General features: G+C 49.5%; 10 protein-coding genes across 16 annotated transcripts; 5 read left to right on the forward strand and 5 right to left on the reverse strand.

Moving 5' to 3' along the window:
- Nucleotides 1-38797: 38797 nt before the first annotated feature.
- USP31 (ubiquitin specific peptidase 31) lies at nucleotides 38798-78363 on the reverse strand. The gene is made up of 16 exons (XM_081170830.1): nucleotides 77441-78363; nucleotides 56795-56929; nucleotides 56266-56354; nucleotides 55500-55592; nucleotides 54631-54766; nucleotides 54081-54225; nucleotides 53562-53748; nucleotides 51134-51245; nucleotides 50583-50677; nucleotides 49904-49981; nucleotides 49127-49256; nucleotides 48346-48465; nucleotides 47780-48005; nucleotides 47225-47383; nucleotides 46593-46745; nucleotides 38798-45471 (listed from the first exon to the last, which is right to left on the reverse strand). The coding sequence occupies exons 1-16, from the start codon at nucleotides 78248-78250 to the stop codon at nucleotides 43892-43894; spliced, it is 4248 nt and encodes a 1415-aa protein (XP_081026956.1). The 5' UTR covers nucleotides 78251-78363; the 3' UTR covers nucleotides 38798-43891.
- Nucleotides 78364-84555: 6192 nt separating this feature from the next.
- SCNN1G (sodium channel epithelial 1 subunit gamma) lies at nucleotides 84556-103883 on the forward strand. The gene is made up of 13 exons (XM_081170866.1): nucleotides 84556-84660; nucleotides 89516-89846; nucleotides 90960-91263; nucleotides 92348-92541; nucleotides 93920-94023; nucleotides 95620-95783; nucleotides 96919-97020; nucleotides 97308-97425; nucleotides 98903-98981; nucleotides 99204-99261; nucleotides 101446-101507; nucleotides 101648-101723; nucleotides 102401-103883. The coding sequence occupies exons 1-13, from the start codon at nucleotides 84618-84620 to the stop codon at nucleotides 102818-102820; spliced, it is 2055 nt and encodes a 684-aa protein (XP_081026992.1). The 5' UTR covers nucleotides 84556-84617; the 3' UTR covers nucleotides 102821-103883.
- Nucleotides 103884-121473: 17590 nt separating this feature from the next.
- On the forward strand, nucleotides 121474-159038 carry SCNN1B (sodium channel epithelial 1 subunit beta). 3 transcript variants are annotated; one of them, XM_081170862.1, is made up of 15 exons: nucleotides 121474-121639; nucleotides 126245-126541; nucleotides 135528-135846; nucleotides 138199-138466; nucleotides 139574-139764; nucleotides 145658-145761; nucleotides 146842-147005; nucleotides 148562-148660; nucleotides 151133-151231; nucleotides 151855-151972; nucleotides 153124-153199; nucleotides 153380-153437; nucleotides 154202-154263; nucleotides 156375-156450; nucleotides 157607-159038. In XM_081170862.1, exons 2-15 carry the CDS (start codon nucleotides 126499-126501, stop codon nucleotides 158012-158014), a joined length of 2085 nt encoding a protein of 694 aa, XP_081026988.1. In that variant the 5' UTR covers nucleotides 121474-121639; nucleotides 126245-126498; the 3' UTR covers nucleotides 158015-159038. The 3 variants fall into 3 exon arrangements, with proteins under 3 accessions (XP_081026988.1, XP_081026990.1, XP_081026989.1); XM_081170864.1 differs by having other exon boundaries at nucleotides 121474-121635; XM_081170863.1 differs by lacking the exon at nucleotides 121474-121639 and adding an exon at nucleotides 123899-123964.
- Nucleotides 159039-162901: 3863 nt separating this feature from the next.
- On the reverse strand, nucleotides 162902-186338 carry COG7 (component of oligomeric golgi complex 7). Of its 2 annotated transcripts, none has more exons than XM_081170854.1 (18): nucleotides 186219-186338; nucleotides 184932-185143; nucleotides 182614-182762; nucleotides 181404-181520; nucleotides 180494-180662; nucleotides 179127-179209; nucleotides 177255-177377; nucleotides 174254-174452; nucleotides 172763-172890; nucleotides 171691-171845; nucleotides 170794-170910; nucleotides 169761-169826; nucleotides 169336-169519; nucleotides 167364-167501; nucleotides 167056-167139; nucleotides 165848-165962; nucleotides 163766-163909; nucleotides 162902-163280 (listed from the first exon to the last, which is right to left on the reverse strand). In XM_081170854.1, the coding sequence occupies exons 2-18, from the start codon at nucleotides 185095-185097 to the stop codon at nucleotides 163114-163116; spliced, it is 2304 nt and encodes a 767-aa protein (XP_081026980.1). In that variant the 5' UTR covers nucleotides 185098-185143; nucleotides 186219-186338; the 3' UTR covers nucleotides 162902-163113. The 2 variants fall into 2 exon arrangements, with proteins under 2 accessions (XP_081026980.1, XP_081026981.1); XM_081170855.1 differs by lacking the exon at nucleotides 186219-186338 and adding an exon at nucleotides 186011-186083.
- Nucleotides 186339-188814: 2476 nt separating this feature from the next.
- Nucleotides 188815-208247, reverse strand: GGA2 (golgi associated, gamma adaptin ear containing, ARF binding protein 2). 2 transcript variants are annotated; one of them, XM_081170894.1, is made up of 15 exons: nucleotides 208137-208247; nucleotides 203412-203496; nucleotides 202098-202173; nucleotides 200900-200998; nucleotides 199979-200102; nucleotides 198997-199100; nucleotides 198476-198556; nucleotides 197269-197415; nucleotides 196512-196593; nucleotides 195620-195724; nucleotides 194032-194202; nucleotides 192831-192971; nucleotides 190761-190930; nucleotides 189899-190009; nucleotides 188815-189293 (listed from the first exon to the last, which is right to left on the reverse strand). In XM_081170894.1, the coding sequence occupies exons 1-15, from the start codon at nucleotides 208177-208179 to the stop codon at nucleotides 189183-189185; spliced, it is 1650 nt and encodes a 549-aa protein (XP_081027020.1). In that variant the 5' UTR covers nucleotides 208180-208247; the 3' UTR covers nucleotides 188815-189182. The 2 variants fall into 2 exon arrangements, with proteins under 2 accessions (XP_081027020.1, XP_081027021.1); XM_081170895.1 differs by lacking the exons at nucleotides 198476-198556; nucleotides 198997-199100; nucleotides 199979-200102.
- A 2237-nt stretch (nucleotides 208248-210484) lies between these two features.
- EARS2 (glutamyl-tRNA synthetase 2, mitochondrial) lies at nucleotides 210485-222758 on the reverse strand. Its single transcript, XM_081170905.1, has 9 exons — nucleotides 222608-222758; nucleotides 220669-220824; nucleotides 218807-218996; nucleotides 216904-217376; nucleotides 215009-215117; nucleotides 214378-214531; nucleotides 212882-213012; nucleotides 212245-212380; nucleotides 210485-211089 (listed from the first exon to the last, which is right to left on the reverse strand). The coding sequence occupies exons 1-9, from the start codon at nucleotides 222696-222698 to the stop codon at nucleotides 211006-211008; spliced, it is 1524 nt and encodes a 507-aa protein (XP_081027031.1). The 5' UTR covers nucleotides 222699-222758; the 3' UTR covers nucleotides 210485-211005.
- A 1420-nt stretch (nucleotides 222759-224178) lies between these two features.
- UBFD1 (ubiquitin family domain containing 1) lies at nucleotides 224179-230028 on the forward strand. Its single transcript, XM_081170305.1, has 7 exons — nucleotides 224179-224333; nucleotides 225032-225307; nucleotides 225420-225628; nucleotides 226345-226410; nucleotides 226588-226693; nucleotides 228379-228461; nucleotides 229656-230028. The coding sequence occupies exons 1-7, from the start codon at nucleotides 224309-224311 to the stop codon at nucleotides 229764-229766; spliced, it is 876 nt and encodes a 291-aa protein (XP_081026431.1). The 5' UTR covers nucleotides 224179-224308; the 3' UTR covers nucleotides 229767-230028.
- Nucleotides 230029-237912: 7884 nt separating this feature from the next.
- ERN2 (endoplasmic reticulum to nucleus signaling 2) lies at nucleotides 237913-255630 on the forward strand. Of its 3 annotated transcripts, XM_081170114.1 has the most exons (22): nucleotides 237916-238174; nucleotides 240218-240335; nucleotides 240480-240513; nucleotides 241522-241594; nucleotides 241739-241811; nucleotides 242965-243087; nucleotides 243322-243423; nucleotides 244885-245146; nucleotides 245313-245391; nucleotides 245491-245641; nucleotides 247341-247462; nucleotides 247672-247845; nucleotides 248901-249144; nucleotides 249317-249410; nucleotides 250296-250485; nucleotides 252083-252182; nucleotides 252453-252652; nucleotides 252874-253021; nucleotides 253424-253551; nucleotides 253683-253806; nucleotides 253960-254027; nucleotides 254240-255630. In XM_081170114.1, the coding sequence occupies exons 1-22, from the start codon at nucleotides 238091-238093 to the stop codon at nucleotides 254414-254416; spliced, it is 2868 nt and encodes a 955-aa protein (XP_081026240.1). In that variant the 5' UTR covers nucleotides 237916-238090; the 3' UTR covers nucleotides 254417-255630. The 3 variants fall into 3 exon arrangements, with proteins under 3 accessions (XP_081026242.1, XP_081026240.1, XP_081026241.1); XM_081170116.1 differs by lacking the exon at nucleotides 253683-253806 and having other exon boundaries at nucleotides 237913-238174; nucleotides 254240-254369; XM_081170115.1 differs by lacking the exon at nucleotides 237916-238174 and having other exon boundaries at nucleotides 240213-240335; nucleotides 241491-241594.
- A 2399-nt stretch (nucleotides 255631-258029) lies between these two features.
- On the forward strand, nucleotides 258030-269559 carry PLK1 (polo like kinase 1). The gene is made up of 10 exons (XM_081170381.1): nucleotides 258030-258684; nucleotides 260477-260645; nucleotides 261793-261937; nucleotides 262604-262697; nucleotides 263663-263882; nucleotides 264786-264944; nucleotides 265046-265123; nucleotides 266189-266343; nucleotides 267144-267326; nucleotides 268795-269559. Exons 1-10 carry the CDS (start codon nucleotides 258283-258285, stop codon nucleotides 268999-269001), a joined length of 1812 nt encoding a protein of 603 aa, XP_081026507.1. The 5' UTR covers nucleotides 258030-258282; the 3' UTR covers nucleotides 269002-269559.
- A 3935-nt stretch (nucleotides 269560-273494) lies between these two features.
- LOC308573337 (ras-related protein Rap-2c-like) lies at nucleotides 273495-274573 on the reverse strand. Its single transcript, XM_081170130.1, has one exon. It carries the CDS (start codon nucleotides 274281-274283, stop codon nucleotides 273636-273638), a length of 648 nt encoding a protein of 215 aa, XP_081026256.1. The 5' UTR covers nucleotides 274284-274573; the 3' UTR covers nucleotides 273495-273635.
- Between the last annotated feature and the right edge of the window lie 5724 nt (nucleotides 274574-280297).

The raw sequence follows: 280297 nt of genomic DNA on the forward strand, positions 1-280297 counted from the left end.
CATTTAGCCCAGTATTGTCTACCCAGACTGGCAGCAGCTTTCTCCAGAAAACTTCAGGCAGGGGACATACCCATACATTCCATGATGCCACAGTTACATCAGGCAGTGGCAGAGCAAGCCGATCAGGTGCCTGGGCTGGTGTGTATGCCCTGCATCCAGGGGTGGGGCCGGCTGCCCATGGGGCGGGGTGAGCCAGGGGAGGATGCTCCTCAGAGCCTCTGAGGAGTCTGCCTGCCTCCTCCCTGAGAGCCAGTGTGGTGTAGTGGTTAAGAGCGGTAGTCTCGTAATCTGGGGAACCGGGTTCGCATCTCCGCTCCTCCACATGCAGCTGCTGGGTGACCTTGGGCCAGTCACACTTCTCTGAAGTCTCTCAGCCCCACTCACCTCACAGAGTGTTTGTTGTGGGGGAGGAAGGGAAAGGAGAATGTTAGCCGCTTTGAGACTCCTTAAAGGGAGTGAAAGGTGGGATATCAAATCCACACTCTTCTTCTTCTTCCCTCTCAGCCATCCTACAGCTGAGGGGGAGGCAGTGGGTGGACCATTTGGGGCACCGTGGAGCCTGCAGGTACCCAAGCCACCGTGTCACTCCCAGGAGAGACACATGGCTCAGGTGCACTGCAGTGAGTGCCCCCTGGCATTTTGTCACCCCCCTCAATGGAGAAACCCAGTGCGGACCACCCCCACTGCACCCCCTTCCTCCGCCCCTGACATCAGGCAAGAAGTTGGTGTTCTGTGTGTGTGTTGGGTAATGTGAAAAATGGTGCAAGGGGGAGAATCCAAACTCAGTAGATGGCAGCTTCCTCAGTTCCCATGAAGTTCCTGCTGCTCTTGACAAAGGGCTGAGTGTTGCACTATAGCCACCTTCCCAATCTGCTTCAAGCCCTGCAAGGGGGACAAGAGGCATTTTAGCTCAACATAACACCAATGGGTTAGATAGCTTCAGCTATGCTTGCAGCTATTAGGGATCCTGTTTGCAATTACCAGAATAATACACTTTGCTGCTGCCTGAGAACTGATCACCTCCAGGTAATGAGCCTGTGCATAGTGCAGACGGCATCATAAACAAGAATAGGGCCCTGCATAAAGGAGGCACCATCTCCACCGGTGGCAAACATAGCAGTGAACAGAAAGCCAATGTGTGTTGGGGAGATCTTGTCCACAAAGAACATTTCTTGCCCTGTAGCAGGCTGTTAAGCACATCCCAATCTCTGAATATTGGGTTCATTGGGTCCATCACATATCATGGGCTGATTTCCTTTGAGTTAAGTCACTGGAGATTTTATTTACTTTCTGCTGTTATTGTTATTTTATATTATTGGATTTATTGCTTGCCCTTCTCCAAAAGGCTCAAGCTAGGTTACAACAATATAAAAATACAATATTAAAGTTAAAACAATTTCCAGTCAGACCCTATAGACGGGTAGATAGGTAGAAAGCTAGACTGACTGAGCATGCAATGGATCGGCTCACAGCATTAACTCTCCAACAGACCGTATCCCCACATGGAGAATCCCCAATGCCACAAGTAGTCCCAATTTTATGAGTTGGGGAGTCAGTCTGGATGGCACCCTGAGTCCCTTCCAGTTTTGGGGGTCCTGTACCAGTGAGGGTTAGACTCTAGCAGAGGATTGTATTAGTCAGACAAGTGTCTTCATCAGCATCCCAAAAGAATGAGCTAGGTTGCAAGACCTCCAAATAACGGATGGTGCCCCCCAGGATAATGGGGAGACCTTTCCTCCACCTCCCTCATCTAGCTGCTAGATAGGTGAACAATAGCCAAAGAGGTGTTTGTGAGCTGAGCTGGAAGCAGACTGGAAGCTGGAGACACAGAAACCTCCTTCCACTGTGCTGAATCCAAAGCTGTGACTAATGGAGAAGCAAGATTTGTTGGGGTGTTAATGTTGCATATATGTGTAAATATATTCCCTATATTCTAAAGACACCACAGTCTCCGCTGACCCTCATTCCAAGGAAACCAAACCTGGGAAAGTCCCTGGAGCCCCTGAAATCTCTCACCACTTGGAGATTGGGGTTGTGACATTTAACATCTGCATGTCTTTGGCTCTCAGTCCCAGCCTGGCTGCATTGCTTTCTTTCACAGAGCTTTGATGACATAATGAGCCGTACTGGCTGGATCTGATGGGAATCGTAGGCCAACACATCTGGAGGGCACCAGGTTGGGGAAAGTTTGTGCAAATATGAAACATCTGAATGTGGCCAACAGGTGCAAGTAGAATGGTCAAGGACTCTTTATTGGCTGCAGCTCCCTGTCAAGGGGACACCCAGGAGTAAACCCAGGATTGCTGCTGCTGTGCATGTGTGGCTCAGTTCGAGATCCTGTGGAAAGAACTTCCTGTTCCACCAGGCCAGACCTTCTCAGGAGCAGCTCCCAGCCCCACTCCCCCATGCCCACCCTAGAGTCATATTTCTGCATTTAATAAATGGCTCTCTCGGAGTACAATACAGACATTAAGCACTAATCCCTGAAACAAAGATAACATTGCAAGATAAAGATCTAATTAAGCTCTAACTACTGAGGGTCCCTTCAGCAATGAATCACTCTGCCAGTGTCATTGCAGGGAAAGCTTTCTGCTCATTTCCCACATGGCTCAACCCACCTTACTCTGGGATCTGCTTTTCCTGCTGGCTGGGGGATGCTAGAACTCTTCATGGGCAAGGATCATGAGGACCTAAGAAGAAGAGACCAGAGGCCCATCCAATGCAATCCCCAATTCCCACAGGACACAACCAGATGCAGATGGGATATGAGATTGAACTGGGGACCTTCTGTGTGCAAAACAGGTGTCCATCACTGCACACAACTAGATACTGATGGGATGATATCACATTGAACCGGGGACCTCCTGCATGCAAAACAGCTGTCCATCACTGCTCTACAGTCCTTCCTCCTTTGCCCTCTAGACTTTCATTTCCCAGCAAGGGTTGTGTGCGTGTGTTTTGTTTTTGTTTTTTTGTTATCTGCTGTACAGACCTGATTTGCTTAATTCTGCTTCCTTGTTGGGCATTTTACTTTCAGGGATTTTACTGCTGCTTTACTTCCGATATTTTTAGTGTTTTCCTGCTGTTTACTGTTGATTTTATACTTTGTTTGTTAGCTTATTTGGGCGCCTCCCTTGGAGGGGAAAAGTAAAATAGAAAACCCTCTATAAATAAATGCTATGCAGACAAATGTTGCATCGCAGAGCTAGAAAGGTGACAGATCCTTTAGCTCAGCTCCCTGACCACCCCTTCCAGGAGTCAGCCAACACAATCTGGACCACAGCCTGCCCTGGGGAAAAAGGGATGCAGAGCAGGCATCTGATCCACATTGTAGAAAGAAAATGGCTCTTCCTTTCTGATGTTTCCAGACACATCAAATTAACAGCAGCAGTCAGTGCTGGAAGTAAGGAGAATAGCTATTTATTAACAGTAGTAAAATAACAACAAAGGAGTGAAATGACAAGGGGCAAAATGTTGGGAGAATAAGCTTTTGAGTTACACAGAGCTCTTCTTCAGTTTTGAGGGAAATGTATTGCACAAAGAAAATACCTTCTTAGAATATATTGAAACAGAGGGAGGGCTGGAAAGGACAAGCAGGAGTTGTCTTGGTAGGACAACACAAATTTATTTCCTGTATGTATTTTTAATCTGCTTTCATTCTTGTCATAAGCTGCCCCGGGAACGTGGTTACAGGGCTGCCTAGAACTGCCTAAAATAAATCCAGCTTTGCTGGTGGAATCAAATGACAGAACTTCCAGCAAAGTGTTTCAACAAGAAACAGCAAAGACTTGAGCCAAGACATATAAATAAGTCAGCCTGCACAGGAAAATGCAGAAACTGAGGGTGGGAGTTTGGCTCTGTTACAAGGATCCAACAATTACTGTTTTGGGCTAACATTTTGGCACGGTTTCACAGGCTATGTGATTCCCTTTGACCCTAGGACACAGGGATGACGAGTTTGAATTTGCTGGTGGGCCAGATTCTTGCCTCCCCTACCTGATGTGGGTCAGCTTTAGCAGGTGGGTGCCACCCACTCAACAATCACCTGTCATCACAAAGGTGTCAGGTGAGCTACTTCCCCTTGCCCACACAATCTGGAAATCAAACTGGCCTGATTCTTTGTAAGCTCTTACAGTCAGCTGATCTATCTGTGTGAGCCAACCCACGAGGGTAATTTGAGCATGCAAAAATGAGGGGTGCTAACTGAGTTAGGAAGTGTGTGGCAGAAAGAATTGAAATGTCAAGGAGACCCCTCCCAAACCAAAGTACGGTAGGTCCTCAGCATCCCTAATGTGGACTGAGCAGCTACAAGCAGAAATGCAGATCTTGACTCTGGCAAACAGGTTACAGCCCCCCGAGTAGTGCTACTACAAGCAGAGTCCTGGGGGCCTGGACCATGTGGTGGAGGACAACAGCCTTGGAAGCATTTGCCTGTCTACTTCAGCACCATGGACAGCGCTTTCTCTATCTAGCTAAGTGGCCTACGCAGATCCATAGGCAGACTCAAAAAACTACCTAGCTGAGTAGGGCACCCTCATAAGAACATCGGAAGAGCCTGCTGGATCAGGCCAATGGCCCATCTAGTCTGCCTCTTCTTTTCACAGTGGTCAACCAGGCGCCCCAATTGAAAGCCCTTGCAAGTAGAACCCAAGCTCAAGAAAAGCACTCTCCCTCTCTGTGGTTTCCAGCAACTGGCATCCAAAACTATTACTGCCTCTGACCATGGAGACAGAACAGAGCCATGATGGCTACTAGACGTTGATGGCCTTTTCCTCCATGAATTGGTCCAATCCTCTTTTCAAGCCATCCAAGTTGGTGATCATCACTGCATCCTGAAGGAACAAGTTTAGCTATGTGCTACATGAAGAAGGACTTTCTTTTATCTCTCCTGAATCTTCCAACACTGAGCTTCATTGCATGTCCATGGGTTCTACTGTTATGAGAGGAGGCACCTAACCCAGACAGAAGAAATCTGCTTAGAAGAAATCTGGAGAGAACTGTGGTTCCAAAGACAGTGAAAAGGGGGCCTGGTTGTTTTCCAGGACAGGGGAGGGCATCTCCCATCAGGTGTGCTTGGAAGAAAAGCGTGTTGAAGGAATCAGTCCTGGGGCAGCCTTAGCTCAGTGTGGCTTTTCCAAGAGAAACATTCGCTGCCTTTGACCAATTTGGGAGGCAAAGGGGAAGTCATGTGCAACTGAGACAGGCAAAGAAGTGTAGCCGGACCATCTACAGGGGTTTTAGAAAGAGCCTGCATATTCCTGACAGGGAAGGAGCAATTTCCCACCTTGCTCTGAGACATTCCCAAAGGCCATCCATACCATGGGGGGGGGGGAATCCTTCTGTGGTTTCTGTAAAGAGGACGCCAGGAACGGTTTTTTGCAGAGGCTTGAAAAATAATTGATGCCCAAGTCCTTGTTAGTGAGAAAATTTGAAAGCAGCTAATGGTTAACACAGTGCCGTGATCTATAATTCATAGCCAGCTAGAGAGCTTTGAAGGGCTCCTGCAGGTTTTGCTAGATTTTGCGTCTATTTTATAAATGGCTTTTGAGGGAAGGAGGGGGATGAGAACGCCCCCCTCCTGCTTTCTTTGGTCTGCAGGAATCTCCAAACAATTGTAAAACATCCCTAGAGAGACAGCAGTGCATCAGGAAAGCTGCTCTGGCCAAGGCAGTGGTGATATGAAATTTCAGCGCCAGGAAGAGCAAGGGAGTCCAGGGTGAGCAGATCCAGACAAATAAATACATTTTCTCAGCAGGAGGATAGCAAAACGGGAATGTCTGTTTCTTTCAGCTGCTTGCATTAGGCAAGGCTCCAGGTCCTAATCACTAAGTAGATATTTTCGCCTTCTGTTGACTTCTGGCTATGCTGACAATGCATAATACTGGGGGCAGGGGGTAGATTCCCCCTCCAATATGCTTCCATTAAAATTAAGGTGATCTATACAAAAATTCTTCTACCTCCCTCACCCCAAATCAGGCTTGTAATTTAGTTCAGGAAGAATGAACCAGCTGGAGTAGAACTTTGTGGAGTGGTGATTAATGCTTTGCAAGGAGAAAAGCATGGTGATCCCACTGAAATTTATTTCTGAGTTTGGGGAGCATTCAGTAACAGCATTACTGCACACACACACACACACACACACACACACACACACACACACCCCTAGACACAATAACCAACTTCAAGGGACAGTTTTCCAAAGGCAAAAGTGATTAAAAATCTAGGAATGTTATGCAAGCCTAATAGATCAGGCCAATGACCCATCTAGTCCAGCATCCTGTTCTCACAGTGTCCAACTGGAGGTTTGTGGGAAATCCACAAACAGGTTTCTAGTACAAGAATGCTCTCCCCTCCTGCATTTTCCAGCAACTCAGAAGCATTGCTGCCTCGAACTGTGGAGGCAGAGCACAGCCATCGTGGCTAGCAGCCATTGATAGCCCTCCATGAATTTGTCTAACCATCTTTTAAAGCCATCTAGGTTAGAGGCCATCACTGTCACCTGTGGGAGTGAGTTCCCCAGACTATTTGCTACATGAAGGACTTCCTTTGGTGTGTCTTGAATCTTCCAACATTCAGCTTCAATGTGCACCAACAGCCCCATGTGGAGAGAGACTGGCAGAGAAGCTGGCACCATGTTTAGAGTGCGGGTGGGTTGGCCTCCCAGAGAAAAATGGAAGCAATCACAGGGAGCGAAGCTTCTCTTTACCATCAACCACAAGAGGATCAGACAATCCCTGTTCCACTTGAAAAAGGGGATGGAGCAATTCCTGTCTCCCAGCTCAGCACATCACATCCTCCCAAACAGCCACAACTCTTTCACACAGCTTACTTCCCCCAAGGAAAGGTTCTGCAAATGCACTTTTTCATCCTTGCACCTCCTGCAATGCAGACTAGAACTTCCCTAGGTTTACAGATAAAAGAGCACATACTTTCTATTGCATTGCCTCCACAAATGCTGCTTTGGGAGCAGGAAAGGGCTGTGATCCAGCCTCCCCCCACCTTGCAGTCCTTTTGTCCAGGGAAGTCAGGGTTTTCAAGATGTTCCAGATTGATTTCAGAGCTAAAAAGATCATGAGGAGGAAGAGGTTTCTGGTCACTTAAGCCACCCACTTTATTCCCAAGAGGCCCTAACGGAACCTGGCCTCTTTTGAAAAAGAGTAAAGGAAACAGAGAGAGGGGGGGGCGGGGAGAAAGAGAGTGTGAATGCTTCAACATGCATGTGAGAAAGCAAAAGCAAACCCACACACAATTACCCACAACAGGCAGCTTGCACTCAGAACCCTCCTGTCTTCACCTTCCTTGCATTCTGCCTCTGCCTGCATGTTCAGCTTTGAGTGCCTTGAAAATGGGCAATGAGCAGATTTTATAAAAAGGTCCCCATCGGAGAGAAAATTGACAGCCATAAAAGTTTCATTGCTTGTACATTTGGAGAGAGAGGAAACAGCTCAGTTCATTTGGGGGAAGGAAAGGCAGCCACCATATTTTATTAATGTCGCTTTAATGGAATTCTTTCAAGATAGAGCAAACACAAGTTTCACTGCTTCACAGTGAGTTTTATAGAGGCAGATGGGGCTGAGCTGGCTCTGCCATTGGGCAGAAGGGGCAACTCTCCTCGTCAGAGGATTTGATGTGCAGCAAGGGTTTGCTTGCTTGCTTGCTTAATTGAAACCTCCAAAGAGATGTGATTGTGGCATTTTCTGTTGCTTCAGGTGTCCAAATAACCTGACTGGCCTTGCACCCTGAGCAGGGCAAAGAGGCACCATTTGCTGTTTCCACTCCCTGATCCAGGCAGCAAAATGTCCTGGGCAGTACTGTATTAAAGCCCATGAAAGATTTACAGTGCGATCCTCCAGATGTCTACTCTGAAGTAAGCTCCCTTGAGCTCACTGCAATTTACTCCCAGGTGAGTGGATGTAGGATTGTGGTCTCAGCAGGGTTGCAAACATCCCGTTAAATGCCCTGCACTTTAAAAGGCAGCGAGAATGGGGTATCTTTGAAATGTTCTCTCCAATGCTGCCACTCCAAGTGTTCTCTTTCAGGTGGGTGAAGAAGGAAGAGAATATTGGCTTCCATGGCAAATTTAGTATTTACCAGGGTACTGCTTTTCCTTTCTGCTGAGTAATCCTGATCTCCATTTGGAGCTCAGTAGGAAAGCAAATAGGGGCAGGGCAGCTGTGCCTGCCACTTTATGTGCCAAGAGCCCGGCCAGTTTCCTTTCCTGTCCAAAAATATGTGGTTAGCTGCCAGGAGCAAGTGGCTTGCCAAAAATAAAAGATGTCCGAAATGCCCTCAAAGCCCTGGAGAAAAGGTTAGGGCAGTTTCCAAAGCTCCTGTACTGTCATCCCAAAGCGAAATGGGGGTCGGAGGACAGCAGACATGGGGGGCTAGCCCTCCTCGGGGGCTAAACTAGACTTTATTTCAGCCGGGTCAAAGATCCAGTTTGCCCCCTCCCCCAAATGACCATTTGTATGTACACACACCCAGGCTGGGAGCCTCAATGGTGCCCCTCTGGAGGCTTTACCTGGAGCAAAGAAACCTGGATAACCACCCCACTCCCCGTAGCTATGGCTCTGCCCTCTTCAATGCTGGAGCCCTCCATCCACTGTGGCTTCTTGTACAAACCTAGGCTACCTGCTTACTCAGAGTAAACCCCATAGTTTCCAGCTGGGTGTATTTTGCAAGTAAGAATTTGTAGCCTTAATAAGCAGGCTATAAATCATGCAAGGACAAGCACTACCGTTGACTGTAAGCAGATGACAGTTGTCAAGCGGTGTGATGGGCACCCGCAGTAGAGTGTAGCAAAGCCCTCTTTGACCAGAGCAGGAGGAGGGCAAGGCTGACAAGAGATGCTCGCTGCCTCCCCTCCCCCTCCCATTGTTATTAAGCATTTATGAAGCACACACAGTGTTCAATACACACACACACACACACACACACACACACACATGCATTGTAATGAACTTGATTGGGAAGTCTGTGCCATCATCTGTCCACACAGGACAGATTCACCACTACAGGCAGGAATGCTAATTAAAGCAAATCACAGAACGCTCATTTATGCGAGATGCACCAAGATCCTTCCAGATATTTTGAGTCCCTGTATTTAGACCTCCCTTTTACGCACAAAATTCACACCTAATGCAGCTGTTACATCTTCCACCGCTCTGGAGGCACCTGAATGAGTAAGCAGCTTGATTCCCACAGAAGCAAAGGCCCTACTTTGGATTCCCCCCTCCCCCTGGGGGGGGTGACTATTTCAAACTGCAAAACAGATGAATGAAACCTGTCCAACGTCAAAGAGACACCATCTCTCTCCTGCAACACTTGCCTGACTCTTCCAGAGAGTGCCCTCCCCCATCCATCTTGCATGAAGAATAATAGAACTGCAGAGTCGGAAGGGACCATGAGGGTCATCTAGTCCAACCCCCTGCAAACTAAGGAATCTTTTGCCTGGTTGAAATGTAAATTTGGCCTAAATTCATTGACTCTTCTTTAGGAAGTTCTTCAGCTTGAGGTGCTTCACATTCAGCTGCGCCAGATTTTAAGAAGAGCTTAAATGAATTTGTGAAGGAGGAGAATTTACCATGAAACTTCCAAATTCAATTTCATTTGGAATTATTTTTTTAGCATGCTTTGTCTCAAGTATGCTACAGTTTCACCAGAACAAAGAAATCAAGTGGCCTGCTCAGCCAAAGGACCTGCAGCCTCTCTTGAAAATATTTATCTACACAGCTGGGATCAATTACTTGCTTTGGGGGTGGAGCTATGCAAAACAAGGAGCCCTCTTCTGTGATTGGACCAAAACGGAGGCAGGAGAAAGTTGGCAGCTTGCAAGGATCCCTGAAAATCAAATGGGGAGGATGTTCACCTTTCTTTCCTCCCAGGTGGCCCAACATGGAATGCAGGTGGGATCTCTATGCATGCTGGCCTCTGAGAAGAGAATGAAATTTTGCATTGAAAAAATCAGTCCTGGAACCCATTTTCAACAGTAGAGCTCAGCCCATGAATCATAGGGTGCTTTGTGTATGTGCACAGTACCATTAGGTGCATTGGAAGCTGCCTTATCCCATGACAGCAGGTCTCCAGGGTTTCACATGGAGAGTCTCTCCAAGCTATCCGTGGAGATGCTGTTGAGAACTGAACCTGCAAGACAAATACTCTAACCCAGCCATCCCCCTACTCAGCCCTCCAGATGTTTTGGGACTACAACTCCCATCATCCCTAGCAAACAGGACCAGTGGTCAGGAATGATGGGAGTTGTAGTCCCAAAACATCTGGAGGGTTGAGTATGGGGGTGCCTGCTCTAACCACTGAGACCTTTTTTCTCAAAGGGGTTGCCGCAACCATTCCTCACATCTCCAGGTGAAAAGATTCCAGGTGTGCCCTTCAAGACAAGCTGAACCCCCACCCCTCTCTCCTTTGAGAAGTTTGGCGTGATGAACCAACTGCCCCCCTCCCAACACCCACACCTTTTCTTTTCTTTTATAGTACAGAGGCTCATTTAATGAGATTTGTCTGTGCCATAAAAATATCAGAGCAATAAGAAGATTGGATAAAATTCCTCCTGCAAAGCCACATATGTCCGGGAGGCCTGCCCAGGAAGCTGCACAAATTTTCTCTGCCATTGGGCTGGATTTAGCCGTGACCACAAAAAGCTTCTTATAGCACACACAAAAAATGCCCATTAGTGGGTTTTGAAATCAATAGGAAGCAGAGCCCCCACGGCTGTAAAACAAGAAAATGATCCACGGAGCCCGCGATAGCACCTATTAAGCGTCAGCCCTCTTCCATCAACTCCTGTGGGAAAGAGCCTCCGGGCCATCAACAAGGGTGTTATAATTCCTCATGCATACGCCACATTAAAGAGAAAAAAAGCCAATCACTACTCAAAAAAGAGTGTTGCTCTTAGCAACAAGCCCCTTCCCCACCTGCCCGCCTTTCTGCCACAGCTCTCACCCTCCCGTTTGACTCTGGGCTCCAAAGGAAGCAACTCACACAAACAGCTTCTGCTTCAGCCCTACAGAGGCGATTAGAATATCATGTCACCTTGAGCTGACAAAATCTGACTGCAATTAGGATTAAGAGCAAAAAGGAAGAGGAAAGGAAGCTGCATTCAAAATGGAATTTCGGTCCAGGAAGCCAATTTGACTCTCCATGGATTTGTGGGCACAGCGATGGAATCTGCTCAAATCCTGGTTTGGCCAAGGAACTTTCTCTTGCTTCCTATTCTGTGCAAGGAAGAAATGTTGCAGCCTGGCCTTATCCCTGACAATGATACCCCTTGTGCCCTGTCTCCAGTGTTGGGAAGCAGCAATGCTTCAGGGTATCAGTTGCTCTTGTGCTCAAGTGCCTTCCAACTCTAAAATTCTAGGATTCTTTGTGTGCATGCACACACACACACACACACACACACACACACACACAGTTCCCCCCAGCTAGTTAAGCAGGGAACAAACTTCCAGGCTGCTGGCCTGGCACAGGAACATGAGCTTGAGCCACAGACACTGCAAGTGACTGTCACCCTGACTTGAAGGCACCTGACCAATTAGCAGGCAAGGCCAAAGGGCTTCCAGAGGTTTGCAAAGGGAGCTTTAATGAGGGCAAGAAAGGGACACCTTGGAATTCACAGTGAGCAACAAGAGCATGGCAAGGGACTCAGCAGCTGCCCATTGTGATGGGTCTGTTTGTGCCTTACACGTACTGTGACCAACAACCCTCAGCTTGTGGGGCAGGCAGGAGAGCAAACCCTCCAAGTGTCGCTATTTTCCTGATTTAGAGAAGCCATCCTGGTTTCTGATTTGCTCCTGGAATGTCCCACTTTTCCTTAGGATGTCCCTATTTTCACTGGAGAAATGTTGGAGGGTATGGAGTTATCCAACCCCCAAGCCATCTGAAAGCAATCCCATATAGGGCAGTTTTTAATGTTTGTTTTTATATACATATATTTTTGGAATACAACCAATTTTGGGAGGAGGCCCCATTGGCAAAAGCGCGCCTTGTGTTACAACCTATTTTGGTTTACAACTGAACCTCTGGAATGGATTGTGGTTGTAAACCAAGATACCACTGTATAGGGAAGTTTTTTTAAAAAATGCTTAATGTTTTTATATTTGTTGGAAGCTGCCGGAGTGGCTGGGGCAACCCAGTAAGATGTGTGGGGTATAAATAGTAAAATTATCATTATGGAATGGGATGTCCCTATTTTCATCGAAGAAATGTTGGAGAGTGTGGAAGAGGCCTCCGAAACCTGTTGCAAGGCCAGGAATCCAGGTCACTTCTTGATCAAGGGGAGCCTCCCAGTTCCTACTCTGCTTCTCTCTTCTTCTCTTCCCTGCCATGCCCTCACCTCTCCCCTTCCCTCTGAAAATTAGGACTTCAGCCTTGGAACACCCTGATGGCCCTTGGATGGAGGGCTCCTCTACCCACGTGGCTCTCTGAGCATCATCCAGTGGCAGGAATCACAGCCAGAAAGATCTCTTTGCTTTCACGGAGAAACGTCATTGTAATGGAAATAGCATGTGCAGCAAGGCTGGTGGCAGATCCACCCTACAGAAAATGCTTTCAGGTCGTAGAATTATGGAAGGGACCCCAAGGGTCATCTAGTCCAACCCCCTGCAATGCATGCATGGAAGCACCCAGAAATGCCCCTGGAGACAAACAGGGCTGTGTAAACAAAGGACTGAGCTTCAAGGCTAGCAGGATCTGAAAGAGGCCATCATAACTCTGTGGCATAGCACTGGCTCTGCCTGAGAAAGGTCCCAGCTTCAACCCACAACAGATATCTCCAGGAAGGGCTGGGAAATACTTGCACCTGAAACCCCAGAGAACTATTTTGCTGCCAGTCAGTGTGGACGATACTAAGCTACTGTAGATGGACCAAAAGCTTGGCTCAGTATAAGGCATCTTCCAATGTTCCTACCAGAGTTTCCCAAACCTGGGTCTTCACCTGTTGCTGGATTACAACTCCCATCGCCAGTGTGGTGTAGTGGTTAAGAGCGGTAGACTCGTAATCTGGGGAACCGGGTTCGCGTCTCCGCTCCTCCACATGCAGCTGCTGGGTGACCTTGGGCCAGTCACACTTCTCTGAAGTCTCTCAGCCCCACTCACCTCACAGAGTGTTTGTTGTGGGGGAGGAAGGGAGAGGAGAATGTTAGCCGCTTTGAGACTCCTTAAAGGGAGTGAAAGGCGGGATATCAAATCCAAACTCTTCTTCTTCTTCTTCTTAACTAGCAGGACCAGTGGTCAGGGATGATGGGGACAGTAGTCCCAAAACAGCTAGAGACCCAAATTTGGGAAACCCTGGTTCCTACTATGGGAAAGGCCCATAGCTCAGTGGTAGGACATCTGCTTTGCATGCAGAACGACCCGGGGTTCAATCTCTGAAAGCAGGGCTGGAAGAGACTCCAGACTGAAAATTCTGCAGGGCTGCTGCAAGCCAGTGTCAATACACAATACTGGGCTAGGTGGACTACTTGATAAAAGGCAGCTTCCTATATTCTGATGCTGAAGCACATCTATCCATCTATCTGTCTATCGAATTAACATTCCACCCTTTCTCCCAGGCCAGCAAGCACACCCATAATTTAGTTATTTTATTTTATTTTTTTAAATGCATTCTAAAACAGTTACAAGATTATTAAAACTGTTCCAGTTCATTTCAGAGGTTGCCAAGAATATCCCACGGATATTGTTGATATCCCACGGAGGGGTCTATAGGGTTCTGCCCTGTCCCCAACTGCTCTCAGGGGTGTTGCAAGCCTCAGCCAAACTGATCTGCAAAGTTAATCGGCTCCCAGCCAGCTCTCCAAATTCCCAGTGCTGCTGTTAATTTATACAGGGGCGATCAGTGTACAGCACTTGTCACTTGACAGAGCAGGAAAAGAAAAGAGAAGAAAGGTCCTTTTTGACATGCCTCAACCAGAATTGGGCAAAGTGTGCCAGCCTGTGATGTAGCCCCTCTCAGAAGGCAGCTCAGGTCTCTGCGGGAGAAGGATATTTTAAAGCTGGGAGACAAGTTCAGGGAAGAGAAAGGAGGAATGATCAGATGGGGGGGCAAGGATTTGTAGCCCTCTAAATCAGTGTTTCCCAACCTTTTTTGGGCAAAGGCACACTTGTTTCATGAAAAAAATCTCGAGGCACACCACCATTACAGCCCCGTGACGTCAGCGCGCAGCGTCACGCCAGGAGGGACATGAATTGCTAGCAAATTACATAATCACTTCCTTGGCTCATCTTCTCCGAAGGCAGAACCCCATTAATTAACAGCACAGACTCACATCATAGCCAAGACAAGGGGGGGAAACCTCAGTCATGCACAGTCATGCACTTGTGGGGGCTAAATGAGGACGAAGACCGGGCAGAGAGCAGGGTTCAAATCACCCCACCTGGCCAGGACAATCCCTGGGTGCTCCCTTGGGCCACTCGCCAGACCCACCTCGCAGGGCTGTTGTTGCGAGGATAACACGGGGAGAACCACGCGCGCCCCCGGGAGCTCCTTGGAGGAGAAAGCGGGCGATGAATGCAATGCACGAAATATATGAGAGGCGACCAGGTTTTGCAGGTGAGGGGCCCCCGCCAGCCTCCGCTTCCAACACCCGGCGCAACGACGCCGAAGTTTCCCCCCGGGCTCGGCTCGGGGAGCAGCGCTGCTCCCCCCCCCGGCTCCCCTTCGCCCTCCTGGCTCTCTCTGCCGCCCACTGGGGACCCCCCTCACCTGCCAAGTCCGGAGCGCCGGTGGAAGTTGCATGCATGCATGCAGGGCGCCGCGTTGCCATTGCATTGCACTGCACTCCATGCAACGCCTGCACGCATGCATTGCCTTGCACGCACGCCAAGGGGTCTCCCCGCGGTCCGATGCGTCCCCTCCGGCGCGGATGCAGCATTGCAAAAATAAAAAACCCCCGACGCAGCCCTACCTGGGGGGCAGCCTCCGCCTCCGCCGCTCCGCCTCCGCGGGGATCCCCGGGCTCCATCCTGCCGCCCAATCTCCGCGGGGGCGCAGGCAGGCTGCGCGGGGTCTGCGCGGAAGAGCCCCTGCCCGCCCGGCCACCGCCACTGCGCTCATTCCATGGCCGGGAGAAGAGCGCTTCAAACAAAACGCCCGGCCCGCCAGGCCACGCTGGGAAACGTAGTTTGCGCACCCCGCGCGGGCGCGGAGCCCAAGGGCGAGGGGACTACGGATCCCAGCAGCCCCCGCCGGGGATGGAGGGGGAGAGGCCGGGTGCAGGGATGGAGGGACGGGTGGGCGAGCGAGTGAGTGAGTGGCAGCCGCCAAGCCTTGGCCGAGAGCCAGGAAGGGCCTCCCCGGAGGAGGAGGAGGAGGGAGGCGCAGAGCGGGAGGGAGGGAGGGAACCCCAGGGGTCATCTAGTGACAGCGCCCCAATCGAAAATTTGACTTAAAAAAAAAATCTTTTGAATTTTTTAATTTTTCCCGCGGCACACCAGGCAACATCTCGCGGCACACTAGTGTGCCACGGAACAGTGGTTGGGAAACACTGCTCTAAATGTTGTTGGATGACAGCTCACACTGCCCCAGGCCCTTTTGATGCTCCAAGAGGCCACCCCAGGGGTTTTTCCTGCCCCATCTGTATCCTTTGCCTTGGACCCTGTGCAAAGGCCACGTTCCTTTAGTTCAAGTGCACTGTCAGTCATTGTTGGTGGACCAGAAACCCTAGATTCCCAGCTTTCATTTAAAAAGAAGTTGTTTCTAGTATGCAGTAGCAGCCATTGCAGCAGTGGGAGAGCTGGGAAGCAGGGTTCCCTCCAATGGCTCTGTTTTTACAGGCCAGCCCCATCAGGCCTCCTCTCCCTGAACTGCCACCTGAGGGCAGCCGTTCCATTAGGCTGCCTCAGTGGGGCAGACAGGAAGGAGCAGGGTCCATTGTATTAGATTCGCTGAACGCCCAGCTCCATCTTCCACCTCCTGCCCCTGACCAGTAACAACTACTTGGAAAGTGGCACCTGAGTTTTGATTTTCCTCTTCACTCCCTGTCCCTTTCCCCTTATGTGTCATGTTGGTGGTTCAAATCCCTGTGACGGGGTGAGCTCCCATTGTTCAGTCCCAGCTTCTGCCCACCTAACAGTTCAAAAGCACATCAAACGCAAGTAGATAAATAGGTACCACTCCAGTGGGAAGGTAAACAGCGTTTCCATGCACTGCTCTGGTTCACCAGAAGCGGCTTAGTCATGCTGGCCACATGACCTGGAAGCTGTCTGCGGACAAACGCTGGCTCCCTCGGCCTATAGAGCAAGATGAGAGCACAACCCCAGAGTCGTCCGTGACTGGACCTAACGGTCAGGGGTACTTTGCCTTTACCTAAGTCACTCTGGGAGACTTTTTGGGTGAAGCTCTGATTCCCATGCTTGGGTTTGTTTCCCCAAAGGGCAAGCCAGCCATGGGATGGGACAGGGGCTGCCAAGGTGGCTGAATAATCTGGGCTGGTGAGGGGCTCTTTAACCCTTTCCCCTCCAAACACTGTCGCCTTGATCAAAGTGCCTCTCCCTCCACCAACTGCTATTAGCTCCTTGGAAAGGGAGGGAAGAGATGGGGGAAACCCTTTGCCCATCACTGGACTGTGTCTCGCCTCCATTGCAGCCTCCTCCTCGCCCTGTCCTGGGGCCATAAACCTCATCGTGGCTGAGCTGCTTTGCCAGCATCACCCCCAGAAGCCCCCAAGGAGGGGGCAAAGCATCTGCATTGCAGGGAGAAGTTCCCAGTACCAGTCGTGAATAGCACCTCCAAGTTGGGGCTTGGAAAGACTCCTTCCTGAAACCCCGGAATGCTGCTGCCAGTCAGTGTAAACGACACTGAGCTGCAAGAGCCCAACAACGGTCTGGCTTAGCATAAGGCAGCTGCCTGTGAGGAGGAGCTGCAAGCTGGAGCTTTGCATGGGAACTGGAAAGGGCAGGTTGCTGCCGCTGCCTCCCCGCTGCCTGACAAGGCAGCCGTGACCTTTTCCCCTTTTGTGGCACTTGCGAAATGGGTGGCGCCTTCCCTGCCATGCTCAGCAGACAAGCTGCTCCCAGCGTTCAGAGCCCTGCTGGTGCCATTTGCTCAAAGAGCCTTTTGTCAGCTTCAAAAGGCCCCAGCAGACACCGCTGGGGAGTGACACAGAATTGCCTGTTGGGGCAGGATAGTGCCAAGCAGTGGGGTGTGTGAGCAGGCTTCCCACACAGCCACCTGGTGGGGCTGGAGCAGCACATCTTGACCCTCCCTTCCCCGGGCAGCGAGCGGGAATTGCCACTGCAAGTGGTGGTGGAGGGTGTGCCCAAGTGCCTCCATTCAAAAAGAGAGCGGACTTCATGGAGCATTTGTGCTCAGGCTCATTGCAGCAGCTAAGGCGGAGGCTGCAGCCCTGCCGCTTCCTGGAACACTCAACAGAATCATGCCAGGCAGCTGCATGGCCAAAAAATAAAAAATAAAAAACAGCATCAGACTTAAGCTGTCAAACGGAGCAGTCCTGGGCAGGCCATTGGCTTGTCTGGAAGGGCAGCCGGTCATCTTCAAGGAGTTGGGGGCTAGCTGGCTGGCTGGCAGCTTCAGTGATTCTGTGTTAAGAGCCCTGGCCCACCCCTGGAGATGGCATTGTGAAGATGGCCTCCCATAGTTAAGCTATGGAACTCCCATAGTTAAGCTATGGAACTCCCATAGTTAAGCTATGGAACTCACTGCCACAGGAGGCAGTGATGACCACCACAGCTTTAAAAGAGGATAAGACAAAACCATGGAGGAGGAGAGGGCTATCACTGGCTACTAGCCACAATGGCTATGCTCTTCCCCAAAGTTGGAGGCAGGAATTATTCTGAATACCAGTTGCTGGAAACAGCAGGAGGAGAGAGAGAGTGCTCTTGTGCTCAGGTCCTGCTTGTGGGTTTCCCACTGGGGCATCTGGTTGCCCACTGTGAGCAGAGAAGGCTGGACTGGGTGGGCCATTGGTGGCAGTAAGCTCATCATGTTTCTCATTGAAGTGCTAGGGCAGTCTGAAGGCAGGTTTTCGTTTATCAAAGGTGGGGAGCATCCGTTGTTTGTCCTGACAGCAAATAGCCTTGGCCCAGCCTGACCAACCTACTGGGATGAAAACAGGCTCCTGAAGTGGTGGTCCTGCATTCAGCCTGGCCGCCATACCTCTTGTGCAGAGACCTTGGATGAAATGAGGGAGGGGGAGAGAGAGAGAGTTTCACAGGATAGAGCTGCAGCGGCAGGTTTAGCACTTCCTCCTGCTCTACTGGGGGAGCTTAATTTCCGGAGAAAGTCAAGTTGCAAATGAGTTTGCAACCAGCCAGGAAAAGCACCTCCTTGTGCATTCCTGTTAATTCAAAGCGGTGCCTGTTTGCCTCTCCACCTCAGCTGCTTCCTGGTCCCCGCACTTGGGTGGGCAGCATGAAGAGCCCCCAGCCCAGGTGCCCTGATGGGGCAGGAAAGGGGACAGACAGGGAGGATGTTTCCAACACTTTGCTAGGAAAAGCACGAAGCCCTGGTTCAGATGGAGACAGTCCGAGCACAAAGCTCTGTAGTGAGTTGCTCTTGTTCAGTGATGCTGCCCTCAGTGCATTATCATTCCTTTTGTGAGCTGTCAGTAGGGAAGTGGGAGGCCTCAAGGATTGTTCTTCTAAGTTGGGGGGGGGAAGCATACAGACCATCTGGGAAGCCATCAGATGTGAAAACTCTCCTCCTTCCCTGTAAGTAAGCAGGCAAAGAACTCAAGATGCAAGGCCATCTCTCATTTGCCCTAGTTCTAAGAGCAGGGCCTTCTTGACTGCAGCTCCAGGGCAAGGGATCTCCTTCCATCAGCTGCAGGCCTGACTTCACCTGTCTGTCAGAATCACTCAAGGTGGTTAACCTGTTCTGAATGCTGGAAGGTGCTCAGAGAGGATGGACACATGTCTCCTCTTGGTCAGTAGTCAGAGGGAAAGAGGGGCTGCGCTTCGTGCTGGGCACAGGTATATCAAAGAAGCTGAACTCCCGACTCAGCCTGATATCCTCCCTTGCATTCAGAAAATCTTTGTAGAATCATAAAATTGCAGAGCTGGAAGGGAGTCCAAAGGCTCATCAAGTCCAACGCCCTGTAATGCAGAGATCACAGCTAAAGAATCCATGACAGATGGCCATCCAACCTCTGTTTAAAATCTTCCAGTGATAGAGAGTCCACCAGCCAGTGGCGTAGCGTGGGGGTGCAGGGGGGGCCGGCCGCACCGGGCGCAACATCTGGGGGTTAGGGTTAGGGGGCGCAAATCCACGGGTTAGGGGGCGCAAATTACTTGCCTTGCCCCGGGTGCTGACAACCCACGCTACACCACTGCCACCAGCTTCTGAGGGAGTCTGTTCCACTGTCAAACAGCTCCTACCATCTGAAAGTTCTTCCTAAGGTTTAGTCAGAATCTTCTTTCCCATCATTTGAATCCATTGGTTTGATCCTACCTTCTGGAACAGCAGAAAACAACCTTGCTCCACCTTCCATGTGGCAGACCTTCAGATATCTAAAGATGGTTCTCATATCACCTCTTACTCTTCTCTTCTCCAGGATAAAAAGCCCCAATCCTCTCAACCTTTCCTCATTAAACTTGGTTTCCAGACCCTTAGACAAGAAATCATACGCAGGTACAGCTCCTGTCCTCTCCCTGGTGCCTTGCTCAGGTGAGCCACTCAGGGGATTGCAAGCTCCTTGTTGCTCTACCTTCACTCAGCTCCTGGAACGGCCCACCCTGCCCAGGTGTCAGAAGGTGCGCCAAGGGCTGCCACATCATGCCCATGTGGCCCTTGTTTCTTTGAAGGTGGCAGCCAGTTCAGCATTTTCTTCTGCTCTAGTGTCCAAAACTGAGAGGCAGCGGGTAACCCCTCTGTACCTACACAGACACACCACACTCTCTTCTGAGTTTCCGGCAGCCTCCCCACCACCAGCTGGTGCCCAGCAGATATCTTGGACTACAATTCCCATCATCCCCAGCTTCCACAAGCCACGGTGGATGGAGATGATGGGAGAGGTACCCCAACAACCTCAGGAAGGTGCCACGTTGAAGGCTCAGGAGAAGACCATGGCTCGAGGGCATCTTCTTCAGACAAGTGCAGCTGTTATCCTCACTCCGGCACCCCAATCCTCCTCCTCTTCTTCCTCCAAGCCCCTCCCCAGCCTCAGCCCAGCTGGTGGGGGGAGGGCACTAATTAGTGGGGCACATCCCCTCCCCCTCCCCTAACCCCTCTGCATGTTGAGGAAAGAATCAATAATAGTGAATTAATGTCTGTTAACAACTAATAACCCTCCTCTCCCTTCCTTATTACTGAATGACCTCAAGCCAGCCATTAGTCTAACAGACGATGGGCATGTGTGTGGCATGGTTAATGATGCTGGACTGAACCCAGCGCCACCTCACTCATCCAGAACGGCCTCTGCTCCAGCCAGGCTGGGCACAGCAGGAGGAGACCAGGAGGGCAGGATAAGCACAGCTGTTGCAAGGAGGGGGGCTGGGTTGCAGGGGGCTGCCCCCATCAGTGCCAGGATCAGTCCTGCCCCCATGCATCCCAACAGCGGAGAGCAGGCCCTGTTGGGCGGGGCTTTAAGGTAGCGCAAGGGAAGCCCCTGTAGGGCCAGAGTAACAAATAGGCAAGGTTGGGGAGTTGCCAAGGCTCGCTCACCTGTGGTGACCCCCTCTAGCAATTTTATTATTATTAAAACTTATTAGTAGCTTCTTGCCTAAAAAAAAAAAGTCTCAACACAACTTACACTTAAAAGTATAAACCTAAATACATTGTACCATGCAGGGCAGGGGAAGAAAATTTCATATGAAAACATTAACCTATTTTCATACAGGTAACTCCCAATTTACGCAGGGGTTACCGTGTGTTTAAGTGAAATCACATATATATGAAACACCATTGAAAAAGCCTGCAAAGACCCCGTTCTGTTCCGTCCCTCCCCATTCCTCCCCTTTTTGTGGCATTTTTGGGTCACTTTTGGGTTTGGCATGGTCGGGGACATATTAAGAGTGTGTGTTAGTAGGGAGTTGCCTGTATTTGGTCATAGCTCAGTCAGTACAGCATGAGACTCTTAATCACAGAGTCATGGGTTTGAGCCCCGCATTGGGCAAAAGATTCCTGCATTGCAGGGGGCTGGACTAGATGACCCTTATGGTCCCTCCCAACTCTACCATGCTATGATATAAGACAACATTCAACACACACACACACACATACACCATGAGAGCCATAGAAAGCTTTGGCAGCACACTAACAATGAAACAGGATCAGCTCAGACCATCAAAGACCTGGGGGGGGGAGCACCCAAAAAATGTCAGTGGAGGTGCCAGGCAGATCATGCCACAATCAGGGAGCCATGGCTGAGAAGGCCCTGCTCTCCTTTTGCATGCTACAGCTGCCTTCCCCTGACCCACCTGCAATCTAAGTCACACGTCCCTTGTTGTCTCTGCCCTGTTCTTCATTTCCCCCTTGCCTTATGCTTTGGCCAGTTCCACGGATTGGTCCTATGAAGGGATTGCAGCAACAGCGGATGGGCCCACCCAGAGAAGGGGGGCCCTCACGACACCTTGTCTAAGCCCATGCCCACACACATGCCCCAAAAACACTCTGCAGCCCATACTGAACCCCACTGCAACTTAGTGGGCCTACATCTGAAACATTACCTGCTACCATAGGAGCTAACTCCTAGGGGTCATGTGGACTTTGGCCCCCCCCAATAAAATATTTGAGGGGGCTGGGCCCCCACAAAGTTGATGGGCATTCCCATTCAATACTGTGTGCGCACTGTATCATGTGATTGATTGTGCGGGGTGGGGCTTACACAATATTTTATTCAAGCTGGCACCCCTGCCTACCACTCCAGTTGCAGCTCTCTCAAAAAAAACATTCTTCCGTGTGAACACATCTTGAAAACCGCTGAGACTGAGGACATTCCATACGGGCAAAGGCACATCCCAGGAGGATGCAGCTCAGGCATAGCTGCTTCTGCCAGGGAGAACCAAGGAGCAAAATATTGATTGATAGATAGATAGATAGATAGATAGATTGATTGATTGATTGATTGATTGATTGATTGATTGGATTGACTGGCTGACACAGACACACACAGACACACACATGCTGTGCTGCACACAGCTCTTGAAGGCTTCTCCAACCGCAACTGCTCCAACACCCCCAACAATTCTTTGAACCTGGAGCCTCCCTCACCACAGACTAGAAACACCCTTCCTTTTTTGAAATAAAATGTATACTAAAATATAAAGCCCATGGGGGCTACTGCTGCCATCTGGTGGAGGATGGAGGACACCCACCGCCGCTTCCTGAGTGCCAATGCCCACTACCACCAGATTCCCAGCCAAAGAGAGGGTTAGGATCGGACGCACCGTTTCCCCCCACGGAGTCTGGCAGGCAGGAGGGAACACCTGAAGCCTCTTACCTGGGGCTGCGGAGAAAGAATGAATGCTCTCCTCGGCTGCAACCTCTTTCAGACTTCATGATGGAGAGATTAATGCAAGTTATCAAGGCGTAGGGGTGGTTTTTGGTTGGGTTTTTTATCACGGCCATGTTTCCAAAACAAAGTGGAGGGTAGCTTTATTACTCAGCAAATAAATACCAGTTGTAGGTTTATTTTGCACACTTGGGAAGAGAGGAGGACGTGAGCAAAAATATTCAAAAAATAAAATAAAATGGATTCAATTCTACTTTAATTGACCTTTGATTCTCAGTGCAATGCCGCCTTCCCCCCCCCCCCATTCCACCACCGGCATGCTGTTGCTTCAGCCTTTAATTTCTTCTGGTAGAGCGGCTGCGTTCAATGATTCATTCTGTCCCGAGGCAAAGCACACACTGTAATTGCTTTTTAAGTTCCTGGAATGTCAGAGCCAGGATTGAAATTTTACGTATCACTCCTCCTCCCCCTCCAACCCACACCCCCCTCCCGCCGCCGCCAACCCCACAACTCCGCCGCCGCTGCCACCGCCACACAAATTCAACAGTGGCTTTAATAATAACATTGCAGAAAGAGAGAGGCAGATTTACAGCCCCAGAAAAATGTAATCAAATTTCCAGCCGGAAAGCAATAAGTCCAAATGCTGGTTTTCATTTGGAAGCTTGTTAGATCAATGCGGTTTCACCTGCGCGGCCCCCAAAATTGTTTCTCCCCTTTCTCTGCAACGCTGACTGGGGTGAAAAGCAACAGTTGGTAGCTGTGGGCAGGATCGGAGATGGGGGTGCTCAGAGAGCTCTCCGTGGGTCACCCGGTACAGCTGCCCCCAGCACTGAGAAACATGGGGAGGCGGGATGTTAGGTGTGTCTCTCCTTTTTACTGGCAGACGAGAGCATCTTTAACAGTTGCATCACAGTGACAAGTCCAACAGGTTGAGCTCACTTATGCCCAGCATCACCGCAGCAGGAAAAGCTGAAGCCCCAGATTGCAACGAGGGCAGTGATCCTTTGGCAGTAGATCAACCTTCCAGGGGGACCCAAAATGTGAAGCAAGCTTTGGATCTCCAGAATAAGCCACCAACCTGTAGGGTTCATTTCTTCTGCCTAACACTAGTACCCATGGACACCCAATGAAACTGTGTAGGAAGATTCAGGACTTCCATCATGCAGTGCTTAGTTAAACTGTGGAACTCCCTCCCACAGGAGGCAGCAACGGATACCCTTCTAGATGGCTTTAAAAGAGGATTCGACAAATTCATGGAAGAGAGAACTATTGATGGTTACTAGCCAGGATATAGTTAAAGCAATGGTTTTCCCAGTAGTGATGTATGGAAGTGAGAGCTGGACCATAAAGAAGGCTGATCGCCGAAGAATTGATGCTTTTGAATTATGGGGCTGGGGCAGACTCTTGAGAGTCCCATGGACTGCAAGGAGATCAAACCTCTCCATTCTGAAGGAAATCAGCCCTGAGTGCTCACTGGAAGGACAGATCGTGAAGCTGAGGTTCCAATACTTTGGCCACCTCATGAGAAGAGAAGACTCCCTGGAAAAGACCCTGATGTTGGGAAAGATTGGGGGCACAAGGAGAAGGGGACGACAGAGGATGAGATGGTTGGACATTGTTCTCGAAGCTACAAACATGAGTCTGACCAAACTGTGGGAGGCAGTGGAAGACAGGAGTGCCTGGCGTGCTCTGGTCCATGGGGTCACGAAGAGTCGGACACCACTAAATAAGCACCATAATTCAAAAGCATTTTTATACCTACCATCAAGAGATGGTACGTATAAAAAGGTTGACTACCCCTGGTATAGACAGTACTTAGCAGTGGCGTAGCGTGGGGGGTGCCAGGGGTGCCGACCGCAGCGGGCGCAACATCTGGGGGGGCGCGAGTCCAGAGGGAAGGGACAAGTTCCTTCCTCTGCCGGGCTCCCCGCAGCCACCGCCAGCCTTGCGCCCTAGCGCGCGCGCCCCCCGCCGTCGCTGTGGCTGCGCTCCGCTCACTGCTCGCAGGAGGAGCAGCCGCTGCAGCAGCGCCGACGCCGCCACCGACGCCTGGCCGGGCACGGGCAGCCTCTGCACCCTGCCGCCGCCGCCATCCCCTCGGCCCAGCCACAGGCGGCGGCTGCTTCTTCCTCCATCCTCCTCCGGGCAAGCAGCGTTGTTTGCGCGGCAGCGCCAGCGGCAACTCGCAGGTTAGGGGTTGGGGGGGCGCAAATTACTTGCCTTGCCCCGGGTTAGGGGGCGCAAATTACTTGTGTTGCCCCGGGTGCTGACAACTCACGCTACGCCGCTGGTACTTAGCTAGACGGACCAAAGGTATGACTCGGAACGGGGTAGTTTCCTGTGCTCTAATTTGAATTTGCCCTTTATTCAGAATACTGAGGACTAGAATCTTTCTTTCCCTTAAGAAAGAAAGGGGAAATTTCAGACTCTGGCATCTCCAGATAGCACTGGGGAAAGTCTCCAGTCTGAAACCACGCAATGGCTGCCAGCCAGGGCAGACAATACTGAGCTAGATGGACCACAAGGGTCCAGTTTCCCTATGGCCACCATTGCTCTGGTGACTGAGCAATGCAAATGCAAGTCCTGACCACAGAAAAACATCCTCTTGGGAAAACTGAGTTGTGACTCTTGGCTGGAGAACCCCACGCCCTGTTGGATTCATTCCCAAGCTAGTGGCCAATCCTGAGCTAAATGTGCCGCCTGGGCTTGACTCTGTCAATAGCAAGCTATTCCTCCCAGCCAGCTGGCTCTTGAACTGCTTTTGGAGGCCACTGAACCTCCCCCATTAAACTCCGTCCTGGCAATAAGTCACTTACAAGCTGCTCCACGCAGTGCCGGCATTAATAGATAATCCATACACTTGAAGGAGAGTCTATCACCAGCTCATTACCAAGGATAAATCATGGAGGAAATATTAAAATGCTTCAAGACTGTCATCCAGGCCCTGAGAGCGGCTGCCCAGAGCAGGCAACTCTTGCAGAGAGGAAGGTTATTTGCCTCCCCCTCCCTTCAAGCGCAGTGCCATTGAGGAGCTGGGGCTCCAACCTACAGAAGCAACAGAGTCTTGTCAGTAGGAACATTGCCAGCAAAAGCTGACAGTCCCCTGCCCCCGCCTGGAAACGCTAGAGTTGCTTAAAAAATGACTCCGATCCCTGGAAAATTGACTTGTCTAGAATTTCAGGACAGAGGAGAGGAAGTCCTTCTTCACGCAGCACATACTTAAACTGTGGAAGTCACTTCCACAGGAGGCAGTGATGGCCACCAACCCACCAAATGGCTTCGAAAGAGGATTAGACATTTTCATGAAGGAGAGGGCTGTCAATGGTGTAGTGGTTAAGAGCGGTAGACTCGTAATCTGGTGAACCGGGTTCGCGTCTCCGCTCCTCCACATACAGCTGTAGGGTGACCTTGGGCTAGTCAAATTTTTTTGAAGTCTCTCAGCCCCACTCACCTCACAGAGTGATTGTTGTGGGGGAGGAAGGGAAAAGAGAATGTTAGCAGCTTTGAGACTCCTTCGGGTAGTGATAAAGCAGGATATCAAATCCAAAACACTTCTGTTCTTCTAGCCAGGATGGCTATGCTCTGCCTCCATGATTGGGAGGCAGCAATGCTTCTGAATATCAATTGCTGGAAACCAGAGAGCCTCAAATCCTGCTCGCAGGTTTCTCTAGGGTCAGCCCATAGGAGCCAACTCCTAGGGGCTGAGATCCCTTCTCACACACCCCAATAAAATGTTTGAGGGGGCCGGTGCCCCCAAAGCTGGTGGGCATTGCCATTTTAATGGTGTACGTGTGTTGGGCCTGTGGTTGATTATGTTGGATGAGGCTTAACCTGGGCCACCCAATATTTTATTCAAGTTGGCACCCCTGAGCAAGCCACTGTGGGAACAGGACGCTGGACTAGATGATCCAGCAAGCTCTTCTTATGTCAACCACACACTTGCAAGCACTAATGTGTTGGGCAAGGGGCAGGGGAGGGCTACCCAGCTGCAGCCTGGAGCAACTGAGTTCTGAAGAGGGCTTTGGCAACCTTAGAACCTGACTTCCAATGTCCAGGAGAAGAAAGGGAAGCCCTTCACCTGTTCCAGTGGTACCTCCTGTGGGTCATGCACTCTATGTGGAGCTCTCCTGGGATGGATGCTGGGATGCTGAAGCTGGTGCAGATTGCCCTGGCCAGGTTGTTGGATGGAGTACCTGGATTTTGGATGGAGTACCTTACACACGGGCTGAGGGATCTGTGCAGGCAGCCCATCAGCTACCTGGTGTCAGGCTTCGGGGAATCAGCTCCCCCCCCCCTTGGCAGTAGATAAGAAGATCAAAGAAAGGAACATCTTACCAGTTAGAAACTTTAATAATCACAGCGAGAGAACAAAGAACACATCTCCTAGAAAAGACGGTGCTCCCAATTAAGGATCACACCCCCTTCCGTCCCTATTTATCTAAATCACTCCTACATTTTGTAATCTGAGCTTGTACCCTCTGTGCTTTCTGTTCTGAGACTTTCTGAGCTCTTTGGACTTTGGAGAGATCAGAGGAATGCTGTCCAGAGACTGTGAATCTGTTAACCCTCTCTCTTCCAGTGTTTCTTCTCCTAGCTGTCCCCCATCCAGTATTTCCCAGCTTCTGCTTTCTGAACTATGTCCCTGTGCAAACCACTGTTCCAAATCTATACTGTCCTCCTGCTCCTGGGAAGATTCAGGAGCAGGAGCCGGGGAAGGGGGTGGCTCCCACCATTCCTCCTCAGTGCAGCCCTCCTCAGCATGGTCCCTGACACCTTGGCCATGTCTAAGGTCTCATTGTTAATGCATAAAGCCCTGAACAGCTTGGGATTAGGTTGCCTTAAAGTCCACCTGCTCCTGTGCAGACCCGGAAGATCGCTTAAGTCATCTGGGGGAATTCTACTCCTGGCACAGCTGCGGACAGTGACCTCAAAAGAGGCATTTCCTGCTATTGCCCCTGTTCTTCAGAATGTCCATCCCCTCCCTGCCACATGTGAAACAGCAACCGCATCAGTTGCTTTGGCTGGCATCTCGGAAATGCTTATCGTTTTATCCAAGTTTTCCCTGACCTACAAGGCTGGACCCTGTTTTATCTGTTTCAGTCCCCTGAATTTTGTTTTCTTTTTTATGGTCTTTTTAAAAATCAATTTTAACTTGTGTTTTACTAAGAGTAGATCCATTGAAATCAATAGAGCTAGGTTAGTCATAGTCATTCATTCTAACTGACCTACTCTGAGTAGGACCAACATTGGCTACCACCCATGGTTTGGTTTGGTTTGGTTTGGTTTGCATATGGTCTAGCTCACAGAGATTTTAGAAATATTAAGCGCGCTTTCGCCAATGGGACCTCTCAAAAAAAATTGATTGTAATCCAAAAAAATAAAATAAAAATGGGCTGTAATCCAAAAAAAGGGACATGCACTTCCGGGTTTGAAGTGGTTGTAATCCAAAGAACTTGTAATCCAAAGCGGTTGCAAACCAAGGTACCACTGTACTGGATTGCCTTCAGACGGCTTGGGAGTTTGATAAATCCATACCCTCCAATATTTCTTCAATGAAAATAGGGACATCCTAAGGAAAAGTGGGACATTCCAGAATCAAATCAGAAACTGGGATGGCTTCTCTAAATCAGGGACATCCCTGAAAAAAAGGCACACTTGGAGGGTCTGTTGCTGCCACTGAACTGGGCATCCTATAAACCACTGCCAGGTGAGAGACGGAGAGGGATTCTTTTCCTTTGACTATCAACCCGATCTCACAGGTGAGTCTTGTGTGCTGCTCTCTTGCCAAAGATACGATGTAAGAAGCCTCTTTCCACCCCACCCCCTGCAGATGAATGGGGGCTTCTGCGTGGCCCTGCCCCCTTGCACAGCAGCGCTCAGCTTGTTTGATAAATAAGAGACGGCACCATCAATATTCTATAAGCCAAAGGACTGCAGTGCATTAAAAAATGATGAGGCCCAGCCTTTGGAGCCAGCCAGCCCCCACCCACCCACCCGCTCTCTCTTTGCACAGGGGAAAGAGGTATTTAAAATCGAGCGTCAGCAGCACTTGACAGCTGCATTTGTCGTGAAGGTGATAAATAGTTTTGAGGAATATTCAATATGTTCAGGATCATTCCATCACCAACAAGAGCATCAGCAGGCAGCCACAAACATTGTGGGAAGGGCATTTTGAAGAGCCAGGAAGGGGGAGGCCACCGGAGACTGGGATTCCCCCTTTGCTACAAACGTCCAGCAAATAGTTTCTAAAGGAATAATCTCCCAGGGATTTAAAGGGTTCTTAAACCAACTGGGTTATGCCCCAGAAAAGTGAGCTGACCCCCCACCCAAAGGCCATGCCCAGCAGGGCAGGATGGAGCGGGTTGAAGCCAAAGTGCCAAGGAGAAGGGATCTTGATTGGCAAGGCATCTGCTGTGCCACTGAGCTGTGGGTTTTGCATCCCCTAAAGCCCCCACATTGAAACCACAGTAAGACTTTGGATTTCGGGAAGCTGCTTTATACTTTATACTTGGTCCATCTAGCTCACCATTGTCTGCACTGACTGGCAGCAGCTCTCCAGCAGAGGCCTCTCCCAGCCCTACCCAGAGATGCCAGAGACTGAACCTGAGACCTTCCTCATGCAAAGCAGATGCTCTTCTACTGAGCTACATCCTGCCAGTTGGATCCTGGGACAATCCCATTCACAATCTGCTAGCAACATGGATCAGCTGAGAGGTGCAGAGCATCAAAAGAGACAGGCAAGGCAATCAGTGACCAGTCTCAAATGAAAACCAAAAATGAGCAAGTAGACCTTTATCAGAAATGGCCTGGCTCCATTTCAAGCTCCAGGTGACCAGCTGCAAAAAGCTTTGTTCAACCAACAGCCCTGCAGATCCACCAAGTGTCCCTATTTTCCAGGGATTTACAGAAGCCATCCCAGTTTCTGATTTGATCCTGGAATATCCTGCTTTTCCTTAGGACATCCCTATTTTCATTGGAGAAATGTTGGAGGGTATGGCAGGATGCCCTTATTTTCATCGGAGAACTGTTGGTGGGTATGGGCCATCTGAAGGCAGCCCTGTATAGTGTTGTTAATGTTCAATGTTTTATTATGTTTTTATATATGTTGGAATCCACCCAGGGAGCTGGGGCAACCCAGTCAGATGGGCAGGGTGTAAACACACTCAAACCTCATGTTACGTCCTGCGCCAACCCGGAAGTACCAGAAAGGGTTATTTCCGGGTTTCGCCACTTGCGCATGCGCAAAATGACATCACACGCATGCGCAGAAGCGGTGAATCACAACCCGCGCGCTGCTGCGGGTTTTGTTCTTTTCATGTTGTGAATGGGCCTCCAGAACGGATCCCATTCGCAACCAGAGGTACCACTGTAGTAAAATACTAATAGTAATTGTAGTAGTACAGTGGTACCTCGGGTTAAGAACTTAATTTGTTCTGGAGGTCCATTCTTAACCTGAAAGTTCTTAACCTGAAGCACCACTTTAGCTAATGGGCCTCTTGTTGCTGCTGCACCACTGGAGCACAATTTCTGTTCTCATCCTGAAGCAAAGTTCTTAACCCGAGGTACTATTTCTGGGTTAGCGGAGTCTGTAACCTGAAGTGTATGTAACCTGAAGCGTATGTAACCCGAGGTACCACTGTAATAGAATAGGATGTCCCTATTTTCATCAGAGAAATGTTGGTGGGTGAGGTGGGGGGAAAAAGTGCAAGGGAGTCAAGGCCTGCTCCACCTGGACTGTCCCCTGCCTCATTTTTACAAATTGTTATCAATCGCATCAGTTCTTTAAAACCTTGGGTATCTTGGCAGAAAGGTAGTAAATAAATTCAGTGAATAAATAATAATTAAAAGATAGACTGTCAGAGCAGCCATCATCCTGTAAATGCACTGGGGAGGAAGGATGTTGTCCTTTGGTCTCTCCAGATGTCAACAATCCAAGATCTTGTCTTGGTCTTGTCTGCACAATGAAAGCAGCAGCCAGTCCCTTTATCAGGATACCTTTCACTTCCTGTGCTTGAAAACAGAGTCGGTCCTTCAAGCAGCCAGGAGGGTTCCGTGGCTCTTGCCCAGTTCTCGGCTGACCTCTGTGGCTTTCAATTAGGTGGCTAGATATTTATGAAACTCTCGGCGGCCGAGGGAAGATTCCTCACCGGCTGGCTTAATGGGCTGCCCGCTCCTTGCTGCCACGCAGCGCAGGGCTAGCAGTCCAATCTATTCTGTAATCACGTTCAGCTGCCAGCGCAGTGGCTGAGGCTGGCAGCGCATTCTATTAAGAGGTGCCACTTTTGCTGAGAGAGAGAGCGGGTTTTATGTTACCATAAATTGTCAACAGTTGGTCCTGTGCCTGTGGAGGAAGGATCGATACCCAGCAGAGGGAGAAAGTGCTGAGAAAGGGGAAGAGAGAGATGCTAATTAGGCCAGGATTTAAGAGTCCAGGGGTGCAAGTGACAGCACTTAAACAGGGGATAAATTATGGGAAGCCTCTGCCCTTCAGGCTGGGTGTACTCAATCACAAACAACACAGAGGCACCACAGGGGGGTTGTAGGAGAGCACACAGAGCGCCACCGAAGCGAACGACAGGGCTAGCATCTCCCTACACTAGAGCATAAAGCACCCCTCTCTCTGGGAAAAGGTGAACTCAGGTAAACAGGTGAGGCTGTTCACAGGAACAGAAGCAGGGACAGGTTGCAGCACCCCCCTGGAAGTCCTCAGGTAGCTTATTCACACATGCATGGCCATCACTAAGTGATTCAAGCAGCACCCAAGGGTGCATGTGCTTCCTGGAGAGGTTTGTTGTGCAGGGAACCCCCAAAGGCCAGTTGGAGCAATAGCTGGGGGCCTCCATCAATCTCTCAGGAAACAGCAGTTATGGGATGAGATGAGGCACTATAAAAGGCTGCTGCAGGGCCAGAGGCAAGGAGTTCTCCCTGGGGGGCTGGTGGTGGTCAGCAGCGTCTCAATATAGCTGCTGCCATGGACTTTGGACCTCCAGCCACCCCCGGGGGGGGAAAGAAGAGAGAAGACTCTCAAGAATTTTGCTCCTAAAGACAGTCTCTGTCAACAGGCTGCCCTCCAGACTCCTCCTGGACCCCTGGGGCTGGCGGCTGACGGGAGTGTTCGACAAGAACCTGGGAGAGACCAAGGTTCGAATCCCCCACTCAGCCACAAAGCTTACTGGGTAGCCTTGGGCCAGTCACTGCCTCTCAGCCAAACCTACCTCACAGGGTTGTTGTGGGAATTAAAGGAGGGCCATGTTTACCACCTGGAGCTCCTTGGAGGGAAAGGTGGGATGTAAATGCAATAAATAAACAGATGAAAGGAATTTGGAGGGCGCCCAGAGGGTGAAAACGGTTCTAATCTAAAGTCCTGGAAGCCACCCCAGAGACAAAGGAAGAGGAGGGTTATACAGTGGTACCTCGGGTTACAGAAGCTTCAGGTTACAGACGCTTCAGGTTACAGACTCCGCTAACCCAGAAATAGTACCTCGGGTTAAGAACTTTGCTTCAGGATGAGAACAGAAATCACGCGGCGGTGGCTTGGCGGCAGTGGGAGACCCCATTAGCTAAAGTGGTACCTCAGGTTAAGAACAGTTTCAGGTTAAGAACGAATTAAGTTCTTAACCCGAGGTACCACTGTGCAGCATTCATACAGCACACAGAGAACCAAAGCTCTCCCGGTGCCAGCAACCCTCTGCTCTAAGTATACATCAGCCCCCCCCCCCGACTTCATGTTATTTGACAGCAATGCTCCCCGTACTGCTGGAGCCTGCAGTAGCTTGCCCACCCAGCTGCCTCCAGGCTCTTAACCTCCTCCAATGACCTAGATTTGATCCTCCCCACCCCACATCTGCCACACAAACACACACTCCCCCCTTCCTCTGAGAACCAATGCCAGTCCAGGAGACAATGCAATCAGGAAGAGAGATCCAGGGTCTCCATTGCTCACATGGGACTCTCTCCCCACACCCTCTGCCGCCCCGCCACCTCTCCTTCCAGCAGCTCCTGATCCAATAAGGAGCTATAAAAAAAAAGACCCTACCAGAATTGGAAAAATATTGGCCAATATAATAAACAATAAAACTATATTAGCTCTAATTTGGCATTGCCCCAGGCTGTATTAATATAGCTATAACCCAATCACTTATAAATAAATGATGGCCTTGCACTTTAATATGACATCTGTCCCGGCAATTTCCATATGTGGCATAAAATAATTATGAGCTTGGAAATGAAATCAAAACAGGAAGAGGTTTGCCCCGCTCTGTGGATGCATCCAAGGTGAAGGGAAGGGGCAAGCGGCAGCAGACGGTGGCCAGCTTGGTCCAAATGCCAACTCTGGAAATGTATATCTGCATGGCAGGAGGTGCCAACCTCTGGGGACTCTTTGGGATTTTTGATTAAGTCCCGTGGGAGTCACCTCCTCTGGTCACTTCTTGTCTCCCCTCCCCACTCCAAGAGATTTGTATCCAGTTCTAGGCATCACAGTTTAAGAAGGATATTGACAAGCTGAACAAGGTGTGCAGAGGAGGGTGACCAAGATGCTCATGGGTCTGGAAACCAAGCATGATGGGCAACGGTTGAAGGAGTTGGGGTGTTTAGACTGGAGAAGAATGAGAGGTGGTATGAGAGCCATCTTCAAATATCTGAAGGGCTGCTGCATGAAGGATGACAACAAAGCTTCTTTTCTGCTGCTCCAGATGGACCCAATCCCATGGATTCAAATGACAGGAAAGAAGATCCCAACTAAGCATCGGGAAGAGGTTTTTAAACAGAGGTTGGATGGCCATCTGCCAGGGATTCATAGCTGTGATTCCTGCACTGCTGGGGTTGGGCGAGTCCTTTCTAGCTCTACAGTTCTGTTTCTAAGACAGAAAGTCTGCACCACTTTGCTTTTCCAAGAGTTCAGATCCAGTAAAAGTAATTTGAGCCTTGAAAAGCCAAAGGGGTTGAAAGAGGAAACGGGAAGGAGGGTCACTCTTCCAACTCTTTAGCTCTATGTACTTTTCAGGAAAAAGGAAGCTGCCCACCCTCACCCACTGCGGTGGCCAATGGGTCAGTGGAAGCGGGGGCTCAGAGTCTGTGCCTCTATATTAATCATATACCTGGAGAAGAGGATGCCATGTTAATTACCTGCACTGGGCACCAGAACACATCAACATCATCCTTAATGTAACATTTGTACCCTGGCCTAGGTAACAGCCGTAAAGAAATAACATGGGACCCTCTTTTTCTCCCCTAATTAATATGCAGCACAGTATCCCTGAATGCTCCTTCTGGTTGAAATCAGAAGATGGGCCAGAGCAATACACCTACATCTTCTGTTCATTCCAAGCAGACAGCATCTCACAGCTTAGATCAGTCTCCCACTTCACTGCCCTAAAGCCACCCCTTCACTTACCTTGCCTTCACTCCTGGCTTGACTCAGAAACCAGCACAGAAATTGTTCATTCATTACCATCACAAGGCTGGGTACAGATTCAGACAATGGTGGGCCCTTGGGACCACCTATGAAACCTGCAAGACGGCCTTCAGCAATCTGGTGCCCTCCAGATGTTTTGGACATGTCCCATTCACCCCATATGCTGGGCTTGCACAGGGTGCCACAAGGAGGAAACTGCTGGAGGTAGATTTTTGGGGTGGGATAATAATAATAATAATAATAATAATAATAATAATAATAATAATAATAATAATAATAATAATAATAATAATAATAATAATGATAATTTATTATTTATACCCCGCCCATCTGGCTGGGTTTCCCCAGCCACTCTGGGCGGCTTCCAACTGAATATTAAAAACAGTACAGCATCAAACATTAAAAACTTCCCTAAAGAGGGCTGCCTTCAGATGACTTTTAAAAGTAAAATAGTTGTTTATTGCTTTGACATCTGCTGGGAGGGCGTTCCACAGGGCGGGCACCACTACCGAGAAGGCCCTCTGCCTGGTTCCCTGTAACCTTACTTCTCGCAATGAGGGAACCGCCAGAAGGCCCTCGGCGCTGGATCTCAGTGTCCGGGCTGAACGATGGGGGTGGAGATGGGGGCTCCTTCAGGTATACTGGACCGAGGCCGTTTAGGGCTTTAAAGGTCAGTACCAACACTGAATTGTGCTCAGAAACGTACTGGGAGCCAATGCAGATCTCTCAGAACCAGTGTTATGTGGTCCCGGCGGCCACTCCCAGTCACCAGTCTAGCTGCCACATTCTGGATTAATTACAGTTTCCGGGTCACCTTCAAAGGTAGCCCCACGTAGAGCATGTTGCAGTAGTCCACGCGGGAGATAACTAGAGCATGCACCACTCTGGCAAGACAGTCCGCGGGCAGGTAGGGTCTTAGCCTGCGCACCAGGTGGAGCTGGTAGACAGCTGCCCTGGACACAGAATTAACCTGTGCCTCCATGGACAGCTGTGAGTCCAAAATGACTCCCAGGCTGCGCACCTGGTCCTTCAGGGGCACAGTTACCCCATTCAGGACCAGGGAATCCCCCACACCCGCCCGCCCCCTGTCCCCCAAAAACAGTACTTCTGTCTTGTCAGGATTCAACCTCAATCTGTTAGCCGCCATCCATCCTCCAACAGCCTCCAGGCACTCACACAGGACCTTCACCACCTTCACTGGTTCTGATTTAAAGGAGAGGTAGAGCTGGGTGTCATCTGCATACTGATGAACACCCAGCCCAAACCCCCTGATCTCTCCCAGCGGCTTCATATAGATATTAGAAAGCATGGGGGAGAGGACGGAACCCTGAGGCACCCCACAAGTGAGAGCCCAGGGGTCTGAACACTCATCCCCCACCACCACTTTCTGGACACGGCCCAGGAGAAAGGAGCGGAACCACCGTATAACAGTGCCCCCAGCTCCCAGCCCCTCTAGACGGTCCAGAAGAATGTTATGGTCGATGGTTTCAAAGGCTGCTGAGAGATCCAGCAGAACTAGGAAACAGCTCTCACCTTTGTCCCTAGCCCGCTGGAGATCATCAACCAGCGCGAACAAGGCAGTTTCAGTCCCATGGTGAGGCCTGAATCCCGACTGGAAGGGATCCAAATGGTCCGTATCCTCCAGGCGTGCTTGGAGTTGTCTGGCAACCACCCGCTCAATCACTTTGCCCAAGAATGGTAAATTTGAGACTGGGCGATAGTTGGCCAAATTGGCTGGGTCTAAAGATGTTTCTTTAAGAAGCGGTTTAATGACCGCCTCTTTCAGCGGGTCTGGGAAGGCTCCCTCACAGAGGGAAGCATTCACCACCCCGCAGAGCCCATCGCCCAGCCCTTCCCGGCTCGCTTTTATCAGCCAGGATGGGCAAGGATCAAGGAGACAGGTGGTCGGTTTCACTTGTCCAAGCAGCCTGTCCACATCCTCGGAGGTAACAGATTGGAATTGATCCCATGTAACAGGACTAGACAGAACTCTAGCACTCTCCCACCCTGGCCCTGCTCCCACGATGGAGTCTACCTCCTTCTGAATCTGAGCGACTTTATCTGCAAAAAACTTTGCAAAAGCATTGCAGGAGATCTTGGGGTCCCTACCAAGCCCTGGTGGTGCAGGTGGTTCCGATAGATTGCGAACCACCTGAAAAAGTCTCCTGCTTCTGTTTTCTGCAGATGCAATGGAGGCGGTGAAGAAGCCCTCTTCGCCGTCGCCATTGCCACTTGGTAGGCTCGACATTGAGCTCTAGCCCGTGTCCGGTCTGATTCAGAATGAGTTTTCCGCCACCGGTGCTCTAGCCGTCTCAACGATTGTTTCATCACCCTCAGCTCCGGGGAAAATCACGGGGCTGTCCGGGCTCCATGCAATCGGAGAGGGCGCTTCAGAGCCAGACAGTCAATAGCCCTGGTTAACTCCGCATTCCAGCGGGCCACCAGGGAATCAGCTGAAAGGCCATCAACTTGGGATAAAACATCCCCTACCACTCTCTGGAACCCAATTGGATCCATTAAGTGGTGGGGCGGGGCGGACCATCCGAATCGGTCCCACCTCCCTGCAAAGGGGAAGGGTCGCGGAGAAGTCCAGTTGCACCAGGAAGTGATCTGACCATGGCACTTATTTGGTTTCGCTTTTAGTTAATGTCAGATCACCAACATCAGTAGAGGTAAACACCAAGTCTAAGGCATGTCCGCGGCTATGAGTTGGGCCAAACTTATTCAGGGACAGCCCCATGGAGGCCATGCTTTCCACGAAGTCCCGAGCGGCCCCTTGTAAGGTCGTGTCGGCATGGATGTTAAAATCCCCCAGGACAACCAAGCTAGGTGTCTCCAGGAGCATATCCGCCACAACCTGAAGCAGCTCGGGCAGGGAATCCTTGGTGCAGCGGGGAGGTCGGTACACCAATAGGAATCCTGTACTGCCCCTATTGCCCAACTTCCAGAACATGCACTCAGAAAATTGGGTCTTCCCAATAGGACGCCTGGTGCAGACTAATGACTTCCTAAAAATCACTGCAACCCCCCCCCTCCCTGCCCACATGACCTGGGTTGCTGTGCGTAAGAGAAACCTGGTGGGCAAGCAGCGGCAAGGACAGGCCCATCTGCCTCATCCAACCAGGTCTCTGTCACACATGCCAGGTCAAGTCCTCCATCCATGATCACGTCATGGATGGCAGTGGTCTTATGAATCATTGACCTGGCATTGCACAGCAACACTTTCAGGTCATGTGGGTTTCCCTTGCTGATTCCAGTATCCTTCCGGTCAGGACCAGACCTGGAGGCAGGGATAGTCCTCAAACAGCGACTAAACCTGCCTCCTCGGTAATGACATGGTCTGGTCTTAGCGTAACTCCTCCTCCGGCCTGTGATCACTGAGATCGGGTGTCCCAATACATTCCCTCCTGTGGAACCTGCCCCAGCCATTCTATTGGCTGAGGCCCACTCCCAGGCAGCCCTGACCCTTCCCCTTAAAAGGCAAAATACAAACTATATAATAACTTAACAGAATAATAAAAATAGAAGCACAGCAAAAAACAATAGTGCTAAAATTAAACTATTCCCCAACCTAACTAAATACTTAACCAACCGCAAACAGAAATAAAATTATAAAAAACATTATAAAAAACAACCACCACCATTTAAGGTGCAGCAAATTAAAAGCAGTTAAAACATTTAAAACCATTTTGTCACTTGCTGCAGGTAGCTGCTCAGGCCTCTAAACTGTAGTGGTGAGTGCAGGCCCCGCCCCCTATGCCAGATGGAATTGGCAGGAGAAGGGGCGGTCCTCCCAACACTCACGCAGGCAGCAACAGCAGCAGTGTCCCAGAGGCCTTGATGGAGGCCCTCAAGCTGTGGGATAAAAGCATTGCAGAGCTCACTGGGCTTAGAAAAGGAAGTGTGTCCCATAACAAGTTTGGCCATAGCTTTGTTCTTGCCCGCTGTGGGTGGGCGCTATGGTTTGCATGGACTCCACTGCATGCCTGTGTGGTGCAGCAGTCAAGGGTGTTGGACGCGGGACCTGGGATACCAGGGTTTGAATCTCCACTTGGCCATGCAGCTCTCTGGGTGACCTTGAAGGCCAGTCACTTCGCAGTCTACCTCACAGGGTTGCTGCAAGAATAAAATGTATGCCACCTTGAGCTCCTTGGAAGAAAAAGGTGTAATATAAATGTAAAATAAAAGATAAATAATATCCAGCCCCATCCCACACTGCATAAGCTTGGCACACCAGGAAAGGTCTCTTCTGGGAAGATGCTTGGAAAGCTACGAGTCAGGGATTTGTTAGCTGTGATTCCTGCATTGAAGGGGGTTCAATTATGTGACCCTTTCAGCTCTACAATTCTATGATTCTATGAATGGATGCACCAGTTGGCAGCTCCTTCTATTGGCAGGCAAGTGGGCCCCACTCAGACCTCTTTTCTTCTTGCATTATTCCCTCAACTCGTCCTAAACTGTGGCTCTCCATTTGTTGTTGGACTTTGATTCCTTTCAGCTACAGCCAGCTCTGACTCAGTGTACAATTCCTGGCCTAGTAGACAGCCAGCTAGCCAGCCAACACTTAGGAGAATCATGTCTCCATCTCTAGTGGTGGCACAAAGGCATGAGCGCCATCTGGCGGCAAGGAAGAGGCTCAGGCTTAAGAGAACCATAGAAATGGTGTGATTGTTAAAAGTGTTTACCAACATGTCTCCCCACCCACCTTGGCCCTCCCCCCCCCAAATATACCACACACAGTGGGGGTTCCCCAGCTAGTGCCTCCCACCACTCCTCTGCATCCATGACATCCCAGCAGTCTCAGTCCCTTGTGTCTCCAGTGATACCCAGCCTGAAAACCTGGAGAGGCACTGTTACCCATCAGTGCAGACCAGATGGGCCAGTAGTCTGATATGGGAGCCTGCTCTGCTCAGAGAGAAGGTGCTACAAAATCTGGTGGAGAAAAAAACACATTCAGGCAATGCCCTGTAATAAATTTATTGTACTTTATTACATTTTCCCACTTTTAAATCATCCAATACCTTGTATCCAAACTCTTCTTCCTGACAGGAAATGATTTTTTAAAACATAAAAATATAAATTCTGCATATTAAAAGTGCATACAAATAAATAAAAGGCATTGACACAGTCTCATGCACTTGCCGTCAAATAAGTTAAAACCCTCTTATGGTACATAGTAATGGTTCCACCCCAAGAAGAGACACAGCCTCCCTCCCAGAGTACTGTACAGTTTTAAAAAAAACTTAGAAATTCTTGATAGGAATAAGGGGGTGAGAGAGAAAGAGAGAAAGAGAGAGGAGGAAGGAAGGAAGCATCCTGTGATGTAACATGCAACTCCAGCTGTCAGACAGGAAAGCGTGTCCAGTGTTTGAGGCTCACAGTTTTTGGAATGGCACTGAAGACTCAGTTTTAGCCAAAGGTGAGACGAGGCACGACTGGTGAGCAGCAGCCGAGGAAATGAATTCTCTGGATACCACTTCCAGTTCTGGGGGCCCAGGATGCAAATGCAGCAAGTGCCACATTTAGTTTAATAATAAGAAGAAGAAGTAGTAGTTAGAAAAGGCAAGAGGGAAGACTTTCCAAATTGCCTCTTGCAACCAGCCCCCACGTGCTGGGTTGCAGAGAATTCATTTTGGGCCCAATCAAACCATTTCAGCACCCAGCATTCAAATCAGGTTGGCTTAATGCTTGTAAAAAGGAAAAAAGTGGGTGTTGGAATTTACATTTCATCCTTCATTCTGTCAAATCCAACCCCCTGCATGCTAATGGATTTTTGGTTTGTTGTGGGTTTTTTTAACTTTTTTTTTAAATAATTAAGGAAAGCCATGTAGTACTTCCATCTCACCGCAGATTAGAACTAAATTTCAGTTGCTTCTGCAGATAATGTTGGACCCCTGACAAATTGCTGCGGATTAACAGGCAAATGACAGCAAAGCCAAAAAGAGGATTGCCCTTAACATGATTTGAACTGGCATTTCAAAACAAAAACGCTTCCTTGACTGCTGATGAGAGCTTCCAGAATGGTGGAAAAACCTCCTCCTCTTTCCCTTGCTCCCCTTCCTCCTCCCGTGCAGGAGCTGCCTGGGAGCTGTGGGTGGTGCCGATTTAAGGAGCAATGCCTCTCTTTGCAACAAAGCTCCGTGGGGCCTCGTTCCCAGAAACCAGAGGAGGTTCCTCTCAGACCTTCCCAGCTCTGCAGCCAGCTCTTCCTTGCACCAACACGAAACTAAGGGGGACTGGAGAGTCCTGCTTTGCCACCGCTCACCCCTCCAAAAAGCTGGCTCCAGAGAAGCTGTGTTATGGTGGGGAAGGAGCCCTTCTGCCATCACAGATATCTGCTCCTTAAAGAGGCTGCCAGCTGCTAGCAGCATCCCTCAAATGGCTGGGAGCCCCTTTGAAAGCAGCAGGTTGCTCACATCTGGAAACAGAAATGCAATGCACCCTCAGAAAGAACAGGGAGAAATCACCTGCGACCTTTTAAATACTCCACAGTAACTTCCGTACCCCCTCCCCAGAAACACCAGTAAACAAAAGAGCTGTACGAAGGAGAGGGTTGTTGGGTGCCAGAAACTGGGACCCTTCGGCCCTCGGTCTGCTCCAGGGGTGGGCTGAGAGCTCCAGTCCAAGCTTAGGTGGGTATCAGTTGGGCAGCAGCAGTGACAGGGGCAGCCTGGTTTAGCTTAGCTTTAGCTGCTTGCATAGTTAACATGGTCATGCGTGAGCGGGGGGGCAAAGGGAAGGGCCATGCATGTTACCTTCATTGTGGGCTTTTTGGGGAGTGGGGGCAAGAGAGATAAGTGGTCAACCATGCTAAAGAAATTCAGCACTGCCAAGCAGAGAAGAGCCTACAAAACTAGGTTAAATGTGTCTGGAACATGGAGGTTCACTCTCTACCTAAAATGATTAGTCCGACTCAGTCGCATTGAGCCATAGATACATCTGAAAAGACAGAAGCGAAAAGTGAGGTGCTTTGCCATGGCTACAAAGAGTGGCTGTTGGCACCATCTCGCCCACCGAGTACAAGCAACATGAAGTCCAAGGTGCCTCTATAATACAATCCCTTGGATATGTGCTTAGAATGTGCATACTAATTATAAACACTCTCCAAAAATCTAGCCCCAAAGGATGGGAAGCCTTCCGAGATGCAGAACTCAACCTTCCCGCAACTAGAAGGGTGACTAGGTGTCATTCATGGAATTAGGAAGAAACAGGCTTTCGGGCCATTTGAATGGAGCTGGGTGTGCAGGGGAGCCAGAGAGGGGGGCTCAATTTCCTCCCTATTCAGGGGAGCCTTGAATTAGTTACTCCGCCAACCCCTACTCCCAAAGAGAACTGCAGAGCTGCATGTCAGGAGAGGCCTAAATTTAATCCCACGGTCCTCCTGGATCTAAACCAACTTGTCTGAAGGGAGATGAAATTGTGTCCTTTCTTTAAAAAGATGAGACAGCGCTAAGGGCCTAGATGTCCGCTGAAGACCAGAGGGTTGCATCTCTTCCTAAATGAGGGGAGATCTGCTGGCCAATGAAAAACTGGCAACCAGCCCAACACAAGGAAGTGGCCCAGGCCAAAGGAACAAAAAGGAAACCCCACCTCCACAAAGCTTAGCAAGGTCCCTTTGACAAAAGAAGGGCAATGAAAGCAATCGCTCACCCCCAAACGTACCACTCAACACACACACTGCCAGTGGGGCAGGAGAAGGGATCAAGGTTCATATCCCAGCAGCAGGGCCAGATTCACCAAGGCTGGCCTAAGGCATCCTGTGCCCATGGATCTCTCATCATGTTTCATGGGACATGCTGACATTTTTCTTCTAACTGTAGTGCCTCAGTACTTGAGAAAGAGGAACATCTAAAAGCAAAGGGGGTGAGCTTGGCAACCTAAGAGCTGAGCACACAAAAGCTCCTGTTTTAACCTACAGGTGGACACAAGGGGTGGGGGGGGGGGAAGGAGATGTGTTGTTGCCCCATAGGAGCCAAACTGCAGGCAGTGTGAGGAGGGGTTTTGCCAGGTGTCAGTTCCCATGGGGCTGCAGCCTACCTGTTCACAGCTCGGCAACTGGAAACACAACCCAGGTATAAGACGAATGCCTCGCCTGTCACCTTTCAAGGCTGCCTGTGGCGCTCAGAAGCAGACCCAAAGACCCAAGATCCCTTGTTCCTAGGTGAGGAGGAGGAGATGATAACCTGGCTGTGCAGTGGGATCTACCACTTAGGGCCGTGGCAGTGTCAGCTCCAGCCGAACAAAGACAGGCCCAAGGCAGTGCAAAGGGAATAATAAACCATGGAAGGAGCTGCTGCATTCAGGGGCTGAAGTCTTGTTAACTAAACCTTCAAACAGGCAGAGGCTTCATGCCTCAGTGAGATGACATGGCCAAGGGAAGGAACCCATCTGCCGCCCAGCATTAAAAAAGACAAAAGGCACAGCTTGTCAGCGACGCCTCTGCAAAGTTCCCTGCTCAAGCCGAAGGCTGCAGGAGGCAAGCAGGCTGCCAACTCAGGGGCTGAAGCAGATGTGGGGAACCTCTGGGCCTTCAGAAACTGCTGAACTACAACTTCCATTACCCCAGCTGTTCAGTCATACTTGCCAGGGGCTGAAGGGAGTTGCAGCTCAGCATAATCTGGAAAGCCAAAGGTTCCCCACACCTGTGCCGAAAGAAATGGCAACAAGCAGGTGGGCACTGTAAGTTCAAAATCCACTGAAAGATCATGGGAACAAGAGCAATGAGCCGAGGAAGGGAAGAGTGCATGGAGGGAGTCATTGTACAGCTTGCCTAACAGTGAGGCACAAGGGTGCCCCCCTCCCAAGGCTTCAGAGTGGCCATTCATTGCCAAAGCCATATGGCAGATGAGGAGCAAGAAGAGTGAGGACCAAAGGATTTGAGGAAGGGCAGCAGGATCCTAGTTCCAGCTAGGACTTACAAGAGCTTAAATGCCTCCTTCCTCCAGCATGGACTGCAGCAACAACTGATCCACAGCTCCGTAAAAAGAATGTGTGTGTGTGCAGTCAAGCATTCTTCCATGTGGACCACAGAATATGCTCATCTCACACACACACAACCTCCTTCCACATAACCTGTGATACGGCGATTGCTGTAGGGCAGGAGGTCAGACTAGAAGACCCTTTGGGTCCATTCCAATTCTACAATTCCATGAAGCATCCCCTTCCACTCTGCAGAAGTTCCAGGCCCAACCTGCTGATTTCCAGGCTGCCAACTGGTCCCTCCCTCTTTCGAGAAGACACCTCTGAACAGATAAGAGAGTCAAGCAGGACAGACTTTTTAAAAAAACGAAAATTCCAAACATACAGAAATCTGCTGGAATGGAAAAAAACAGAAACAGACAGACACACTTAAAAGCAGACTTCTCTGACGTACACACATACACCCCTCTATGAGAGAGAATGCACCTTTCCCTCCAGAATCTTCTGTTCCCTCCAGTACTGGCTGAGCGCTTACCTGAGAAATAACATTAGCGTTGAAATATTGCCCTTTAAGAAGCTTGGAAATGGGGTGCCGGGGGGGGGGGAGGCGGGGGAGGAGACATGGCCTGGGGAGGAGGGACACACAGCAGAACAGGATGATCGTCTTGCTTTTCACGGTTTCCCTTTGCAGCTCACAGAGCAAGGCTACAGCCTGCTCAGTGACACACACACACTGCAAGGGACAGAAGCGGTAGCTTTGCAACATGGACACAGCTGGCCATTGACATAATCCAGAGTCCCTCTTCAGAGAGAAAAGTGGTAAGGCTCCCCAAGAAGGCTTCTGTGCAGACTGCAGTTCTGCTGTGGGGTTGAGGCAGAGGGAAGAGAGAAGAGAGAAGATGATGACAATGTCCTTTGGCGCGCAACCCCCCTCCTCCCCACAAGCCCGCTACAAAATACCAGCGGCAGCCTGTAGTTATTTGGTACGATGGCGGAGTCGAAAGGCGCTTGAACAGTAGTCAAGTTTTCTTCAAACACGTTAGGCACATGAACAAAAAGAAGCAAAGGAGGAAACCAACCCAATTGGATTGAGGGGAGGAGGAGGAGCAGCAGCAGCAGTAGCAGCAGCAGCAGCCAATCACTGAGATTTCGAAGAGGCTGGCGGCGGCCGTGCAGAGGAGGGCATGCTAGGAGGAAGTTTGCGCAAGGCTTTGTCGGCTGCCTGCTTGCCACTGCTGGGCGACTGTGGGGGGTTGGCCTCCAGCTGGGAAGACTTGGATTTGCGGTTCGTGAGCAGCGAATGTTTGGCAGGAGAGGGGTTGTCTTTTGCAGAAGCCGGGGTGGCGTTCGAGGGGAGGGCATTCGGAGGCTGGGAGGGGCTGCCGCTGCCGCTGCCGCCACCACCACCACCACTCTTCTCCAGCTTCTCCTCAAGCAAGTTCTTGCTGGCAGCTTTGGAGGAGCTGCTCGCCATCTTTTTCGACAGCATGGTGGTCTTGCCTAGGTCGGCCGACCTCCGGCTTTCCTTCTGGCGCAGGGCAGACTTGAAGAAAGAAAGCCCCTTTTCTTCCGACTTGCTGTCCCTCCTCAGGCTTGCACGGGGGGCACCTGTGGTGGGCGAACGGAGACTGGCCATGGAGGAGCTGCGCACGTGCTTGCCGTCCGGCCTCCTGCCCTCGCTCCGTGACTGGCTGATCCGCGGGGAGCCCGTCCGCGAACCGGTGGTAACACCAGCCTTGTCTGAGCTGAGGCTGAGCTTGGAGCCCTCCCTGCTGAGGCTGTGCTCCGAAGTCCTGTTTTTGCTTGTGGGGGTGTTGTGCCCCCGCACGGACGATCCCGAGGAGTTTCTTCTTGTTGCGGTGGAGGAAGAGGAGGAAGCAGGTTTTTGCTTCTGATGCTCAGCAAAGGTGTTACTGGCAGCCTCTTGGCCCTTTGAGCCAGCCTCCTTCCTGCCCTGCCCAGAGGGGGCAGGAGAGCCGTGCCGCCCACTAGCCCGGCCAGAGTTCAGCTTGCTCCTGGTCCGGGACCCCTTTGGCAAACTCTTGGAGGGAAGGAGCGGGGCTGCCGGTTGGCAGGACACTGGGGAATCTGTCCTGCCTTTCCTGGAGCTTCTGTCTGACTCCAATGTGTCTCTGGGGTGGGCTGCCTTTTGGGGGCTGCTGTCTGCCTTGGACATTCCACTGAAGCTTCTCCCCTCCTTGACTGGAGAGCTCTCAACAGAATCACTCTGGTCAACAAAAGCGATCTGGTTGTTGTTATCGAAAGGATCCAGGGCGGGGCAGTTCCTGTCTGCCTGCGACAGAGTCTTGTTGTAGGAGTCCGCGCTCGAGCCTGGCTTTCGCCCGGGCGCTTCGTCTCTGAAGACGCCCTCCATGACTGCCAGGGGAGCTCTGCCTGCCGTGGGGTGCTCCTGCCGGCCGCTGCTCTCACTGGACTCAATGTGGCTTCCAGAGAGACTCCTCAGGCTGCTAAAGCATGAGGTGGAGACTTTGTCGTCCGCAGACTCCCCAATCCTCTCAAGGGTAGAAGCCGAGCTGTGAACCGGAGAGTCCCCAGAGAAGCGGGAAGGCGAGCTGGAGCGCATCTGCAGCTTCGCCGACAGCGACCACGAGGGGCGGATCCCGTTCTCGCTCACGGCCAAGGGGCTGGTCACGGAGGACCTGGAAGACAGGCTCTGGCGCTGGACACTCCTCACAAAGGGGCGGGTGGAAAAGCCACCTGTGGAGCACAGAGGAACATGATACCCAAATACACAAACAGAGCATGGACACATGCAGAAGCAAGGAAGCCATCCTAAAACGCATTTCACTGATTCCCTCCCCCCCCCCCCCGGCGTGCTTTTATAATTGCTTTCATACGTTGAGTTTGTGTGGCTCTGTCTATTTCATACAAGAAGCTACAATGCATTTGTTTCGGGGGCACATTTCATTCTCCAATGTTTTAATTTGCACACTGTGCTTTGTCACAAGCTGCTTTGCAACCCAGATGCAGTGAATAGCAGAGTGCACATTTTAAAACAAATGAAACACACACACACACTCCTACCGCTCTGTAAATTGTGCCAACATGGTAACTTCCTTGCCACCCTATCAAAGCTCTTTCATGGGCTGAGAAATCAGGAGACCCTCCCCTGAAGGACACCATGCTGCCAGGGGACAACTGAGGGTGGCAGCAGCAGCCAAAGCAATTCTCAGAAGGCAAAACATCAATCTAGAGTAAATTCCTCCCGTCTGTGTACTGAATACCAAGGGCCCAATGCAGCATCCATAATTCAGAAAAGCAAGAATTCTGTCCACACCTCTTTCATTTCCTGGCAGGAGACTGATGTGCTAGCACAAAGGTCACAGAGAACTTCCCCACTAGCCTCTGAGGAACGGTGCTGGGAAGCTGTTCATTCTGCAGGAGACATTCTCACTGCTCTCCCAGCTTTGAGCAGAACACTGCAAGGCCAAGGATGACCCGGGGCAGAAGCTAGAGAAGGGGAAACTCCTCAGAAGAGGATACCTGCTCCCATCAGACATCAGAGGACAGACATACCTAGTGCATGCCGGCACTGAGATGTGGAGAGGAAGAAGGCAGTGAAGACAAAGGCCTGAAAATACCAGCAACATCCCTTTCTCCCTGGTTTCTGCTCATTTTCTGGAGGAAGGAATCCCGTTGCTGCTGGTTTTTCTGCCTCAGCACCCCTCTTCACAGTCCCTCGGGCAAAGCTGGTGACCCTCAGGGTGGCTGAGCTGCAGAGGAGGAACCCAGTGCTCTGCAAGAGCTCCCCTGCCATCAACATTCAAAGTGAGGTGTGGCAGAGCCACTCACCAACTGCACGCAGCCCTCACACTCACCGTCATCTTCACTCCTTTCTCCCATCAGCTCCACTGACTCCGAGAGGGAGGCTAGGGAAGTGCGCCGGGAGGAGGCCGCAGAGGCAATGCTGGGCTGCTTGCTGCCTGGGAGTCGACTCACCCAGTGCTCACACAAAGAGGAGCTGGTGGAGCCTGTGGAAGCAGGAGGAAGAAGTGGGTAGCAAGAAGCTTTCCTCTCATCATAACACTAGAACCCAAGGGGGTCCTTTAGTCAAGATGAACGTTGGGAGATTCAGTACAAACAAGAGAAACAACTTTTTCTTCACACGGCACATAACTAAATTATGGAATTTTCTACCACTGGAAAAAAAGATGGCCACTAACTTGGATGCCTTTAAAGTGGGGATTGGACACATTCATGGAGGAGAATGAGGCTACCAATACGGCTACTAGTCTCCATAGCTACCTTCAGAACCAGAACCCCAGTTTCCAGCAGCAGGAGAGGACATCTTTCCCTGGTGTCCTCTTGCCTGTGGACCCTTCTCAGGGAAGGCACCTGGTTGGCCACAGTGGGATACAGGTGGGCCCTCTTGGGCCTGGCCCAGTTGCAGCCAGGCTCTTCTGGTGTTTCTGTGGAAGCTACAAAACCAGCAACTGCTCCAGGCCATTACCTGCCACAGAGCTGTTGGCTGACCAGGAGGGAATGGCTGTCCGCCTCTGGTAGAAGAGGATGTAAGCCGTCTGCTTGCACACCTCGTTCTCAGCCAGCTGCTGAACCTCACTGTCGTCGAAGCAGTACCACAGGCCATCGATGGAGTTCTTGCAATAGGCTGCGAGAGAAGGTGACAGAGTTAGTTAGGGGGAAGGTGAGCACGAGGGAGCCCTGCTGGGCCAGCAGCCGGAGCATGCCGGGGTCTCCTAAGACCCCACCACCCCAAAAGATAGGAAAGAATTAAACTGCCAGACTGTGCTGAGGGCTGGAGGGGGGGCAGCATGTTTTGCCCCCTAAGACCACCATGTAAAAAGACCCTTAAGGAAGTGCACCACCACTATGAGAGGGGGGCTGCTGGAGAGGCTCAGCTGAGCAGGCAAAGGCATTCTGAGCCATTGGTCATCTGCCCACTTGTTAACATCCTTGTCAGCAGAGCAAGTCATGGAGGGTGCAAGGCAGAAGCAGCATGGCAGTGAGCAGAGCCCAAACCAGCAGCGCAGCACAGCCCAGTCACCTGTGTAGTGCCCGCCCTGCATGGTGCCATGGTGATTGCACACAGCATACAAGTCGTAGACGAAGTCTTCTGGGTCTCTCCCCAGGCCGTAGGGGCGCCTCCAGGGGGACCAGTGAGACGGCAGGCTCCAGCTGCTCTGGCTTCGCTTGACCACATGTGGCGTCATGTCCAGACCAATCAGAGGGAACCTGACCATGTTCTGAAGCTTCATCCTTCTGTCTCCTTCCTGTTGAAAGGGGAAATGCAGGTTGCAACCAACACAGAGAAGTGTGGTGCTGGAGGCACCACATCAGCACCTCAGAGAAGAGGACACACAACTCCTCTCCAGCCGCAGAGGCTGCTTGGGCAAAGGCAAGAATGAAACCATGCCAAAGAGGAGGAGTTCAGCACCTGCAAGGCTGGCCCTCTTAGTTGATCAGACAGGACTCTCCTCACAGCGGAGGAAGCCACAATGCCCCTGCATGAAAACAGCCCACATACTAAGGAATCACTGGGCCACTGCAGTAATCCAAGCAGAGCCCTGGCTCCTGAGTTCCCTCCAGCCCAGCAAGCAAGCCTCCTTTCACCTGTCGAAAGCGCTTCAGGTGAATGATGAGGACGTCAGGCAAAGTCCAAAGGCTCAGTGTGATGCTTCCTTGCTGCAGCTGCTTACAGTGGGGGCAACGCCATGCATCGTCCGGGGCCAGCTAGCAGCAAAAAGAGGAGGGTGCTATTAGACAGACAGGCGCACGCACACATGGGCGCGCACACACACACACACTCCTGGCATATGCCATGAACATCCACTCTTTATAAAGGAAGGAGTAAGATAAACACAAGAAATGCTTTTTGCCCTGCATCAAAAGACCCCACAGCAACATGTTTAGTTATCGCCTCAATATACTCCATTCTAGTTGTTATCACAAGTATTCCTATGAGACAACTGTATGTTTTATACAACAAACAACAGCAGGCAAAGCAGCTGTGCCATGACCAGCTCCCAGCCTGCCACACTTTTAGGAGACAGAAAGCCAAAGCAGACCAATCACACATGGAAGAGGCAGCCTTTGAAGGCACACAGAACTACGAGGGTCTCCCTGACCACTCATGACGCAGCAAGGGACCTCCTGGCCATATCCAGGAAGGGATATTTGGGGAAGAGCCATAACAGTAGAGCACCTGCTTTGTACACAGATATCCCAGGTTCAATCTCCAGTAATAGCATCTCCAAAGAAGGCTGGGAGAGACTCCTGCCTGAAACCCTGGATAGCTGCTGCTAACCAGCATAGACAATGATGAGCTGAATGGGTCCAACTCGGTATAAGACTGCTTCCTGTGCTGCTACTGACAGGTCACTGAATCTCTCACCTGTTCCTCTTTGGTGTAGAGCTGGAAACACTGTGATAAGGTGCAGGACTGAGGCTGGTGGTGGAGCTCCCTCTGCTGGCGGACACTCTCAGCATCCGGGATATATTCATCCTCTGTGTTGACGAACAAACTGCAACAAGGAAATGCAGCATTTAACAATTCCTGTGCTTGCAGGCCGACTAGCAAAACACACAAGTGGGGTGAGGCTGCCTGCCAACCTTCTTGGGAAGCACTCTTGGGCAGGTGACTGGAAGGCTGTAAATTAATCTACTGAGTGTGCAGAAGATAGATCAGAATCTACTGTGAAATCCCCAGGCAATTAGATCAGAAAAGGTTTCCGACTCCACTGTTTAACAATAGCAGCAGCAAAACGACTCCTTAACCCCTATTAATACTACATACATGATGAGAGCTTGGAGGAACCATGAGTGAATTTGCATGTAGAGAGACTGTGAGTTCTGTTCAGTTCCGCTATGTTGTAAAAACATACAAGCAATAAAAAATTCCTCGCCTCAGTGTTCTATCTTTTGCAGAAGATGCCTTCTGCACTCAGCTCATGTTGGAGAATCTCAGGGTTATGGTAAAAGTGGATCCCACAAGCTTTGAGGAATGCCCAGCCCTGTTCTGGGAAGCAACTAAGCACACACACGAGAACCTGCTTAGGCAAGCCTAGAGCAGCAGGAAGTCCCTAGAGCAGCAGTCATGTGGGAAAGGGAGTTTCAAACCACAACCTGCCAGGAGCCTACCCCAAAGTCCCAAATGGAACATGATGCTTACTAGTCTTTTGTCTCCTTGTCCCACTCCACAACCAGCTTCACGTGAGGAGTTCCGCCTTGCCCACATGACTTCAGGGCCCTGCAGAAAACACACCACAATCACTCAAAGCGTAAGCTAGTCACTAGCACCTTTCTTTCTCTCTCACTCTCAACCCCATAAAGAACCTGCCAAACCCATTAAGATCCCCCACAACAGGAACCAGCTGAGTTCAGGGGCTTCTCCTTCAGACCAAAGGATGCCACCTTTACCAGCCTACTAAAGAAGCAATAGCCACTCCATAGGAACAGTTCAAGAGATGACATCACAGGAAAGTTTCCCTCTAGTTTATTCTGCTCCTTCTTGGTAGAGCATGAGACTATGAATCACGGGGTTGTGGGTTTGAGCCCCACGTTGGGCAAAATATCCCTTGGACTAGATGACCCTCATGGTCCCTTCCATCTCTACAATTCTATGGTTCTCTCTCCAGGACAAGCAGCAATCTAGGCAGAAACAGCTTGAGAGCAGCCAGCTCCTAGGAGAAGCAAGGCCTGCAGGAGAGCCCAGAACCTCCATTGGTGCCTGCCAGACTGAAGCGGCTCCCGGCAGGTGAGATACCGTCCCCTTCCCCACTAGAGTAAAATAAGCAAATCCCCATGCCCTGAGGCCCCACACCCTCCACAAACAAGGAAACCACACTCACCGCTCCACCATTAGGTGGCACAGAGGCCGCTCTTCCTGAGGTAACAGGTAAGTTATGCCCACAGCGCTGACCACTCGCAAGCTGAACGGACAAACCTACATGGCAGGGGAAATGAGAAGAGCAGTTGCGAGGGGGAGATGGTGAGGAGAGGACAGGTGGAGAAAGAGACTCCTAGGTGGGCACACAGCTGGCATGCACTTGTCCCCAACAGGTGTGCCTACCTGCCCTTTGGCACATGCTCCTCCGGTGCAACATGGGCCAGAAGACACATTATCATCAGCCTGGCTCATCCACCCTGAGCGGGGAGTTTTCTCTTCCTCTCTTCGCTCTCCAGCAGATGGAAAGCAAGAGGAGCAGGAACTTCACAAGGCACAACCAACTGCACTCTTGACAATGAGTTTATTGAGCAGCCAGCAATGTAAGCAGCAATATTGCTATTTACTTAGCACCACAATTGGACTGGCTTTTTACAGCAGCAGCTCTCAAATGCACACACATATGTTGAAAGGCAAAGCAAGGTGTAAAGAGGGCCCAGTTCCAGGCAGCCTTACCTGGACACAGGCTGAGGGCCGCAGGTAATACTGCATCTTCTCCAGGATCTCCTTCTGCAGTAGGTCCCAAGGAATCGTCTTCTCCAGATGGAGCACAAAGGGCTGGCCAAATCTGCAGATAAGAGCAAGGCCATGAAGGGACCAGCAGCTCTTTCTCACTACCACCATTTTAAATTTTATTTACTTAAGGCATTTCTATGCCGCTTAATCGTTAGCATTTCTAAGCAGAGCACATAAAAAATAAACAGCAGAGAATAAAGCAATAGAAGTTCACCGAAGATTTGTATGAAGCCAAACAGAAACCTTAATATGCCTGCTGGAATAAGAAAGTATTTGTTCAGCAAAGAGGCTGCCTGTCTAATTTCAGTTGGGAGGGAGGCTATTGCCTTTATATTTATTTGTAAACATATGGCCAAAGGAACTATGTACATTTAGCCCAGAGAAAAGGCTCATCCAGGTTTCTGAAGCTCTCTTCAAATCCCTGAAGGGCTGTTAACACACTGAGGGGGGAAATACTGGGGTTACAGCCAACATTAGGCCTACTCAGAGGAGACACAGAAAAGGCTCCGTCTTTTGTTCCCACCAATTAAGCCTCCTTTGATGAAACAGAGTCTCAAAAGATGAATTCTACCTGTAGGCAGCTTCATACAGGAGGAGGTAAATCTTTCCACTATCTCGGTCTTAAAACAGTTTAGGGCTTGAGTTTACACACATTATTGGTATACAATTCTTGTAAACAACATATCTATTAACCAAATAAAATTAACTTTGTCAAACCTTAACACAAACTGGCTTTATTTTAATCTAATTTATAGCTTTATTATAGAAGTACATGTAAAAACATAAGCTCCAAAGCCCTTAACAGAATTTGGAAATTTATTAAACACAATGGGTAGAGGGGAAAATGGATTAGTTTCTAAATTGTACTCTGTATTGCTTAATATAACTTATGTACCTATGGAACCTCTTTTAAAAATATGGGAACTAGATATTGGCACACACATTCTTCCCAAGAACTGGAATAAAATTTGGAATCACTATCCTTAAAAATCTGTTTCTAGTTTTCTTTGGTAAAACTCCTTAAAATTATTACACAGATAGTATTCCACTCCTCTGTAAATGTCAAAACGTTTTCTTCTATATCGCCTAATTGTTGAAGAGGTTGCAATAAACTTGGCTATGTATTATCATTTATGGTGGGAATGTCAGCTTGCAAAAGATTTTTGGAATTTAATTTGGATGGAAATGGTAAATATTACTGAAGAAACTCTTGTCTGTTGCCTCAGATTAATTTTACGGCGTATTTTGATGATTTGAATATAGATAAATAATTGCAACTCAATGGAAAACAGTCCAAAATCTTACACTGGACACTTGGTACTATTCATTTTGGAGTATAGCTATAATGGAAAAAATTACACATAATTTGAGATTTTAACAAGGCCTTTTTAAATGTTTTGGCATTCCTTTACAACATATGCAGTGGAACCATTATTTTCAAGACAGCCCTCGTCACAAGCCTGGCAAATCTAGAACTGTACTTGATAATCTGATAATACTGGTAGTCTTTATTTGGTTTTTGTTATTTTAACCCAGGGGTCAGCAAATGTTCTCAGCAGGGGGCTGGTCCACTGTCCCTCAGAACTTGTGGGGGGCCAGACTATATTTTTTGGGGGGGATGAACGAATTCCTATGCCCCACAAATAACCCAGAGATGCAGTTTAAATAAAAGCACACATTCTACTCATGTAAAAACACGCTGATTCCCAGACCGTCCGCGGGCCGGATTTAGAAGAAGATTGGGCCAAATCTGGCCCCCGGGCCTTAGTTTGCCTACCCATGTTTTAACCCATGTGCAGTTTTGTTTTTCATCTTTTAATTCTCATCTGTTTAATTGTTCTCTTTGTTTTATATACATTATAAAATGAAATAAATAGATAAGTAAACTTTACACACAAACGCAAAAACAAAAACCGCCAGACAATTTAGGGCTTTACAGGGAGGCACCTCGAACTGAGCCCAGAAAGAAACAAGACTTCAAATACAATTGATGAGAGATCACTGCAATGTGGTCTAAAAAGTCTATGTTGGCGCACAATCAGACCACCAGCAGGGTGCAAGTGACACCCTTTACCCTTCTTGGCTCGCCATGGGAACAAGGAAAATGTTTCTAGACAGACTCATAATTCGGCTGTTGATCTAACAGAGATCACTTTAATCTGATAGCCCAAAGTGAATTACAACATCAAAAGCAAAAGATTCAGCTTTTTAATTATTATGGTACTGTTTAGAAATTGATACTGTAGAAAAGAGTATTTAAAAAGCCAGGTTAAATAAGCAAAAGCCAAAAAGAAAAATTGCAGAGTTCACTGCACACCTCTCAAAACCAGAACTAGAGGGGGCCTCTTGCCTGCGAGGCAACGGTTACCTCTTCCCCTGCTGTCCAGTACAAGCCCGGTTGCAAACCAACACCACCAGCTTATCGCTTGCTGCTGCCGCTGCTGCTGCCGCCACCCTGGTATTGGAGTTCTCCAGCCTCCCTTGGGTATACGGAGCTGCCCGAGGATGGTCAAGGCCATATTTCAAGTGATTCAGATTGCTGTTCACGTGGATTCCTGAAAGAGAGTGAAGAAGACACTTAATGGTCAACACGCCGCAGAGAGGGATACAGGGGCACATCTGGTGAAGCCATCTGATGGTCAAGTCCAGATAACATGGAGGTCACTGGTAAATGTTTCATGCTCTTAGGTGGCCTTTTCTCAACCTATGTGGAACAGAAAAGGAACAGAAGTAACACGGGGGAATTGAGAAAGCACAACTTAACAAAGTTTTTTCTCCCTTCCAAGAGCAGTCATATTAAACATCTCCGGAAACGTTGGGAGGCAAAAGGAAAACTCTTGCAGGAATCAGACACATGCCAGACAGATGGCCTAGCAGCCCAATGTACCTCTCTGGCTTAGGATCCCCTCAGACCGGTAGATCTCTGGGGTCTCAAAGGCAAAGATGCAGTCGCTTTCCTGCACTGTGTCGAGGTCATCCAAGTCAGAGAAGGAGCGGTGGAACCCATCATAGTACATCTCAGTGAGCACGATCTGCAGGAGGCCAGAATGTAATAAGTACCTGTGTTGCAGCATTGCTGAGGCCAAATAGCAAGACTCCTAAATGCTACATACACCCCCTGGATAGATCAAAATAATACAAGGTGCCCAGAGACCCGTCTAGCTAGGGCTCAGGCAGAAGCTTTTCCCAGCTTCTCAAAATCCTTCCACTCAGGGGTGGGAAACTGGATCCAGTCACTTTGAGGGTTTCTACAATCATGCAGAAATAAAAGGGATCACTGAGACAACACCACCCTCAGCCACACATCATAAACACTGCACAGGAAGAGGTATTTGCTACATTTTTAGGTCATTGGATGCTGAACAGTGAGTGTGGTACAGCTGCAAGAATCAGCCCCAATGTCCTCAACCCTGATGTCTGGCAGGACCAACATTCACCTGTTTGGTGGGGATTTTGGTTTCCCTGGACACAGCTTCTCTCAGTCGCGCCACTGTTCCAGACAGAGGCACAGCCACCCCGATGCGCATGCAGTGGGAGCACTTCCCTCGGTACACCACTGTGATGTACAACGGCCTGCAGAGAGGACAACAAGGGCACATCTTTTTGGAGGGCAGACATTTGGGAGTTGGACGAGGAGGCAAATCTGCTGAGGTTCAGCAAGGTGGGTGGGGTGGAACAGGACTAATGCACACATGGACATTCTGGGCCCAGCTGCAGCTCACTCTCCACAGGCTGCAAGAACTTTAGCTCATTCATTCATTCATATGCTGCTTTTCCACACACACCAAAAACGATACTCAAAGCGGCTTCCAACAAAGAAAACAGGAAAGCACTTCAAAACCAAAGAGTGCAAAACTATTTCATAATAACAAAGCAAAACACCACAATAGCAAATTTAATTACATACAAAAAAGAAAAACACTTTTCATTATTATAAATATAACAAGGTTATGTAAACAACATCCAGCATCCAATGGCAAAAATCAAGAGTTTCGCCCTCCCAGGGAACTGTAGGGGAACTGGAAACACCCCTCCCTTGCTTGCTCAGGACCAAGCAGCAGATTTGCAGCATATTGCTATAGCCTGAGCTCTCTCCACATTTAAACAGTGAGGATTCCTTCCCCACCATCACCCCCAAATTTAACTGTGGATCCTCAAGACTCTTAAAGTATCTGTGAGCTATACAAGAAATAATTTGGCCACCTGAGCCAGAGGTTCCACATCCCTGGTGTGCAGGAAAGCGCCAATGAGTGAGCAAGGTACACTCTTCCTCCCCGCTCCTTTTCCCATGGCAAGGGACACATACCGTGTGTGAGGCAGGGGGATTGGCAGAGAGATGCACAGGAACGGGTCGAAGGTATTACTCTGCTTCTGGCAATGAGGGCACGTCAAGGATGACCTGCCAGGTAACAAGGGAACAGAAGCCTCATTTAGGACACAGTACAGCAGCCCCCCTCTCCGCAGAAGGGATAATCAGAGGCCACCCAACTCCCAAATTCCCTTGCAATTAGAGCCTGGAAAAAACACAGCATTCAAGCAAAATGTGACGGTATCACTGGTTTTCCATTCCCCCACCTCCACCTCTTGCAATGAGCAAGATTAAGATTTGGCTCCCATAAGGTGAATATGCTCTTCCACACAATATTAAAAAAGAAAGAAAGATGTCAGGCAGGTTTGTAGTCATGCCTTCTCTCCAACAAGCTATTATTCCGGGTGCAGAGATTTATTCACTTTTCATTGAAGAAGCATTAAATCATATGGCAGCTGAGAAACAGATTCACCTCCTCAGCTGTTGAGAACTGGGCCCAAGAGGCCACACTGGAAAGCTGAGCCCCCCACCTGCTGCCCCAAGACCTTGTTTCTCAGCCTCAAAGAAAAGCACCCAACTCACAAACCCCAGGGCACGCAGGGTGAATCAGGGAATGAAACAATGTTCATCCCTGAAGGTGGCTATGCTCCGTGGAGAACAAAGCGGCTTCCTCCTTGTCCCAGGAGCCCTGCGAGTGTCTCTGCCCCTAGGAAACCAGCCACAGAGCAAAGTGATGCTGACAGCCAGGCAAGTGGTGCCATACCTGTATTGGGCCTGAAAGAGTTCCTGGACAAAAGTGCTATTGATTGGAAATGCAGGTCCTTCAATCAGCACTTCATCTTCCAAAGGCGGCTGGAAGAAAAAAAGCATTTTGTAAGAGAGGTGTTCAGGCATGTGCTGGGGGAATCACACGCTATGGTGGGCAGAGGACAGAGCTAAGCCCAGGAGGAAACAAACTATCTGCTTCTGCAAAATGCTCAGGGTGGCAACTATCTGGTTTGTGTTTGCACACCTCCACAGCCAGAATTCTGTGAGCATGCACACATGCAGAAATTCTGCCCCCAAGTAAGAAACCTATGCACATCTGGAAAGAGCTGCAGAATACTTTCCACTCAGAATGCACCTAGCACAGCCCTGGGACTTCAGTGGCAAGATGGGACTCATCCAAGTATTTCTGGGCCCGTAACTCCTTCGACATCTGACTCCTCTGGAACAGTAGATGCACAGGCATGCAAAGTGTCAGCTGAGGACTCCCTGGGCCACCGCCAGCATGCCCTGAAGACGCGCCTCACCTTCAGAGGTCGGCCATTGTTCTTCACTATGTTGTTAAGGTCCTCGTGAACTCGGTCCAGGAGCCAGAGGAGGAACTCCTGAGCGTCGTGCTGTGAGCTCCCTCGATACTGCATGGCATTCTTGGAAACGATGCTCTGTGGAGAAGCAGCAGAGCAGCTCAGCAGCTGCACCAAACCCCTAGGAAACACCCACCCTCACAGCTCTCCGCAACGGAGCAAAAATGAATATATATGTCACCACCAGATGACACTGTTGTGTTTCAGCTCAAGGAAAACTGCAGTTGGGTGAATTTTTGTTCTTCTCTAAGACCAGCTAGCAGGGAAAGATGTTGCTCTCTGGGTCAGTAAGTTCTTCCAGAGGGAGGTGAGGCATCCCTATTACAGTGGTGCCCCGCAAGACGAATGCCTCGCAAAACAAAAAAACTCGCTAGACGAAAGGGTTTTTCGGTTTTTGCGTTGCTTCGCTAGACGAATTTCCCTATGGGCTTGCTTCGCAAGACGAAAACATCTTGTGAGTTTGTTCGCTTTTTTCTTAAAGCCGCTTGAAGATGCGCAGTTGCGACGGACCGTGCTTCGCAAGACGAAAAACATCGCAAGACGAAAAGACTCGTGGAACGAATTAATTTCGTCTTGCGAGGCACCACTGTAAATCCCCAGTTGTCTTCCATCCAAGACAAGAGAAACTGAGAACCCAAATAGTGTTTGTTTCCTGTGGAAGGGCCAGAGTTCCACCCTCTCCAAGGGAACACAGATGCTGCTCACAGGGAAAGATAAATACATGCATCCCTTTGATCAAAGCAGATAAGAGAAGCCCAGTGTGGGGTGGGGGACTGGATCTAGCAAGGGGGTCAGATGAGACAGGTGGGGGCTTTGCACTTGTCAACTGGCTGGCATCAGGTGGCTTTTTTGGTCCACAGGGATCTGGCAAAGGCAGCACTTTTTTTTTTTTCGATTTAAAAAAAGTTTTTATTATAATCCAACATCTAAAAAGACATATACATTATTAATAGTAAAACAAAAACACAACAAAGATAATAAAATAATTCAAGAATCAGTATACAATATTTCCGTTCTTTGACTTCCCACCACCACCACGAGACCTCTATCTCAGCCGTATTTACAGCAGTGTCTTTTACTAACTATCGTGTTTTACCTCGCAATTTTTAAATTATACCTACTGTGACTTTGGTGCTTCCTAAAGTCGTCTCCATGTATGAAAAAAATTTGTTCCAGTCCTTAATAAATTTAGTGTTTTCCTGATGCCTAATTTTCTGCGTCATTATTGCTAAGTCAATGTATTCAATTAGTTTAGTTCGCCAATCCGTGATTGTTGGAATACTGGGGTTTTTCCATTTCTGCGCTAACAGTACCCTAGCGGCTACTGTTGCATACTGGAATAGAGTTTGGTCGTCCTTGCTGATCTCACTACCCGCCATTCCTAAAAGGAATGCTTCGGGCTTTTTTGGAAAGGTATACTTTAACATCTTTTTTAGTTCATCGTAGATGGAGCCCCAGAACTTCTTTACTACATCACAGGACCACCACATATGAAAGAAGTCTCCCTCTTTCTTTTTACACTTCCAACAGGTCTTATCTCCGGTTTTATACATTTTAACTAATTTTGTTGGGGTGATGTACCAGCGATACATCATCTTCTCCATGTTCTCTCGGAGGCCGACACATGCTGAAAATTTCCAGTCTTTGGTCCATAGTTTTTTCCATTTTTCATATTCTAAAGGATGTCCTATATCTATGGCCCACTTGATCATAACTTCTTTGACTTCCTCATCCATAGTGTCCCAATCTAGTAGTTGGTTATACATTTTAGTTAGGAAGAGCTTCTGAAGAGCCGACAGACAGTTGACCTGACACCTACCGGTCTTGCTCTCATTAATGGATTACCTGAGGAAAGGCTCTTTCCCTTTTTGCAAGGCAGCAGAATACCTGTACATTGTACACAAATAACTATGACAGCTCTTCTGGAGGAAAAAAGCTCCCTTTATTCAAAATAGACCTAAAGCAATTTAAGTATTCCCCCCCCAATAATTGTATGCATTGTTCTCTTTGCTTGCCCCAAGTGAAACTGGACCCATAAATCCTAGCTGGATTAGTAGTCAGCTACATAGCCTCTGTGGAACAAGAGAGGAAACAGTCAACAGGCAAGGCTACAATCTTGTCATTACCCATTATTACCAGAGGTTTGCATGTCTACAGCCATACTATCCTGAACGCGCCTTAACTCATCTGATCTTGGAAGCTAAGCAGGGTCAGGCCTGGTTAGTACTTGGATGGGAAACCAGAGGTTTGCATGGGGGGGGAGAGCACAACAGGGGCAGCAAGTGGGGCAACCCTTCCCTCCAACCCCTGGCAGAGATGCTACATCTTAGCCCGGTGCCACCTAAGAAAAAGCAAACTCTGCTTTCCTGCATTAACAGTGGCTTCTTATTTATTTATTTTTTAAAAGAGAGATTTGTTATTCATGCGACTTATTACTGGAGGCTTTTGCTACCAGTTGCCAGAATCAAATTCCTTGGTCACCTCTGGCACCTATGTTTAGAGACCCCTGGAGATAAACATCGACAGCTGCCAAGATTAAAAACTACACCATAACTCAATGTGCTAATCTACTTTCCAGCCATGCTATCAGGAGATGGACTACTTCACATAAGTTTGAGGTAATCCATCGTTCTCCATCCTCCTCCTGTACTTTCTAAAATACATGGGCTTAAGATGGTTAACACAGATCCCAAGAGATTAGCAACTCTTTGTTAGGCAGACCTGATTCCCACCAAGTCTGGAAAAGCGGCCACTTCCCTCTCCTCCCAAAGCTGATTCTCACTCTGCATTTCTCAGCAGCCTCTCATTCAGCCCTGGCCTCCATTAATGTAGGCACATGCTCCCCTTTCATACTTGGCCAGCAGTTAATTTCTCATGTGGGGGTTCCGTATTCAAGTACCACAAACGCAAGAGCCAGCCCCCACAGAATGGCCTGGCCATTCATAAACACAACTGAAATCCAAAGCTCCAGACTAGGCTGCCTATGTAGTGACACCACAGCAACATCCCAGCAAGTTGCAAGAGACATCCATTCTTCCTACTATCCACTGACCCTCTGGAAAACAGCATTTTAAAGAGTACGTGAAGTAGAAAGTTAGCTACGGGCAGCTTCACAAATTATGTGGCAAATGTATGTTTGATGTATGTAGTCCAGGGTTTTAGGTAACAAATATGTATGGTGGGGGGGCCTCTCTCTCTGACACAGACACACATGTTGCTGCTTATGGAAATGGGGTCGGGGTCCCCAAATACAGGCACACACTGTTTTGCTGACCTGCTTACTGCAGGAAATGCAGGTGACTAACAGGGTTCCTGTTTCAACTTCAACCCACGCAATCAATTTCCAAACCTAGAAGTGCTTCTGGACTCAAGTATGTTTCCTGAAATGTGGACCTTTCAGGCTCTTTTAACACAAAACCAGCCCAATGAAGGCCACTTCAGGTAAATGGATATTCATGCTAATTCAGTCTCCCTCAGCTACCAGATAGGGATAATATGGGGAGTTACCCGACCTCGAACCCACCACACAGAGAGCAGAGTCCAACACAACACAGTAACACAAAGGCATTTCATTGGCTGCTCTGGAATTCACACTTAAGCAGAGATATGATCCTGTTCACAAGACTGAACGCAATACAAACACCGAGGCACACCCAATCAGCTGCTGGAAAACAAGACAGGAGACAAAGGAAAAGTATTACAGTCCTGGATCATCCAGCTCAAGATAATTCCTTCCAGTGGACTAAACTCAATAGGTGGTGGGACCTGTAATCCTTTAAAAAAAACAAGCCTCCCTGCCCACAACTCACAACTACAACCCCCACATAGGTTGAGGATGCTTTTGTATCACATTATTAAAATTAATCTTCCTACATCACAGCCACTGCAAATCAGACACTACAATCTGGTCATGCAAGCAGAACATCTGTAATAGAAGCTGCCTGCTGCCCCACTCCCCCCAATCAGTTGAGGGCTTAGCCCCAAGACAGATAATATCCTCTTTAATGGACATTTTTCACCAGATCTGAGCCCGTTGGTAGCCATTATTCTCAACATCACTCCAAGGCTTCCCAAAACAGCTAAAGAGAAGGGGCGGTGTGCATGTCCCAGTTTATTGAAGGCTGCATGCCTTGCACATGGCCCAGCAAAGTCATAGGAATGCCCCCTCCTGGATGACATTGCAAGAAGTATCTGGAGGTTGGCAAAGGGTAGAAGGAATGGAGTGGGGGGAAAGGTTTTGAAGCCTTCCAAAGCGGAGCACAGAGGAAGAGTAAAAGGGGCACCTCCAGATAACCTATTTATTGGACATTCATCCTGGTTTCCTTGCAGAAGATTTGCATGGAGAATAGATTATATCTAATCTGAACATTCATTCCTCCTTGTTTGCAGGGCAGTTAGTCCACAATGAGCACTCATCCTGAATTTATCCTCCTTTTCCTTGTGGGATGCATATACATCTTTACACTTTACAATGTATTTTCCTGCAAAAAGTCGGCGGTTGTCATCTTTTTTAAAAAAAAGTTAATTTGCTGCGCTTAAAACCACTTCAGTTGCACAAACCTAAATTTCCTAACATTGCCCCCCCCAAAAAAAATTTAACCATATGGAGTCACCCAAAGATTGACCCTTTCCACAGCAGTAAGGAGCATCAGCCTCAAAACATAACCTTTTTTTTTCAGGGGTCAGCTTTACCTGTCCTGTAAGCAATAAGTCAGATACAACTAAGTTGTACAGTACTTTCTAAGCTTTCTTCTGTCACCATGAGCCCTAGAAGCTTGCTATCAAAAAAAAGGAAGCCGATATTCATCAGGCAATTTCTCTGCTTTGCTCATGCTGTAGCACACAGCATCTAATGGGATGATACTGCTGACATCGCAGGTGCCCATAGCGAGGTGGCTGCTCAAGCCTGCCTATCTAGAGAGAGAGAGAAAGAAAGTTGCCAGGTGACAGGGGAAAGGAGAATGTAGTTGGAGGCCAGGGAAACAAGAGGGGCTTGGCCACTAGGATCACTGATCTCCCAATGCCTCCTGCCACTCAACCACAAACCAGGCACCTCCCAAGTGTGACAGTCAGCTCCAAAGGGGGAAAGAATTTGCCGTTGCCTCTCTAACACTAAGCACCAACGTAATGAAAAGTCATCTGCAGGTGTGAATTACGAAAAAGCAGAGGATGGCTGTTCAAGGCTAAATTTAGACTCTGCTTGCAACTTTGCTGAGAACAGACAATTCAATTTGTGTGTTTTTAAAAGGGTTGTTCCACGTTTTTTGTGCTGTTATCTATTCCAGTCCCAGAAACAAGCCAGTGACCAGATTTTAGTCCAGTATCAACTGTGCACAACTGGGAGACTAACTGCTATGCTTTGGCTGCCAAACTACCATGTGGCCAAGATAGGTGACATCAGCTATAGCTCAGAGATCCCCTCAGAGATCACAGCTCTCATTAGCAAAAGCTTTTAGGCCAGTTTGGCACAGCAACATCCAGCCACAGTTGCTGAAACACATCGATTTCTGTTGGCCTCCTATTCTTTGGCAATCTCTGAGTCGTTCCATTTGCTTTTGGAGATACCAGTGTATCTCACAGCAAAGTTTGCTAATACCAACACAACGTTGCTTCCCAACACTTATAACAAGTTCCTGGAGCTGTGCTGCCTAACCCACTATGCTGAAAACGTAAGTTTATCCCCAAAGAAGACCAGATCTAAAAGCAGCTGCCTGGCCTCAAGAAGCAGCCATGACTTGATCCCAGGAGTGACTTCTTTGCAGAGGAAAGGCAGAGCACAAAGAGTACCCAGGCTGTAGTTCATTGGCTACTAGCCACAATGGCTACTTTCTACCTCCACTGTCAGAGGTAATGTACCTCTGAATACCAGCTGCTGGCAACCACAGGAGGGGAGAGCTGCTCCTGGGCTCATGTAGATGGAAGTCTTCCTCCAACATTGCTCCAGCAGTTGTCTCTCCTGTTTCCTTCTTTTATTAAGACAATTAAGCTTATTTGGCTGTAAAAAGCAGGGAAGGATGCTCAGGGACAACTGTGTCAACTGTCTGGGTCATCCCCCACCCCCCATTCCAGAGTTCAACTTAGGACGTCAAGAGGATCACCTGCCTAGGAAAGCCCAGGAGCCCTATGAAAACCAAGCAGTTTGATCAGCCTCTTTTGGCAACCACACAAATTGTTCCTCTATCCCTGCAGAGATTAAGGGCCCAACCTAGACTCATTTAAATCCAGTTTCAGGCTCGCTTTTGGTTCTCAAACTGCCTGTCACACTGATGGAAGAGGACAGAGGTTGAGTAACCCTGTTAGTCCTTCTGGATCTCTCATAAGGTTTTGACCATTGTACTCTTCTGGGTGGGTCTCCACATCAGAATCAGATGCCTGGTGACTGTTCTTGAGCCCCATGACATTTGCACTAAGAGGGCTCTGTGTTGCTTCTACACACACACCCCAGCCCAATCTTCTTCCATGTTTACGTGAAACTGTGGGGTCATCCAGGGATTGCAAAGAAGGGTTTCATCAATACACAGATGACACCAAACTCTACTTCTCATTTTCATCTAAGTCAGGTAAAGCAGTGGAAACGCTGAACTGGTGTCTGACATCAGTGAGAAGCTGGGCAAAGGCAAATAAGCTGAAATTCAATCTGGACAAGATGGAGGCACTATTGGTGGGTGCTTTTTCTGCTCAGGAAGACTGTGTTTAGGCAGTTCCAGATGGGGAAACACTTCCCCTAAAGCAGGTGTGAGGAACCTTGGCTACAAAATAAACAATTTCTTCATGCAACACACAGTTAAACTATGGAAGTCACTTCCACAAGAGGCAGTGATGGTGACCAAATTGGATTACTTTAAAAGAGGGTGAGACAAATTCATGGAGGAGGATAAAGCTACCAAGGGCTACTAGCCACAATGGCTCCCCCCACAGCTGGAGGCAGCCATGCTTTCAAATACAGTTGTACCTTGGTTCTCGAATGCCTTTATACTTGTACATTTTGGCTCCCAAACACCACAAACCCAAATTGAGTGTTCCGGTTTGCAAACATTTTTCAGAAGCCAAACATCCAATGCAACTTCCGCAGCTGACGACTGAGTGCAAGAAGCTCCTGCAGCAAATCAGAAGCCACGCCTTGGTTTCTGAATGGTTCCAGGAGTCAAACAGACTCCTGGAACGGATTATGTTTGACAACCAAGGTACCAGTTTCTGGAAACAAGAGGGGAGAGGTCTCTTGTGCTCAGATCCTGTTTGAGAGTTTACCATTGAGGCATCTGGTCTGCCACTGTGAGAAGGGGATACTAGACTAGTAGCGCATGTTTATTTTTTCAGCTTTCACATTCCAAAAATGAGGGGTGCTAAAAAGTTATAACATCACCTGGGAATTCAAAAGCTATTTTGGTTAAATTAATATAATTTAGTTTTGCGTAGTAAACAACTACAGTACATAAAATATTGACCTTTTTAATAAATTTCCAATAATTTTAGACTTGGTCTTATAAGTGTGAAAAATATATATGTGAAATTGCATAAAAATTGAAACGTCAAAACTTGACAAGCTTTTTGATATCTTCAATTGCAAGTGTAAGATTTTTCTTTGCTCTGAATTTGACTGCCCTACAGATGCTGGTTGCAAAAAAGAAGCTCACGTTAACTGTACATGCCCTATGGAGATGAAGATCCCTGGGAAGGAACTTGCTTTCATTAAAGGTCAGAGAGAGAATACTGGTTTGATTGGGCCACATCAGACTGTCTTGCCAGATCTGCCTGAACATAACAGACAAGTCACAAAGCAGAAGCGTCAAGAAGATGAGAGAAGACGACTTGCTGAATATAAGCAGTGAAGTAAGTAGGATGCCTGAATACCATGAAATGAAATAATTTTCCCTGCTAGTGAAAATGAAGGTGCCCAAGATGGAAATGGTGAAATAAATTATGAATTGACATTAAGAAAAACAAGTATGACTTGCACTTCAAATAAAAAGACAGAGTACAACACATTAGAAATACATAATGTTGCTATGTAGAACATCGGATAGGGTGTTGGCCTTTGTGCCACAGCTGCCCTCACCACTGCCACCTTTCTGGATGCTGGCTTGATCACTGAAGAAGAGAGACTTGATCAAAGTAAAGTCAAGAGGGCCAAGAAAAAGTTATGAAATCCCTGGATCAGGAATCTGATTACTTTTGTCAGAAGGATGAAATTGACAGCATCTTATTTGACAGCCAGGAAGATACAACTAAAGTTACGCTCAAAGCAGACAATTCAGATCAGCAGTTCCCAAGCATCATCTCAGAACAGAATTAATATGCGAGCAGTGAGCCAGGTGGAAGGTATCTCTGCCACTTCACACTGGAAAAAGTCTGGAGTTTTTGCTAATAATTTTGTAGATTTCATTAAGAAGAGCAGCATTGATAAGAGTCTGAAGGCCACTGAAGGGGATTCTACAAATCTTAACACTAGCTCGGAGGGTAGTACCATGCATTGGGTAGAGGTCAAGCTTGGTTGTAAGCTGATCGGGTTGGTTTGGGCCCTCCACACCAACAAGTTACCCCATGACAGTTGATCCAGCACTCAATGGAAAGACCTTGTCTAACAGCAAGTGGTCAGGTAACATTGACAAGATGTTAAGACACTGCTACAGAACTTGACATTGATTCTTCATTAACCAAAGTCACAACTGGAGAGCCTCTTCACTGACTGACAATGTCATAATGGATCTGTCTACTGATCAAGCGTTCAAGTATTGGATCACAAAGACCATAAGGACAGGAAAACTTCCCATGGATCTGGTCCTTCTTGAAACTGGTCCAGTAAGCCACTAAAGGCAAGGCCCCCAACAACTTAAGACTGATGGTGGAATACATTGTTTGCATGTACTACCCCCTGCTGGTTCAAAATCAAAGTAAAATGTGGAAGGCCTACACCAAATCTTGTTTCAGCTACAACAAGTTAGGCTGCAAAAGAAGGCTGTAGTGGGTGCTGTTTTGCCAACCACTAAACATTCAGCATGCTATGCATTCAGCGAAATGATAATCCAGACACTCTTGTGCTCAGATGACAATGAGGAGAGGAGATCGAACTCGCAACCTTGGTGTTATCAGCACCACACCCCAACCAGCTGAGCTATCTTTCCATGGGAGTAACTAACTCAGGGCAATCAGCTTTGAACCCTGCTTCAATTCCCCAACGCCACACTCACAAGGAATTGATACAGGGAGACTCCTCCCTGCACCACCCCCATCCTGGAGCACGGACACAGTGACCGGCATTACTTAAGTACACAGACAAAATGGAATTTGAAGATTTTGTCACTGTATTGATTGAGTTTATGGCTTCCCTGGCAAGAATCCATCCTGAATTTTAGTCTGGCTCAACACCCCAGGAGGCTTACAACTGCAAAACAAGAGGAACCACTATGATATAAATATAAAAGATTATTAAAAAGAAGCCATCTCCCATGTAAAGCACCACCACAACCCGGGTGAAAACGGCTCCCACCCTAGGGACCTCTGCTGAAGGACAGACAGATGGCTTTTGTAAGCATGAAATCAGGCATAATAGTATAGCCATGGGCTCACTCAAGCAGGTAGAATAGCAAGCCATAATGTAGGTCAGCCGAGGAGATTTAAGGCGGCGGGTGCAGAGGGATTTTCAGAACCACCAGGCAACCTAGATATCCCCCTTCTTGTTATTTTGCTGGAAAATCCTCAGGCAGCTCTGAAAAATCCCACCCGGCCCAATTGTGGCACCCGCTGCTTAGCCACAGGGGCAGGCAGCAACTCAAGCTGGAAGGAGACGGCAAAAGGCACCACAGAGCCTCCCCTCCTGAATACACAGTAAGTGCTTGTCACCATCCCACATTTCTCAGTGAGGAAAGAGGACTGATGGGCAGAAAAAAAGCCTTGTGCTGCCACACAACCACAAACAAGAGGGGGAAGGCAGCACTGCTCATGCAGAAAAATGCTGAACAGTCAGAAGAGGCCGGCTGCAAGGAACAGATCTGGTAACACTCAAAGGAGAAGAAGGAAATCACAACGGGGAGCATTCACACAGGCACTTTAACCTTAAGAACCCAACAGAAAAACTGCCTCTGTCTACCCCAACAAGCAGGAAAGTCTGTCTAGTCAAGAGATGCAAATGTTGATGGAAATCACACTGGCTCCTTGGCAATTAATTGGAACTCAGGAATAAGCACAGGCCTTGCCAAGCAGTGTCTGCCAAAAAGTGGGAATGAGCAAAGGAGAGCAGGACTAGGCCCCATTCCTAAACATGTAACATGATCAAGTCCCCTTCAGACCCTTGTACACTCCTCCCCCTTTCTGCTTTGTCAGCAAGGTCGCCGGATGAAGTTAGCTTGCATTCTGCACATAACTCTTGCTCCACACAATGTATCTCAGATAGTTATGGGTTTGTGTTTTTTATTTAGCTTTAAGCAGAAAGAATAACCACTAGCGTTAACTAAAGCAATCCAAGGGATTTTGTATAAATTGCATGGAAAGCAGGAAATAGTGAAATACCCTAGATATCAATATCAAGTTTTTAGGGAGTCTAAGCAAACATGAATCTGGAATCCACCGCTACCACATCCCTGAAGTTGTACATTTGCCGTATCTATTAAAATAGCACCAATTCCTCTTTGTTTTTGCACTGCCTTAAAAACCATAAATACCGTGTACCGTGTGTGAAAGCATAAAATTTTAACTCTCAACATATCCAACTCTAGAGCCCAAGAAGGAGGGAAAGATCTACAGGCACAACTTAACTAAACCAGCCCCATCTAAGTCAGAGCAGCAGTTAGCGGAGCAGAAATGAGGTGTGGGTGGTCAGGAGTCAGCATTTTCTGTCTCTCCACAGAGGAAATACTTCAGCTTATGCCACCTCTTTTGCCAGCCTCATATTCACTCACTGGCAGGGCAGAGACAGGGTCTGAGGCAGCTTAGGATCCTGACTAAGTCCTGACCCTCCCCATGACGACCCTCGGATCCCACCCATTTCCAAGCTAATCTGGCATAAAGTCCCAAACGCTTGTGCCTCCTCAAAGAGACTGTCAGGATCTCAAGCACCTACACCTCTGTCTACCACATTCACTCAGGCAAGGGAGCTGCTGTCACAAGCTGAGCCTCCTTCTCAGCTTTGATGTTACTGCATTATTATTTATATCCCACATTTTCTCCCACTTTGGGATTCAAGGCCGCTTGCAACATTTAAAAACAATGTTACAAAATAGAAGCAATAAAAAAAAAAATCCAGTTAAAAACAGTACAGTGGTACCTCGGGTTAAGTACTTAATTCGTTCCGGAGATCCGTTCTTAACCTGAAACTGTTCTTAACCTGAAGCACCACTTTAGCTAATGGGGTCTCTTGCTGCTGCTGCACCACCGGAGCACGATTTCTGTTCTCATCCTGAAGCAAAGTTCTTAATCTGAAGCACTATTTCTGGGTTAGCAGAGTCTGTAACCTGAAGCGTATGTAACCTGAGGTACCACTGTAATTAAAATACATAAGGACTTCCGGAGGCGGCGCCATCGGCAATGGCGGATTCCCTCTAGTCTTGAGGGAGTAGCTCCGCAGAAATTGGGTCTTGCCGCTACGGCGAAGCGGGGACCCCTTCGAAACTCACAGGCGGGTGAAGCCTGTGATCGTGGGACTCAGCGGGCACCCTTAGCGCCCCCCCCAATTTGCGAGGGAACTCTGTAAAGAGCTCCAGAGCGAAACGGGGAGTCTGGCGCGGTGCTGAGAGCCAACTGCTTCTTCTGTGGAGTGAAGCCACACAGCTGTTGCCGGAGAGCGCCGACCTTTTTCCTGTGACAATTCGGCTAATAAACAACTACCCGTGAGTAAGTTAAATTCGAAGATTGGGATATTTAAGGAAAAAAAGGACAAATTTGGCACTGAAGCGGGAAGGCGTAAACAGGAAGTCCGTCTTCCGCTTTCTGTAAATAGATCAAAGCAAAGACTGTCTAAGCTAAGACCCTGAAAATCGTTTGAATAAAGACTTAAATTTCAACATCAATTAAAGAGAACTCCCTCCCTAAGGTGCGGGAGAGGGGAGGGAGAAGGGGAAGTATCTTCGCCCGCAAAAAAAAGAAGAGAGAAAGGGGATAAAGATCACCACTTAACGCCTGGGAACAGACTGTCAAGGGATAATGGATGCCGCATTGTGAATCGCACTGTTAAAGGATAATGCAACTATTTGACAGCTAACTCTGCAAGAAAGATACTTGTTTTGAAGGGTCTCTCCGGACTTGAAACTGTTGCTGTTTTGGTTAAAGGGGGGATCTTTGAAAGATTACAAGATAAACTTTACATCCTACCATAGAATATTTGCAGGAGTTTACTGAGAACCCCTGAACCCCGGGGTAGAACTGTAGTTTTCCACTCTTACCCTGCGCATTGTTTACAGACCGTTCAAGACAGGAAACTATTAGAGAAAGTTGCTTTCTACTTTTTTTTTTAAAGGTACTTTAAAATGATAAATTACTTGCTTCACCTGCAGTTCCCAATCTCTGCATTAACCAGTATGTTTACTGAAACATCTAAACAATAGTTTGCTAACCTGTTGGTAAGCAAATACAACCCCATCAGTCACAGAATTTGCCAACTGTTAAGCACAGTAACATGCCTGGACAAACAATGTATACAGTTAATCCTATGAAAGCAATCAAAAGTGTACATAAAACAAAGTATGACCCAAATCAGAATCAGACTCGCCTCCTCTCTCAGCATGCGAGGAGACAAAAATTGATGACCGGGGTTTATTTATGATAATGAGCACTTTAAGTTTCATATTTGCCTCTCCATTGGATGTGTGGTTTAAAATCCACAAGGACCTCATCCTGCACTCTGTGACCCACATCCAGGAGGGCCACTTTTTGTCAAGCACAAGCTGACACTTGCAGTGGCTGTTTGGGTCTTTGGTATCCGTTTGCTCCAATCCACAGATCCCCATGCAGCTAGACACATGGATCAAACATTTCTGAACTCTCTATTAAACAAGATCATGAAGGGCATTTTTAGAAAGGGGTTCAACTTCAAAGGGTCTAAAAACAGATGATGGGGTTTATTTCTTTATTTGATTCCATTTCACAGATAGAATGATAGAATTTGCACTGGGGGTGGGGGGAGGGAAATCTGTATGTAGAACTTTTAAAACATAAGCCACCTGCAGCCTATGGAGGAAGACCATTCAAGAGGAAACCAATGTGCTTATTACAAAGAGCTACAGGAATCTCCCTCATTCTGGCATACAAAGAGACACATACCGTATTTTTCGCTCTATAGGAGGCACTTTTTCCCCTTCAAAAATGAAGGGGAAATGTGTGTGCGTCCTATGGAGCGAAGACGCCATAGCCCCGTGTGCGCTCTCCCAGCTGGGGAGGTGACGCGGGGCTATGGCAGGAGCCTGTACAGCCCCGCGTCACCTCCCCAGCTGGGAGAGCGCGCGCGAGGCTAAAGCAGCCCCCCCGCGACCCTCTCCCGGCTGGGGAGGTGACACGGGGCTGTAGAGGCTCCTGCCATCACCTCCCCAGCCGGGAGAGGGTCGCGGGGGGCTGCTTTAGCCTCGCGCGCGCGCTCTCCCAGCTGGGGAGGTGACACGGGGCTGTAGAGGCTCCTGCCATCACCTCCCCAGCCGGGAGAGGGTCGCGGGGGGCTGCTTTAGCCTCGCGCGCACTCTCCCAGCTGGGGAGGTGACGCGGGGCTGTAGAGGCTCCTGCCATAGCCCCACGTCACCTCCCCAGCCGGGAGAGGGTCGCGGGGGGCTGCTTTAGCCTCTTGCACACTCTCCCAGCTGGGGAGGTGACGCGGGGCTGTAGAGGCTCCTGCCATCACCTCCCCAGCCAGGAGAGGGTTGCGGGGGGCTGCTTTAGCCTCGCGCGCGCTCTCCCAGCTGGGGAGGTGATGCGGGGCTGTAGAGGCTCCTGCCATAGCCCCACATCACCTCCCCAGCCGGGAGAGGGTCGCGGGGGGCTGCTTTAGCCTCGCGCGCGCTCTCCCAGCTGGGGAGGTGACGCGGGGCTGTAGAGGCTCCTGCCATCACCTCCCCAGCCAGGAGAGGGTCGCGGGGGGCTGCTTTAGCCCCGCGCGCGCTCTCCCGGCTGGGGAGGCGACCCGCGGCTATGGCAGGAGCCTCTCCGCTGCCCCTTTCCTCTGCTCCCTGACCTGCTCTTTGGGGCTGGTGGTGGGCTTCCCCCGCCAGCCCCAAAGAGCAGGTCGAAAGGAACCTGAAGCCTGGAGAGCGAGAGGGGTCAGTGCACACCCCTCTCGCTCTCCAGGCTTCCAAGGTAGCCGCCTGAACGCACCTTAAACGGCACCTTGTTTTAGAGCGGGAAAACAAGAGGGGGAAAGTTCTCCCCCTCTCTGTGCATCGCCTCCTGCCGCTTCACTGAAGGGGCGCTGGGCAGAGAGGGGGAGAAATTTTTTTTCTTGTTCTCCCCCCTCTAAAACAAAGTGCGTCCTATTGTCCGGTGCGTCCTATGGTGCGAAAAATACGGTATTTAGCTGCTACCGACAAATTCAGGGCAGGAATTGGAGTCTTCTTTGTATCCAACTGAAAAGACCAAGAAAATGTTTAGGTAGGCAGAATACAGCTGACTGAAATAGCTGACAGAGACAGGGAGGTTAAAGCAATCTTGTCTTGCAAAAAGGAGCCTTTTGAAACAGACTTTGACAATGACAATACAGGAAACAAAATTCTTATTCATTCAACAGCCCTACTCACTTATGAGAGGGAAGTCCATTTTACTCCTGACAACCTTGCAAAGCTACCTGGCTACAGAAAAAACCAAGTGCACCCTCTTGGCTTGGCCAACTTCAACAAAGCCAGAGGAGCAGAACCAGAGTAACAATTCTACATCAAGGGTGGGGAACCTTTGGCCCTCCAGGTGTTGCTGAACAGCAACTGCCATCAGCTCCAACAAGCATGGACAATGGCATGCAATGATGGGAGCTGTAGTTCAGCAACATCTGGAGGGCCTGACATTCCACACACCTGATCTCCATTTAGATGGGAAAAGAAAGTAACAGTAATAACAATTACTGTAAAAGAAAGTAACAGTAATAACAATTACTGTAAGCATTTTCCAGGACCATGTACTTAAGTTTTGCATTGTTCATTCAGGGACTCCATTCATTACAAAATGATAACATTCAATTAAATAATGAGCCGTATTTCCAAGTCTGCTTTCTACACAGGGTTCTAGTTAGCACATCACATTAAACCATATTTAAAACAAGCTATGGATTAGTGTGAACAAGCGGTTGCTGGTGCATGGTTATTCAACCGCAGGCACTTCGCTCCTTCCCTGCTCCCGCCACACTGAGAAGGAAACCAGCTCAACAAGAGAGCCTTAATAGCACCTGAAAGACTAACAAATTTAATATGGCAGAGGCTTTCTAGTCCATGACATAATAAATTAGATAGACTTTACATTACTACAAGACTCTCATTTTGCTCCAGCATACGACATACAGAAGCTACCCTCCTAACAGAATAAACTATCCAGCTTTTCCATACTGGGTAGAGGCACCCTGGAAATGGAAAGAGAAGCCATTCTTTAGCAGCATTCTCCTGAACAGTTTAAAAGGGGCTTCCACTCCTTTGAAAGGAGGACAGCACATCCTCTCCTCCCTCCTTCTCTCAAGGGGAACAGCACAAAATGAAAAGGGCATGTAGGAGACACACAGGTCTATGGTAACAAGGCCCAGTACTAAAACCATGCTTCTAGCTCTGTTTCCTGATGTACTTGCAGTTGTGTAACATGTGAAGAAATATAATGTTGGTATGTGGTAAAGCCCGCCAGGCTCACCATGTAATCACTGCCGCCATCTCCTCCTCCTCCTGGTGGGGAACAGTAGCAGGAGGGGGGCAGCAGCCTGAGTGAGGAGGCCGGCAAGCAAGGAAGTGTGGAAAGAATGTGCCTCCCAACCACAGCTACAGCCGCTGTCTCCTGGGAAGGAAAGCACCCCACAACCAACTGCTCAAGGTGGAAGTGGCAAAATTCCACCACTACAGGCAACCAACTTCCTCAAAAAGAGAAGAAAGCAGTGGTCGAGCATCCAGCCACTGACTGGAGAACATAACGGACCTCAATGTGCCAATACTCTGTAGCCACAAAGACCTTAAAGAGTTTTAAAGTTCACAGTGCCATGAACCTCTTCTCATCCATCTTCTCCTCATGCATTTGGTTCAAGCGAAGTAACTATTTCTGTGATGCAGCTTCAGCAAACCAGTGGGGACCCTGCATAAGACCTATCACCATTGATACAGCAAATGCCCAGTTGAGTTTCTGACCTGGTGAACGGTATTTAATAGTTTAAAAGCTCCACTAAATATTCAAAGTTGCTACAATAAACATAAAGCAGACACCATAGAATCTATGGTAACAAAACTGCTCCAAATGAAATAGTCCCTTTGCTGTCCCCCTCCAAAAACTGGGAACCCAGAATTACAGAAAATCACAAAAGATTCACTTCAGTGCCAAGACAGCTAGCACTAGCCCACAGGCTGAGGCTGGCTTTCCTGCTGAGCTTTAATCAAGCCTTAATAAGTGCATGCACAATTGTGCTGCACAATGACCAACAAGGGTATCTATCACCTCCCAGTTCTTTCTTTACAAGCAGATTTGATGAAGTTTCTTAAGTGTCACAAGCTGAGTCTACATTACATTTACATTTGATTTTACATTAGGGTATTCTTAAAAGGGAAATGCTTATCAAGGAAAAAATCTTATCACTTTTTTTGAAATTATTTTTATCCACCCTGACTAGTAGCATGACTGCCATGTTTCAGCTCTTTGGAGAAAAACCAGACAGATTATTTCCCCCGAGATAAAGTAAGATCAGTTTCCTCTTTTTCCCTCTCTATTTATTCATTCATCCACTCATCAATCCTTTATGGTTAGAAACTGCCTTTCAGTTCAGTTTCCAAGAATAAATTGCTCCCTGTCTTCAGCAGGAAGATCCTAAGAAAGTAAAGCATCACATGAAGGTGAAGCCTCTGAACAGCTGTTTCCAGAGTAGCAGCCATGTTGGTCTGCTGCAGCCAACATCCTAAACTCTTGTAGCTCCTTAGAAACCAAGCAGAAAGCCCACTTCACCAGCTTAAGCTACAATAAACATGTTAGCCTTTAGGTTGTCACCAGGCTCTAAGCAGCAACTATCTCTTCCCCAGGCAACAACAGTCACCATTCCTGCTCAAAACACCAAGTCAAATTTGGCGCCATTCTAAAGCTTCAGGAAGGAACAGTTTGGATAGAAATCTGTGGGTTTTGTTTAAATCTGACCGGGATGGTTATTTCCATGCCCACCAGTTTGGAAGAAAAACAAGGTAATTGTTCCTTCATACTCAGGAGGATAACTGCAGCGTATTAGTTTTATAAGAATAAAGCAACAGGGCGCAATGAGCTTCCAGGACCTTTGGAAAGCTGAGGGCAGCTGAGCCACAGAATGTCAATGGTGTCAGCTAAAAGGGAAAGGGTGGAAGAGGGGAGGAACTGGCCATCTTGAGCCCTTAACACAGTTTATTTAACAGCCGGCCCAATAACACAGTAGGTCCCAGAGCATCCTTGCAAGAACCATAAATAATCCCAGTGGTCATTGGCTGATACCTGCAGCCATTCTGTAGGCAGAGTGAGCCATGTTACAATATCCATGCTGCAACGGCTGCACCCATGAACTGCCTAAGAAACACATTATGTCCCATCCCTGGTAGGCAGGTAGGGCACACACTAAGTGGAGGAAATATTCAATGTTCAAACCTATTCAAATAAATCTTCAAGCAAAAAGGTATTGACAAGTACTCTTGCATGTGTACCGAGAAGTAGAGAGTAATTAATCCCTTAATAGCATGATCACTATTTTATGACATTTTGGCTGGTCTTAATAATGGCATTGCCCACAATGAACCAGCATTGTTTCCTCCTCTTTTATTAATTTCACAGTTGTTCTCCTCCCCCATACGGGATCTGTGCAAGTATTTCGACTACTAGTGCCTAGAAAGTGCAAAAACTCTGCTTCTGTGACTTTTAATGCTGGCAACAACAAATAAACATACTTTCTAAGGAAAAATCTGAAATACAACATGATCAAAGTTGTTTTTGAAACAATTAGAACAAATGTTAGAATAATAATTTAAGTAAGTCTCTTCCACCGGTGATCAAAATTGCTGAAACAAGACTGAATTGAAATGGCAAATATCACACAAACAGTTACGCCCTTTTCAAAATCTCAGCAATCCACTGAGAACATTAACAGGCCTTGTTGAGCTTGAACCAGTATAGCTGCACTAGATCCACTGTTTATGGCAATTTGACCTCATAGTTTGCTAGGAACAAACCCGGACTCCCTCTTTTCTTGCACACAACAGTAGACTCTTGGCTCTTGTAAACAGCGGGTGGCCTCTTGAAACCTGGCACCCCACTTGTTTTCCAACATCATGAGATTAAAAGAGAAGCAGCTCTGCTGAAAAGTGTTCCATATTCTCCTGATCCAATCATTAAAAACAAGCAATGAACAATCTCCTCATTGTCCCAAGCACCAAATCATAAACAAACAGTACCCTGGAAGCAAGGTCCATTCTAAGCAGCCCTTGTTGAGCAGCCAGGAAGCCTCATCCATGACCAGAGGGTACAAAGTGGAAGAGCAGCCCCCCACCCTGGGAAAAAAAATCAAGAGAAAATAAATGACTAATCTGTTGACCAAGCCCAACCATTTTCCAACCCAGAACTTTGCTAACTAAGGCTGAACTCCTAACCCCACTTGACTAAGAGTATGCCACATTGAATTAAATAGGGTTTACTTCTGAGTAGGCATGCTTAGGACTGCTTGTCATCTACCAAAAGGGTAAATAGGAAACAAGACTAGATCAATTGTTCCTATACAATTACTTGTCTCCAATTTGAGTTAACAAGGCAGCCACCAGCTTTGCCTCAAAAAAAAACCAAAAACCAATTGACAACAGAACTGTGTGAAGTTGCAGTTTTTCCATCACCCAATATTAAAATGAGGCAGAGTAGGCATCACAGTCATAGGCAGGGTCTTGATATGATCAGTCAACTGTGAAGCATCATTGTTCAGGTGTTATTCATAAGCCAGGAGTACTGACTAGCATGTATGTCTCTTTCTCTCTGATACACACACCACACTTATCTTTCCACACAAGTTTTTGGGGATCTTGGGCATAAACTAACTCACTAGTCACATCTCTCTACACAGCAAGACCAAAGCCTGCAGAGGATGCTGTGCCACTGGGGAAAGGTTGTAGCTAGGTGGTAGAGCATCTGGTTAGCATGCAGAAGGGCCTCTTCAGTTCAACCCCCAGCATCTCCAGGTAGGGCTGAGAACATCTCCTGCCTTAGACCCAGAAGAGCCACTGCCAGTCAGTGTAGACAATACTGAGATGAACCAATAACCTAATTCAGCGTTGGGCTGCTTCCAACGTTCCTATGCAGACAGGGAATCAGGGCTACTATCTATGAACTACCAGAAACATGTGTGTTTAACACATACCAGTGCTAACATTCTGCCATGAAGAAGATGGAGCAAACTCATTCTTTGTTGCTCTATAGAGCGGGATTAGAAATGATGGGTAGAAACTGCAAGGAAGCAAATTTTGACTGATTATTAAAAGAAATATTACAACACAAAAGGCCGTTGGGGAGCAGCACAGGTAGTGCTGGTTGGTTCCCCCGCACTTGAGGCATTTAAGCAGTGGATGGCCACTCATATGCCAGGAATGGTGAAGATTCCTGAACTAAACCAGGTGGGAGTCCAACTCTTATGATCCTAGGAAATAGCCCCTCCTCTGTTCGGTCTGACAGAATTCTCTGTGCAACTCCAAACTTTATACCCTCCTATGGAAGTTGATCCAACAAGTAACATATTTACGGTAAATGATGCAAACGGAACTGTTTCTCTCATCTCACTCAATAAGAATTGCAGAGAACACCTGAAGGAGATTCTAAGCAGGTATTTTCTGCCATTCTTCATTCACTGCCGATCTTAATATGAGACAAGACTCCTCAGAGCTCACCCCTGGAACAGAAGGGAATCTACAGTTATCACAAATGGCACTCTGCATCTGCTCAGAGGTTTCCTTTCAGCCAGCCTATACGTAGAAAGAAAAAAAAATCATCTATGCCAAGTACTGATAGAGGCATCTTTAGTTGCACAAGGCGATGACTTGAACTAGGAATTAAACAAAGGTATCACTTTTCCACCGCCAGATCTCAGCACCTGTACCTGTACCTGTGAAGTTGGAATACACCACCTCTGGAAGCCACCACAAATCATTAACACACTGCCATGATGCCAGTGAGGGAGCTTCCTAAGAACAACCAATGCAACTCCCTGCCCCAAAGAGCTTACAGTCTAAATGTCAGGTCTAACCCAAGGGAATGACACCTTTGCCAAGAGTCACAGCCCAGGTCACAGCCCTCCAAGCAAGCAGGGCATCTGATGATTATTTTTATGTGCTGCAGGTCTTGATGCACCCGCCCTGCTGCTGCTCTTGGTGCCTCTGAACAGCGGACCCTGGCCAGATTAGATGCTTCCCCTGCGGAGTGGCTGCTAGGAGCCGGCAGAGGAGAGGGAGAGCCCCTCACCTTGAACTCCCGGCTGTGCTGCGGCGTATACTCGAGCGTCCAGAGGGCCCGCACTAGGTGCGACAGCTGCTCCGTCACCTCGCCCTTGCAGTTGTCCGGGGCGGGCTCCGGCGGGCGGGCGGGGGCCACGGCTGGCACGTCCCTCTCGCCGCCGCCGCCGCCGCCCTCCTCTTCCTCCTCCTCCTCCTCTCCGCCGGCGCCTCTTCCTCTGTCCCCGGCTTCTGCGGCGTTGGCGGCGCGGTACTGCTCGAGGGCGAGGTACTCGGCGAAGAGCTCGGTGTTGCTGAGGCACTGCAGGATGGCGTTCATGAAGCACGTGTTGCCGTGGTTGCGCAGCCCCGCCACGCCGGGCACGGCCGGCAGCAGCAGCGACCCCGCCGAGGAGCCCGGCGGCGGCGGCGGTGGCGAAATCAACTCCTGGGTGGCGGGAGGCTGCGGAGGCGGCGGCGGTGACGGGGGAGGCGGCGGCTCGGGCTCCGGGCTGGGCTGGAAGCAGCGGCCCAGGCTGCTGCCGCCGGGGGGGTGTCCGTGGCGGGCGGTGGTGGCGGCGGGCCCGTGCTCGGTGCCCAGGTGGGAGAGCGTCGAGAGCGTCTTCAGCACGCGGCTCATGAATCCGCCCAGCGACCTGGAGGAGGAGGAGCCCGAGCCCCCAGTGCCGGACCCGCCGCCGCCGCCCACCCGGCCCCGGAAGAGCAGCCGCTTGCTGAAGGAGCGCTTCTCCTTGGCCGCCGCCGCCACCACCACCGGCGAAGCGGCGGCGGGCAGCACCGGGGCCGCCACCGCCGCAGCGCCACTCGCCCGGCCCGACATGGCGCCCTCTCCCCCCGGGCCTACCACCGCCTCATCCCCGCCGCCGCAGCCCAGCCTCCGCGCCTGGGAGCTTCACCGGCGGCACAGCCGTGCAGGAGCCGGAGCTGCTCCTCCTCCTCTTGCTGCTGCTGCTGCTCAGGCTGAGGCGGCGGCGGGCGGGGCGGAGCCCGCGCGGCGAGACGGGCACGCAGGAAGCCGGCGCCGCCATGCTGGTTGCGGGCAACCGCGGGACCAGCCGGCCTACCCTTCTCGCGGCTGCCGCCATCTTTGGTCCTGGCAAAGGCCTCTTTTCCCCCTCCTCCGTCTCCCTCAGTGAAGAAGAGAGGCAAATAGCGTAAAGGGGCGGCGGCGGCTTCTTCGGCCACTCTTGCCAGCCGGGCAGCTTTCAGTGCGGCCCAGTTCCCCTCGGCGCTGGCTCGCGAAGGCCCAGGCCCGAGCCTGCTTCCTCTTGCTCGGCTCCTCGGGACTTCCCGCCAAAACCTCCGTCACCTCTGGGGGCTCACAGGGAAGCCAGGAGTTGCCTTTTCTCCACAGAGACGGAATTATCGTGGCCGTAAATAAATAAAGTAGCTAACATGCAAACATTCTATCTTTCTTCTCTTTGGTGATCACTCGTAGCCGAATAAGATTGTCTTCCATAAACACGGTTTTAACAATGAGTCCGTAAGTGACTGTGGAGGCCAATTCTGGTTCCACACGTCCTTCTACAGTGGGGACATTGGTTTCCAGTCGGGAGTTGAACAATGTGAGGATTTGCCAAGCGTGCCTTCCTCTTAGCACGTTTCTCCCTTGCATCCTGAGTTTGAGTGTCTTCAAAGCCCATGACACCTTTGGTAAAGGCTGTTCTCCAATTAGAGTGCTTGCAGGCCAGTGTTTCCCAGTTGAAGTGTTTATACTACATTTTTTAAGATTTGCCTCTTTTGTTGACCACCAGCATTAAGCTTTCCATTTTTAAGTTCAGAATAGAGTAGTTGCTTTGGAAGACGATCATCAGGCATCCAAACAACATGACCAGTCCAATGAAGTTGATGTTGAAGAACCATTGCTTCAGCACTTTGCTTCTTCTAGTACACTGATATTAGTTTGCCTGTCTTCCCAAGCGACGTGTAAAATTTTTCGGAGACACCGTTGATGGAATCTTTCGAGGAATTGGAGATGGCGCTTATAAGTGGTCCATGTTTCACAAGCATATAATAAGGTTGGCCGTACAATAGCTTTGTAAACAAAGCTTTGTGAATGTCCCAGTCCTCAAACACTCTGCACTTCAATCGGGAGAAAGTTGCACTCGCAGAGCTCAGGCGATGGTGGATTTCGGCATAAATGTTGGCCCTTGTGGAAAGATAACTGCCTGGGTAATAATAATATAATAATAATAATAATTTATTATTTATACCCCGCCCATCTGGCTGGGCTTCTCCGGCCACTCTGGGCGGCTTCCAAAAGAATATTAAAATACTATGATACATCAAACATTAAAAGCTTCCCTAAAGTAGGTAGGAGAAGTGATTGACGTTTTCCAACGTTACACCATTGAGTTATATTTGTGGCGCTGCAGAGGGGTTATTTTGTACTTGTTGGTGCAGCACTTTGGTTTTTTGGATGTTGAGTGATAGGCGAAGCTTTTTGTAAGCTTCTGCAAAGATATTTAGGATGGTTTGGAGGTCATCCTCTGAGCGTGCACACACTTCGTTGTCATCAGCATACTGAAGCTTTATGACGGAAGTTACAGTAACCTTACTCTTTGCTTTCACCCTGCTCAGACTGAAGAGCTTTCCATCTGTTCAATATATGATTTCTACTGCGGTAGGGAGTTTCCCTTCGACAAAGCGTAGGATCATGGAATGAAAATAATGAATAGAGTTGGGGCAATAACACAACCCTGTTTAACACCTGATCCCACTGAGTGGTTCACTTTAAGAGCCATTGTTCTCTGTGATTGTTGCTGTCATACTAGATTGCTACACCCGCCCTTACCCAGGGAGCTTTCCCTGAGAAAGGCGGGTGCGACCACTGCTTTTGTTGGAGGGCAAAAGCAGGTGTGCTACAGGGCCTGTCCTGCACCCCCCTAAACTAGCCAGCAGCCTTCAGGTATGCTGCTATCCTGTTGCCAGTGTTGAGTTCAAGTCCCTTCTCAATCCAGTTACATTCTGAACTTGGGAGGGAGGTGCCATCTTGCCCTTTGCCTCCGGCAACAAAATGTCTTGGACCAGCCTCTACCAGCGAACACAGCAATCCCCCCCGCACACTCACACACATTTGCAGCATTGCTTACTCCAGCAGCATCAGTGCTCCTAGTTCTTCCCTATGGAGCAACACTTCCTTTACTGCAGAGCTTTGTGTGTCGCTACACGTTAGTGTGTCGGCTGCAGTGTGTAGGTGTGTTGTGCGAATGCTCCCCGCGCTCCTCCCGGGGCTGGAAAGAGGTTCATTTAACCTTCGGTTTGCTAGTAAAACTGAATGGCTGTGTCGCAAAATGATGCACGTCTAAAAAGCGTATCACCAACATGAGAAGTTTGGAAAGCTCTGCTTTACTGCTTGAAGGTTGTCTGATGTGTTCCTGTGATGCGCTGCTGTTTTGGAGATAAGCTTTGGCATCTTCAGCAGAGGCTGCTGCAAGGGTATGAAGACAAGCTGCAGCTTCACCCGACCTCAGTTATGACTTCAGTCTTTACAGATCTTGAATGTGCCCTCCTCCTGCTTTGCAACTGTAAAGGCATCGATGAACCACATGGGATCTATTAAAAACAAGAAGCAGATGATTTAGGAGTGATCAGACTCCCACTGCTTTACAGTGTGTTATGTGGCTGGGTGGCACTGCTGAAGTTATCACATATATTTATGTATCAGTCAGTGGGTGGCTGTTGTTCACAGAGTCTGGTAGAGTTTAAGAAAGGAGGTCAACAGTAGGGGGAGCCAGAGCCAATGAGTGAGTTCAGTGTAGAACTGCTGAGTTCTACAAGGGCAGAACTGGGGCTACAGAGGAGGAACTTGATAGGCATTGCTGCCCTCTGGACTGGTTGTAAGAAGGCAGGGCTGGGCAGGGCAGACCAAGGCTCACCCTAATGAACCACCCTCCAGTGGTATCTGCATATGTTAAACTGAAAGCCTCAAACATAGCAAATGTTAAATTCACATTTCAGAAGAGCAGCTGTGCTAGTCTGTTGCAACAAAAACAATAAAGAGTCTTGTAGGACTTAAAAACTAACAGTCCAAGATAGGTTTTGTGAATGGCACTCTCTCTCTCTCTCTCTCTCTCTCTCTCTCTCACACACACACACACACACACACAAAATTTATTATTCAATCCTATGTTTTTCAAACAATCGCCAGCATTTCGGAGTTTGCAGACATTCCCAGCATTTGCCTGAGGGCTGTTAACCTTCATGTGAATGTCAGCATTCACCATACCTCATACAACCACAGTTATTGTAGGCTGAGAGAAAATATTAATGACACACTGCGCTGAATCATTTATTTGGAATATTTTTACCACCTTCTTCAGCCAAAAGAGGGGGGCCCTTGTTTTTCTTCTATGCCTCATTGTAGAAACGCCTCACCATCAAATATATCTCTAATTATATAGTTCCAAAACTGTAGGATTGAGAACAATCCCTGCTGAGTATTCACATAGGTAAAGAAATCCCATATTCCCCTTTTTATGGACTACTTATGGACTCATTTGGATGGGAAATTCCCACGCTCTCCTCATCTATCTTTCCATTCTATTTTTTTCCCTTAATAATATTTATTGCTTTTACAACAATTTAAACACTACCAAAAAAACCAAAAAACAATACATTACAATACAAAGATACTACCTTACACTAAAACATTAAACTAACAAGACAAAACAAAAACAATTTAAAAAACACATCAACAAAGAAAAGGAAAGGGAAAAAAATTCAATCTTATCTTTCTTTCACATATTTCCACGACCTCCTCACACCTCCCTTTTTGTATTCCACTTCTATTAATTATTTCAGCAATTCCTTTCCATCTTCCCCTGTTTCCTATCCTATAATTATCTTAACACATTTCAACCTTATTTTTCCTTTAATACTCTATTAATCTATTTGTACTTAATTCCTTATAACCTTTCTACTAAAGCCATATCACTTCGTTCCAACATTCTTCTAGCATTCCTTAATTTTACAATATTTCTGTAAATAGTCTTTAAACTTTTTCCAGTCTTCTTCCACCGACTCTTCTCCCTGGTCTCGGATTCTGCCAGTCATTTCCGCCAATTCCATGTAGTCCATCAACTTCATCTGCCATTCTTCCCTGGTGGGTAAATCTTGTGTCTTCCAATACTTCGCGATGAGTATTCTTGCTGCTGTTGTTGCATACATAAAAAAAGTTCTATCCTTCTTTAGCACCAATTGGCCGACCATGCCCAGGAGAAAGGCCTCTGGTTTCTTAAGGAAGGTATATTTAAATACCTTTTTCATTTCATTATAAATCATCTCCCAGAATGTCTTAATCCTTGGGCACGTCCACCAAAGGTGAAAGAATGTACCTTCAGTCTCATTACATTTCCAACATTTATTATCGGGCAAATGGTAAATTTTTTCAAGCTTAACTGGTGTCATGTACCACCTATAAATCATTTTCATTAAATTTTCTCTTAGGGCATTACATGCCATAAATTTCATACCTGTGGTCCATAACTGTTCCCAGTCAGCCATCATTATGTTATGTCTAACATCTTGTGCCCATTTAATCATAGCTGACTATCTTTCCATTCTAAATGTCCAATGGCTATGCTCACTCCTGCTTGTTTGGTGGTATGTTCCACGGAATCAGTGGTTTCCTGTGCTTGGTTGCCTTTAGAAGCAGGTCACAAGAGATTTGTGATGTTTTGTAATATTTGAATTTGTCTACAAGTTGAGCATAGCTGGAGTTTTGAAGTGCCTAAGGTCCTCTGCTCCCACATTGGATTGATGCAGAGAAACAGCCAGCCCACCCAAATACAGTTTGCTTACAAACCCCAAGTCAGTTTTCTATGGGTCTCTCCAGACCAGGGGTCAGCAACCTTTTTCAGCCATGGGCCAGTCCACCGTCCCTCAGACCATGTGGTGGGCCAGACTATTTTTTTTTGGGGGGGGAGATGAACAAATTCCTATGCCCCACAAATAACCCAGAGATGCATTTTAAATAAAAGGACACATTCTACTCATATAAAAACACGCTGATTCCCGGACCATCTGCGGGCCAGATTTAGAAGGCGATTGGGCCTTAGGTTGCCTACCCCTGCTCCAGACTCTTTTGTGGGGGCAGGGGAGTATTTTGCGACACATCATTTATATAATCAATGTAAGCACATTACTGGTGGTTTATACTAGACCCTCCATTCTGCTTTATAATTTGCTTTCCCCAATGTTACCATATTATTGCCATTATTGCCAACTTCTGCACTATCCTGCAACAAAAGCAAGGGACAGGAATAAACCCCAAACCCAGAATATTTATGGGATGAAAAATGTTTGTTTCTTCTTCTGACAATTTTCTTGGTCTACACTGAAGTGATGCTTTTGACCTTTGAAACCTTAAATGGTTTGGACCAAATTATTCAAAGGTCCATCTCACCTCTACCTTGCCTCACTTGCCCATCTCTGAGAGCATATAGGTTAGGCAGGAGGGAGACAGAGGACCATGTTGCTTCAAGGGGCTGATAGGAGTTGTAGTCCAAAACAGCTGGAGGGCACCAGGCTGGCAGGGGTGGTAAAGATTCCCTTCTTTTCACTGGCTTTTCCTGAGTTTGATCTTTTCAGTTGTTGATTGGCTTTGGCTGTAGTTATGTACTGGATTGTCTTTTTCAAGGAGGGTGGATGTTTCCTTGCATTCTTTTGGCTTTTCTTACTGATATATATCTGCAGTTGTATTATATAGTTTCAAACTATGTAACATCCCCTGGAGTGGGGTTCCACCCTTAAGAAAGGGCTAAAAGTATTTTAAATAACTACATAACCATGAAGCAAATCAGTGCAGCATAATATAAAGCTGCTGCTCCACTTTGACGATATGGATCAAGACTTTCTTTCTTTCCTTCTTTCAAACAAACAAACAAACAAACAAACACCATTATCCTTTCTTTCTGTTCCACTGCTGGACCAGGGTTACGCCCGCCTGCTCCTACGCTTGCTGCCGGCAGGGGCCGCTGCAGGGCAGGGAGCGGCGGGCGAGTGGCACGTCAGGGCGGCAAATAACCTGCAGGGGGCGCCTCGAGCTCGCGGGGCGGCGGGCGCGTATTGCAACCCGAGCCTGGCGAAGGCGTGGCGGCCGGCCGGGGGCGGGCTGGGGCGGCCGGGGCAGAGCAGAGCCAGCCGCGGCATCCCGCAGTAGGAGCTGCGCCCTCGCCAGCCTCGCCATGCAGCCCCAGCCGGCTCTCAGCGTCAACCGCGGCCCCGCAGGTGAGACGCGGCGGAGATGAGTTCTTCTCTCTGGGGCGCTTCTGGAAGCTGGGAAGTGCAGCTGCCCGGGTTGGGAGGGAGACTGGAGGCGCGCCGACCTTCGAGGGTCCAAACCGGGGGCGGGGAGCCAGCCTCGACCGGAGGGTTGTGGGGAGATTTAGGACAGGCAGAAGTAAGGACAAACTATGGAACTCGCTGCCGCAGGAGGCAGCGAGTGCCCCTGTTTTGGGTGGCGTGGCATTAAAAGAAGATTGAGCTAATATATGGAGGGGAAGGCTATCGATGGCTTCTATCGAGCCCTCTTTTACAAGCGAAAGCTTGTTTTCTCCTGCTCTGGAGGGTCGGTCTCGAACCATGGCTCCAAGTTACAATAAAGGAGATTCCGACGAAACATACGGAAAAAAACTTTTGACAGTAAGAACTGTTCGACAGTGAAACAGTCTCCCTCGGGAGGTTGTGGACTCTTCTTCCTTGGAGGTTTTGAAGCAGAGGTTGGATGGCCATCTGTCATAGATGCCATAGCTGAGTTTCCTGCATTGCTGGGGGTTGGACTAGATGACCCTTGGGTCCCTTCCAACTCTATGATTCTATAATTTGCTTATATATTTATTCCGAATACCGGTTGCTTAACACCACAGGAGGGGTGCAGTGCTGCTCTTACGCTCAGGTCCTGCTTGAAGGTTTCACAGAAGAGGCACAGAAGAGACCAGGAGGCTGGACCAGATGGGCCCCCTTTGGCCTCATCCAGCACTGCAGGGCTCTTCTGGCGTTCTTACCCCTCTGCAGTGAGGCTCTCCCAGGGCAGAAGTCTGCCCTCTCCAAGGGGTGGATGGAGAGGCGGGGGATGGGGGACAGGAATCCAGAGCCGACCATTTTAACTAGCCCTCCCCAGGGAGAAGAGGGGGTCTCCCCAGTGTTTCATCTGCCACAGTTGGAGCTGCTTGTCTTGCCTCCAGGCCCCCTGACATCTCCAAGCACAGACTAGACTCTTGCCTGAAATCCTGGAGAGCTCCTGCCAGTCAGTGTTGACAGTGCTGAGCTCAAATGACTCAGTCGAAGGGGGCTTTCTGTCTTCCTCCTCCATCGCTCAGAAGACTTCCTTACATCCCAGGTGGCACCATTTCTTCCTGATGGTGTCACAGGAAGATGGGGTTGTATCAGGGATATAACAGCAATGCTCTTTGATTTCCCATGAAATTTCCTTCTTCTCTTTCTTTCTGGAGATTGGAGAGCAGGGAGGAGAGAGGAAGGAAGGTTGTTCCACCTTTTATTCTTATGTATCTGTTTCATTTATATGCCACCTTTTTCTCCCAGGAGCTCAATGCGGCAGCCATGGTTCTCCCCCTCCTCATTTAATCCCCACAACAACCCTGTTAAGTAGGTTAGGCTGAGAGGCAATGACTGGCCCCCAGTGAAGATCTCTCACAGGTCCTAGCTCAGCACTAACCACTGTGCCATGCTGGCTCTCTCTAGGGCTAAAGTGAGATTCCCAGCTGGGGGGCAGGTCCCTTTACGTATGGGGGTTGGCTGGCAGGGGCTGCCCTGAACTGTGTACCATCAGCAGAGAAGCCTCTGGCCTCTAAGGTAATCCCTGGGTGGGAAAAGGTCCCCTGGAACCACTGGAATTCCCAGAGGTGCGTGCATCTTAAAGACTGCTTTTCATCCCAGTCTATAAAAGGTGTTGATGGGAAGCAGGTGTTTGCTACTGAGAGAACCCATTTCAGGAATCAAAACAAAACAGATATCCTCTGGCTGAACAGCCACCCATGGCTATAGGGAGATGCAAGCCTCATAGTTTCACAAAATTCTTCAAACTGTAGCAACTCCTCTATCTAGGCCTGCCACATACCCTTTTATATACTCTTTGTAAGCTGCTTTGAGGATTTCCGAGTGGCATGTAAATTTTATGAAATAAATATATAAATACTCTTGGCCGCCTGTATTTTGGGACCAAGACAGCAACTGGAGGTTCTCCTTGTCTTGTGGCATACACAATCCTCAATTCACTGAAAACAGGGAGTCTTAGCATAAATTGCTAGCTTAAAACACAGTTATGCGGGGGTTTTTCCTCCGTTCAGATGGAAGTTGGTTTCAGGGGAAATGCGTCAGGTTGCAGTATTTTATAAGAAATGGCAGGATTGGTATGGCATATGACTAGTGTTGTGTGTAAACCACTTTCCAAACCCGCAGTAGGTATATGTGGGATGCAGAGTAAACAGGTGCAGTGTGGTGCAATGGTTAGTGTGTTGGACTGGGGACCTGGGAGACCAGGGTTCAAATCCTCACTCTGTCATGAATCTCACTGGGTGAGCTTGGGCCAGTCACTGCCTCTCCATCTAGCCCACCTCACAGGGTTGTTGTGAGGATAAAGCACAGACTCACACAAGAGAGAGAGAGAGAGAGAGAGAGAGAGAGAGAGAGAGAGAGAGAGAGAAAGGGAGAGGCCTGGTTGGTCTCAGCCAGACATTGGGCATTCAATGTGCCACCAGCCCCATCCTGTGCAAACAAACGCTCTGGGGAGATTCAACAGAGGTCCTCCTCCCCTTTCACTTTCAGTCAACTCTTGGAATTTTTTTTTTAATTCAATGTCAACTGACCTACGCAGTTCTGGGAAATGTTCTCAAGTAGCCAGTCATTGTGATGATTGTTCCCTATGGCTTTTAACAGGGGGAGTGGCCTGACTCTTACTTTATTTATTTACCAAGAGTATTTTTATAGACCTCCCTCTGCTAAAATTATCAGGGTGGTATACAGCAATATAAAAGTCGGGCCAGGCCTGAGTCTTACCATGGGAAAAAGGAATATTTGTCTTTATTTCGTCCCCTCCCCATCTCAGAGGTTGGTCTTGGTGTACTGAACACACAGCACAAATGCAAGGCTGTGGTTTTAAGAACAAAACAGCTCCAGGAGTAGGAAGAAGGGGCCAGCAAATGTCAGAAGGGGCAGGGGGGGGGGAGACCCCTTTCAGGGAGGCTACAGCAGTGGAGTGCCAGCATTGGCAAAGGGTTAGCCTAGATGTCCTCTGAGGTCCCTGCTGACACTGTGTTTGTATTATTAAAGGCTCAACGGGTATCTGTGGCTCAGCTGGGGCCTCTGACAGTTTAAACAGGTTTGTGGCTGGTTTTAGATGTGCAGCACAGGTTTTCTGATTAAGCCTGCCATGAGAACGTCAAAAGAGCCTGCTGGGTCAGGCCAAAGGGGGCCTTCTGGTGCAGCATCCTCTTCTTCCTGCGGTCAACCAGAAGCTCGTTACAGGAAAGGTTCAAGCAGGACCTGAGCACAAGAGCCCTCTCCCCTCCTGTGGTTTCCAGCAACTGGTATTCAGAAGTATTACAGCCTTCCAACATGGGGGCAGGATATTGGCATCATGGCCAGTAGCACTGACAGCCCTCTCCTTCACAAATTTGCCTAATCCTCTTTTAAAGCTGCCTAGGTTGGTGGCCATCACTGCCTCCTGTGGAAGTGAGTTCCACAGCTTAGCTATGTGCTGCTGGAAGAATGACTTCCTTTTGTCTGTTCTGTTCTGAGTCTTCCAATGTTCATCTTCACTGGGTGTGCACAAGTTCTAGTGTGATGACTGTCTCAATGCTATGTGGAATTTTATAAACCTCTGGTCTGGATAGCTCAGTTGGTTAGAGCATGGGGCTGATAATGCCAAGGTTGCAGGTTCAATCCTTGTATGGGGCAACTACATATTCCTGGGCTAGATGATCCTTACAACTCTGCAATTCTGTAATTCACCTCTGACTCACCTTTTCTCTGAATGAAAAAGTCCCTAACGCTGCAACCTTCCATCATAGGAAGAGTTGTTCCATCCCCTTGATCATTCTGCTTGCCCTCTTCTGAACCTTTTCCAGCTGTACAATATCCTCTACAACAGGGGTGGCCAACTCTCAAGAGACTGCAATCTACTTTCAGAATTAAAAACTGGCAGTGATCTACCCCTGTTTTGGGGGGGGGGGATTCAGCTCAAAGTTGTTGAGCATTTTTAGGAGTTAAAAATAGCTTTTGGGGGAGGGGAACATCCATGGGGGTGGATTAAAGGCAAGGGACAAAGGGGTAAAGTCACTCACAAAAAAATTGCTATGGATGAAAACAGCAGCACAGAGAAAGCTCCGACTTCCCTTCTAGAGGTCAAATAACAATGGAGGGCAGGGCAGGAGTCAGTTTTAGTGACCCTAAGGAAAGGGAACCAGAGATCAGCCGCAATCTACCAAAACCTCCTGGGGATCTACCAGTAGATTGCGATTGACCTGTTGGACATCCCTGCTCTACAACAGTGTTTTTGCACCTGGCTTTCAACCACTTGCAACCAAGTGAAGATGCCTGAGCGCCAGGATAGCACCTGACATCTCCACCATCTGGAGATCATTGGATCTGGGTTGTTTTCACACACCAATATCCGATCCTGTAGAATTCTATCCGTTATATTTTATCTGCACAATTGGAATGTGTTTCTGGAACCAAAATGCTTCTTCTGTGCAGCCTGAGCCAGAACAGACACCATTAAAGAAAAAGAGGTTGAAATAGGCCAATATACCGTATATGTGGGCTTTCCCGGTTTCAAGTCACTTTTCTTCTTTTAAGTTCTCAAAGCTCTTAACCTAGCTCAAGGTTGCCATCTAAACTTGAAATATGTTTAACTGAGGATCACAGTCAATCCATCATCTGAAAAAGAAGACTTTAGAGCCAACTTGCCCTCAAATGGCAACTAGATGTTCTGTTTTGGCGACTCCAACCTTGGTTTAAGGAGCCACTGGGTGCCTAGCTTATATATCTGAGTTTCTAACACTGCTCTACAATATCCAGTGCCTGCAATATCCTTGCTTTTTGCTTTGTGTTTCCCCCTCCAAAGTGTCGGCCATCAGCATGGCGCCTGCCAAGAAGATCAAGGCCAAGCTCAAGAAGACATTGCCCGTGACAGGCCCCCAGGCGCCTACCTTACGGGAGCTGATGCACTGGTACTGCATGAACACCAACACCCACGGCTGTCGACGCATCGTGGTCTCGCGGGGGCGCCTGCGCCGCTTCCTGTGGATCCTGCTCACGCTGACCGCCGTGGGACTGATCCTGTGGTACTGCACTCAGCTGGTCCTCAACTACTACAAAGCCTCTGTCTCTGTCACGGTCCAGTTCCACGCACTCCCCTTCCCAGCCGTCACCATTTGCAACATCAACCCCTACAAGTAAGTGAGGCTCAGCATCCAGGAAAGCTCCCTCAAGCCTGCCAGTGGACAGGGACAGCGAAGGGTCAGGATCAGGCCAGGCTGCTTTCAGCACAGTCCTGCTCAAGAACTTGGAATGTGGAGTCAGGGAGGTGACACCTTGGGTGGAATAAATAATGGCAACTTATAACAGCAGCATTTAATTATTATTTGGAGCGCTCAGAGAGCTCCAATTCACAGTTCCCTGCCCTGGTCTTTAAGATCCCCTAAAGCAGCCCTGCTGAGTGTGCAGCCCTCACCTGTGGAACTCCCTGCATAGGGAGGCCTCTCCAGCCTCTTTGGGGAAACAAGTAAAATCATCTTTTAGGAGGGATTCTTCCTTCTCTTGAAAATGCCCAAAGTAGGAAATGTTGCCCTGCAAACCTGTGACACGAGTGGACTTGTTTGAGAATTGCCATGGTGGAATGTCATGTATTTTGTGTCTTGTGGTTTGTAAGACGCTCTGAAAGTTTTGAATAATAATAACATTTCCATTGCAATTTGCATTGCATAGGATCATGCCCTGAGGGACTTGTACAATTAAATAGTAACGAATGTTAATCGCCCCAGAAATATTGACAATAACCCTGCAAAGTAGGCCACTGTTAAATGTCCGGCTTGTGAACCTGATCCCTATGGGGCTTGTGTCATCTTGCTGCTGGACTATGGGAGTGGGTGGGGTGATTTTACATTCATCGAAAAGTGGCGTTTTATGTTCTTGTTTGTTGGGTTGTCACAGTAAGTACAATCCATCAATCCAATTTAAACATACCTATTGATATAAGCAGATCTTATGCCCAAATAGATATCCAAGCAAGGTGGGTGATTATAAGACATATTTCCTAGTGTCAAAAGCGCAGGAAGATCTTTGGACTGTTGAGTGATGAGTGGCAGCTGTTTATCCTTCCCACTTTGAAGCACAAGTCTGCTTTAAAATAATCATGTGCCAGTCTTGGTCCTTGAGCCCAGTGCTGGGCTGAGTGGATGCACCCAGATCCTGGCTATCTGATTTTAACAGCCCCCCCTCCCCGTTCTCCTTGTAGCAAAAGATCTTGCCCCCTGTAGCAACAAGATCCCCTGTCTGTCTCCCGGTAGGTACAGTGCCATCAAGAAACACCTGGCCGAGCTGGACAAAGAGACAGAGAACGCGCTGAGGTCCTTGTATGACTTTTCTGGAAGTAATATCAGGGAGCGTCGTGATGCTGGTGATCCTGAGCCAAGTGAGGACAGGAAATTCCACAGATACTTTCCCTTGACGAATTTAGACAACCTCACACACCAGCAGCCTTTTCCAAATCCCTCCTCTGGTTCCAAACGGCGCATGGAGGCCAACATAATTTCGGGGGGCTCCAGCATCGTCAGCGTCAAGAACCCCCAAGATATTGTGGGATTCCAGCTGGTGAGTCGCCTTGCTCTGTGGCCTATGGGAGAACCAGAGGCAGCTCTGTTGAGTCGGTTGACAGCCTTACATTTGGGGCCGGTGGGCTTGGCACAGGCAGGAGGGAACTCTAGGAGATGGGGAGCCCCATGCAGCGCCTTTGGGGCTTTTTCCGAATCATTTTCCATCCCCATGGCCACAGCCTTCCTCAACCCAGTGCCTTCCAGAGGTTGTGGACTACATCTCCCATCAGTCCCAGCATGAAGCGGACATGTGGTGCTAGGGCTGCTGGGAGATGTAGTCCATCTGGAGGGCAGTGGACAGGCTTGTGAGCTCAACAAGTGCCCTTCGCAGGCTCAGACCTGCACCTTGGATCGTGCCCAGAACTTCACCATAGGAAAAGGTGCCACTTGCCTCCTGAAATGTGGCTGGCAGCAGCCTGGAGTGAGTTGGGGGCTTTCCTGTTGTAGCCCCTGCTCAGCGGAAGCCCCTGCCAGGCAACCTTGGTTGTTCTCCACTTTGGGCACCTCCAATTGAGGCAGAAAGCAGGTTATAAATCCTACTGCAAACAAATATAAATACTGTATACACATTAATTAGCTCAACAAACAAACGCGACAAGGTGTCCCTCCTGTCTCACAGTTGAATATGTCTTGCCTGCAGAGTTACGAGTCACCTGCAGTTCCAAGGCTGGATCAGAGAGATTTTCTTTCTGGGTCCAGGCATCTGAGGATTGTGCTCATGCCTTCTCTCTCTTTCTGAATGACTATTGTCATTTTATTTGTTGCATTGCTATCCCACCCTTTTTGTCCAAAGTGTACGTGGTTCTCCCCCTCCTCATTTAATGCCCAGAACAAACCTGCGAGGCAGATTAGGCCGAGAGGCAGTGACTGGCCCATGGTCACACCTAGTGAGCTTCATGGCTTGAGCGTCAGGATTTTGTACCCTGGTCTCCCGGGTCCTAGGCCAACACTTTAACCACTGCACCGCGCTATTCTGTGCTGAGCCACCTACCTATTTCCACACTGCAAGGCAGCGTATGCATCTGTGGGGCAGCCCCTTGGCCCGCCTGCTTGCCTGAGCCCCTGCTTTCTCTTCCTTCCAGTGTGACTCCCACAACAAGAGTGACTGTGCCCTTTACACCTTCAGTTCGGGTGTCAACGCCATCCAGGAGTGGTACAAGCTGCATTACATGAACATCATGGCCCAAATCAGTGCTGAAGAGAAAGTGAACATGAGCTACTCGGCAGAGGAGCTCATCTTGAGCTGCTTCTTTGACGGCCGTTCCTGCGATGCCAGGTCAGGCACTGGGAACAGAGCGGGGGCAGAGCATGCTCCAGCACTGGAGGTGGAACATACCTAATGCAAATTAAAAGTGCTTTAGATATGGGAAGTTTAATAGGGGCTTTTCTCTAGCATCCTTGGCGAGGCCAGACAGAAGTGAGATACGCACCAAATTGGCCTTGTGCAGTTGGACAGGTGTTGACTGCAGAGCTCTCTGGCCTCATGTGTGTCTTTTTAAGGACCACCTTTCAAGCCTTCACGGTTTGTGAAGGTCGGTGGCTGGAGCAGGTTTTAGCTGAGTTCTTCTGCTGGTGAACCTCTGAGGCAGTACAGAACAGAAGCCACGAGGGCAGTGCCCTTTCTGCAGCAGTGTCCAAAATGTGGTCTCACCCATTAGCTTAGGACTGCAGATATAGATGTTTCTGCATGGCAACCCACCTGGTCTGCCTTGTGGTTTCCAGGTGGCAGCCTTACAGCCCACCCTCTGGGATCTGCCTCCCCAAAGCATCTGTTTCCCCATCAATCTGTGGGGAGAACAGGCCTGTTCAGGTTCCCAACTGGGTAGTGGTGAGTCATGCCAAAGATCTTGCCATTGCAAGCGGAAGCCTAGTCGTCACTCAGCTCAACCCACCATTCCTGCTTAGCCACTTGTTGCATTAACCCATCCTTCCCCAATCTGGTGCTCGCCAGATGTTCTCAGTGGGGACCATATACCCTTAAGATGTTGTTGTTACTCATTAAACTTATTAGTTTCTCTTTTTTTAACAGAATAACTCAAAGTGACTTAGAACAGCAACAGAAATAAATAACGCATACCAGTACATTATGTCAGGGATTCCTTTGTTGTGATTCCTCCATTGCAGAGGGTTGGACTAGATGTCCCTTGGGAGATCCTTCCAGCTCTACGATTATATGATTCTAAAATCAGCATAAAATGGAAACCTAAAACTCATTCATATTTTTAAAAGGCAGGACTGAAACATCCCACCCACTGAAGGAGGGCACAGATAATGAAAACCCAAAGGTCTAGCAGAATATAAACGTTTTTTGCCTGGCCCCAGGGTTAAGTTGATGGTGCCAGGCATTCTTCCCTGTAGAGCCATCACTGAGAGGGGCTGTTCTTGTGTCGACACCCTCCACACCTCCCCCAGAAAGATCCCTCTTTGCTGCCTCCCACTCCCCATGACATTTTTTAAGAGTTGGGCATCACCCAAATAATTTCAAAACTCTTTGTCCTTGTCTGTTCGGAAGCTGAACAAAAGTCCCTGCAGAAACGGTTTATTTTTAATGCAGTTCATGTTAATTGGGCAATTTAAGCTCTTTTGTTGAGTTTATCTACAGTAGGTGGGGTGAAGTGCTTTTGAAAAATAAATATGTCTTTGGTCGGCGCCAGGAACTTCACGACATTCCACCATCCGATGCACGGGAACTGCTATACCTTCAACAGTGGGCAGAACGGAAGCATCCTGAACACAACTACCGGAGGCAGTGAATATGGTAAGGGAGCCCTCCAGACAGTTTGCCTGCTTGATCTCAGTTGTGAGTAGGTGTGGGTGGACCTAGATTCTTGTCCTGAGCTCTGTAGCCTCTATGCAGAGTGCTAAGAGAACATGTCCACTCGATCACTTCAACTAGCAGAATTGATCCTGTTACAGATGCAACCTAACACCCACTCCACATTTGCAAGAAATCAGCCTTTCCTTGTGGCAGCACCTACACTCTGGAAACTCCCTGCCTATTGCTATCAGTCAGCCTTCACTGTACTCTCGTTGGCACCTGTTAAAACCAGTTTTGTTTAGGCAAGCCTACCCAGACATGTAGAATGTGGATGTATGTTTTAATCTGTTTTAGTTTATTGCTGTTTTTCTCTTTCAAATGTTGTCAAGAGATGCTTTTAGTGATAACTTTATTGTATTTTCCTCTTTGCAAACTGCTTTGAGGGGAGAGAGAGAGAGAGAGAGAGAGAGAGAGAGAGAGAGAGAGAGAGTGTTTTACAACCAAGCAGTGGATAAATTTTATGGGGGGGGGGAACCTAACTAGCTAACTAAGAGAAGCCTACAAAGTCCCAGCTGCATCCAACTGCTGCTTCTCCCACCCTGCCCCCTTCCTCCCCTCCATGGATGGTCTTACCTGACCTGAATCTTGCATCCTAGCCTCTTTTCCACCATTAAGATTTGACATTTGAAATATTACTTGTCTGGGTAGCTGGTCCCTAGTGGACTGGTGTGAATCTGTATGTGTACCCCTACATTCCTCCCCCCCCCCAGAAAAAAGCACTGCTCTTGAGGGGCTTAAGTTCACAATTTTGCAAGCAAATACACATTAGGGGATTTCCTGTACCAGTCGCTGCCACTTTAGCTGAGACCTTCTGGCTTGTAAAGGACCTCATTTCCCCCTGGTAAATCTGCCCAGACCTGGACATCAACATGTGCCACCTCCGAGGGAGTTTCGGAGGGTGTTGATGAGAGAATGGGGCCTTCTCTGCTGTAGTTCGCTGTCTATGGAATGCTCCTTCAGGGAGGCTCGCCTGGGCCAAACCTGCTATCATTGGTTCCAAATGTGCTTTATTTTTGCGAGGAGTTGGGGCAGCAACACTGATATGATTCTACTGTTAGATCTGTTTTTATTAACATTTGCATGATTTTATTTTTTTATTGTTTAAAGATTTCGATTATGAATTGCTTCGGGACTTTTGTAGTGGAAAGCAACGTAGAAATCTAATATACCCAGGTTTGCGGCTGACCACCGTTTTGCACTGCCAAGTAATTGCCTGGCTCTGCCCAAACTCAGCAGACTGATCTGTCTGCCTGCATGGATTTTTACATTTTGGTTTGGCTAAATTTTTCGCTGCAATTTTTTTTTTTTTAAAAAAAGATGCATTAGCTTATTTTGTTAGCTGCTTCAGGTGCTGCGCAGAGAAGCAAAGGAGAGAACGGGAGACGCAATAGTTTAGCTGGCAAGTCTCATCCCGTGTGCCCTGACTTTTTTTGGCCCCGTCCCCACAGGGCCTTCTCCTCCTCTTCCTCCAGAGCCTCTCTTGGTCCCGTACCTTCCACTAGACTGGCCTAATCCTGTGCTCCTTCCTTTACACAGGGCTGCAGGTGATCCTGTATATAAATGAAGCAGAGTACAACCCTTTCTTGGTGACATCTACGGGAGCGAAGATAGTGATTCACGGCCAGGATGAATATCCCTTCATCGAAGACGTCGGCACTGAGATAGAGACGGCCACAGCCACCTCCATCGGGATGCACTTTGTGAGTGGTGCTGCTGGAGCAGAACCCTGGGCAGATTCTGCTCTCGGGTGTCCAGGAAACCCCCCTCCCAACATACGGCTGTCCAGTGCTCAGAGCTTTCCAAACTTTTCATGTTGGTGGCATGCTTTTTAGACATGCATCATTTTGCGACACAGTAGTGCAGTTTTATTAGCAAACCAGGAGGCTAAACTAACCCCTTATAAGTGATACAGACACATACATAAATTGTAATACAATGGTACCTCAGGTTAAGAACTTAATTTGTTCTGGAGGTCCATTCTTAACCTGAAACCATTCTTAACCTGAGGCACCACTTTAGCTAATGGGGCCTCCTGCTGCCGCTGCACCGTGGGGGCGCAATTTCTGTTCTCATCCTGAAGCAAAGTTCTTAACCCGAGGTACTATTTCTGGGTTAGCGGAGTCTGTAACCTGAAGCGTCTGTAACCTGAAGCGTCTGTAACCCGAGATACCACTGTAGTGTGACACACCTATACACTGAGCTGATGTACTAATGTGTCGCAACACACACTTTGGAAAGCTCTGCCCTGGCTGGAGGCCGTTTTGGAGGAGACTTTCTTTGCCATGTTCTTTGTCTTGTGTGGCTGTGACTAAGGGTCAGGGCTGCATTAAAAGGAAAAAAAGATCTGAACTTGCATGGCCAATGATGGGGGCTGGAGTCCAGCAATACCTGGAGGACCATAGATGTTCACTCCACCCCCGAAAGTGAAACTATGAAGTGTCTACCCAATGAAATATTAGATATACATAAGACATTGTCAGGTCTTATGAGGGAGTTCATCCATACTTCAGAGGTACAACATCTGCTTCAATCCTGGGCATTGCCAAGTATTTTTTTTTATTTATTACCGATCTTTCAGGATGTAAATCCTGCCAAACCTCCTTTGGGATGCCAGGCCTGGCTTTGGCCTCTTGGGATAGAAAATCCTGATAGCACACAATAGAGTGCACCTGAGCATGTGCAAAGTGCCTTTCCAGCACCCACACCTCTGGGGTTAAAGGAAGAAGCACAAGCGCAACCCAGGATGCCTCTTCCCTGCCCCACACACCCCTCTCCCATCACACACCCCACCTTGGCAGGCTCACACCAACAGAGTTCTTCCTTTCTGACCCACAGACAAAGTCCAAAAGACTCGGCTATCCATACAGCAACTGCAAAGAGGACGGGTCTGACGTCAATGTGAAGAAGCTATACAAGAACAAAACCTACTCTTTGCAGGTGAGGCATGTGTGGTGGCCGGCGTGTGGGAGTATGAGAAGTGATCCCATGCTCTTGCATCCCCCCAAGGAATACGGGGGGGGGAGTAAATTGCACCCATGCAGCCTGGAGCCCCAGGACCTCTCTGCCTCATGGTTTCGCGCAGCCTGCACCAGCAACCACAATGGTTCGGGCTGATGGAAATTGTAGTCCAAAATGACCATGCTGGCTGGGGGCTCATGAGAGTTGTAGTCCACAACATCTGGAGGGCACTGACAGACACCTTGCTTGATTTCTCCCCCTCGCAGACCTGCCTCCATTCCTGCTTCCAGAATGAGATGGTGAAAAAGTGTGGCTGTGCCCAGTACGCCCAGCCCCTGCCCGATAATGCCGAGTTCTGCAACTACAAGAAATATCCAGACTGGAGTAAGTCTTCCCATCACTCCACCTGCCCCCCTCCTCCAGAGGGGGCTTAAGTTTCTCTGAGACGTCTCTTTCCAGGAATGCATCCCACTCTGCCTTGAGTCCAATGTGAGCTCTTTGTTGCCATCCATAATTTCAGGAGAAAACACCCTTCCTTGGGAAGCCATAGCTCTGGGCCTAAACCAGACTTTAGGCAAGAAGAGACTCCTGCTTCCCTCTCGCCTTCCGCACACATCTGCGTACATGGCCTGCTGCCAAGCTGCCCTTCATAATCCATCGTCATCATCATGTTATTAGTATAGAATCATAGAATTAAAAGAGTTGGAAGGGGCCCCAAGGGCCACCCAATGCCCATCCAACCACTGCTTTCAAAACTCCAGTGAAGGAGAACCCACCACCTTCCGGTGCAGTGGTGAACTTTGGACTTTCAAATTTCAGTAGCAATGCCAAAATTCAGTGCCCCCCCCCATTGTTGCAGTGTCCTCTCAGCTCAGCGCCCAGTGCAGGTGAACCACTCGTGCTCCGCTAAATCCGCTTCTGTCCAGAGGCGCTAAGAACTGTCCACTGTCAAACAGCTCTTAGCGCCAGAAGGTTCTTCCTGGTGTTTAGCTGGAATCCCTTTCTTTAGTTGGAATCTCCTTTGTTATGCCACCCTTCCATAAAAAGAATCTTGCCCAAAGCAGCTCTTCAAGCGGGAATTGCATCTCAGGAATCAACCATTGCAGGAACAATTTCACAATAGCATCCTGAAACAACAACGTAACAGCAAGTATAGCAACATACAAGAAAAACACTCACACCCACATTTCGGAGCTATAAATAAAGCCAGATTGCATTAACAAGATGACTCTGTTCTAGCCATACCAAAAATAGCAAGGAGGTTGGACCCGTTTCTCTTGGGTCCCAGGAACACCCCCTCTCCTTTGATGTTGCTCACAGTCCCCTTCCTGCAGCAGCTTCTCAGGAAGTTTCCAAAGGCAGGAGCCCCTTGCTCATTCCCAGCAGAAGGCAGAAGTGAAGACCATGCTTGTTGCCTTCTCCAGCATGGTGTAGTGGTTAAGAGCGGTGAACTTGTAATCTGGTGAACCGGGTTTGATTCCCCGCTCCTCCACATGCAGCTGCTTGGGCTAGTCACACTTCTTTGAAGTCTCTCAGCCCCACTCACCTCACAGAGTATTTGTTGTGGGGGAGGAAGGGAAAGGAGAATGTTAGCCGCTTTGAGACTCCTTCGGGTAATGATAAGGTGGGATATCAAATCCATACTCCTCCTCCTCCTCTTCTTCTTCTTCTTCTTCTTCTTCTTCTTCTTCTTCTTCTTCTTCTTCCTTGCCCAAGATGCTTCCTCAACAAAGTGGGAGCTTGCCTCTGTCCTGCGGTTGTCCCAAGACCTTTTTCCCCAGCCATGCTGGGATTTTTGCAGGATTGGTGGAGGCCGCTGGGCTGCTCCTAACAGCCTCCCTTCTCTCTCCCTCTTCTCTAGTGTATTGCTACTACAAACAGCATGAAAAGTTTGTGAAGGAGCAGCTGGATTGCCAGGGGAGCTGCACAGAGGCCTGCAGGTAAGTCATCGTCGTCCCCCCCCACCATCCCTCTACCACCACCCCACAACTAGAATGCTCCAGGCTCCAATTACACCAATGGCAACTTCCTGCATCCTTGATTTGAGTGGTTTTCCAAAGGGTGAAAGGGTCGGGTCTTCTGCCACTGGGGTCCCCGGAGAAGCCATCAGGGTGCTGAATCCTTTCCTCTATGCTTGCTCAATGCCTGCCTTGCCTCCCCAGCTTGAAAGAATGGACCCTCACCACCAGCCTTGCCCAGTGGCCTTCTTCAGCCTCCCAGGTGAGTGTCTCCCTCCCACAAGTCCTGTTTGCCTTGATCTCCCTTTGCCTAGGATGTGGTGCCCTTTCTGCACAAAAGACGGCTGCCCCCTTTCCTCCTTCCTGTTCATTTTATCCCTTGAAAACTTGGCTATAACATACCTGTCGACTGTCCCGGAAAAACACCCCGTTTTTTCTCTCACAAAAAGACAGTGACCAAAATGGCCGCCGCGATCTCACATGATTTCGGGCTGCACTTTTTCAGGCATGGTGCTCGAAAGCAAATGCTTTTGGTCACTGTTTCAAAAACAAAAACAAAAAAAACACTTTTGGGGGTCATGAACAATGCAGGTCAAGTGATTTGTGTGGGAGTGCAGCCTTGGAAGATTGTGTCTTGGTTTTTGGCTGGTTTATATTGTAAGGAATGCTATAAAGGTTTATAACAATACAGTAGATAGATCCAGGGGTTTGCAGTAGGTAACACCTCATCAGCTTAATTGCTGATGACGTTGCCATCATGCTTCAAGATACAAAGAGTTGCCCTTCCACAAGTATGTAAAGAAAACTGGAATAAGTAACATCTAATTCGTTTTTTAAAAAAATTCTTGATGCAATACACAGCCTTATCCTAGGTACTCCTTGTTTCAGACATAGGTTTCAGTCATAGGTTTGTGTTTCTGTATATCTTGCAAGTCAGGTGTGCCCCACCCCTTGTTCTCTCGTTTCTTATGACGGGACGTTTCACTTACCTTTCTGCATCTCATCGCAAGTATTCGGATAACGAGCTTTATAATTTCTTCATGTGAATGTAGCATCCCATGGCCTCCTGGGTTTGGTTTGGTTTGGTTTTTACACATGTGTTTGTCTTGTGAAGTTCTATTCAATAAAAAATACTTTTTTAAAAAAAGTTCTACTTCTGGAGGGAATTAAGACTATAAATTATTTTGGGGTGGTGTCTTGTCTCTAAATTATTATTATTACTAATTATTATTATTATTATCCTATCAGACCGGGTGGCCCAAGCTAATTTGGATCCCTCCCAATATAATATTAAAAAATTCTAAGATTAAAAACTTCCCTATATAAAGTTGCTTTCAGATGTCTTCTAAAAGTCAAATAGTTGTTTATTTCCATGACCTCTGATGAGTGGGTGTTTAATAATAATAATAATAATAATAATAATAATAATAATAATATTTCTATAAACTGTGACAAATCAGTCTCCTTTTTCTGGAATGTGAACACCCCAAGACCCAATTAACTATTAGATGGTCCCCTGGTATTAAGACTTGTTCCACCTCCTCGCAGTATTCTAAAGAATCTGAACAAATTGTTTCATTTATTTTTTAAAAAAAGAATGTGCCCCTTCCATATGTTCACCTGCACAGGCACAAGATCAGATGCAAAGCCCTCTCTTATGTGTAAATCCTGCCCTACCCAGGGAGCTCCTAAACTCCATGGGAGGACCAGGCTAAGGGACGGAGGCAGGAAGTTGGTTTGAAAGGCTGACAAGAAAAAAATGGGGACAGGAAAGGAAAGAGCTGTGAGTGAAGCAGTGGAGGGCAAGAGTCAGACCCAGGGCCAGCTGTCAGCTAAGCTGAGCCCCAGCCTGTGGGGCTTCAAAGGGCCCCTCCCTGCCCCTTCCCCGCCCCACCTGCCCATGATTTTTAGTACCTGGCACTTTTGAATAGGAGTCCAGGGGATGGTTACCTCCATCAAAGGGGCAGCGGTGGTGGCTTCCACATGCAAGTCTGGGCCCTACCCTAGGCACAGGGGCTGGTCCTTGTCAGCACAATTTCGAGGGGCCCCCAAAGCCCCGAGGAGAGGGGGTGGCAAATGGGAAGGACAAGCTCACAGAGGAGACCACACAATTGTCCTGCTTGTGTGTTTCTTCCCTTTGGGGCATCGGGCAAGCCACTGAGAGAACAGGAAGCTGGACTGAACTTCAGGAAGAAGTTTCTGAGGGTCAGAGCTGTTTGACCGTGGAACTGATTCCCTCGGAAGATGGTGGACTCTCCTTCATTGGAGAGGGTTATCTGTGGATGGATTATCTGCCAGAGATTCTTCAGCTGTGATTCCTACACTGCAGAGGGTTGAACTAGATGGAACTTTGAGTACCTTCTAACTCGATGATTTTGTGACCCAGCGGCACGGCTTTTCTGATGTTTGAGCGTGTTCAATTAATTCTGGCTCTCTTCTTTTAAAGGAATGGATGCTCAAACTTCTGTCATGGGATAAATGGAACAACCGTGGTGAGACCTTTAAAAAGTAAGTTCCCCACACACACACATCCCGTAAGAAGCCAGGGCTGCCCCTCCTAGGTGGGATGCTGTTGCTTCCCAACCAGCCCTGCCTCATCCAGTTCCACTTCTCCTTCTCTCCCCCCACCCCACAATTTATTTTCTCAGGGAAGACCTGGCAAACCTTGTGGTGTTCTACAAAGACTTGAACGAGAGGGAAATCAAGGAGAATCCAGCAAATGATGTGAGTGTTGCCTTTGGCCAACTTCTGAGTAGCCCCTTCTGGGAGGACACTTGCGGGCTCCTCCACTCAGGCTCAGGAAGGAGCTAATCCTGGCACCGTTAAGGGGAATCATCTCCCCATGGGCCCCAACCTGTCCTCCCTCTGGGTTGGTGGAGGGAGGCAGGAAGAGGGATCCATTTCCACCATACCTGCAGATTTTGCCCAAGTGTGGTGGAGAGGAGAGCCACAGCTCCATGGTCGTAGAGCACCCTCTTTGGAAGCAGAAGGCTCTAGGTTCAATCCCTGGCAATGTTTACAGGTAGGAAGACACACCGTGAAGCCCTGGAGAGCCACTGCCAGTCATTGCTGAGCAAGACAAGCCACTTATCTGGCTTAGTAGAAAGCAGCATCCAACAATGACCATCATTCAGGGCCCATTTGCTTTGCACGAAGAAGGTCCCATGTTCAGTCCCAAGTGTTTTCTGGTAGGGTTGGGGCAAGGAGACAGTGGAATAGAGAGGGTGTCCTTTCAGTGGCCAGGGGAGTGGGGAGCCTTCAGTGGTCCATGGAGCATCCTGGGATTATCAGAGGCTGGGGTTTCCATACAGGGAAACCCTTCTCCGTGTAGAAATTAAACCCTGCCAGGAAACCCCCCAGGGGAAAACTGGTGACAAAGTGCTCCTTCTGTCCCTTTCCAGCCCGTCATTCTTGTCTCCAACATTGGGGGCCAGCTGGGCCTCTGGATGAGCTGCTCCATGGTCTGTGTCATCGAGATTGTGGAGGTCTTCTTCCTCGACACCATTTGCATCATCCTGCGCCGCCACTGGCAGAAGGCCAAGAAGTGGTGGCGGGGTAAGAACAGGGAGCAAGAGGAGGAGGAGGAGGAAGAAGAGGCAGAGGCAGAAACAACACCCCAAAATGGCCTGCAGGGCCACGACAACCCAACCTGCACTGCAGACGACGATGACCTGCCCACCTTCAACACAGCCATGCGCCTGCCCCTCTCGCTGGAGCACCCACCCCCCAGAACCCCCCCACCCAACTACAGCACCCTGCGGCTGGCCAGCACCTTTCCAGAGCAGCTGGATGACACCCTGGAGGTTCGGACAACCCAGTGATGCCCTTGACCCCAGCAGGAAAGGCCGCTCCTTGGACTCGGCGGCTGGACTTACCCTCTGGCGGGACGGGGGACAGAAGCCGCTTGCCCGAAACAGAACTGCACCTACTCTGTGCTCTGCCATTCTGCTAGCCAGACACTTGATGCCGTTTCTGTATTAATTCCCCCTCTGCCCCTCACTGGGGGCGAGGCAGGCTTTTCACTGGGGCGGCTGCTGTCGCGATGCTCGGGTGTCTGAGGACAGATCCTGTCTGGAGGTGGGAGCTTAGTCCATGGCCCTGGACCCCCCAGACAACAGCTGCTCACTCTGTGGCAGAGAGCTGTGACTTCTTAGGGAAAGGACAAGTCCAGCTGCAGCTTGACCCTCAGGCATGGAAGATGGTTGTGGGTTCAGTAAGATCCAGGTTCCCTTTTGCTGTAGCTGAAAGCAGCTCCCTGGTTTCAGCTGGCCTGGAAGGGAGCTAAGTGCTGCCTTCAAGATTTTGCCTTTGTCCCAAAGCTGTAAAGGTTGGTTCTGAGAGCACACCTTGCAGAAGGAGCAGCCTTGGCTCTTAAGGGGTGCCTTTTAATCCTGCTTCTGAAAAGACCTGCATCCCCATGCCCAGCTACACCCACACATGCACCCCCAGCCCTTCCAGGTGCACTTATCAGGGTACATTTTGCTGCCACCTCCTCCCTTGCAATGTCCATCCACTGGAGAAGCTGGTAATACTGGGGGGCAGGACACCTCTCAGTGCAAGCAGCTGGGAATCACATGTGGGGAGAAGGCTGCTGCTATTGTTGTGCTCAGGTCCTGCTTGCGGGCTCCCCATAGAGGCATCTGCCTGGCTGCTGTGAGAAAAGGGGGCTGGACTCCTGACAGGCCCCCTTTCACCTGATCCAGGGCCCTTTGGATGCAGGGGCCGTGGCAGAGGTGGCAAGCAGGAAGGAGTGGGGAAAAAAGACTTGGCTCATGTGCAATATATGGTGATGGTGTTTTTAAGCTTAATAATTTAACAACCGAGACAAACCCCTGGGAACTGTGGAAGGGGAGAAATGCCTTTAATAAATATTTGTAAGGAACAGCCTGTGTCTGTGCATGTGTGATCTTTTCCCCGGGAAATCGGGTAGGGCTGGAGCTAAGGATCTTGGGACCTCCCTGGAAGCTGAAAGGGACTCCTTCCAGGGTCTTTCCACCAGCCAGACCAATGAAGGGGTGCAAGCATCTGCCTCCACAAAGGTCCCGGACACCCTACTCTCTGCTTTGCCCCAGTCATGAGCCACTCTCTGACGCTTGGCCTTGGCTCATTCCTGCTTTCAAACACATGGTGAGGTTGACTGAAGGCAAATGAGGCAGCAGGGCTGGTGGGTGTAGGATTCTCAGCTCAGGCAGGAACTATTGTTTGCCCCCTGGCACCATCCCAAACTTGGTGGGGGGGGGCCCTCTGGATGCTATTGCCTTGGCAGGCAGCATCATAAATCAAGGGCAGGGAGACTGTTACCATTTCCAAAGAGGTAGCGATGGAGGAGGGGGGGGTCTTACCTGTGTACACATCACATCAGCCATGGTGGAGGGTGGCATGCCCAGTTGCAGCTGAGGGTATGATGAATATTAGTGTCACTCAAGGGTGGGGTAAAGCAAGAGTCCCATCTCCCCCCCCCCAATGGCCCTAGGAAAGCAGCGGGCAAACAGGGTCACCTTGTTTTGTTCCTCAAGGCACTTTCTCTGCCCTCCCTCCAAAAAAATCTGCCCATTTAACTGCCAGGGGCTGTACTGATGCACTACAGGGAAAGGTGACGTGGCAGAGACATGGCACCCTGGACAGCTGCTGCTTCTGGGAGTTTGTTTCAGGGAGTTCACACAGGGTCATGGATGTAAGAAAAAGTCTTAGCCCCAACCTGGTCCCTCCCTGGGCATTTTGCACAACTGGGGCTCTGTCAGAAGCCATAGAAAAGCCATTCTTCTGAACTGGTACCTGTTCTCCTGACTTGAAAGGCAGGGCTGCCCCAGGAGCCTCCCACAGGTCCCGTCACTGGTTCAAAGTCCATCCTGGAACTCTTTGACTCGCTTCAGTAGGGACATCTCTGCCAGAAGGTGTTGGGGTGGAACTCAGCTTGCAACACAGGCTGACAACATCAGGAGAAATCTCCAACTTTCCTAGAATGTCCTTTTTCCACTGACTGCTTGGTCTTCCTTCAGTGCTGGGCTGATGCTTGCAGGGTTGTTCAGCTCATCGTTTCTTCTTCCTTCTTTGTCTTTACCCTGGGGGAGGAGAGAGCTTTTGCATCTCTCCTGCTCAACTGAAAGACCAAGCAGGACTCATTGCATTTCCTCTTAGTTACAGCTAGGATCTTTCCTATCACATATGTACAGTATATCCCCCAATAACTGTACCCCTCTTCTTTTCCAAAACTCAGAACCTCAGTGTAACAACATCCAAGGCAAAGTGTGCTCATCCAGCTCAGCTTCTGTGAGCTTCCAAATACCAGCCATTTCCGGGTCTATGGTCAATCAGGCCCTAAAGCAGAGGTGACTACACTAAAACTCCCTGAACATTGGTGCCATGACTATTTGGATAAACTAAACAATCAAATAACATATTTAATTTGCAGGGCAATCTTATTTTTTACTAGTAGTCACAATATTCATAAACTCTTAAAATGCAAGTTGTTGTTGCTCCTGTAATAATATGTGGGATTCACATATTATACAATGAAAAATTTGAATTTTGTTTAACGTCAACTAGAGTTTGCTTGTCATTAATTGCATTTATATACCACTTTTCTAGATACACAGATACAAACAGATAAGAGTCTCTCCTAATACCCACCCCACCCCTTTGCCCCTCTGGATGAGCCTCTATATTGGCATCTTCCAGACCCACAGAGGTCCAGCGTGCTCAGCTTCTCAAAGAGCTGGGCCTCGCTCTCCCACCCATCCTGAGTGCTGGAGGAGAGGGCTGAGTCTTTTAGACTCCAGACTTCTCTTTAGAAGAAGGGTTGAGGGAGCTGGGAATGTTTAGCCTGGAGAAGGGAAGACTGAGAGGTGATATGAGAGTCATCTTCAAATATGTTAAGGGCTGTCATATAGAAGATGGAGCAAGCTTATTTTTGCTGCTCTAGAGGGTAGGACCCAAACCAATGAATTCAAATGGCAAGAAAGGAGATTTTGACTAAACATCTGGAGGTAAGAGCCATTGGACAGTGGAGTGCACAAACTTGGAAAGTGGTGGGCTCTCCTTCATTGAATGTTTTTAATAGAGGTTAGGTGGTCGTCTCTCGAGGATTCTTTAGCTGTGATACCTGCCTTACAGAGGGTTGGACTAGATGTATGTTGGGGTACCCAAGTCTACAGTCCTGTGATTCTTCACGGGAATAAGCCAGCCCTGCTGCTGCACTGCAGAGTGGGGCCCCTGGACCTCTGACCCAAAGCCCTGCCCTGATAGCACATTTGATACAGAGGTTTCTGGTGGCTGTCAGAGCCAGACCCAGAGGAAGCCACTCTGTTTTCTTCCTGGTGAGGGAAGCTAGAGAAGGTGCTGAGCAAGTTCTACCAGCTGCTGCTGTCAAGGGTGATTTCCTGATAACTTGGTGCTCTCCTCCGCCCTGGCAATTGCATTAACTGGGTCAAACCACCACCGCCACTTGGCCTCCTGCTGATGGTGATGGGTGTGTCTTCCCAGGGCTGACAGGGATCATCATCCTCACTGCGTCATCACCTTCCTGATGACACTGAGGGCCAGGGAGATGATGTCAAGTGGCTCATCTTTGAAGTTGGGCCATCTTGGAGGCATCAACTGGGGGCAGAAGTCACAAGTTTCTCTCTCTCTCTCTCTCTCTCTCTCTCTCTCTCTCTCTCTCTGTGTGTGTGTGTGTGTGTGTAATTGAAATGGGATGTGGGACTTCCCCCAGTTTCATGCAAGGTAGGGCTCTAAGTACACCTGCCCTGTTTGACCAGGAGCCATCAAAAGCAACTGGGAAAAGGGAAGTGATGCTGGGTGAGTAAAAAAAAACGATAGAGAAAAGGGGGCATGGTTTCAGTGAAGCCAAGGAAGGAGCTGTAATAAGACCATAAATAAGAGATTCGTAGAATTACAGTGGTACCTTGGGTTAAGAACTTAATTTGTTCTGGAGGTCCGTTCTTAACCTGTAGCACCACTTTAGCTAATGAGGTCTCCTGCTGCTGTCGTGCCGCCAGAGCACAATTTCTGTTCTCATCCTGAAGCAAAGTTCTTAACCCGAGGTACTATTTCTGGGTTAGCAGAGTGTAACCTGAAGCGTCTATAACCTGAAGCGTCTGTAACCCGCGGTACCACTGTATAGAGCTGATGTACTGTATGATTTCTTGCCTTCATGTGTGTGTAACCTTGCTACGTGAAGAAGCATCTATACACCCTGTCTCTTTTCATTTCATGTACTAAACCAACCTTTCTTCATTCCTTTGGTGTGTGAGAAAGTGGCTAGAGAAGAGTTTTCCTATCTCTCTCCTAACACTAGAACTGGGGGCAACCAAGGAAGCAGAAAGCTGGACGATTCAGGACAGAGGAAAGGAAGTCCTTCTTCACACAGCATGGCATTAAACTATGGAACTCCCTGCTGCAGGAGGCAGTGATGGCCACCAACTTAGATGGCTTTGAAAGAGGATTGGACAGATTCATGGAGGAGAGGGCTAATGGGGGCTAGTAGCCAGGATGGCTATGCTCTGCCTCCACAGTCAGAAGAAGCAGTGTTTCTAAATACCAGTTGCTGGAAACCACAGGAAGGGAGACTTTTCCTCAGATCCTGCTTGTGGGTTTCCCGTCTGGTTGACCACTGTGAGAACAGGATGCTGGACTAGATGGGTCACTGGCCTGATCCAGCAGGCTCTTATGTTCTTATGTGAGCTTATTAATTGGGGATAAGGTTATGGGCAAACAGGTGTTCATAACAGATGCATGCATCCATGAAAAGGATGACAGTCCTCTCTGAGCTGTACTAGCACCTCGTAATAGAAGTCTGTATTTCAAAAAGGCTTGGAACTCAAGGCTCTCAGAATCATCTCCTTCCTTTCCTTTCTTCATTATCATCCTGCAGCAGGGCTTGGGTGCCCCCAACTAATCGCAGCATTGAGGGGGACAGCATTGGGGGGAACATTTCAGCTGGTGTGTGAAGGGTGAACCCCCCCGTTCCAGTGCAATCACCAAAAATCCACGCTACGGTTTCATATCCAATACACAGACAAGAACTGGGATAAAGGTCAGGTGGAATGCTGGATAAGTGACGTCTTCTGGATGAGCCACAAGCCCTACAAAGGAAGACTGAAGGCATTAGGTACGTTTAGTCTGGAGAAGAGGTGATTAAGATGTGAGATAACAACTCATATTGTTCTCTGCATACTGTAAAATTGTATGAATCCTTATATTATCTACCTACTACATTAACAATCAATAGATTTCTGTATATTTATTCAAAACCTGCCAAGGAGTCCATTTTGTTGTCTTTTTAAGTAATATGTGAAAAGTTCCCATTCTTCTTTAAAGTCACAGTTGTCCTTATCTCTCAGTTCGTATGTCAATCTAGCCATTTCTGCATAGTTCATCAATTTCTCTTGCCATTGTTCTTGTCACACAGATGACAGGCCAAATTTATTCTCTCTTGCACCAGACAGAAGGGTCCAAACCAATGGGTTCAATGTACAAGAAGTGGTACTGCATAAACATTAGGAAGGACTTCCAGACAGCGTGAGTTGCTTGAGTCTTCCTCGGGAGGTGGTGGAATCTCCCTTCCTTGGAAGTTTTGACACAGAGGCTGGGTGGCCCGCCTACTAGGAATGTTGTAGCCATGGATTTCCTGCATCAGCAGGGGGGCGCACCTGATGACCTCTGAGTTTCCTTCCAGCTCTATGATCCTATGACACTTGTGAAAGGCAGGGCTGATCTCAGAGCAGAACCTCACAGGGTGACTTAGTTCTCCTGAATGCACCCACCTCCTTCTGGGGTCTGTAATAACAGTTCAGGATCCGCAGTCAATCAACCCCTACAAACACCACTAATTTTGCTGGGATGTAGAAAGGATGAGGGGCGTGCAGCTTCTGTATGAGACTGCAAAGGGTCACGCGAGGACAGAAACTCTTCCACACCCTCAAGAAGGTTGGGCAATCTGATTAAATAATTGTTTTATAACAGAAGAAGCTCTGTTCACAAGGGAGTAATAGTCAGCTAGTAAGCGTCCTGGGTGAGAGATGTGACAAGACATTTGTCCCATCAGATGTAAGGGGTTCAGCAGAGCCAGTCTGGCCATTAGGCAAAGTAAGGACGCTGCGACAGGTGTCAGAAGTCCCTCAGGCAGCACGTTGGCAGGTGCCACACCTTCCCCACCACTTCTGCCATTGGCGGAGAACTGCTGCCACCATCAGCGCCAATTTGGGACAGGATCATGTCTATTTTGGGTGAGATCTCGCCCCAAAGAGGCACAATCTTGCCCCCAAATTGACACAGATGGCAGTGCCACTTCACCAGTGGGAAATGTGGCATAGCAAAGGGGCACTTTTTGTCTGGGTGCTCTTGCTTTGTAAATATAAAACTCATCGGTGGTCCATCAGATGGGGTCCAGTAACCATTTTAAGACTAAGCACCGCACAAGACTGAAGCCAGCAAATCATGGGTCAGAAAACCAGAACTTCTTTCATTCACTGCATTCATCTCCCACCTTTTCCTCCAAGGAGCTCAAGGCAGTGTAGATGGTTCTCCTCCCCCTTTATCACACCAACCCACCAGGGAGCAGCTCAAGTTAACCCGGGAGCTTCATGACTGGGTGGAGATTCGAACCCTGGTCTCCCAGATTATAGCTCAACACACTAGCCATTACACCACACTGGCTGAAGAGCAGAAGGGGATCCCAGAAGCCGGGACAGTTGCTGCCTCCTTCCTCTACTGCAGGAGACCATCCTGACCCTCCATCTCCTTTGCTGGGGTGGTGTGTGTGTGTGTGTGTGTGTGACAATGATCCTGCTGGAAGGTTGTGAACTGGAGGGTGGGGGGAGACACGTCCCTAGTCGATGTTCTGGGCTTGCTCGGTGTTCTGTTCCTTTAGTAATTGCAGAGGGCGGAATAGTACAAAATACCTGAGCCTGACCTGCTTCTGATCTCCACGCAGGGAAAGACAAAACATGCCTGGAGCCAGGACCGAGCAGTTCTTCTCCTGTCAGAAGCAAGAAGCCCCATCAATCCTCCAGGGACACAGGTGGCGTCCTCTCACCTGAGGCAGGAGAGGGCATCACACGTGCTGAGGAGCTGGAGGGATGCCACATCTACACACAAACTCTCTCTCTCTCTCCCTTCTTCTTCTTCACCACCCTGTGCAGGGAATTCCTTCTCACCCAGCATAGAAGACTCTCCACTTTCAAAGGATGAAGGATGGTCTACTGTACACTTCCCTCTAGCAACTCCTGCAGCCAAGCTGGTGCCAAGCGTATTGCTCTGCTTCCTTTGGACCACATCAGTGAGGCTGGTGTGTGGGTGTGGGTAGGTGTCTTGTCTTCTGGGCAGCCCTCCCTACACGCTGCCCAGGCTTGCACCCCAGGGAGGTCATTTCAGTGCTGCCAACACAGTACTTTGACTTCACCCCTGGAGGTGTACTCCATTGTCTCTTGAGACAAGAAAATTCCGACAAAGGATAGTCATCTGTCAGGGATGCTTCAGCTCTTATTCTTGCTCTGTAAGGGGTTGGGCCATGGGCGTAGCCAAGGGAGGGCAGGGGGGAAGATGTGATACCCCTCCAATCAATATAAATAATTAAAAATCAATACAAATTTGAGGTTCGGCCCCCTTTAACAAAAGCCTGCTCCTCCCCCCCCCAAAAAAACCCTGGCTACACCCATGGGTTAGACTAGATGAGCCTCAGGAATCCCTTGCAACTCTGCAATTCTATGATGCCCTGCTTGGACTGCAAACACAGCTGTGGAGTGGGTTGTTTGTCCCCAAACAATTGTGTTCATTGAAGCCCTTAAACTTGTGTTATGGAAACATCCCCTTATCGTTCTTTGTCTTCAAGAAAGCATTTGTTTATCAAATTGACTGATAGCGGTTTTTAAAAGGCCTTTCACCAGCTGAGTTTTTCTCCAGCGGATAACTGTGTTTTGATTCGCATATTGCTTTAGGAGATGCACATTTCGCAAGTTTGCCTTTAAATGCAAATGAAATTGAATTTCTTCCTCCTCCCTACTTCCCAGTTGCATCCCTTGAAAGTCCTGCTCTATCTGCGGGCTCTTGGTCAATGCAGCAAAGGAAAAACACAAAGACCCTGGAGCAAGAAAATGCTTTACTGAGAGCCAGCAAGTACCTTTATAGCACGAACTTATGCCCATTTTACTTTGGTTTCACAGGCATTGAAGAATTCAGTGAATTGGTTTGCTGATAAGGAGATCACTCTCCCATCCTGGGGCAAAAGGCTGAAAATGCATGGTGTTCATTTCAAAGAGCTGCAGTCTGTGGGGCAGGACCAGCAAGCCTCTCAGAACTTCCACCTCACCCACAGGATTCCTTGGGAAAAGGAAGCTATGACTGTTAAAAGTGACAAGGAAATAACTGAATTTGGTCCTTTTCGTGGGAGTTACAGGTTTAGAACAAAACTGAGAAAAATTAGCTGATCCCTCATTATCACAACAGGTCTTTTTAAAATCCAAACAAACAAACAAACTGGGGCTACTATTGTCTCACACTGGAACCCCCAATAGCAGTGCAATGTTAAACAAGCAAATAATCTGTGGGTCTGGGGAGAAAGAAAAGGCATCCTCTTCATTGCATATTTGCTGTGATTTGTACTCAGGGTGGTCAGACACTTTCAATACTACTTGCAGCTGCAAAAGTTTTGAGGTGGTCATACTGCTTCATTTGCAGTTGCTACAGAGCCCATAACTTCCTCCCCACCCCGCATAAGATTTTATTAAAGCTTTTTCGTATTACAATAGGATAAAAGAAACTCATCTAGATAACAAGGAAAACAGAGAAAGAAAGAGAAAAGAAAATGCAGAGTCCTCTGTCAAAGGTAGATCTTAATCCTTGTCTCACACAGAAAGGGGTCGGATTTAGGTTTGAGGAGGCCCTAAGCCAGTGTTTCCCAACCTTTTTTGGGCAAAGGCACACTTGTTTGAAGAAAAAAATCTCGAGGCACACCACCATTACAGCCCCGTGACGTCAGCGCGCAGCGTCATGCCGGGAGGGACGCACGAAAGTGTAAGTTTCAATTTTTTTCCCTCCCCCTTGCCGGGGAACCTCCAAGCTTTGGGGGTGGGGGGGGAGGAGGCAGCAAAGCGAGGCAGGAAGGAGAGCGCGGCTTGGCTGGGTGAGCTTTGGCAGGGGCAGGGAATGAGAGCCGCGAGGCGGGCGCTGCGGACGGAGACGCTGCCCACCGAGCTCGCAGGCAGCCAGGCAGGCAGACGGCGAGAGCCCCGCGCTGGGCGGCCTCTCCTCGCCGCCGCCGCCCCGCCTCTCGCCGCCCGACTCGCCCGCCTCCCTCCAGGCAACATCTCGCGGCACACTAGTGTGCCGCGGAACAGTGGTTGGGAAACACTGCCCTAAGCTACTGAAGGTAATGGGGCCCTTTATATGCTCAGCTGTCCTTTGTCAACAGCAAATTGTCGCTGTTTTTTGTGTTGAATATATACTATATGGTAATTTATGGACCTAATAGGTATCTAAAGCCATTTGCACATAACACAAAACACTGTTGCTGTATGTAGGTTTTATTTTATTTGGTTTTTTAACTTATATTTTGGAAATGTACACCCAGGGTTTTTTCCTTTAATTGTTTTTTTGGGGGCCCCAAGAGAGTGAGGCCCTAAGCTATAGCTTGTTTAGCTTATACGTAAATCCAGCTCTGGGGTGGACGCTCCCAGCTCTCACCTGGGAGCTTTCCTTTCTTCTCCCAGCCTCCCACCCTGAGAGATCTTCCCTTCCCTGTCCATATCCCAAAACGACTTGATGAAATCCCATACCTGTTCATACCACAAATGTTCAGGACCCCCAATTGGTTGCACTATGGCCCCTCTGGACAGCTGTAAAGCATCACTGAGACTTCCTCCAAAAGTGGTGGACTTTCCTTCATCGGAAACTTTTAAAGAGAGGTTGGGTGGTCACCTGCCAGGGATTCTTTAGTTGTGCTTCCTGTTCTGTAGGGGGGTTGGACTAGATGACCCTTGAGGGTACCTTCCAATTCTATGACTCCATAATAAAGCAGGACAAATCCACCGCTCATGCCTTGATATTGTGTCAGTAACATGTTGCAGAATTCACCCACGATAAAACACCAGTCTGGTCGGGGGTGGGTAGTGGGGCAGGAAGCATGGCCCAAGGAAGGGTGTTTGGAGCTGACACCCGGAACAAAGGAAGAAGAACCATGCGGTTTAGGAAGAGACGCCGCAACAGCAATAATTGCTTGAAAAGCAAAAACACCATCTTGGGCAGCCTTTCCCTCTGCAGGTCAAAACTTGCTGATCCTGAGGCACCAGGAGATCTCAGAAAGGGAGGAGTTGCATTTCAGGGAAGGCCCAGGTGGAGACGCCTGCAGAAGGGATGCAGTTTTGCTGTGATGCATCCAGGGCTGCTGAGGTGGCTGCTGCAGAAACGGAGCAGCTCGGAGGAACTGGGAATGCGGGCTGGAAGAGGACAAACAGGTGACTCAGGAGAGTCGCTCCCTGAAGTTGCTCATCCGTTCAGACCTGGGAGCACCCAGCTTGACAGGGACGTGGAGCTGCACCCCACCAGTGCCTGAAACGCAGGGGCCACAGGGAACCCCCACCCCTCTGTAAGACACTCTGAGGTGTGAGGCTCACCAACCAGGATTTGCTGGCTTCTTCTCTGAAACAGAGGGCCAGTTTTGTAGCCAAACTTCAGTTTCTGACTTTGCTCCATTTCTGTGATTTTCTGCAGCTGGAACAAACCCAGCAGGTCACTCCTGGAATAACAGACCAAGGGGGAATCATAGGATTGTCAGGTTGGAAGGGATCCCAAGGATCATCTACTCCAAACCCCTGAAATGCAGGAAGACAGACACTGGCTGTGGCACTAGGAAATGTTCCATCTTTTCCCTCCTCAAGGATGAACCGGATTTCAGAAGCGAAGAATGAAACAATAAACACTTGAATGTTCATATACCTGGTTTTTCTTTAAGACAGACAACGTGCCTGAATCATGGTGGCAGGATTGACAGGTGCTCCAGTCTTCATGTCACTGCTTTGTATGTCTGTCATTTCAATTTGTTCATTTGTTATTGCAAACCTTCATCCAAGGAGCTCGGGGTGATGTGTGTGGTCCTCTCCGCCTCCCTTCTATCTTCACAAAATCACTGTGTGTTTGGCAAGACTGAGAGAGACAGAGAGACTGAAGTCACTCAGCAAACTTCAGGGCTGAGTTTGAACCTGGTCTCCCTGGTCCTACTCTAAGCAGTACACCACATTGCCTCCTCAGTTGGGAAGAATCTGGGCTCACCCCAAGGCTGGGGGTCCAAGCGTGAGGAGCCTTCTCTCTGATGCTTTCCTCATGTGAAGTGTGACTGGAGTATGAGAGTTGATAAATGAAAGTCACATCCACACCATACATTTAAAGCGTGTTTATACCACTTTAAAAACCATGCTTTCCCCCAGTCCTGGAAACTGTATCTATCCAAAAGCTACAATTCCCAGCACCCTTGACAAACTGCAGTTCCCAAGGTTCTTTAGTAAAAAGCCATATGCTTTAAATGTGTGTTAAATGGTTTGGAAGTCACCAAAGACTCAAATTTTTTTCATAGCTCTGGGCAGGTAGTTTACTTTCACGGGCATGAGGCAAAAGCCTGGTGGGTGAATACCGGTATTTAGATTTTATGCTTTATGGAGAGCTTTTGTATACCCTTCAGTTGAAAGCTGCTCTCAAATTTGCAAAGATAATACAGGCAAGAGAGAGAAGGAGTGGTTCAAGTTGGAATGGCAGAGAGAAACTGGGCAGGGGTGAGCTGGAGAGGCTGCCCAAAAATTGTTCCCTGGAGTATTTTCTATGTTTTCCTCTTTGCTTCTGCTTGGGCTCTGCTTGTTATATGAGAAACAGCGGGGGGGGGGGCTCTCTCATCTGAAGGAAACAAAACCCCAAAAGAAAGGGCCATGCAGCTTCACGACAGAGAATCTGCTTTGTACGTAGAAGCTCGCAAGGTTCAATCCTCAGCAGCATCTTCAGGGGAAGGTCTCCTCTCTGAAAAACCCCGGAGAGCCATTGCTGCCAGTCAGTGCCGACAATACTGAGCTTGAGTGATGGACTCAGTCTATGTTCCCTCTAGTCATTTCCCTAGAATGTCTCAGTCAGGGAAGCACATGACTCTCCCTGACCTCAGCCTCCCTCACCATTTCCTAAGAGTGGAACTGTCCTCCTCTCTCTGCTTTGCTGTCCTTCCATGGGGCAGGATTGCAAAAGGGCCAGAAAAGGGACAACCTGGGTCATCAAGGGGATGATGCAGCAACACGCCTCTGAAGAAAGGTTGTTTTCAACATTTGGGACTTTTTAGCTTAGGAAGAAAGGCAAGTAAGAGATGACGTGATAGAGGCGTATAAAATTAAGGTGTGGAGAAAGCGAATAACATTTTTTCCTCCCTCTTTCCTAAAGCCATTTCCGACTATGGGAGGAGAGGGGGTTGCGGTCTAGCCCCTCCTCCCCAAGCGCGGGGGCTAACCTTTGCCCCCGCGAGAGTTGGGGGAATCCCTGGGTGTGCTCGCGACCCCGTCCGCCTATCGGCGGGCCGGGGGGGGCGTGGCTTAAGGTATTTTAAGCCGGGCACGCCCAGGGGTCGCCCTCTTCACTCCCGGCCAGCTGAGAGGTTTTAAGATTCACAAAGTTCTTCGTGAAATTTGTTGGTCAAAGCACGAAGCGCGTTTATTCTCAGCAGCGTTTTCCATAGCTTTCTTCGGCGCCCTACGTGTAGGCGAGGTAATATGTGAAGGGGATGCCGCCCAGTCTCAGAGGGGAATTTTGATGAGCGACCTGACCCTTTCTAGAACCGATCTCATAGTGCGGGTGCGGAGCTCAAAGACAGATCAGCAGGGCAAGGGGGCCCTGCTCCGGCTGCCGGCAGCTCTCGGGAAGGGCCCTTGTCCGGTTCGGGACACGAGGCGTTTTCTTTACCTAAGGCCTAGCGGACCCGGTCCGCTTCTGATACATGCGGACGGATCCCGCCTTACTAGACACCAGTTCACTAGGGTTATGCGGTCGGCATTGTCGGCTTGTGGTTTCCCGGCATCAGAATTTGCTGCTCACTCCTTCCGTATTGGCGCAGCCACCACTGCAGTACATATGGGGCTCCCCACGGAGAGGATTAAAGACTTGGGGAGGTGGAAATCTAACGCGTACAAGGCCTATGTGAGAAGCAATTTGTGACTGCGTGTTACACCCCTGACCTCCGCCCACTTTTCTATTTGCCTTTCAGAACCCACGAGATTGCGCATTTGGCTGGTGGGCCACAGCATCGTGCACTGGGCCAAGTTTCATGCCTTGAGAAGCGGTCTGGGCGGCAACCTGAGTTTACATCCCAGGGTGGAGCTGGTTTGGATAGCGCGTAGAGGGATGCGCTGGAGTGAATTCAAACCAGCCGTGATGGCCAGGGCTGCGGCCGAGGGTCCGCCTGACGCCCTAGTGATTCAATTGGGGGAAAACGATCTCGCTTATCGCAAGGCGATCGATCTGAGGTGGCACATTTTTGATGATCTGACCGAGTTGGTAATTGCATACCCACATATCACAATAATTTGGTCCTCGTTGCTTGAGAGGAGGACATGGAGAGATTGCGTGAGCCCAGTAGGAGTCAACAAGGCGAGAAAGGTTTTAGAACGAGCAGTGGAACGTAGAGTGGCAGCTCTGGGCGGGTTCGTCATCAGACACCCGGGCATCCAGTTCAGCAACGAGGCCCTCTACAGAAGGGATGGCGTGCATCTGTCAGATGCAGGGAACGACATGTGGTTGGGTGATATCATAGCGGGGATTAGGTCCTGGGTTCAGGGGTTTCCATAGCAGGGCGTAGGAGTTGGTTACAGGTTTGAAGGTATTGGCGGCGAGCTTTGCTCGAGTGGCGGTTAGGCATTGGCTGGGGTTCAATTGTTATGCAAATGGATGGGGGGGGAAGGAACGCCATCACCTTCCCCCAGAGAATGGGGTAGTCCGGTACAGGACTCCGAGGGGCGTTGTCTTGTCCGAAACCTACCTAGGTAAGGGCCCCCGGCACGCCCCAAGCGGTGACACCCGTGGGACCCTAGTTGGCGTACTCCAACGGGGGCCTCCCACGGTTAGTGTTAACCCTTCCCGGACATCATGCCGGGTAGCGGATAGGAGCCAATGCCTAGGGCCAATACCTTCAATTCTCTAATCAATAAAGTTGTGGCCATTTCATGCCCATTAAACTTAAACATCGTGTCCTGTGTCTTTCTTTCTGGGGGAGGGGTTTTTGACACGCAAAGCCATTTCCGACTATGGGAGGAGAGGGGGTTGCGGTCTAGCCCCTCCTCCCCAAGCGCGGGGGCTAACCTTTGCCCCCGCGAGAGTTGGGGGAATCCCTGGGCGTGCTCGCGACCCCGTCCGCCTATCGGCGGGCCGGGGGGGCGTGGCTTAAGGTATTTTAAGCCGGGCACGCCCAGGGGTCGCCCTCTTCACTCCCGGCCAGCTGAGAGGTTTTCCCATCCCACCCACCCTTAGACGTTTAGGTAGCCGTAGGTAGTCATGACCTTGCTATGGACTTCGGTTGGTCGCCGCAAGGGGCCTGGTAGGAATTTTTCCAAGTTGGCGATCTTCCGCCATTTGGTTTTTTCGCCTACCTCGTAGCAAACCGTCACAACTTTCTCTGTATTGGCGGTTAGGCATTGGCTGGGGTTCAATTGTTATGCAAATGGATGGGGGGGGAAGGAACGCCATCACCTTCCCCCAGAGAATGGGGTAGTCCGGTACAGGACTCCGAGGGGCGTTGTCTTGTCCGAAACCTACCTAGGTAAGGGCCCCCGGCACGCCCCAAGCGGTGACACCCGTGGGACCCTAGTTGGCGTACTCCAACGGGGGCCTCCCACGGTTAGTGTTAACCCTTCCCGGACATCATGCCGGGTAGCGGATAGGAGCCAATGCCTAGGGCCAATACCTTCAATTCTCTAATCAATAAAGTTGTGGCCATTTCATGCCCATTAAACTTAAACATCGTGTCCTGTGTCTTTCTTTCTGGGGGAGGGGTTTTTGACACGCAATACCAGAACTCATGGACATCCAATGTAGTTGAATGTTGGAGGGTTTGGGACAGATTAAAGGACTTCCTCAAAACAGTGCAGAGTTAAACTGTGGAACTCACTTCCCCAGGAGGCAGTGAGGGTCACCAACCTGAATGGCCTTAAAAGAAGATTATACAAATGCATGGAGGAGGAGGCTATCAGTGTCTCCTAGCCATGGTGAGTAGGTTCTCCCTCCACTGTTGGAGACAGGATGCCTCAACTGCTGGGAAGTACAAGTAGGGAGAGACCTGCTGTTGTGGGCTTCCCATTAGGGCATCTGGCTGGTCATGGAGAGAACAGGATGCTGGGCTAGATGGGCCCCCGTTGACCTGATCCAGCAGCCAGGCTCTTCTGATCTTGCTTCATAAAGCAACTTGCACCCATTTTAGTGGCAAGAGAAGAGAGATTTCTTCTTTTTCTTCTTCCAGTATGGATACCAGGAAAGATAGACGCCTAATTTTTGCACAGTTGGACATCCAGGTGACATCCAAAGTAGATCACTTCAGGAAATTAGCTGTGATTTCTGCATTGAAGGGGGTTGAATGAGATGACCCTCCAGGTCCCTTCCAACTACAGTGGTACCTCAGGTTACAGACGCTTCAGGTTACAGACTCCACTAACCTAGAAATAGTACCTCAGGTTAAGAATTTTGCTTCAGGATGAGAACAGAAATCACGCACTGGCAGCGCAGCAGCAGCGGGAGGCCCCATTAGCTAAAGTGGTACCTCAGGTTAAGAACAGTTTCAGGTTAAGAACGGACCTCCAGAACAAATTAAGTTATTAACCCGAGGTACCACTGTACAGGGAACGGCTGTTTTGTGCGCATTCAAAGCACACATGACCATGCACACATGGGCTGTTTTTGGACCTAGAAAAGGACATAATGGAGGGGGGCAGGGGCATAACAGGGCATAATGGGGACAGGGTGGGCTTATGAGCTTACCAATGCACACAGTGACCCAGAATGCAAACCCCGTGCAAATCACAGGTTGCCTGTATACAATTCTATGATCCTATGAAATGTTGAAGAGAGACATCTGTCGGTGTTCACTCCAGACATTGAAAGCACTTGACTTCCCCCAAAGAATCCTGGGAACTGTAGTTTGCTAAGTACTGGGAATTGTAGCTCTGTGGGGGAAAGCTACAGTTCCCATTATTCTTTTGAGGGTGGGCTGGGGAGGTGTGTTTTAAGGTGTAAGCAGCCACACAGGTGCTTGCCAGCAATTCATGTCTTGAAAGCAAAACCAGCCTGCCTGCTGCTCTGAGAGCCCTCTGGCTTCCCCAGCTGCCAAACTCATCATGAACCCTTTGTTTACACAACGTAGAGCTTCCTTCCCATGCCAAAAAACGGTCCCCTGGGCATTGTCTTATGTGAGCTTTGCTTGCTCGTCGATTGGCCTTTTAGAACGATGCATTCATTCTTCCAGAGTTCCACTGAGAAAAGTGCAATGGCCACAGCCCAGCACTGTAAGTCATACATTGCACATGAGGCCCCATGATGTGAGTTTCGGCAATTGCACAAGCGGTGGAACAAAACAAAGAGGCAGCGTTGGCGGGGGAAATGTCAGGCTCAGAGTCAACAAACTGTCCTGGAAGCTTTTGTGGAGGACAGCAGAGAAGTCTTTAGAATAATGATGCTGATAAGGGTCTGCATATTCCATGTTAGGAATGTTTGAAGTAACTGAGAAGAGGGCCTCTAGGCATGTGCAGAGTGCATTTCTCTTTCTAGGCTTCTCTCCCACCTTGCTTGAGATCAGGGCATTAAAAGGGGAGCACTTGGGCTACACAGACCAAGGGACATGTTGCATGGGGTTGGTCTAGATCAGTGGTGGCCAAATGTGGCCCTCCAGCTGTTTTGGGACTACAATTTCCATCATCCCTGGCCACTGGTCCTGTTAGCTAGGGATGATGGGAGTTGTAGTCCAAAAACAGCTGGAGGGCCAAATTTGGCCACCACTGGTAGATGATCCTTGGGGGTCCCTTCCAACTCTACAATTCTTTAAGATGGCACCTTCAAATGTTTCTAAGCATCCTCCTGCTTCTCCTCCTCCTCCTCCTCCTCCTCCTCCTCCTCCTCCTCCTCCAAGGAAGCCAGCACAGTCAATTCCAGCTGTGTGTCTGCCATCAGCAGGGCTGTAGTGAACTCTGCAAAGACACTTGCTATCTCTGGAGAGGAGAAGGCAAAGAGACCGGCCCTCATGAAGGAACAAAGAGGTTTGTGGCCAATGTGTTTGGTTTCTCTACAGAGAAGCATGGAGTTTATCTTGGAATGTGCCAGGTCAAAAGCAACAAACAGTGGAGAGGGAGGTGGCTCCCTGGTCAACTTTGTGCCCCGCTTGGTAGCCCTGCAGGGGCATTGTTGAGACAAGGACACCGGACATGGGTCTGATCAAGCCCATCCCCATCAACACCTTCCTGTGTTTAAATGGACAGTGTCCCGTGAATCAAGCCAACATCCGGTTCTCAACGTGACCTCCCAGGACCTAGATAGACTACTCCTGGATTTGGAGGTTCCATAAGAAAAATTCTGTGGCCAGATCAGGCCAGAGAGGCTGCATTCAGCCCAGAATCTTTTTCTCGCAGGGGCCAAAGGGATGTCCCAATGGGAAAAGACACCAAGCAGCAACTGAGCGCCACTGGAGGGGAGAAACCACAGGAGGCGAGAGGGCTCTTATGCTTGAATCCCACGGGCAACTACTACTGTGAGAACACAGTGGCGTAGCGTGGGTTGTCAGCACCCGGGGCAAGGCAAGTAATTTGCGCCCCCTAACCTGTGGATTTGCGCCCCCTAACCCGTGGATTTGCGCCCCCTAACCCGTGGATTTGCCCTAACCCCAGATGTTGCGCCCGGTGCGGCCGGCCCCCCCTGCACCCCCCACGCTACGCCACTGTGAGAACAGGATGCTGGACTAGATGGCCCGTTGACCTGATCCAGCACGCTCTTCTTACGCTCTCTCCCCACCTGCGATTCCCAGCTCAGCAACTAATTCAGAGGCATTTTGAGAATTCAGGACGGGATGGAGCTATGAGCTGGAGGAAAACTGTCCTGGGCTGGGTGGTTGCTCTGCAGCAGCCGAGTCAGGCAGGTCCCGATTCCCCTCCCTCTCTGCTCTGCCCCGCACTGAAAGGTCGCCAGAGGGGGTGGGCAGCGGGAGCAGCCTCGCAGCCCTGGTAGTCAGAAGCGCAGCGCCCCCTGTCGGAAAGGTTGGCGTAGAGACGGCTTCTGCGCATGTTCAGAGTGCTTTTTCTTCCCTAAGCCCGGCACGCCTTCCCTTCCCAGCCCGCCGACGGGGAGGAATCCAACTGGAGCCGCATCCTCCCGCCTGGGAAAAGCTTCGCCGGCCGCATTTCCGCCTGCCGGGCTGTTGTACTAACAAGACTGAGGAAGAGGTGGCGACCTGAGGGTGGGGGCGGGCGAGGATTTGGCAAGTGAAAGGGAGGGGGGGTGGGAAGGAACGGAGGGCGCTCCGGGCAACAGAAAGGGGCAGAGGCGACGGAGGAGGCGGGAGCTCCAGGCAGAGACGGAGCCTGAGACGGAGCCGTCGGGGAAGACGCAGGAAGGCGTCCGCGGGACCAGCCGCCAAGCAGGCGGAGAGGCAGGTGAGGGATGGGCAGGTCGCTCCTTCCAAGGACCCCTCCGAGCCGAGTGGGGGGGGGGAATCAAACTGTCCGGGGGCTCCGTCGAACCGGAGGGCTGCCTCTTCCGCCGGCTCCCCTAAGCGATCATCTCCGGGGGGGGGGGCGCCCCTGATCCCACCCAAGGGATCGAGAACAGGAGGAATCCCTAGCAGAGCGGGAGGGGTCACCTTCGATGAAGACAGAAGGGGTCCCCATGGTTCAAGTTCATACGACTCTTGCTTATTGAAGTCCGGAACGGTCCCTCTTCCAAGAGGTCTGAAAGCTACCTCTCTATATCCAACCCCCCCTCCCCTTTACTTGCGCTGATTATAGGATGGAAATCTGTCTCCTCCCCCCCCCCCCAAACCTTGGGAGAACCTTCCTAGGTTAAGAAAGGGGTTAACTTCATTCCCAGGGGGCGAGCAAGTGCCAGAACCCTTCACCCACCTGCTGCTGCTGCTGCTTCCCCCCTCGTCTTCTGAAGCTCTCCAGCCTTCAATTGGCAGGGAGTTCCAGTGGCAGAGCACTACAGGTGTAGACAAATCCATGGCGGTGAATGACGCTATCCGTGGCTACCAGCCGCGGTGTCTGTGCTGCGCTCAGGCTCTGTTTGTGGGCCTCCCAGAAGAGGGTGAGAACAAAATGCTGGGCTAGGTTACCCTACCCCATGTCCTTTGTCCTGATCCAGTGACCGTCGGGCTCCCCCAATGCTCTCTTGACCGTAATTTATTTTAACTGATTTAAATACTCTACAGTGGTACCTCGGATTACATACGCTTCAGGTTACAGACCCTTCAGGTTACAGACTCCACTAACCCAGAAATAGTGCTTCAGGTTAAGTAATTTGCTTCAGGATGAGAACAAAAATCGTGCTCCGGTGGCACAGCAGCAGCAGGAGGCCCCATTAGCTAAAGTGGTGCTTCAGGTTAAGAACAGTTTCAGGTTAAGAACGGACCTCCGGAATGAATTAAGTACTTAACCTGAGGTACCACTGTAATGGCATTTTTAGATTGTTGTAACTCCTCTGGAGACCTCCGTGTTGAAAAGGGGCGGGGGGGATAGTAATCTATTGGCCACACTGAGGCTGTTTTCTGGCTCAGGGTTAGCTAAACTGGGAGAATAATGACACACACAGACCCCAATTGGGAGCAGGGATGCACAGTTTTGCCTAAACCTGCTCCACTCCGCTCTACCAGGGCCAGATTTGGCTGCCCGCTGCCCCTCCCCAAGAATCAGAATTGTGCAAGACTGAAACCACCAGCTTTTCGACAAGTGCAGCTCATGTACATGGTGGAAAACGTGTGTTTGGCATGTGCACAATGTTCTGCTGTTATATGGGAAAGTGTGTAATGTGTGAAGTGACCCTGGGAAGGGGATAAGGGTTTGGAGCAGATCATGTTGGCTGTGGGGAGGAGGGGGCAGCGGCAGCACACAGGAAGGGATAGCTCAGTTGTTAGAGCATGAGACTCTTAATCTCAGGGTTGTGGGTTCAAAACCCATGTTAGGCAAAAAAGTTTCATGCATTGCAAGGGGTTGGACTAGATGACCCTTGTGGTCCCTTCCAAGTCTGCGAATCTATATGGGAGCAGCATTGGAGGCCAGAGTCACCAAAGTGCATTGCCCTTCCCTAGTTTCTGCTAAAGACCAAATCCTTTTTATTTATTTATTATTATTATTTTTGTATATATTTTTACTGAACAATTTAAACAAATAAATTATCAATCAATATACCGGTAACCATTTCCAAATCCTTAAAAAAAAAAAAATTCTCAGGAAAGGTTCCTTTGAAGATTAACCCTAACCCTTCCCCAACCCGGTGCCCTCTAGAAGTTTGAGGCTACAACTCTCACCAGCCTCTGTGCCCTGCAGCAATGCTGCCTGGGGCTGGTGGGAGGTGCCACCCAAAATATCCGGAAGGCATCAAGTTTGGGGAAGGGTGGTTTAAGCCAAGCTGATCGCCAGCAAAGGAAGCACTTCTTTGTGCACTGCATAGTTAATCTTTGGAACTCCCTCCCACAGGAGGCAGGGATGACCACCAACTTGGATGGGTTTAAAAGAGGATTAAGCAAGTTTATATCAAGGACTACTAGCCATGATAGCTACACTCTGCCCCCAAAGTTGGAGGCAGCCGTGCTTCTCAAAACCAGTTGCTGCAAACCACAGGAAGGTAGAGAGTGCTCTGGGGCTGAAGTCCTGTTTGTGGGTGTCTTATAATAGGCATCTGGTTGGCACTTTTAGAACAAGATATTGAACTAGATGAACCATTTGCCTGATCCAGAAGACTCTTCTAACGTTCTTATGAAGCAGGTATCAATCAATAATAATATTAAAAAACCCAGTTATTGCTAGAAATACTCAAATAACTCCTGCCACCTTTTGCTTGAATAAGTCCCTAAGCCAAGAGCTGGAGGCATCCTTAACCGGCCTATCAAAGATCTCTGCTTATTTAAATGGTGGTTATTCCAGTTTCCAAACGAGGAGTCAAAGTTCAAGAAGCTCAGTGAGTGATCTCAGGTGGTTCAAACTATTTGTTCTTCCCAACCTGAAGGCTTTGGGCTCTGAGCCACGGGCAGCCTGAATGATGGAGGGAGGACCTTGCGCTGTCTGGGTGCCAAGAGTCTTGGACTCCCAGAGTCCAGTTTCTGCCTGTTTTAAGTGAGCAACTTTGCTGTGCTCATAAATGTCCTTCTCTTCTGCCTTGTTGCTCAACTTCCCTGTCAAAGACCAGCTCTTGCAATCCCCAGTTTCTGCATGATAGAAACAGCATCCAAAGAGCAACACAGAGCTCTGTTTCCCCAAATGTGTCCTATTTGCCATGCTAGCCAGAAAACATCCTTGGTGTTCTGCCAGGTGAAGTGTGTCCTGCTGAGCTTGATGAGAGGCCAGGTTGTTGTGGGCGGCAGGTTTTTTCCCCAGCGTCAGGGATGCCAATCCAGTGCTCCCAGCTGACGCTCGCAAGCCACACCTTAGTTTCAACAGCTGAGTGAGCAGCACAGGTGGAACAGCTGCTGGAGGGAGGGCTTCAAAAACCCCAGGAGATGTTCACCTGTCTCCCACAGCCTTGTCCTGCATCAGACCATTGGGTCCTTCTAGCTCAGTACTGTCCACACCGACGGACAGCAGTGGTTCTCTAGGGTTTCAGGCAGGTGTCTCACCCAACCTTACCTGGGGACTAAACCTGGGACATTTTGCTTGCATTTCCCTTTAGTTCTCACTCACACCATCAGGCCTGCTGCTGCTGCTTTCGCCTTGGGCCCATCTAGCTTCCTTGCCTACCTGGAGCTTTTCCCGCAGTCTCCTGCTCCTCTGTTGCCCTACATTCCCATTTTACATTTCTACTGGGGGATCTTCATGGACCCTCTGCAGTGTCAAGAAGTCAGAGCAGCAAATACTAGCTCTGATGGCATCTGTGAGAGTAGTTCAGTCCGTAGAGCAAGAGACTCTTAATCTCATGCTTAATTTGCCCCACGTTGGGCAAAATATTCCTGCATTGCAAGGGGGTAGGACTATCAGGGGTCAGCAAACCTTTTCAGCAGGGGGCCAGTCCACTGTCCCTCAGATCTTGCGGGGGGCTGGACTATATTTTTTTGGGGGGGGGAATGAATGAATTCCTATGCCCCACAAATAACCCAGAGATGCATTTAAAATAAAAAGACACATTCTATTCATGTAAAAACACGCTGATTCCCAGACCATCTGCGGGTCGGATTTAGAAGGCGATTGGACCAGATCTGGCCCCAGGCCTTAGTCTGCCTACCCCCTGGACTAGATCAGTGGTGTCCAAACTTTTTTCAAAGATTTGATGAAGTGAAGGGCCATGAGGGCCGACCAAAGTTGTTAACCATTTTTTAGGGTTGAAGTTGTTGAGGTTTTTCAGGACTTTACCCCAGGAAATAAACAGCCATAGGGGCCAGATTAAACTGACCAGTGGGCCAGATTAAGCCCCCAAAACGGACTTTGAACATGCCTGGACTAGATGAAGCTTGTGGTCCCTTCCAACTCTACAGTTCTGTGATTCTATGTAGATTCAAGCATTTGTTTTCATCCCCCTGCCCCATGAGATGCTTCTTACCTGTATTGAGAAAGACTGCAGGGAGGATCCATTTACCCCCCCCCCCTACAATCGCAAAGCTTAACCCAAATTTTAAAATCTGTGTACATCCTTTCAAACTTCGAGATCTTCAGATGTTGAGAGGAGATTCTGAGGGATGAGTTTTAAACCTGCTGCACTTTCAAGGCAATTGTGCCTCCTGCCTCTGCATAGTGTAGGCTAAAAACACAGAACACTGCTAAACAATTTATTTTAAAGACATCTCTCTGCCTTAAAAGCCTGAGAAGAGTCTTGTGGCACCTTAAAGGCTAACAAATTAACAGTGGCAAGAGCTTTTGTGGAGTACATGCCACTGTATCAGGTGTATTAAATCATATATTGAGTTGCAGGTATATAGTCACATAGGTGGGGGGGTTTGGAGGGAAGGGGCATTGTCAAGAGTGAAGTCAGAAGGAAATGAATGCAGAAAGGGACAGGCGGTGATAATGACATTTTTAACAATGGTCATTTATAATCTGCCTCATTCCCTTTTGCAGGAGACAAAGGGGACACCCCCTTTTGCACACGTGTAACCCAAGGCTTGTTCTGCTCCCGAAAACAGCCATTGCTACCAACGCCTGATAAATTCTGCCGCCGGAAGGGGCTGTTGGTTGAAGCTCCCTTAGCTCTGCCTGGGACTTGAGTGGGTCTTGGAAGGCACTCGCCTCCCATTGGCGAATGGAGGACAGCGCCCTCTGCCCATTTCACTCCCCCTGTGGCATCTTTTGAGACAACGCCGTCCTAGATCGCTATGGATCCACCAGCAATTACTGGAGAAGACAGAAGCTCGCCAGGTAAGGCACAGGGAGGCTGCGCCTAGACAGATCAGCTGGGTGGGCATAGCTCAGTTTGCAGACAGGCTCGATGCAGTCGTATCCTGCATGGCGAAATTGGTGGTGGTGACAAACCAGGACAGGTCCTAAGATGACTCTCCCTGCTCCATTTCCCCTCTGGCAGTTATGCCTTCCAGGCTCCCTCCTCGCATGGAGTGATCCTGGATACAAGACTCTCAGCAGTGGCGTGTAGAAGCAAATTAGGAATATAGGAAGCTGCCATACTGTCAGACCATTGTTCTAGCTCAGCATTGTCCACACTGACTGGCAGCTGCACTCCAGAATTTCAGGCAGGAGTCACTCCCAACTCCACCAGGAGATGCTGTCAAGAATTGAACCTGGGACCTTCTACTTGCAAGGCAGATAACTCTGCCACTGAGCTATGTCCCCTTCCCAATTCTGAGGTGCGGGTGTGCTCCAGCACAGGTTCCCTTCTTCCAGCACAGGTTCCCTTCTAAGCCTACACAACAAAAAGGTGCTTTTGGCCTGGGCAGACACAGTGGCTTGAATGCCCAATTCTTTCATCCCTTCCACTTTGATTGACTTCCAGCCTGTGGAAGAGATCTGGTGGACCCAAAGGCTTGCTCAGTTATTCTGCAGCATTTCTGTTGGTTCTAAGAAAGCGGCTTTGGGATTTTCTTAAACTAGAAGGTGCGCTTGAACCCTTGGCCGTGCGTGCTGATGGAATTGATTCCCCCTGTGCCTGCTTAGCTTCCGTGAGTGGGGACCTCTCTCTGAGAACAGCTTCTGACTTAATTGGCATGCAGAGGATTGGCTGTGATCTGGGAGAAGATGTGGTTGTCCCTGCCATGGAATTAATGGTGAGGCTTTGGCTCCGCTCCACTCCACCGCTGGATCTTGCCAGATATCCTCCCCTTCCTTCTTGTCCGTTCGCCCCGCGGTCTCCTGGGGAGGGATGGAGGTGGGCCCTTTGCCACCTGAGGGCCTGCAAGAATGGGGCAGCTTCCTAGTCTGCCAGCCCCCCAAGCTCCTTGGCTGCTGATATCTGCCAAGGACTCAAAAAATGCCAGTCCCAGCTCTGCCAAAGGAGCAAATCAGGGCTGGGATGGTCTTACAGTAGTGCTGTAGACCCAGCTGAATGGGCTTCCTTCCAGCAGCGGAGCATATATCTATTCTGCCCAGGGTAGGTGCGCTCCCAAGGGAGACATGGTGTGGAGGGTGCCCTCCCAGGATAGTCACTTGGGTGTCTGGAGTGACGTGCATGCCCTGCAGCCAGAGGCGGAGTGAGCAGCACACGAGAGCGGAGCGCGCCACCCGTGGTGGACATTCAGCGCGCTGCCCGCCCGTAACTTCCAAGCCTCCCCCAAGCTGTCAAAACTAACTGGGAAGGAGGGAATGCTGCCGACAGAGTGGCACAGCTCCCCCACTAACCCCATGGCTCAGGGTAGGCTTGTCACCCCCCTCAGTGAGGGCACCCAGGGCGGTCTGCCCCCACAGCCCCCTCTTCCTATGCCCCTGCTTCCTCCTGCAATCATCTCTCTTTCCACATCAGGGAGATGGGTGAGGCGGAACGTGTCCTCCATAATTTTTCCACTTCTGGCTTTTGAAAATGTGTGGTGCCTCTATGCAAGTCTTCCTAAACTGGACAAGAGCCGTAGCCACACACACACACACACACACACACACACTGCTGTTTGCACAAAGAAAGAAGCCTAAAGATTCATCCTGCTGGGTCAGAGTTTGCCAAACACATGCAACGGCAGCTGATTTTGCAGGTGCTCCCCACAAAAGCAAAACTGCGGCCAATTGTAGCACAGATTCTGCATGCCCGGCAAATGTTTCCTTTGCCTGGTCACAGAGCATTGCTTCTGGCTTCTGCAACTGGCTCCCTGCCACTCAGCCAGCCTGCCAGGCTGGAGATTGCAAATGCCTCCCGATCGGACTCCGTGCGCCGTCTGCAGACACCCGTTCCGCTCCCTGGGCCTGCAGTGCCCATGACCAAGGTGGAGAGGCCTTTCTTCCCAGCCTCAGGGAGCAGCGGGTCTTAGCCTGGCTTGAGTTTGGTGCAGTCCCTGAGATGACAGCATGATTGGACGCTGCTGCCTTCTACTGAGCTGGACCTTTGGTCCATCTAGTTCAGTAGTCTCTACGCGGAGGGCTCATCCAGACTTCCTTTTGTGCTTCGTTTTTAGGTACGGGCCCATGTTTTAAAGCTCCATCTCCTAGCACTTTATTTATTTTTATTTATTTTTGGCCCTGTTGCTTTCCCTGTGAAAACCTGCTCTTTACAGCTGAAAATAAATCCACATAAATCCCAAATTGCTGTTCAGCGTTAAAGCCTGTTTTCGTGGGGGAAATGTCATGGCAAACCCCGCACCCCCCAAAATGCTCAGACATGGACTGGGAAAGTGTGGAGCAGTACCTAGAAATGAAGTGTGGATTTCATTTCACTTTTAATTTGTATCCCACCTTTCTATATGGCGGTACCTCAGTTCTCAAATGCCTTGGTACTCAAACAACTTGGAACCCAAACACTGCAAACCTGGAAATAAGTGTTCCCTTTGCGAACTTTTTTTCGGAAGCCGAACGTGCTCCATTTTGAGTGTTACGCTGAAGTCTGTCTGTTTTTGCTATTTATTTTGTGTCTTTGTTTTTGCGGCTTTTTTGTTTTGTTTTTGTGACTGTGTGGAACCCAGTTCAGCTACTGACTGATTGATTGATTGTGTGCCTGCAGTACATTGTTTATTGCTTTCATTTTATGGATCAATTCTCTCGATAGATAGTGAAATTCATGTTAAATTGCCGTTTTAGGGTTTGTTTTTAAAAGTCAGGAAAGGATTGATCCATTTTGCATCACTTTCTATGGGAAAGCGTGCCTTGGTTTTGGAACGCTTTGGTTTTGGAACGGACTTCTGGAACGGATTAAGTTTGAGAACCAAAGTACCACTTACTATAAACAAGGTGAAGAAACAACAAAATAGACAGCAAATATCACACACCTAATAACAATTGGACCCAATACAAAAAAGTCGCAGTAACTTTAAAATAAACAACATATATCCAATAAAGCAATATTCAGCAATCCATTGGAATTATTGGGTGAGCCCTGACAATGGCAGCTCTCCAGGGTTTCAGGCAGGGAGACTCTCTCTCCCAGCCCCACCTGGGGATAGAACCTGTGCCCTTCTGCATGCAAGGCAGCTGCTCTGCCACTGAGCTACGGCCCTCCCCCTTTGCCTTGTGCTTTTTCACAAGCCAGCTTGCATTTTCTGCACATGCCGCCGTCAGGTTTTGCAGTGTGTGCGTTCATGGTTGGGAAAATCAAAGGCACCCAGAAAGTGTGCTGGTGCTTTGCCAAAGGTAACGTGGGCTCCTGGCCACCTCTCGTTAGCTACACAGCATCCCCATTTGCCCTCTGGGGAGATGAGTGACTCATCCCGGAACAAACACCCGCGCCCAGAGCGCCTGGCATGGCAGCCTTTGCCTAGCAGAGTCTGAGTGTGTTTGCTTCAACCTGAGTTCATTCTTCTCTAATGGGGTTTGCATACAGAAGAAGAAGAAGATGGCCCCTGGGGGAGGGGAGGAATCTCCATCTGGCTCTATGAAAGAGCAGTTTGGGGCAGGGCAGCGAGAGATGAGGAGCTGCAGGAGACCAAGGCGGGATTCTACTCCTGTTTGTTTAGCAACAAAGATGGTCAGCATTATGGAAAAAAACAAGACCTCTGAGGAACAGGTGAAGAATTGGGTGTGTTTATCTGGGAGTTATCTGGCCTCTTCTGTGGTGATTCCCCATTTGTAGAGTTCTTTCCCCAAAGAGGTTCACCTGGTGCCTTCATTACATATCTTTAGGCGCCAGGCAAAAACATTCCTCATCTCCCAGGCATTTGACTGAGTAAACATGGCTTTTAAACTGGGAGAGGAGGTTCATTTTTGTTTGTTACTATGTATTTTTGTATTTTTATATTATAAACCACCCTGTGATCCTTGGATGAAGGCCGGGATAGATAGATAGATAGATAGATAGATAGATAGATAGATAGATAGATAGATAGATAGATATCTGAGAAGATGAACAGTCCCCACCTGGAATCTTATGTCCAGTTATGGGCACCATAGTTGTAGAAAGATATTGACAAGCTGGAAGGTGTTCAAAGAGAGACCAAGTTAATCAAGGTCTGGAAATCAACATTCGAAATTCACCAGGTATCAGGCACATTTTGTACCTGTGCTATCGGCCACTTGCAACCAAGTGAGGATGCCAGGATGGCACCTGACCTCTCCACAATCTGGAGGTGCATTCCTGGGGATCCGGGGATCTTGTCCCTTTTCACACACTAGCAACACATCCTGTAGAATTCTATCCATTATATTTTATCTGCACAATCGAAATGAATTTCAGGAGCCAAAAAAGTATTATTGAAAATATGACTTTCAAGCCATCTGGCCCCAAAATGGCAACTAGGCATTCCGTTTTGGCAAATGAAACCCTGGTTTAAAGAGCCATTTGGTGCCTAGCTTATATCTCTGAGTTTCTAACACTGCTGGAAACCAAGGCCGTTGAGGAATGGTTGAGAGAGTTTAGCCTGGAGAAGAGACTGGGAGTTGATTTGATAGTCATCTTCCAAAATCCACATGGAAGATGACACAAGCTTCTTTTCTGCTACTGCAGAAGGTAGGATCAAGCCAATGGATTCAAATTGCAGGAAAGGAGATTCCGACTAAACATTGGGAAGAACTTTAAGATCCAAGACCTTGTTGCCTCCTGGGCTAACATATCATAAATGGACAAGAATGGGACCCTGTAAGAGTGAAAGTCCCCACAGCTGCTTCTCTTCACAAGGTCTTCTGTGCCCCATCAAAGAGAACGGAGGAAGCTGACTTGCTTCCATCTAGTGCAGTATTGCGAACACTGACTGGCAGCGACTCTCCAGTGTGTCCGACAGAGGACATTCCCAGCTCCACTTGGAGATATTGGGGATTCAACCTGGAATTTTTTTGTGTGAAAAGCAATACTCTACTTCCACTGAGCTATGGTTCTTTCCTTTAAAAGCAACAAAAGGTTCCAGTTCTCATTGTTCTAAATAAAGGGCTGATTTAAACCAGGACATATAAAACTGAGTGAGACCACTGGTCCATCTAGCTCCATATTATCACTTGGGAAGACAAGCGAACTAATGCCAGTGCAATGGAAGAAGCAAAGATCACCAGTTTCAAAGCAATGATTCTTCAACATCAACTTCGTTAGACTGGTCATGTTGTGCGGGTGCCTGCTTATTGTCTTCCAAAGCAACTACTCTATTCCAAACTTAAAAATGGAAAACGTAATGTTGGTGGTCAACAAACTAGACTCTCTCAAGGCAAATCTTTAAAAATCTAGTGTAAACATCGACAACTGGGAAACACTGGCCTGCGAGTGCTCCAATTGGGGAACAGCCTTTACCAAAGGTGTCATGGGCTTTGAGGATGCTCGAACTCATGACGAAAGGGAGAAACACGCTAAGAGGAGGGAACGCTTGGCAAATCTTCACCATGATCCACTGGCAGAGGAAGGGGGTGCGGTTCACCCCGGGTGTCATCCCTGAGAGGAGTGACATCGCCGCGCCACCCCCATGGGATGCGTCAACCCTGTGCTCGCTACCACATCCCTATGGGACACTCGCCATGCCACCCCCGCGGGCGGCTCGCCCCACCCCCAGGTGTATAGCATGTGCCAGAGCAGCTAGCTCCGCCTCTGCCATGATCAACTCCTGCCCAGAAACCTGTCTCAACTGTGGAAGGACATGAGGATCCAGAACTGGCCTCCACAGTCACTTACGGACTCGCTCTTAAAACCGTGTTCATGGAAGACAATCTTGGCTACGAGTGATCACCAAAGAAGAAGATCTGTGCAGCCTGGCAGTGACTCTCCAGGGTTTCTGACAAGGGACATTCCCATCCCTACCTGGGGATGCCACTGAGGACAGAACCTGGGACCTTCTGCATGCCAAGCAGGTGTCCTGCCACTGAGCCCTGCTGGCCTTGCTCAGATTAGCTCTGGCTTCATCTCTTAGGGCTTATCCACATTTTCCTTTCCTCTCTACTTTCCAGCCACGGTCTGCACTTGAAAGCTCTATGTCTGAGTGTGTGTGTCCCCCCTTTGGTTTCCCTGAGAAAACCCACTCTTTAAATCAGAGCAAATGGCAATCCAATTCAGCTTTAAAGAGTGGGTTTCTGCAGGGAAAGCTCTGGAGCAAAAATGAAAAAGTGTGCTTAAAATTGCAGGCCTGTGCCTGGAAAGAACAGGGCCAAAGGTCAGTGTGGATGAGCCCTTACACCTTACAAACCGTTGTCTAAGCACTCGATGGGTTTCTCTTTTCTCTCTCGTTTTGACATTCCACCTTGGGATCGACCGATTCAGAAATATGCATCCTTGGCATGCTAGAGGAGTACAAGGCGTGTCTTTTAGGACTCGCGAGGCCAATGCAAACTCCGCCGCAGCCCTCCATCGGCAGAACAAAATGTACCGATGGTATCTTAAAGGCGAAAGTATTTGAAAAACATAACCTCTGGTCCTGCCCCTGCCAGGCAGCTCTTTCTTGCCTGGGAGGAATCTTCCTCCTTCAGCCTCCAGGAGAGCAGAGGCTTGCTGGGGGGCGGGGGCAGCTATGTTCCTTGCTTCCACTGGGCAGGAGGGAGGGTCTCTAGAGACCATGAAAGCTGCACCCCTAACAAGTCACAGAGGATTGGAAGGTGCCCCAAAGGGAGCTTGGAATCATTTGTGTCCTCCTGCAGCTTCTGAGACCTGTTGCCAAACACGGGTGAAAGTAGTTGGGAGGGGATAAGTGGAGGGGGTGGGGGACACAGTCCAGCTCTTTTTCCATACCCTCCAACATTTCTCCAATGAAAATAGGGACATCCTAAGGAAAAGCGGGACATTCCAGGATCAAATCAGAGGCTGGGACGGCTTCTCTAAATCAGGGACATCCCTGGAAAATAGGGACATTTGCAGGGTCTGTTCTTCCTTCCTCCCCATAACTCCACCATGTCTGCTTTGTGCCTGAGACCAGTTCCGGGTGACCTGTTTACCGGCCATTCATCTTGTTTCATTGGCACAAAATTGACTGTTTATCGAGCATTCATTTGTAGGGAGGTTGCTTTTGAGTTGCCCATTTGGACTTCTGGTTGGCCACTGTGAGAACAGGATACTGGGCTAGATGGTGGCCTGATCCAGCAGAACTCTTCTTCTGTCCTTTACACAATGTCAAGCAATTGTTAACCTACACTTTCCATTCCCTTTCCCCCTCGCCTCCCTTGCCGCAAAAAGTTTGGGATTTTGGGGATTGCGCGAGAGCACCCAACCCACTACTTTAACTGTGCAACCTGAATTGGCTGGTCTACGATTAGCTCCCCTGGAGAACAGTCTGGAAGCAGCCTCAGGAGTCCCTGGAAGTGTTGCTCTGGCTTATGGCACCCTAACTCCCTGGCTCTTCATCGTGAAGGCTAAAATGGCAGGCTGCGCCACCACTTCACAGGGAATTGGTTTTCTGTGGCAGCCAGGCCTTAGCAGGCCATAGTCTGCTCCCCTGTACAGATGGTGGGAAAAGAGCTTTGCCCATCTGCATGGGATGGAGAAAGGAGTGGCAGGAATATCTCCTGCTTTCCAGAGAGCAAATATGAATCATTCTGGCAAAATCTAAATCCAGGGTTGACCAAAACATTTGGTGCCTTGAGTGGAAGATCCACATGGCACTTGACTTCCTCCTCGACGACTCCAGCAGGGGCCCCAATCCACCAGGCCTGGCACCACTGTCCGGTTCCCGTTCATTTCAATGAGGTTTATGGAGAACAAATTTCTGGTAGATTTTTCATACCCCCCTGCTCCGGTTCTGACCCATCTCCATCCCTGTCAAGGACCATTTATTTATTTAGTTATTTTTTATATACTGGGTTGTACTTCAAAGGAGGCTCTAAGTGGTTTCTACCAATGGGGGTTGCCCAGTTGGTGTTAACCCATGACAGGGGCTTTTCAGCAGTGGCTCCCTGTTTAATAGAATGCTCTCCCACATTGTTGACTTTCAGAAGGAATATGAAAGTATTCCTGTTTACCTAGGCCTCTGATGGTGGAAGGACACTGTCCTTGGCAACCCTGAGATCCCTGAACATTTAAAACTAATTTAAAAATTAGGTGTTTTAAGTGTAACAGCTTTAGAATGCGATTTTTTGAATATTTTTAACTGCTCTTGGAATGCTTTTTTAAAAAATGTTTTGTTATGGGTATGATCCTGCCAGGGTTTGAAATTAGCAGGGCACCGGGCGCATTTTGCACCCAAATATTCTCCATTTGTGAGCACCTCAAAAAGTCTGGGTGCCATTTTTTGCGCCTGGCTGACACTCAAGGATTACTGAAATTATGTGCTGTGAAGACTCAAAGTATATGTTTAGACACTATGTTAAGGAGTTTAATAATAAAGAGTAGAGTGTTTTGAAAAAGTATGGTCCCAATACTTTTACTGTAAACACAAAATTAAACATGTATTAACAATTTCTGTTAACAATGTGATATTAACAATGTGTCACTTATGTGAATTGCATATTAGTTCATGCTTATGAAAATAATAAATTAAAAAGTGTTGCCCCCCCCCCCCCCCGCAATGGCAACTAGACATTCTGTTTTGGCACCCAGGTCCCAAGAGCCATTTGGCTTCTAGCTATTCTATCCCAGTTTATAACACTAGTTCCCACCCTTGTAAAATACATGCATCAATACATAGTAAAATAATACTAATAATACTAATGAAACAAGCATCATAGGGGGAGGGGCCACAATAGCAGCTAGCAGGCCTCTATCCCATGATGGGGACTGGACGATGTCTGCTTCAAACCACAAACCCTGAACCGTTTCCTGTAGTGCCAGGTGGAAGATGCCAACTTTGCATTGCATGGCAACTCTGGGTGTTGTTTTTTCAGACGGTTTTTGTTAACGGGCTCCTGTTTCCTCCAATGACAGAGCCCAAAATGACCCTGAAGAGGTACTTTGTGAAGGCTCTCCATCGCCTCCAGAAGGGTCCCGGCTACACCTACAAAGAGCTGCTGGTCTGGTACTGCGATAACACCAACACCCACGGGCCTAAGCGCATCATCCGCGAGGGACCCAAGAAGAAAGTCATCTGGTTCCTACTGACCTTGCTCTTTGCCTCCCTGGTCTTCTGGAACTGGGGGTCCCTCATCCTAACATACCTGAGCTACGGCGTCTCTGCCTCCCTTGCCATTGGCTTCAAGACCATGACCTTCCCTGCCGTCACCATCTGCAATGCAAGCCCATACAGGTGAGCTGCTTCAGGACAAATGTCCTCGGACTCACCGCAAGGCGGGCATCCAATATTGCAGTCCAGCATGGGGGGTGGAATCTCAGCGGTTCTCAACCTGTGGGTCCCCAGATGTTGTTGGACTACAACTCCCATCATCCCTGACCTCTGGCCTTGCTAGCTAGGGGTGATGGGAGTTGTAGTTCAACAACATCTGGGGACCCATAGGTTGAGAAAAGCTGCTCTAGACAGAAAGGCTGCTCTAGATCAGGAGTACCATTGCTTCTCCAGTTGCCATCACCACCCAGGGATGGGGCTTGATGATGGGAGTTGGAGTCCAACAACCCACAGCTTCTGCACCCTTGATCTGGAGGTTTGCAACTGGTCTGCCGAGTGGTGATAATAATGATTTTATGATTTGTACCCTGCCTATCTGACTGGGTTGCCGCTGCCCATCTGGGCAGCCTTGTCTGAAACAGGTGTTATGTGGGCTTTCTAGTTTGGAAAAAAAGGCAAGTAAGGCTGTGTGTGAGACAGAGGTGCATAGTTGTGGCTCCTGTATTGCAGGGGGTTGGACTAGATGACCCTGAGGGTCCCTCTCAAGTCTACAGTTCTAGGATTCTATAAAGCTTTGTGTGCTGTGGGACAAAGTGGGGAGGGAGAACTTCCTCCCTCGTAATACAGTGGTGCCCCTCAAGACGAATGCCTCGCAAGACGGAAAACTCGCTAGACGAAATAGTTTTCCGTTTTGGAGGTGCTTCACAAAACGAATTTCCTATGGGCTTGCTTCGCAAGACGACAATGTCTTGCGAGTTCCTGCTGGTTTTTCCCCCTCCCCCCCTTTTTCTAAGCCGCTAAGCCGCTTATCAGCTGATCCGATCAGCAGATAAGCCGCTAAAAGCCGCTAATAGCGCTAATCCGCTAATCCTTCAATGGGCTTGCTTCGCAAGATGAAAAAACCGCTAGACGAAGAGAATCACAGAACGGATCCTTTTCATCTTGCAAGGCACCACTGTACTAGAACTCAGCAGGGTCACCCAGTGAAGCTGTATGGTGGTAGATGGAGAAAGGACTTCTTCATACGTAGCAGAGTGAAACTATGGAGCTCCTTGCCACAGGAGGCAGTGATGGGCACCAGCCTAGATGGCTTACACAGATTAATGGCTACTAGCTACAACAAGTAGGTTCTCCCAGTGCTGTAGTGTGGTGTAGTGGTTAAGAGCGGTAGTCACGTAATCTGGGAAACTGGGTTCGCGTCTCCGCTCCTCCACATGCAGCTACTGGGTGACCTTGGGCCAGTCACACTTCTTTGAAGTCTCTCAGCCCCACTCATCTCACAGAGTGTTTGTTGTGGGGGAGGAAGGGAAAGGAGAATGTTAGCCGCTTTGAGACTCCTTAAAGGGAGTGAAAGGCAGGATATCAAATCCAAACTCTTCTTCTTCTTCTCCCTCCATGGTTGGAGGCTGTTATGCCTCCGAATCACACCGATTTCCGGGAATCACAGGTGGGGAGAGGAGTGCTGTCATGCTTATTTCCAGTCTGTGGGCTTCCCATCGGGTCATCTGCCTGGCCACTGAGAGTAGAGGACCCTGGACTAGATGGGCCATTGGCCTGATCCAGCAGGCTCTTCTTATGTTCTTAGGTCAGTGGTCCTGCCTGGGGTGGTTTCCCATTGGGGCAGGATGCTAGACTAGACGATCCCCCTCTGGCCTTATGCAGCTTCCAGGTCGCTCTTTTGTTTTAATGTGCTAAATTAGTTGGGATTAAGAGATGACACTTGAACCCCAAAGGGCGGCAGCTCCTGAAGTCTACCCACATGGCTGCACCTGAGGAGCCATCCTCCCTTGGGCAGCATGGCTGTAGGATCTGCTGCTCTCAATGCTTGCAAGGGTTATCCTCTGGAATGCTGCAGAACAGACTTTTCATTCTGGGGATTCCTGTGCATAAAAACTATCTGCCTTGGACCTTCGAAGGCAAAAGTTCATGGTCAGCGTACACACCACCAGTTGGAAAGCAGTTGGCACCTGTGTGGCAAGAGCAGGGATGCCCAGGGGAAGGTGTAATGTTTTAGGGCAGACTTCCCCCCCCCCAGCCCTCCAGGAGTTTGGGGCTACAGCTTATACCTTCCACATCTTGCTATGACTGTGCTGGTTGGGGCTGATGGGAGGTTTGGGTAAGCCTGTCTCAAGGGTCATAGGATGGAGGATGTTGGTAATTTAGCTGGAATTTACAGCTTTTAGAGAAAGTCAGAAGTGGGAAACAGCATTGCAAAAATGTGCCTATGAGAAGAAATTTGCACCACGATATTGTTGCATTTTCATGACATTCACAGGCGAATGGGGAGAACTAAACTTAGGGATGGTTGCTTTCCAGATATTCCAAAGCAAAGCCCTACTTGCAGGAGTTGGACAACCTCATTAACGCCGCCCTTGGACAAATCCTGCAGCCTCCCAACGAGAACATGACTGTGTCTAGCCCAACAAACTCTAGCCAGGATCTGAACATGCAGCTGTGGAACCAGATCCCCCTAATGCTCATTGATGAAAGCAACAAGACTCATCCAGTCATCTATGACATCCTCGGAAACCACTCCTCTTTTGCAAACCTAGATGGCAAGAACTGCAAGCTGGCCTTAAAGCTGGTAAGGGGAGGGGGGCCCACGGGACCAATGGAGGTGGGGGGGGACCAGTAGGTGGGGAGGGGAGGTGCACCACTGAGTCATCCTGCTCTGCCCCAGGTGAAAGAGGGGGAACACTGGGAACATGTCACCGTGTGACAGAGAAATTCTTCATACAATGCATAGTTGAATAATGGAACTCCCTCCCGCAGGAGGAAGTGATGACTACCAATTTGGATGGCTTTAAAAGAGGGCTACACAAATTCATGGAGGAAGCTAATAGCCATGATGGATAAGCTCTGCCTCTATATTCTATATATGGCAGTGCCTCTGAATACCAGTTGCTAAAAGCCACGGGAACCAAGTGTTGCTTGTGTGCTTAGTTCCTGCTTGCAGGTTTCCCACGAGCCACAGTGGTTGGCCACTGTGAGAACAGGATGCTGGACTTTGGCCTGATCCAGCCAGCTCTTCTTAAGTCCTTATGAACCCTGGATGTCTGAAACCGGAAGCAAAGGAGAAGAAGAAGCTGCTGTCTCTAGCCTTCCCCAAAGCTGTTTTTGGCCCTCTTTGTTGCACCTCCATTCGAAGGGGTGGGTCCGTCATCTCACCTAGTCAGGTGCCTCTGATAAAGCCACAAGCAAGCAGGGGGGAGCTAAAAAAATCAGGCAATCCCTGCAGTGCTGGATCAGGCCAAAGGGGGGTCAACCAGAAGCAGCAACAGGAAGAATCCACAAGCAGGCCCTGAGGGCAACAGGAGATCCTCACCTGCAGTTCCCAGGTGCAGCATGACCTATAGCCATTGCTAGCTGACTCCTCCATTCATTCATTTGAAACCTCATTAGAACCCAGGAAGCTGGACCGCTGGTCCATCTAACTCAGCATCGTCTGCACTAACTGGCAGCAATGGCTCCCCAGAGTTCAAGGCAAGACTCCTAGACCTACCTGGAGATGATGTCAGAGTCTGAAACTAGGACCTTCTGCATGCCAAGCAGGTGCTGTGCCTCTGACATAGGTCCCTTCTCCTGTGACTCCAGCTGTCCCTGAACATAGAGGTTCCATTTAGTGATCTCTTCTGCAAAAACGTGCCTCCTTTTGCTTCTCTCCCTCACCACTCTCTAATTCTGCTCAAAGTGCACCAATAACGGTACCAGTTGCACCTACCGGAACTTCACCAGCGCAGCCCAGGCAGTGACCGAGTGGTACGTCTTGCAGTCCACCAGCATCTTGTCCCAGAAGACAGAGAGAGAGAGGATTGAGATGGGCTACAAGGCAGAGGAAATGATCCTGGCCTGTCTGTTTGGAGCAGAGCCTTGCAATTACAAGTAGGTATCTGGGGGGGACCTTGCCGTGTTTTTGTTTAACTGAAAATCTTTAAATGAAGTGAGGTACCAAACTTTGTACGGATATCAAATGCTGTGGAACAGTGCTCATGTAATAATGTAGTCACAGCATTTGATATTTTCATTTATATACATTCATTCGAAATAAGATGAGTTTATGAAGCAATTCTATATCCTCCCACCATGCTGACGAAGAATTCTACAAAACGGTAGTCTAGATCCGGAATCACTGTTCAGTGTTGGACATCATATTTGCTGAATACACAAAGCTTCACAGCTCATCGTACAAAGTTTGGTACCTCGCTTCATTTAAAGATTTTCAGAGACGAGACTAAAGATTTCATTTTGGACTTGTTATGGTTTGAAGGAATTCTATAAAAGATTGTTTATTGCGTATGTACATGGTCATCGTGTTGCCTGTACATTGCCAACGTTCTCTTTGCAACACAGGGGTTTGTTTGATTCTGAGCTTGAGCAGAATGGTGGGGGCAGCTGCATGAAAAACCCAATGCACAGCAGGAAAGGAGTTACCCTGAGCCCAGCAGAAGAGCCCAGCTGCTGGATCAGACCAGTGAGGCCCAGCCTGGTCCAGCATTCTCCTAGCAAGCAGCACCTGGGAGCAACAGCTCTCCCCACTTGTGATTCTCAACACGTGATACTCAGAGACATATTGCCTCCAACAGTGGAGGCAGAACATACCCATCATGGCTAGTAGCCATTGATAGCTGTGTCTCCTCCGTGAATTTGTATCGCCAGATCTGCAGTACAAGATGACATGTGCAAGCTATGAAATGTGCATAAGATCTGCAGGGAGCTATCAATAATTTCCATTCCTTCCTTGGCTCAAATTGCACCCAAAATCCAAGGATGGTACTGCACAGTGATCTACAGCAGACTCCACCAGTCTAGGGCCTTCCAGCTGATGTGGACTATAGCTCCCATCAGCCCTTGCCAGTGCACCTGGGAGTTGTGGTGCAAAACAGCTGGAGGGTGCCCGGCTGGCAAAGGCTAGAGCTGCTTCCTAGTTCAGAGGAGATGGCTGGGGGTGTGTGCAGAAGATGGATTTAAGGAGCTGTCCCATCCAGCTCCACCCTACTCCCACTGCTGCCTTAGCAGTGGCGTAGCGTGGGGGGTGCCAGGGGGGCAGGCCGCACCGGGCGCAACATCTGGGGGGGCGCGCTCGCTGCCTCCGGAGTTGCCGAAGAGCCTCGGGCGCAGGCTGTAGCAGAGCCGCATGTCTCGCGGAACCGACGAGCTGTGCGCGCGTCCGGGCTGAAGGCGCCCGGCAGGCAGCGGCTCTCAGCGCTCGCCGCGGAGGACGCGCCAGGCAGCCCCTCCTCACAGCCCCGCCTCCGCCGCTGCTGCTGCAGCTGCTGGGCCGTTGCATTTTCCTCGCCTCTCTGCCCCCCTCCTCCTCCGGGCAAGCGGCGTCGTTTGGGCGGCAGCGCCAGCGGCAACTCGCAGGTTAGGGGTTAGGGGGGCGCAAATTACGTGCCTTGCCCCGGGTTAGGGGGCGCAAATTACTTGCGTTGCCCCGGGTGCTGACAACTCACGCTACGCCGCTGCGCCTTAGCGCTTCTTACTGGCACCAATAGCCTGATTTGATTTAATTAAATTTCTAGCCCAGTCTCAAGGTTTTGGGTGGATTACTGTCTGAAAAATGACATCCAGTGTACTGGAATCAGATTTTAATAGACCTAAAATCCTAGACCCTCAGAAGCTTAGAGGCCAGAACAAATAAGACAAGTTTGCAGAATCGCTGAAAGGAATGCAAGTCTTGGTCAGCTTCCAATGGACAATCTGCCGCCACCGCCACCTCTGCCCCCACCTTGAAATGGACACAACTTTTGGCCCAATATTTCAGCTGCTGCATGAGTCCCATCCAGCAGGAGAAGCAAAACTCTCTTTTTGTTGGATTGGCCAAATGCTTGGCGTGTGACCTTTCAGATTACACAGAAGCCTTTTTCAGACGCAGATGATCATTGCCAGAGGAATCATAATAAAATTTAAGAGCGATGTTCCACGTCCAGGCTGATGTCAACCTGGTAATGTTGCATGGTAATGAGAAGGATTTCTGCTTTTGTATACAAGGACTAAGAATTAATCAGCGATCTGGTCTTGCTTGGGACACTGAAGAATGCTTCTGTGTAGCTGCAAAGTTTGCTCGCTGCCTGCATCTGAAAGATGAGGAATGGCTTGGCTTGCTCTGTAGATGGAGGGTTTTCTTTCCCTGTTGCTGAGTCACCCGTGTCCAGTACATTGCGGCTAATTATCAATCAGCAAACACTTGGGGCTATTTAATTAAACCAGGAACAGATTGGTTAACAGATTGGTTATCAGAGCCCCAGGCTAGGCGGGCTGACCTGGGCTTGCTGCAGTCAGGCTCGCCTGGCCACTGGCCAGAGCTCTGGAACTCACAGAAGCACAGGACTCATTTCCTCTCTCCCTTAGCCGAAACAAGAAGGGCCTCCTACTGGCTCCCAGCACATCTGTCGCCCGGCACTGTGCTCTGCCCACATTGGCTATGACTGCAGCTCCTGTCATACAAAAGCAAACGCAGGGAGGATCACGGCCTCCTCAGCCCCTGCCCTTGTTGCACAAGTATCTCCTACAAAGGCGGTTCAAAGAAGCCTCAAAACCACTCTCTCTGACTTCCCCTTCGCCCCACAAGCTTTGGGGCAACAGAGTAGACATTCTCCTGATGTGCAATGGCAGATTTGGCCAATGCCCCGTCTAGTCCAGCCTCCTGTTCTCACAGTGCTCAACTGTGTGCTGTGTGAAGGACTTATCTGTCCAGAATCTTCCAACATTCCACTTCCATGAATTCTGCTGTTAGGAGAGAGGGAGAAAACTTTGTGGGCAGATCCTGTTTTGGAGTCAGACTTCCACAGGGACAATTCTAGAACTGGAGGGGTCTTGGAAGAGGAGGAGGAGGAGGAGGAGGAGTTTGTATTTGATATCCCGCTTTATCACTACCCGAAGGAGTCTCAAAGCGGCTAACATTCTCCTTTCCCTTCCTCCCCCACAACAAACACTCTGTGAGGTGTGTGGGGCTGAGAGACTTCAGAGAAGTGTGACTAGCCCAAGGTCACCCAGCAGCTGCATGTGGAGAGGCGGGGACGCGAACCCAGTTCACCAGATTACGAGTCCACCCCACCCCGCTCAGTTGATGCTGCAAATGCAGAACAAGAACTTCCCTGAACCCTGGCTCTCTGGCCTGGGCTTGTGGAGTTCCAGCAAGGGAGAGTCCACACTCCATCTCAGTTCTTTCTCAGGTCAGGGTCAAATTGCTCTTTTCATCCTCAAGACGACCTCTTGACTTTATTTGCTTGCACACAGCTGGCACAGTGGTTGGACTCAGCCCGGTCTTTATTGAGTGTTCCCTCTAATTTGTTTATGGGGTGGTTACACAACAAAACAAATCCTTAATCCTGGTTTGCAGGCTTCCATCAATCACCCCACACTTTTCAACGTATTTACCCACCATTTAAATAACTGCAAAAGTCCTCTTTTCTCTTTTTTCCAAGTGGACGTTGTGCCAGGGAGGCAGAGCACTCAGATCCGCCTTAACAGCACCAACCTAAAGCTCTTGTCTGCTCTTGAATCCCTCCTGCAAAATAGCGACACAGCCTAGAGGCCCCCAATGCTTCTTCTGCTGCCCTTCTGAGATCTATCCTGTAACTCAAGCCCACTTTATTTTGCCCAAAGGGCACATTTCCCCCCTCTTCCATGGGACAGGTATCCCTACCTTCTCCCCAGCCTCCCACAGTCTCCTTCCTTGGAGGTTTCTAAGCAGAGCTTGGATGGCCACCTGTCAAGGATTCTTTAGCTGCGATTCCTACATCACAGGGGGTTGGACTAGATGACCTTTGGGGGTCCCTTCCAACCATCCTATGATTCTATTAAATATGCTCCAGTTCCTTCAACCTTCCCTCACAGGACTGGTTTTCCATCTTCACTGCGCTTCTCTAAAGCTCTTTGTTGGCGTCCTTCAAGCGTGGTGTCCAGCACTGGACCCAGGAGTCCAAATGAGGCTGCTCTATTGCAGAACAAGAACTGAATTCTCCCCCCTTAACTTGGAAGCCGTCTTTCCATGGAGGCAGCCTAAAGGGGCCTTGGCCTTTCCTCCAGGGCTGACCCCACCCCGCTGCTTCCCATCATTCTGGCTGAGAAGGACGTTCTCTTTGGAGTGACGTCTGGGATTTCGCTGAGAGCCACCCCCTCACCCCCCTTCCAAGTGCCAAAAGCCAAATGTCACCCGACTGGCGCATCTCTGACTTTCCTTCTGCTCTACTTGGCTCTTCGCTCTCTTGTTTGCAATTTGCTTTTTTATCCCAAGGCCTGTCTGTCACCAGACCTCTCAGGTTCTGTTTGTGAGGACCAGAAATCAGGTGAGCAAATAAGTTTTGCCTGACGACATGCACCTGACCTTCAAGGCAGGCCCTGCTCCTTTTGTTGTCAAGAAAGGAGAAAGAAAACCCCTTTGGCCAAAGGCCATCAAGATAGCAGTTGACATATCTTTTTGGCCCTTTAGGATGTTTTGATGGGGCAGGTGTTGCTTGTAGCTCAGGGAGCTTGGTGGGAGAGGGTGGGGTTGCCTTCTGCTGCAGTTTGTGGTTTGGGTCTTTGGCTCGGGCATTTTTGAGAGCTCCCCCACCCTCCTCAACTGGTGCCTTGATAATATGATGCAGAGTGAGGTGGTGGCTGCTGGCTCTGATCATTTACAACCAGCTTTTTTGGCACTGATAAATACAGACAGGGGACAGAGGAATTAGCAGTGATTGATTGATTGATTGATTGATTGATTGATTGATTGATGGATGGATTGCATTTATGCCCCACCTTCTTTCCTCCAAAGAGCTCAAGGCGGCATACATAGTTCCAGTGCTTTTATTCTGGCGGGACGCAGGGGGTATGCATACCCCTAAACATTTTGTGAATCTTTGTACTTTTGTCCATTTACTGTATTTATTTTTCCCAATTCGAACTATAAAATGGTGGTTTTCTTGAGACAAAATGAGAGTATCCCTAAACATATTTTTTTTAGAAAAAAGCACTGCATAGTTCTCTTCCCCCACATTTTATCCTCACAACAACCCTGTGAGGTAGGTCAAGCTGAGAGGCAGTGACTGGCCCAAGGTCACCTGGTGAGCTTCATGGCCGAGTAGGGATTTGAACCCTGGTCTCCCAGGTCCTGGTCCAACATTCTAACCACTACACTACACGGACCCCTCGTGCAGGAGTGGAAGACCCAGGCTCTAATCCTGCTTCTTTACAGGAGGTCATCCTGATCTCTCAGCCTTTATTTGTCTGGACAGACAGGAGAGGGCATTTTGGACACTGAAAGGTTTGACGCAAAAAATAGCAAGTTTTTGTTTCTCTTGGCTGTGGCAGAGTGGTCCCCAAAATGGGTGGAACTGCACTTCACTAAGTGTGAAAAGGGGCAACAGGGGGTTGGGACTGGAGGTTTAAAGGGCTATCGTGCTCTGAAAACCTTGGTATCCCTGCATCAAGTTCATCAGTGTTGTTGAATGAATTAAACTAGTTTTAACTGCATGTTGAATAAACACACATTCCTACTTCACAGGGGGTGTGACTGTTTTAAACTGTATTGGGTTATTATCTCCCTTACTGGGTCATGCAAACCACTGTTCTGAATAATGCTTTATTTGGGGTGGAGGGGACTGGAGAGGAGTTTAGGGAACCAAGGGGGTGAGACCCCCCCCAAAAAAAATGTTTGGAGACCACTGGTGTATTAGAGGGTCCCTCGTCTGAAAGGTTTTGTTTTGTTTTGTTTTTTGCAAGCCGAGTGAACTGCTCCCTTCCCAGATGTGCGCCCCTCTCCCCCCTTTCTCACCTGGGCTTCCTTCTGCAGGAACTTCACCCACCTCTACCACCCGGACCACGGCAACTGCTACATCTTCAACTGGGGCGTGGAGAAGAAGCCACTCATCTCTTCCAATCCTGGCGCAGAGTTTGGTAGGTAGCGCAGAAGAGGTGAAGGAGCAGCCCTGACATCTGGCTTTGCTTTCCCCTTCCAAATCTGAATGTCCTTGCAGGTTCCTCTGAGTAGGAAGGGGGGGCTCTGGAGTCTTAGGGTGCCATCGTGAAAAGGGGCCTGATTCCCAGGCCTCCAGGTGGAGGGAGTGATGGGGAAAGCACCTGCTGTTTAGCTGGGCATTCCTAATCTGTTCTAGGCCCCAAAGGTCAAGCCAGGCCCAGTCTCCTGGCTCTCTAATAATAATAACAATAATAATAATAATAATAATAATAATAATAATAATAATAATAATAATAATAATAATAATAATAATAATAATACTTTATTATTTATACCCCGCCCATCTGGCTGGGCTTCCCCAGCAACTCTGGGTGGCTTCCAACAAAATATTAAAATACAGTGATGCATCAAACATTAAAAGCTTCCCAAAACAGGGCTGCCCTCAGATGTCTTCTAAAAGTCTGGTAGTTGTTGTTCTCTTTGACATCTGGAGGGAGGGCATTCCACAGGGTGGGTGCCACTACCGAGAAGGCCTTCTGCCTGGTTCCCTGTAACTTTCCCAACCCTGTGACCTTTTCACTGGAGATGCCCAGCAGAGGCTTGAACTAATGCTCTGCCCCCAAGCCATGCAGTCCTGCAAGGCCTGTGCATGGCAGGCAACCAGCCACCCCAACAGCAGGGCCGGCTTAGGACATTTTGTCCCTGGAGGCAGAAGAGCCAATGGAGTCTTCCCTCCCAGCATGAAAGCATGTCCATGTTATTTTGGCACCTGAGGCCCTGATGGCTCTCTTTTTTCCTGCCTGAGTCAGCCACCTCCCTCTGCCTAATGGCAGAGCCGGCTTTGCTCCCTAGACTAGAAGAGACCACAGAGTCCTCCCCAGGCCAGACAGAGCCAAGCCCTCTCTTCTCCTCTCCAAAGGTGCCTGTTGCAGCTAGAATGAGGCTCAGGTGGGGACTTTGTGTCTCTCTTTGTGCCCAGCCCCCACTGCCGATTCCAGCCCCCGCGCTGCTTGCTGGGGGACGCAGGCTGATGACTGGTCTTTGCTCCCTTTGCCCAGGGCTGAAGCTGATCCTGGACATCAGCCAAGACGACTACATCCCCTACCTCACCTCGACGGCTGGGGCCTGGCTGATGCTGCATGAGCAGAAGACCTTCCCTTTCCTGAAGGATCAGGGCGTCTATGCCATGTCTGGGACAGAGACCTCCATTGGCGTCTTGGTGGTAGGTGCCTGGCATGTCTCGACTGTTCGCAGAACTTGGGGCGGGGACGGGAGTGGCTGAGACTCCCTTGGGTCCAGCCAACTTGCTTGGTCCAGCCAGTAGGGAGGTGGGACTCTGCTTTGTTGTTGTTTAGTCATTTAGTGGTGTCCGACTCTTCGTGACCCCCTGGACCAGAGCATGCCAGGCACTTCTGTCCTCCACTGCCTCCCGCAGTTTGGTCAAACTCATGTTTGTAGCTTCGAGAACACTGTCCAACCATCTTGTCCTCTGTCATCCCTTTTTCCTTGTGCCCTCCATCTTTCCCAACATCAGGGTCTTTTCCAGGGAGTCTTCTCTTCTCATGAGGTGGCCAAAGTATTGGAGCCTCAGCTTCAGGATCTGTCCTTCCAGGGAGCACTCAGGGCTGATTTCCTTAAGAATGGATAGGTTTGGTCTTCTTGCAGTCTCCTCCAGCACCATAATTCAAAAGCATCAATTCTTCGGCGATCAGCCTTCTTTATGCTCCAGCTTTCACTTCCATACATCACTACTGGGAAAACCATAGCTTTTACTATATGGACCTTTGTTGGCAAGGTGATGTCTCTGCTTTTTAAGATGACAGGACTCTGCTTTAGGAAGACTCAAACGCCAAGCCTTCCTTGGCCGAAACTCCTCCCCACCCTGAAGCCAAACTTTATCCAGCAAGACAGAAAATCAGGGTGCCTGTTTCAGTACACCTAAAATCCAGTTTCACCAAGAGTCGGGGCAAGAGGGAGTGTCCTCCCTTCTTGCTGTCCTGCAATACCAGTTCCTGGGAACCACGGGCAGGTGCAGAAGGTGCTTGTGTTCAGGTCCTGCTTGCAGGTTTCCCATTAAGGCATCTGGTTGGCCAGTGTGAGAACAGGAGGCTGGACTAGGTTGGGCCCCTTTGGTCTAATTCAAAAGCAAGTCTCTCCTCCTGCTCTTATGGCACTGTCCTCTGTCGGAGGCAGTACGCCTCTGAATACCAGTTTCTGGGAATCCCAGGTGAGCTGAATGCTGTTGCTTGCACAGGAGGCTGGATTAGATGGTCCTCTTTGGCCTAGTCCGGCACCCAGGCTTTTCTGATGTACCTACTTTGCTTGCAAGGCTGCGTTCACATGCTCCTGTTTATTCTGCATCCAGTGTGCTCCCACAACTGGTTTGGGAAGAGGCGTACACATGACATTAGCCAATCCATACCTATCCTGCCGTTTCCTATGAAATTCTGCATTATGGTGCACTTCCCCACAAAACCAGCTTTGATCTTAATTGAAAAAAGTACAATCTCGCTCTGTTTTCAGCCCAGGGAAGTGTACACAGCCTAAGACTTCAGGAAAACATACAGATGTTTCTGGTGTTTTCTTAACACATTGGCGCAACAAAACAGAGACTTTTGCATGCAGGGAGCAAAGCCCCCTTCCTCTCTTCATTTCAGGGCAGTATCACTGCCTTTCAGGGATCTGGTGCTTCTTTTATGGGGTGGCAGGAGAACTGAGAGCAAGAAGCAACTGTTCAGGGATCCCACCTGCCCTTAAGATTTCTTTCTTTCTTTCTAGGATGAACTTGTGCGGATGGGAGCTCCTTACAGCGACTGCACGGTGAACGGGTCAGACATCCCTATAAAGAATCTGTATCAAGACTATCCTACTTACCAGGTGATGATTTCTCCACTTCACTCCAATTGTTAATTTAGTCTTAATTTATCATCGTCATCATCAAGTCCTCCACCCGAAGGTCCCAGAGTGGGTTACAACAATTAAAACACAGTTTAAAACAGTGGTTCCCAATGTGTGCTGCCCCCTGCGGGGCTGCAGGATTACCTAAGGGGCTGCTCAGAGGCAAGGGGGCGGGGGGGGGTGCTGGAGGTGTGAATGACTATCAGACTCTGAAAAGCTAGTATCAGGGGATCAAGTCTGTCAAGTTTTGTTAATGAAGCTAAATATTTTAAACTGGATTTTGAATAAACGGGCTATTAATGGTGACTGTTTTGAATTATGTTGGGTTATTGTCTTCCTTACTGGGTCCTGCAAACCGCTATTCTGAATAATGCTTTTTATAGGGTAGAGAACACTGGGGATGAGTTTATGGAACCAAGGGGACAGTAGCCCAAATGATTTGGGAACCACTGGTCTAAAACAACTCAGAGAAGGGAAACACCTTTCAGTGCCTGCTCTCTTGATTTTAAGTCACCCTGAGATTGGATTTCTTTCTCTGGGCAGTTGGGTCCATAATTCCAGACTTAGTCTTAGGTGAGTTTGGAGGCCAGGAATCAGCTTAGGAACCTGCAGATTATAAATATATGTATGTATGTATGTATGTATATGTATATGTATATGTATATGTATATGTATATGTATATGTATATGTATATGTATATCAGCAAAAACAAACAAATAGGATGTCCTTGAGCATGTGCAGAGTGCCTTTCCCTCTTCCCTCTGTCCTTGTATTGGGGGTTGTGGGGCAGTTTTGCCTCCTGGCCAGAGTAGCTCCCAAGCATACAGGGTGGTTGTGTTTGTTTGTTTGGAAGTAACCCCATAGCTGTGATTCCCGCATTGCAGTGGATGGAATAAATGCCCTTCCAACTTTACAATTCTGTGATTCCCCTGATGAGCAGAGGTTACCTCTGCAGAGCAGAGTGGGTGGCTTGAGTGGTGGGGACTCTCCTTTGCTGGAGGCCTCTGCTGCTGCCACGCATATTGCTGCTGCTTTCTGCAAAGCAAGTCGAAGGGCAAGTTTCCCAGCATTCCTCCCCTCTTGCACAAAATCCCAACAACTGTAAATTGAAAAGCCAAAGTTTGTTTCAGCCAAGGGGCAGGAGGCTGGGGAGGGAGCAGCCGGCTGTCTCCTCTTTTCCCAAGTCCCTAAGTACATCTCCACTGCTCTAAATGTGTCTCCGAGAAGGAAAGGCTGGCGGTCGTCTCCTTCCTTCGACTCCTGCTCATGTAAACTGTTTTCATGTAAACAATGGCAGACAAGCCCTCCAAACATGGAAGGTGCAAGGTGTTTGGTTTCTTCCATAGCCAAAGGCAACTTGCCTTACTCTGCCTTGGCCGCTCTGCTTCCTGGGAGGGAAAATCACCACTCATGTTGTAAAGGACGTAAACAGGTTTAAAAGCCCAGTAAAGTCTATAGTGGAAGAACAGCTGGTAAATAATACCTGTCTGATGTGTGCCAAGAGGCAAGAACTTCAGTAGCGCGGATCAACTATTAACTAGGAACATAGGAAGTAAATGCTCTACTACCACTGAGCGATGGTCCTTCCCTTTAAAACAACACAAGGTTCCAGTCCTCTTTGTTTCTGAATCAAGGGCTGATTTAAACCGGGACAAAGGAAGACACCTGGTCCATCTAGCTCAGTATTGTCTACACTGATGGGCAGCAGATCTCCGGTGCTTCAGGCAGGGGGCCATTCCTATTCCTGTCTGGAGATGCCATTTAGGATTGAACTGGATGTTCTGCCATTGAGTTAAGCTGCCCTCTGGATGTTTTGCATTACAACCCTTCTCATCCGCCCCGGCCGCCAGTGGCTATGTTTCCATACAGCCGGCTGTGGCTGATGTCCAAAACATCTGGGCAACAGCAGGCTGCAAAAGGATGGACTAGGGAATGTAGGGACATTATAAAATCCAATATGCACTTTTTTGCCCATTCCAGGCTTAGGATGAGTCAGGTTTTTAGACTGAATGGAGCCTCCTAGTCTGCAGAAGAACGTCTCTTGCCAAGATGAGGGAGTAGGCAGCTGGGTCACAACCACTTCTAAGTCCTGTGATGAGATGTTGGGTGGATTCAGATAAATGGAGCTTCCCCAGTGCCTGGGGGCAAAGTTGTTTGGGCTTTTTCCCTGATCCCTCCACTAGGAATTGAGTGGAATCAGCTTATCTGGTCGTTGGTCAGGGGTTCTTGAGCATTTCAGGGGGTTGGACTAGAAGACCCTTGGAGTCTCTTTCAGCTCTGTAATTCTACAATCCTAGGATCTGGTCTCAGCAGGAGGAGATACGGTGGAAACCTAACTCACCTAGGTTGCCCTCTTCCTCAGGGACAGGTAGCTGGGGCTAGGGGCAAGGAGGATTTCCTGACCCAACAAATCCAGAAAGGTTTTACTTCTCCCCTCCTCCTCCCTGCAGGAGGAAACAGTGCCAACTGAGCCCTGCTCCAACTGCACCATGGAAGACCGCAAGGAGAGCTCCACAGGAGCGGTCTACAGGACAACCTACTCCATCCAGGTAAGTAATACAGACTGTGTTCTGTTCCCCCTCAACCATCCAGTCAAGCAAGTTTGTCCCAAGTTGTGTCTCCTTAGCAACTTTTGATGCAGTTTCAAGAAGGTCCGATAGTGGTGGGTTGCTGAGGCAGTGGCGTAGCGTGGGGGGTGCAGGGGGGGCCGGCCGCACCGGGCGCAACATCTGGGGGTTGAGGTTAGGGTTAGGGGGCGCAAATCCACGGGTTAGGGGGCGTAAATTACTTGCCTTGCCCCGGGTGCTGACAACCCACGCTACGCCACTGTGCTGAGGTCACGGTTGGACCTGACCCAAGGTTTGATTTACCTGTTGCAGCTATAAATACAGGTGATGTCCTTTCTCAGTTGGTCTCCCTCCTCACATGGGGGATGGAGGCTGAGAGAGAGACTTAACGCAAGGTCCCCTCTTGGAGGGATAGCTCAATCGGTAGAGCATAAGGCTCTTAATCTGAGGGTTGTGGGTTCGAGCCCAACATTGGGCAAAGGATTTCTGCATTGCAGGGGGATTGGACCAGATGACCCTCGTGGTCCCTTCCAACTCTACCATTCTATGATTCCAAGTCCTCTTGGGAACCCGCTGGCTCTAAGCAGAGTCCTCTCTTCCTCCAGGCTTGCCTACGTTCCTGCTTCCAAGCTTGGATGGTGAAGGACTGCAACTGCTGCCACTACTCCTTCCCTAGGGTCCAAGGGAAGCCTTACTGCAACAATCAGGAGTTTCCAGACTGGGGTGAGAATGGACACAGAAAGGACGCGGGGGGTGCTCCCCTTCTTGGGGAAAGTGTGTTTGCCCTGCAAACACTGCCCAAGCAGTCCAGCTTCCTTGTTTAGTTACAGCTATTTGGTTTATTTAGTGGGTGTTGGATATTGTGTGTGTTCCACCTGTGTAAATGGGTCATTGACCATGATGGATTAGTCAAGCAATGAAGGGACACTGGGAGCCAGGGCAATGCTTTGAAAGGGCCAGGAATTAAAACTCATGCATCTGTTTTTGTTTTGAATGTCTTTCCATCGTTTGGTGTGTTTTTTAAAAAGCGAAGTGTCAAAGCTTGCAATTTTAGATTCAACTTGTGAAGATAATCTGTTTTGTTTTATTTCATAGAGTCTTTATACACCACTTAATCATAAAAACACAACCCACCTCAAAGTGGTTTACACAAAAAAGCATTAAAAGTGTAAATCAACAACAATAATTTAAATGTTTGAAAAGTTTAAATAACAATATATTGAAGACAGTTTTAAACAATTATGTTTTCAGCAGGTGTGCAGTGAAGGTGCCTGCCTGATATCAATAGGCAGGGAGTTCCAAAGTGTTGCCACACCATAAGGTCAAGTTCTTATGAATGTGGGACGGGTTGCCAGAGCAGTGTGGACCTTCAGTTCCGCTCCGGACAACAGCAGCTTGATTTGGGGTGAGGGCAGTGCCAGATTTACGTATAAGCTAAACAAGCTATAGCTTAGGGGCCCCACTCTCTTGGGGGCCCCCACAAAATTTAAAGGGGGAAAAAACTGGATGTACATTTCCAAAATATAAGATAAACAAATAAAATAAAGCCTACATACAGCAACAGTGTTTCTAAATGGATTTAGATACCTATTAGGTCCATAAATTACCATATAGCATATATTCAACACAAAAAAACAGGGACAATTTGTTGTTGACAAAGGACAGCTGGATACATAAAGGGCCCCATTACCTTCAGTAGCTTAGGGCCTCATCAGACCTAAATCCGGCCCTGAGTGAAGGAAGCGGTATCACAGGAACAACCCTCTCCCCTTTGGCACTTCCATGAGCTTTTAAGCCCCGCAAATTCGACAGGGAGAAAACAACTCCACTCAAGTTCCTGAAAGCAATGACTGTGCTTTGTTTGAACTCTGCAGCATATTGCTTCTCTGAGCTGCGCAACCAACTGGAGATCCGCCAGACCTGCATCGAGTCTTGCAAGGAGACCTGCAAGTAAGTACAGGCGGCGTCCCACAAAGTTCCCGAGGCACAGAAGGCCTGCTCTCCGTCTTGCACTGACCCCTGGGCCTCTCCAGTGGGGCAGCTGGAATAACCCAGCTGGGCTTTGCTGTGCAAAGAGACAGGGAAGCGGGGACTGGGAATGACAGTTCTCTCTCCTTCCTTTTTCGACAGCAACACCCAGTACAAGATGACTATCTCCATGGCTGACTGGCCTTCTGAAGCTTCTGAGGTGGGTCTCCCAGAGATGCTTTTGGGGGAGTCTTTTGGCTTCTGGATGTTCTGAAGATCTACCCACATGGAGTTGGGTGGATGTTTGGGTGTTTGGGGCTTTTAAAGCAGCTCAGTCCCAGACTCGGATGCGTAAGATTAAATTTATTTTAAAAACACAGAGAGAAGTGGCTCTCTTTAAAAGGGATGAAATTCATCCAGTAGGGAATATTAAAAATAAAAAATAAGCTCCTGTTTTAAGAACATAATAGCCTGCTGGATCAGGTCAAAGGGGTCCCATCTAGTTCAGCTCCCTGCTATCACAGGGACCAACCAGATGCCCCATTGGGAAGCCTGCAAGCATTCTCCCCTCGTGTAGGTTTCCAACAACTGGCATTCAGTGGCATTGCTGCCTTCATCCATGGAGGTAGAGCATAGCCATCGTTGCAAATAGCCATTGATAGCCCTCTTCTCCATGAATTTGTTCAATCTTCTTTTAAAGTCATCTTGGTTGGTGAATATCACTGCCTCCTGTGGGAGGGAGTTCCATAGTTTAACTGCATGAAGAAGTACTTTCTTTTATTTGCCCTGAATGGATAAAAGTGCTTTATGCTTCTAAAAATGTACCCACATCAGAAAGGCAACCAATTAATTAATTTACATTCGTTCATTTGCAAGGCACCTGACGTTGCATGTACAAGTAAGCAAAAGGGGCGGGGTCCTGCACACAGATGGCAGTCAGAGCATCCCTCCTTCCAGAAACCTTATTTTGTTTCTTCTTTCTAGAACTGGATATTCCATATTTTATCCTATGAAAGAAATAAGTCACGTGATATCACTGTGGGCAGGTGAGTAAAAGCCAGCTGCTCCCTGAGCCACAAAGAGTGGGTAGGGAGAGACAAGGAGGAGGGCTGGGGGGGGGTGTTAGACAGGGGGATGCAGAAGAAGGGAAGGCAAAGGTAAAGGGACCCCTGACCATTAGGTCCAGTCGTGGCCAACTCTGGGGTTGCGGCGTTCATCTTGCTTTATTGGCCAAGGGAGCCGGCATACAGCTTCCGGGCCATGTGGCCAGCATGACTAAGCCACTTCTGGCGAACCAGAGCAGCACACAGAAACGCCGTTTACCTTCCCGCCGGAGCGGTACCTATTTATCTACTTGCACTTTGATGTGCTTTCGAACTGCTAGGTTGGCAGGAGCTGGGACCGAGCAACGGGAACTCATCCCGTCGCAGGGATTCAAACAGACGACCTTCTGATCGGCAAGTCCTAGGCTCTGTGGTTTAACCCACAGTGCCACCCGCATCAGAAGAAGGGAAGGCAGCTACTTAAGCTGGCAGCCTGGGGCTTGAAAGACAGTGTGGTACAGTGGTTAGAGTGCCAGACAAGGACCCGGGAGACCTGGGTTTGGATCCCACTCAGCCCCGTATGAAGCGATCTTGGGGCAGCTGCTGCCTCTCAGTGGAACCTACCTCACAGGGTTGTTGCAGGGATTCAGTGAGAAGGGGGAAAGAAGCATGTACGCCACCTTGAACCCCTTGGAGGGAAAGGGTGGGCTATGAATGCAGTAAAAATCAATGTGTGGTAGAGGCACGGTTGGCTCCAGGGCTTGGAGGGGCCTGAGGCAATAACTCATCCAGCCCCTGCCCCCCTCCCTGACTGCTCCTCATCCCTGCCATCTAACTGCTTGCCAGGCAGAGAACAAGCAGGGATCCATCAGGCTGTGGCCTCTCCTCACCACCTCCAGGATCAAGCAAGTGGGGAGGAGGGGGAGTGAGCCCTCAGCGGATTCCCAACCACACCAACCCATAGAGCCGAGGTATGTGGGATGAAGGCCCCTTCTCCAGGGAAGTTTTTGTGATGCTCAGCTGCTGAGGGCCAAGCCCAGGGCGCTGTGCTCTCCCTGCTCCCGTCAGGCCTTCTTGGCATAGTTGCTGCTCCTTTTGCATGGCTCCTCTTTTTTGCGTCTGCTCTGGGCACAGAGCACAGGTGAGACCACCAAAGCTCCCTCTGGCTTCTGAGACCCGTCCAGCCTAGCTGCTCTCCCTGCTTTCTGAGGCCCCAGGAGGTGCCAATCCTCCAGCCCCAGAACCCACTTTGGAAAGCTCTTGTGGCAAAGGCAGGCCCAGGAGGAATGCGCTTCAGCCAGCCCCAGCTGTTCCAGGCGGCACATGGTCCCTTGCAGCAGCTGCCGCTGCCGCATTGCAAGCCTTTTACCTCCACTGATTGCGAAATTGCAGCTCTGCAAAGTGTCTCAGCCTTCTCCCACAAACTGCAACCAGTTTGATCTTGGCTGCTCCAGAGCAGCTGGAAATTGGGCAAATGGCCCCAGGTTTATAGGCACACTTTGCAGCTGCAGCGGCTGCCACAGCCTTGTTTGCTGAGCCTTCCTGTATGCCACGTACACCAGAGCCACCAAGTGAGAGTGGGGTGCCTGTGGCGTGGAGAAAATGGACTTTCCCCTCTCTGCTAATGCTCAGAAGTCCAGTGAAGCTGGGAAATTCAGGACAGATGGAGGAAGAAGAAGAAGAAGAAGAGTTTGGATTTGAGTTTTGGCCTTTCACTCCCTTTAAGGAGTCTCAAAGCGGCTAACATTCTCCTTTCCCTTCCTCCCCCACAACAAACACTCTGTGAGGTGAGTGGGGCTGAGAGACTTCAAAGAAGTGTGACTGGCCCAAGGTCACCCAGCGGCTGCATGTGGAGGAGCGGAGGTGCGAACCCGGTTCCCCAGATTACGAGACTACCGCTCTTAACCACTACACCACACTGGCTCTCAAGTATTTCTTTGCACAGCACAGAGAAACTGTGGAACTCCCTGCCACAGGAGGCGGTGATGGCCCCCAACTTCAGGGCAGGAGCCTATAGGAAGGGAAGGGCAGAATCTCAGGCAGCAGCTTATCAGGCCTGGTGAATGAATGTTTGAGGAAGAGGAGCTCATTGTTTCTCCTCTTGCTTCCTGCAGGAGTGGGATCATCAAGCTCAACATCTATTTCCAAGAGTACAACTACCGAACCATTGTGGAGACAGCAGGGACAACTGTAAGTGGGCTGGGTCCAGATCCCCTTGCTCAGCCTATTCTATGAAGCACAGGGTGGGGGGTTGTATAATAGTAATGCGGGATGTGTTTTAAGCCCTGCCCTCTGCACTGGAAATGCATTTCCCTTCTCTCAGGTGCCTCCTGTTTTGGCTTTTGTTTCTGAGTTGTCACAGAAACTGTCTCAGGGATGCTATTATTTCACATGTTGCAAAGGGTGAGTTGTGGCCTCTGGGAAAATACTGATTTGGTGTTAAAGAATGGGAGCCGTCTGTGAGCAGGAGAGCTCTCCAGGACTATGATGAGATGGGAAAGACCTCAGAGCTCATTCCAAATTTGGAATAAAGACAAGCTTAAACTGTTCACTCTTCAGCTTTTGAATCTCTAGCACTCCCCCCGATAGTTTATTTAAAAGCTGAAGTCTTGTTAGTTTCCCCTCAGAAATTGGTTGTGTCCTTGGCTGGGAATACAGTGGTACCTCGGGTTACATACACTTCAGGTTTCATATGCTTCAGGTTACAGACTCCGCTAACCCAGAAATATTACCTTGGGTTAAGAACTTTGCTTCAGGATGTGAACAGAAATTGTGTGGCAGTGGTGCAGCGGCAGCAGGAGGCCCCATTAGCTAAAGTGGTGCTTCAGGTTAAGAACAGTTTCAGGTTAAGAACGGACCTCCAGAATGAATTAAGTACATAACCCGAGGTACCACTGTACTACAATACAGTCGTACCTTGGTTGTCGAACGGAATCCGTTCTGGAAGTCCATTCAACTTCTGAAAATGTCCAACAACCAAGGTGCGACTTCCGATTGGCTGCAGGAACTTTCTGCACACAACTAGAAGGCACAGAAGCCACACTGGACGTTCGGGTTCCAAAGAACGTTCACAAACCAGAACACTCACTTCCGGGTTTGCGGCGTTCGGAAGCCAAAACATTTGACTCACCAGGCATTTGGGATCCAAGGCATGATCGCAAAATAAGGATTTTTGTGATAAAAGTCCAGTGAGGACAACTTGGATACAAAGCCTATTCCATCCTCTGGACTTGTTCCACTGGAAGGCCATCCTCAAAGCAAACAGTTGCCCCCCTGGGGTCAGGACCCCCCTTACCTCCCCTTGCTCCAAGTGCCTTCTCTCAACCTGTGATTCTTCCCGTTGCAGGTTGTCTGGCTTCTCTCAAGCCTGGGTGGCCAGTTTGGCTTCTGGATGGGAGGCTCTGTGCTGTGCATCATTGAGTTTGGAGAGATCCTCATCGACTTTGTCTGGATCACTATCCTGAAGCTGATTGGCTGGTTCAAGGGGCTGAGGAGAAAGCGCAGCCAGCCCCCGAAGCGGGATGTTCTTCCCACCGTGTCCGAGAGGGTGGAGGCTCACACTAACCTGGGCTTCCAAGGGGAGGAGGGGGAGGAGGGAGCCGATGACAATCCTGGGGACGACAACTTGGCCGCAGATGACGAGGCAGGGTCTGAACCAGGAACGCCACCTCCCCAGTATGACTCCCTCCGCGTGTCAGCCATGGATGTCATGGAGATGGATAGCGATGGGGAAGCAGATCCGACTAAAGCTTAATGCCCAGCTGATGTGGAAGGGGAGCCAAGAAACCCCACTCTGTCCTCCAAGGGGGCTTCGTAGAATTGCAGAATGGAAGGGACCTCAAGGGTCTTCTAGTCCATGCAGGAATGCCCACCCAGACAGCCTGCTCCTTCTCCCTCAGCTCCTTGCAGCGTGGGACATTTAGGGATTCAAGAGTGGCTGCTAATGCAAAGCCCTTTCTCCTTGGGCTCTTGGTTCAGCTTTTGTCCCAATTGGATTGCACAGAGGTCAGGGCATGCCCAGTCTGCTTTGAGTGTCTGTTCCGCTTTGTTTACGGCAAATGTGCATTCATTCTGATTCACTTGCATAATCAATAGTTTATCATCGGTACATTTCTCTGTCACTATCCTAACTGCCCAAAGTCTGTCTGTGGTGGTGGTCTCCCCCGCCCCCCCCCCATGAGTTCGTTGTGTTAAAGTGGCAGAGCACTTTTAAGCACACAAACATGTGCTGGACTCCCCCCTGCAAAACACTGGTCAGTTGGAGGTCTCCCATTTTGCTCATCTGCTCAGTTGGAGCATCATACCTGGCTGGAGGAATGTGCATGGCTGCAGCTTCTGTGGAACCCTTTAGGGTTGGGCAGAGCCTGAGTTGTGGAAATGGGGGTTATATTACCGTCCAGATGCCTCAGTTAACCCAGCCAGGGCTGACGTTTCAGTGATGCTGGAACCCTTTTGCTGCCTGCCTGAGCCAGCTGACCATGCACCTGACTCTCCTGTACCAAACTTTGGGGTTTTGAAGATGGTGACACTGCAGGGAGGGGAGGGTGTTTTTGTTTGGAGGGAGAGGGTAAGAGTCCTTTGCAGAATACCAACTCACCTGTGGTGGAAAACATTTTATGAGTTGGACTCTTTGTGGGTGGGGTTTATTTTAGATGAAGAGAAGCAGAAGAGGAGTCCACCATCAACCCGTGCTTGTTAGAGAGCGATACAAGCAACCTCCCATTTCCTACAGCTCAGGCCTTTCTGTGAGCTAACAATAAACGAGACAGACAGAGCAACTGCCTTGCCTGCTTCCTCAAACCTCCTCCTCTTCCCACCCTCTCCTCTACTTGATGTGAATTGGAGCATAGGCTAACATGCTCTAGGAAAAGAGGCACATGACACACCAATAAAGATGCTTCCTTTTCGATCTCTTTGGCAGAATGCGCCCAGTTTTGGTTGGCAACCAGGTGGCCTCTTCCTGCACATGGGAGCCTCTGTGATGCACCAGCCTCCAGCGAGGAAGGTGGCATGATAATCAAGGGCTTACGCCTTGTGCCAGCCATACACACTGACACACATGCACATGTTTAGTATAACATGTATAAAATGGATGAAGGTCTGTGCAACTGGCCTCTTTCTGGCCTCGTGCCAATTAGCAGAAGAGCTGGGACGAGGGGAGAACCACAGAGCTAGAAAAGGTAGACGAGCGTCACATCAAGCAATGCTCCCCTGGGCTGATCGCCTCCTAAAGGGAGCTCAGCAATACAAGGGGGCAAAAGGGGAGTAAATAGCCCCCTGGTGGGGATATATAGATACTGCTCTCTGGCCACCTGCTTTCCTGAACTTCACTCCCCTAAATTTACCTGGGAAATGGAAGAGAAGGAAGTGGTAGGAGGGGTTCAAAGGATCAGGCTATGCGAGAGGCCAATTGCCTGAAATGCTCCACAGCCCTCTGCCTACCACGGACAGCACCTGCCTCTCCTGTCATGGCTATTGACACCTTGCATTAGACAGATTCCAGGCCCCAAAAGTCACCTAAACTGGGAAGGGAAGGGGAGAGCTGCTTTTGGGCAACAAAGTATCTGGGACTGGGCTGTGCAGAGATGATGGGAAGGTGATAGCTTCAGGGTGTTGGGGGGAGAGAGACCTTCCTTCAGCCAAGCAACCAGCCAAGGCGCCAGCTCCTTCCTCCCACCCCCACTGACCATACCGGAGGACAAAAAAGAGCCCCCAAGCTGCAGAGACAGACCTGCCCTTTGCAGTAGGCCTAGAGTTGCCTTGTGCAGGAGGAGCCTTGCTGCAGCCTCCCAGAGGCTGGACCTTCCCAACCCCCCCAGCACTGCTGTTGCAAGTCTCTCCCCCGCCCCGGGTGAATCGAGAGCTGAGCCACGAACAAGCCCATAAAAATGGGCAGGATGGCAGCGAGGGCAAAGTGATCCCAGGAACTAGGAGAGGCCACCTGCTGCAGACAGCTGGATCCGGTCTGTGCAGGCCACTGCTTGGCTCAGGCTGTCCGTCAGAAAGGGGCCAGCCTGACGGACCAGCCCAGGAGGAATGTCCACAGCCAGCCCATCCCACTTGGTCACCAGAGCACATGGCAAGGCTGCCCTCAAGAGAGGATGCTGTGCCAGGCAAGCAAGGACTAAGCCTCACAATCATCGGCTTGCCTAAGCCAGGCTCCTCCCCCTCTTCCCCAGCCTGCTTTGGCAAGTTGCAGAAAACAGCACCCAAACGCCACGTGCACAAAACTGACACCTGCCACCAGGTGGGCTAGGGGGAGGAGAGGGTGCAGTCCAAGCCTCACATTGCTCTCCTGCCTGCTCCACTCAAGATGTGCCCTGAGCCTAGAGAAGAACACCCCTCACCCCCTACGCTGCCAGGTTTTTATTTTTTTGTTACAGAGCCAGAAAAAGGGCCCTTGAAACAGGCAAGCCCCATCAGCTCACCTGCCTGCATAACCCACCTAACCAGGCCAGAGTTTGTTAACCCCAGACTTGGGAGGAGAAGGAACATTTTAGGCGCAAGCTTCACTAAGGTAAAAGGGTAAAGGGGACCCCTGACCTAAATTAGGTCCAATCGTGGCTGGCTCTGGGGTTGCGGCGCTCATCTCACGTCACTTTATTGGCTGAGGGAGCCGGCATACAGCTTCTGGGTCATGTGGCCAGCATGACTAAGACGCTTCTCGTGAACCGGAGCAGCACATGGAAACGCCGTTTACCTTCCTGCCGGAGTGGTACCTATTTATCTTTGACGTGCTTTCAAACTGCTATGTGGGCAGGAGCAGGGACCGAGCAGTGGGAGCTCACCCCGTCACGGATTCGAACCGCCCACCTTATGATTGGCAAGTCCTAGGCTCTGTGGTTTAACCACAGCGTCACCCGCATCCCTTCACTAGGCTGCACCAATTACAAGCAGATGCAAGTTTTGAATTTGACAAGAGCTCTGGCGGCTAAAGAATTATGTGTGAAATGCAAAAGCCTGTCCGGCTCCTAGAAAAGTCACGAAAATAAACTGTTGCTTTCTCTTCTTGCCGGTCCTTGTGAATTCAGAGGTTTTGCTGGTTGGAAGGTCACTTAGCCCTCATTAAGGATTTCCATTAGATCAGGCAAAAAGCTCCCATTGGTGAAGCACCTGCTTCTTGTAGTGATCAGCCAAATGCCCCAACCAGAAGTCCCAAAGCAAGAGATGAAGGCAAAAGCCTTCTCTCAATCTGCTGCCTCTCATGGGGAAGGGAGTATCAAGCCATTGTAACTGGTAGCTTTCGGCCATAGACAAGGATGGCCACCGAGTTGGGTATCTTTCATTGGAATAAAACAAATTCATGGAGTTGAGGGCTATCAGAACACCTACTAGTCGTAATGCCTACATATTGCTTTGTGGGTCGCAGGAATCATTGCCTCTGAATACCAGTGGCTGGAAAGCCCAGGTAGAGAGAGTGTCATGGGCCAGGAGTCAGCTTCACCTGCTGAACAGCAGCCTGAAGGGGGTGAAGGCAAAGTGACTCCACCTGCACCTGGTCAGTCTTCAAGGTCACAGAGCAGAAGGCACCAATGAAAACCAGCTGGCTCTGGGCTTCTTAAACAGAGCTCTCAGCAGCAGTCAGGTGCTGGAAACAACGCCTGTGGTTCCTAGCCCTACCTTGCTACTTCCTGCTCTCCATCTTGACCCTTGGCTCTGTGATCGTCTGGGTTCCCTGACCTTTGAACTGTCTGACTTCACATGTGAATTCTGCTCTCAGGCAAGTGTTCCTCATAGACTCCTAGTCCTTGCTTGCTCAGCAACAAGACTTTGATGGGGCTACGACAGAGAGTCCCTGTTGTGCTCAGGTCCAGCTTGGTGGCTTCTTCCCTTTGGGGCATCTGGCAGAAACAGGACTACGACAGGCCCTCTTTTTTACCTGAACTAGCTGAAGCCAGACTCTCCTGCTGTTCTCAGCCATCCTGGCTGCCCTATGTTCAGTTGAGGCAAGAACAAATTAGGACTTTTTAGAACTGATGACTGGATTTTCCCAGGAAGGAACAAGAGCATCACATCCAAATTCCAAGAAAGGAGCCTGGGCCTCTCACAAGCCAGGCAGCGTTAATCTCATTACAGCAACCCACAGAACTGGTTCCCTGGCCTAGCAGGCGCAGCACAGACAGGTCCCTTCAGGAGGAGCCTCTACCTGCTGCATGAGGACACCCTTGAACAAGAGGTGCTTGATGCCTGGCAAGTATCGTGCCCCATCATGCCAGAGCTGGCACAGATTAGCAGGCCTGTCCCTTCTGCAGCACAAGACAGGAGCAGTGCCCCAGCCATGCCCATTAAGAAATGCGATTATGGAGCAGGCGCTGCTTGAAGGGATTAGAGGGGACAGGCTGGGCATTTAAAGGGTGTTTAGAGGCTGTTCCCCACTTACCTGATTTTCTGGGGTGCCAGAACGTAACCCCTGCATAAGCTGGGAGTGATCTGAAGTTGCAATCAGAACAGCAGCTGGGTGCTGGCTGAGGAGCCTTGCCCCTTCACCCTCCCACCCACTTGGTCTGATTCCAGCAACCATTCTCCCATATCTGATCAGCATGGTGATGGGTGCCTCCACCCCAATTACAGGTGACAGCACTGTTTGCATACGCCCAAGGTCTCCCCAATCTCCAAAGAAGCTTCCTTGGGGAACAGCTGCCTCTTTTAAGAAATTTATTGAGCGACTTACAGATTAACCCTCTCCCTCGCAAGTGCCCACATCTCTTCTGTGCTTCGACAGCGTTCCTCCACCTGGGAAGGAGTCCGTCCGTCCTGCTCCAAGGAGTTCTGAGTCTCCACACACCTCAGATGTTTCCGCATCCAAGTGCCAGCCTAGGATTCTGAACTTTGTGCTAGGAGCAATCAAGGAATTTAGTAGTCCAGGCCCCTCATGGCTGCGATGCTGGTGGCCAAGCGACGGGGAAAGCTTTTGGCCGTCTGCTTGTAGTCCTCAGGCTTGGTCTTCAGGAGAGCCACCATGTTCTGCAGAGCCTTGGAAGGCTGGAGGCCCAAAGCATCCATCACGTTGGCCAGATAATCTGCAAAGCCAAATGCTGGTCAGAGGGAAAAGAAAGCGGATAGGCAGCCCCCTCCCCACCCAACAGACAGGCGTGAGATCTGTCAGGACCAGACCTCAGCCTGATTCAAAACCCTGATTTGTCCAAAGCAGCTGACAGCTGCACCCAGAGAAAGGGATGAGTCCCAACAAGGTAGCGGCCAAAATCCTTATCCTGGTGGAGATTCCCAGGGGATCTTCACTGACAGGCAGTGTTGTATAGTGGTTAGAGTGTTGGGCTAGGAACTGGAAGGCCAGGGTTCAAATCCCTGCTCAGCTATGAAACTGTCTGGGTGACTTTGGGCCAGTCAGTGTCTCTCAGCCTGACCTAAGAGAACCATGTATTCCACCTTGGAAGAATGGGATGGGATGTAAATAATGAAATAGAGGTTGAAAGGACAACCTCCTGGGTCCTAGCCAGAGAGAAAGCACCAGCTCCCTTCTGCGAAGAGAGGCAACCGCCCTTACCGATATCCGTGGCCAGCTGCTTGGTGGAGTGTGGGGTGAGCTCAGGGATCTGGAGAATGACCTCGCAGTATGTCTGCATCGTGGCTCTGGCGAGGGAGCCCAGCCAGTAGTCGGCCATGTTGTCCAACTCAGGGAGGTCATCACCTGGGGGCAACAGGGTGGGGGGAGAAAGAAGCATGTCAATTGGAAGTCACCAGAACTGAGTTCTGGCACCTCTCAGGTAGGCGCCATTGCCATTCTAAGAGAACAAGGGAGGTGTTCATGGTGAGTGAAGTGTTCTATGGCCTAAAGGAGAGTGGCAGCCCTAGTCTCTAAGGAGAACACCAGCTGTCCCCAGCACCAGTTCCGGAGCCCCTGCACTATCCTGCCTAGGAAGATTTGCAGCAGGGCCACCTCGGACTAGGGCTCTGCAGCTGGTCCTGTGAGGGGAAGGGGTCATAGCTCAGGGGAAGAGCACCCATGCTTTGCACAAAGAAAGTCCCAGGTCCCAACCCCAATGGCATCTCCAAGTGGGGCTAAGAATGTCCCCTCTCCGAAGGAAACCCTGGATAACTGCTGCTCATGCAGATGACCTGATCTAGAAAGACCAACAGCATGATGGTTCCTCAGTTCCGGCATTTGCTCAGCTGAAGGCAATGTAAGGAAGAGGTAGAGGAGGAGAGAAACCCACTCCTGGCCTGCTGGGGCACCACCGAGCAGGCTGCCAGCTTTCAATCCACACACCCCATACCACAAGCAACCTGCAGGTTTTTAACTTTTGCCCAACCCTTCTTTCATCTCTCGCTCTTTCCAAAGGTTAGCAGAGTATGGCTCTGGAGAAGACCTCCAGCGGGAGGGAGGAAGACAAATCACTAAGAACAAGTTACAGACAGAGTCCACAAAGGCAATGCTTGGCATCCAGAAGGACCTGGACAGGATTTTGGAATCCAAACAGCAGCCTAAATTATAACCAGAAGTCTAGTGCCAGGGCAGACTGCCTTACACTGAGTCAGAAAATTGGCCCATCTAGCTCAGTATTGTCGACACTGATTGGCAGCAATGGCTCACCGGGGTATCAGGCAAGGGACATTCCCTGGGACCAGGGTGGTTTTGCATGCAAATCTGATGTTCTGCCACTGAGTTACTACAGCCTTCCCCAAAAGGGAAGATCCTGGGGCACCAGCAGCCCATTTGGCTTCAGGGAACATCTCAGGGAATGCTTCCAACCCTTCACACCAATAAGCCAGACCACAGTCCTCCCAGACAGATCTGGTCCACGGCGACTGCATGCCCTGAGACACACAGACAGCTGCCTTTGTACAAGGGGCTGAGCGCCAAGAGGGAATTAGAACATGGTGACCTGGGCCACGGCCAACACTCCCCCCTTCCCAGCCCATGGGTAACAAAGGCAAGATTAGTCATGCTCTGCTAATGTTTCCCCGGCAGAGACTCCTGGGCTGAGCTGTGCGGTGGGTGCCCCACTCCCTTCTCATCATCCCAGCACCCAATGCACAAGAAGAAGTGAGGGGTGAAGAGGGGACCCTTAAGGCAAGGATATCTCCCAAAGGAAGGCAATCCTGATCCTGGCCAGGGTGAGGGTTAGGATGGCCCAGCTCCAGGCACAGCTGTCCAGCTCCATACTAGAATAAGCCTGGAGAAGAGGAGAACTGAGAGGTGATGGGACAGCCACCTTCAAATATCCAAAGGGAATATCTGCAGGGAAGATGAAGCCAGCTTGTTTTCTGCGACGGCTTCAAATGGCAAAGAAGGGTATTCCTACTAAACGTTAGGAAGAACTTGTTACAAAGGAACGGATGACCTCAGAAAGTGGCAGGACCTCCTTTTGTTGGAGGTTTTTTAACAGAGGTTAGGATTCTTGAGCTGCAATTCCTGTCTTGCAGGGGGCTGCCTGGATGGCCTTTGGGTTCCCTTCCAAGAAGTTCTATGTATCTATCCCAGCCTGGCCTGCCTTGGGAGCAACACAGTCGACAACAGGATTCGTGGAGAGGTAATCCTGGACCATTCAAGCAAAGGAAAGAGCAGCACAGGCAGCTGTGGGAAATCCCGAGAGCAGATCCCTTTCAAAACTTCGCCTTCCCCCACCTTGCTCTGGAGGAAAGGGCAGCTTCCCAGCATGCAATGCCAGCTCCAGAGCTGAGTCTTCCTGGGTCACAAACGGTTCCAGGTGGAGAGGCAGAGACATGATGTACTGGCCAATCTAGGAAGAAACAGAGGGCGCTCCATCGTCACACAGTCATTTATTTAAGAAGTTTACATACCGCTCTTTCTCAAAAAGGCTGGTTTATAACATAACAGCATAACAAACAACACAAAGTACATACACACCATAATATCCGTAAAGTACACACAAAAATTAAGAACACCTGCAAAATGCAAGTCTAAGAACCGAAGACTAAGTAATTATCTGCACATTTCAGGTACAACTCTAAAGCACGATACATATTTAACAACAGCTGTAGTTGATTTTTTTAAAAGTATTTCTGAATCAGGCAGGGGGGGGGCATCCAGGACTCAAGTGCAACAGCAGCACTCTGCACGCCCGCAACTCCCAGCAATGGGTTACACAGAGGCATCTTGCCTCTGATGCTAAATGTAGCAATAACAGAAAATGAGCTGCTGGATCAGGCCAATTGCCCATCTAGTCTAGCCTCCTGGGCCAAACAGATGCTTGTGGAAAACCCACATGCAGGATTCAAGCCCAAGAGCACTCTCTCTGCTTCTGTGGTTTCCAGGAAATGGTTTTCAGAAGCACTGCTGCCTCTGACTGTGGAGACAGAGCACAGCCATTGTGTCTAGCAGCCATCAATAGCCTTCTCCTCCTGCATGAATTTGTCTAATCCTCTTTTAAAGTTGGTGGCCATCACTGCCTCCTGTGGGAGGGAGTTCCATAGTTCAACTATGTGCTGTGTGAAAAAGGACTTTCTTTTGTCTGTCCTGAATCTTCCAACATTCACTAGATATCCATAGATCTCTAGTGTTAAGAGAGAGAAAAGCTTTTCTCTATGCCATACATGATTTTATAAACTTCCATCCCGTTGCCTCTTACTCGCCTTTCCTCCAAACTAAATGCCCCAGACGCTGCAGTCTTTCTTCATGGGGGAATGGCCCCATCATCCCCTTGATCATTTTGGTTGTGCTTTCCCTGAGCCTTCTCCAACTCTACAGTATTCTTTCCAAGGTGACACAACCAGCATTAGGGCAGGTCTTGTGTTGTCCTGCCTGCCTGCCTGCCTGTCTCCCATGCGCGCGCGCGCACACACACACACACACACACACACACATGATCTTACGTTGCTGATGTATTCCAGGGGCGTGAGGCTGAAGTTGGGCAGCTCATCTGTCAGCATCTCCCCAGTGCCACTGGTGCTCCAGCTCTGGCGGGCAGCAAAGCAGAGAAAAAGGCAGCTGAAGCCACGCAGGTACCAAGAGCGGCACCGGCACGATGGCTGGAGAGGGAGCCCACTGAGCAGGGAGGTTCTCCCTGAGATGCAGCAACATTCTTGGAAACATTGCCCCACCCCCTCCTCATCGCACGAATCCCCACCCACCCTAAACCTAGAGGAACCCATTGTAGTTTCCCTCGCAAGGTGCTGCTCACCTCCATCTTGGAAACCAACAAGAGCTGCTGCTTGATGCGAAGGAAGACGGAGTCGAAGGCCAGCTGGTGGGCCTGCTGGTTGAGGCGCATGAGGGCCGAGCGCGAGGCTGACAGCAGGTTGTGGCTGGTCCCTTTCTCCTAGGGTGGGGAGTCAGGGAGTCAAGGCCGGAGGACACAGGACACACTCAACCCTACCAACGCCACCATTTATTTATTTTTTGTGAGTCTTGTGCACCCTGAGGACCAGGGACCACTGGCCCATCTAACAGTACTGTCAACACAGCAGCTCTCTGGGGTTTCAGGAAACTCACCCCCCCAAAAAACCCCTACCTGGAGATGCCAGTGACCAGGGTCCTTCTACAAGAAAAGCAGGTCCTTTAGGCACTGAGCTACAGTGGTCCTTCCTTGAGCCAACACTGAACATCTGCTTTGCCTACAGAGCCTGAGCTCTGGAGCCCATCATACAATGAAGCCTCTTCAGGAGGATTCTTGGTTCTCAGGCTTGCAGGGAGGGGTGGAGGGGGCTTGTTTGGGCAAAGGACAAGATGGCGCCCTCCCCTAAGGCACATACTGAAGCCAATTGGACTGACAGTTAAATTGGACTCCAATATGAGAGATAGTGTCTTCCACTGCACCTGAGGGCGGCTGGCTAGCATGGGTGGTACTGGGAAGGTGGCATGGCGCCTGGACACTCACCCCACCTCCACATCTGCCGCTTGAGGTGGCTGCCTCACTCTGTCCCATCACAGGGCCGGCCCTGACCCATCCCCTCCTTCCTGACACTATGGAGAGCTGCTGAGAGCCAAGCAGGAGAAGCTTGGCCAGGTGTGACTTGCTCAAAAGGTCCCACGCTGTGTGGCTTAAGGCAGCCTCTTTTGCAGCTGCACTGAGAAGGGCCCTTTTGGGGGCCACCTGATGCTCCCTCCGTCATCAGTTCATGCAACCATGCTGGCTTCTCTCCATGTCCCGCGGGAAGAGTGCCCTGCCCTTTCCAAAGAAACAACTGAACAGCAAAAGAGAGGTCAACTGGGGCCAGCGAGGGCACGGCAGTCCCAGAAAGCAGAGCCGGCACACGGGGCTCTCGACACCCAGCAGGCACGTGGCGGGGCAAGTGACCTCAGCAGGGGCGTGCCCTGAGCGGCAAGAGATCCCAAACCCCCGTGAGAAAATAAGCAAGGGGGCAGGAGCGCCGCAAAGAGGCCCCCGGAAAAGCAAACAGGCTGCTGCAGGGAAGGAGCTGTAACCAGAGCTGCTTGCATCCCCTCCCCTGGGACAAGTTGGGAATAGGCAGAGACCAAGGGCAGCCTGGGAAAGCACCGGCAGGAAAGGAAGCCTCAAGGGTTCAGGGCTGCAGGCGCACCATGTATTTAAAGCACATCCTCCCCTTCCAAAAACAGAACCCTTGGGAGCTGTAGCTTGCTCCTCACAGAAGAAGAGCCCTGCTAGGTCAGGTCAATGACCCGGCTAGCCCAGCCTCCTGTTCTCATAGCGGCCAGCCAAATGCCTGTGGGAAACCTGCAAGCAGGACCCAAACACAAGAGCACACACTCCTCCTGTGATCTTCGGCAACTAGTATTCAGAAGCATTGCTGCCTCCAACTGTGGAGACAGGGCATAGCCATCCTGGCTAGTAGCCATTGATAGCCCTCTCCTCCATGAATGTGTCCCATCCTCTTTTAAAGCCGCCTGGGTCACTGCCATCACTGCTTCCTGTGGCAGCGAGTTCCACAGTTTAACTCACAGAAGTACGGTTCCCTAAAAAAGCGCCCTGAAAGCTACAGTTCCCAGGATTCTTTTTTGGGGGGTGGGGAATGTGCTTCAAATGGTGTGTGCACACTCCCTGATTTCAGACGGCACATTCTCTCTCTGCATCTCCCCATCCACTTCAAGTGTGGGGGACAGCTCAAAGCCAGGAGGAGCCCAGTCTGCCCCCTAAGTACAGAGCTCTGCCAGCAGCCAGCCGGAAGCCCCACCTTGAGCGTGTAGAGGGTCTCCAGCAGGGCAGCATACTCAGCAGGGCTCTCTTGCTGCAGGTAGTTGTGCTCCTGCCAGGGGTTCTTGAGGGGGCTCTGCTTCTCTGTGCTGGGGTCTTGGAGGCCGCTCAGGCTGCAGGGACTGTAGGAGTCCGAGAGGTACTTCCCTGCGGCGGACAGGATCCTGCAAACGGCAGGAGAGAAATGGAGCTGAAGCCCGTCCATGGGGTAAGATCCTTCCGCCTCCCCAAGCCAAACAGCACCACCCCCAACAGGTCAAGGCCCACCCAGAAGACCTCCAGATCTTACATCCTGCATGGAATCTGCTGCACTCTAAGCATGACAGACAACCAACAGCTGTCACAATGAGACTGGCACCCCTGCTCCCCCTGAAGCCCACCCAAACTTTGCACAGAAGACATCACCTGTTTGCCAGCTGCTGCTCAAAGTCTCCACACTGGCGCAAGAGCTCCCCACAAGTGGCAATGATCCTGGGGGAGAGGAAAAGCACCTATGACATCACAGCATTCGTAAGCCGCCACCAGGCCCAATGGCAGGAGAGAGCAGACATTGTCAGAGCATCGGGTTGGCCACTGTGAGAACAGGATGCTGGGCCAGGTGGGCCAGGCGATTCCCATCATGCAAACATCAGAAGACCCTGCATGGCCCATCTGTATCCTGTTAGCAAAGTGGCCAAAAGAGTGGGCACACTGTTTCCTTCTCATGCTGTATCCGAGAGCAGAGGGAGAACCTAGCCATTGTGGCCGGCAGCAGCTGCTTATATCTGTATCTCCCACTAACCTTTTAAAAGCCATTTCAATTCGGTGGCTGTCATTTGTCTGTACACAACTAGAAGCAGCTTGTTGGGGTATGAGTCGGTGGGGGAGTAGAGTTGCCTCCAAGAATCAATGGATGTATTTTTGATTAAGTTCTGCCCAGCTACGGGGCTTGGACACGTGGCTTGGGCACGATGCAGGCCCTGTGGTAAGTGCCGGCCCCCGCGGTGTGGCGACCAGTACCAGCAGCATTTCGTTACGTTGTTGACTGAATTAAAAAGTTTCGTGAGCCCAATTTATTATTTTTATTATTTTTTTGTCATTTTGCCACCCTACCCCTTCAGTGATGACACCAGGGGCTGCCTGCACCCCCCTTCCTCCACCACTGCACAAATGCCTTCTGCAATGCACCTGGCTCTCTCCATGTGGCGTGTGCTGGGGTGGTCTGAACCATTCAGGTTATTAGGGTGGAACTGGGGTTAGTGGGTTGGTACTACAGAGGAGGGGGGGCTCAGCGTTATGTTTAAATCTGCTCCCAGCTTGCGTGAAACCACAGCTACAGGTACACCATACATTTAAAATATGTTCTCCTCCCGCCCTGCAAGAATCCTGGAAACTGTAGTTTACCCATACCAGAGCTACAGTTCCCAGCACCCTTCATGAACTGCTACCCCACTCTCACCGGATTGCGTTCTGGAAAGCGGTCCAGTCTTCTTGGAAGAGTGAATCAGAAGGGATGTCCTCCAACTGACACTTCTTCCTGATTGACTGGAGGGCGTTGCTGAAGTCAGAGGTGTATCTGCAGAAAGACCCAGAAGGTCATGATGCACTGAATACCGTGCCAGTTTATGATCTTTGATGGCAGGGTCACATTACTGGTACGTTTCTAATTCTTCATGTGTTTTTAATACTTGCATATACGTTGCTTTGAGAAGACAACTAAGAAATCGACATCACCACCACACAGGGTGAGAGCTGAGCACCAACCCTCCAGGCAGGGCAGCCATCACAAGAGAGGGCAGCAAGAAGCCACATCCCCCAACCCAAATAACCAGGCTTGCATCTTCTCTGTGCTAAAACTCTCCCACCCCTCCAAAAAGCAAAACTCTGTGGCTTTCATATATTGCCCAGTGTGACACATTGGATTGCATCCAGCTAAGTTCTGCCCTGAGTGGAGCTCAGTTAGCCACGTCTAACAAGTTCAAAGGGTCTACTCTTAAGCATGAGCAGTGCTGGAATACAACCCACTGTTTAGGAGGCATCTCTTATTCTCCTTGTCACAGGAAGCAGCCAGGAACTATGTTGGGAGGGGATTTGAACAATCAAACCCCCAGCAACCCTGTGGTTTTGGGGAATCTGAATCCTTTGCTCACAACCACATTTGGGAATGCATGGGTGGACTGGCACTCACTTCCAGAGAATGACAAAATCCAGCTGCCTTTGCCAATGGCAGGGAAAGCTTCAAATGTCCATGGAAGGAAGGAAGGAAGGAAGGAAGGAAGGAAGGAAGGAAGGAAGGAAGGAAGGAAGGAAGGAAGGAAATAACAGCTGACTTGGTAACCAGCTCCCTGGGACTCACTTGCTGAAAAGGGCTCGCAGGGCCTTGAGGAGGCCTCCTACCCCCAAGCCGTCCGTCAGCTTGAGGCAATTGTCCACAGCCTCCAAGGCCAACCGGAAGAGCTTGTTCACGGAGTGGCTGAGCTCCTGCACGCAGTCGATGACCTCCCCGTGCTCCTGCACAACCACAGGACATAAGTCATACCAAGAGAAAGAGGGGGGGTACATCCCACTTCGTACAGTGGTGCCTCGCAAGACGAAATTAATTCGTTCTGCGAGTTTGTTCGTCTTGCGAGTTTGTTCGTCTTGCGAAGCACGGTCAAGTCGCAACTGCACCTCTCAAGTGGTTTTAAGAAAAAGGAAACAAACTTGCAAGACGTTTTTGTCTTGCGAAGCAAGCCCATAGGGAAATTCGTCTTGCGAAGCAACTCAAAAAACGAAAAACTCTTTCGTCTTGCGCGTTTTTCGTCTACCAAGGCATTTGTCTTGTGAGGTACCACTGTACTGAAGAGACAGGAAATCAAAGCAAATGTTTCCAGTCAGACCCAGAAGCCTCCATCATTCCTCAACGCATCCAGCAAAAATGAAAAAACCCTCAGCATTTAAAAAGAGCTAGAGGGGAAAAGATTCATCTCTGCCATCACTCACCTGGCAGGATAGGTAGGACTGGACCTAAGTAGCCTGGCAGGTGTTTTCACAAGATAAACACCCTCCAAAGGCAGCAGAGCACCTCAGCAGTGCAAATACCCCCGAGGAAAAGTTCAGGGAGTAAAAAGAGCCAGAGGCTTCAGCCGCCAGTGCAAGGGGTGACTCAGAAGCCCTGGCCTACAGGAATGGTGGTTGAGTTTCAATGACTCTTGGCACTGCACTTTTTGTTGTTGTTAGAAAAGTGGGATACACACACACACACACACACACACACACACACCTCTCACAGACAGGAGGGTCAGCCAATGTGGTGCCCTCCACAGGGTGCTGGACCGCCAGCCATCATCCCTGCCCCCTGGCCATGCTGATTGCTGGGGCTGGGAGCTCAAAGCTCCTGGAGGGTCCCTCGGGGTCAGCAGGCAGGCAGGCAGGCAGGGCTCCCTTACCAAGGGGACAGCGCTCAACTGGATGAGGAGGTTCTCTTCCTCCAGGGCTCCATACTGCAACTGGAAGAGCTTGTAGGGACCATAGACAGCTTCCACCAGCTCTGTCACCTTCACCATGTTGCATTCCCCTAAAAGCTCAAGGAAAGAGCATCACAGCACTTGTCCCCAATGCTTTTCCTCCCAAAAGGTCCCAGGACAGGTCCTTAAAAAACTCCACCCTTTAATCCACTATAGGCATTTTCACACACTCCCTGCCCCCTCCCCCCGTTAGACCCCAGAAGAGGCCCCCTCCCTCCATTCCCCAGCTCTTTCTGGGTCCTACACTGGCTCCCACTGCATGCCTTGCTGAAGCTCCCCACTCTTCCCCCCCCCCCCAGTTTTCATCGACTCCTTTGTCCTGGGGAGGGGTGGGTTAGGTTGCTCTGGCACCTTCCTGGCACAGCCCAGTGTACCCCAATTTTTCCCTCTCCTGAAAAGGCCTACACAAGCAGGACAGGCAGAAGGACACTGTCCTGGCACAGAAGGAAACTGCATTGTTCACAGCACACATTTTATTTTATGATGGCGATGTGATGTCAGCTGCCTTGTGGGGCCCTAAAATGCTGCAAATCAAACAAACTGAACACCCAGCTTGGGAAGGATGCCCCGAGGTGAGAGGGAAATAAAAGGCATCCACATGCTCTTGGCGCTGTGTTTTCAGCCTTCCTTGACTAGAAGTCTTCAGTGAGTTCCTCACAGACACCAAGACAGGCTGCTGCTGCTGCTGCTGCTGCCAGCCAGAGCTGGGATGATGCAGATGCAGCATCTAAGCCTGAGAGGGAGAAAGGCCTGGCCTGCCCACTGCCAGCATGTGGCTCCCAGAAGATTGCCCAGGACAGACTGAGTACCTTGGGCTGAAGGAGGTTCCTCACCCCAGACCCAAGAGCAAGTGAACCCAGGCTGGCAGCTCAAGAGGTGGTTCAAAGGCTGCCTCCCCCCTCCCACAATGCGGCTGGGTGGGAACAAAGCAGCCGCCTGTTCCAGGAGGGTGCTGGGATGCTACGAGAGTTTGTGGAAAGCAACAAGTGCGAAGATGTATTTACTCAAGGTAGTATCAGAACTGTTCGGCTTCAGCAAACACTTTAAGAACTGTGTCAACACCGCTCAAGTTAGTTAAACAAAGTTTGGTACAAATGTTATGTAACCGATAAATGGCATCAATGCAATGCTAACAAATTGCATTCCGGTAAGAATATGTATAAATATATCCCGTGCACAGAAAGGAAAAAAAGGAAGGGGGGACGAGAACAAAGATGTTATAAGAAAGAAAGAAAAACTTTCCACTTCCCCACTCTGTATCACTTTACTTCTTTATAATTTGAATTCTTTCTTTAATATTAAAAAATTTAAACAAAATAAAAAAGGAGGGGGGGAAAGCAATGTACTTAGAGGACTTGACAAGGAATGGATCAGGACAACACGCAAGCAGGCATGGCTCAAGAGAGCACTTACTCAAAACGGGCGACATGGCGACCTCCAGGCCACGAGCGAAGTAGACCGTGGCATCGTACAGCCCCAGGAGGCGGCTCAGCCTGCTTTCAGGGCCAGCGCGCTCCATGGCGGTGCTGAGGCAGACAGGAATGGAGGGGACCAGGGCGCTGAGCACCTGGATCAGCAAGACAACCACGACTTGGTGGGGGTTCTTGAAAACCTGTAGGAGGAAGGGGAGGCAGGGGATGAGACCGGAGGCTGCAGTCAGTGGAGCTGTCTGTGAATGAACACTGGAAGCTTCCTTACGACAGTCAGACCAGTGGTCCATCGGGCTCAGTGTTGTCTGCACAGACTGGCAGCAGCAGCTCGCCAGGATTTCAGGCAGGGGCCTCTCTTTCACAGCTCTACCAGGAGATGCCATTGGGGGTTGAACCTGGCACCTGAACCTGCAAAGAAGAGGCCTTGAATGACACCCCCTATGGCTGGAGGCATCCCGCAGGCTGACCCATGTGGGTGAAAACTTGCCTGTTTCAAAAAGCTAGAAAAGGAAACCCACCCTGGAGGGTCCGTCAACTACAAGGAGATGCCGAACTAGAACTGGTCTCAAAGGCTGGCAGACTCACCAGGCGCTGTTAAAAGATGGGAGGGTGCTAATGGCAGCTGTGACACACAATCAGTTCCCCAACCATCAGCCTCTCTCTGGACAATCATTTTATAGATTCCTGCACTCCATGTGGAGCACACAAGCACAACACTTTCCACAGCCAAAGGGATGAAATATTATCCTACATATTTGCACATCTGGCCAGTTCAGAAGCGACTTGGGATCCATAGCAGCATCTTCTCGCTCACTCTCACTCACAAACACACACACAAGATTTTCTCTTTCTCTCTCCCAGAGCTACAATTCCCAGAGTTCCCTGGGAAGAGGGGTCGACCATTAACCACACTGGGAACTGTAGGTCCGGGAGGGGGAAAGGGGCCTCCTAACAACTTTCGGCTACCTTACCAAACTACAGCTCCCAGAGTTCTTTGGGGAAGCTACAGCTGTTTCAAGTAGTCAAATTGTGCTTCAGCTGTATGATGCCGACACAGCCCATGATTATCACAACCCGGAGAGGGGTGGGGTAGGTTGAGAACTCCCTCTGGGCTCCTTGCTATAAAGAGGCCTCCAACATACAAGAGATATACATCAGCTTTCTCCTTCATGGGTGATAGGTCAGCTCCAGTGGCCTAATCTGATGAAGTTGGCAGCAGCCTTCTGAAACTCCAGCCACAATAAACTAGCTGAGCCTCCAAGATATCGCAAGGACCCTTGGTATTATGCTACAGGTGCTGCTGCTGCAAATGGTTCCCTTCAGGGACTGCACCTGCCTTGTTGCTACAGGCACAAGCCTCCCACAGTATGGGCATTTATTCTCCCCAGAGATAAGAATAGCCCAGTGGCTGGACCAGGCCAATGGCCCATATCTAGTCCTGCATTTATTCATTCAGCCATTCGTTTATTTATTTATTTCGTAAAATGTATATGCCGGGTGATTGTTAAAAAAATAATAATAATCTCAAAGTGGTTTACAAAAAGGATAAAACGATTAAATCATCAATTAAGATAAAAAGCAAAAATAAAAGCAGATGAACTTTCTAAAACACCCAAGTAGACTCGTCTAAACAAGAATGTTTTTAGCAGGCACCAAAAATATTGCAGTGAAAGCTCCTGCCTGATGTCAATAGGCAAGGCGTTCCAAAGTTGTAGGTGCAGTCATACTAAAAGATTGAGTTCTTACAAATGAGGAACAGGTATAATGTGGCATCTGTAACAGGGCCAGTTCCACCAATCAAAGTGGGGCAGAGCTCATGGTTTGTTTAAAAAAGCTATGGTTTAAACAAAGCATCACATGGAAACCAATGTGTGCAACCTGTGAGAAATATGGAGGTACGGGGGCTCCAGAGGAACAATCTGAAGCATGGCGAGAGGTCACTGCAGCCTCCTATTCTCCCTAATTTATACTCTGCTTCTCAGCCAGCTTTAGCTCCCAGGGAAGCTGACAACTACAATTAAGTGCTAGCAGCACTTAAATACAAATGAGAGCCAGAGTGGTGCAGTGGTTAGAGTGTCGGACTGGGACCTAGGAGACCAGGGTTCAAATCCCACCACTTGGCCATGAAGCTCACTGGGCAAACTTGGGCCAGTCACTGCCTCTCAGCCTAACCTACCTCACAGGGTTGTTGTCAGGATAAAATGGGGTGAGGGAGATCTATGTACACCACTTTGAGCTCCTTGGGAGGAAAAGAAGGGATATAAATACCATAAATAAATTAGTGCCCCCTCCCCTGCCCCCACTCAATTTAAGACATATGCAGAACTGCCCACACTGTGTAATTCATCTGGTCCTGTTTGTCATAGAGAAGGATGAGGAGCAAAACGCCAGTCAGAATCCCCTACTGAGCAACCTTCCTCAGAGACTCCTTTTAGCATTGCAAGGCTCCGCAGCCACAAGCGTCAGAAACCTGCATTTTAAAAATATATATCTGAGTGAACATACACACAGAGGATGCCACCAGGATGCCAGCATCCACTTCACATGCCAAAATCCCATACCTGCCCAATGCAATTACAGAAACACAGGAAAAACACCAGCGGAATCTTTTTGTAGAACCGGGCTCAAAACCGATGGCTGCAACAGCCCATTTGCATTCAAGGCCTCCTTCGTTATCAAGATGAAAATGCTAAAAAAATTGCAAGGGAACTCTCCTTTGAACTAAAATCCAGCCAAGCTACACGAGCTGGTTGGGAAAACCCTGGAGGGAATATGCCAGGCCATAAACGAAGTGCGCATTTTGCAACTGCTCAGCTGAGCGACTCGGCTACATTTCAAAGAGATGGAGGAGATAGAGCAGCTTCAGAAGCAGCTGCACTCCAGGACCAGACCTACCCCCAACTCCTGCCACCTTGGTTTGTGGCCAACTCTTCCACCTCCCTGCCTGGCCCAGCCCCCTCTGCCAGTCAGCCCCATGGCCATACCTGCGTGGCCCACTGCAGCTGAGAGTGCCACGTCCCCAGCAACCCATCGTAGAGCTCCGTCAGCTGCCGGTCCAAGGGGAGGGGAGACTGGCACAGATCCTGCCACACGGCCACCAGCTGCACCTGAGGGTGAGGATACACGTCAGGGTCGCATTTGCACAAGAGATTGCTTCTATGGCGCCTCTGCTTGGTGATGTGTAATAAGTGGTACCATGTGGAGTCAATAATTGTGCTTTGTTCTTCCAGAATGACATGGAGAACAAGAGTGGCCCTAGAAAACAGCAGCTTTTTATGATTCTATAACCTGCACCCCCAAGAGCAGCGGACTGACTTCAAGATTGCCTTTGAGCAAAACAGACGTTATGGTTAAGAGTGTAAGGACTGGGAGACCAGGGTTTGAATCCCCAACCGGCTGTGAAGCTCACTGAGTGATCTTGATCTGGTCACTGTTTCTCAGCCTGACCTACTTCACAGGGTTGGTGTGGGGATTAAATGGGGAGGAGGAGAAGTATGTATGCCCCCTTGAACTCCTTGGACGAAAGGCTGGATGGAAATGTAATAAACACAAAGTAAACGAAGCTCATCCTTCCATCTGATGAGCTGTGGGCAGCAGGATGCCAGACATGGATCAGAATTCAAGCCTCGGCTCAATTTACAGGGTGGCCTTGGGTCTAAGCTGCTTAGCAGGGCTGTTGTGTGGACCGAATGAGACAGAGCCACACACCAGCCAGAGGGTGCTTAAGTGGAAATCCAATAAAACAGCAACTGCTTCAGGAACCACCATTCAAATAAAGAAGCTTGAGGCTAGCATTGTGCACATGGCCCCCCAAAAGCTTGGAGACCAAGAAGCATTCCTGGAGCCAGCTGCCACTCTGGGCAAATCACACATATCCAAGCACAAAACGATGTAAGAAGAGGCCCTGGCTCCCTTGTCCATTTAATTAAAACTGGTATGTTACTGGGAACCAGGGTTGAAACCAACACTACTCAGTCCAGCCCCAGCCCGGCTGCTGAACTGGCTGTGTCCCAGGGAAGGGCAGCCCAGAAAGAGGATTATTTGCCACCCTGCCACCCAGAATGTATGCCTTCCCACTGCCAAGAGAGTTGCATAACTCTCACCCAGTGGTTTATGGGAATCTGGCGTCACAAAGGAAGGGGCAGGAAAGGCTCTTGGAAGGCACACAAGCGGGGAGGGGGGCAGAGCGGGGGGAGGGGGAGAGGAGGGCAAATGAGTGCCACCCTTGCCTGCCCCCTGGTGTTTCTCCACACTGTTGCTTGTGCAGTTTTAGCACTAAAAACGGAAGGGCAGGAAAGAGCACCTGGGAAAAAGAGGCGCAAAGAGGCAACGGGAATTTGGGCAAGCCAGGATTGCCACAGGGGACTGGCACCATCCTGATTTTCCCTTACCACAAGGAAACAGGATTTTGTGTGTCATGGGCAGTAGCAGAGCAGAGAACCAGCAGAGCTGACCTATGGGGGTCCAATCCAACAGGACTTGTGGGTGGATGCCATGTGAATTAGCAAGAGGTGCCATGACGCTGTACAAGACATTAGTCAGAGTAGACCCACAAAAATTAGGGTGCATTAACTTCAGGGTGTCTGAGTAGATCTTAGCTGGATACAACCGTCAGCAACCAAAATGCCATAAGTGGGCCTGGGCGCCGATGGTACAGGAGAAACACCCCCAGCCACCACCGTCACCACCCCATTTTGTGATCCGCCATCTCCCCAAGGCTGGCCAAGCAACAGGGCAGGCGGTGCTCAGGTCTGCAAGAGCAAAGGAAGGGCCAACCTTCCTCATTCCACCCAGAGGAAGGCAGTGGGGGTTCGATCCACAGCAACTTGTGTGTTTCAGTGGGGGGAAGGGAGTACCTTGTGGCACTTGTAGTAGTAAGCCAACAGCTGTGGCATCCGGTCGATTTCAGTGAAGACTTTGACGAAAAGGCGGGCCTGATCTAATAAAAGGCAAAAGAGCTTCGGTCAAGCCAGTTTTGGGTGGCAGGTGGGGAGAGAGAGAGAGAGATGTCAGCCTCTTGCCCAAGCAGAGCTCAGATCAAGCGGGAAGCACAGAATCCTTTGCCTAATCCTCTTTTAAAGTCCAAGTTGTTGGCAGCAGCAGCAGCAGCAACTCTTTTCATTTCCTAAAGTCCCCCCAAAACTTGCAGGTGCAAATTAGAGCAGATCCTCGCTTCACAAATGCTGTCCGTAGACAACCCAGCCCCACTCCCCTCCCTCCCACACATATGTGGGTTTGTATATTGGGGGTGGGCAAGTGGACAGGTAACCTCTGGGCCAAACATAAAAGCAGGAAATGCTGTGCTGGATCAGGAGGGAAAGAAGCTCAACCTTTCTCTCACAGGGCCAGGCAAAAGCCTCATGTTTAGTACAAGGGTGCCCCCTCCTGGTGGCTCCCTAAAAGAGCTCCAAGTGATCCAGTTGCGATTGGAGAGTTTGCCAAGGATCCGCAATGGATTACTACAGTTCTTTAATTTATAGCCTGCCCCCATCTAGGATACTCAGGGGAAATTAGCCGTTTAAAACAAGAACTTGAGTCTAAAGGATTTCTCCCAGGAAAGAAACAATTTAAAAGATCAAACCTGAACATCCGTCACGACCCACTAACAAGCCACCTGCTACACAATTCCTGGGGCAGCTTTGTGGCACAAGGAGCATCTCTACTCCAGCCATACTCCTTGGCCAGAGGACAGCATGACATGTGGCATAGCAGTGCAGGGTGGTCCATCTTTTCATATCAAGTGGGCTCCAAGATTACTTTGACACACAACCCCCAGGGCCCCACACTGCCTTGTCGCATGGGATGGGGGAGCGAGGTCAAAATCTGACACCTCCAACCCAGCCCTCCCATTGCCTTCCCAAAGCCAGCTAAGCATGGTGCTGGATTTTCAGAAGGAGGCACAAGGCTCTGGCTGGGTCCTGGAGCCCTTCCGCCTCCTTCCCAAAGCTGGGGAAAGAAATAACTAGGCTTTGGGAAGAAGCCCAGTTAGACCACTCTCCTAGTATCAGACTAGGACCTGGGAGACCAGGGTTCGAATCTCCACTCAGCCATGAATTTCACTGGGTGATCTTGGGCTGATCATTGCCTCTCAGCCTATCCTACTTCACAGGGTTGTTGTAGGGATTACATGAGGACGGGGAGAGCCATGTACACCACCTTGAGCTCCTTGGAGGAAGAAAGGGGGTATATAAATGAATAATAGGACCAAAGGCCACAGACTCACCAACAGACTGAGCATTGAAGGCAGCCACGATCTGGGGGCTGGCCAGGGCCTCCAGCCGGTTTTTGAGTGCTTCCAGATGCACACACTTTTCCGAATAGTCCGGTGTGTCCACCAGGACTGCCAGGCTGCTTTGCATGCTGGTCAGCTTGGCTGAAATCACAGACACGTCCTGGACCCAGAAAAGAACACCACCACTTGGTCATCAGAATTGCCCAGCAAGCACATGTTTTGCACATCCCACCCACATCCACAAGGCACACTTCTGTTCCCCTTTGCTCAGGGCAGGGGGGAGGTGGAACCCCAAAAATAGATGGTGTCCATTTAAAAAGAAATAACCTTGCACAGTTCCAGCCTGAGAAGAAGCCAAAGAGGATAACCAGCCAGCAGCAGAAACAGAATTGGAGCAGAGTTCCAAACTCAACAAACCATGAGATTCTTCTGCCATGTCAGCATCTTACACAAGTCAGTAGCAGAGAAGCAGAAAAAGTGTACAGGCTGCAGAGACAACCCAGACAAACGCCCAGCAGTCTCCTTCAATGGCTTAAAAAAACCAAACTGTTCCCCAGGCAGCAACTCAAAGATCTCTCTTGCTCTCTAGCTGACCTGTGCCTGGTTGAAGGCTATCAACCCCAACGGCTCTTCTTTGACTCTAGTCTGAGGCCGCGATACCAGTTGCTGGAAGCCACAGGACAGGAGCCCAAATCCTGCTTGCTGCTTGCTGGTTTCACACAGGCATCTGGCTGGCCACTGTAAGAAAAGGATGCTGGACTAGATGGGCCATTGGCCTGATCCAGCTGCATCTGGGGCTGAGGGGAGCTGTAGTCCAAAACATCTGTACTGCAAGAGGTTGGCAAAGGCTGACATCTAGAGGTGAGATGCACTTTGCAGTCATGTGAGAATAGACACATACCTGTGTTTTAAACGTCTCCTCGATGTCAGCACTGAGGGTGCTCCACTTGTCTGCCTCCTGAAGAGAGTCGGCGGCCAGCTGCATCCTGGATTTCACATGATCCAGTTTGACCAAAACCTGGAAAAGAGGCAGAAAGAGCCACAAAAGATGACAGAGAAACCTGCCTTGGGTCGCATCTTAATTTTGCAAGTGTCGGTTGGTTTTTGTGTTTTTCATTTTAATGATAAAGACACTCCCTGTGAGTTACACATTTCTCTGGGGCTGTTTCTAAATAACTAATGAATGTTGAAAACATATCCAACTAGGAATGGAGAAATTTGGCTGCATAACAAAGCACAACTCTGGGATTTGGGGGGTGGGGTGTTCCATCTACCATTAAAGAATATAAGGAGAGCCCCACTGGGAAAGACGAGGGGGTGGGAAGCAACCTGTATAGGTCAGCATCCTGTTCCCCAGAGTGAGACTACCAGACATCCTTAAGAAGCCCTCAAGCAGGACACTAGAGGCAAAGAGCCCTCTCCTATTGTTGTCTCCCAATGTCTGCTCCTCAGAGGCATGGCTGCCACTGAACCCGAGGCAGCTTGAGGGCTTTTTAAAGGGGTTAGCAAATTCACTGAGGAGCAAAAGGCTATCAATGGCTACTAGCCACAATGGCTTTGATTTTACCTCCACTGTTGGCGACAGTAAATGCTTCTGAATGTCAGCTGCTGCAAACAGCACGCAGGGAGAATGCTGTTGCATTTATGTCATGCTTGTGAGTTGCTTCCCTTCGGGACATCTGGTTGGCCACTGCGAGGGCAGAATGCTGGACTAGATGGGCCCCTTCAGAGAGGCTCCTCTGCTCTTCTTATCTTTTCAGTGCTTTGCAATACTGTACTGTACGTACCAACATGGCAGCCAGAACAAGCAACTGCCACGAGCAGAGCAGAGGTGCAAGTTCGGGAGTTGAACTGGCCTGCCCTGTGGCTTCAGGCAAGTGTGGGGAAACATCTGTGGCCCTCCTGATGTTCTTCGACTCCAGCTCCCACCAGCCCCAGCCAGCTTAGCCGATGGTCAGGGCTGATGATGGGAGTCGAAGAGCAACAATAGCCGGAGGGCTGCTGGTTCCCCACGCCAGGCTGACCCCTTCCATGCTTGCACCTCTTGCAGCCAGCCTGCAGCTACTCCAGGAAAAGGACAGCCCGCCTGGCCATGCCAGAGGATCAAGTACCTGCATCGACTGGGCTGTATCCTGCTCCAGCTTCTTAATATCTTCCCTCACCAGGACCATTTGCTCCTTCAGGAAGGTTGCCTCCTGCTTCAAGGCCTCCATCTCCCGGAGAACTCTGGGCATGCTCTGGAGTGCCTGGTGACTTGTCTCTGCAGAAAGGGAAAGGCAACCGTCAATGATTCAGTGGCTTGGTGTAAAAAAGGAGAAGAGATTCCTTATTGAGAGTCTAGAAGCAGGGCAAAAAAAGAGGAATTATATCCCCAGAGGACGGGGTGTGGGGGAGAGAAGAGGAATCACCAAGTGGGGAAAGCAGGGGTGGGGACACTGCAATTCAACACAGCACTGAAGGCTAGAAATACAAGGATATGAACAGCAACTTTAAATTCTGAGGCATTCTGACTTCTCAGATCCCCCATTTCTGAGCATGCAGAACAACCTTGCAGGCTCACTTCTGACCTGTTCATCGGCTTTCTGGAATAACATGTCTCTTCCAGCTAAACTGGCACGCCACACTTCTCTCACCCACTGCTGTTATAGTCAGCATCTTCAACACAACCAGTTAGAGAACATTGTGTCTTTCCATGACATCACAGAAGCTCAGCCATTGGCTGGGAAGGCTTCTGCACTCTCACCAAGTCACTTAAAGAAGCACACTATGTCACATTGCAGACCAGTCTTCCCTAACCTAGTTCTCAAGCTGTTTTGCACTGTAACTCCCATTATTTAGCACAGCTGTGTGATGCTGGGGGGCTGATAGGTGAACAGCTGTGCTGGACTGGGCCAATGAGAACTTTAGCCTCCAAAAGCTAGAAGGCACCAGGATGGGTTGGCTGGCTCATTATTTGCGAGTCACAACATCTGCTTCTACTGTGGCTGCTATGCAGGATGTCACTGTAAAAACTTCTCAAAGACTCAGCTCATTCTACTCTCCAACAAAAAGACTTTGCATTTTAAAACTTTAAAGTCAACCAAGCTGCTTTCCTCTTCTGCAGTGTGAGTGGCCTCAGTGTGAAGCTTCAAAGAATCCCTCAGCTTTTTTCTCTCCTTTTTTCATCCATTTTCCACCTCATCTAAAAACACACAGCAAACTGAAAAATTGCTACCTTTGAGTATTGCAATAGGGGTCAACGGTCACAAAACCAGGCTCCAGTAAATCCACTTGCCAAGTTAATTATGGAATCAGGGAGATAGAAATAAAAGAGCATGTAAAAGGATAAAAAAGGAAGATGGAACGCCTCTCTCCTTTCCTTTGATAAGCTTTCTACTTCTGACCAGCAATTTAAATGGTAAAACATCTTTGCAAGATAGTTTGTACTTCAAATTAAACCTAAAGGCTGCATTTCAGCACATCCTTTGTGGAAGAAATGCTCAACGTGTTTTGTAAGTTGAACTCATGCACATTTAATCAAAAGCAAGCTCTGAGTTCAGTGGAGCTTATAGGATTTCAGGCTAAGCAGCAGAGTGTGGTTGGGAACAATTGTAAGCTAGGTGGGGGTCTATAGTTAGAATACAGCAGATCTTTCTCCCATCTACCCCCTCCCCCCATTTTAAATAGGGACATTTAAGCCATTATTTTATTCCCACAGAAGTGTTAAAACTCTAACATGAATTTTGGGTTTTCTCACAAGAGCAAAGCAGTATCTGTTTGTAATAGTTTGATTAGATCATGTATTGTAGAGGACATAAATCACCAAAGAGGAGTTTACATGCCAAAAATTTGGTCCTTTCATGAAGAAAACCCTAATGTAGATTTTCAAATCCCAAAGACAGAGACATCTAGTGATCCAAGTTGGAAAACACATTTGAGAAGCAGATTCCAGCCTATGAAAGCTTGTGTCACCAAAAAAGAATACTCTTTATTAAGGTGCCACAGAACTGCTAAAGAAAATAGCCATTTTTCCTACATTCTTTTGCAATAAAATTTCTTAAAATAAGCATCTCACTGGCCAGCTTCCACATTCTGTGGCTGCACCAGAAATGGCAATGTAAAAGTGTTTTATTATTATTATTATTTTAACTAACTTGTTTAAACAAGTTAAACAATTGCACTGGGATGGGACAGTCTTTAAATTTTGAAAAGGTGAAAAACTTGTCAACAGCTATAGAACAAATTTCAGATTAAAGGTTTCTTTTTAAGTCAACCTATGTAAAGTCTGTTGCATAATTTAATCAGTCAACATCCATGCTGACAAAATCATACAATATTGCTGTGCTGTCAAGGTGAGATTGGACTTCACAGCTGGCTTGCAGAAACTAACGTTTAGCTCCTAAGTTCCTGCCCTGAAACCCTAAGTTGCACCTCCTTAAGTTGCCATTACCTTCCACGGCATTGTTGACCTCTTGGATAAAGAGCTGCAATTTCATCACCACCGTGTTTGCGTGGGCATCCAGCTTCCCCGGGGCCTCCTGTTGGACTGCTCGGAAGACCCCGTTCACCCAGGCCTTCACCTCAAAATCATCAGCCAGGAACTTGGAGAAATCCATGCTGTCTTCCACACTCTCCCCTTGCGTGGGAGCAAATCAGCAGTGCCTGGAAGGATACAAGATGGACAGGTGTGAACAAGGACAGGGTTGCAGCAGCTCAGTGGCAGAGCACCTGCCTGACATGCAGAAGTTCCCAGTTTCAATCCCCACTGGTGGCATCTCCAGGAACAGCTGAGAAAAGTCTCCTGCCAGAAGCCCTGGAGAGCAGATGCTGCCGATCAGGGTAGACTAGGAGGTTGGCTGACTTTCACAGGTCACAGGTATGAATAGGTAATCAATTCAGAGTTCTGGCAAGAGTAGCCTCTCTGTCAGCTAGCAGTCAGAGTGGACTGGAAGGACACAGGGAGACAGAGGGAGAGCTTGGTGCAGTGGTTAGAGTGTTGGACTATAACTAGTTGGGCTGTGAAGCTCACTGGATGACCTCAAGCTAACGGTCACCTCTCAGCCAAACCTGGCTCACAGGGTTGTTGTGAGCAGAAAAGGGGGAAGAAAAACATGTATGCTGCTGTCAAACGTCTTGGGAGGAAGGGTCGGGATACAAATGAAATACAGAAGTATGCCATAGTGGTTAGAGACTTAGACTAGGACCTGGGAAACCAGGGTTTGCATCTCCCCTCGGCCACAAAGCTCACTGGGTGATCTTGGGCTAGTCACTGCCTCTGAGCCTAGCCTACCTCACAGGGTTGTTGTGGGGGCAGAGGTAGGCCACCTTGAGCTCCTTGGAGAAAAAGGTAGGATAGAAATGCAATGAAATAAAGATGTGAGATGAGGAGGAGAGGGCAAGACCATGCCACTGCCGTCCTTATACAGTATTACATTTATACAGAGAGAATATTTCCTAATCCACACTTATCTATACAGAGAGAAAGGGGTGGATGTCAGTGACAGTGAAGGGAGAAAAGACGTAACTTACTCCTGAAGGAGATAAAGAAAAGAGGGTGCTGCTACTGCCCCACCCCGCGCCCCTATGTGCCCCTCACCCCGACTTCCTCATCAGGAAATGAGGCGTTCAGAACAAATTTCCTTTCTTCCCCCCCCCCTTGCCCGCCCCAGTTCTCTGCCTCTAGGGCTTGGCCCTGAGGGATAGACTGCCACTGTCCATGGCAGATCCACGGTCTCACCTACCCGCCCGGAGCCCACCTGCGCGCACGCGCACAGCCCCGTCTATCTCCGTCACTCTTCAGCCCAGTGGGCCGCCATCTTGACAACGGGCCTGGGTTGGCTGAAGCTCCGCCCCCGCCGGCTTCACGCCGGGCCCCGCCCTTCCATCCCGTGGATTGGCTCCGCTCCTGCCGTCGTGGCTCCGCTGAGAGAGACCCCGCCTACACGCTGCGTGCTGCTTGTCTGGCGCCGGGGCGGAGACACCTCGAGGGGGTTCTGCTGTATTTTCCGTAAGGGGCAGGCAGGCAGAGAGCCAACAAGCGCGGTCTTTTCCTGGCTGAGTTTCTGCCCCTGATAGGCTAGGCAGCACAGGCACACGTTGGCTGGCAAAATAATAACGGGCAAATAATAACGGGCTGTATGCATTGCTAGCCCTATTTTGGGTAGATCCATTGAAATGAATGATCATGACTAAGGTAGGTTCATTTATTTCAATGAGTTTGCCCTGAGCAAAAGGTAGCTGGATATAACCCACTCAGAATAATGATTGATTTATGCCTCTTTTTACATTCATTTCATGTATTTTTGTTGTGAACCTTTTTGATATTTTAATGAAATAGTGGTCTATAAATTCTTTGTCGATGATGATGGCTTTTGATTTGATTTCATTCTGCAGGCAAAAGCATTCCTCTCCTCCCTGGCGTTTGGCTCATTAGCAGTCTATGGCCTTTTAAACAATATTACATGTTTTTGTGGTTTTTATATTGTGAACCCCCCTGTGATCCTCAGATGAAGGGCAATATAGAAATTTAATTAATTATTCTGAGCCATTTCTCCATATTTATTTCTGAGTGCTGAAATTGACTGTTTACACTTCTGCACTTCACTCAGTCATAATTACGGTTACAGTTACGGTTTTTTTGACTGATCAGTACGTTGACTTTTTGCAGTTGTATACTTAAAAATTAAGAAAACCATGTTAGAAGTAAGCCGGGCAACTCAAACAGAGGCAACCACGCAAGACCCCCCCTGAAAGCACCCTAGGAAGAGTGCTTGCCCACTACAACTGCTCTTGGGTTGAGAAGACACAGAGAAGACTGACACCTTTGGAAAACCAGGCCATTCACACTCCGCGTTCTTGCTCCTAAATGCAAAAGGAGTCACACAACCAGCAGCATCTCCCTGGGGAGCAAGGGTGCTGCTGCCTCACTACTAGCTCAAAGCAAGAGGCATGCAAACCAGTTTTCTCTAGACCTCTTGGCAAGAGGCAGCTACCCAGGGCAACATGTTTTGATTGGGTGTCATTAAGGGAGGCCACAGATCGAGCCCACAGGGCAGAAGGCTTAAGCTCTTTTCAGCATTGTCTTTTAATTGTTATAAGCTGAACCTGGGACTTTAGGATGAAGGGTGGTGGGTAATAGATTATACTAATGTTAGCCAGCAGCTCTTCCGGGCAAGGTGCTCTGTGCTGGCAGCAGTAGAGCATGGGTGGTGCAGAGATAGAATCAGAATTGTAGAGCTAGAAGGATCTGGAAATGTCATCCAGTCCAAACCCCTGCAATGCAAGAGTCACAACCAAAGAACCCTTGACAGGTGGCCATCCAGGCTCCTCTTTCAAACCTCCAATGAAAGAGAGTCCTCCACGCAGACGCAGAGGTTCCTTCTCCCCTCCCATCCTCTCAATAGCAAACTGATCCACACAAGGCACTCTGCAATTTCAGGCAGGCCCCTCTTCAAAGCAGGAAGCCAAACTCTTTGGAAGATACCGTATTTTTCGCTCTATAGGACGCACTTTCCCCCCTTCAAAAATGAAGGGGAAATGTGTGTGCCTCCTATGGAGCGAAGACGCCATAGCCCTGCGACCCTCTCCCGGCTGGAGCGGTGATGCGCAGCTATGGCAGGAGCCTCTATAGCCGCGCGTCACCTCTCCAGCTGGGAGAGCGCGCGCGGGGCTAAAGAAGCCATAGCCCCACGATCCTCTCCCGGCTGGAGAGGTGACGCGCGGCTATGGCAGGAGCCTCTCCGCTGCGCCTTTCCGCTGCTCCCTGGCCTGCTCTTTGGGGCTGGTGGTGGGCTTCCCCCCGCCAGCCCCAAAGAGCAAGTTGAAAGGAACCTGAAGCCTGGAGAGCGAGAGGAGTCAGTGCACACCGACCCCTCTCGCTCTCCAGGCTTCCAAGGTAGCCGCCTGAACGCACCTTAAACGGCACCTTGTTTTAGAGCGGGAAAACAAGAGGGGGAAAGTTCTCCCCCTCTCTGCGCAGCGCCTCCTGCCGCTTCGCTGAAGGGGCGCTGGGCAGAGAGGGGTAGAATTTTTTTTTCTTGTTCTCCCCCCTCTAAAACAAAGTGTGTCCTATTGTCCGGTGCGTCCTATGGTGCCACTCTTTGGAATGTAAAACAAATCCAGCCTACAGAAAAGCGTTTGTCACACATGTGCATCGCGTCATGTGTTCTGTTGGTCACATCTTGCTCCCTCTAGTCATTCCCATGGCCCTCTTTCATCTCCGCTTTTCAGCTTCCTCCACAGCCCCAAATTCTTTATTTCCAACAACCCTCTTGCCAGAAATTAGCCAGTATATTCTGTTGTTGTTTTTTCCATGTTTACCTTTGACTCGTGTCTTAGAAACAGAAAAAACTTTATTATCAATATTCTATGGACTACTGGGTTGCACACATTCCATGACATCACAGCAGCTCAGCCAACAGGTGGGAGGATAGCTTTCATGTGGACCATCCTCAGAAATGAAATGATCCCTTCCAAGATGATTGGAGGGAAAAGTGTCCAGTGCTGTTTACATAGTCCAAATGAATATAAAGATAGCTGCATTTTTAAAAAGGTACTGATTGGTATACGCAAAAAGAAGATATCTTGCTCCAAAGCTTAATTGGCATTGAATGTCTGGGCCCTGGTGAGGCTCATCCCGGTGCCCTGAGGCCATGAAGATGGTGCTCTGGGGGATCTTCTGAAGTCACTGGGCAAGCAGTCATTAAATCCCACCCCATAACTCTGCATGGGGAAAATCAGATACCTCCCCAGTTTCTATGCAAGGTGTCCCATTTCGGACGAAGGACAATCTGTATCTCAGTCGGAGTGGAGCCTGGGGACAGGAAAAAAAAGATATAAAGAGGAAAGACAGACACATAGACACTCTGCAATTTCTGGCAGGCCCCTCTTTAAAGCAGAAAGCCAAACTCTTACCCGTTCTCTCTCTGGCGCAAACCTGCCAGGGCAAATTCAAGTGTAGTGGAGGTCGTTCCACTCCTATCTAGAGCACAATAAATCTGGGGAAGGGGATACTGCCAATGGACCTAAAACGGGCCTCTCTGTTTTTCCCCAACTTCCTTCCGGCAGGCTACTAAATCTGTTTCTTTCAAAAAGCAGGCGCTGTGATCCTATCTTGGATATGGGCTTTACACAATTCCCATTCAACACTCTGAGGAGAAGCTGAACCCTCATCAGTTTCAAAATGTTCCTGAAGTTTGCCTTGCCCCATCCCCATCTTCTAACATTCTCATCCCTACATCTCAGTCAGCAGGGCAAGTGGTCAGAGGTGATGGCAATAGGATTCCAACAAGTACAGATGCTCCCCAGCCCTGCCCCACATTCTGAACAGGCAGCCAAAGAAAGGGGCCACTGGCACCCAGCTGCTGCTGGGCAGTCTGGTGCCCAAACCACACACCCCAACCTGATCCAGCCACATACCTGGTGAGGGTTGGCCAGAAGCAGAACTTGAGATATCACCGTTGGGGGAAGGAGTGGGTTGAAGGCCGGCAGCTCGGAGCCTGTGGCCGGTTGCAGCTTGATGGCCATCGACTATCATTCAGCATCAAGGAAGAGGAGAGGGAGAGAGGAAGAAAGATGAGCTCTCCTCAGGCACAAGCTCAGCCCAAGTGGGGTCGCTGGGACAACTCCATGGCCCAGTGCCCCAGCAGCATATCAATCACAACATTTTATAAATTATCCCCTTTCTGTTTCAAGTTGAAACCCCCAAGGAAAATACACCCTCATACCGCAAAGCAGGAAGGCAAGGCAAAAGTGACAAAAACAGTGGTCAGGCCAAAGACCTGCTGGAAGAGAAACGTTTTCTGCTGGCCTGGTCTGTATGGAAGCCTAAGATCCTTGTGACATCAGGTGACTGGCAGGTGGGAAAAGCCTCACCCTTCCCTGACAGCAGCAAGAAATGGAACCTTTAGCATCGTCGGCCAAGTCCAGTGGGACCTTCTGCCACTGGAGATTCAGCAGGGGCCATCTAACGCCTGCTGAAAACTTTTATATTCTGCCATACCTGTGCAGGCAATTAAGAATAGCTCCTTCACAATGGTTAACTGGTGTCTGCTTTTTAACTTTTGTTACGGCTTGTATTGTATTGCTTTATGTTTTTATTGCTATAACCCGCTTTGTTAAATTATTTATGGCACTGCGGCATACACATATTTTTATAAGTAAATAAATGAAGGGCACTATGTAACTTCCTTAATGAAATAAAACAATCCACAGGGAGGGAGGAATCCTGCTGATCAGGAGCACAGCTCTCTTGCCTAGATTAAGAGCCAGTTTCTCTCACCTTGGGCACAGCAGCCTGGAAGACGATGTCCTGGACTGGGTGAGGGGCAGTGCTCAGCAGGGAGAGAACCAGCACCCTGGTGGCTGGTTGGCCAGGAACCGGGTCCCTGGAGAAGTGGAGCATGGCTTTCAGGCCCTTCTCCTCATAGACCGTGACCGGGGGGATCGTGCCTGTTGGGGGCAAGAAGACAGACAACATGGGAAGCTGCCTTATACAGAGTGAGACCACTGGGGTCAACTAGCTCCGCACTGTCTCTACATTGACTGGCAACAATGCAAGGACCCTCCAGGATTTCAGGCAGAGGTGTCTACCAGCCATACTTGGGAGATACTAGAAACTGAACTCGAGACCTTCTACACCCAGAACAGATAGAATCATAGAATTGTAGAGTTGGGAAGGACCATGAGGGTTATCTAGTCCAACCCCCTGCAATGCAGGAACCTTTTGCCCAGTGTGGGGCTTGAACCCACAACCCTGAGATTAAGAGTCTCCTGCTCTACCAACTGAGCTATCCCAGCTATGCTCTACCACTGTCCTTAGGCAATCTGGTGGCTTGGATGAGGATGCCAGGATCCAGAGGGAGGGGCAGGGAAAGGGGGGGGAGCATTTATTTATTTCATACAATTTATATACTGCTTGATTGCTGAAATCTTCATCCCAGTTTGCATAAAGAATAAGGCAGTAAGGTAATTAGTAAAAACTATTACAGCATGGACCACTGCCTTGCCGTGGCGAAGGGGCTTGAATAACTCAGAGAAGCTATGAACTATGGCATGCAGGGCCATCCAAGATGGACAGGTCATAGTGGAGAGTTTTGACCAAACGTGATCCACCTGGAGCAGGAACCGGCAAGCCACTCCAGTATCCCTGCCGAGAAAACTCCATGGACAAAGACCACAGGCATATAAAAGTTATGACGCTGGTAGATGAGCCCCTCAGGTCGGAAGGCGTCCAACATGCTACTGAGGAGGAGAAGGGAACGACAGAGGACGAGATGGTTGGACAGTGTTCTCGAAGCTACCAGCATGAGTTTGACCAAACTGCGGGAGGCAGTGGAAGATAGGAGTGCCTGGCGTGCTCTGGTCCATGGGGTCACGAAGAGTCGGACACGACTAGACAACAACAAATTACAGCATTCAAAAAAATTAAAACCATCCATATAGCTGAAAACACACCAGCATCCCAAACATCAGGCTTGTCTAAAAAATGTTTTTGGCAGGTGCTGAAAAGAGTTGAGAGGCAGAGAGTTCTCATGTGTAGGTGCTGCCACACTAGGAGACCAATTTCCAAAAAATGTGGAACGGGCATTGTGTGGCACCTATAACAGGGCCAGTCCTGCAGATCAAATCAATCAAGAAGAAGAAGAAGAAGAGTTTGGATTTGATATCCCGCCTTTCACTCCCCTTCAGGAGTCTCAAAGCGGCTAACAATCTCCTTTCCCTTCCTCCCCCACAACAAACACTCTGTGAGGTGAGTGGGGCTGAGAGACTTCAGAGAAGTGTGACTGGCCCAAGGTCACCCAGCAGCTGCATGTGGAGGAGCGGAGACGCGAACCCGGTTCCCCAGATTACGTGACTACCGCTCTTAACCACTACACCACACTGGCTGTGTGTAATATGGTCCCAGATTACTGGAGGCTTTGTATACTAATGGTGTAACACCTTGAGCCTGGCCAGGTAGCAAATAAGCAACCACTATAGATATCTGAGCCCAAGCGTTAAATCCTAACACGGCCTCACTCCCATCAGCAATTGTGCTGCAGAATTCTGCACTAACTGCAGCTTCTGAATCGGGCGCAAGGGAAGCCCCGCACAGAGTGCATTGCAGTAATCTACTCTGGAAGTAGCCAGCACGTGAACTACTTGCAGCCAAGCCTTCCCGGTCCAGGAATGGCCATAGCTGTCATGCCAACTGCAGTTGGCAACAGGTAGCCACAGAGCCTCACAGAGGGGCAAAGCCAAACCCTATACGGGGCTCTGTCGCCCCACCAGAGTCCACATCCCACCACCAGATCGGGGGCAGCTGCTCAGCTCCTGCCCTGTGAAGAAAAGCTGCCATCCTGGCACTTACTCAGAGTAATGGAACTCAGCGGAATTGAAAGCTTAGCCAAGGAGCTGCTGGAGGACACAGGGCAAGGCGGCAAAGGTGCTGGTGCCATTTCAGGTATTTGGCTGGAGACTGGAGGAGCCGCCGTCGGGCTGATGGGGAGACCTGGGGAAAGAGAGTCACAGGAACCTGGAGGCAATGTCATTATCCCAGCAGGGAACTAACCCTTTCCTTCAGCAGCTCCTCTCCCCACGCCCTGTTTGCCTCTTGCTTAGATGCTAATGCTGCAGCAACATCCCCAAAGGCTCCTCCTCCAGCTTTGGTCAGGATGCACAGTGGGATCTGAAGCTAACGAGGGTGCAAGCAGCTCAGACCCACTACTCTTCCTTTCACCAGCCCAGGAGAAGGAGGATGGCTCTTGAGGCCCCTGGCCTGGTTTTCTCATAGCTGGCTCTCCCTGGGGGGCTCGGAAGACCTCACCGGAAGGAAACAGGGCGACTATAACAAGGATAGTTCTAATGGATTTATTTATTTTAGGGTTTGGAAATGGTTCCACAGCAGTGTACAAAAACAGAGTCTAAAGCATAATGGAAATCATAAAGCGGTGTTGAAAACATGGAGCCAACAACAGCTTGTTATGTCCTGGTTTGGAAAACACATAGAGTTGCATTCAATCATATTCAGAACCAGTGTGGTGTAGTGGTTAGTGTTGCACTAGAAAGTGGGAGAGCCAGGGCTTTTTTTGTTTCGGCCAGAACTCTCCGGAACTGAGTTCCAGCACCTCTCAGGTACCATTATAAGAGAACCAGGGAGGCATTCATGGTGAGTTCTGGCACCTCTTTTTCTAGAAAAATAGCACTGGGGAGAACTATGTACACCACCTTGGGCTAGTTGGAGGAAAGGCGGAATATAAATATAATGCATAACATATTAATAATAATAATAATAATAATAATAATAATAATAATAATAATAATAATAATAATTTACCCAGAGTAGACCCACTCTGAGCCCAAGTTAGTCATGGCCAGGGTCTACCCTGCATAAAAGCTAAGTCCATTAATTTCAATGGGTTTACTCTAAGTAGGGCAAACACTGAATACAACTCTTGTCCTCCTCAAATACTCTCCTCTTACAGGCCCTTCCCAACCACAGGAAGCCAGAAAGCAGGCTTTCTACATCAGGGAAGATGCAGCCCCTGAGAATTCCAGTCCAAGACACCAACCTAACATCAGCTCCTCATCCAGTGAGTGGGTAGAAGAGGAGGAGAGGAGCCTCTCCAGAAAAGGCTCTGTCTTTGCGTTCTCTTGCAAGGGAGCCTGGCATCCAGCACCCAGCTCAGAGAGGTCGATGAGGGTGAGGCTGCTCGCAGCGTCTGGAAGGGGCTGAGGTCCAGCTGAAATAATAATAATAATAATAATAATAATAATAATAATAATAATAATAATAATAAATTATTTATATTCTGCCCTCTCCAGCCGAAGCCGGGCTCAGAGCAGCTAACAACAATAAAAGTAACACAATTTACATAAAATCACAATTAATTGAAATGCATTCTAAAATCAATTCAAAATCAAATTAATGGCAATCATTGGGCTAGAGTTCTATGAGGATTACCAAAGGAGGGGGGTCAGACTGTGCCTTGGCCAAAAGCCTGGTGGAACAGCTCTGTCTTGCAGGCCCTGCGGAAAGATGTCAAGTCCCGCAGGGCCCTAGTCTCTTGTGACAGAGCGTTCCACCAGATTGGGGCCACAGCCGAAAAAGCCCTGGTTCTGGTTGAGGCCAGTCTAACCTCCCTGTGGCCCGGGATCTCCAAGATGTTTTTATTTGAAGACCGTAAGGTCCTCCGTGGGACGTAACAGGAGAGGCGGTCCCGTAGGTATGAGGGTCCTAGGCCGTATAGGGCTTTAAAGGCCATATAGGGCTTTAAATGAAAGCAAGATTTGTTTTTTAAACAAAGTAGATGGCCATCCCAAGGAGGCTCAGCTGGTAGAGAACGCTGGGGAAAGGGAAGATCTTCCACCCACAATTTCAGATTGCTGCCAGCAGTTCTCCCAACACAAAGGTGGGACTCCCTTCCTCCCCCCCCCCAACTCTACCGGGCTTGCATTTCACTTGTCTATTACTGGGTAAGGCAGACAGCCAAGAACTAAACTGATACCCACCACTCAAAGCAAAATGCTTCTGACACAAATCCGTTCTCTTGGGAGCGAGTTAGCATAACTTCAGACTTGCTAAACCAGCAAGAAAACCAGCAAACTGTGTCAGGCTTTTGAAACTGTAGGCTGGCTACCTGCTCTGGTTTAGCAAAGCTTCCCAAAGTGCTCCCTGACTATTCTGACCTGCAGAGCAGAATGTTTTTGTTTACTGTGGTGCTTCAAAGCAAAGACTTAAAAAGCTGGCAGCTTTTTAAAAAGGGGGGGCCATCCTGCAGTTTGTGGTTCGCAAAGCGAAGTAGTCACCTGATGCGGTTTTCTGCTTCTCCTTCTGACCCTCCTTTTTTCCTTCCTTCTCGAAGCCACGTCCTCACCCCCCTCTTTAAATCCCTACCCAACAACTCTGAAGAACAAAAAGGCACCTGTATGATAGCTCAGTCAGTAGGGCATGGGACTCTTAATCTCAGGGTAGTGGGTCCGAGTCCCACATTAGGCAAAATGTTCCTGCATTGCAGATGGCTGGACAAGATGTGGTCCCCTTCCAACTCTACTATGATTCACCCTAGCCCATCTCAATCTGCCCCTTGGCTTCACTGCAAGCAGGGCCTCCCCCAGACCCTTTACAAGACAGGGACAGCCTTGCCAACCTTGACCTACCAGCAGCATCACCAGAGCTGGTCCCAGAATCCCCAGCGGTGCCCACAACGTCCTTGTAAAAGCACAGCGCCCGCGTGAGCCTGTCACTTGCCTGCAGAACCTCCCCTACAGAAGCAACAAGAGCGAGAATTTGCACCACGGGCTTCACTCAACAATTACAAGAAAACAATTGTTATTTGTAGGGTGGGGGATGCTTTGTTCCATGTGTTCTGTATTATTAGCATTTTTTAAAAAATTAAGTTATCCCTGTTAACAAATTAAACCCCTGGAATTCTAATTCTCGGGGCTAACAAAACACACACAAACCCCATCTAATAAAATTGATTTCATCCCAAAATGGAAAACGAGCGAGGTCCCAACTAAAGAAGAATGGCAACTTAAGTTGAGAGAATATGCACAACTCGCAGACTTAACAAATAGAATAAGAGAACAAGAAGAACATACGTTTAAAGAAGATTGGAAAACGTTTGTTGAATATATGGGAAATAATGAAGTACAGCTGAAAACGTTGGCAGCATTAAGATAAATTCAACAGTGTAAATAAGTTTTGATGGATGCAACAATGGAATACTGAACGATATAGTTTTTGTAAAATATGCAGGGATTTATGATATGTAAAATGAACCATGGAAAGAGAAGAAGGGAAGTCACTGATATCTTAAGGATGTAAAATGAGTATCTTAAATTGTAAAACAGATAAAAATTATATACAAAAAAATAAATAAAAGTGATTTCAAATCCAGCAGTTTCCTAATTTGAGGGTAGAGAGAATAGGGGACAGCTGTTCCCTTCTCAGCCAGGACAAAACTGCATTTCTTGGGCCTCTGTAACATCCCTCTCTCTACACACACCCCTGCCCAGCCCTTCCCTTGTTTGTCATTCCCGTTCTTACCCAGAGCCTCCTCGTCTTCCACCGTCTCGCTGGCCACACGGAAGAGCAGCGGCTTCAGCCTCTCGCACTTGGCAAACGTGGCCTGTGGAAGGACACAGCCAGAGTGGAAGTGCCACTGCCTCAGCCTCACAGCCCAGCTGACCCAGCCCCACCCCACCCCAGCTGTGGCCCGAGGGGAGGAGGAAAGCGCACCACACATGCTCAGAGGAACTTTATTCATCATGTTATTCTAATATTCCGCTATGTGTTTCAGGGCAAATTCTAGGCCCCCAGAATTCAGTTAAGCCCAGTCCATCTTTCTAGCCAGAGGGGTACATATACAACCGAAGAACATCAGAAAAACCCTTGCAGCCAGAGGTCCATCGAGCCCAACATCCTCTCCTCACCAAGGAGGCCAACAAAATGCCACAATGGGAAGCCTGCAGACAGGACCTGGGTGCACCAACGGCAGTGCTATTCCACCTTGTGTGATTCCCAGCAAGTGGTATTCATTGAGAATTGTGGGAAGGAATGTGAAAACAGAGGTCCTCTCTCTCCCCTGGTGACAAATGAGTCAACCTATGCATACTGCAGAGGCTCCACCATTGTCCTCAAGAGCCCCCTCCCCACGGCCAGGCAGAGGGAGGTCCTGGAGCATATGGGGCTGCCCTGGAGAAAGGCCTTACAGAGCATGCTAGCTGCTGTGCCTTCCATTCCTGGACTTCAGAGTTGCTCCCCAAGGGTTGTGGGGGGGGGGGAGGGAGAGAGCAGGATTTACCTGCAGGAGCTCCAGGGTTGACGGGGGGGTCCCGGCTCCCTTGCTTTCTTGCCAGCTTCTCAGCATCTCCTCCAATGCCTCTGCGCTGCTGTGGGCTTCCTTCAGAGCGTTCAGTCGCCTGGAGACCTTGGCCAATTTCTCCTGCTCCTGCAGTGGGCCAAACACACTCAGATTCTTTAGCTGTGTTGCAGAGGGTGGGGCCAGATGACCCCTGGGACCCTTATTCCAACTCTACATTTCTGTGACTCTATGATTCTAGGTCGCAAGGCATTCTCCCTAAGCAATTAGCAGCCTCAGCTTGTGCCTCTCATACCAAGGTCGGCTAATAAACTGAGCCCTAGAAAAGCAAACCAGAGAAAGTTTGAAGACGATGACCTGCGAATCTGTGTGCTTGCATTTCTTTATTTGTTGTCTTTATATCTTTTTCTCTCCAAGGAGCTCAAGGATTCTCCCCCCTATTCATAAACGGTTCTCTTGCACTTGATTTAATCACCACAACTGTTATGTACTGAAGTTCTCACCCTAGGCCAGCAGGGGGATACTGTAGATAGTTATGCAAATAAGGGATCGAAAGTGACGTTCAGTGATTGGATAGTTTTAGAAAATTGTTACAGTTACATTGTACTGGAGTTCTATATAAGCAGGCTGACTGAACCCTTCAGTTCAGTTCTGTCCTGGCCTGTGAATAAACAAGAGCTGTTTGAAGAATCGCTGTGTCATCTGATATGTTCACCCACAACTTAACAACAACAACCCTGTGAGGTAGGTGAGGCCGCAAGGAGTGAAGTTACAAGGAACCAGGCAGAGGGCCTTCTTGGTAGTTGCACCCACCTTGTGGCATGCCTTCCCATCAGATGTCAAGGAGTTAAGTAACTATACAACTTTAAGAAGACATCTGAAAGTTTTTATATTTGTTGGAAGCCACCCAGAGGCAACCCAGTCAGATGAGTGGGGTAATAATAATAATAATAATAATAATAATAATAATAATAATAATAGTAATAGTAATAATAATAATAAAGCAGTAATTGGCCCTAAGTCACATCCAGTGAGCTTCATGGCTGAGGGGGGATTAGAACCCTGGTCTCTTCCAGGTCATAGTCCAGCACTCTAACCATTACACCACACTGGCTTCTCCATAAGCATGGAGCCCTCTGGCACCAGAAGCTGCCAGACAATGGGGGGGAATGGCAGAGAGAAGGCCTACCTCTCTGATCATCCCTTTGATCAGCCTGTTTGCTGCCTGAAGGTCCTCTGGGTTTTTGCTTTTCAGGAGCCTCGTTAAAAGCTGAGGAGAGGGGAGGGGAGAAGGTGAGGACCAGGCCAGAAGCATCACCGCACAGTCAATGGCACACTTCGTCTCAAGCAAAGCTGTTCAGGAGCAAAGAAAAATAAAAGGGGGGGAGACTCCTACTTTTAAAAAAAGTGCTGCTTTGAATATATATCAACAAGGCTTTCAGGTGGTCTGATTTTGCATGGAAAAAGCAGCATTTCTCAGAATAAAGTTTTATAACCAGGATATTTAAAAAACAAAACAAGGGAAGGGCTGTAGACTCAGGGGACAAAAGTCTGCTTTGCATGCAGAAGGTCCTTGATTCAATCCCCAAAAGGTTTGTCAGCGGGCCCCCGTGGGTCACCCTGTCGGCACCCACTACCCAAGTCCATTATTAATGGTGAGCAATAGTGGCGGTGCAGCATCCAGCTTGACCACAAGGAGGAGCAGGTTACCTTGGATTTCTCATCATCAGCATCAAAAATGGAGCTAGCCGGCCGTGGAGAAGGTGGTGGCAGAATTTTGTCTTCCGGTAGTTTGGGGTCTTGTTTGACGATCCCTGAAATAAAGCTTTGCAGTGTTGGCACACTCACAGTTTAAGGATGCTTAGGGGCCATTTAAAGTGACAAATCACAACAGAAAAGGCATTTAAAGCTAGTTGCCCGAGCCTGGAATTCAGAAATTCAAAATGCAAGAAACTAAAAATTGAAAACAAAGGAGCAAAAGCTGGCCTTAAACCGCCTGCAATTTGTAATCTGCAAGGCTTCAGATTACACTGCAAAAAAAATTGGATGCAGCTGTTAAGAGTGTCGGACTAGAATTTGTTTTTTAAACTGGATGATCATTAGAGATGAATCTGTAAAACAAGCAGTATGTTAAAGGGGATGAATTGGAATATATCTGAGAGTGGGAAACCAGTTGAGGGGGGGGAGGTATTTAAATTAAATTAAATTTGGTTATGATGTTCTATAAATTTGAAAATGAATAAAAATTGGCAAAAAAAGACAGTGCGGGACTAATACCTGAGAGACCAGGGTTCAAACCTCCCCACCTGGCCAATAGGTGTGACCTTGGGCAGTCACCACTTCTCAGCCTTAGCCACCTCACATGGTTGTTGTGAGGAATAAATGAGGAGAACCATGAAGGCCAACTTGAGCTTCTTGGAAGAAAAAGGGGAGATACAAGAGCAATAAATAAATAGACCCACCAGAGTAAGTAGTTTAAAAGAGATAAGAGAGGTAAACACCAGCTGTGCAACCCTTTTTTGTGGTCCCAGGAAGAAAAATACTTTGTTCTGCTTTCTCACGGAAAAACCCCGTGAGGGAAAAGAGTGTTAGAAGCATTTTGGTCAGCAGGCTTGTGGTTTAAGACCATGTGACTTTGAGATGGGAAAGAGGTGGGGGAGAACACAGACAGAAGAACCAGCTAAATGGAGACCTTGTTTCTTCAACATTTGATAAGCGTCGCGGATTTTCACTTCCTGAGGAAACCACACCATCCAACTGAACAGCAGCTCGACGATGCGGGATTTGACTCTGTCCGTCGACCACTCTCCAAGATACTGGGAAGCCCAAAGTAAAGATGGTTGGAACCAGAAGAAGAAAGACCACCACCTTGGGGAGTCCCCGGCTCCTCACAAAGCAAGACTGTGCCCGCATCTTGTACTCCCACCCACTCAAAATAAATCCTTGTACATTTCAGATGTTTTCTGCCTTCAAAGGATGAACCTGTACCCTTAACAGTGGGAACAGGGGATAACCAGTGGCCCTGCAGATGTTGCTGGAAGTACAGAATCCACCCCTCTTTTAAAAACAACCACACACAACCCCAACTTTATCTTGACCTTTAGGACTCTGAGGAGACCCTTCTGAAGGGACCTCCCAGCCACCCCTTTTCTGACAAGGGCCTCCTCCCTTCTGGGCTTCTTTTTCTATATAATAATAATAATTTATTATTTATACCCTGCCCATCTGGCTGGGTTTCCCCAACCACTCTGGGCTGTTCCTAATAGAATATTAAAAACACAATGAAACATCAAACATTAAAAACTTCCCTAAACAGGGCTGCCTTCAGATGTCTTCTAAAAGTCAGATAGTTGTTTATTTCCTTGACATCTGATGGGAGGGTATTCCACAGGACAGGCGCCACTACCGAGAAGACCGTCTGCCTGGTTCCTTGTAACTTCACTTTTCACAGTGAGGGAACCACCAGAAGGCCCTCAGAGCTGGACCTCAGTGTCTGGGCTGAACGATGGGGGTGGAGATACTCCTTCAGGTATACTGGGCCAAGGCCGTTTAGGGCTTTAAAGATCAGCACCAACACTATGAATTTCTGAGCTTCACCTGCCTGGGCACTTACCTTGGGAGAAAGGACCTTAATGAGACCGTTCAGAAATCGGAACTTCCCCATTTCATGATGGAAATTCTCTCCGCAGTTGTTCACACACATCTCCAAGACCTCGTAGGGGGAAAGAGGCAAACACAAACCTTGATCCTAAAAGAGCAGGCAAATCCACAGGGAGCCCCCAAGACCCCATCACGCCAGCCTTGTCATTCAGCAGTGGGGTCACCAAGCCATTCAAGGTGACAACACAAGGTGCAGAAAACAGAGCCAGGTAACTTTCTCTAGGTAAAGGCAGCAGAAAAGGGGACCCAGGGGTGCAGGGAGGGGGAGGTGCTACTTTCTCCGAGTCTTCTTAACTCCAGATAGAAGTGCAAAGGGCAGCCATCACTGGCTGGGTGCTCTCCAGATGTTTTGGACTGCAATTCCTATCACCTGCAACCAGCATTTGTGGCAGAATCTATAGTCCAAAACACCTATAGGTCAGTCACTAGGTTGATGAAGGCTGGCAGAGAGACTCTGGGTTGGTTAAAATCCATATCTGCCCTTGCTCCACTCGATATGGGAATTTCAGGAAGGAGAAAAATACTCTGCACATGCTCACAGACGCTGCATTTTTAATAACTTCACACTGGCCACAACTGACCCCTGGCACTGAGAACTGATTCCAAGCCTAAGCTAACAGGTTGTTCAGAATAAGCAGGGAAGGTGTTCCAAGCAGTGCCAGTTGTCAGGCATAGCTCAGTGAGCAAATGAGGTAGGAGAAGGTGGACTCAATCAGGCTGAGACTGATTGGGATGGGGGGTGGACGAAGGTTGTGTAACGCAGATGTGACAAGCTACAAGAGCAGGAAGCTCCCCCTCAAAAAGAGGAAAAAAAGAACCACCAAATGGCAGAATTCTCAACCCAGATGCTCATCAGCAGCTGCTCTGTCCACACAACAAATGGGGGAACAAAGAGGAAATGCAAGGCCTTGCATGCACAATATCCCTGTGTCCAGGATACCGCAGGACACACTGGGCTGCAGGATGCTCACACTTATTTATTGCATTTATAATCCCACCTTTTTCTCCAAGGAGAGCAAGTACACAGTTCTCCCTCTTCTTATTTAATCCCCTCAACAAACCAGTTATGGGTCCGAGAGGCAGACCCAAGGTCACCCTTCATGTCCAAGTGGGAATTTGAACCCAGGATTTTCAGGCCCTGGTACACTTACGGTTAGCGCATGCAGAGCCTCTGCCTCCTGCGGCGATTGGATCTTATGTTCCAGCAACTTCAGAGCTGCAGCGATGCTGAGAGAGAGGTAAAAAAGAAAAGTAGTCATGCCATAGTCCCTGAAATCATTCTTGAATTCACCTTCACAACAACCAGAGGAGGCAGGTGGCTATTGCTGTCGGGGGGGGGGGCAAAGCTCAATGGGAGAGCATCTGCTTGGCATGCAGAAGGTCCAGGAAGGGCTGGGGGGAAATACTCCCTGCCTGCCAGTCAGCATGCATACAATCCTGAGCTAGCACAAGGCAGTTTCCTATGTTTTCAAGAGGAAGAGGGCAGTTTGCTCAGTGATGGGCAAGAGAAGAGCTGTCCTTCTGCACCCAAGACCAGCTCTCTGCTTTTGCCACACAAGATCCAGGGATATCTCATAGGCAGCTGACACCTGCCACTTCCAACTGCATGACATTTTAGGGTACTATCTGCTGAACCCTGTTATTTGGGGTTTTTTCTCAGTCTCTACAGGAAAGTAGCTGAGGAGTGGAGGTAAACCACTCGTTGTTTCTTCTCTGAGAGCGTTGAAAGTGATTTGTAAGAGTGATCACTGCTGCTCGTGGTGGCTAGACATGCTCCAGTCTGGCACCTTGCCAACAGGTTGTACAGGCTTTTAAAGCAATATAGAAGAAGCCAGCTGAACCTGTTTGACCAGAAACAACTGCAAAAGAAAGCAGATAGGTGCCTGAGCCACATGAAGCGAAACTGCTCCTCAAGAAACAATAGATCATCTCCGCCAAAGGAGCTCAAGCACACTCTTGGCATGACATAAAATGCCACGCAAGAAAAGGATGGAATGAGCAGAAATTGTGGCAGAAAGAGAGCTGAGGTTTGTTCCAAGCCCATCCCCAGTCAAGGAACATTGCCAGACATTCAAGTTTCAATCAGCTGCTATGTTTTAGGAGATGCAAAAGCTCTCAAGAATTCGTTTGCTTTCAGCAAACAGTGCCCAAGGCTCAAGGGATTCCTGGGCAAGGAAACACAAGCAACCCACACACAACGAAACAACTGCAGGCCAGAATCTGACCACACACCGCAAGAAGAGGACAGAGGCGCCCTCTCCCCTCCTGCTCTGCCTGGGAATCTCCCACAATCTGCCCTGCTGTAGTGCCTCTGCACATAGACAAAGGGTAGCAAACAGAACTTTGGGGTAACACAAGCTCTTACCATCTCTCCATGCTCAAGACAAAACCTTTGCCAACTTCCACATCCACCTCGAGCTGGAAGTGGCCCAGCAAAAGGTTCTCCTCACCCAGCGCAGCCTTACCTGTCAGCATCTGCGTTGACCTGGTCGCTAAACCTCTGGATACATTCCCAGTTTTCCTCGGAGTTACTGGGATCTGTGGCTTTGTCTGCCATGGAAGACAAGGTTGGGAAGAGTCACAACAGTGCAGCACAGCTGGGAAAAACACCAGTGTCTGATCAGCCCCAGATGTTGCCTGCTATCCAGCCCCAGCCCTGCTCTGTTGCCAGGGAAAGGACACAGAAAAGAGAAAGGGAGCAGAAAGTGAAATAGCTTTATGCTGGGGAGGCAGCCTAGTCCTCTCCCCCAGGCAACCATATCTAAAGGGGCTGCAGTGTATTTAGAAAATAAGCTAGGAAGGAGAGGAAGAAATAGTCACCGGACAGGGGCCTTTTTAGTGGTGGCTCCCCAGTTGTGCAATGTCTTCCCTAGTGAGGTGTGCCTGTCTCCATTGCTAGCAACTTTCAAGAGGAACCTGAAAGCATTCTTGTTTACCTGCGCATCTGTTGGTGGCTGTTCCTGGAAACTCTGAGATCAGTGAATGGAAGAATGTTATTGATTGTAATTGCTTTTAGACTATTTTTAACTGCTTTAGGATGTTTTAAGTTGCAACTGCTCTTAGAATGTTTTAATCCATTTTTGCTTTCGTTTTCAAATTGTGTATCTGTTTGCTAGCCTGGGCTCCTTGGGGAGGAAAGGCGAGGCATGAATTCAGTAAATATTAATAAAAATAGATACTGATGGGAAATTTGTGTTAAAAGTCTCAAGTGGGAGGATGAAAACAACTGTAAAGTAAATGGTACACAGAAAGGAAGGCCTTTGTTAAAAAGAAATTAGATACTTTGAAGAGGATGAGATAATATTGGATGGAGATTTTAAAAGCTTTAGATATGTCCACTGATAAAACAAAGAATAAACTGAGTTTTTGGTGTGTGTGTGTGTTTACATTTTTTAGCTTTGTTGGCAGCCAAGAAACAACAGGGAAGATCCAACCTTTTAGTTAGAAAAAAGAAACAAGACCAGGTTTGCTATGAAAGAAAGAGACAAACTGGGGGCAGAGTGTATCTTCTTAGAAATCTTTTGTTTCTGAGAGTTTTGAAGACTGCAGATTTTTAAGGGAAGTTGGAAATTGTTGCAATATCCTCAAAAGAGAGAATGATGCTTAATAATTCTGTTCAGTTGACAAAAACCAAGCTATTGAAAGAAAAATGAAACCATTGCACTTATAAGAGAGTATACAGCATTTAGGCTGCAATCCTAGAACTACTCACCTGGGACTAACCCTATTGAACTCAACAGGACTTACTTTTGAGTAGACACGTATAGGATTGCACAGTTAACAAATGAATGGTCAGGTTCTTTAATTAGGAAGGGAAATCCAGGTGTAAAGAGGATGAGCTGTAAAGAGGATGGAGAATGTTCTTTCCACCAGTTCTCTCCAGCAGAATTTTGAAGTGCTATCTACTGTATTGGCAAATTGACTGATAAATATACAGGCGTTGATCAGATGCATTTTCATGCCTGGCAGGAAAACGTCAGATTGCATCAGATTACTGCTGGCTCAAATCAGAACAGAAAAAATTACAGGGTTTTTTTCCTTGCGTCAGAGAAAGCTTTTTATAGAGTGAGAAAATAATCCTTTTTTCTGTACTGAAGGCATTTGATTTAGGGGAGCATTTATACAACAGACAGCCCTGAAGCCAGAATTAGCTGGGAATGTGTACTCTTTTGTGTATATATATATATATATATGCTTTCGTAGATTTTCACGGGTACAGGAATGTAGGTTTTGGTGTCTTCGGGTGTCTTCCCGTGTAAGAGTTGGGGTGTCTAGGCGACGTTTCGACGAGGTCTCACTCGTCATCTTCAGGCTGGTGCTTTCGGCTTCTTGTTACTGGAACAGAGCAGGATCTCAGTGTTTGAGTTCCTATAAATACTGTTGAGGGGGTGTGGTGCAGAGAAGAAGTTCCCAGGTTATTGTGCCTTTTCTTCTTTTGTTCTTTAATTACTTGGGGGATATCTTGAGTGATATCTTGAGTGGTATTCTGAGTACCACTTAGGTGGGTCATTAAGTGTGGATTAGTTGCTATAGCTTTCGTGTCTTGACCTTTTGAGCTAGTGAAGAGATTTTTCTGAGAAGATGGCTGTACTGCACTTAGTTGTGCTCTGGCTTGGCTTCGTGTATAGGGGCGAGCTGTGGTTTTGTGCCCTGTGCCAGCCAGATCTGTGTAGGGATTGCAGGGGGGTGCAGCATCCGGAGGTGCCACTATGGTTTGGCTACCGGATGGAGTCTGTAATTTATCTGTGGAGAGGGTCTGGGTTTGGGTCTGGTGTGGTTGATAGGTGATGGCGTTCTGTGTGCCTCTGGTCCTGGTGTCGGTTTTTGTGGGGAGGGCTAATTTCCAGATGTCTGGCAAGCGGGACGTGTCGTCACGCTTGTTCATGTTGTGAGGGTGTTTCTCTATCTCGATGGCTTCCATGATTATTCTCTTGTGGTGATGTTCCATGTTAAAGAGCAATTTGGAATCTGCAAAATTAATTTCGTGTCCTGTTTCTTTCATGTGTTGGAAAAGAGAGGAGGTTTTTTCTTCTTTTTTGACGGCATTCTTGTGTTCTGCGATACGTGCATTTATTCGTCTGTTTGTTTGTCCAATGTACGTGGCTGGGCAGACTTTGCAGGGTATTTCATAGACCCCTTGGTTTTCCAACTGGATTTTATCTTTGGGGTTTCTGAGGATATTGGCTATTTTTTGGTTGGTGCAAAAGGCTGTTTTGATATTGTGTTTATGGAGGATTTTGCTGATTTTGTCTGTAGTGCCCTTGATATAAGGAAGGAGGGCCATGCCATTGTTTTCTTCTGTGTCTTGGTTTTTGGGGGGTGTTTCTTTTTGGATTAGCTTCGTAACCCTGTTTTGCTGGTATCCATTGGCGATTAACACATTTGAGAGATTCTGTAACTCAGTTGTCAAGTGGTCTTTGTCAGCCAGGCGTTTGGTTCTGGAGATGAGAGTCTTGGCTACCAGACCCAAACCCAGACCCTCTCCACAGATAAATTACAGACTCCATCCGGTAGCCAAACCATAGTGGCACCTCCGGATGCTGCACCCCCCTGCAATCCCTACACAGATCTGGCTGGCACAGGGCACAAAACCACAGCTCGCCCCTATACACGAAGCCAAGCCAGAGCACAACTAAGTGCAGTACAGCCATCTTCTCAGAAAAATCTCTTCACTAGCTCAAAAGGTCAAGACACGAAAGCTATAGCAACTAATCCACACTTAATGACCCACCTAAGTGGTACTCAGAATACCACTCAAGATATCACTCAAGATATCCCCCAAGTAATTAAAGAACAAAAGAAGAAAAGGCACAATAACCTGGGAACTTCTTCTCTGCACCACACCCCCTCAACAGTATTTATAGGAACTCAAACACTGAGATCCTGCTCTGTTCCAGTAACAAGAAGCCGAAAGCACCAGCCTGAAGATGACGAGTGAGACCTCGTCGAAACGTCGCCTAGACACCCCAACTCTTACACGGGAAGACACCCGAAGACACCAAAACCTACATATATATATATATATATACACACACACACTAGGCAAAATACTTCTCCTGGGAGTTACTCTTATTTGCAGAAACTAGTCAGAGGCAGCAATGCACGTGAATGCCAGTTGCTGGAAGCCACAGGAGGGGAAAGTCCCCTTGTGCCCAGGCCTGCTTGCTTTGCTAGCTTCCCATGGGCATCTTGTTGGTAACTGTGAGAACAGGATGCCAGCCCAGATGGGCTTTGGGCCAGATTCCAAAAAGGCTCTTCATATGTCTTTAACTTTGAGCAAGAGCAGTAAGAAATTGCCCATGAATAAAAGCAGTGAGGATAATGGGCCAATTTAAAAAAAAAAATCTTACATTATTTATTTATTTATGAATTTTTAATCCACACTTTCAGGGAGGGAAAACACACAGCAAGGTGGAGTACAACATATAAAGTTATAAAAATCAACAAATGGCCATAAAAACCTGGTTAAAATTTATCAGTGAATATCAATAGACACTGACTGATTAAAACAAAACATCATTTTGTAAAGGCCTGTCTGAATAATAAAAAAAAGTTTTAAAAGGAAGGAAGAATGATGTAGTATTTAAGTCTGACTAAGCCCACCTGAGTCAAGAGTGGAGATCGAATTAAAAAAAATTATGGCAAAATATCAGGTTTTTAAGTCCAGGAGGCAAGAAGTACCTCAAACATGACGAAACTAGAAGATCCCCAAATTATCTGCCCTCAAATGAAAAAGAGAGAGAAAGAGACGGCAACATTGAATGAAAATAATATCCAAACAGCTTTGACGGGGGGGGGGGAGAGAAATCGGAAGGCAAAACTGTTGCCTTCCAGGGTCCCCCAGTCTGGGTTGAAAAAACACGCAGCCACTTTGACTCCGTCTTGCCGAAGGGGGCCAGTTTAAGCCGCCTGGCGCAAAACCGCTTCCGAGTTGCACCGTTTGACGCTTCAGGTGGTTTGCAAGAAAAGCTCCCAGGGGAGAGCGCTTTCCAAGACACCTCCTCCAGGCTCATATGCCAGATTTGGGAGCGAAGGGCCGGCCCGGCCGGGTGGGGTGTCCTTCTTCCTCCTCCCGCGTCTCAGGAGTCAAGGAGCCAAGCTCCGCGGAACTCAGCCCGGAGAGGCGCCCAGCCAGGCGCCGTAGCCTCTGAGCGCGTGCAGAGCGCCCTCCCTCTCCTCCCCACACTCACGCAGCAGCAGCTCCAGCGCGCCCGGGGGAGCCGCCCGCGCCATGGCCTGCCTCCCTCTTCCTCGGCCGGGCAGAAAATTGGCCCGACACGCCCAGCCCCGGGTGGGACGACCCTCCGGCGCCCAGACCCCGCCTCGGCGCCCGCCCGGGGCGGGGAGAGGCAGCCGGAGCGCCGCCTCCGCGCCCGGCGCTGGGCAGCAACAAGCGGAGGCCAGGAGTTGCCCCGGGCCTGGCACTGAAGCCCCGCCGGGGAAAAACCCAGCAGCAGCCGCCGGGAGGGGCCGGGCAGCCGCCCAGAGCAGCCTCTCCCCGGGGGCTCCGCGCCTTGGCCAGCTCGGCCAGGGGCAAAACATTGGCGGGGGTGGGGGCAAGGGGCGCATAAGGGGAGAGAGGACAGCGGGCAGATAGATTTATACATCGCTTTAAAAGAAAACAGCTTAAAGTGGTTTACAAGAAAAAAACAACAACAAAATTATCAGTAAGAAAAATGAACAGCAATAATGTAAAACTTTCGAGAAGTTAAAATGATAGACTCAAAATGGATTAGTGTTCACATCAGGTTTGAAAAGCACAATTAAAAACCAAAGCCTCCAGCCCACAAGAAAAATAACGATAATCCGTATTACAGCAAAGTTCTTGTTAGGCTGGAAATGGGGAAAAGTTTGCCCACTCCTTTGCTACATTTGGGTTGGCCTAATGGAGGTGAGGCTCTTCTAAGGATTTGGATTTGTTTGTTTTTGGAAATGTTTGCCTTTAGCTCAGTGGTTCCTAAGCTATTTTGGACCTTGTGGTCGCATAAACTCATCCTCAGTACCCTCTGCCCTATGAAAAGCATTACTATAGTCAGAATAGCGGTTATCACCACCCCGAGGAAGATAATAATGCAATACAATTCAAACTTAATAGATTGCACATTTTATTAACAATTACCTTAAATGCACATTTATGCAAAACCCAATTAAACTCTGTACAGTAGTTTGAGTGATTCCACAAAACTGAGGAACTTGATCAAGTGATACCTGCTTTTCAAAGTCGGATAGTGATTGACACACACACCCACACCCCCGCTTGGTGCGCTGCTAGGTATCTCCACTGCCCCCAGGGGGTTGTAACACTCACTTTCAGAACCACTGCTCTGTGACCTGGGGATGGGGGCCAGTTCCCATCAGCCTCACAGCCAACACTGGCCAGTGGTCAGGGGGAATAGTCCAACAACATCTGGAGGGGGCACCAGGATAGCCACCTTAATCTAGAGTGGGGTAGTCCAGTGGGTGGTCTGAGGGGTGCATGCACCCTCTGAGCCCTTGCGCTGCCTTCCCAAAGCCCAGTGCCTCACTTAGCTGGGCTGCCCTAATCTAGAGAGAACTGGAAGACCCCAGTCAGAAGAGAAAAGTGGGCTGAAATAAAGAAGTATCAAAGACAATGGCCAAATCTATTAAAGATAAAGGGGTGAGTGATTTAGCATACTGTTCCTCTCCCCACCCCCAACATGACTGGCCTTAGGACCCTGCCTGGGTCAGCTTATCTATTGTTTGTTTTGTGCCCTATTCTTCAGCCAAAAAAGGCCTGACAGTCCCTACCCTCAGGTCTACAATCTTGAGAGAGATGACAGGACACGCAAGGAGAAAGGGACAAAGTCAAAACTCAGGCATCCATTGCTAGACAGTTGTTCCTGTAATGACCAGCTGGCCCAGTTTAGGGGCAGGAGGTTCCTCATGGAGCTGGGCATTTAGCAAAGCTGATTCAGTGGGCCTTGCTGCCCATCTCTCTTGCACTGAGGCAGTCTGCCAGAATGGCTGCCCCCAGGTGACAGCAGAGAGGAGAGGAGGCCTGGTGGGAGCTGCCACAGCAGATCTGATAGACTGAGCTCTGCTTCCCAGGCCCCCCACTGCTTGCTTACCTTCCAAGCCAGCCTGTAGCCACACCTGACTTGGAAGAGTCACCTTCCTTCACCACAAAGGGTCGCAGGCTAAGCCATTCAAGGTTGCTCATATAGGGATGTCTGAGGAGGGCACCACCCTTGTTCTGGAAAGACATCCCAAAATGGTGCTCAGAGGGGCATAGACCTTTGGAGGCCCTATGCCATGAAAAGATTTTGGTGCCCCCACATATATCTAATTCAAAATATAAACAATAATAAACTGTAAAATAAAATTTTACTTTTTGAAATGAAACGAAAACTACAGTAAGATGGAAAGTAATGTTTATTTTTGCATAGTTGTAGAAATGATGTTTGTGTTCAGCTGCACCATATGGTCCAAGGGGAAATTCCTTCTCTTGATGCCCTAAGCCCATACTTATTTTGCTTAATGCTTAATCCAGCCCTGGGCGTCACATTAAAGATTCATATTGATTTTCAATTGTATTTTATTGCTCCTTTTCACAGAACCAGAGAATTGTAGAGTTGGGAAAGTCCCCAAGGGTCATCTAGTCCAACCTACTGCAATTAATTATCTCTGAGACTGTAATGCAGTAAAAATACCCTTTGAATTCTATGGAACTGGACCCTTGGAGCCCGGTTTGGCTTCCTCTCCTGAGGCTTCCAAGGTTGACGCTGCTCCCCAGCCCCGAAGGAATGCCCAGCTGTGAGGCCACGTGGAAAGCAGTCACAACGGCACTTTGACCTCCAGCCAGTGTTTTTGCTTTTTTATTAATGCCACGTCAGACTCAACTAGAACCGGAAATCCCCTTAGGGTCTCAGTGCCAATGCCAAGCTGCCAACCACAGAGCACTTTTAAAAAGAGAGAGAGAAGTGGTCAGGTCCGTGGCTGTGGGATGCTCTGCAGTCCACAGGAAGGTGTTTGAGCTTCGTGGAAGGCTTGACATGGAAGCTCTATTGAAAGTTCGGTTGGCTGTTTTGCTTCAACAGGTCAGCTGCAAAGGGCTCTCTGGATCCGTGCGCTAGCCTCTCTGGGCCCCAAGGAGACCATCATCTCAGCAACGCTGGGTCCTTCCTGAAATGGACAGGGAGGTTACTCCAGAAAGGGAGGGGGAGCCCTTGCCAACTGGAAAGGAACACCTCCCTACTTGAAAACAGGAGCTCCTGAAGCTTTGTGGAAGCTCAAATCTGAGAGGCCTCCATTACAGCCTTCCCTCTTCCATATTCCTACCACAATTCCATTGACGGAGTGCTCTACAACCTTTCTAGCTGCAGTACTACCACCCCTCCTGAGTAAACGGCCTCGGCCTGAAGGGGCGTCTCCACCTCCATCGTTCTGCCCAGACACTGAGGTCCAGCTCCGAGGGCCTTCTGGCGGTTCCCTCCCTGTGAGAAGTAAGGCTATAGGGAACCAGGCATAGGGCCTTCTTGGTGGTGGTGCCCACCCTGTGGAACGCCCTCCCACCAGATGTCAAGGAAATAAACAAGTATCTGACTTTTAGAAAACATCTGAAGGCAGCTTCCTATGATTTCAGCACTGCCCAATAAATGGAATAACATTTAAAAAACTGGCATCCTGTATTAGGTGTTTAGCTGGCATCTTCATGTTGCCATTCAGGCACAAAGGAAAGACTTGCTTATCAGGGCATGCCTCGGGGTGTGGGGAGGGCTCACAGAATCATAGAGTTGGAAGGGACCCAGAGGATCGTCTAGTCCAATCCCCTGCAATGCAGGAATATGCAGCTGTCCCTGAATGGAGATTGAACCTGCAACTTTGGCGTTGTCAGCACCATGCTCTAACCAACTGAGCTATCCATCCTTATTCTTGGTTTTATTCTAGCTCTAGCTTGACCTGTGGGTTTTTTCTCATACCTTTTCATTATTAATTGTCAGGAACAGTCCATCCGTGTTAACTGATTTCACGTATTTTTATTGTTATAAGCCACCGATTTGCTGAAAATGAGGTACAATTAATTTTAGGTCAGCCTTAGTCAATGTGCTGCCCTCTGTGTTTTGGACTACAACTCGCATCAGCCCCAACATATGGCTAGGGCTCATGGGAGTTGTAGTCCAAAATACCTCAAGTCTACCAGGATGGCTCTTTCGATTATTTTAAAGTAATGTAGCAACTACCACTGAGGTCCATTAGCAGAGCCAAGCCAGCTATTGGCTTTCAAAGCAGAGCAATTCAGATGATGAGATTTGGGAAGTGGGGCCCGGGGAAATTTACCTTCTGGCCACTGAGGGCCAAGCGGAGAAGTCTCATCATGCCACTGTACTGTGTCCCACTTATCTGCTCCTGCAGCCGCCTCAGGTCTTTGCCCAGCTCCTCTGGGGTCAGAGCAGCCACCGGCTGTTCCAGCAACCTTTGGGAAGAAGAGAAGAAAAAAGGATATTACTTTAAACTCATTTTTCTAAACTGTGGCTCAGTTTTCATTTGGAAAAGTTACTGCCAAGTGATTTATCGTATCCATTTTGCAGGGCAGGTTGTTTCACTTGCAAAAGACCCTTCATGTGGCAAGAGTCATAGAATTGTAGACGTGGAAGGGACCACGAGGGTCATCTAGCCCAACCCCCTGCAATGCCCAATATGGGGCTCAAATGTGGGGGAATCTTTTGCCCAACGTGGGGCTCAAACCCACAACCCTGAGATTAAGAGTTTCATACTTTACCAGCTGAGATAATGTAAGGTTCTACTGTTTATTTACCATATGAGGGAGACCGGCTGAAAACAAGCGCTTACTCCAGCATGGAAAGTACCTGCTGTCACTCAGGTGAGGAGGAAGGTGGAGGAGGCCAGACCTCTAGGTGGCTGCAACATCCCAATGGGTTAAAAAAAACAACAGGCAAGGTCCAGGGCAACTCACCTGAGAACCAGCCTTCCTATTTTGTCTGCCTCTGCTGAAATGGTTTGTAGCTCCTCGTGAGGCACGGAGGGCCGGATCCACAAGAAAGAATACTTGGGTGACACCAAGTCCTTGAGGCGGCTTATGTGACCCTGGGGAGGAAGGACCACTGAGGATCAGAGAGACAGGCAGATAGGTTCCCCTGGCTGGAGCCCCCACCCCAACACCACATCTCTCTCTGCCCCACGGCACATTCTTACCTTCAAGGTGAAGAGTTTCCAGCTAGGAAACATATATAGCATGAAGTTCGCCTGGCACCATTATACACCTTTAGGCGCCAGGCAAAAATGTTCCTTTTTAACCAGGCCTTTGGTTGATCTGTTTGACATCCTATAGCCTTCTAAAATGTGGCTCTTTTCTGGGTGTGTGTTATTGGGTTGTTGTTTTTATTCTGATTATACAGTGGTACCTCTAGTTACAAACTTACCATATTTTTCGCTCTATAAGACGCACCAGACCACAAGACGCACCTAGTTTTTGGAGGAGGAAAACAAGGAAAAAAATGTTCTGAATCTCAGAAGCCAGAACAGCAAGAGGGATTGCTGCGCAGTGAAAGCAGCAATCCCTCTTGCTGTTCTGGCTTCTGGGATAGCTGCGCAGCCTGCATTCGCTCCATAAGACGCACACACATTTCCCCTTACTTTTTAAGAGGGGAAAAGTGAGTCTTATAGAGCAAAAAATACGGTAATTCTTTCCGGAGGTCTGTTCTTAACCTGAAACTGTTCTTAACAAGAGGCGTGCTTTCGCTAATGGGGCCTCTTGCTGCTGCTGTGCCGCTGGCACACGTTTTCCGTTCTCATCCTGGGGCAAAGTTCTCAATTCAAGGTAACCACTGTTTAGTGTATTTTTGGTTTCTATGGAAGCCGCCCAGAGTGTCTGGGGAAACCCAGCCAGATGGGCAGGGTACAAATAATAAATTATTATTATTATTATTATTATTATTATTATTATTATTGTTGTTGTTATTATTATTATTATTATTAGTTGTGATCTTTCCTGTGAACCGCCCTGAGATCTCCGGGTATAAGGCGGTATATAAACTCAAATAATAATAATAATAATAATAATAATAATAATGCAAATATTGAGGCACCCAGTCACTCAGTGCCACCGGTGTATGGAAATCATCTGGCTCATTTAAGCCTGTGTATAGAACCTTTGTTCATTATAATGATGAAACACACAGGTGGAGGACACTGTTATTTTTATATATTTTTATTATTTGTAAAGGAAATCTGTGTCTGAGTTAACACTTCGTTATCCCTTAGGAGACGTGCTGTATCTTTTGTGCTCCCAGGATGTGACGCTTTGCGGTGTTAATATTTAGGGCCTTTGTTTACTTTACTTTTGTTATGTTGGCAGTTTATTTAAAAACAAAAAAACACAAGAAAGCAAAGAGGCAGGTGCACTTGTGCACAGACACACACACCCTCTTTCCCCAGCTATGCCTGACTTACCATTCTAAGCAGCAGCACCTGCTCCACGTAGCCCTTCTCAAGGACCTCCCGGTCTACCACCTGGTTCCCGTAGGTCTCCTCCACAGAGGCCTGCACATCTGCCACCAGCTCTTGCCGTTGCAGGTCATCTTCAATCCGACGGGTCAGGTGGATCCTGTGCACACACACACAAAGCCACTTCATAGCATCATACAACTGAAGAGTTGGAAAGGACCTGAGGAGCATTTAATCCATCTCCCTGCAGTACTAGAATATGCAGCTAGAATATCCACATGGGTATCGAACCTGCAGCCTTGACATTGTCAGCAGCATGCTTTAACCGGCTGAGCTATAAGGGGTGGGATGACTTTTTAGGGATACACTTCCTCAGTTTCTCAGCGATGCCTGTTTGCACCCTCTGTGACATCTTGCTTTTTCTTCCCTGAATGCAGCCTGACTTCAAGGAGGAGGCAGAAGAGACCCCTGAGATGGAGGGGGACTGGGCTCCAAGGAAGGGAACAGGGAAGGGGACCAAAAGGTGATGCTCAGCAGAAGCAGACCCCCCCCCCCAGGGGATAAACAGCCCGCACATCAACAGCCAACCAGGAAATGCACAGAAGCTGGTGCTACCCCGCCCCTCTGGTTCCTCCACCTGTTGAACTCGGACAGCTTCTCAAGATCCAGCAGGGCCGAGTGCCTTTCAATCCTGCTCACGTTGAACTCCTCAGTCAGCTCCTTCAACGTCCTGCCCATCCGGTTATCTGCAAAAAAAACCAAGAGTTCTGATTAGATTTTGATTAGATTGATTAAAATCTCAAACAGAAATGGAAATGTGTAGAAGAATACATGACCAAAACATGCTCCAAAAAGAATTTATTGATATGTATAGAATGATTTCACAAAGTTAAGCTAAGCTAAGCAGATATATAAGACTGAATGTTTAATTATTAAGATACAAAAATACTATCTCAATAATACAGTTATAAAATAATAACAAGGAAGTCACGCACGGGTGGAGGGAAGACACAGGGCAAGAAATAAGAAATGGATAGATGTTGGTACATAATGAAATGTGAAAATGTAAATTTACAAATATTTTTTTATATTTTTTTTCATTGTTATATTTTAAAAACTTTAATAAATATCTTTTGAAAGTAAAAAAAATGTAAATTTACAAATATAATGTATATGTATCATTATGTAAAGATTTCATATATATTGCAACATTAATAATAATAATAATAATAATAATAATAATAATAATAATAATAATAAACCCAAGAGTTCCATTGCACTCGTCTTTCACAGCTGCCCACTGGCCGCCATCAGGAGCTCAGGTGAAGCCCATCAGCAAGCAACTCCAATGCAGGCCTCTTGCAAGTGGACCGCCAAGGCCAAGTCTCTCAGCACCCATCAGCTGATCGGCACTACCTCTGATGCCCTTTGGTTTGCAAACAGACCTCAAAGGGATGGCAGCCACCAGTCCACTGCCACACCTTCACCTAAAGTCACCTCTGATGTGGGGAGCAAAGGGGAAAGGGGTATGTGTTGGAAGCAAACAGCTTTGTGGGCTAATTTAGGCCCACAAACTGCAGATCTCCCACTGCTGGGTTAGGCGATGCCTTAGAAACACAGGAAACTGCCTTACCCCAACACTTGACAGGCAGTTGTTCTCTAGGGTTTCAGGCAGGGACTCTTTCCTAGCTCTACCTAGAGGTACCACTGTGGACTGAATTTCTGAGCTGCAACCCCTTCTCCAGAGTCTGGGCTTCCTACATTCAGCAAGGGATTAGACTCCTGCTGCCTTGGTTCCATAAACACATCCCCAGTGCCCCCACTTTACCCTACAAAAAGCATTATTCGGAGCAACAGTTTGCACAACCCACAAGTGCACATTTATTCAAAATTCAATTGCAGTCGTACCTCGGAAGTCAAATGGAATCCGTTCCAGAAGTCCGTTCAACTTCCAAAACGTTTGGAAACCAAGGCGCGGCTTCCAAGTGGCTGCAGGAAGCTCTTGCAGCCAATCGGAACCTGTGGAACCCACGTCAGACGTTCGGGTTCCAAAGAACGTTTGCAAACTAGAACACTCACTTCTGGGTTTGCGGCATTCAGGAGCCAAAACGTTCGAGTCGCAAGGCATTCGACTTCTGAGGAACAGTACAACTACTGAATTTAATTAATTCATCAACATTGGTGATAACTATTTCCACCTCTACCACCAGCCTGCAGCTCCCTTGCCCAAGTAATCCAACTGCCCCCCACTTTGGGACCCACTGGAATCGATGGCACACAACTCTAGGATTCCACGGAGAAGCAACAGCGATGGGCTAAGCAGAAAATGTCCTGGGAGGCCTCAGGAAACCCAGTGACTACCTACTGAGGAGGGACCAGCTCCAGGAGAGACTCCACTGAACACAGTCATTTGCCAAGACAGGGTGAAAAAGCAGGACACCCATAATTTTATAAGCAGGATTCAAATATAAGCAGAGAATTCACACCAACTGAGCCAGCCGGCTGGGGTGCCAAGGGCTACGGCCTCCTTACCTGCAAATCCAGAGCCACAATTTGTCATGATGTCCAGCAAGGCTTCAGGCAACCAGCCATCCTGCGCAAGCTGCTCCACAAAGATGTCCCCTTGCCTCTTGGAAAGTTTGCTGCCGTCTTTGTTCAGGAGCAGCGGGAGGTGGCCAAATTGAGGTGGGTCCCAGCCAAAGGCCCTGTAGAGGAGGAGGTGCTTGGAGGTGGAGATGAGCCACTCTGCCCCCCGCAGGACATGGCTGATCCCCATGACGTGGTCATCCACCACGTTGGCCAGGTGGTAGGTGGGGAAGCCATCGCTCTTCAGGATCACCGGATCCCCTTCGACGCTGGCGACAACGTGCTTGCTCCAGCCGTGGATCAGGTCGCAGAAGGGTTCCGAGTTCTCCTCCAGGCGGAAGCGCATGACAGAGTCAGCGCCCTGAGACACCTTCTCAGCCACCTGCTTGGGGCTCAGGTGGCGGCACCTGTTGTCATATCTGTAAGGAGAGGGGCAGGGTTAGGAATCACATCGGAAGCAGCAGCAGCAGCAGAAGGCTTCATCTGTAACCTAAGCTGCTGGTTCTCATTCAACTGAACCAACACAAAACTCCAAGGCTTTGAGAAACCCAGAATCCCAGCTGACCGGACCACCCAGCCTTTGATGGAGGCAGGAAACATGTCTCCAGAACTTGTACTTTTACAGGGGTTGCACATTGGCACTTTGGAACTCCCTGCCTGTTGATTTTTTTATTATTCATTTGCAGTATTTATAGCCCACAGTATTTTCAATCCCGGAGTGGGGAACAAAGCAATGAAAATAAGGAAAAACAACGTATAAAAGTCACAAAATCAGGTACAATAAAAGACTACGGTAAACAAGGAAAATTACAGGAACGAAAAGCCTGTATTTCCAATTTAACCAAATACCTAGGTAAAAACAAGCAAATCATTCGAGCAGATTTATTTCAAACAGATCCATTGTGATGTAGTGGTTAGTGTGTTGGACTAAGACCTGGGCGGCTGGGGTTCGAATCCCCACTCAGCCATGGAGCTCAATTGGGGGGTGGGGGGCTGGGCCATTCACTGCCTCTCAGCCTGGCCTACCTCACTGTCTGTAAGGATAAAAAGAGGAAAGGGAAAATCATGTATGCCACTTTAAGCTCCTTGAAGGAAAGGTGGGATATAAACATAAGAAAAAGAAAAAAGAAGACAAACAGATGGTCTTAGCGATAGTTCCCACCCCCTTTTCAATTATGGCTGCTGACTCTGTCCCTCTCTGTCTCTCCCACAAAGAGAACCTGTACTCTGTGGCTTTTGAACAACTTAACACATTTTGCCCCTGCCCCCAAACCCTCCAAGTTCTCACTCTGAGCAGGATAAATTGTTGCCCACAAGCAGCCATAGCAAAAGATCTCCCAAGCCCTTCTCCACAGTAGCAACAGAGCAATGAACATATACTAAGGAAATTTGGGGAGGGGGCGTCAGGCCACAGCTAGTGCTTCTCTCTCCTTTTAGATTCACAGAATTAGTCCAACTCCTTGCAATGCATTAGCCAAAGGTCCTTGCTCTATTGTTCCAGATACTGCTGGAGATTGAGAAACAGGCCCCTGAAGCCGATAAGCCTGATAAGGCAAATACTGGCCTTTCCCGGCCATCAAGGCCATCCCTGAGTGTAAGCATGCTGGATCAAGGCCAGAAGTCCACAGAGCCCCACACGGACAATTCTTTGGACTCACTCAGCCCTGCCTCCTGATTCCCCATCAGCCAAACGTCAGCCCCCATCCCACCCGCATTCAGGACTCTCCTTGGAAGAACGCAGAATTGTCAAAGGCAGAGATGTGTAGCAATCCTGCGGTGGAGCAGGACCCAGGTTGCATCAGCAGCCATGCAGAGAGCACACCCAGTCTAACCTCCACCTGATCCTTACCGCGGCGTCTGCCGGTTCCTCAGAGCCTCTTTCTTCAGCAGCTCCAGGCGCTGGGGGGTGCAAAAGCAGCGGTAGGCAGCCCCCTTTTCCAGAAGCAGCTCTGCAGCTTCCCTGTATAGGCTGAGTCGCTGGGATTGCTGGTAGGGGGCCACTGGACCGCCCCGGCGAGGGCTCTCTTCGGGTGGGATGCCTGCAAGGGGAGGCAGGGGACAGCTCTTCAGAAGCAACCAAGAGCAAAGGGATCCCAAACGTGGTCCACCCTGCCCTCCCGTGGACCACTTGGAAATTGCTGAGGATGGTCAAGAGCTGCTGCCGCCAGGCGCAAGGTGTGCTGCCCACTCGCCTGCCATTTTGTCACCCCCCTCAGTCATGACACCCAGGGCGGACTGCTCCCACCGCACCCCCCTTCCTACGCCTCTGGGGGAACTCGAGTGCAAGTTTAGAAAAGTGCAGACAGAGATAGTCTTACAGTGACTCAGATCATTTAAATCCCAGAGAGGCTTGAAGTCCCCACATCCCATAATCACATGATGATTTTATTAGGTGAAGGAGTGGTGACTCATTATCTGCTCCCCTGATTTTTTTTTAAATCCCCATTCCCAGGTCACTTAAATCCCAACTCGTTGGACTGTGCTGCAGCCCAGTGGTCAATACACACATTTCCCCCTTTTAAACAAGGTTTTTCTGACGGAAATACCTATAGCAAGAGTTAGAGGAAGATAGCCCAAAGTATAAAAGGGCAGGCAATCTTGCAAAAGAGGTCCAACCCTCAGGCACGAGTGGGCACCCCAGTGACAAAAGCATCAATAAGTAGGCAGGTGAGTTAGGCACCTGTGAGAGTGCAGCCACAGGGCGAGGAGGCCAGAGCAATCAACCCTTTCCCTTTTTGGATCTTGCAAATCCCAACATTCCAAACAGAAAAACTATAACTAAGAAAATGCACATTATGCAGGTGAGAAAACAAATCAAGTGTGGGAGGGAGCCATCCAATTTCTGAACACAGAGTGTCAGATGTACAATTCTTTGCTTGCTGGACAGAAGTCACATGTGTCTAAAGTGTGGTGGATAACTCACCATCAGCAAATAAATTTGTTTCCTTGAGGCCAAGGCAGCCGACCTGGAGATTGTGTTTTGCTTGGTTTTTTTGCAAGTAAGCAAGGAAACAAGGAGAGGGGAGTCTGAGTCCCTTTCTATTAGGTTAAGCATCAGGGAGGGTGGATAACTTGCTGAGAGTGATGGGGCAGCTGTCCTGTTCTCCAAGGTGGTTTATGATGATGGGGGGGGAGAGCGGGGGTGGCGAGAGGAGGGGGCTGGAATATTTTCTATTTCCCCACTCCCTGGATAAGACAGAAAAACCAAGAACAAAGAGACCTATATTGGCTCCCAGTACGTTTCCGAGCACAATCCAAAATGCTGGTGCTGACCTTTAAAACCCTAAATGGCCTCGGCCCTGTATACCTGAAGAAGCATCTCCACCCCCAACATCCAGCCTGGACACCAAGAGCCAGCTCCGAGGGCCCTCACTGTGAGAAGTGAAGCTACAAGGAGCCAGGCAGAGGGCCTTCTCGGTAGTGGCACCCACCCTGTGGAACGCCCTCCCATCAGATGTAAAGAAGATAACAAACTATACAATCTTGGGAAGACATCTGAAGGTAGCCCTGCATAGGGAAGTTTTAAAATGTTTAATGCAACCCAGTCAGATGGGCGGGGTATAAATAATAAAATTGTTATTATTATTATTAAGGATCTGATCATCTTGCACTGCTTCCCTGAGGAAACCTGGCAAAGGATGCAACCCCACACACTGTTTGGCCCCTGTGTTAGAGCCTGAACTGCACGCATGTGTGGGGAAGAAGAATTACCTGCCCATTCCAGCATATCTTCTATGCCTTCAGCAGCCCCGGGCACCACCCGGCTTTGGTCTGTGTCCTCCAGTCTGAGGATGAAGCTCCCTTGGTGTTTCTTGGCAAAAATGTAGTTGTACAAAGCAGTCCGCAGGCCACCTAGGTGCAGGAACCCTGCACAGCACGTAGAAAAGGAAGAACAGGGTACATGAGGCACAACTCTGGTGCTATAATCCGAGGCTGTTTGCTGTTCTAGCTGAAAAGAGAACCTCCACATCAAGAGTCATTCCACTTCCAATTACATGAGCAGGAGAGAAGTGAATGGTTTGAAATGTGCAAGCAGTTGAAAAATATCTTCCTTCTCAAAATAATATTAGAATTCAGGGTGGCTGGTTCAGAACATGCAATGCATATCACAGCCCCAAGAGAAAGAGGAGACTGTTTACTTAGTTAACTTTAAAAAGAGGAATAGGCAAAAGTAGGGAGAAAAGGTGTGCTGAGAGATGTTAACAGTGAAATGGAACTCCATGTTCAAGAGTGTTGGGATTCGCAGGATGCTGAGTAAGTCTGCAGGCTTCAACAGGCTGATGCAATACTCTGTGAAGTGCTGGGTCAGAGTGACTCAGCAGGAATGTGATTGGCTATCACCTGTTTTAAAAGGAAAGCCTGTTCAACAGTAATTCTGGTTGTGCTGTGCTGTGGTGTGGTGGTGCTGTGGTGGAGAGTATTCGTTTGCCTCAAGGTGCAGGCACTCTGTTTGAACTGCTTTTGTAAATACTTGTATATAGCTCACATTAAAAGACTGCACTAAAGAACCTGGGACTCTGAGCATTCTGCTAAAAGCGCTGCGAGGAATTCGCGACAAAGGGCAGTCTACCTCTGATTAACAAAGGATTATGAGCTTCCCAGAAACATGCACTTGGCCTTTTTGGGATGCAGCTGTGATGGAATAGAATTTCCACCTTCTGCAACCAGCACTGTTATGATGGCAGTTGCAAGGCAAACTATATGGAGATCACCAGGTTGGGGAAGGCTGAATAAGATAGGTTTTCGGTCTGATCCATGCACCTGGGCAATTATTGTGCTATCCCCACATATCCAACTTCACCTGGGCTCAGGGACTTTCAACCACAAGGGTAAGCAAACTTCAGGCTTCCATGATCTACTCTGATTTCTACTGAGACACCTTTGACAACCCCCCCTTTGTTTTTGTTCATCCCACACCAAGGGCATAACAGCAGCCTCTCAGCTCCAAGGACAGTCATAAAAACCAAGAGGCATTCAATTAGGCCTGCACAACTCATGATTCATGAAGCGGACTAGATCCCACCATTGGTGGTTACTTATATATAACTCAATGAGCAAGTGTGTAGCGGTCAGAGGCCTAGGATCTTGGGAGACCACATTTTTTAATGACTAAGTTGTTTTTAATATAGTTTGAATGCTGTAACCCATCCTGGGACCTTAGTGTGAAGGGCAGGTAAAAAAATTAATTGATACTTATTAATACTTGTTATATGGCTATGCATAATCATTTAGACATAGCACGGTTCCCATTTATAGCCAACAACAGTGTATTACACAAACCTCCAATGACTCATGCATTGCTATAGAATGGGTTATTTCCCTTTCCCTGATGGGTTCTCTTAAACCTGTTTCAGACTATCCCTTTGTTGTTGATGATGATGCCACAGTTACAGCTGCGGGGTTTGTTCTCTTTTTATTTCTCTGCACATCCTATTGACTTTTTACAGCTGTAGTTTCAGCAAACCAGCAAACACGTATTTTTAAAAATATGATAACAATATTCGATTTGGCGAATCGCTTTTGCAAACTGCCCGGGAAGGCAGCACGAAAGCACCCGAATAACCCTAACCATGTCAGGCAGCGGCCCAAGGAAGTCTCCGCGGCTTCGGCAGCTTGGCGAGGAGCTCCGCGTGGCTCCGGGGCAGCTCACCTGTGGGGCTGGGCGCGAACCTCACCCGCACGCCGGACCCCCGGACTGCGCCTCGTAAGGCATCCCCCGCCGCTGCAGCCCCCAGTCCCATGGCGGCGGCGGCAGCAGCGGCCTCCCAGCTGTAGACTCAACAGGCAGCGGCAGAAGCGCACGTGGTCTAACACAAGGCCCCGCCCCCCGCGCTCCATTGGCTACATCCTGTCGGTCATTCAGTTTCCGACAGGAACAAGGGGCGGAGCCAGACTTAAAGAAACAGCGTCCTCGCTGCGGCCGCAGAAATGAGGCAACGCCGAAGTGGGACCAAATACTATCAGTTTTACTTTTTTTAAAAAATTATTTTAAATTTTCAATAGTATCTTTCTTTTTCTATTCTATATTAAGGGGAGGAAGAGAGGGTGGATTTATTTTTTATATACATTATTTTTGCGGGGTTTTTTGGTGGGGCTAATAGAACCTGGATCAAGCTGTTCCAATCAGTTTATTCTTTATATACGTGTGTGCGTATTTATATTATTTATTTCATAAAATGTGTACACTGCCTGATTGTAAAAAAACCACACCTCTTCAAGCAGTTTACAAAAATAAGAAACAATATATATGAAACAATTATCAATAAGACAAGTTAGCAACAATAATCTAAAACTTTAGTATATGGCAGCACAGCAAATTAGCTAGAAGGCTGACCACTGGTGTCTCCTTTGCAACCTGCTTGGGGTGGGCTTCCAAGAGGAGGATGCACCTAATTGGCCACTGCCCCTATAAGAGACAGGCTTGCAGCGGAGCTCCAAGGGCCACCCTTCTCTAGGTAAGACCACCTTAGCTGAGAGGCAGAGCAACTGCCTGCCATGCAAAAGGTCCTGGGTGGGAAAGAGTCCCTGCCAGAGTTCCTGGAGACTGGCTGTGCTAAGTAACTATGTTCCTGTAAAAGCAACCAGTGTCTTGTGGCAAATTTTATTCTGATTAGCTTCCATTTATTGGCTGTCTGGTCCTGTGTTCTCCTGCTCCACTGAGGCTCTTTTGAGGCGTTTTGAGAACTTGGCTTTTGATAGTGCTGTTTTTATTAGCTGTATTGTAATACACGTATTTTTAATATTGTTTTAGTTCTGTCAGAGTTTAATTACTTTTCAATGGTTGTCTTATATATATATTTAGCTTTTTTGTATTTTATCTGTGTTGTTTTTATTTGTGGAAGCCACCCTGAGTCGCCTTGTGGGGTAAAAGCAGGATATAAATACTGTAACAAGAAGAGACAGAGGCGGCAGCAAGAAGGCGGTGGTCAAAACTGTGTCAAATATTTAATAAATAATAATTAAATAATATTTATTTATTTTTACTTTTTTTTAAAGCGTCATTCCCTTTTCTATCTTTCTTTAAGGCTTTTCCACCGCCTCTCCAGTTTGGGCGACTTACAAAACCAAACCACGTGGAACTTCAACGCTACAGCGGAGCAGCCTCCACCAACTTCGTGCCCTCCACCGGGCTTTTGGACTACAACTCCCATCAGCCCCTGCCGCCACAACAGCCATGTTGGCTGGCTGACTGTGAGGAGAAGGTGGCGGCGGGAGCCGTAGTCCAAAACATCCGGACCGGCGAGCGAAGGTTTCGAGGCGGAAGGGGCGGGCTACGGAGGCCGACGGAGGCCAATCCGGACCGCCCGGCGCTTTTCCCGGCACCCCCCCGGGCGGGTTGTACACAATCATCATGGCTGCCGCCTCTGCCACCCCCGGTGCGCGCGCGAGAGAGAGCGGGGTCCGCCAGGGGCGGGGGCGCGCGGAGGGAAACAGGGGGCAAGGCCTGGGCTGTACACATTGGGGGTGGGCGACCCCCGGCCTTCCCTCTCCCCTTGCCAGGGCAGCCCCAAACTCCCCCCTCAAGGCAGCGACTAGGCTGGGTTGGGCTGGAGGTTCACCCTCACCTGCCTCCCCTCTCTCGGCCTCGTGCCTTGAGCCACTTTTTCCTAAAGCGCCACCCACCCAGGAAAGATTCGGAGGGTCTTCCTCGGGGGAGGCGCCCTGGCACGAGGGAGGGGAGTTTCCCAGGCGGGTAGCCGAGGTCTGCCTGGCTTCAGCCCTGACACGGGCTGGGCCCGCTAAATTGGGGGCGGGTGCAGAGGCGGGGGGGTGTAGGGAGAAGCACTGCAAGGCATAGGAGTGAGGAAAGTAGTGTTCTGCTCATCAAGCGGGTACAATTGGGGGAGGCACTCCAGTACTGGAATAAGTGCTATTAAACAAAGAGAAAATAGTTACTGTTGGGAGTGTTTTGAGCTGACTCTGTACCTTCCGCTGACATCATTCAGCCCTGACTGGATTGGTGGGGGTTTTTGTTTTTATTTTGAGTGTTGCCCCAAAACATCGCATAAGGAGTATGTATACAGATCCCACCTCTCTCAAGGGGGCTGTTCTCATTTGTTTCCTTTCTTTGCAGATTCGGATGACACCAGCATGGATGCAGAAGCTGAGAATCCGCCTCTAGACTGCAGGGATGGCAGCGATCCTCTTTCTGCTGAGAAACCTTTGGAGACTGATGATCCTCAAAGTGATCCACCTGACCCACAGGCTTCTGTCAGCAATGGCGGCGATTCTGAGATTGGGAAAGAGCTGGTTGAGCTAAAAATTATCTGGAACAAAAATAAGTATGACTTGAAGTTCCCACTTGATAACACAGGGGCTGACCTGAAGCAGAAAATCCACTCACTCACAGGTGAGGCTGTCTGTGTTTTATGGAGAGGTAATTCTACCACGTGACCTTCCCATCATATCTGGAAGAAATTCCTGCGTTAAAAAGTCTTCCCTGTTGATTCCTTCTTTGCTAGGCCTTCCACCTGCAATGCAGAAGGTCATGTTCAAAGGACTTCTACCAGAGGATAAAACTTTACGGGAAATCAAAGTGATCAATGGAGCAAAAATAATGGTGGTTGGCTCAACTATCAATGATGTCTTGGCAGTAAACACACCAAAAGATGCTGCTCAGCAGGAAGTGAAATCAGAAGAGACCAAAAAGGAGCCCCTTTGCAGACAAAAGGTTGGTTACAACTGCCAGTCTAGGTAGCTTGTTTGGACTGAAGGTGTACATGGATCTCCCAGGTAAAATGGGAGTACCCCTTTTGACCATAGACCAGTTAAAAGGAAGGACCTTGAGGTCCATGTGCTTTGGTGAAAGGTTAACTTGAAGCTCCTTATCTTGATAATTCCTGCAGCAGCCTTCTGGTTAGATCACTATTCCAATAACTCAGAGAGCAAGTTGCCTAAAAACTATCTGCAAGTCCAAGGTTGAAGAGCCATTTGAACTCTATTTAACTTTAGTGGAACGGACAGTGTAGTGACTGTAATTTAACAATAAATAACATTTTGTAGCCAAATGGTGCTGCCCTTTAGGTAGTCCTGTTGAATTTGGCCGATAGCTAATTCTGCTATCAACTGGCCAGTTTTGAGGTGGGAATCTCTGTGAGACCTTTTCATGCTTTCCTTTGCAAAGTTACTAATGTGATAGTTTTCACCAAAGTTGTGGTGTAAACTCTTGCATTTTAGGGAAGTGTGTGAATTTATAACGACTGATAGACAGAATACATACTATGCATTTCTTGATTGCATTTGGATTGTGTGACTAAGATAAGAGGTAACTAGTTGCCTGTGTATCTTCTTGAAATTCTTAAAAATCTCAGTATGTTAGCAAGTAGGTAGATGGGAAAATCTTCTAGGCTTTTGTCATGTTTATTTTTTATTTCCGCTTTGTTACAGCAACACAGGAAAGTGTTAGATAAAGGAAAACCTGAAGATGTGATGCCTTCTGTCAAGGGTGCCCAGGTGTGTGAGTAGGCTGTATCATTGTCGAGGTCCATAGGAGCCAGTGGCAGTTTCTGGGGCTCTTCCTTCTCTCTACACTTGTGTCCTGTAGAGGAGGGTGGCTTTTTTAACTTTGTGCTGTAAAGCTGGCAGAAGCTTCCTGTTGTTCACAGAAGACCTCTGTTCTCGACTTCTTAGGAGCGCCTGCCAACTGTTCCTTTATCGGGCATGTACAACAAATCGGGTGGAAAAGTGCGGCTCACCTTTAAACTCGAACAAGATCAGCTCTGGATTGGCACTAAAGGTAGGTGCTCAAAATTATATACTTTGGGGGGACCTGAAGACTTATCTCTGGGAGAGTACTGATGGCATGTTTAGTGTTTCACAGCTGACCCCTTGCAAGATTTCTGAGCCTGTAGAGTCATCTTATTCGGGTGATGGTTTAGGAGCAACAGGTAGAAATATGCTACAGTTCACGTGAAGCTTGAGCAGAAAAGGCATTGGTGATTTAGATACCCTAGAGTGCATTTCCTGTACATCTTTGGCCAATCAATAATTTGGCCCGCTTGAAGGGTTTGACCTACCTAATATATGAGGGCTTTTGTGGCACTTCAGTGTTTAATACTCTGCCTGTGCCCTTTGTGTCTGTTGTGCAGGAGTCTTTTTGTGGTGGGGAGTTGAGCTGCTTGTGTCCCAAGAACCATCCTGGAGGGAGACTCTGAAAGTGCTGAAACATTGAGAGCACTGGCATTCTGCACACACGCACGCCAGTGGCACTTTGTTTATTTATATACCACTGTCTCATAAATATCAGAACATTGCACAGGGGCTGGGCAGAGTGGGGGACCATTAAAAGCAGAACTTGCAGTGCAGAGGGTCCTTAGAAAGAGATTTTGTTGATCTGGCTGGCTGGTTGAACTCTGTGTAGTATTTTAGTGGCTCTGTAAGCTGCACTTCCTGCTCGTTTCAGCCCCAGGCTTTCTTTAGATGCAAAACTGGATTGAGCAGGCATGATGCGTGGAGTTGAAAGGGCTAAAGAGTCTGTGGGAAATTATGGGTATTTCTGAGTTTCATTTAACAAGGCTAGTTGAGGAGCAGCATACTTTTGCTACACTCTGGTTTCCATTGAAAGCTGGGGCTTACTAGTTTAGATGTTTTTGACCCTCACACAGAGCAACAGGCACCGTGTAGCCTATACTAAGCTGTTGTATCTCCCATTTGGTTTCAATAGCAGCTAAGCTCATGCTTAATTCTCACCAGATGAAATTAATGGGCACAAAGTGCCTTTGGCCTCAGTCACAACTGTGGTTGTGTAATCTCTGTATTATGACTTCTTAATGGTTACTGATATGACTGAATAATATTCTAATGCAGTAATGGCCAATTTCATTATATGGGGTTTGGTTTTTCCCAATCCAACTCCTTAACAGTAGGAGCACTTCAACCATCACCTGTTCTTGCAGCAGCCCACCTGGGGAGGGTCAGGCACCTGGTAGTTCACATCTCTGCCTGGCAAATGGCCCTACCATTGGGGAAAGAGAGAGACCATCTGAGTGCCTCAGCAGGGGGATCTTCTCCTTTTGCAAAAAGGCACATCTGTTGACTAGGACAGATGTGAAATGTGACACTCTATTATGCTGGCCTTGGACCAGCTTCACATAGGGAGGAAATATGCTGATAAGAGGTTGAAATGCATTCTCATTTTGTCGCTGTGTGGTGTTGCAGACAGACCATGCTTTTGTTTTGTTTCTTTAATTCTATCTGATTTCTTGCCACCGGAATGGTTTAGGGGGTGAACTAGGGAAACAGCAAGAACTTTAAGGATTAAGCTGCATATGGGGTTTATAAACTTCTTTTGTCTGGTGCAGTTTTGAGAAAGCCTTTGCTTTTTCATACATTCTGATGGGATGGAGAAGGTCTGGAAGGAAGAGCGGAGGAATGGTGTGAAATGTCATCCTGCCCAAGTTGACATGTTTTATTTCAATGCAGAAAGAACAGAAAAGTTGCCTATGGGGTCTATCAAGAACGTGGTGAGTGAACCTATCGAAGGACATGAGGATTATCACATGATGGTAAGGAACGGTCCTCTGCAAATACTGCACCTGAACTTTTGCAGATGTTAAGCCCAGGGTTTCAGGAGAAAACTACATTCCTATGAGCAAAAGCAGTCAGCATAAGGGCTAATTCAGAGAGAATCCTTTCTTCCTTCTGTACCCTTCATGCAGCACTCTTCATAGAGAGGATCATATTCCCTGCTTTTTACCCTGCAAGAAGACTCAGCATTCAGTGAACTCCCATGAATTGTCTGCTTCTCTTCTATTTTCTACGGAGGAAGTACTTCTCCCTTCAGTGGACAGAAAAACACAGGGGCACAGGGCCTCTACTTACATAACAATCTCATTAACTCTTTGGTTTATTTGCCACTTGAAAGGAGAGTTTATGCGTCTCCTTCTCTTTCCTCCTCTCACAAATAGAACTGAAGTTGGTGTTGAGTTGAGGACCAAGGGGTGTGTTTGTGGCCCTCTGGATGTTTCTGAACTACAACTCCCATCAGCTAGCATGGCCAGCGGTCAAGAAGGATGATCATGATTGGAGTTGTAGTACAGTTTGGATGCAGCAGCTGACTGGTTTGCACAAGTGCAGGAGTAAATAATTGAAGCAGAACACCTGGGGGGGGGAGGTGCAATGTGTGAGCACAGAGCTCATTCCAGAAGCACCAAACCGTGATTTGGCTTTTATATTCTGAACCCAGTTGGCAAAATGCATAATGTCTCTGCGTGTGAACAAAGTAGTATCCGGTTAAGATTCACCTTTCTTGAGGCAAGCCGATATTCTCTGCCTCAACTACTTTGTCTGTAATATGGAGATGCTGGTGTTAGTGATGGCCTACATTGCTTGGTTGTTGTAAGGGTTTGGGGATAACGTACGTGAAATACTTTGAACCCCTGAATATGTATAAACAGAAAGTGTCTGATACCAGTTGCTGAAAACCACAGGAGGAGAGAGTGCTCTTGTGCTCAAATCCTGCTTGTGTGTTTCCCAAAAGAGGCATCTGCTTCGCTACTGGAAGAACAGAATGCTGAACTAGGTGGGCCATTGGCCTGATCCAGCAGGCCTTTCTTATATTCTTCAATGTTTTGAGAGAGAGAACTGCTGCTCCTCAGGAAACTGCTGGATCTGGCTTGGTCCCAGTGTTGAATGAGGTGGCCATAGTTTGAGAGACCTTAATCCTGAGCCTCCTGTTCTTCTTCTCCCACATCTTCCAGGCCTTCCAGCTGGGTCCTACTGAAGCCTCTTACTACTGGGTCTATTGGGTGCCTACTCAATACGTCGATGCCATCAAGGACACAGTGCTGGGGAAGTGGCAGTATTTTTGAAGGCACGCTCACCTCTGGCACTGGAGACTGACATGAACCTAAGGACACTGCTAGGAGAGGCCTGGACATGGGTCGTCCTGGAACTTCTTATCGATACGATCTCAAAGAGGCCTGGGAGGACGCCAGAGGTGGGGATCTCTCGCCATTAGTTTATTTTTAACTTAAAAAGTGCAGCAGCAGCCTTTGTTCGGCAGCCCAGCTTCAACCATATTTAAAAACAAAAAGCAAATATGATGGAAATCAATAAACCTTAATTCACAAACCACTGTGTGTAATACACTTTAACTGTGCCAGGTGTACTAGCCCTTCTGGTTTTCTGTTTCTGCAAGGAGAAAAACGCTGACACACCGCTGAGGATTTTCTACATGATTTGGACAAGAGACAGATATTTTCGTAACTCTTCATTAACAAGCATTATGGTTTGTTTTGAGGTATGCGCTTGTGACTGGGAGCTTGAGAAGTAGGTTTCTCTCTCTCCTTTTTAATACTAAAAGAAAACTTTTAAATGGTATGCAAACTTGGGGTTTCAGAAGCCATATCTTCCTTGTCCTTAAGTTTCCTGGTAGCTTTTCTGGTAGCAAAATGGGACAACTCTCACTCTTAACCCAAAGATGCTTGACTCCTTTTTCAGATGCTGGCAATGATTCTTTAGTGGAGTTTTTCATGCCTGTTACTGAGAGGAAGGAAGCTTAATAACGCAGGAGGCTTGCAGCCATGCTGGACTGTTGCTTACTCTGTTCTGTGTTCCGCCATTCTCTTTCTCCCTTTCTGCTACCATTATTAGGGGGATCTAGACTGCCTTAAGAAGCATTTCTTGGCTTTCCCTGTTGTTACCGAGAATTACTTTGCAGCTAGCTTGTGGGTTTGTTATCTCTTGTTTTACGTATAACATTTGCTCTGCATCCAGACCGCATCCAGTATCACCCCAGCATCAGTGGGGCCTCTGAATGTGTGTACAGTCACACAGCTGCCTCAATGTGCTCAGAAGGGAGGTTCCTCCCTGTGTTCAAAGAAGAGACACGACTGGTCTGTGTGAACATATGTTCTCTCCTGCACATTCTAGAGATGCTTGGGTTTGCAGCTGTTATCTACAGCAAGAGAGCACATTCTTCACACCCTTTAATATGAGGTTAGTAGCATTGTCAAATGTTTTAGCAACTTTTCCATAAAACGGTGGTTAAAATTGAACAAAGTGGTAGTCACTTGCTTTTTGTTCATTATACCAGAACACTGCTCCACTGCGTGGCCTGTGGTGACTGAGGAAGACACAAATTTGCTTTAGAATACAGGTTTTTTTCTGTTTGGTGCTCTTTATACCATATTTTCAGCTGAGCGAGTAGCTGGCCATCACCCTGTTCCTTGGCCCACTTGGGGGACCCTCAGGTGTCCTTGTACCCTGTCTTCCAAGTAGGTGTTCCTTGAGTCTTTGCCTAGGTGAACTTGGAGTGTGGCTTAACGTCATGATTTGCATTGATCCTGGTAGGAACTGAACCAGAGTGAACTGTCATTCCAGCCTAGCTCATTCAGGATAAGTTCCCTGAGGTTCATGTTTTTTAAGAACAACTCAGACAAATTGCATCCATAGACCTCCCTTGTTCAGTTGAGTTGGCCATCTTATTTTCTGCTGAGCTATTGTATAAACCTTTTTGTGCCTGGTGGGGGCACATTTCAAGAACCCTTGAAGTAATTTTGACTTCTGTGCCATCTAATTTTGTGGAAGTGACCAGTCTGGTTTTGATGATTGATTTCCCCGCTACTAAACATCACCAGGTGTGAATAGAGATATATAAAACTTCAAATGTTAATGCCATGGTTGGGTCAGGGCATGTTTTCCTGGAGAAAAAACAGGCATTTGGAGAAATTGAAATTTATGCAATTCTTTCTTACCAAACCTAAACCCAAGGCTATTACTACTAGCTATCCTGCATTTCATTCATGAATCTAAGAAGTATTGCAGTAGTCAATTGACTATAATCCTTCAAGTGCTACTTTCAAAAGCTTTTTATTCATCATCCTAGTAGTAGAAAAATATTGCATTACAGTTTTTTCAGTCTTTCCTCAAATGCCAAGTTTTTACAATACCCCCCCAAGTATATGTGTTAGGGTACCCAATTATTTTACACATCTCTACTAGTAACTCATAACTCCTACTTGCAACTAGTAACCTTAAATACTTACAGAGTAAGGTTGGCTGCAATTTTAGCTAGGAATCGCAAGTGGGCAGAGTGCCGCTGCTCTCATGTTTCTGCTTGGAGGTTTGCACAGGAATTTGGTCAGCTGCTTTGAGAACAGGATTGTACTAGATGGGCAACCTTTGGCCAGACCCAATGGGCTTGTCCTCCATTCACCAGATCAGACAGTTGGTCTATATAGTTCAGTATTTACACTGGCTGTGGCTGTCCGGGGTTTGAGGCAAGCGTCTTTTTCCAGCCTTAATTGGAGGTGCCATTGGGGACTGAACTTGGAACCTTCTGCATGCAAGGCAGACACTGTACCACTTACAGCTCTTCTCCCTTCTGATTTCCTCATCCCAGGCTCCTTTGAAGGAAGGCTGCCTTTTAACTACCTGTCTATCATGGTATACTTCTCCTTAGTGCTGTAGTTCAATTCAAGGGTCGTTTGCCTCTGGTTTTCTTTGATCCCTGTGGTGCCCATCGTGAGCATCCTTTGTTGTGCATGGAGGGTGAGCCTCAGTCTGAGCTTTAGCTGCACCTGAAAACACCCCTGGCCCAGGTCTGTACCTTCTAGATTAGAAGACTACTTGATGTGAGCATTTCTAAACATTAGAGATCAGGTGTCAATGTCACCTGTCTTCTGCAAACATGTATCCCTGTCTGTTCCATTTCCATGAAAGTGACCTTACGGGATGCATCCACACAAATAATTACAACTAGTATTGAGGTTGTTTGTGCTTTAGGGGACGAGTGGGAAGCTGTAAGAAGGTGTGTGCCTTACATCTGTATTGTTGGCAGCTGTTTAGGAGCAGGAGTCCCTTTCCCCCCACAAGGGGGACTATACCGAGTGATGCTCAGGTGGGGCAGGGGCAGAAGAGGCCACTCTCTTTTGGTCTTTCTCTTTTGGTCTGCTTTCTAGAGACATCCTGCTTTAGGAGAACAGGAGGGACATCAGGGCAGTTTCAGGGTTTCAATGGCTATGTTCTCTCTCCAAAGTTGGTGGCAGCCTGCCTGTGAATATCAGTTTCTGGGAATTGTGAGTGAGGGAAGTGTTGTTGCTCTCAATTCCTGGTTGTGGGCTTCCCTTTGGGGTATATGATTGGCCTCCGTGAGAACATGAGGCTGGACTTGATGGGCCCCCTTGGTCCTGATCCAGCAGCCTGGTTCCTCTCAATGTTCTTATATTGAAGGTAGTGGGTAATTGTGACATGTGGAAGGGAGTCTGATATGTGCAATACCAAACTGTTTGGCTGTTCGCTCCAGCTCCTTCCCGCAAGTGCTTCAACCCACCTTCTCAAGGAGTATGGCCTCTCTCTAGAAGGCAGAGCAACAATACAAGTAAATAGCATAGGAGTCCTGACAGTGGGTTGCCTGCTTCCTTGTGTACAAGGGCAGCTGAAGGTTTCCAAAGGACTTGCGCTAGGCTGGTTTCTCTCCAAAATTAACATTAAAGTGGCTCAAATCTTTCCCAGGAACATGCAGTTTAAAAGTGACTATGTACTTGCAAATTTCCAAGTGCTTCCTATTTGTGCAGCTAAAGGCACAATTTGTAACGGGCCATAAGTGCAGATAACGTGGATGACATGGTCTATCCTTTTATAAGATGATGTGCTGATGTCATGAGTTGCTTTCCAGTCTTTATATGTGAAGGGCATGTCTGCATAATTGGGGATGTGGGGAAACATCTGCATGGAATAGGTAAATGATTTCTAGGTTCAAGCATCTGTTGTCTTTTTCTCTCTCTAGAAGCAAGCCACAAATTCTTAGTCTCCAGTCTTCCTCAAGGCTCAACCATTTTTCAAAAATTTATCTGTATCATGGGCTATTGCCTTCGGAGCCCAGGGGATTTACTCAGCCCAAGCCTAAAGATCCATCTGAACTTTTAACATCTGCATTGTGGCTTTGTTTGAGCCACGGCCTCATTGAACTTAGTCCCACAACCTGTGTTTAGTGCCAAGACAAAAGCCTTGGAAATTGAGAAGTAAAGAAAATATAAGCAATTACCTCTGAGTATAAGCAGAGTGCCTTTCTCTTAACCTGTCAGGCTCCTCCTCTTCTCTCTCCTTCCACCTCCCCCAACACACCTGGGACGCTGTATCCAACATCAGCTGTAACTCAGAGCAAACCCATTGAAATCAAATGACCACATGTCCATTACTTTCAACGGGCCTCCTCTGAGTACAGTTAACATTGGAGCCAACCCTTGGGGTTATCGGGCAAGATTGCCTAGTGAGAGGGCTAGAGCTTCAGCTTGGCTTGAGTTCTTATTCTGATCTTTAGGCATTTGGAATGCAGCTCCAGCCCCACTTGAGCCTTTATGAACGATTCCACCTTTGATCCTGGAGGCAGCTCTTGCTTCAGGTACTGACTACGAACAAGCAGCTTGTGTCTTTTTCAGTCCATGTGTGTATCTGTACCCCTCTGTGCCTCCTTCCTTGCAGGGGGTTGAACTAGGTGTCCCTTGGGGTGCATTCCATCTCTACAGTTCTATGATACTATGACTATTCAAGTGAACACATTTCGATAGCAGTGTGGCTGACCCTTGTAGGTGCTGGTAGTTGCAGTCCAAAACCGCTGGAAAGCGCCAGCTTGTGGAAGAGTACCTAATCTGACAACTCGTTGCACCCCATGTGCTTAGGAGAGGAGGACTTGAGTTTCCTCCAGCATGCCAATATTAATTGGGTTTCTGTACAAGAGAGGGGCAGCCACATTGATGCAGAAGGCTGAACTGGACGGCCTCAGTAGAACTGGCTTCCTAGTGCTGCTGGTGTTTTTGATTTTCCCCTTCATTGTCTGCCCTGTCCTGCTGCCTGAGATATCATTCTTTGCCTCTGCTTGCTTCCAAACTGCAGTCCCTTTCTGTGAGGGAGTGTCTTTCTGCAGCTTGAAAGCATCGCTGCTTAAAAGCCTCCCTGGTGCCATGTTTACATGCAGGTTATATTCAGATCATTTAATGAGCCTGTTGGAAAACATTTGCTTGTGTGTGTACCTTCTTAAAGTGTCTCTGAGTGGAAAATGAGGTGTCTCTTCTTAGTGGAAGGAAATATCGAAGGACTTGACTTTAGATTACAGGTGCTGCTTTGGGCTGACTATTAGGGAGGGCTTCAGCAGACCCTGGGGGGGGGGGTTAATGAAAAAACCACCTTGGGAGCATATCTCCTTTCACCACTCCCATGATCTCCATCCTTTTTGAGGCAGATTTTCAGTTCTTTCTTTTTTAAAAAAAACCTGCCAGGAGGAAGAAAAAAAACAGCCTCATGTTTCCAGCCTTGCTTTCCCCAACCAGGTATACTCCAGATGTTTTGGACTACAGCATTAATCAGCCCTAGCCTTCATGGGAGATGTAGTTTAAAACATCTGGAGGACCTCTGGTTGGGAAAGGCATTTGTCTCAGTCTCATGGAGCAGAAACATCCCATGTAATGCTGGTGATTAGGAAATTACTCTGCATTTGGTGCCTAGGAAATGGGGGTGGTGTTCCAGGGCTAATCTTGCTCTTGCTGAGTTGTTGATTTTCTTTCCATTTTCTTAACCAGGGCCAAAAATCTAGGTTCTGTTGTGCAATGCATTTCTCCCACCCAAGGTGCCATATTTGGAGAACTCTCCTCCTCCAGACTTGCAGCCATAGGGAACCTCAGTATGCCCTTCTCCCAGCACGGACACATGCTAGCTGTTTGGTCTTACAGGACAGGCTTTCACCACTTGCCCTCCTCCCTCCTAGTCTCCCAGTCTTTCCAACAGACAAGAATGACCTGCCCACATCATGCCCACCCATTGTGGGCAGCTTCACAAGCAAATGGAGCACCCAAGAAGGGCCCAAGCAGTGAAAGCAGCAGGCTGGGGTGTGGTTGGCATGCACATGTACACACAGACCTGTTTAACACTGGTATGGATGCATTTCAGGGGCTGGGATCTTGGTGTTCAGTATCAGGAAATCTTCCATCTTCCCCAGTATCCCTTCCTGTGTGAAGAGTTGCCCTGTGCTGGGGTGAATTTCTCTTGCGCCATCATGTGCCTGCCCTCTGAATCTTAGCCAGTTCCTTGCATGGGCAGAAGCTAGGCAGGCAGTGTGTCTATCCCAAATAGCCCAGCCTGATTCACCCTCATCCCAGGTCCTCTACAGAGCAGCAGTTTATCATTTCCAGGGCCGGTTATGGGAACAGGGAGGCATGAACGAGGCTGGGTGAACATTAAGTCTTAGACGTGCACTGCTGAAATATTTTTAAGTGTAACTTTGTCCGGCAATTATTCTCCTTGTTCTATTCTGTAAGATCAATCAGTCTTGTCAATTAAACTTTGATAATGAACACTTTTGGTTGTGTTGAGTGGTTTTTCACATGGTACCTGTTCCGCATAGTGCTATTGAATTTGGGGGGGGGGGTTGGAGGTGAGGAGGATGGCATCTCAAGGTAGCGTTGGGAAAGACTCGCTACCTGGAACCCCAGAGAGCTGCTTCCAGTCAGTGTTGACAATACTGAGCTAGATGGACCATTGGTCTGGCTCCATATAAGGCAGGCTTTGAGTGATGAAAGCCCACCCCCCCACCCCTTCAGCAGTGAGGATATTTGGTAGAGAAACACATCTTTGTTGGGGATCCTCACATATAATGCTTATTACAAGTATCTCTAAATTACTAAGTAGGTGAAATAATACTTAAGAACGTAAGAACCACCTGCTGGAACAGGCTAGTGGCCCATCTGGCTCAGAATCCTATTCCCACAGTGGCCAACCAGATGCCCCAATGGGAAGCCAGCTAGCAGGACCAGAGCACAAGAACACTCCTGTGATTTCCAGCAACTGGTATTCAGTTGACTGTAGATCCAAAGCAATAGCCACCATGGCTGGTAGCCATCGATAGCCCTCTCCTCCACAAATTTGTCCAATTTTATTTTAAAGACCTCCAAGTTGATGGACATCATTCGCTGCCTCCTGTGGGAGCAAGTTCCATAATTTTAACACTGCACTGTGTGAAGGAGTACAGTGGTACCTCGGGTTAAGAACTTAATTCGTTCTGGAGGTCTGTTCTTAACCTGAAACTGTTCTTAACCTGAAGCACCACTTTAGCTAATGGGGCCTCCTGCTGCCGCTGGGCCGCCAGAGCACGATTTCTGTTCTCATCCTGAAGCAAAGTTCTTAACCCGAGGTACTATTTCTGGGTTAGCGGAGTCTGTAACCCGAGGTACCACTATACTTGGCATCCCTGTTGAGTGGATAAAAAGCTACTCTGTTGGGCACAAAGGTTTAATATAACATCATGGAGCTGCAGGACTGGTCTTGGGCAGCTGTTCATGCAGCTCAGGAGTGAAGGCCAAAGAGAAGAGTTCCTGGTTGGCCTTGTAACGTCCTTCCAATGTGTTTCCTTCTCCGCCTGCGCAGTTTTTTGTCCAGCACTTCCTGCTAGTGAGATCTGTGGGCAGATTGTGGTTTCAAGGATGTATCTGAAAAGGTGTGTGAGAGAAGCACTGCCAGCTCATAACCCAGCTCTCCTTACTTTCACTGGGAGGGGGATCTGGAGTTCAAAATGCCAGCTGAGGAGGGGGTCTGGACTTGGGGAAAGGGCTGTTCTTTTTTCCAAACTCAAAAAAGGAAGGGCTCATTGCACATGCTCACTCTGTGCTTTGTATATGCTCCCTTGTTGCCTTTGCTTCCTTCTGCTCTCTTCATTAGTGCCAGCAGCCTTCCTTACCACCCTGCCCAGGATGTCCCACTTCCTGGTTCTGGCTGGGTCTGAGCAATGGAGAGCCCTAACCCTTAGAAATAGGAATCTCTCATACACACCTGCACGTGTGTTTGCAAAAGCAGCCATCCTCATAAAGAACTGAAATCCTCTGTGTGCCTCTGGGCGCGTGCAGAGTGCCTATTCTACTGGCGGTGGGCGGGGGGAGTGCTTGGGAAGGGGAAATCAGCGAGCCCCGTTCTCCTGGCTGTTGGTCCCGGCAGGGCAGGGCAGGGACCCGGATCTGGGGCGGAGGCGTGTGCCAGGTGGGGCAGCAGCGCCCGGGAAGGCGGTAGCGTGGCAGGTCCGGCTCCTCCCTGCGCTGAACCTGCCGGAATGGAGCCGGGGCGTCGGGCTTGCGGGGGTCTTGGCTGTGGTCGCGGCCCCTGGAACAAATGACGAGGAGGATGCCCGGAACCCGCGGCAAGAGCAGTCATGCGCCACTCTCCGGAGCAACAGTCCCGACGGGGCACCCGCGGACCGCGTCTGCTCCTCCTCCTCGGCGCCCTGCTAGCCCAGGTAAGGCTGAGTGGGGCGTGGGGTGTCGCCTCCTAAGATGTGATGCCCACCAGCCCCAGCCGAGCCCAGCTGCAGGAATGGAGCGGATCCTAAGCCCAGGGCTGGTGGGAGATGTCGGGATGCCCAAGGCTTTCCCCCCTGTAGGGCGTTGGGACAGACCCCCGCCGTGGGCTGACTCGACCCACTGGGAAGCCCGCGGAGCAATCAACCCCCGCCCCCCCAAAAAACCATTCAGCGCTCTCCTGAGTGCCGGAACCCTTGAAGACAACAGGGGACGGCTTTCTTTCCTACTCCCCTAAGTCTTCTTTTCCTGAAGCAGAGCATGATGCCGGCCCCGCCAAGGCGCTAGTCCTTCGCGAGGAAAAAAGAAAAGGGGGCGTGGAAATGGGGCGCTTTCAGACAGCAGGGTGGGGGGTTGAGGAGAAGGCTGGCTTTCTCCTCCTGGTCCCGAGGAGGAGGAGGAGGAAGACTCTCGCTCTCCCCTCCACCGCCGTGTTTGCTAAGCTGTTTGCCCAAAGGGTGCGCCGGCTGGAGTTGGCGGGCGGGCGCAGCAGGTGAGCTGGCACAAGTCCGGCTGTTGCCCTCCAGGAATGCGCCCGAATGTGGCCGGTCCGCTCCTGCAGGGGTTTCTCTGGCAGACCCGGAAGAGGGGCGGGGTCGTGGGGTTGGACAAATGTCACACAAACAAACCACTTCGAGCGTTATTGTTCCTTTCCCCGAGAAAGCGTGGGAACTCGTTTCTTCAGGTATCTTGGGAGTAAGCCTTCTGGATCAGCCCATGGCGCATCTAGTCCAGCCTCTTGTTCTCACAGGGGCCAACTAGATGCCCCAATGGGAAACCCCTAAGCAGGAGACCAGCACAAGGGCCCTCTCCCCTCCTGTGCTTTCCAGCAGCTGAAGCATTGCTGCCTCTGACCAAGGAGGCTGGGAATAGCCACTCTGGCTACTAGCCATTGATAGCCCTCCATGGATTTCTCCAATCCTCTTTAAAGCCATCTATGCCATCCTCTTTTAAAGCCCATCTGCCTCCTGCAGGAGCAGGTTCCAAGGCTTAACTGTGCTCCATGCTTCTCTGAGTGGCATAGGAGCTCTTCAGAAATATGGGGTGGATGTGCTCTTTAGGGCACACATCACTGGGTGCCATCCAGTGCTCCCCACAGGGTCCCCTTTCCTCCCCACTCCCCATTTTGGCTGGCAAAACTAGGTCCTCTCTTTTACTTCTGGTAGAAGGTTTAGGGTTATAAAGGCCAGGACTAGCCGCCTGAGAAACAGTTTCTACGCAAATGCAATTCTGGTTCTAAACGCAGCATAAGGGGTCTCTATAGTATAGTATATTTTAAAATGGAGTTTTAGAGTTTTTAGGGGGTTTTGAAAGTTTTATGTAGTTTTTATGTAGTTTTGTGTAGTTTTTATGTAGTTTTATGTACCGGTAGTTTTTCCATTTCATTGCTCTGCATGGGACAATGACAATAAAGATATCATATATTGTATACCTGGGAAGGCTCTGCTGCCAGGGTTGGAGGCTGCAGGCAGGACCACCATGAGACTCAAATCAAGCTTCGAGAAGACCATTGGTCCATCTAGTTCAGGACTGCCTACACTGACTGGCAGCAGCAGCAGGTCTTGGGGGAAGACTTTCCCCAGCCCTTCCTGCAGATGCCATGAGGGAACTGAACCTGGGAGATTCTGCATGCCAAGCACATGTTCTGCTCCTGAGCAGAGGCCCTTGGCTTGAGCTGCCTTAGACTGAGTCGTAGAATCACAGAAGAGCTGGAAGGGACCCAAAGGGTCATCTGGTCCAGCCTACCACCATGCACTGAGTCAGCCACCTAGTTGGCTCTGCAGTGCTGTCTGGTACCTGTTGAGATGGGGCTGCTGAGTTCTACTAGGGTAACCCTGATAGTAAGGAAGAGGTGGAAGCTGGCAGCACAGGACCAGCCTCTGGAGCGACTGTGCACAAGAAGGCAGGGAAAGGACCTTGCTGTGGCTCTGTGTTCCAAACTCACCCCAATTCATCTCTTCCGGGCCTGCCCCCCCCCCCAGTGTCTTGCTGGCAGCACATCCACTGTTGCGGAAACGCTGCTCTTCGTGTCAACCCTTGACGGGAACCTCCACGCAGTGAGCAGAAAGACAGGAGATGTCAAGTGGACCCTGAAGGATGGTGAGTAGCAACAGAAACCCATGGATGCTGGGTTGGGGTTTTGCACTGGCAAGGTGCCTTTCACCTTGCTGGGCTGGGCATAATAACAACAACAACAATAATAATAATAATCTGAGTAAGCACCCCTCCACTTTCTCCTTCCAGATCCACCTCTGCAGGTGCCGGATTACGTGGCAGAGTGAGTGTAGCCTCCTGCAGGAAAAAGTCTGGGGTGCTTTCCCCTTGGTAGGAACAGCTGTCTTCCCAGTCCACAGCCCAACTCCCAAGGGCTTCAGCAAGCCAGCCAGATGGGTTCCCAGTTTTGTCTGGAGGTGACAGCCAAAAGCATCCTCTTTCCATGCCCTAAGAGTAACCTGGATGTAGTTAGTTTGTACATCCCACCTGCCTGGCCTGTTTCCAAGATGCAGTCCCAGATGTTGTAGGACAAGAATAAGGAACCCTTTTCAGCCCAAAAGCCATTTTCCCTTCGAGGCAACCCTCTGGCAGATGCTCTTCTGTAGTGGGCGGAGCCATAGGCAAGAGTGGGCGTGGCAAGAAATGCAGATTTCATATCTGGGCACTAGGTTAGTTGCTACACACTCACACCATTCTATCTTCCCTCCAGGCAAGGGAAAGGCATTATCAGGGTTCAGGTCTGGTAAGGAAGAGTGGGAAGCAGGGCTGGTGGGGGTGTGGCCTTGGGATAGGAGGTGTGGCCTGGGGAGAGTGGGATGGAGAGGCTTGGGAGGCCACACTTGGCCCCTGGGCAAGAGGTTCCCCACCCCTGGTGTCAGAGGCAGAAGAAAGAGACAGAGAGGTGGGGTAAAAGGTTTGGAAATGGTACTTAAACCATCAGGGAATATAAGAGGGCAGTTACAGCTCCAGGGGTCCAGACAACGGCTGTGAGAATCAGCTCTGTGAAATCTGCACAAATGCTGGGATTTTTAAAATGAATGAATGAATGGAACAGCATGAGCTTTTCCTGATGCCAAATTCTGCTCTGGGTGCCAAGTTCAGACTGGGATGCATTGCCTGCTGGCTGGTGGTATGTGAATCGGTGGAGGGGTGTGTGTGGATCCCCTGAGTTGTAATTCTGAGCGTAGCAAAGTAGCCACTTGCCCAAAGGGGCAGGGAGCACTTTTGCCCAGAGGAAGAGGAGCAGCAGCAACTGAGCAGCTGTTGTCTTTCGCCTGTGTTCCTGGCTCAGGCCAGCATTTCTTCCAGACCCAAATGATGGCAGCTTGTATGTCCTGGGAGGCAAGAACAAGGAAGGCCTTATGGTGAGTGGCCTGGGAGCAGCGGAGGGAGGCTGGGTGGCTCTAGGGGAGGCAGGCTGGCTCTCTAGCGCAGGAGGGCCCCCTCAAAGTAAGGGGAGGTGGCCCTGGGCTGCCTTTTTACTCTTAGCCCATCTGTCTCTGCTACAGAAGCTGCCTTTCACCATCCCTGAGCTGGTCCAGTCTTCTCCTTGCCGAAGTTCCGATGGGATTCTCTACACAGGTATAAGCTGGTGGGATGTGTGGGGCAGCTGTGAGTCAGGGAATGATGATGATGATAACTACTAAAAATTCTGTACCACTTAATATATAAAATATATCTCTAAGTGGTGCACAGAGAACTAAAGCAACAGCAGTCAACTTCCACAACAATTAGGATCCTAGTTAGTTTCTGGATGGCCAAGCAAGTATCGGTATGTGAAGCAGAGGGTATTGTGGAGCCTGTTTGCATTCTGAATCAGAGTGCCTCTGAGTACGTGTGAAGTTCCTTTCCCTCACCAATGAAGCACTGTAGGAAGTCATCAGAACAATCATCCTAGAGGTTTTATTTACAATGAAGTGGTGTACACAGTTTTATCAAATAAATTCCAGGGGGGGGGGATTACCTGGAGGGGGTGGAGCTGAGAGACAAGGGGGTGGCAGACAGATGCACTTTTCACACTTTGAAAAGCTGGCATCACTGGATCAAACTCATCAGGTTTTCTTGAATTATGATTAAACAAATCTGTTTTAACTGGATTTTGAATCAATGTGCCATTAATGGTTCCTGTTTTGAATTTTATTGTGTTGTTATCTTCCTTGGTGGGTCATGCAAACCACTATTCTGAATAATCTTTTTATACTGCAGCGTAGGAGGCATTTGGGATGAGTTTAGGGAACCAAGGGGGCAGTAGCCCAGAAAAATTCAGGAACCACTGAAATAAACAAATAGATTTCTTAAGTGAGAAGGAGATTTGATCCCCAGCACTTTTCAGTTTAGAAATAAGGCATGAGCTTGTGTGGGCCACTGTGCACATTCAGATATAATGAGGCCGATTATGCCGAAAGTGCCACTCACCCATTTATGGGATGGCTGGTCCCTGCTCCTGCCAACCTAGCAGTTCGAAACCATGTTGAAGTGCAAGTAGATAAATAGGTACTGCTCCGGCGGGAAGGTAAACGGCATTTCCGTGCGCTGCTCTGGTTCGCCAGAAGCGGCTTAGTCATGCTGGCCACATGACCTGGAAGCTGTATGCTGGCTCCCTTGGCCAGTAAAGCGAGATGAGCGCCACAACCCCAGAGTCGTCCGCGACTGGACCTAATGGTCAGGGGTCCCTTTACCTTTACCTGCAATGGGTACCAAGCAAAAATCCCTCTCCCCACTGCAATTTCCCCAGGGAAAAAAGAGGACACGTGGTTTGTTGTGGATCCAGCATCTGGGAAGAAGCAGACCACACTGTCTACTGAGGCTTGGGATGGTCTGTGCCCCCAAACTCCACTGCTCTACATTGGACGCACTCGTAAGTCTGGGTTCCCTTTTTGGCTTGTAAACGTAATAGTTTATTGCAGGAGGGAGCAGGAACTCCCTTCTTGGCTCCTGAGCAGAATCCCACAGGAAGCAGATACCCACACCATTTGCCCAACGCTGGTGCGGTCAAGAACCTGCGGGCCTTGAGTGTGCCTTGCTCCTGGAAGTGGGTGGTGGGTGGGATGTGACAGGCTCTGTGACCACACCAGTTTTTTTCCACCTGCAGAGTACATCATCACCATGTATGACACCAAGTCCCGCCACCTGCGCTGGAACGCCACCTACCTTGAATACTCTGTCCCGTTTCAGGACCAGAACAATGACTACGGTGGGTAACTGGAGAGGCAAAAGGGAAGGGCCCTGGCTGGGCAGGTGATGTGGGTCTATCCATGGGCGTAGCCAGGATTGTTAGGGAGTAGCAAAAGTTGCTGAGCTTCTTTTAGAATATTACCCCTTCCCCCCAAGTTTTTGAGCTTTTTTGGGGAAGCCATGAGTAAATACAGTCACACCTTGGGTTACAGACGCTTCAGGTTGCGTTTTTTTGGGTTGCGGACCACCGAAACCCGGAAGTTCCGGAACGGGTTACTTCAAGGTTTCAGCAGTCACGCATGCGCAGAAGTGCTAAATCGCATTTTGCGCATGCGCAGAAATGTCGAATCGCAACCCGTGCATGCGCAGATGTGCCGCTGCAGGTTGCGGACACTGCGGGTTGCAAACGTGTATGGATTACGTTCGCAACCCAAGCGTCCACTATATACCCCAAAAAGAGGACATTGCAGGCGGCAGGCTTTCATTGGAGGCAGGGAGGCTTCTGCTGGGGGAGGCAGAACCTCAGCTAATTGACTGCTTTCTATGCTTTTCAAGATTTTTTGTGGATCTAGGGGGTGCAGCTCCCCCCACCCATAGCTCCCCCCATGGTCCACCCCACCCTCAACTTTCTTTCGCAGCTGGGTTTACAAAGAGAAGGTTGGCATTGCTTCAAGTGCCCCACAAGTGACCCTCCTCAACCCCCTCTTTTTATCCTGCACCCCTGAGCATTTCCACCACCACAGCACCAATGGGACACAGCTCACATGCCCTCCACCATCCTAAGAAAACCCATTAATCCCGTTTTTATTTGATTTTATTGTTTGGTAGATTTACAAAAAGAGAAAGACACACGAATACATAAATTTTAAAAAAGGGGTGAGATTAGACGTGGATGCACAAAGCATTTAAAAAAACAAACAAAAACAAGACTCCTTGCACTCTGCTCCCCCTTTCTTCCCACCCAGGGTGGCCCTGCCCTCTGCCTGCCCCTCTGAGCTGGGACATCATGCTGGGCTGGGCCTCAGTGACAGCAACCTCTCCTCCTCCTTGCCTGATCTCCAGCAGCCGCTACAAGCTGCCCAAGGGAAGAGGCTGGCAGCAGCAGCCATGGAGAGGCAGTGGGATGCTTCATCACAGCTGCTACTGCCATCACTCAGGGCAAGCTCTGGCTCATCCTCTTCCCGGAGCTCAGTGGCAGCGTTGCTGGGAGGAGGGAAATAGGGATATTATTGGATCAAATCAGAAGCTGGGATTGCTTTCATAATTCCAGGACTGTCCCTGGACAGTCAGGACACTTGGAGGGTATGCAACATAGAGCCTTGTGGCACATTAAAGACAACCTTTTCTTCTTGCATCATAAATGTGCACGGACTGCAGACCATTTTACCAGATGCACCAGGAACTACCCTTCTGGAAAGCGAGATAACATTGTTCAGGGAAGCCACTTACTGGTTTTCCTTAACCTTCACCCTCTGCCCAGAAATGGCCCACTTTGCCTCCAGTGGAGACGGCCTGCTGGTGACGGTTGGCAAGGAGAGTGGGCAGGTGCTGTGGATGCAGGACTACGGCTCCCCTGTGGTTGGCGTGTACACCTGGCGCCAGGACAGCTTGCGGCGGATGCCCTACCTCAACGTTGCCGTGGAGAGTCTGCGCTACCTCGTCCTGCGCTCCCAAGACACTCATTTCTTCATCCACTGGAACTACCAGTCCACCAAGGACTTCACCGCCAAGACTCGGCTGCTGTGGGTATTTGGGGGGTGGGGTGTTCTGTGGCAGTGAGTTCCGCAGGCTTAATCCACAGCAAGCGGGAGACTGCTCAGGTTGTGCTGGCAAGTTCTCTGCTAGAATGTTGAGCTTCTACAGTGTGACTGATGTGCACCCTCTCCACCCCACTTCCCAATTTTCTAGGCCAACGCTGTATGTGGGCAAGTACGCAGCAGGTTTCTACGCCTTGACGTCCTTGGTGCACGAGGGCACAGCTCTTGTTGTGAGTGCCTCTTCACCCCTTGGGTGGCCCTGGGCAGGTGGAGGAGGAGCAGGGTGCTCACAGAACCTTTTTTTGTGTGTGTCCCCCCGCCTGCTACAGCCTCAGGGGCTGACACTGGCCCGCAGCAGTGGCCCCACCACGGAAGACGTGACGATCCAGAAGTCCGGCGAGTGCGAGATCACGCCCAGCACGAGCGTCAAGTACCCGCAGGGCAGCATCACCATCCCCCACAGCCAGTGGCTTCTAATCGGTGGGTCCCCTTCCACCCTAAACAGGCAGGCAGGCAGGCACGCGTGCGTGCGCACGCGCACACACACACACACTATGAAGCTTTGCCCCCCTTTTTAAAATTTTGCTCTGCATACAAAAGAAATGGGGAAGGGATGATACCTCCCAATTTGGGAACCACTGCTATGGCTCCAGGATGCCCCCTCAAGCAGCAGCAACGTGACTCCATTGGGCAAGCATTGCAGATTGGATTGCTGATCAGAAGGTTGGCGGTTCAAATCCGCACAACGGGGTGAGCTCCTGTTGTTCTGTCCCAGCTCCTGCCAACCTAGCAGTTCAAAAGCACGCCAGTGCAAGTAGATAAATAGGTACCACTGTGGCGGGAAGGTAAACGGTTTTTCCGTGTGCTCTGGTTTCCGTCACGGTGTCCCGTTGTGCCAGAAGTGGTTTAGTCATGCTGGCCATGTGACCCGGAAAGCTGTCTGCAGACAAACGCCGGCTCCCTCGGCCTGAAAGTGAGATGAGCGCCTTTGTCAAGAATGTATAACTTGCTGTTGAGATGGAACACTCAGGATGAAATGGTGAAATCAGCTATGATTAAATGGGCACAAGATGTTGGACATAACATAATGATGGCTGACTGGGAACAATTATGGACCACAGGTATGAAATTTACGGCATGTAATGCTCTAAGAGAAAATTTAATGAAAATGATTTATAGGTGGTACATGACACCAGTTAAGCTTGAAAAAATCTACCATTTGCCCAATAGTAAATGTTGGAAATGTAAGGAGACTGAAGGTTCATTCTTTCACCTTTGGTGGACATGCCCAAGGATTAAGACATTCTGGGAGATGATTTATAATGAAATGAAAAAGGTATTTAAATATTTTTTTCTGAAGAAACCAGAGGCCTTTCTCCTGGGCATGGTCGGCCAATTGGTGTTAAAGAAGGATAGAACTTTTTTTATCTATGCAACAACAGCAGCAAGAATACTCATCGCGAAGTATTGGAAGACACAAGATTTACCCACCAGGGAAGAATGGCAGATGAAGTTGATGGACTACATGGAATTGGCGGAAATGACTGGCAGAATCCGAGACCAGGGAGAGGAGTCGGTGGAAGAAGATTGGAAAAAGTTTAAAGACTATTTACAGAAATACTGTAAAATTAATGAATGTTAGAAAAATGTTGGAATGAAGTTATATGGCTTTAGTAGAAATGTTATAAGGAATTAAGTATAAATAGATTAATAGAGCATTAAAGGGAAAAATAAGGTTAGAATGTGTTAAGACAATTATAGGATAGAAAACAGAGGAAGATGGAAAGGAATTGCTGAAACAATTAATAGAAGTGGAATACAAAAAAGGAGGTGTGAGGAGGTCATGGAAATTAGTGAAAGAAAGATAAGATATTGAAATTGGACTGTATTTTAAATGGTTTTTGTTTTGCTTTGTTAGTTGTACGTTAGTGTTTTGCAGTGGTTTTTTTTGTATTGTATTGTATTGTTGTATGTTTTTTCTTTTTTGGTTTTTTGTAGTGTTGTGTTCAATTTGTTGTAAAACTAATAAATATTATTATAAAATTAAAAAAAAGAAAGTGAGATGAGCGCCGTAACCCCATAGTCGCCTTTGACTGGACTTAATGATCCAGGGGTCCCTTACATTTTTATCTTTACCTGCAGAACCACAAATAAAGCAGAATGTTTTATTTCCCTGCAGGGCACCACGAATTGCCACCCGTGGTCCACACCACCATGCTGAGGGCTTTCCCCCAGACTCTGCGGAGGAGCCCAGAGGTCATCCTGTCCCACAGCTCCTCTCCCAGGACCCTCTTTGACGATGTGAGCGGAGCAAGGGTGGGGTGTGTGTGTGCGCGCTAAAGCTGCTTCTGTGATAGAGAATGGAGTGTGTGTGCTTGGACAGGGTGCGGGTCTGGATAGCGAAAGGGGATGCTCCAGAAGGCAGGCTTGCCAAGGGTGTCTGTGTGCCTAATATGTAGGTACAGGGGTATGTTTTGCTTATCATTATTTATGGCTTTTGCCTGTTTCAGTTCCTGGCCTCACATAGCCAGAGGGCACATGATGAGGATAGCTGGCACAGCGCAGACCCCCGCTTGGAGATGGAGCAAACAGAGATTTACCCTGGGTTCAGCCGCTTGGAGCTGGCAACGGCTGGTGTGGCTGCTGTGTTCCTGGGCGGGGGGCTCTTCTTCCTCCTTCTTTGGGTGAGTGGGCTTTGGTCTTTTTCCCCTTGGGGGGGGCGCTTTGGGAAGTACTGTTCACCCCCCCCACACACACACAGCAGTGAGTCCTGGCTCTCTACTCCTGCCTAGGCCACCCACTTTTCTGCCCTGAGATCAGCCCTCAACTTCAAAGAAGAACGTGCTTCTTTGTTAAACTATGGAACTCACTCCTGCAGGAAGTGGCGATGGCCACAGACTTGGGTGGCTTTAAAGGAGGATGTGAGAAATCCATAGTCCTGAGGGCTATCTCTCGGTGGCTACCAGGCATGAGGGCTATGCTGTACCTCCATGGTCAGAAGCACCAATGGCTCTGGATACCAGTTGCAGGAGGGGGAGAGAGTGCTCTTTTGCTTGAATCCTGTTTGTGGGTTTCCTGCAGGCATCTTGGTGGCCCCTGTGAGAACAGGACACTGGTCTAGATGGGCCACTGGCCTGATCCAACAGAGCTCTTATTATGTTCTTATATTAACCTGCCCCCTGCGCCATGGTGGGAAGGGAACCTGCTGTCTGCACAGCAATGAGGACTAGTAACTTTGGAATGCTAAATCCTGCCTCGGAGGTCAAATCCCAATACCTGTGTACTCTGTGGCAGGGTCCAGGCAGCCCAGGATCCAGGTAGCCCTCCCACTCCCATCCTGGGGAAGGGGCTAAAGACATGGGTGATGTGTTTCATTCCTGAAGGAGTGTCTCCACCCCCATCGTTCTGCCCAGACGCTGAGGGCCAGCGCCGAGGGCCTTCTGGTGGTACCCTCACTGCGAGAAGCAAAGCTACAGGGAACCAGGCAGAGGGCCTTTTCAGTAGTGGCACCCACCCTGTGGAACGCCCTCCCACCAGATGTCAAAAAGATAAACAACTGCCTGACATTTAGAAGACATCTGAAGGCAGCCCTGTTCAGGGAAATTTTTAATGTGTGACATTTTGATGTATTTTTAATCTTTGTTGGAAGCTACCCAGAGTGGCTGGGGAAACCCAGCCAGGTGGGCAGGGTACAAATAATAATTATTATTAATAATAATAATTCTTATCTCCCACCCAGCAAATGCAACAGCAACAGAACCAAGAGCAGCAGCGTCAGCAGCTGGAGGAGAAGTTGCAGCTCCTGCAACAGGAGCAAGGCATGGGGCGGCCCCCTGCCAGTCACAGCTCTGGGGAGCATCCCCCCACAGCCTCCAGGGATTCACCAGGAATAACTCCAGACCAGAGTTTGGGCCCTTCTTCTTCTTCTGAATGGATGGATGGGGAGATGAGCCAGAGTCTTCTTGTCAGAAGCAGCAGCCCAGGTTGGTGTGGTCAAAGTCCTGGTGCAGCCAAGGTTTTCATTTTGCTTTTTTGGGGGGGGGGGTACTGAGCTCCCTCAGCCAGGTGGGATTCAGGCAACACCTGGCATTCTGAGCCTGGAGTGGCCTCCACCTGCCCTTCTGAGCATCAGCCGCTCTCCCTCTCTCCTCGCAGCGGGTGCTGACCTAGAAACCATCCAGGTGGGGAAGATCTCCTTCAATCCCAAAGATGTCCTGGGCCGTGGGGCAGGGGGCACCTTTGTCTTCAGGTAAGAGGTGCCTGGGTGAACCCGGAACAGAAGGATCTGCCTTCTTCTGGAAGGTCTGCAACTCAGTGGCAGAGAAGACATGCAGAAGGATCTTCGTTTATTCCCCAACAGCTCCAGGTAGGGCTGGGAGACAATCCTTTCTGAAACACTAGAGAGCTGCTGCCAGTCAGTGTTAACAATACTGGGCTAGAGCAATGGTCTGACTCTTTATAAGCTTCCTATGTCCTGAGCCAGAGTGTTGGTCCATCTAGCTCAGCATTGTCTACACGGACTGGCAGCTGCTCTCCAGGATTTCAGACAGGATTGTCTCCCAGCCCTACCTGGGGATTGAACCTGGGGATTTTCTGAATGCAATGCAGGTGCTGGCTGTTTCGCTACCATTTCCTTTTGCTCTGTGACTGATCTCCAAGCAGAGAGGGAGCAAGAGCTCAGCAGGGCATCTCTGAAGGTGTTGCCTTCTGGGAGAGTTGGGAGATTTATTGAGAGAGAGCTTTGGCAGCAGTGGCGTAGCGTGGGGGGTGCAGGGGGGCCGGCCGCACCAGGCACAACATCTGGGGGGGGGGCGCTCGCACTCGCAGCTCTCTGCCCCCTGCTAAAATCCATGGGTTAGAGGGCGCAAATTACTTGCCTTGCCCCGGGTGCTGACAATCCACGCTACGCCACTGTTTGGCAGGAGAGAAGGGGAGTGGTCCAACCTGCAAGCGCAGACCAATGTCCAAGAAGGCTTCCTCCCAAGACACCTGGAGCCCAGGGAGATATCCAGAGAGGGAGCTGTCCTTGCACCTGGGAGTTTCCAGCCCTGGGGTCTAGGTGCAACTGACTGGGCGCAGCTGAGCCAACCTGGCTAGCCGAGCCATGGACCGCTTCTTTCCTCTCCCTCGCAAGGGGTCACTTTGATGGGCGCCAAGTGGCAGTGAAGCGCCTGCTTCCCGAGTGCATCCACCTGGCGGATCGGGAGGTGCAGCTGCTGCGCGAGTCAGACGAACACCCCAACGTGGTGCGCTACTTCTGCACAGAGATGGACAGGCAGTTCCACTACATCGCCATTGAGCTGTGCTCTGCCACGCTGCAGGAGGTGAGCTGTGGGGAGGAAGAGGGGTGTGGGGAGGAGAGGGCTATTGATGACTCCTAGCCTGGATAGCTACGCTCTGCCTCCACAGTCGGAGGCAGCCGTGCTTCTCAATACCAGTTCTGGGCACATGCAGGGGGTCCCTGGCTATCCTTTGCATCTGGGCATCTTTGCCACACATGGCCTGGATGATGATGGTGATGGTGATAACAACAACAACAATTTATTACTTATGCTCCGCCCACCCATCTGGCCAGGCCTCCCCAGCCACTCTGGGTGGCTCCCAACAGAACATTAAAAACACAATAAAACATCAAACATTAAAAACTTTCCTAAACAGGGCTGCCTTCAGATGCAGTGGCGTAGCGTGGGGGGTGCAGGGGGGGCCGGCCGCACCAGGCGCAACATCTGGGGGTTAGGGTTAGGGGGCGCAAATCCCCGGGTTAGGGGGCGCAAATCCCCGGGTTAGGGGGCGCAAATTACTTGCCTTGCCCCGGGTGCTGACAACCCACGCTACGCCACTGTTCAGATGTCTTCTAAAAGTCAGATAGTTGTTTATTTGCTTGACATCTGATGGGAGGACGTTCCACAGGGCAGGCGCCACTACCGAGAAGGCCCTTTGCCTGGTTCTCTGTAACCTCACTTTTCACAGTGAGGCAACCGCCAGAAGGCCCTTGGCATTGGACCTCAGTGTCTGGGCTGAACAATGGGGGTGGAGATGCTCCTTCAGGTATACTGGGCCAAGGCTGTTTAGGGCTTTAATGATCTCTTCGGAAACGTATTGCGAGCCAATGTAGGTCTTTAAGGACTGGTGTTATATGGTCTTGGCGGCTGCTCCCAGTCACAAGTCTAGCTGGATTCTGGATTAGTTGTAGTTTCTGGGTCACCTTCAAAGGTAGCCCCACTACAGACACAGCAGGATGCTGGAAACTTCATCTCCATCCATCCTCTGGAGTAATGAGAACTGAGGTGCTCTCACTGCCCAAGGCCAGTTGGATGGGCTCCTTCTGTTCTCTTTTTGTGATGGTATCTTGGGGGACTTAACCACACACACACACACACAGGTGTCATCTTGCACTGGTTGGATAGCTCAGTTGGTAAAACATGAGATTCTTTATCTCAGGGCTGTGGGTTCGAGCTCCATGTTGGGCAAAAAGATTCCTTTTTGCTAACAATACAAAGGAAAACCCTGCTTGCTGGCCATATTAGAAACAGTATACTTTTTGACTTGTAGCCCTACCAACAAAAATATTTGGGATGGGGCAGGGGAGCAGAGGTTAAAAGTGGTGTCCCTTTTAAAAGCCCAAGTCTGTATACTGAAAAGCAAACTTTGAGGAAACTGTGAGTACATGGCTTGCTTTGCTTTTTCAAGTTCTCTGGTTGCAATTTGAGTCCCTTCAAAATGTTATTTGTTTGGTTTGTAAGGAATGGGTTCATCTCTGTGCTGTGAGTTGGGCAATGCCTTTAAGGTTATCGTTCTGAGACTAAGTTTAATCACATATTTATGATTCGCACAGGGCCCACTGGGCAGGTGGTGGCAGAACTTCCCTCCTTGGCTCCCCAGCGAAGTCATTCTTCCCTCCTCTTTCTGTCCCCCTTTTAGTATGTGGAGAGCCCCACTTTCAACCAGCAAAGTCTGGATCCTGTCTCGCTGCTGCATCAAACCATGTCTGGGTTGGCTCATTTGCACTCCCTCAGCATAGGTAAGGGCAAGCTCCCTACCTGCACACCTGAAGACAGGTGGTGGTGTTCCTAGGTGACCCATCAAAGGGCACAGGAACCTAGAAAGTTGCCTGGTCAACCTAACTCAGTATTGTCTACGCTGACTGGCAGCAGCAGTAGCTCCCCAAGATTTCCGGCAGGAGTCTCTCCCAAACCTACTTAGAGATGCTGTTGGGGATTGAACCTGGGGCTGTACCCAGAGGGCCAGCTGCCTCCTCACTCCATCCGATGAACACTCTGTGTCTTCTCAGTCCACCGCGACCTGAAGCCCTGCAACATCCTGATCTCGGCCCCAAACAGCCACGGGAAGATCCGCGCCATCATCTCCGACTTTGGCCTGTGCAAGAAGCTGCAGAGGGGGCGGCGCAGTTTCAGCCTCCGCTCTGGCATTCCGGGCACCGAGGGGTGGATTGCGCCCGAGGTGCTGAGGGAGGACCCAAAGGAGAACCCCGTGAGTAGCATCCACCTGCCCAGGCTCCTGTGTTTACGATGCAGGCAGGGCGAAGCGGCTCGTGCGGAGCGTGAGGTTCTCTGCTGCGGAGGTTGGGGGTTCCACAGGCCTGCTGGAGACCTGACCTGGCCTGGGATGGGTGGTGGTGGGGAAGCAAAGGGTCTGGCTTTGGGAGCAAAGAAAGAGGCAGTTTCCCCCAGGACTCCTTTTGTCTCTGGCAGACGAGTGCAGTGGACATTTTCTCGGCCGGCTGCATATTTTATTATGTCGTGTCCAGTGGGCAGCATCCCTTTGGAGACGGCTTTCACCGCCAGGCGAACATCCTCACCGGGGCCTACCAGCTGGCACATCTCCAACAGGAGACACATGGTGAGGAGCATCACCCACTATCATATCTGGGGGGCAGGCAGGCAGGGGGGCAGTTCTGCTAACAGAGAGAAGCATCCCTGACTCCTCCTCCTTTGTGCATGGAGAGAGTTTGACCTACCCTCTGCCCTGCAGGCTTCATTTGCAGCCAAGCTCACCTGGAGGACAGGTGAGAATGGATCTAGCTATCAGGGTGAAGCTACAGACTGTGATGTCCCTGAACCAAACCTTGCCTCTGCTCTGCAGACTCAGCAGCTGGCTTTAAGCAAGTCGCTCTCAATCTCAGCCCCACCCATCTGCAAAGCGTTGATAATGTCCGGGATACCTTGCATGGGTATTGTAAGCTTAACCAGGAATGTATGGGAAGGTCCCAGCTCACTTTCTGCCTGCCCCCTTCCACCCCAGACAACGTCATCGGCCGAGAATTGATAGAAGCCATGATCAGCAGTGACCCCCATTTGCGTCCGTCGGCCATGCAGGTCCTCCTGCACCCCTTCTTCTGGAGCCACGAGAAGCAGCTGCAGTTCTTTCAGGTAAGTTCCCTAGAAGGTGAGCTGGGGGGTGCAAGCCAGGCAGAAATCCAACAGGTGCAGCACTCTCCTGGTGCTGGCTTCACCGTGCTTGCAAAGCTCGGGGGGCTTTTAGCAAACTCCTCTGCGTCTAGGATGTCAGCGACCGCATTGAAAAGGAGCCAGCGGATGGGCCCATTGTCCGTGCACTGGAGGCCAGAGGGCAAGTGGTGGTGAGAGACAACTGGCGGACGCATATCTCCATCCCCCTGCAGACAGGTACAGGCTCTGCCTCTAGGGTTCCTCTCCCCCTCCCCACCAGTTCTGACCCACAGGGGGCAGGAGAGAGTCTCCACCCACCACGCAGAACAGTCAAATTATCCTGGAAAAGCAGCTGCAAAGGTGCTCACCTGTGCCATTTCCCTCCCGCAGACCTCAGGAAGTTCCGTACGTACAAAGGCAACTCGGTGCGTGATCTCCTGAGGGCCATGAGGAATAAGGTACCTTGTGTTTCCCCCATTACTCAGGTGTGTCCCTGCCCTAGAGCGGTGATTGCTGGTGGGGCAGAAAGCAAGGAGGCCAACAGGAGGTGGAACCAGAAGCTGTGCAAAGGATATGCCTGTGCAAACATGCAGCCAGCCTACAGCCTCCTTTCCACGGTGGTTCTGTGTGATGTGCCATGGGTGGCCCTTGACTTCCTTTCTCCCTACAGAAACACCATTACCACGAACTGCCCAGGAGCGTCCAGGAAACCCTGGGGGCCGTCCCACGCGGATTTGTCCAGTACTTCACGTCCCGCTTCCCCTGCCTCTTGCTGCACACATACCAGGCCATGCGCATTTGTGCCACGGAGAGGCCGTTGCAAGCGTATTACCCCCCTCCGTCATGATGGGACCACGCAGGGACATGCAGGCGGCAAATGGCAGGAAACTGATCTCCTTGGAGGATGGAAGAACTGGCTGTGGGGCCCAGGCTGCCCTGTTACGGAGGGGTGATTTCCTCCATTGGTGAGCGGCGGCATCAGCGTACACCAGCACGCTCTCTGGACCATTTGCAGGAGGACCCAGTTCAGCAAAGCCGCTCCAGGATTCTGCCATCATTGTGTTTTCAGCAAAGCAAATTTCCCGTAGAGCAGAAAGCACCTTTCGGTAGAAGAACAGTATACAGAGGTGTTCCTTCTCAATCAGACCACTGGGCCGTTTAGCTCATTATCATCTAGTGACAGGTAGTCACTCTTTGGGGTTTCTTAGCCGTACCTGCAGATGTCACTGATAAAGCATTTTTCAGGGCTTCATGCAAGAGAGGACTGCTTTATCTTCAAGCAGAGACAGCATAGGTATCAAGGGGAAGTCACTGTCTCTGCAGTCTGAAGCTACCTCTAAGCTGCCACTGAAGCGAGGGGACTTTCTGGAGCAGGTTTCATGCCAGGTTTATTGGGGAGGGGTGCCCACCCTCTCCTACAAAGGCCCATTGGTAGGAGAGGGTGGGCATCTCCCCATCTGTCATGGATGCTTTAGCTGAGATTCCTGCATTGCAGGGGGTTGGACTAGATGACCCTGGGGTCCCTTTCCAACTCTAAGATTCTATTTCTCCCGGGTAAAATGCAAAAGGGCATTGCTGGCAGATAGGGTCATGTATCACCCTGGAAAAGCAGGGGAGGTACCTGAGAGGTAATGGCTGAGATTAAGCCCTGCAATAGTATTTCCTGGGTAGAAGGTGAGAAAAAAATTGTTCCTAGTAGCTGTATTTCAACTGGGGTGGGCCGGGGGGGGGGGTTGGATCTTGGAACAGGTTCTCTGTGTCCTCCAGTTCTCCCTGTAGGAGATCCTTCAGTTCATGGGGGTCCATTACCTGACAAAGGCTGGTGGTGTCAACATGGCTCTGTCAATCTGGCTACTTCTCTCTGACTTCTCACATCAACCACTTGTTAAATTGCTGAGCATACCTGTTCTTGCAACTTGGGTGGCGTTTTATCCTAGCAAGTGACAATTGCTGCAATTTGTAGGTATGCTGGTAGGATGTCTTGCTGGCTCATAATTTGCCTCTGAGTGTTTTTTGTAATGCAATGTTTTTAAATAAAAGATTTTTTTGTAAAAGAAACAACAGTATATATTTAAATGTAAAAGCAAAGGAGGCTAGAGTGTTGTGTGTCCCCGAGACAGCGGCTTTCTCAGACATTTTGCTTACAGAATCACCTCAATGGCTCGATGTCCAGCGTTTTGGGTTACTGCTATTAATTCGCCATAAGATACCAGGGTGGCTTAGAGCAAAGTAAACAATCAGTGCTAAAATCATTTTTTAAATTTGCAATGGAAATGACAGGGCACGTCCTATAAACTTGCATCTCTGTCACTCAGGCGAAGCTGGTGGTGCTTCAGATGCTATTGGATTCCAATCCTGATTATCCCTGACCTTTGGATGAGTCAAGACAGATAAAGTACTTTTTCATACAGTATCTAGTTAAACCAGAGGCTTTCAACCTTTTGGGCCCACGGCTCCCTTGACCAACTACATTCTTTCTACGGCACCCCTGTGGGGCTCAGGAGTCCAGTCATGTCACCCCTTGCCTGCAGTCAGCAGCCTCTCACCCTTTTTTTGAACACCCTCCCTTATGCAGTGATCCCCTCGCCTCCTCTCTTCTCCTTGGGAGTCCTCAGGGCAGCCCCAGCTGCTGCCCCCGGTCTACGAGGTGCCTCTTCACACTGCCCAGCAGGGGCCTGGGAAGCACCCCTGGCCAGCCCCAGCGGCATCATTCACCTGGGGAGCTTGTAGCCATGCGAGCCTTTGGGAGGCAGAAACACAAAAGGGCATGGGGGGGGGAGAGGGACAGAGGCCAGTGTTGCCCACAGCACCCCTGAGCATCATTCAGATGTCAAGGAAATAAACAACTATCTGACTTTTAGAAGACATCTGAAGGCAGTCCTGTTTATGGAAGGTTTTAAGGATTGATGTTTTTATTATTATTTTTGATATGTTGTAAGCTGCCCAGAGTGGCTGGGGAAACCCAGCTAGATGGGCAGGGTATAAATCTTCTTCTTATTCTTCTTGGCACCCCAGGATACCACAGCACACTGGTTGAAAACCACTGAGTGAAAACTATGGAACTCACTGCCACAAGAGGCAGTGATGGCCACCAATTTGGGTGGCTTTAAAGGAGGATTGGACTAATTCATGGAGGATGAGGCTATCAATGGCTGCTAGCCATAATGGCTATGCTCTGCCTTCACACTCAGAGACAGCAGTGCTTCTGAATACCAGTTGCTGGAAACCCCTGGAAGGGAGAAGGCTCTTGATCAGGAATCCTGTTTCTAGGTTTCCTATTGGAGCATTCCCCCAGGATGCTGGAGGTCTTTGGCCTGATCCAGCAAGCTATTCTTATGTTTTTATTGGCTGCTGTGGCTGATGGGAGTCTGACAACAGATCTGAGGGGGGCCTGCCCCTGACCTAAGCAACTGTAACCAAAACAATGGCTTATTATTCTCTTTGTGATCACACCTAACTCCATTCCCATTGTTTTTCAAATGAATAATATTGTATAAACAATTATGACCAAATTGTAAATTTCCCTGGTATTCTGATAGCTCAACATTCTTCAAGCTCAAGGTGGCTTACAAAGTTCTCCCTCTCTCCATGTTACCTTCAGAACCACCTTGTTGGGTAGGTTAGGCTAAGAGACAGGTCTCAGGACACCCAGTGAGCTTCATGGCAGAGTGGGGATGTGAACCCAGGTCTCTCAGGTCCTAGTCCACTACACAACACATCTTTATAGGCAACCCTACCCATGTCCACCCAGAAGTCCTATTGAATTAAATTCGGCTTACTCAGAAGTGAGTGGGGTTATTTATTTTGTGTATAAACCTATTTTATAACTGCCAATATATATATATTATATATATATATAAAATAGAGAGCTCATTAGGGCCATAAAATTATAAACAAGGGACAAATGCATCGACACTGAAATCAGTTTAGTATGTTAGTTTGCCTCCTGTCCTTTAATGTTAACATTTCCAGCCCGGCTCACGACAATAGAGAGATCGATAGCAATAAGTTCTAAACCTCAACCGCCAATACAACAACGGCTGAAAAGCCAAGAAGGCGGAGAAGGCGACGCCATTCTAGGCGAAGACGCGAGCAAGCACTTGGCGGAGAGCCTCGATTCGCTCCGCGGGGCCCGGGCGAGGCTCTCCAAAAAGATCCTATGTCTGCAGCCCGGCCCGCTCCATTGCACTGCACCGCAGCGCCCGACGGGGGTCCCCAGCAAAGACCTACGACGGAACTTGGAAGCGCTCCCTTCCGCATGTTTACTCGGGAGTAAAGCACTCCAGCTGCGTTAGACGGGTCGGACTCCCACGGATGCGCGCAGCAGCAGCAGCTTTGCACAGGTTGCGCTGGCGCCGCTTTGCCCGCTGCTGTCGGGGCGGGGCTGGGACGGTGACGGCCTCCCGGTCTCCCTCCCTCCCTCGCGGGCTCCGGTTCCCGTCGTGCTCCGCGGCGCTGGAGGCGGGTTGGAGTTTAAATCCTGCCGGCCAATGAGGAGCGCGCTCGGGGCTCCGTAACGCTCCGGCTCTAGGTTTGAAATTGGTGCAGCGACCGAGCAGAAGCCGTCGGCCGGGTCGCTGTGGCTGCTGCTGCTCATCGCTGTCACTGGACGGAGCGCACAGCAGCGCCACGCCGCCGCCATCCTCACTCTCAGGCCCAACGGGAGCGCAGCGCAAGGAGCCTCCGGAGCAGCATCCGAGGAAGGCGTCGGGGATGAGCGCGGCGGTGCCCAGCAGAGGGTCCCGCCCGGGGGCGTCGGCGGCGCCTAGCGGTGGTGCCGGGGGGAGCCGGGCGTCTTCCGCGGCGTTGAAGGAGAGCAAGGCCATCCCGGAGGTGCTGCTGGACCCGCGGAGCCGCCGGCGGTACATGCTGGGGCGCTTCCTGGGCAAGGGCGGCTTCGCGAAATGCTACGAGATCACGGACGTGGAGAGCCAGGAGGTCTTCGCGGGCAAGATCGTGCCCAAGTCGCTTCTGCTGAAGGCGCCGCAGAAGGAGAAGATGTCCATGGAGATCGCCATCCACCGCAGCCTCCACCACCGCCACGTGGTCGGCTTCCACGGCTTCTTCGAGGACGCCAACTTCGTCTTTGTCGTGCTCGAGCTCTGCCGGCGGAGGGTGAGGACCCGGGAAGGGGGAGGGCGCGCAAAGGGCGGCGGCCGCGGCGGGCTCGGGGTTCGCTGTTCGACGGGGCTTCCGGAGGGGCGCTGCAGAGCCCCGGGCTGGGGGGGTGGGCTTGAAGGGACCGACCCTATGAGCCCCTGGCTAGGCAGGCCTGGGAACTGCCAGGCCGTAGCCATAGCTTCTGTTTGGCATGGGGAGGGCGTGGATCCGGTTCCCCAGGCGACGGCCTCTCGGTGGGGTAGGGTGGGCGCCTTTGTTGGCAGCGTTCCCAAGCGACTGGATGTGTCGTTCCAAGTCGCTGTTTTCGGCACTTAGGGGATAATGCAAGCCGTCTCTGAGCACCTGCAGAGTACCTTCCCCGTAATCGCTCACCACGACTAGCCCCCATCAAACAACAGCCAGGGTAGGTGGTCCTTTTCCTTAAGTCTTGACCTATCTGCTTTGTAGGAAGATTCCCACACTCCTGAAATGGAGGGTTCCATCAATAGCCTTTGACTTATGTTCAGCTGCTGCTGTCATCTCCCTCCTAAGTTAAACTTATTTGGGGTTATTGGTTTGTTTTTGTTTTATCATGTATTTTGTGTCCTCATCTTGTATTTCTGTGTTGTGAATAGCCCCGTGACCTTTGGATGAAGGGTGGTATACAAATTAAATAAATTGAATAAAGGAAGGCTTGAACTTTCCATCATTCTCTCATCCCTGGCTATGGAATGAGATGACTGGTTCTGAACAGCCTCACTGAGATTTGGGAAGTTGAGCAATACATGAAAGCACCAGAGTTTAGCTGTCAGCTTTTAGCTGGGAAAGATGGCCTTGGTGCCTTAGGGGTGATGAAACTGGTCCACATTTCAAAGGTCCCAGAAACTGCCTGTAGTCTACCTGTCACCTGTCAACCCCTCTTGCCCGTTGGCTGAGCTGTGGCGATTCTAAAATCATAGAATTGTAGAGTTGGAAGGGATCCCGAGGGTCATCTAGTCCAACTCCCTGCAATGCAGGAATCTTAACAAAAAAGCTGGGGATGTTTGCAGACCTTTAATTAAAAGCAGGGAGGTTGGTATACCACACAGCTTTTGTGACAGGTACCAAAGGCTGGTGTGAATGGGGAAGCAATATCACATAGGACCCACTCGGAGATGGCAGGAACCCTGCTGTGAGGAGGAATATGGGGCAGGGCAAGGAGGTTTCAGGTGGGTTTGAGGTTGACAGAAGTAGACTGTGGGCAGAAAAGGTAATATTGGTGTCCTTGCATTTGCCTGCCAGTCAGAACATCAGAAGAGACCCGCGGCAGAAAGCCGGTGTGGTGTCGTGTTTACAGTGTCAGACAAGGACCTTGGAGAGCAGGGTTCAAATCCTCACTCAGCCATCAAGTGCACTGGGTGTGACCTTGGGCCAGTCGCTACATGTCAACATCTTGCTAAAATCAGGGCTTTGAAAAGCACAATCCACTCTCATGCCCTGGCCAAACTTTCCAGGGGTGGCGAGAGAGTTGCTGTGAACTGCATCATATTCCATTCCAGCCCCACACTTATTTGCAGGGAGGGAGCTGTCTGTCACTCACTGGACAGAGCTTCCTTGGCCTCTCCACATGGGGCTCGGAATGCCCCCTGCCTGAAACCATGGAAAGCCATGGCCTTCTCTGACTCTGTATAGACAGCGCTGATCTAAATGGACCTGCAGTCTGACAGTCTTCTAAGGCAGCTTCCTGGAGAGGAGCTCCTGCTCGCCTTGGTCAGTTCAGTGACTATCTCCTTAAGGTGCTTTTCTCTTTCCTCCTCCCTCTCCAAAGTCTCTTCTGGAGCTGCACAAGCGACGGAAAGCGCTGACGGAACCCGAAGCTCGCTACTACCTGCGGCAGATCATCCAGGGCTGCCAGTACCTGCACAGTAACCGGGTCATCCACCGCGACCTCAAGCTGGGCAACCTGTTCCTTAATGACGACATGGAGGTGAAGATAGGTAAGGGGGTTGTGGAGGGTGGGGGGGCCTGGGAATTATATGGCCATGGGCTCATTGCCTGGGGAGGGAGGTTTCCTATCGTCCTGCCTGGGGAGGGGAAAGAGAGCTTAAGCAGCCTGGACACGAAACAATTGGATGCCAGCTGGTGCACCAGAACACCTGTGTTTTTTGTTCATTTAGCTTGGAGGTGGTTCTTACAATCTGATGGTGTAATCTAGGAATTTTAGTGGGCTTTATCTGGCTTCAAAATGTAGGGTTGACATATTTCAATACAAAAATGCCAAAAAACGTGATTTTTCAATTGACCCCTAAGATCCAGGACAAAGTGCTGCCTTTTGGAAATCCCCCCCAGATGTCAATTCCACCTTGAAATCCCGGTAATGTCTGGATGTATGGCAGCCCTACTCCAAATGTGTATATTTGCCTTTTATTGCATTATTTCCCAGGCTGTATGAGTGCTTCTTGGGATGGGGCAACTATCCAGTTTCTACCTGTTTGAACTGAATGACTCTTATTCTTATTCATTTATTACCCACTCATCACCCAAAGGTCTCAAGGTGGGTTTCAGCATTCAAAGCAATATTTAAAAAATAATTAAACAGCTTACAACCATATTGTTAGGAACCATCAGTATTGTGGAATGGTACTTCCCCCAAAGTGCTGCTTGAGTGAGTGCAGGCGCCCTGTACCAAGAGGTGTGACATCTTTGGAAAACCTTGTTTCCCTCTCCCTGTATTTTCAGTTAGGCTGAGGGCTGTAGGTTCCCCATCCATCTTCTCGTGCTTCCAAACTTCCATCAAAGGGCACTAAAAGGAAGCAGACAGCAATTCACAATTCTCCCCTTGCCAGGTTGTGGGAGTGGATTGGAGCATAAAAATATTTATACTGCACCTTTTGAAGGAGCAAATCTGCCTTAAAACTGCACTCTGCTCACTGCAAAAAAGAAAATCTATCCTGTGAGAGTTCTCCTTGCCAGCGTTCCCCAAACCTTCCAATGAAGCGTGCTTGTGTTAAAAATCCCTTTCCCTTTATTGGGCCTTTACATCTCTGACTGCCTCTGAAAAGGAAGCTACTTAATGCTTCCATTTGCGGCTTCTCTGGCATAGCCTTGACCAAGGAAGCCTCTGTGTTCCTTCTGTTTGTCCAGGGGACTTTGGCTTAGCCACCAAGGTGGAGTACGATGGCGAGCGGAAGAAGACCCTGTGCGGGACGCCCAACTACATCGCCCCAGAGGTGCTGGGCAAGAAGGGACACAGCTTCGAAGTGGATGTCTGGTCCCTCGGCTGCATCATGTACGTTTTGCTGTGTAAGACTTGAGTGGATCTAATGGACACCAGGGCTTTTCCTCATCAATGCTGGCGGGAAATCAGTAGAGGGGAAGTTGGGGTAATAAAGTCAGGTGGTGTTAGAACTTCCAATCTTTCACTTCCCTCCACAAGTTGGATAAAAATGTGCTGTCCCGTCCCCCTAAAACACTTCCAGTTTCCTTTCCAGGGGTGCCTCTCACGGGGGAGGGACTTTTCAGGGATGTGCCTGGTTGTATCACTTGTTCTTGGTGGGGATGACTGCCCAGGACAAATACCTTTGGTGTCTTTGCCTAGGATGGGAATTCTATGCCCCAAACATCCGGAGAATATCAGTTGGTGTGGGGGGGAGGCTGGCTTAGGCACAGCCTGTCTCTGATCCCTTCTGCACAAACTGGAAGGAAGTGGGGAGTCTCTTACTTTGTGCTTCCTCCATCCCCACCTTGGATGGGCTGGGAAGGGGCGAGAAGCAGGGCGGGTCATGCTCTGTGCATTTTGAGGAACAAGAGTTTCAGCGGTGTAAACATGGCTTGTTCCACGAAAGAGGGAGAGAAAGGTGGCTAAATGTTTGGGTGGGCAGTGGGCTCCCTAGCGTTCCTCTCCACCCCCAGCACCCGCAGTTGATGGGTTTCCATATATGGTCTCTCCTTGCAGGTACACTCTCCTGGTTGGGAAGCCCCCCTTCGAAACCTCCTGTCTGAAAGAAACGTACATCCGAATTAAGAACAACGAGTACACCATTCCATCGGTACAGCCTTCCCTGGATACGGGAGAGTCTGGAGTTGACGGGGGGGGTCAGAAGTGGGCACCCCTTAATTCATGAAACAGGAGTTGGCAGCAACTGGGAGAGGAATTTTGATTCAAATTTCTAAGCTGAGTCTTTTGAGGGCTCAAGGTGGGGTGAATTTGGGGAAAACAATTGAGTTTCATAAAATACACAGAACTGAAGCTGTCCCCAAAGCAGTTTAGGGTTATGTCTACACAGCAGAATTCCATTTAATGAACAGAACAACATTCCTAACTGACCAAAGTTTCCCCAACACTGATTATAAGCTAAAGAGAAGAACAACACAGCAGTGAATTATTCGGGCCTCTTTTCACCCTCAACCTCCTACTTCTTGCAATCCCTGCTCCCCCCCCCCCCATTTAGCCATGGTTGCTTGCTTCCTCTCCCCACCCTCCATTTACCTTACCACAAGATTTTTGGGGGGGGGGGAGGTGCCGGTACTGAGTACCGTTGAATAACGCCAGAAAGAAAGCCCTGCCCATATGGAACCTAGAACCTGGCCTTGTGCTCTGGGTGCGAGCAGAAGAAGTGCCTGCTGTCTTAGGGCCAAATAGGGCTGAATCTAGTCCAGCATTTTGTTCTCAAAGTGACCACCCAGATTATGGGAAATGTTCACGCAGGATCTGATCCCAAGAGGCCTCTCACCTGCTGTGGTTTCCAGCAACTGGCATTCAGAAGCATTGCTGCCTTCAACTGTGGTGGCAGAGTATAGCCATCCTGGCAAATAGTCATTAATAGCTTTCTCCAGGAATTTGCCTAATCCTCATTTCCTGCGGGAGTGAGTTTCATAGTTTAGCCGCGTGCTGTGTGAAGCAGGACATTTTAGCAGCTCAGGCCCCGTTTAGAGCTCATGGCTGTGGGGCTGGTGCGCCTGCCTGTGTCTTCTGTTCGTTCCATTTCCCAACGCTACTCTTCCTCCTTTCCAGCACATCAACCCCATAGCTGCTACCCTCATCCAGAAAATGTTGCGGTCCGACCCGGCTGCCCGCCCCACCATTGATGAGCTGCTGACCGATGAGTTCTTCACCACGGGCTACATCCCATCACGGCTGCCCACCACTTGCCTCACGATACCCCCTAGGTTTTCTCTGGCCCCCAGCGGGTTTGATGCCAGCTTGAGGAAGCCTCTCACAGTGGTCAACAAAGGTGAGGGAGTGAGCGGGGGAAGGCTTGGCTGCGCTTGCAGCCCAGGTAGTAACTTAATAAGGGGGCTGGGGGGGGGGAGAGTGATACAACAACACCTAGAATATTCCATAAGACTCATCAATAGACAAGGAAAATGCCCGTACAGTTGTACCTTGGATCCCGAACGCTTTGGAACTCGGACGGTTTGGCTCCTGAACACCGTAAACCTGGAAGTGATTGTTCCAGTTTGCAAACATTCTTTTGGAACCCGAACATTTGAGAGGGCTTCCACGGCTTCTGATTGGCTGCAGGAGCTTCCTGAAGCCAATCAGAAGCTGCAATTTGATTTTTGGAAGTCGAGTACACTTCCGGAACGGAGTCCGTTCGACTTCCAAGGTACGACTGTATTTATTTATTTCATGAAATGTATACACTGCTTGCTTGTAAAAAAGCAACAACCCCAACCTCAAAGCAGTGTACAAAAAATGGTAAAACAATAAGATTATCACTAAGAACAATTAGCAACAATAAGTTAAGACGTAAGTTAAAATAACAATGGGCCGAAAACAGATTAAAGCTCGCTCCAACTTTCTAGACATCTGGGCCAACAAAAATGGTTTTTAGCAGGCATCTTACAGCGAAGATGCCTGCTTGATCTCAGCAGGCAAGGAGCTTCAAAGTGCAAGTGCCGCCACACTAAAAGATTGAATACTTACAAGTGCGGAAGGGGCATAATGTGGCACCTGTAGCTGTGCCAGTTCTGCCAGTGAAACCCAGGCAAAATGGAGTGAGCTGAACTTGTGGGAAAGGTGTGTGGGTCTGGCTGAGGCTGCACAGGGTGTGATCTCCAACTGGGAAGCTGAGCTCCATGAGCCAAGAGTGGAACAAGGCAGCATCGCATGCATCTCTCTCTTTCCTACACAGGACCAGAGAGCCCTGCGCTGGAGAAGGTGCCCGAGAAGGAAGAAGAGGTGGCCCTGCGGGAGCCCAGGAGTCCTGTGGACAGCCACTTGGCTGACCTCCTGCAGCAGCTGACACTGGTCAATGGGTCCAATCCCGCAGAAAGAGCACCCATCAGACAAGGTGTGGTGTGTGTGTCTTGTACCTGAGCCAGCCTTGCTTGATTGCAGGCTTCACTCCCTCTTCCTTAACCTCCATTTGGTAACCACAATTCTCTTTTTCAGAGGAGGCTGAGGACCCAGCCTGCATCCCCATTTTCTGGGTCAGCAAATGGGTGGACTACTCGGATAAGTACGGCCTAGGTGGGTAGTCGACTGGGCACAGCAGCTGTCGGGGGTGGGGGGAGTGCACTTTGGGAAACGGCCATGAGGCAAAGTGAAGCAGTTGCCTCAGGTGGCAGATCCAACCTCCGCAGGGTGTGCTGCTCACCCCTCTCCAGCCTCCTTTTACTCCCTCTCTACCTTCAGCTCAGGGAGGTGGTTGCAAAGGAAGAGGTGGGAGGGTATTTTATGTTTTGCCTCAAGTGGCAAAACATCCCAAGTTGGTCCTGTTGGGAACAGACCAAAACTCACCTATCAATGAGTCAAGCCCATGTTCCAAGCTGCCACCCTTACTACTTCTTAATCATTTAATTTTTTATTTACCTGAGAACAAGAATAATAAGGGGGGGAGATACATGGAGGGCAGGGGACGGGGCGAGACACAATTTCAGGAACTGGGGAAGTCCGCAAGATAAAATAAAGAGTTGCTGGTTCCCTTTATGATGCTAATGTGGTTTTTGTGGCTATACACATTTTTATTTGCATGAATTTTGCATGACTCAGATTAAAAATGTTGGGGGGAAATACCAAAAGTAACTGAGGGAATACCAAAAGAAGCCTTGACCTAAATCCAGGGGTGGAACATCTGTCCAGAAATTACCATAAGCGAGATGTTGGCAGGTGGAGCCGTTGGTCAGCATTTATTTTATTCATTCGTTTAGGTTCAAACCTTCCTCCCAAAGGAGCCCAGGGTGGCAGGACTTATAAGGGGCAGGAGCTTGCAATGAAATTGTCCAGATGTGATGTTATTGTCTGTTGGTGCCTGTGATTAGTTGGCGCTTCCTGTATGAAAGAGGAAGCCTCGGAGCTCTGCTTCAGGATCAAAACTTCTGCCAAAGCATGACCAAGGGGCCTCTGAGATCTGGTGGCATTGATTGATTAACAGATAATAAGCACCTGCTTTGCAGGCAGAGCCCCTGGCCACTCGGGTGGGAAAGAGTCTTGGGTTCTCTGCGGGAAACAGGTGAGACCAGGGAAAGGCAAGATTCTCCTTGGTTTGGAATTAAGGCAGGTTTTGAGTGCTCCCCTCTGTTCTCCGCACCCCAGGCTACCAGCTGTGCGACAACAGCGTTGGGGTCCTCTTCAACGACTCGACCCGCCTGATTATGTACAACGACGGGGACAGCCTGCAGTACATTGAGCAAAACGGCTCTGAGTCGTACTTCAACGCACGTTCCTACCCAGAGGCTTTCAGCAAGAAGGTCAGTGACTAGAGCCTCGTGGTGGTGGCTAAATCTGACCATGTGCAAAGTGCCCCTACCTTTGCCACTGAGCAGCTGCCTTTCTGTATCTGAGATGAAGGTGTGAGCGGCTTCCAGCCATCGCTCAGCCCCAGGGTATTTTTTTTCCCTTGCGAAAGAAACCACCATTCTCATTTTGGGGAAGGGGCAGCATCGATGTGAGGTTGGGGGTCTGGTGGCAACAAGAGGGCTGTTGGCTCTTGCTGGCTGCAAGTAGGAGGCTACTTAAGAACGTAAGAGCAACCCTGCAGCTGGCCCAATGACCCATCTAGTCCAGCATCCTGTGGCCACTGGGGGCCAACCAGATGCTCCTGTGGCAAACGGATGGGAGCCCAGGAGTCCTCTCCCCTGCTGTGGTTTCCAGCAACTGGTATTCAGAACATTGCTGCCTACAACTGCAGCACAACCATCATAGCTTATAGCCATCAATAGCCCTCTCCTCCCTGAATTTGTCTAATCTTTTAGAGTCATCTAGGCTGTTGGCCATTTCCGTCTCCTGTGGCGGTGAGTTCCATAGTTTAACTATGCGCTGTGTGAAGAAGGGCTTTCTTTTATACTATTCTGGTGTTGGTGTGGCTTAAGGGGGGGGGGTGCATTTAAATCCTGCTGGGCGGAGATTGCCTTTATGAGCTCTGGGCTTCTGTTGCCAATAACCTTTTATCAAGCCTTGCAGGGTCCTTTGCTGGAACGTAGCGTTTTGAGGCCTGCCTCTGCTCCGCCGCTGTTTTGCTGACATGGGCCCTTGTTTTTGTCTCCTGCAGATCACGCTGCTGAGCTATTTCCGCAACTACATGAGCGAGCACTTGCTGAAGGCGGGAGCCAACATCACCCCCCGAGAAGGAGACGAGCTGGCCCGCCTCCCTTACATGTGCTACTGGTTCCGCACTCGCAGCGCCATCATCCTGCACCTGAGCAATGGCACTGTGCAGATCAACTTCTTCCAGGTGACCTAACAGGAGCGGGGAAGCTCTCTCTCCCCACCCTGCCAGCCTGCATGTATTTGGGGGTGGGTTTTGAAGCTAGAAATTACCCCCCCCTCCAAAAGGGACAATCAATGGGTTCCTTAGAGAGGAGAAATGGGCTTAGAAGTTGAATTAATAATAATAATGGCTGGATGGCTGTCCATGCTGTCAATTGGTTCAGCTTGAGGTGTCACAGGCATCTCTTCTTGAACAAGTTTAATGCTGCCCACCCCCCAATACTGTACCTAAAAGGACCCTGATGGATCTGGTCAATAGCCCATCTAGTCCAGCATCCTGTTCTCACAGTGGCCAACCAGGTGCCCCCTTGGAAACCTGCAAGCATGACCCGAGCACAAGAGCCCTCTTTCCATCTGCGGTTTCCAGCAACTGGCATTCAGAAGCATTGCTGCCTCCAGCTGTGGAAGCAGAGCAGAACCATCATAGCTAGTAGCCATTGATGGCGTAAAGGTGGAACTGAGAGCAGGCAAAGGAGAGGGACTGTGTGCGAGATGCCTCCAAGGGCACAGAGGAGGATGCCCCGGTGGCTTCGCCTTTGTCTCTCTAAGGGGCAAGATTTGAGTCTCTTCCTACTCCAGTTCCTTTGGCTTCAGAACTCCTCTTGGGATCATGAAGCCGACGTGTTTGTGGAATGCTGTTCTGGCATCATCTCTGACTGCTTACAGCAAAGCGCAGGGAATCCTTACAGCCCAGGGGCCGCATTCCATTCTGGGCAGCCTTCTAGGGGCCACATGTCAGTGGTGGGTGGGGCCAGAGGCAAAAGGGGGCGGAGCAACTGACACAAACATCACCCTTGTGCAGCAGGCTAGATTTTGACATGCACTCATCTCCTCCATCCAGGTGAGCATAAGGCATGAACAGAGTTGAAGGGTGCATCCCATCCAGGCATATCTGAAGCTGGGCCAGTGATGAGGGTGGCCTAGGGAGAGTTCTGAGCACAAATGGAGGATTACATTCAGGCCCTAGGCATGAAGTTACCTGCACTGGCTTAAATGGATCTAGAGCAGGGCTTCCCAAACTTGGGTCTCCAGCTGCTTTTGGACTGCAATTCCCATCCTTGACCACTGGTCCTGCTAGCTAGGGATGATGGGAGTTGTAGTCCAAAAGCAGCTTGAGACCCAAGTATGGGAAACCTTGATCCAGATATTCCTTATATCGGGAATAGCCAGGTTTTCATGGGCTCCAACTCCCACCCACCCCCCTCCTTGGCCAAGCTGATTCTAGGACCAACAGGAGTTGCGAAGGCCCAGAATAGTCATCATAGGCACCGCTGGTTTCCCAGCTTTGTCTTGTTATGCGGTTTTACAAACTGCTACCTCGTATTGCATTAATGCCACCATCCTAATCCCCTGTGGCTGCCTCTCAGAGCTGCAGGAGCCCAGCTGGTGCTAATTTGCCTCTTGCATGTCTCTTCTCCATCCTCTGCCCACAGGACCACACCAAGGTCATCCTGTGCCCCTTGATGGCAGCCGTCACCTACATCAATGAGAAGCGGGAGTTCCGCACCTACAAGCTGAGCCTGATTGAGGAGTTCGGCTGCTGCAAGGAACTGGCCAGCCGCCTCCGCTATGCCCGCACCATGGTGGAGAAGCTGATGAACTCCAAGCAGGGCGTTCCCTGCCCCAAACCTTCTACCTAGCACCTGGCTGCTGGGGTTGTGCAGCAGCGAAGGACTCTCTCGCTGTCTCTTCCAGTTCCAATACCGTTAAGGGCTGTGGCATTCCTGCCCTCCCCTCCCAGCTGGGGTCACCTCTGCCTGGCTGTGTCCTGACACAGGGGTCAGGCCAGGGAGTGGCTTCTAGCTGGGCGGTGCTCCTTACAGGGGGGCTAAATGCCCCCCCAGCCCAGCCTAGAAGACTCTTTATTTTTTAAAAAAAACAACCACCAAGGATTTGTTTTCTCCCGATTCTGCTGGAGAAAAAGCCCCCATTTCTCCCTCCTCTCAGCCCAGCCCAATGAGGCCTCCGGTGCAACTTAAGAGTTGGGGGTTTCGGTTACACCATGTGAGTTACTTGTACGTGGTCTGTCTGCTGAGCCTTCCTCTTGTGGGCACTCTCCCTCCTCTTCCTGCTGTAGTTAAACTGTCTGGCATTTTGTTCTTTGACTCTAAGCAACCAGACTTTTAAATATTGAAACTAAAGTCTACACCAACTAAACTTTTTGTACATTACTTAATAAAGAAGATTTTCTGGAAGCATTCAGTGGGGTCCTCCACACTGCCTTCTCCACCCTTGTAACTCTGAAAGGGTTCTGTGGCAACTTTTGCACATCACCCTCTAATAGAGTTGCAGATCCCAAGTCCTTTGCTCCCTTTACTCCCTAATGTTTATTTCCTGGGGCTGAAAGTCTCCTTCCCCACAGAGAACAGGTTCCTAGGGCAGTGTTTCCCAACCGGTGTTCCGCGGCACACTAGTGTGCCGCGAGACGTTGCCTGGTGTGCCGTGGGAGGGAGGCGGGCGAGTCGGGCGGCGAGAGGTGGGGCGGCGGCGGCGAGGAGAGGCCGCCCAGCGCGGGGCTCTCGCCGTCTGCCTGCCTGGCTGCCTGCGTGGCGCTGACGTCACGGGGCTGTAACGTGCCCCACATAGGCACACGCGGGGCGGCGAGCGAGCTCCCTCCCACATCCCATCGCCGGCTCTGCACCAGGCGGTAGAGCTCGGCGAAGTCGCCGCGCTGGAAGGCCAGCAGCGCGCGCGCCTTGGCCAGGCTCTCGCCCGCCTGCGCCTCCAGGCACGGCGCCTCGGCGTCGGGCGGCAGCGAGCCCAGGAAGCGGCCCAGCCGGCCGGGGTCGCCCGCCTGAGCAGCGCCTCGCACATGCACGAGACCTGCTCCGCCGAGAAGCGCGGCGAGCGCGGAGGATCGGGCGCGGCGGAGGCCAGCCCCGCGCTTGGAGAGGACGCAGCAGCCGTCGCCAAACCCGATCCTCCTCCTCCTGCTCCGCCGCCGTCCTCTGGCTCTCGGCTGGGAGGAGCCTATGGCGACGGGGCGGGCGCCGAAGTTGGCAGAAGTTGGCGCGCCTCCTCGGCAGCGCCTTCGTCCTCCTCCTGCTGCCTCTGCTCTCCTCCGGTGGCGGGGGCGCGCTGCCCTCCCCGGCCGGGGGGCTCGGCGGGGCCCGCGGGGAAGGAGGCCATGTTCGCGGCGCGTGGGATCGCGGCCCCCCTCGCCCGCCTCCGGCCCGCTCCCCTCCCCCTGCGCGCTGCCCTAGCCGTGCGGGTCTCCTCCCCCTGCGCCGCCGTCCCCTTTCCACATCCTAGGAGCCGCGGTCCGCCTACCGCCCCCGGGCCGCGGCGCGGCTCCCAGCCGGGCTGGCCTCCGCCTCCTGGGACGCGCGCCCACCCCCGCGGCCCCCCAAACTTCGGAGCAACTCTCTAGACGCTTCTCCCCCAACTCGGTCTCCCTCCTTTCCACTTCTCTTCCCCCCTTCCTTTCCTCTTTCTTTCTCTTTCTCTCCCACCCGCCTTTCCTTCTATTAACTTTCCTTTCCCCTCCCTTCGTCCTTCCTACTTTTACTCCTGGGCTCCTCCCCCCTTTGCGCAGCCACAAATCAATCTCTCTCTCTTTTTTCCCCTCTCTCTTCTTTGCTCAGACGCAAAAAAGCGCCGCTTTTTGGAAATCCGGACTGCTGTCCCCGCTGAAACGATACTTTAAAAAAGGAAGAACCCACTGGCTCTTATTTCTGTTTAAAGCAGTAGATCCCGAACTCTTTTGGCCCACTGCCCCCTTGGTTCCACATCCCCCAGTGTCCCCTATGCTTACTCTATAGAAAGCATTACAGGGGTTAACGCGGCTCGCTAAGGAAGATATTAATAGAATTCTGCATTTGGGGGGAGACCCTAACAGTCATCTACCATTACCTTCTATGCTGTTACTATTTTTTAATTTTTTTTTTACATAAGTAAAAAGTGACCTTTCCCCATCTGGCATGGTGGTGTGCCTCGAGATTTTTTTCATGAAACAAGTGTGCCTTTGCCCAAAAAAGGTTGGGAAACACTGTCCTAGGGGACATATTGAAATGGCTTCTGCTGTAAGAAACTGTGGCCTCTGCATGGACACATTGGGAGAAGTGGGCCAGGTCCCAAAATGACAAGCCCAGAGGATTGGGGCACTATCGAGCAACAAAGGATTAGTTCCCTATAGATTCAGAAGAGCCACTTCAACTCCTAGAGAAGAGACTCATTGGCTGCCTCTTCCCTTTTAACCTAGCTAGGACTGCCCCACAGCTGAGCTCTCCCTTTCAGGTGAAAAACGTCCACCAGCCCATCACAGTTGTGATGCTGGATCTCTGGTCTCCAACTCTGCAGCATGACTGTTCTTAGTTTTGGAGGGATTTAGCAGGGGGAGGGTAGTGATTGTGCCTAAGCATCATCAGTGTTTCTTCTGCGAAATGGGTATCTTGCAGTTTTAACAGTAAAAAGAATTAAAACATTCCAGCCTTTAACATAGGATGCTGACGCCATGCCTCAGGATGTTTTGCAGAGCAAGTGTGGGATGCAAACATGAGGAAGATAACCATTAATATTAATTGCAGGGGAGGAAAAGCAGAAGGGAGCCTTTGCTTTCCTGCTGCCCTCCAGCTTATCTGGAGTGAAACTCACGTCTGTTTCAGGCAGCAAAGCTGTAAGATGTTGGCACCAAAGGTGCACTTCTTTATCCTGGACCAGGTATGGGGAAACCGTGGCCTTCCAGATGTTGAACTACAGCTCCCAGCAGCATTGGAAAGCATGCCCCCAAGGATCATGGGAGTTGTGATTCAACATCACCTGTCTAGTGCGAAGGCCAGGGCATCCTGAGCAAAGGGGCTTTGAACAGCTGTGATGCGGTTTGCCTCCTACTAGATGCTTGAGGGGGGGCTGCAGCCGCCCAGTATTGGCAACTCATGTTGCTGCCCAAGGACACACCCTGCCTTGAAGGCTGGCAACTGAACCTCATCCACAGCATACATTTAAAGTGATGATATTGCAGAATCCCAGGAGCTGTAATTTGTTAAGGGTGCTGGGGGTTGTTAGGAGACCCCTGCTGCTTCAGCTACAACTGACAATCCCTCTTCTCTGCAAACTGGTAACTGTGCATCTATGGGGGGAGGGTCTGCTAATGTTTCAAATTTAATGCCATTTGGGCTGAATGTCCTAGAATAAAGGTCAGTCTCATGCCATGCCTCCTAACAGCAATTTCCACAAACCTGCCCTCCCAAGGTCCTTTCAGCTCAGTATTGTCTGCACCAGGCACCCCCAAACTCAGCCCTCCAGCTGTTTTCGGACTAAAATTTCCACCATCCGTGACCACTGGTCCTGTTAGCTGGGGATGATGGGAGTTGTAGTCCCAAAACAGCTGGAGGGCTGAGTTTGGGGGTGCCTGGTCTACACTGACTCACAGCATTGGCTCTCTGGGGTTTCAGACACTGAGGACTGAACCTGGGACCTTCTGATCTGTTCCTGAGCTGGCCTCTGTGTGGTCCCACCCACTTGGTTCACCACAGCACTATGAAACAAGGGAGTAACAGTTTATTCTCCAAAACAGGATTACATACTGTGTTATAAAAAACAAGTCACATTCCTTCAAGTTCAGAATCGTCTTTAAATAAACAAGCATAGGTGCAAGCACTCTGTCCCGCCAACCTAAACTCCATACTCCATCCTAATGGATCAGCCCCGAGCCAGCAATGCTGTTAAGGTATAGCAGTAAGTACTGTTTCTACCTTACACAAGTCAAGAACAGGCAAGTGGACAATGCCTTGGAAACAGCCAGCTGGAACTGAGTGCCAGGCACCCAGGTTTCCTGCAGAAGTCCGGCCTCCGGAGTCTCCTGTTGGGCTCTGTCCGAGGCCTGGCTTCTGGAAGAGAGCGCCCCCACCCGGTTGCCAAGAGCAGGCTCGGCAGAGTCCATGTCCTGGAACGGGCCACCTCGATGGCCAGGCAGCTTGGCACAAAGAGGTGTGTCCTTCCCTCGAGCCGAAACTCTTGCGCTCCGAGACCCAAGTGGCAAGTGGGGGCAAGTGCGCAGTCCGCCGCGGGGGCGCCAGATGCAAAACAAGGGTACTTGTTTCTGTCGACCCGCCGGGTTGGACGTGTGTGTGTCTTTTGGGACTCGATCCCCTAGCCTCAACCCACCGGGGAGAGGCGTCTCTGCATGGCTCGCTACTCCGGAGAGGCAAACGCGCTCCGTTTCTTCCTCCTGCTTCACTCGTGCTCGACGACATTCGCTTCCTCGGCCGCCCTGTCGGCTGCCTACGAGGAAAGGGGCGCCGCAGCGGCCGCTGGGCTTCCTCCGACGCTCCGGCTAGCAGATGGCGCAGTTGGGGCTCTTGCTCGGGCGTCGCCGCGTGGACGCCGTCGGCTCCTTGGCCAGCGGGTCGGGGTTGGAGCGGCGCCGGAGGGCCGGACTCAGGCGCCCGCTGAGCACGTCGACTTGGCCCAGCAGCTCCTGGAAGAGCCCGACCACGTTGCAGCCCTGCTTGGCCGACGCCTCGACGTGGCGAGCGCCCCACTCGCGCTGCACTGTGGCGGCGGCCAGGCGGTCGCTGTTGCCGGTGGCCGGGCCCAAGTCGGACTTGTTGGCGACCACTACAAGGCGCACCGGGGCGCCGGGCTTGGCTTCCAGGATCTCATCGCGCAGCCGCTGCAGCTCCTCGAAGGAGCCCGGCTCGTGGGGCGAGTAGACGAGGGCGAAGACGTCGCCGTGTTGGATGCAGAGGCGGCGCATGGCCGGGAAGCTGTAGCTGCCGCTCGTGTCCAGCAGCTCCAGGCGGAGGCGCAGCGCCGGGCCCGGCGGCTCCAGGTCCAACTCCAGCACGTGCAGTTCCTCCACGGTGCGACGGTGGCGGGCCTCGAAGGCGTCGTGCAGGAAGCGGCGGATCAGCGCCGTCTTTCCCACGCCCGCTGCGCCCAAGAACACCAAGCGCACCCAGGCCTCTGGCTTTAGCGACATCGTCGAGCTGTTTATCTCTGGTCGGTCCGCTACGACGGGGCGGCCGCTTTATCTGCTGCGGCTGCAGCCCGCGGCCAATCGAACAGCCGGAGGAGGGGCTCAGGCGGGCCGGTCTACGGTGGGAGGGGCTGCTTGCTGGCCGCCCGCCAGCCCGGGCAATTGTTTGCCTCGCGGGCGCGCCCCGGAAGGCTCCGCACCCTGGGAGCCGAGCACGCGCTAAGGGGCTTCCCAGCATTGGCAACAGGACTTCGCTGCGTGGTTTCCCCTTCCCCGCACAGCAGACTTCTAGGGTAAGCCTCTCTTCTGGTTTTTTTTTTTTTACAGATTGCAGCAGACTGAGGCAGTTTTTGTCACAGCAAATCACTTCCAAGCACTTTGAGGTGATGGATGATTTAAGCAAGATATAAATCCTGTTCGCCACAAATAATGGGTATTCTCTCAGCATTAGCCCCCTGTATCTGCAACAGGGGTGTGTCACTGGCCCACCTTTACAAAGGTGTTGTGAAGCTTGCTTTCGTAGGCAAAGCACTTTGAACACACTAAAGAACTTATTACAGTACTAATAATACCCAACGCTTCATACAGGCTGCACATACATGGTACATTTAAAGCACCCCCAACTCCTGTAGCTTACCCCTTAGGTAAAGGTAAAGGGACCCCTGACCATTAGGTCCAGTCACAGACGACTCTGGGGTTGTGGCGCTCATCTCGCTTTATTGGCCGAGGGAGCCGGCGTACAGCTTCCAGATCATGTGGCCAGCATAACTAAGCCATTTCTGGTGAACCATAGCAGCGCATGGAAATGCCGTTTACCTTCCCGCCGGAGTGGTATCTATTTATCTACTTGCACTTTGACGTGCTTTCAAACTGCTAGGTTGGCAGGAGCTGGGACTGAGCAACGGGAGCTCACCCCGTCACGGGAATTCGAACTGCCGAACTTCTGATCAGCAAGCCCTAGGCTCTGTGGTTTAACCCACAGCGCCATCCCTTACAAAGCTACAATTCCCAGCACCCTTAACCTACAGTTCCCAGGATCTGGTGTGAGTGTGGTTTAAATTTTGGTGTCAGTTTCTGGTAGAGGAGGGACTTGACCCCTGGGTGCTGTCCATAGGCATAGCCAGGATTTATGTTAGGGGGCAGGCTTCATGCTGGGGGGGAGCAGAACCTCAGTTAAGTATTTTTATTTATTTATTTGATCTGGGCCCCTTGGCTGTGACTGTAAGCTTGGACACCACCAGCATCTCCCCTCCCCACCCTCAGTGCAAGGAGTGAGCCTTTGTCCAGTTTTGGCCAACATTTTCTCCTCCTATAGTGGAAGGGGAAGCAGACAGACTTGGTCTTACACTGCAATTCTTTTGAAATGTATTTATTTATTAGCTGCAGTGGCCAAGAAAGCCTGGGGCATGTGTGGCATCTCAGCCTCTCAAGGCAGAGAAATTAATTCCCTGGGAAGGGAGTTATCCGCAGATAGAAAACTTCCCTTCTGCCAACAACCTTGGCTTGGAGTGCCCAGAAAGAAAACATTTGTAGAGTCCTAGGATGAGAAACTGGGTCAGGTTTACTGGGACAGGGACAGGGGGTGCTTAGGGATGCCAGTGCCAGGAGCTGCAGGGATGGTGCATTTTGTCCTGCCCTGCCATGCTACCTCTGGCAAAGGAAGAGCGTGTTTCACATCCCCTCCCTTGCTTCCCCTCCCCACAAAAAAACCTTTTAAAATAATAATAATAATAATAATAATAAATTTTATTTATATCCCGCCCTCCCCAGCTGAGCCGGGCTCAGGGCGGCTAACAACAATCAAATAAACAATCAAATAATAACACATTCTAAAAATATTTCATTATGAAAATTAGTTAAAATCACATTGATGGCAACCGATTAAACAAAATTCTGTGCAGGTTGCCAGAGGAGGGGGTCAGGCTGCGCCCTGACTAAAGGCCTGGCGGAACAACTCTGTCTTGCAGGCCCTGCGGAAAGATGTCAAGTCCCGCAGGGCCCTGGTCTCTGGTGACAGAGCATTCCACCAGGTTGGAGCTGCAGCCGAGAAGGCCCTGGCTCTAGTTGAGGCCAGCCTAACCTCTCTGAGGCCTGGGACCTTGAGGGTGTTATTATTTGTAGACCGTAGGTTTCTCTGTGGGGCATACCAGGAGAGGCGGTCCCGTAGGTACGAGGGTCCTAGGCCGTATAGGGCTTTAAAGGTTAAAACCAGCACCTTGAACCTGATCCTGTACTCCACCGGGAGCCAGTGCAGCTGGTATAGCACCGGATGAATGTGATCCCGCAGCGAAGACCCCGTGAGGAGTCTCGCTGCGGCATTCTGCACCCGCTGGAGTTTCTGGGTCAGTCTCAAGGGCAGCCCCACGTAGAGCGAGTTACAATAATCCAGTCTGGAGGTGACCGTCGCATGGATCACAGTGGCTAGGTCAGGGCGAGAGAGATAAGGGGCCAACTGCTTAGCTTGGCGGAGATGGAAAAATGCCGCCTTTGTTATAGCTGTAATCTGCGCCTCCATAGAGAGGGAGGTATCGAAGATTACACCCAAACTCTTAACAGACGGTGCTGGCACTAATTGCACCCCCGCAAGAGATGGGAGTTGCCCCCTCGATCCCATATCGTCCCGCCCCAGCCAGAGGACCTCTGTCTTCGAAGGATTTAACTTCAACCGGCTCCCACGTAACCATCCAGCCACAGCTTCCAAACATCTGGTCAGTGTGTCTGGGGCCGAGTTAGGATGGCCATCCATCAAGAGATAGAGTTGGGTGTCATCAGCATACTGATGGCAACCCAGCCCAAAACTCCGGACAAGCTGGGCGAGGGGGCGCATAAAGATGTTAAAAAGCATCGGGGAGAGAATCGCACCCTGAGGCACTCCACACACCAAGGAGTGACGCGATGACAATTCCCCCCCAAGCGCCACCCTCTGTCCCCGATCAGAGAGAAACGAGCGCAGCCATTGAAGGACTGTGCCCTGGATCCCCACGTCGGCAAGGCGGTGGTCCAGGAGTTCGTGATCGACCATGTCAAAGGCTGCTGACAGATCTAGAAGAATCAGCAGCCCCGACCCGCCTCGATCCAGCTGCCTGCGGAGATCATCTGTTAGGGCGACCAGAGCCGTCTCGGTCCCATGACCAGCACGGAAGCCGGACTGGAATGGATCCAAAGCAGATGTTTCATCCAGAAACCTACCAAGCTGTTCAGCAACCGCTCTCTCAATCACCTTACCCAGGAATGGAAGATTCGAGACCGGGCGGTAATTGGATAGATCTAAGGGATCTAACGATGTTTTCTTTAAAAGCTGCCCCACTCTGATGGTTTCTGGAACCATTCATCTGTGCCCCCTCCCAACAAAATGATGCAATTCAGCGGCCAGTGTTAGACTTGGATGGGAGGTTGTCTGCAGTCAGGTCCAACTCATTGTGCACCTCCAGGCAATAATGAAAAGAAGTGGGGACCTGCAGCCAGTGGTGCCTGGTGCCTACTAGGCAGAGCTGGTGGGGCAGCCAACAATAGCTAGTGTCAGTGATAGACAGAGCCAATTACCATATTTTTCGCTCTATAACACGCACCCGACCATAACACGCACGTAGTTTTTAGAGGAGGAAAACAAGAAAAAAAATATTCTAAATGAAACAGTGGATGTATGATTTTTGTGGTTCATGCTGTGGCCACGGACATGTGATATGACAGTGAGTTTGGAGTAGCCCAATGCAAAAATCCTGAGGATCCATGTGGATCCATGCTTTGTAACCACGTTTTTGCACCACTGCAGCCCCAGGCAACAGTGGGTGCGTGATTTTTTTGGTGCAAGATGTAGCCATGGACATGCTATGTGATCTGATGGTGAATTTGGGGTGACCCAGTGCAAAAATTCTGAGGATCCATGTGGATCTGTGCTTTACACTTGTGTAAGAGGCTCCTCTCCTCTCCTGCTTTGTTCCTTTAAAGAAGCAGGCTCTCTGTCCCTCTCTCCTCCCCACTCAGCGGCTCTTCTCCCACTTTGCTGTTTCAAAGTGAGCCACAGAGGAGGGAAGGAAGGGGAACCATGGATCCTCTGCTCACGACTGCAGCAGATCCCCCCAGCCACCCGTAGGCATTCCCTCCATAACACACACAGACATTTCCCCTTACTTTCTGGGAGGGAAAAAGTGAGTGTTATGGTGCAAAAAATACGGTGATTTTACTTTCCCCCACCGCTGGGCCCCATCCTTAAGGAGGAGGTAGTTGACAGCCAGGGCTACCTCCTGGACGTAAGAAGGCAGCACAGCTTGGAGGAGTCAAAGCTGAATTTGTGGGGCCATGCCCCATTTGCCCTAATGGACCCACCACCACTGCCATCAGCAAAGTTGCAGTAAAAGCCGATTCTCTAAAAAGTGTATTCCTATTCAGGCTTCCATCCAGCCTTGAACAGGAGCCTTGTAGTCCTGTTTGAGGGCTCCTGGGGGTGTGAGGAAAGGGTCCCCCACCCGGGGGGAAATAAAACTTTAAATGATTTGGATTAGACGGTGTGAGCCAACCCACCAAAGCCTTCATTGCTATACAGCAGCAGAGAGGTCGCTAGGAAAAGGAAAGGGTGCAAATTCTGCTTCCCTTCTTCCTGAAATCTCTTTATTTAGTACAGAGAAGGAAGGTCCTTAACATTACAGTGTGCACCTGGCGCCATCCACCCTCTAGGGTACAATGAACTCTTATGGCTCAAACAGGCCAGAACCCTGCTCAGCCATGACCACCTCCTTCACTGGAGCAGAGCAACCCTTCCTCTGGCTATTCCTGCTCTTGTTGTTCTGAAGAACAATGGTTGCTCTGATACGGCTGAATCACTTGCGCTGGGAAAGCTGTCATTCACTTGGGCTGACCCACCCTGTTTGGGTTTGGGATTAGAAAGCCAGAGCCTTTGAAGAGGCCCTGGGAAGTCAAACAGAGAGGGAGATGCCAAGCCCTTGGCATGGGCCAGCCTGATGGCCTCCAGCTGTTTTGGATGACAGCTCACAGCATAATGGCCCTAGGATGGGGAAGGCTTGCATATACTCTGCAGGGTTGGGGTGGGGGCAAAGGGAAAAGGAGCGGGCAGGGAAGTGGCTCTCATAATACTATAGAATTGTCAAGTTGGAAGAGATTCAAAGGGTTATCTAGTCCAAACCTCTGCAACGCTGGAATAACAGCCAATCTGCCAGCAGCTGATAGCTGGAAAAGGAAACCTGGTGATTGCAGGAGGTTGGAATGATTGGCAGGTGTCACATGACTGCCTTGGGGATTCAGATTTCCTAGTCTTCCCCACCTCCTCCTGCAATTCCACCTGCACCTATTGCATCTGGGGGTTCTTCCTCGGGTTACCAAATTTTCTGAGGATGATGCACGTGAAGGCAGAGGAGTTGGCTGGGGAGAAGGAACTGACCCACTTCCCCACCATTTACTTGTGCAATAAACAGGTGTTTTGTTTCTGGAAATGACTTGACCCTGACCTACATGATGTGCATCCCTCTGTTGCTTTGCTTGTTTATTTTTATGATGTCTTTACAGCTGCTTTTTAATTGTTTTTATTGCCTTTTATTGCCTTTTATAGTATTTTGATTCTTTTTGGAATATAGGTCAGCAACAAGTCTTTTATGTAGAACGTCACTCCAGAAGAAGGAGGGAAGCTTTGAGCTACAAATGCAACGTCATTGGACCCCAAGCAAATGACCCTTTTCATACCCAGCATGGACACATCAGAAAACCTTTCTGAGGATTTGGCTGCAGAAGATGTTGTGGAGCTGTGCAGAGCCAGGACACTCAATAATATTTTAAACTATTTGTTATGTATTATTGCTAGTTGGTTGTGATTTCCCACCTCAAAGTGGTTGGGAGGGTGGAGGTACAGGAGAGGAGGCTGTGTCTTAGCTATTCCAGAGGTTCCATAACTGGGGTCTGTGGTCCACTGGTGGCCCCCCGTAGGATTGCAGAATTGTAGAGCTGGGAATGACATCAAGGGTCATCAAGTCCAACCCCCTGCAAAAACCTGAATCTAACCTCCTTTT

This window comes from Podarcis bocagei (assembly GCF_964188305.1).
Source record: "Podarcis bocagei genome assembly, chromosome: 14".
NCBI lineage: Eukaryota > Metazoa > Chordata > Lepidosauria > Squamata > Lacertidae > Podarcis > Podarcis bocagei.

Excerpts from the sequence above, each read along its gene's own strand:
- USP31 (XM_081170830.1), bottom strand. The coding sequence starts at position 78,250 with ATGTCGGGCCGGGCGAGTGGCGCTGCGGCGGTGGCGGCCCCGGTGCTG. Across the intron at positions 54,767-55,499 it reads ATCCCCCTGCCTCACACACG|GCCGTTGTACATCACAGTGG; the intron begins GTATGTGTCCCT and ends TCCTCTCTGCAG. Across the intron at positions 45,472-46,592 it reads AGAAAGGAGTGAAGATGACG|GTGGCTTTTCCACCCGCCCC; the intron begins GTGAGTGTGAGG and ends TGTGCTCCACAG.
- SCNN1G (XM_081170866.1), top strand. The coding sequence starts at position 84,618 with ATGCAGCCCCAGCCGGCTCTCAGCGTCAACCGCGGCCCCGCAG. Across the intron at positions 84,661-89,515 it reads CGTCAACCGCGGCCCCGCAG|TGTCGGCCATCAGCATGGCG; the intron begins GTGAGACGCGGC and ends CCCCCTCCAAAG. Across the intron at positions 91,264-92,347 it reads ATATTGTGGGATTCCAGCTG|TGTGACTCCCACAACAAGAG; the intron begins GTGAGTCGCCTT and ends TCTTCCTTCCAG.
- SCNN1B (XM_081170862.1), top strand. The coding sequence starts at position 126,499 with ATGGATCCACCAGCAATTACTGGAGAAGACAGAAGCTCGCCAG. Across the intron at positions 147,006-148,561 it reads CCTCCATTGGCGTCTTGGTG|GATGAACTTGTGCGGATGGG; the intron begins GTAGGTGCCTGG and ends CTTTCTTTCTAG. Across the intron at positions 148,661-151,132 it reads AAGACTATCCTACTTACCAG|GAGGAAACAGTGCCAACTGA; the intron begins GTGATGATTTCT and ends TCCTCCCTGCAG.
- COG7 (XM_081170854.1), bottom strand. The coding sequence starts at position 185,097 with ATGGATTTCTCCAAGTTCCTGGCTGATGATTTTGAGGTGAAGGCCTGG. Across the intron at positions 172,891-174,253 it reads CGCCATGTCGCCCGTTTTGA|GGGAATGCAACATGGTGAAG; the intron begins GTAAGTGCTCTC and ends TTGAGCTTTTAG. Across the intron at positions 167,502-169,335 it reads AGACCCTCTACACGCTCAAG|GAGAAAGGGACCAGCCACAA; the intron begins GTGGGGCTTCCG and ends TCCCCACCCTAG.
- GGA2 (XM_081170894.1), bottom strand. The coding sequence starts at position 208,179 with ATGGCGCGGGCGGCTCCCCCGGGCGCGCTGGAGCTGCTGCTGC. Across the intron at positions 197,416-198,475 it reads TCAAAGGGATGATCAGAGAG|GAGCAGGAGAAATTGGCCAA; the intron begins GTAGGCCTTCTC and ends GGCCCACTGCAG. Across the intron at positions 190,010-190,760 it reads TCCAGGCTGCTGTGCCCAAG|TCGATGGCCATCAAGCTGCA; the intron begins GTGAGAGAAACT and ends GCTGAATGATAG.
- EARS2 (XM_081170905.1), bottom strand. The coding sequence starts at position 222,698 with ATGGGACTGGGGGCTGCAGCGGCGGGGGATGCCTTACGAGGCGCAGTC. Across the intron at positions 220,825-222,607 it reads GTTCGCGCCCAGCCCCACAG|GGTTCCTGCACCTAGGTGGC; the intron begins GTGAGCTGCCCC and ends CGTGCTGTGCAG. Across the intron at positions 217,377-218,806 it reads AGGAACCGGCAGACGCCGCG|ATATGACAACAGGTGCCGCC; the intron begins GTAAGGATCAGG and ends CTCTCCTTACAG.
- UBFD1 (XM_081170305.1), top strand. The coding sequence starts at position 224,309 with ATGGCTGCCGCCTCTGCCACCCCCG. Across the intron at positions 226,411-226,587 it reads CTTCTGTCAAGGGTGCCCAG|GAGCGCCTGCCAACTGTTCC; the intron begins GTGTGTGAGTAG and ends TCGACTTCTTAG. Across the intron at positions 226,694-228,378 it reads GCTCTGGATTGGCACTAAAG|AAAGAACAGAAAAGTTGCCT; the intron begins GTAGGTGCTCAA and ends ATTTCAATGCAG.
- ERN2 (XM_081170114.1), top strand. The coding sequence starts at position 238,091 with ATGCGCCACTCTCCGGAGCAACAGTCCCGACGGGGCACCCGCGGACCG. Across the intron at positions 250,486-252,082 it reads GCTCTGCCACGCTGCAGGAG|TATGTGGAGAGCCCCACTTT; the intron begins GTGAGCTGTGGG and ends TCCCCCTTTTAG. Across the intron at positions 253,807-253,959 it reads CTCCATCCCCCTGCAGACAG|ACCTCAGGAAGTTCCGTACG; the intron begins GTACAGGCTCTG and ends TCCCTCCCGCAG.
- PLK1 (XM_081170381.1), top strand. The coding sequence starts at position 258,283 with ATGAGCGCGGCGGTGCCCAGCAGAGGGTCCCGCCCGGGGGCGTCGGCG. Across the intron at positions 258,685-260,476 it reads TCGAGCTCTGCCGGCGGAGG|TCTCTTCTGGAGCTGCACAA; the intron begins GTGAGGACCCGG and ends CCCTCTCCAAAG. Across the intron at positions 266,344-267,143 it reads CAGAGGCTTTCAGCAAGAAG|ATCACGCTGCTGAGCTATTT; the intron begins GTCAGTGACTAG and ends TGTCTCCTGCAG.
- LOC308573337 (XM_081170130.1), bottom strand. The coding sequence starts at position 274,283 with ATGTCGCTAAAGCCAGAGGCCTGGGTGCGCTTGGTGTTCTTGGGCGCA.